General features: G+C 36.6%; 2 long non-coding RNA genes, 1 other non-coding gene and 1 pseudogene across 3 annotated transcripts; 3 read left to right on the top strand and 1 right to left on the bottom strand.

Moving 5' to 3' along the window:
• The first annotated feature begins 84,467 nt into the window (after positions 1-84,467).
• On the top strand, positions 84,468-84,576 carry LOC111560643. The gene has a single exon (XR_002742646.1). It is a non-coding gene; the product is annotated as a U6 spliceosomal RNA (small nuclear RNA).
• Positions 84,577-101,522: 16,946 nt separating this feature from the next.
• LOC109499758 lies at positions 101,523-279,223 on the top strand. The gene is made up of 3 exons (XR_002157242.3): positions 101,523-102,360; positions 245,534-245,669; positions 277,302-279,223. It is a non-coding gene; the product is annotated as an uncharacterized LOC109499758 (long non-coding RNA).
• Positions 164,081-165,257, bottom strand: LOC101080889 (annotated as a pseudogene).
• Positions 222,877-224,792, top strand: LOC123385446. The gene is made up of 2 exons (XR_006597962.1): positions 222,877-223,414; positions 224,653-224,792. It is a non-coding gene; the product is annotated as an uncharacterized LOC123385446 (long non-coding RNA).
• Positions 279,224-288,358: the final 9,135 nt, after the last annotated feature.

Here is a 288,358-nt window from a genome sequence, read left to right as displayed (position 1 = left end):
TTTTTCAAATTTATTTAGTCTTCTTATTTGATCACCCAAATAGATATATTTTAAAATATTTTGCTTACAAGTTCCACCTTCTTTCAAAATCTTTTCAGAGTTGGACTTAATTTTGTTAAATTCTTCAAATGATTTTGGACAATATTTCCTCTTTTCATCCAACTTAATTTAAAACTGATTTGATAATGGTTTAGGAGTATGATAAGAAAAATTAGAATTCCTAGTTTTCCTAGCCAAACTTATTGTTTATTATTTCATTTAAAATATTATTTATTGAATGTCTGTTATGTGCCAGTCACTGTTTTGGTCCATAGGGATACAAACTTGAGTAAGACAATTATGTTCCAGTCCTGTAGAATTACATTCAACTGAGAATAATTAGAATATGTTAATAAATACGCATATACTATAATTTGAGGTAGTGATATGTGCAGTGAAGAAAAATAAAGCAGAATAAAGGGCCGAAGCAGTGAGTGAGGGTGAACATTATTTTATAAAGGCTGTTTGGAAGGAATCCTTTTGAGGAGCTAATATCTGAGATGAAAGAACCAGTGAAGAGCATGGGTGAATATGGAGGAAGCACTTTCCAGGTAGAGAGGATAGCAGAGGCAAGGACCCTGGCAGGGACTGAGTGTGATATGCTCAAGGAGTGGCAGGCATTCTGCCCCAGTTGCTAGAGTGAAGGGGACAGGGACAGAATGGTTGGTGTGAGTGGGCTAGAGAGATAAACGGGACCAGGTCTTTTATAACGTTGTGTGCTAACACAAAGGAGTTTGGACCTTATTTCAAGTGAATGGACAGAAAGCCATTGGAAGGTTTTGAGCAGGGAATTTAACATGATATAATTTGTGTTGTTAAAGATTCCTTTGGCTTCTAGGTGGAGAAGAGAAACCAGCTAGGGGTCTTTAGCTCAAATCCAGATAAAGATGAGGGCAGCCTGGGCCAGAGCTGCAACGATGGAGTGGTGAGAAATGGTCAAATCCCGTATAGAACAAGCAGGAATTCCTGCTAGATTGGATGTATATGGAGGGAGATAGAGAGTCAGGAGAGACTCTTAGGTGTAGGGTGGGGGTGGGGCTGAGGGGTTGCCTGTTTGGTGGCACCTTTACTGAGATGAAGAGCACTAAGCAGAGTTTCAACTGGCCATCCATAGTAGGTCAGGTTCCTACTATATGGGTCATAACTCAGCAAATTTTGGAACTAGAGATATGCATTTGGATGTCATCAACATATAAAGACTGAGTCCTGGTGAAGGAAAGGAAGGAAAAGGGAGCAGGGAGATCATCAAGATCAGCCATTGAGGGGGAAGAAAGTCAGACACGGTAATACAGTGAGAAGTGAGCAAGACAGTGTTTGCAGGGATCAATTGTGTAAATGTGGTTGGGAGATCCAGTAAGGGGAGGACCAGGAGCGGAGCATTATCGGATTGATGATGCATGCTGTTGCTACACGTAACCAGATTGCCTTCACTGGGGCCAGGCTGTGGGAAAAAGCCTACTTGTAAGTGGGTTCAGGAGAGGATGGTGGGAACTAGTAGAGAGAATGCAGACAACTCCTTAGAGGGTTTTGCTATGAGAAGAAGTGTGAAGCTGGAGTTGGACTATGGATCAAGAGGGGCTTTTTCAATATGTGGCATTTTATAGCTGCTATAAGAATTTGAGTGCTGATGGTGATGATCCAGGAGACAGGAAGAAATTAATTCTTTAGCAGAGAAAGGGGATACCTATAGGAGCCAAACCCTTAACAGACAAGAGGGAATGGAACCTCTAGCATAAGCAGAAGGTTAGGTTTTGGTTTAGGTGAAGTAATCTCTATTTTTAGCTGATCTGATATGTAGCTGATAATATAGAACATACTGTCTCTTACAGCTCATCCAGGTGCTTAACGATGGTATGCAGATAGTCTGTGAATAAAATGCATTAACTGGCAAACTTTCAAACCTTCTATGATAGACTCGTTGATATCACCTTATCTGCAAGAGTAAAAATGAAAAAAAATTAGTCCTTCAAACCAACCTCGTAAATGCAATTTGTTGTGTCCAACTGCACCCTCTAGGTATCTGTTTAATATTCAGTATACATTTTCCCGTATTCAGTACACATTTCCATTTTATGATTACACGCTGCTTAAATGTGTTACGGAGCTGTAGGAGGAACCTACAGGGAAGCGAAACAACAGATTGTTTCATTTCACGGAAAGCCTCAGGCTTGAAGCTACTAACCAGTGAAGGGGTTCGCTCTGCCTCCCTGGCAACCACATGCCAAGGGAGCTCTGCCCGTCGGCGCAGGGAGCGCTGCTTCAGAAGCGTGCAGTTTTTAAACTTTTCCTTCTTTCTTTCTTTTTAAAGAGCACATTATTTAAAAATAAAGGTTACCAGGGATTTTATATGTACATTAGCACTTCCAGCTTTTGGTAGATGTTGGCCTACACGAATTAAATGATGTGTGTGTGTGGCGGGTGGGGTGGGGAGACAGAGTAGAATTAATGATAGAACAGACTTTTCATCATTAAAATAGATCGTCAGGGAATGCAACATGAGGTAATTTGAGTTGGTATCAGATAATGTGGCTCCTCTAGAATGAAAATGATAATTATTTTCAGAAATTTTATAAGCATAATTTGATGTGTCTCTTTTAAGCTGCCCAACACATTTTTCTCATTATTAAAAAAAAGGTGAGTCGAAATGATACTTGATTCACTTTTTATGTTATTCTCCGTGGCTCTCTTCTTGATGCTGCTGGGCACATTATCATTTAGGTTTGGGTTGAACTTCTAGTTGCTGTTATGGGGATTGATAGCAAGTGTTAGAGGGGATATTTAGCAAGCACCAAGCTCTCAACCACTTCTTCTCTGTATAAATGGCCAGAATTGCTTTCTGATATGATGGCTGTGGCTATCTCAACAGGCCCTTGGTGAGAAATGCATCCATTCTGCCACTCACTGCATAGGATCTCTTGGATGATGTTGTTCGTTGGAGCCCAGAGGAGTCAAAAAGCCTTCTAAGGCTTTTCTGCTCCCAACACAGTCAGCCACTTAAAAGCTGAAATCTGTGCTTATGAAAGAGTCAATATATCAGTGGAAAGTCAGCAAAATGCTTATTTATTACAGGAAAATAAAAGCATCTTAAGATTTTTGGACTTCAAAGTAACTAATAGCATTTGTTTGTAGCTATTTTCCCCCTAGAACAGCTCTGAGAACCAGCTCTGAGCCTAGGTAGGGCTACATTTTGTCTTGGATATACCAATCCTCCTTCTTTTTATTTATCTTTATTGGAGATGTACCACTGCCTCTAGCAGTGGACCATGCCTGACCAAAAGGTATAGATTGGACAACTATTAGCCATTAAGTGTAGGACTGAGCTTGGATGATAATACCAAATGACACTCAAAGGTAGTCAAATATATTCCAAATAAAATCATGTAGTTAAAAGGGGTTGTCCTATTGACATGGTGGTGGGTAAAGAGAGCTAACATTTACTGAGAAACTGCTGGCCCTGAACTTCATATATGTTCTTTCATTTCATTCTCTCAGTAATTTCTTCATGTGTAACAATCATGTATTATGTGCCAGGCATTGGATTAAGCTCTAGAATATATCAGTGAGCAAGATGGACATACTGCCGCACACTGAGAGCTTACAATCTAGTGAAATAGACAATGATGATGGGATAAATACTATTGATTGATTGATTGATTGATAATTATTTTATAGTCATTGCAACAAGCATGTAATTTATCATTACTCTACAAATTAGGGAATTAAGACTTATGGATGTGTTAAGATTTGAACCTGGATCATTCTGTCTCATCTGGGACAGTTTGAATCCCAGCCCTGCTAGTTAACAACCATGTGATCCTTCATCTTTCTGACTGAGTCTCTGGAGATGATGAAAGGGAACAGTAAGGTCCTTCGCTTCCCCTCAGGTAAGCCTCAGTGTAATCATCACTTCTCAAGAAAGGTGATGCCCTTTCCCAGACTGCCCTTCTCAGCCCCCAAGAATCTCTAGAGGAAACATGTTTTGTAGTGCCTTTGTGGCATTCCCTAGTCGTGGTACCAGCTCTCTGCAATGCAATTTCCTGTTTACTTTTCTCAAGGTAAAAAAAATGAAGAACATGGATGGGGGTGGGGGGGTGGGTGCTGCCATGTTTCATCAAGTTTTGCTGTATATAGTTACTAAGCTCCACATACCCTCTGCTACACTGCCAAACAGTGCCATGATCCATCTTGATTCTTGAGGATAGAAGAGTGGGTCTGTTTTGTTCTGCTGCTGGGTAAAAAAGCCTTGGAGTTGAAGCTTAGTCAAGAAATTGCCACGAAGCCAGAGCAGTGGCTGGGGAGGAAAGGCAAGGCCAGGTTGCCAGTGGCAGGCAGGGCTTTACAGGGAAGCGCGAAGAGCTCTCCACTCCTGCCTAGCACTTCACACCTACTGGCACATTCATTTAACACCTCAGTTCACAGACTGATATATTTTTGATGAGGGAAAAGTTAGGGAAATCCTGGAGAGTCAAAACAGACAGAAGACACAGTTCTTCTATCCTGAATCAATGGGACTATTTGGGCCATAGCTTTGCCTTCCTGAAACCAGGGTCCAATCTGGTGCAAATCAATATTTGTTGATGCATAATTTCATGGAGCAGGTTTGTGTTTTCTATAGCAAGGTTGTCTTTTAATAAGATGACCAAGCACGACTTTATAAGGCAAACAAATGAAATAAAGCCTTCCAGACGACTACTGAAAATGTTCCTTTCCTTTTTTTTTTTTTTTAACTCCAATACAGACCTTTCAGTGAAATGGCCTGACAGTTTTATGTGTTCCTTCCTGTTTAGCATGGCAGTGAGGGATGGAATTTGGGCTTGTTCTGTCTGAATTCAGGCCCACCATGACCTGTTGAAGTCACTTTCTCAAAATAAAGACATACTTAAAAAAACTTCTAAAAAACATTCTAAACTACGACTTTATAGCATTTTTCTCTTCACCTGTGATGTTTTAGATGTACAGATTACAAAAATGTAAAACCAACAGTTTATAACACTGTCCACAACATGGATTATCCTAGAAGTATGTAAGAATGTGTTATACCAATTTGAGCTATGGAGCGGGGGGGTGGGGGGGGGAGGTTTAGAGCCTGGAGGAGAATTGGGATCACCAAAGAATAAAGTTTAAAGGTTCTTTCTATTACTCAGCTAAAGAGAGAATCAAATAAGGTGTTTTAGAGTGGACACAGCAAGCTTTATATCTGAGAGAAATACAAGGGTTTTCAGCTTACCTAATAAATACTTACTGAAAGGGTATCTTTGCATCCAATTTTTTTTAATAGACTATTTTTTTTTCAGAGCAGTTTCAGGTTCACAGAAAAGTTGAGCAGAAAGTACACAGAGTTCTCCTACCTCTACCCCCACACATGCACAGGCTCCCCCACCATCAATGTCTCCCATATTAGAATGATACATTTATTGCAATCAATGAACCTACAATGACACATCATAATCACCTAATGTCTATAATTTACATTAGGATTCACTCTTGGTTTTATATAGTCTATAGGTTTTGACAAATGTACCCACTATTTTAGTATTATACAGAATAGTTTCATTGCTCTGAAAGTCCTCTGTACTCCTCCTATTCATCCCTCCCCTACCTTCCCAAACTCTGGCAACCATTGATCTTTTTTTACTGTTACCATAGTTTTGCCTTTTCCAGGATATCATAAAGTTGGAATCATATAGTATATAAGCTTTTCAGGTTACCTTATTTTTCTTAGTGATGTGCATTTAATATTCCTCCATTTATTTTTATATATTCATAGCTCATTTCTTTTTAGCTCAGAATACCATTGTCTGGATGTACCAGATGACTTTTCTGTCCATCTGCTAAAGGACATCCTAGTTGCTTCCCAGTTTTGGCAACTATGAATAAACCTGCTGTAAACATCTATGTTTATGTTAACAAACCTGCTGTAAAAATCCATCCTTGCTAAAGAGCATGGTTACTGGATCATATAATGAATATATTTAATTTTGTAAAAAATGTAAAACTGTCTTCCAGAGTGGCTTTACCATTTTGTATTCCCACTAACAATGAAGGTGAGTTGCTGTTACTCCACATTTATTTCAGCGTTCAGTGCTGTCGGTGTTTTGGATTATTGCCATTCTAATAGGTGTGTGATTGTATCTCAATTTTTTTTTCTAGTCAATTTTGAGAGATATCTCTTTACTTTGAGAGAAGGAGCATGGGATCCAGGCACCAGATGTAACTGAGACTAGACAAAGGGGAGCTGGCTGTGATGTTGGAGGAGGAGCAGTGGGCAATTTCAGTCTAGAAGGTGTCCCTGGGCTTAATGAGTTTTTTCCTACAACTCATTTTAGAGCCCAAGGGACTAAAAGGAAGGTCAATTCCAAGTTATAGGAAAACTAAAAGAAACTATGACTACTTTATAAGTATACTCATTCAGTTTACTAAAGTTATGCATGACTTTGTTTAGTTTGTGAAACCTGATGTCCATATTAGTTTAGAATTGGCATTTACAAAGTACACATCAGCTCTTCACAGTTTTAAAGTTGCATCATCAGCGGTCCTTGGCTCACCCTGGTGAGTATTTGGAGGTGGATTTTGGAGGTGGATTTTATCCATAGGTATCTCAGCTGAACTCTTGCTATATCATCCAGTCATCATGTGTAATCAGATTAAGAAACTAAAGTCAGAGTCAGTCTGTAAAATCAAACAATGCTCCCCTCATTATCTTTGCTAATTACCCTGAGGTGCAGAGTCCCTGTGCTGTCCTTTTCCTGTGAGTGTAATAATGACCTTCAGGAAAGTAAAAGTTGCAGTGGACAGAAAGAGGAATGAGGAAGGAAAGCTGTCAACACTTCCTTTTTCCTCTGGGCCATTGGCCCCTTTTAGAATATGCCCTCAAAGCAGCTAACAGTCCATTTTGTTCAGTCAAGTACTTGGCTCAGCTTTGACAGAAACTTACTGTTTTTCTACTACAGTGTATTTCGAAATTTTACAGTCTTTGTTGCCACCATGCCCATTTATATGTTTATACATATTGAAGCTTTGCCCTTGTTTTATGTGATTCCACGTATCTGAGATTTGATATGATTTAAGAGCTTCATACTTCACTGGGAAAACTGTCACTAATGGACATAAACTCTCTCATTTTCTTATCTCCAAACCCACCCACACTTGCACTCATGCACTGTGGAGGAAGTGTCCCTTTCCCTCCCTGGGCCACACCATCACCTATAACCTGCTTCCTATCCTAGGGGAAGAGAGTTAATATTTCAAAATATCTTCCATCTAACACTTTCAATGAGTCACTACCTTTTATGACCTGTGCCTGTCGCTTAGTAGGGTTTCATTCTCTTAGTTTGGAAACACTCTCTCCTGCTTTCCTTCCTTTCTTGCTTCATTCTTTTTTTGTTTTCTTTGATGGCTCCTTCTCCAACCACCTCATCTGGAGTCACTCAGGATTTGGTCTCAGGCTATCATCTTTTTCATCTCCAACCTTTGTCCCTAAGTGATCTTATCAGATCTGGAGGATGTGAGCTCGCTTGTGCTGATGATTCCCACATTTCCATTGGAGTCGACATCTCTCCCTTGAGCTCCTTAGTCTCATGTCCCAATGTCTTCTGACATCTCCCCTAGGGTGTGCCTCACATTTTCCAATTTAACAAATCCAAAATAGAATTCCTGGATTGATCTTACCTTGAAAATATATCTGAAACTCCCTTCTTCTCTTCATGTCCACTGCCACCCTCTTAGTCCAGGCCTCCATATCTCTTGCCTCAGTGAACACATCAGCCTCTAACTAGTTTCTCTACTTTCACTCTTGTCCCTCACCCTGTTCCCCCATGGCTTCCCCCTTCCATTCATCAAGTGGCAGCAAAGGGGATCTTCTCAATGATAATGATAACACTCTTTCCTTGCCTTTAAAATTTTGTACTGGCTCTCCTTATATTTAACATAAAATTCAACATTCTTTTCATGGCCTAGAACACCCTCCATTATCCTTCTTTGCCCCTCAGACTTACTTCTTTTCCCTCTTTCCTTCACCTGGTTTCCTCAAATGTCACTGGTGTTATGTGGAAAGAAAAGAGGGAAGAAGGGAGGAAGGGAGGATGGAAGGAGGGAAGGAAGAAAGAAGGAAGGAAGGAAGGAAGGAAGGAAGGAAGGAAGGAAGGAGAAAGAAAGAAAGAAAGAAAGAAAGAAAGAAAGAAAGAAAGAAAGAACGAACGAACGAACAGAGGGAGGGAACAGGAGGAGGGAGGAAAGGAGAGAGGGAGGGAGAGAGGAAGATTTCCATTTTATGATGAGGACCTAAGGCCCAAGGTAACACAGTAAGAAAATAGAGAAATGAGTTCAGCTCTGCCTTGTTCTCTGGACATATCCTCTTGCACTATTCCATTTGGCACAATATAAGACAAACAAACAAACAACAAACAAAAAACCCCATCTCTGTAATATATAGACTCAAGAGCATATTTAAGGAATTAGGATGGTTTGACAAAAGAGAATTAATTCTGAATTCAGATAGGCCTATAATTTACTTGCTGTGGAACTGTTTGTATGGTTATAATAATTAAATGATAATGTGTTTGTTTGCATGCTGTGGTACTCAAAATCCACTGGTTAGCCCTTCTCTCTCCCTTTCTGTTTCAGAAACACTTTATATGTGTTTTAGGTGTGAGCCAGCTGTCATAAAATCCATGACTTTCCTTATCCAGTGGTAGCATCGACAATACCTCTGTTACTGTCACCACAACTACCGCCACTTTTTGGTGAGCACCTGCCCTGTACCAGGCACTGTAATGGGTACTTTACATACATTATTTCCCTTAGCTTTCCAATACCTGAATCTGCGTTTCCTGGAAACTTTGGCACGGTGCTTCTTCAAGAAAGTGTTTCCGTGGTCAAACACATTTCATGAAAGTAGAAAATTATATGCTCCTGATGGAAAGGTATAGTATGTAACTTTAACTAGAAAATTAAAGATCTTGAGAAGTCTTGTATGTTTCATTAACCTACATATCACTATGGAAATCATTCATCCATGACTAGTGGTTTTGTTTGTTTGATGTTTGTGCTTATAACTGCTTGCATTCTGCAGCCCTAATTTTTGACCTTGTGCACTAGACTTCTGTTAATGTTGCTTAAGATCAAATGATCTTGGTAAATTTTTGCTTTCCAGACAACATTATCTTCCTTACTGACTTCATTGTTGGGTATTATTCATTGTTATCTTCTCTATTCATTTATAACTATGATGGGTTGGATTTCCTCTGCTATGAAATTTATTTCCCCCTTGCCTCATCAAAGATCATTCTGCTGCTCCTTATAAAACTCAGCATTTCTACACAGTGTAGGAAAAAAGAGAAAGTCTGAGAGAGAGAGAGAGCGAGAGAGAGAGAGAGAGAGACTGGAAGAGAGAGAGATTATCTGCGTAGAAAACTTTGGGAAAACAATGACTTTTAGTCTAAACTATTATGTTAAGCTTAATAGATTTATTTTTGTTAGAATTTTATGCTATTGCATAAGTGTGAAAATAACAATTTATAGAATATTAATATTTTGTTTAAAACTGTTTCCCTTCTGGAAACAGGAAAGATATGGCACTATCTTGCTAGAAAATTTAAATAACAATTTAGATTTTTAAAATTTTTTAAAAATTAAGTTTGTTCAGTTTTATTTATGATCTGATTATATATATGATTATATATGATCTAATTTAACTTTCTAGGGTTAAAATGAAAGGGAATGACAAAATAGTATAATTTTTTAGGAGCTCTTTAGGACAAGGATCTTGTTCTATTTTTATTTGAATAAAGGAGAGTCATGACAGTGCCTGGCACAGAGTAGATATTCAATAAATATTTAATAAATAAATGAACTTCTAAGCCATAAAAATAGGGTCAGAAGTCCTGAAACTACAGCTGACACATAAATCTCCTGCCTAAATCTCCTTAATAAGTACTCTAATGCTCCAGTTTCTTGTCTTTTTTAGAACTGTGTTTAGGTTCTTTAAGGTTTAGTTGTTACTATTACAAGTGTCCAAAGGTAGTCATTTAAATTATTGTGCTTTTCATCTTTTTTTGAAGAGGATCAGAATTTTGTTCTGGAAATTTTTGGAAGAATGATTGTCACTAGGCATATTTAAATTCCTATTGCATTTGTACAGATACCAAAGTATTGTAAAATAGACTTGTCTTACTTAGTCTGTTTGGGCTACTATGAAAAGAATATCATAGATTGGGTGTCTTAAACACAAACATTAGATACTTAAAGTTCTGGAGGCTGTGAAGTCCAAGATCAGGGGCACCAGCAGAGTCGGTGTCTCATGAGTTCATCTTCCTGGTTCCCAGAAGGTGATCATTTCACCACATTTCACATGGTAGAAAGAGAGCAGGAAAGCTCTCTAGGGTCTTATAAGTGCATTAATTCCATACATCAGGGCACCACCTTTATGGCCAATTCCCCTCCTCCTACCATCTCATTTTGGATTAGGCTTCAACATAGGAATTTGGGGTGGGAGGGAAGAGGGTACAAATATTTAATCCATAGCAATACTTTTTTATTTCCATTACCATAAACAAAACTCTTCTCTGTTTCCTTCACATTTTCTTCTTGGGGTGCTTTACCTACCTTTAGGGTTTCTTTATCTAGTCTCATGATTACATAGGATGCTAAAATTTCTTTTGTATATACTCCCCACGAGCTATCAAAGAGCATGACTGAATTAAGAATTACTAGACAATATGTTCAAAAAAGATAATTTAATTCCTTGGAAAAACATGTGAGTTAAGTTACTTTTATAACTGAAAATTGTTAGGTTTTGGGGAATTGGGGTAAGGCTAGACAGAAGTATGACTCAGCCACACCTGGGTAGTGTCTTTGCTTTCTTGCCAAGGTGAAGTTGTACCTTTTTGGTACCAAATTTAGTTCAAGAATAAGGTGGGGAGCCTGGTTGCAGTAAACAAAATAGTATCATTGTTAATGGAAAAGTTCTTCCCAGATGGAGGTATAAGTACAAATATAAAAGGGAAAGATATGGCACTATCTTGCTAGAAAATCTAAATAACAATTGCATGCCCCCCCCCCCCAATCAGGAGCAACAGTGGCAAAGGAAAGCGTGTTCATACGTGCTGCATCTGCCTTTGTTAGTGAGGCCACCAGCAGAGACATCTTCAGCTTGAATAATTGGACCTGACATCTTCAGCTGAATAAATTTGGAAACTTCATCTAATGTGTGTATATGGTGACAGTAGGTAGGGGTTTCCTGTGTGTGTCCCCATGTTTGGTTTCTTCTCATTAATTTGTGACTCATGAAACAGAACAAAATGCAATATGAAAACTGAGTTTAAGAGGAGAATGTGGCAGGGTGTTTGTTACTGCATACATAAGTAATATTAACAAAGTGTTCACAATCCATTATAGGAGATCTGTATCATGCTAATAATTCAAAAATTTTGACCAAGCTGAAGTGCAGGGCTGCTTAAGTTGTCTTCCTTCAAGCATGAGCTTGCTCACCCCAGTATGTGAGTGGAAACCTGACCAGCTGTGGCAGCAGTTCTAGTCACTGTTGAGAGTTTGCACATGTTGAAAGTCTTCTTTATGTCAGGCCGTCATCTCCATCACTATCTTTACAACTTCCATCAACCTCTGCCCTTTATGGACACAAAGAATGAATTTAAATTCTGTTCTCTATGACAGCTGGCCATTCAATTATTCATCCATTCATTCAACAGACCTTTGTGGAGCAGCAACCATATGCAGGCACTGAGAACTCAAAGGTCAAAAATACCAAACCACGTTCTCAAGAATGTCGTAGTCTAGTACATTGGCCTCTTGCACTTTTCAGTCCATAGGGTAAACACCCTCGTTCCTTTTGTCACTCCTCATGTGTCACAGTTCCAGGCTTCCTTGCTATTCCTCTCTTTTGAATAAGTTGGCATTTATCAAAGTTCCTCAAGTGTGGAGTCCCAAGCTGATAGGTATTGCTTGAGCGGAGCAGAGAGCACAGACTTACATCTCAAGTTCTGGATGCTCCGTTGAGATTATGCAACCAAAGCATTTGTTTGTTGATCACATCACACATGACAGCAATGGTTTTTTTTCAATTCATTGGACTGAATTAAATCCAAAATGATTATTCTGCCTTCAAGTCTTTGCCCAGCCTACTTATATTAATATAACCACCACTACTTGCCAGTATAAATTCATTGTATGTTATCTTTCCTATACATCTTTGTCATTTTGTTCCCTCTTCCTAGAATACCCCCATCGTGGCCCATTTTAAAACTAAAGTCTTAAGAAAGGATCATCTTTGATGCCTTTTTGTTGTTGTTGTTGTTGTTGTTCCTAAAACACTTTCAATCCCTCCCTGCCCTGTGATAGATCTAGAAGAGTGCTAATCAAATTAGTTAAAGGCTTGCTAGAGACCAGACAAGCCTAGGTATCCAATAGCAAATGTTTCATTAGATCCATAATTGAGAGTTTGTGTTTAATAATCAGTTAATCCTCATCATAACTATGTGGGAAAATAGATAAACTGATAACTTTTATCAGTGCAGATAATAAAACTGCAACTTCCATTGCTTTCACACTCTGCAACTGCTATTGTTTGTACTGCCTGAGTTTTATAGGAGCTATCATACCATATCATGTATGTTGCCAGGGAGATCATTGTTACTTTAAGGTCTTGATCTGAGAGTTCCTCTTAGGAAGACAGCTGTCTCTATTTAGGAAATCATCCTTACAGATTGCTTTAGGGAAGTGATAGAGATATGAAGACATACTCTAGAAGAAGCCAGTGAAGTAAAGAAAAAAAAAAAAAACTAGTTAAAGAGGTTAAGGAGACTTGAGAATTGAGGGGAAAGCAAGAGTGAGAATTGAAGGAAGGGGAGGCAGACTATCATAGGAAAGTGGGAAACTGAGAAAAAATGATAAAGTGTCCGAAGGGCTTTTGAGCACAGGGATCTCTCCAGTTGCATGATGAAGTTTTCTTGCTGTTTCATTTTGTGATAAAACACTCCTTCCTTCCTTGCCACAGACCTTCAGTAGAGTCTGCCACCTACAAATGCCCTATGTGAGCAATGTTTCAGTTGAAATCAAAGACCAGTGATTCTTGAATATCTACACGGTGCAGGCAGATGGATGGTGGGGAGATAACACGTTCAGCAAGAACAAGATATCAGAATGAGAAATTAGTCTCAGAATACAACCCCCATGGAATTAGTCCTGTTTTATAGGAACTCTCAAAGGAGAGAGTAACCCCAGCCAACATGTGGGTTACATTTACATTTCTGCCTCCCAACTAGACGTGAGGCAACTTGAGTACAAAGACTGTGGTTTCGATTTTGGTGTTCCTCGTGCCTGGACCTCAGAGTTCCTCATTGCCTGCTTTGTTTTCAGTTTCTAGTTCCATACTCAGCAGCTTTTGAGCTTTTATTCAAATGTTTATCATTTCCAGGGAAATTTCTCATTTGCTACATGTGCAAAGTTTAAGGCCACTCTTTTGAGTGTATTGTTTACACAAATACAGTATGTTCTTCATTAGCAACTGTGAAAAACACCCGAATATGCTATTTCCAGTCAATTCTGATTTTCTTGTTATTTTATGTCACTTAGGTTAACATCAGTATATCACTTCCCCTTTTCAACTACAGAATTCAGACTCCTATTTTATATGGAGGCTAACCTAAAATTTTTCCCATTTACACCTTATTAGAACTGATTAATTTAGCAATAAAACCTATTTCACAAGTCAGGGGTTGTTCAGGAATATATTGTAGGGTCACAACACATAATTTTATGTTCTGTGATTTATTTCATTGCCAACCAAAACTTAAGATTAACTTTGAGAATTCATTGACTGTCTACTTTTCCCAGTAGTTTGGATGGCTGTAGTACTCCTGCTGACAATGTAGAGGGGAATTTATATATATATATATATATATATATATATATATATAGTAAGGGCACTGAATTGATAAAATTTGTTCAAGGTAAGCTAAATTCATCAACACTTCCCACTGAGAATGGATGACAAAATTTGCAATTCATGAATTTATACCTAGTATCCTGGCAGAAATAATCTTAAAATTGTATCTGCATGAATTATTGCTATATTTATATCCTACTTAGCAGAATACTGGGTGGTGATTAGATGGTCAGAACAGTGGGCTATAAATCAGGGACACTTAATGTTCTGGCTGTGACCCTGCCAGTAATCAGCTGAGTGGACTTGAACACTTCTAGGTCTTTGTTTCCTTACTTGTAAAATGAGAAGGGATTTTTCAGTCTCTCTTAGTGCTAATAATATTTATAATTCTAAATGAACATTCCTCATGGGAATTACAGATATTTTCCAAATTCTAAAAGCTCTTCATGGCAAGGATTTAACTTAAAGGAAATACTTCTGAGCATCCTGGTAGAATATTGAAAGACTAAGCCAAGAAGTTTTGCTTATTATAAAAGTAAACTTCACTAGTTCCAGTGTTACATTATTTTCAGTGGGTCAAATATATCACATATGCTGGACTTTTAATGCCTCGACTAATAGATATAGTACCTCCTAGGAAGCATATGTTTGTACGTATGTATGTATGTATGTATGTATGTCTATATGCATGTATTTAGGTTATTTTCATCTTACCCCGAAAAAGAAAGCCTTAACTCCAAGGAGAACTGTAGAACAAAACAAAGTTCCTGGGCCAGAGCAGGCATTTGTGTTCTGCTTTGGTCCTCTACCACTCCTTCCTCTGTGTGGGGAAATTCTTCTTGGCACCTTACTCCTTTTCATTCCCAAGTGTCCTATTCTTCTCTTTAGGGTTTAAAAAAAATTATCCAATTTCATCCTGTCTGGCCAACTCACAGAGAGAGTTTTCCTAGAATAATTGCCTGAGCAGTCACTTCATTGTGGTGTGGTTCCTTTGGAAAAATCCCTTTAGAGACTTCTACTGGGAAGGAGCCCATTTCTCAAAGACAAAGGACTAAAACAGCCAGTGTGTGGCTCTCCCAGAAGATTTGTATTTTCCAAAAGAACAAATAGATAAATTCTCAAGTTTCACAAAAGAAGTGGGAGGAAACTGGGTTAGGACTGGAGAAACTTTATCTTGAAATATATAAATTGTGATTTAAATAAAATATTAGCATGTAGAAAAGTTTAAAAAGATATCTTGAAAATGATACATTTTGGCTTTTATATTGTTTCTTTTTTCTTTGCTTGTCAAAATTTAGTGGAATAATATATTCATATAGGATTTAAACCTTAGCCTTAATATCTGGAGTGAGGATAAGTATATATAGGACCATAAGACAAGGATGCATTTTATAAATTAGAGTTTAGCATAGAGAGAAGTGATGAGAAAGAGGACTTCATTATTATACATTCATTACATGAGACTCAATTTCCAAGATACCACAAAGATCTAATGTCTATACTTGTAGCTCTGATCTGACCAATGGCCCACTGCACTGATTCTATGCTCAAGAGGTGAAAGGCAGTACTAAAGATTTGATCATAAATGCTAGGCCACATGGCTAATTTGATGCCCAAATGCACTTTTATTTTTTTTTATATTTAATTTTCTATTTATTTTTTAGTTTTTAATTTTTATTTAAATTTTAGTTAGCTAACATACAGTGCAATATTGGTTTCAGTAGAATTCAGTGATTCATCACTTACATACAACACCCAGTGCTCATCACAAGTGCCCTCTTTAATACCTATCACCTATTAAGCCCATTCCGCTCCCTCCCTACTCCCTCCATCAACCCTCAGTTTGTTCTCTATCACTGAGAGTCTCTTATGGTTTATTTCCCTCGCTCTTCTTTTGTCCCCTCTTCCCATACATATGTTCATATATTTTGTTTCTTAAATTCCACATATGAGTGAAATCATATGGTATCTGTCTTTCTCTGATTGACTTATTTCACTTGACATAATACATTCTAGCTCCATCCATGTGGTTCCAAATGGCAAGATTTCATTGTTTTTGATGGCTGAGTAATGTTCCACTGTATACATCTTTATCCATTCATCACTTGATGGACATTTGGACTCTTTTCATAGTTTGGCCAGTAGTGATGATGCTGTTATAAACACCGGGGTGCATGTACCCCTTCAAATCTGTATTTTTGTATCCTTTGGGTGATTACTTAGTAGTGCAATTGCTGGATAATAGGGTAGTTCTATTTTTAGCTTTTTGAGGAACCTCCATAATGTTTTTCAGAGTGGCTGCGCCAGTTTGCATTCCCACCAACAGTGCAAGAGTCTTCCTCTTTCTCTGTCCTCGCCAACAACTGTTGTTTCCTGTGTTGTTAATTTTAGCCATTCTGACAGGTGTGAGGTGGTATCTCATTGAGATTTTGATTTGTATTTCCCTGATGATGGTAATGTTGAGCGTCTTTTCATGTGTTTATTAGCCATCTGAATGTCTTCCCAAGTGCATTTTAATACAATAGAAAATTCTGGCATAAAATACCTGATCAATTGTCCTCAGACTTCCATTCCTCTTTGTGTACACTAAGTCATTGGTTTAACAATGTGCTTTTTTTTTTTTTCTCTCCCTATTTTACAATTGAGATATTTCCTCTCCAGAGACTTCAGGAAAATTTTCAGATACGCAGACAGTTCAGATTAGAACTTAAACATTTGTGTCCTATTTAGGCTAATTCTCGGTTCCATAGGGAAGTGTATGAATTTTGTGGTGGAAGGAAGCATAATTTTGGTCCATTTTGGAGGTTGAAACTATCCTGAGTCAGTTCTTGGCCTGCTTTATTTCTTCTGATCTTGATAGTTGGAACATGTTAGTGGCACCAATTAGAAGTAGTCTGGGATCAAACCAAAAGTTAATTTTCAGTTTAAGTGGAGCTGGTATCCCCATCTTATTCAGGTCAATTTAATTCAATAGTACCAATTTCCATGCAGTAGGTAGATTTTGTGGGATATTATAAAAGAAAAAGAGGGGTGCCCAAGTCGCTCAGGGTTAAGCTTTTGACTCTTAACTTTGGTTCATGTCATGATCTCCTGGTTTGTGTAATTGAGCACTGCATCAGACTCTGTTGACAGCAGGGAGTCTGCTTGGCATTCTCTCTCTCCCTTTCTCTCTGCCCCTCTCCCACTCACACATGTATGTGTATGCACTCTCTCAAAATAAATAAATAAACATTAAACAAGGAAAAAGATATGTAAAACATAATAATTGTGTATTAGTCATGACCCCTTTGATTTCAAGTGTCAGAAACATAACTAGAACTAGTTTATGTTAAGGAAATTTTATTAGAAGTGTACTTGGTTCTTCAGCAATTAAAGGAGGAGAATTAATGAATTTTGTGATAGGCAGAGACACAAGTAGATTGTGTAGGAGTTAGGGACAAGTAGAAGAAAGAACTTTATATCACCAGGACTCTGTTACTACCTCTCATCTATGGATCACTCTGCACCTTAATCTTATTCTCTCCTTCAAAAGGCCAATCTAATCTACATGAAGCAGAACGTGGACACCAATAGCTACAAAGCTTCATAATTTACTGCTCCTACCACTAGTGCAGACTGATTTCTTTTTAGTCCCAGGTAAAAACAAAACAAAAGAAAACTATGTAAGAACTCTTGGTGGCCAAGTGTGGATTATGTACCTTCTCGGTTTTTAGAGGACCTTGTATGAAGATGGTGGCAGATGCTGAATCTGCAACTGATCTTAGGACACAGGCCCTTTTAAAGGCTTTTGCTTTTTTAGCCACATTGGGGCAGGTAACCAGGACTTGGTCCTATGTGAAAGGTGGGCTATGGAAATGAGACACTTGCTCAGTGAATGGTTAGGGAGGTGGAGGAAAATGTCTTTTAGAAAAAAGAAAGACAAAGAAATTAATAATTTAAGTCTGAGCACTGGTGAAAACAAGTCTCCCTTTAGAAATGGTAACCAGTAGTCTACCCTGATACAGTTTTTGTGATTGAATACTGCAGCACAGTTTAGGTAACTCAGTCTTAGAAACTAAACTAAAACTATCCTCTGGGTTTTTAGTGTTGTGGATGTCTTAACAGAAGCAAAAGCAAATCCTTCCTTGATGGATACACAAATCATGTCTTGCATGGTTCCCAAAGAGAGGGCCCAGCTGAACATGAAATCATGATCCAAAATCACAAATCATCTGAGGAAACAAATTATAAAAGCTTGAGTCAGAAGAGGGGGAAAAGGAAAAAGAAAAACAAAACACACAGCAGAAATTAGCCCTTTAGAATCTCAGATATTGACATTATTGGGTAAAGAATATAAAATAAATTTGTTTAAAAGAAATACAAATTTGCTTAACGAAATAGAAAAGGGAATTAAAAATATGAATAAGGAACAAGATTTACATAAGTGGTTAGTAAGACCTGGAAAAAAAAAAAAAACAGAACTTCTAGAAACATGTATCTTTGGGGTTAAAAACTAAAAGGATGACCCAACAGATTAATAGGCACAGATGAAGACATAATTAGTGAACTGGAAGGTAAGTCTAAAGAATCTAAAGAAATTACCCAGATTCCCACCCAGAGAGACCAAGAGGTAGAAAAATAAAGAAGCAAGATAACAGACATGGATGATAGTCTAAGAAAATATATCATAAATTTAATTGTAATTTCAGAAAGAGGGAAGAGTGAGCATGGGGAAAACCAATTTTTCAGAATTGATGAAAGACATGTATAATCAGATTCAGAAAGCTGAAACCATTGCAGGAAAACTGCCAAACTACAAAGGCAAAAAGTTCTTAAAAACAGTAAGAAGAAAATAAGAGATCAATTAATTTTAAAGGAAAACTTGGTATCATATCCAACTTCTCAATGGCACTGATCAAGAGAGAAGATATTAAAATGATATTGTAAAAATTCAGAGAGGTAATGAATGTCACACCTGATTTATATATCAGGCTCAATCACAGCTCAAGAAGACTGACTTTACCAAGGAAGGAAAAAAGTTAACCCAAAGGAAGTTCTGAGAATCAGGCAGAAATGGGAGACAAATGGGCAAACCTAAAGAAATGGGTAAATCTAAACTAACAAACTAATCATTGTGTGTGTTTACATGTAAATGCCTACACATACAAATATAAAGCAATAAAAATGTCTTATATGGGTAATAAAAGACATGTATATAACATTAATTATATAAATTAAAATGCTGAGCAGTAATGACATAATTTGGAAGGGTAATAATAAAATTTAGGCATTCCAAAGCCCTGTGTGTTTATTAAGAAGATAGAAATATAACTAGACATCACAACTTGTTTTATATTTATCTTAAAAATTATGTACTAAAGAAATAGAAATAGAATGTATCTCTTTCTGCTCATTAGAGGAAATGTCAGAGGAGGGCAGAAAAGAATAAAGAAAGAGGCATAAATGAAATGGGAAAATGTAAAATACTGTCATAGTTCTAAAAATCAGTCTAATCTAAGAATACTAACAATCTCAAAAATGTAAATAAATTTATCAATAAAATGCTGGGATTTTTCAGATTAGATGAAAATATACTTTTGCTATTTATTACTTACAAGTGTCACAGATAAAACATGTGATATAGAAATACTAGCTGTTAAGGATGGAATACTATATAGCAGTCAGATACTAACCGGAGCAGCTAATATAAATCCTCTAATATTAAACAAAATAGCTATAAAGTAAGTCTGTCTCAAAGAACAAATATGAGTGTATCTATATTACAAATCTTAAGGTCATGCAGTCTTATATATTTGAAACAAACAAAAGGCAATTCTAAATAATTAATGAATTAAAGAAAATTTCACAATAAAACTAGAGAATACTAAGTAAATGATAAAGAATTTAATATATATCAAAACTGTAGGATGGACTTGTGGTTAGAGGTTATCTAGCCTTAGATATATTATAAAATGATAAAATATAAATATTGAAAATCTAAGGGTATATCTCAAGAATTTGAAAAAAAATAAAATTGAAATGAACCCAACTTGTTTTGTAGACTTTTACGAGATAGTCCGGTGTGGCTACCAGAGGAGAAGAGGAGAGGCTCAGGAAAAGAAAAAAAAAAAAAAAAAAAAGTTTATTAAATTCACAGGTCCTAGGGAAAGACACTAGGATGGTCAGGATGCAGAAGCTGGAGCCTGGGGAAAGTTTCCATCACTACCTTTACTGGGCTTCTGAGGGACTGACAAGGCAAGGCGGGGCAAGTAGTTTAGGATTTGCTAGGTTGAATAATTTGGGAAGGCTTTGGGTTGTAGTAGTGCCCCCTAGGTTGCCTGGTGTCTGGCCCCAGATTAATTGAGACAGGAATATTACCTCTGGGTGTAAGAGCCAGAGAGAAGCATTTGGTCTCTGGAATGTGTTCCTCTGCACATCAAACGCATGCTCTTTGCTGGGTCAGTCCTTGGCTATCTTTTAGAAATGGCTAGCTAGCCCAGGGAAGGGACAGTCTCTCTTCAACCAGAATGGTTTTTTGAGATGTCAAAACATAATATACAGAAAAAAATTTTTTTAAGTATTTAAAATACACAAAATGAAAAGAAGGAAGTAATAAGAATTAGGCATTTATGAACTAGATGAAAGACACTAAAAAGGATTAACAAAGCAAAAATTAGTTTATTGAAAACTAATTACACAAAGTGAACAGAACTCTGGCAGTGTTGATCAGGGCAAGCACAATTAATAATATTTGGAATAAAAATAGGGAAAAACTAGGGGTGCCTGGGTGGCTCACTTGGCTAAGCATCTGACTGGCTCAGGTCGTGATCTCACAGTTCGTTAGTTTAAGCCCCGTGTCCGGCTCTGTGCTGACAGCTCAGAGCCTGGAGCCTGCTTCAGATTCTGTGTCTCCTTGTCTCTCTGCCCTCCCCCACTCACGCTCTGTCTCTCTCTCCCAAGAATAAATAAACATTAACATTTTTTTAAAAAAATAGGGAAAAACTATACTAGAGATGTTACATAATATACAATAAGAACCTTAATGTTGAAAACCATTTTAAATTTAGATAAGATGGATCATTTTCTAAAATGTGTCAAAACTGACTTACAAATAAATAGAAAATCAAAATAAATGTATAATCATTTGAAAAGATGGAGTCAACAGCTAACAGTATTATGGGGTATCCTATGTGTCACTTTCTTGGTTGTTTAGGACTATATACATTTTTACAGACAACTGGGTCCACAGTGGAGTTGTGGACATACATGGTTTACTAGTTCTACTTTGATTGAGGTGAGAATTGAGGAGAGATTAATGAGGAGATTTTATCTCATACAAGTAGGGAAAATAGAATTTAAATCTGTATTAAGGGATTAAATTTAGCCTTCAATCTTGAGAAAAGAATTCTCAATGTTGCTGGTCTATTGCTTTTCTTGGTAACTGACCAGGGTATTGTAGGTGATAAATACTGTAGCAAATCCTTGTATTGTTTTTCAGACTTTGCTACCTTAAAGGGTTCATGGATTGGGATAAAAAAAAAAAAAAGTGAATTCTCCTGATACCATCTATAATTTTTCCTGGCTAGGCTACACTTCACCCTGACCTTTTCTCCAAAGGGTTGAACCTATCTGGAATGGGGAGCAGAAGTTATTATTCATGTTTACAGATGATTTGCAATTGCTCTTCTCTGATGGGGTTGTTCATATTTTCTCCCCATTTACTCTTGGACTTTATTGTTTTTTAATAAGTTCTAGGATAATTTATATCAGACATGTTAAGTTTTTGCATATATTTTTCAAGTCTTTCACTATCATTTGTAAACATTTGCTGTAATATAAATAATAATATAAATATGTGTGTATGTATATACATGAAAGTATGTATAGACATTAAAAGTTCTCCACATTATGGAGAAAGAACATGGTAACACAGCATTATCCTAAAAATCCTCTGTGCTCAAAAGTATGTTTTTGACCATGAAAAATATTCAGCCTAACTCCAGTATAGCACGCTTATTGGAAGTCTGTTTTTCACAGTTGAAGTTTCTGTTTTTTCACAATGGCACTTCTTGAGTTATTTTTACTCCAAATTAATCTCTCAAACAGTTTTCAGATTTGATCCAGTGTCAGGATTCAAATAGGTGACTATCTTTTCTTGGAATTTTTTTCTTTTTAAAAATTTTCTCTGGATATTACTGCCTTTCCATTGAGCTTATGGTAATTATTATCTCCTTGACAATTTAGAAATTCTTCTGAGCAGAAATCTAGGTTTGTTTGTCTTCCTGAGTTGAAATAGCAAGTGAAAGCTGGAGTGTGGACTCATTTATCTTTATAAGACTTGCCTGCATTTGTGGCAAGTCATCTTTCTCTAAGTGGGTTATCCTTAAATGTAATGAATATTCAGCTAGAACATGAGCCACTGGCAAGGGAGCCTCAACTTCATGCAATACCTGCTTAGCCTGAGTAAGCCAACTAGAGGCACATAGATTGCCACCCAGCATCACGGGTTTACATTTGTCACCTGCCAGAAGGGTGATCCATTCTGAGTGATCTGATTCTCTGGTAATAACCTATTTGACTCTCAGAATTTCTTTGATTCTTAAATGCAAGTTGTGTTTAGCTTTATGGAATGTAACAGTAGAGCTAATTAAACATTTTCTGGCAACAATCCTTGATTCTACAGCATGGTTTTACAAATAATGTGTTTAGTCCATATTTTGAAATTGTAACCACTTCAGAGATTTTAATTTTATTTTTTGGCTTAAAGTTCATTTATGCTCATTCCCTTCAATATTTCAGGAGGATATGATATTTAACCAAAGGCAATGAACATGATGCTTGGCATTTTTTCTTAAACTGGAATGGATTGTGAAGAGCTGTGTCAAGAGTGGTGTTTTAACACTGCATGTCATGTTCTCCACATTTTAGTTCAAGTGAATAACAGCCTTGCTAATCTATCTGAACATTCTGTTTGACATGAGCCACTCTACACTCCGTGATGGATGGGAGAGGTCCAGCCGGATGTCATGTCTCATTTGGTTATTAGTCTTTTAGCAACATGTTATGAGGCTAAGTGCATACTCTAGCATAGATAATTCTCATAGTTATAGGTTGATATGCAAAAATGCTTGGAGAGTCTTGCAGATTCAGATTATTAGAATATCATTTTATTGTGTGTCTTCCTTTCTTCAAAGGTTAATGGGTTGATTTTCATGGCAGAGTTTGCTAGTTGTCCCAATATCTGCTTTTTCCTTCTTTGTTAGAAACTAGAATGATGATTTTTAGCTAAATGTATTGTCTCCATGATAAAGGCTCCATCTTTTATCCTTCCTGGAATCTGAGTGTGACAATGTGACATATTTAGTCAGGGAGATATAAGCATAAGTGTTGTCTGTGAATTTCTAAAAGTCTCATTACCATAGAGTTGCTTTTTTCATGCCCCTTTCCTTACTCTACTACCTGGGGCGGGGGGAGAGGGGAAGGGTATGGCTGGAGCTCTAGCATATGGCTTATATCATAAGAATGAAGGACATACTTTCACTTTGTAGGAGCTGAGCACTGGAAGAAGCCAGGTTCTTTCTGCCTTCTGTTGCATAAGAGATGAGTGAGTTTCTATTTTGTTTAAGCCAGTATTTTTTCTTTTATTATGTGCAGCCAGACATTCCAAACTATATGGTAGGATTTGGTACTGGAAGTTGAATACTGCAATAATAAAAACGAAAATATGGCAGTGGCATAGTGAAAACCTTTAGGTATAGGTGGTATAGTCTAGATAGTGTCCACTGTAATGTAATAGTAAAACACACACAAGCTATCCACTTAAAAGGCATACCACTTATGGACTAAAGCTATAACATGAGGGGAAAAGCACAACAAATTTAGTAAGTGAACATTATCTGCCACGTGATACTTTTAGAGAATTCTTAAGATAGAGACATTGGAATTGGATTTAGGTTGTTAGTCGTCAAGCAGAAACAGAAAGACAGAAGATTTTCTCCTTTGCTAAAAAAGGAATTCTCTACTTGCCCCAAACTGCGCTGACTGGGAGTCCTATAATTTGCAGAGGTAAAAACGTCAACTGCTCCTATGTCAAAACTGAAGCCTTAGCAGGTGTTAAGACATGTCCCTTTAAGGGTCTTTGACCAGGCCATGGAATCAAGCTTTGGAAAACAGTCAAATTAAAGGTATAATATGTACTCACTCAGCAAACAGTAAGCACCTATATATTCTTTTTTTTTTTTTATTTTTTTTTTTTAGTGTTTTATTTATTTTTGAGACAGGGAGAGACAGAGCATGAACAGGGGAGGGTCAGAGAGAGGGAGACACAGAATCTGAGACAGGCTCCAGGCTCTGAGCTGTCAGCAGAGCCCGACGTGGGGCTCGAACTCACGGACTGCGAGATCATGACCTGAGCTGAAGTCGGCCACTTAACCGACTGAGCCACCCAGGCGCCCCAAGCACCTATATATTCTTAAGTGCTATTGAAAAGAGAAAGAAGGAAAAAAACCAGGTAATGGGGAACAAAAGGGTGCCATTTTAAATAGGGTATATGAGTAGTTCTCCTTGAGAAGGTGGCACTTATCACAAGACTTGCAAGACTTGAAGGAGTGAGCCCTGTGATTCTCTGGGCAGAACATATTTCACAAAAAGGGGGTAGCCAGTGTGAAAGGCCTTAATTTGTGCCAGATGGGTCTGTAGAATGGCAGAGGCCAGTATGGCTGGAATGAGTATGTAAAGTCAGAGAGTTTATGGGGTAGGGACAGATCCTAAATGGTCTCATAGACCACTGTGACAATGTTGGCTTTTGCTCAGCTTGGGAGCCTTTGATGAGTTTGAAGAGAGGAGTGAATTGATCCTATTTATATTTCAGAGATGCCTCTTATAGTGGTTTTGAGAGTTTTCATTAGAAGAGCAAGGGAAAAAGAAGAGGGACTAGTAGGGAGATAGTGCAGTATCTAGAAGAGAGATTACAGAGGTCTGCACCAGAGTGTACTGCAAAGGAGCTGATAAGGGGTTGGAGGCTGCATACCTTTGGAAGGTGGGGCCAACAGGATTTCTTAGAAGTCATGTTCCCACTCAATTCACTTTTTTTCAGAAGACTTGAGGCAGTGGCCATTTATGTGAGACTTTAAATTGATGAACTTAAAAGTAAAGCAGAGCTCCTTCCATAATGTGGGTGGTCCTCATCCATTCAGTTGAAAGCCGGAATAGATTAAAAGAATGCCCTCCCCTGAGCAAGAAGGAATTCTACAAGTGATTAGACTTGAATGGCAACATCAGCTCATCCTGGGTCCCCTAGCCTGCTGGCCCACCTAGCAGATTTCAGACCTCCAGCCTCCATGATCATGTGAATCACTTCCTTAAAATGAATCTTTCTCTCTCTCTTTCTATATCTAGAGACATCTTGTTGGTTCTGTTTCTCTACAGAACCCTGACTAATACTGAAGGATGGAGTATTAGCATGTGAGAAATTATAAAAAGAGTTCTTTCAAGTGTTATTCTCATCAGGGGAACCTGGGTGGCTCAGTCAATTAAGCGTCCGACTCTTGGTTTTTGGCTCCTGTCATGATATCACAGTTTGTAAGATGGAGCCCCTGCACTAACAGCGTGGGGCCTGCTTGGGATTCTCTGTCTCCCTCTCTCTCTGCCCCTCCTCTGTTTGCTCTCTCTCTCTCTCTCTCTCTCTCTCTCTCTCTCTCACAATAAATAAACTTAAAAAAAGAATAAAACACCTAGAAATAAATTTAAACAAAGAGGTAAAAGACCTGTACATGGAAAACTATAAGATATTGAGGAGAGAAATTGAAGAAGACACAAATAAATGGAAAGGTAGTTCATGCTCATGGATTGGATGAATTAATATTGTTAAAATGTTCATACAGTATGGTATTGACATAAAAACACACATAAATCAATGGAACAGAGTAGAGAGCCCAGAAATGAATCCATACATATATGTTCAATTAATTTATGACAAAGGAGTCAAGTATATACAATGAGGAAAGGATAGTTTCTTTGATAAATGGTGTTGGGGAAATTAGACAGCCACATGCAAAAAAATGAAACTGGACCACTATCGTATACCATACACAAAAATTTACCCAAAGTAGGTTAAATACTTGAAACTAAGACCTGAAATCATAAAAATCCTAGAAGAAAATATAAGTGGTAATCTCCTTAACATCAGTCTTGGCAATGATTTTTTGGATTTGACACTAAAACCAAAGCCAGCAAAAGCAAAATTCAGCAAGTAAGATTACATCAAACTAAAAGGCTCTCTGACCAGCAAAAGAAACAATCAGCAAAATGAAAAGGCAGCCTATGGAATGAGAGAAAATATTTGCAAATCATATATATAAAGAAAAATATATATATATATATATATATATATATATATATATATATAATCAGCATATATAAAGAACTCATGCAACTCAATGGAATCTTTACAAATCTGATTTAAAAATGGGCTAAGGACCTGAATCGACATTTTTGCAAAGAAGACAACTTGTTTTGCATAGAAGGCCCACAGGTACATGAAAAGGTGCTTAACATCACTAATCAGGAAAATGCAATTCAAAACCACAATGAGATATCATTTCATACCTGTTAGAAAGGCTGTTATGAAAAAGATAAGAAATAACAAGTGTTGCCAAGGAGGTAGAGGAAAAAAAGCCCTTGTGTACTGCTGCAGCCACTATGGAAAACAGTATGGTGTCTCTTCCAAAAAAAAAAAAAATGTACACACACACACACACACACACACACACACACACATATATATGGCTATGGCTACCATATCATCTGGAAACTACTTCTAGATGTTTATGAAAAGGAAATAAATTCACTATCTCAAAAAGATTATCTGTACTTTCATGCTCATTGCAGCATTATTAAGATAGCCAAGGTTAGGGTTAGAGGTCAAACTTTCACTCTTTGCAGATGACATGATACTCTACATAGAAAATCTGAAAGACTCCACCGAAAAACTGCTAGAACTTATACATGAATTCAGCAACTGTACTGTTAATGAGACTTTAAGGAATTCACAGGCAACACTTATGCTTATACTTCCCTGACTAAATACATCATGTGGCCACACCCAGATTCAGGGAAGGCTGAAAGATCCTGGAGATCTTTATCATGGAGATAATGTGTCTAATTAAAAATCATGATTCTAGTTTCTAACAAAGAAGGAAAAAGCAGATATTGGGACAATTAACAAAACTCTGGCATGAAAATCAACCCATTAACCTTTTAAGAAAGGAAGACAGACACAATGAAGGAAACAGTCAACAAAACTGAAAGGCATCTGATGGAACGGGAGAAGATATTTGCAAATGGCATATCAGATAAAGGGCTAGTATTCAAAATCTATAAAAAACGTAACCAAAGTCAACACCCAAAAACAAATAATCCAGTGAATAAATGGGCAGAAGACATGAACAGATAATTTTCCAAGGAAGACATCGAGTTGGCTAACAGACACATAAAAGATGTCCAACATCACTCATCATCAGATATACAAATCCAAACCACAATGAGATACCACCTCATACCTGTTATAATGGCTATAATTAACAACTCAGGAAACAACAGATGTTAGTGAGAATGCAGAGAAAGGGGAACACTTTTGCATTATTGGTGGAACAGGTGCAGCCATTGTGGAAAACAGTATGGAGGTTCCTCAAAAAATTAAAAATAGAACTACCTACAACTCAGCAATTTCAGTGCTAGGTGTATATCGAAAAGATACAAACACATGCTGATTTAAAGGGACATATGCACCCCAGTGTTTATAGCAGTGCTATCAACAATAGCCAAATTATGGCAATTATGTCCATCACTGATGAATGGATAAATATGTGGTGTATATATATGTACAGTGGAATATTACCCAGCAATCAAAAAGAATGAAATCTTGCCATTTGCAACAACATGGATGGAACTAGAGTGTATTGTGCTAAGCAAAATAAGTCAGAGAAAGACAAATACCATATGATTTCACTCATATGTGGAATTTAAGAAATAAAACGATGAATATAGGGGAAGGAAAGGAAAAATAAGAGAAAAAGAGAGGGAGGCAAACCATAAGAGATTCTTAAATACAGAGAACAAACTGAGGTTTGTTGGAGGAGTGGTGAGTTGGGGATGGGTAAACGGGTGATGAACATTAAGGAGGGCACTTGTTGGGATAAATACTGGGTGTTATATGTAAGTGATGAATCCTTGGGTTTTACTCCAGAAACCAATACTTCACTGTATGTTAACTAACTTAACTTAAATACATTTAAAAAAAGAAAAAGAAAATATCTGCAAGTCATGTCTCTAATAAAGGACTTACATTTAGAATATACAAAGAAATTACAGTTTTGCATTTAAAAGAGAAATAACCCAAGTGAAAAATGGGTAAAGAATTTGAATAGACAGATTTGAATAGACAAAAGATATACAAATGGCAAACAAGCGCATGAAAAGATGCTCAACATCATTGTTATTAGAGCCATGCAAATTAAAACCACAATAAAAGATCCCACTAGGATGGCTATAATAAAATAGAAGGATGATAATAAGTGTTGGCAAAGATGTGGAAAAATTGGAATTCTCATGTATTGCTGATGGGAATGTTACATGATGCTTTGGAAAACAGTTTGGCAATTCCTCAAAAATAAATCATGTGACCAAGCAATCCCAATTCTAGGTATATCCCAAGGGAAATGAAAACACAAAACTTGTACATGTTTATAGCAGCATTATTCATAAAGGCCAATGAGTGGAAATAACCAAAATGTCCACCAAGTAATGAACAGATAAACAAATGTTGTATATCCATACAATAGAATATTATTCAGCCATAAATGGAATGAAGTACTGATACATGCTACAACATAGGTGAACCTTGAAAACATTATGCTAAGTGAAAGAAGCCACTCACAAAAGGCCATCTGTATGATTCCATTTATATGAAAGTCCAAAATAGGCAAATCTGTAGAGACAGAGATTAGTGGTTGCTAGGGCTGTGGGGAGATAGGAATGGAGAATGGCTGCTAACAGGTACAGGATTTCTTTACAGGTGATGAACTTTCTGGAATTGTGGTTGTACAATTCTGTGAATATAATAAAATCTCTGAATTGTAAACATTAAAAGGGTGAATTTAATGGTATATGAAGTAGATCTCGATAAAGCTGTTAAAAAGAACAACAAAAGAGAGAAACAGAGGGTCCAGACTGCATTTATCTGATTGCCAATGATGGAAGCACATAGAACTGGTTATTAATAAAAGCAGCTCTGGTAATGCCAGAAAACATTAGTCCCTGTGCCTCCTGTTTAGGAGTTTCTGTGCTTGGACCTGTTTTATGTTCTGTCAGTGGTGATCACAGGCTTTAACCCATCATTAGCATGCTCGGCCACTTTTACACCTATTTCCCTAGCTCCCTTCTCCCATGACCATGTCCAAACGACTATTCTGTCAGACTCGGGGGAATGCCATAAAATCGCTACTTACCCATACAATTCCTTCTTCAACTCTGCTTTTTTTTTTTTTTATTAAAAAAAATTTTTTTAATGTTTATTTATCTTTGAGACAGACAGAGCATTAACGGGGTAGGGTCAGAGAAAGAGAGGGAGACACAGAATCGGAAGCAGGCTCCAGGCTCTGAGCTGCCAGCACAGAGCCCGACGCGGGGCTCGAACTCATGAACCATGAGGTCATCACCTGAGCCAAAGTCGGAGGCTCAACCGACTGAGCCACCCAGGCGCCCCTCAACTCTGCTTTTAGTCCATCATTTCCTTCCCAGTAAGGAGGGTGAAGCTAAGGCAGGACATAGATTTTATGAGTGGCTGGTTTGAATGTGGGACTGCATGTAGAGGTCTTCATTCACCCTACAGGTTCTCATTCTACCTTATAAGTGAAGAGGGACTGGAATAAATCACTGAACCCAGTGGCTAATTGAATTGCAACTGAAATCACTTTTTACATTGCATTTACAATTCCCTGGGCTTAAGAAGTGAAAATTCTTAAGCAAATTCGTTGTAGCAACGAATTACAATAGAAGCTTAATGAGCAAAACTGTCATTGCGTTTATTATAATAACAGCATGAACTTGTCGAACACAGATTATGTACTAAGTCTTGTTCTAATTGCTTCATGTGTAACTCATTTAATCCACACTGCATCCCAATGAAGTAGGTAACATTTTTATTCTTGTTTTACAGATGAGGACAACTGAGACTAGGCAAGGTTAGGTAATTTCCTCAAGGTCACAGACAGAAATAGCAGAGTCCAGACACCTGATGGAGTCTGCATTTCTAACCATTGTGCTTCACTGTCTCATGCAAAGGTTCTTATGCATATGCCTCACAAACATTTAGTACCTGGGTATTTATGTTTGCCAATCATAATAATAATAAAAATCAGTATTATTTCAGCAAAAATTTATCTTCTTACTAAGAAGTTACTCAAATTTTGGAATTTTAGTTCAAATAGATTTATAGTTTTGTTAGTTTTCCTAAACATGGCAGGGGTCACTTTATACCCAACCTGATTTCTCTTCCTAGAGTTGGTGGGCACACAACCAACTATAGTCCTCAGCCTCCCTTGTATTAGCTGTGGCTATGTGACTGGGTTCTAAATGAATAAAATCCAGAGCTGAGTACCAGAGCTGATCAATAAAAAGCTCCCATGTGCTTCTCTGTTCACTTTTCCCTTTCCAGTCTACTGGGATAGCAACTGTCAAGGTGATCTGAACAGCCCCATTTTAAAGATGGTATAGATACTGGCAGCCAGGGATCCTGAAAGACTAGAGCTGCCTCACCTATTTGAATGAATAGGATTGTAGCTTAACCAAGAATCAACAAATAGAGGTCTATTTTGTTGAGTTACTGAAATGTGATGGTCTATTTTTTATTGTAGTATCACATCCTGACTAACGCGTTGTTGTTCTTCTGAATTGCACATTACCTAATCATTAAGGAATGAGTGAATTGATGAGCAAAGGGGGAACAGGGGGTCTGGAGGAGATTAAGTAAGTATTTATTGAGTCCTTAGTCTTTCCTAGAATCTTATAGTCTATTTCAGATCCTTACAACCCTTTGAAGTGAATAATTGACACAAGGGTGCATACAAAATCTACTACTCCAGGGTGTTTCAAACAATGGCAACTTATTTTTCTTTTCCAAATGTGAGTGTGTAGGGGAGGAAACACATGAAAGTCAGGTTACTATGTATCTGCCTCCATGAAAAGAGAGGAGGCTTGGTGAATTATTCCTCAACTAAGAGTGTAGAGGCTTTGGGGTCATTTTCAGGTTATTGCCTCAGGCTTCAGATCATTCATTTCTTTTTCTTTTAATAGAAATAGCTTCTGTTGTGCTTAAGGTGTTGGCTATATTTTTAAAGTAATTTTAAAATGTGTTAAACCGGGGCGCCTGGGTGGTGCAGTCGGTTAAGCGTCCGACTTCAGCCAGGTCATGATCTCGCGGTCCGTGAGTTCGAGCCCCGCGTCGGGCTCTGGGCTGATGGCTCAGAGCCTGGAGCCTGTTTCCGATTCTGTGTCTCCCTCTCTCTCTGCCCCTCCCCCGTTCATGCTCTGTCTCTCTCTGTCCCAAAAATAAATAAACGTTGAAAAAAAAATAAAAATAAAAAAAAAAATAAAATGTGTTAAACCTAGGGGCGCCTGGGTGCCGCAGTCGGTTAAGCGTCCGACTTCAGCCAGGTCACGATCTCGCGGTCCATGAGTTCGAGCCCCGCATCAGGCTCTGGGCTGATGGCTCAGAGCCTGGAGCCTGTTTCCGATTCTGTGTCTCCCTGTCTCTCTGCCCCTTCCCCGTTCATGCTCTGTCTCTCTCTGTCCCAAAAACATTGAAAAAAAAATTAAAAAAAAAATAAATAAAATGTGTTAAATCTAAATTTTTATTCTTGGACAACGATCAAATTTACTCTTCTCGATTAGTGTGTATATGTGGGGTGTGTGTGTGGAGAGGTGTATGTGTGTGTATGGTGTGTATACGTGTGTTCTATCTAAAATAATATTGGTCTTCAATAAAATTTGATAATTTAGGTGTAAATAATAATAAATAACAGAAATAATACTTTTCTATATAAAAGAAAATATTTATCTAAATGAAAGTATCCCCAAAAACCTTTCAAGTCCTATTCAGTACAATATAAAGAAGTTGTTAATGTGAAAAGTGTGATACATTATATTGTCCAACTTATACACATTAATGTAGATTCAAACAAATAAAAATTTATATATTTTTAAGAATTAGGAACATTTATTTCTGTGCTCAGGGTAGGTATCTGTTGTTGTGGCCTTGTGCGGCAGTAATTAACATAATCAGGATTTCTTCCTAGCAGCTGGAGAATGAGGAATGATCTCTTCCAGAGGCACAGTAGAAAATGAGTCTGTTCTTAATCCAAACTGAAATGTTGGGACTATGGTGACAAAATCTAAACTCTGTCCAATTTGGACATCATCTGGAGTTGATTTAAGCTTGTCACATGCAAACAGATTTCTTGTTTGAATTTCAAGTTGACAACTACAGATGATTTAAGCACCATTTGTGCTATATAATTAAGAGCCTCCTTTTTTCTTTATTCTCCAAATGAATATAGATATTTATTGGGAATTTGGGCCTGAGGAACAGTATTCTTCAAGAAACAATCTAAACCCACTTAGCAAAACATGTGAAATCTCTTACAACATGTAAAAGTTTTCTTTATGTACAAAGCACTGGAGAGTTTTAAACAGCACCTGCATTCATGGTCAGAACTGTTATTCTCTTATTTTTGCCTTGCTCTCTGTGTACTTAAAGTTCTCATCCATAAATCACTTTTATAAAATGAATAAACAACTTCTTTCCCTGATGAAGTACAAACTGACTGCACTGGTTACATTATAGCTAAGAGTAATGTATTGATAGTGAGTCCTGCAAAAAGGAAATGAATGCGGGTTTGTGCCTGAGAGGACGGGAACGCATTAAAGCAAAGGTCGAATTAGATTGGGAATGATGACATAGAGCAAAACTTGGATCCAGTGAAGTTGAAGCCTTGTGACATTTTATTAATAATTATTTTAGAAAACCCCTAATGAATTTTAGACAGTGGCTGACTGTTGATGAACATGAAGCAACTTGCTTAAATATTTAATAGAGGTGATCAAAGCCAGAGGAAATGACCAGATGAAAAGAGAATTAGAGATGCTAATTTTTACCTGATATTTTATGTAAGAAGTTACTTTTATAGTAATTAGCACACCATTTCTCTTTAGTGCTTAGTAAACTTCCTCTCCATTGTACATAAGAGGAAGTAGAGATTGGATCTACACAACAAAGCAAAATGCAGAATTCATGTATGCACTAAAATAGCCAAATAATTTAAAGCCTCCCAATAAGTTTTTATGCAAAAAAAAATTGTTGTCTTATTCATATAGATATAACAACACAAAAATTAAATCAATGATCACAACACATCTGTCTTGAAGAACACAATCATTTTAGTAAGGCATCAATTATTCAGACAGATTGGATGTTTGATGTCACGTAGGCCAAACATCTGGATCACTGGCTGAAAAGCATCTGAGGTGCATATACTGAACTATGCTTTTCTGATGCATGTGGCAGAACCCTAAGCAGATGCTGTATATTGCTTTCTAATTTGAGGTTATGGTGTGCCTTCGAAATGAAATAGATTTAATGTAATTGTCCAATAAGATCTACTGAGTTACATATGATCCAATAATTTAAAATAGGATGTATTAAATAATGAAGGGATTTCAGCAATTTAAAAAGAAGATGCATTCTCTTCATGTGCAATAAAAGAGCTATATTCTGACCTGTGGAGCTGTACATTGTTGACACCTTTAAATAACAAAAATAACAATCTTCTAAAGTTGAAGATTTTACCTACATTAATTTGCAGATTTAACGTTTAAGATATTAGTATAGTCACTGACCCCAGAGCCACAAAATTTATGAATCTTTACCACTTATACAAAATTTATGATTCAATAAAGTTAAACTTATTGAAATCCCATGATCAATGTCAAAATCATTTACAAAACTTCCTTTCGTACATAAACGCTTCCTGTTGTAGCTCCTAATTCCACCCTAGAGATCCCTAACCTCATTCCATGATTGTTGACTTTTCACTCTTCCTATCTCTCGATGTTTTCCAAGCCGATCCAGCTGTGAACAGGCTTTGCTCATAAAGCCTTTCCCTCAGAGATAAGGCCCGCCTTCACATAATCTTAGCACATGCCTTCATTTCCTCTCATGCTTGAGTACTTTCCAGTCTTAAAAGTGCCATAAACATTTTCCTAACACATTAAGGACTATTATCACACTTTTATTTTTGCTTGTACGATAAAATTCATAGCCATGCTACAATGAAGTCAAAATCATTTTGTAACATTGAGAGTTCTAGATAAAACGAGTATCAACCTGGGTGTCTTCCAAGCAAAACTCGTAGTGGGAAATCATGACAATCATACCTTACTCTGTCACCATCAACAATCCCACTATTAACCTAGTTTCCAATTAGGAAAACAATAGAGAAGATGAAAAGGCATATTCTCAGAGACAGTACAGAAGTTTAGTGTGAAGAAAATGAAAGTTTAAGCTGATCTGAAGAGAGACTTAGCGGTGGCCGTGGTGGTGGTGATGGTGGAGATGGTGGAAGGGTAACCTATTAGGTCTTCATGCTCTGGTCCTAGTTTTCTTTTTAACCCTTTTCCACTCACATTACCTGAGTGTTCTTTTGCTTTCCTGCCTGAGAAAGAGTTGGCTGTTTCTTGTTTGTTTCTAAGGAAACTTTTACATAATTGTGGCTAACAATTTCGGTTTCTGAGGACAGTCACTTTCTGGGGTAGCTACTCCCTGTCACACAGTCCTTCTGAAGTAACTCAGAATCCATACAATAACTTCTCAGCATGAGAGCCCTGTACATATTTGAAGCTCATTTGCATGTTATTCTCCCTGCTCATCTACTCCAAAACCAAGTCCTCTAGTCCCAGATAGCAATCCACAAGGAATCAGGTTTCCCAGGAGGTCTTAATTTAGATAAGCCTCTGCTGAGGCTTATTGCCAATATACCTTTGAAATGATGGTGCCCAAAACTAGACACAAAATTCCAAATCTAATCTAATGTTTTCTAAATATATGCTACTATTAGTGCAACTGTAGGGAACATTAGCTCATTTAGCACACAGAAATCTCCTGGAATTGTTAGATTTGGGGTCAATTAAAATGTTCAGATTTTTTGTATATATGGAAATGTTTTCACATCCAGTTTTGGGGGCACCTGGGTGGCTCAGCTGGTTAAGCATCCAACTTCAGCAACTTCAGCTTGGGTCATGATCTCAGGGTTCACAAGTTCAAGTCCCACATCAGGCTCTGCACGGTGGTTAGGATCCTGCTTGGGATTCTCTCTTTCCCTCTCTCTCTTTCTCTGCCCCTTCCCCTCTTGCACTGTGTCTCTCTCTTTCAAAGTAAATAAATAAACTTAAAAGAAGTCAGTTCCCCCATCAGTACAACAGCATTTTGAATAGCTGTTCAAATTGTGTAGTACTAATATATTATAAAGAATATTTCTGCAAGGTTTTTGTTTTGTTTTGTTTTCACATGTCTTTTCCTCTTGGACATATGAAGGAAGGTGAAGGAACAAGGTGCTAATTAATAGCATTAAGGCTAAAAACCTAGAAAGTAGTCCAGAGTAGGTAGAGTTGTAAGAAACCCTGCTTGTTAACAAAATAAGATTGAAAAATGTGGCATTCATATGTTTATGAGAGTAAACCAGACAGATATATTTGCTCATACATTCATAAATATTTCTGAAAGTATGCACAATAGCCAGTACACTAATTTCCTCAAAGATAGGAATATGAGTTGCTGAAGGACAGTGTGACGGGAGAATTTTCACTCTCTATTCGTTTGTGTCTTTTAGATTTTGAACCATGTGAATATATCACCTATTCAAAATAATAGTCATTTTTTTAAAAATAAAAGAATGGATTATCCCATATATGTTTTTGCATGGTTAGTATTTATTTTCTGGAAAGATAAACAAAAGTAGTTAACAAGGGTGATTTTAGGGGTGGGCATATTTTCTGTTGTTTGAATCATCTACTGAAAAGTATATATTTAAATGTCAGTTGAAATTCTCTGCCACATATTTTCTCTTCATTAAGTCTTCTTTTATTTGAAAGAATATTTTCTTTATATTCTGCTTTATATCCTGCTATAAGAGCAGAAAGATCGCCTGATAAATCAAAACTCAGGATGTCAATAAAATGCATTTGAAACAGCAATCATTTTAGGTTCTGTGTAAATACTATTTTAAGAAATAACCAGCTTTCTGTATTCATGAGCATTTTTCACCCCAAATTCTTTTCTTTGCAGACCTTGATAAACACATGTCTCATGATTTAACTCCGTATTTTCTTTGTGGTCTGTATTCTAATTTATTACTGATGACCTATGTTCCGTGTTGCTGTCTCTACATTATTTTAAACCAAATGTGGGCTAAGGAGATGGCCAGAGAAGTAGTGACTGCATCATATGTGTCTCCCAAATCTTTTCCAGCAAAAGATCACTAATTAATACTTGTTGATATGAACTTAAAAAGGAACGTTGCCACATGGATGGTTGCAAAAGACATTCTCAAAGTGTTGATCTTGAGAAGTAGTGTGGCATCAATTGACCTGAAATCCTCTCCAAATTTCAGGAGTACTTTAGAGAGTTAATAAGGGTCTCAATCCTAAATTTATCCATCAGGAGGAAAAAAGAGAAGATCAACCCCTTTCCTTTATCTATCTATTTTGAAGGAAAGTGGATTGTGCAGGTGGCATAGCTTTTGGAGGACAGAAGTGACCAGCCAGCAGAGCATTACTTAGTCTAAGTCAGGCATTGGAAGACATGAAATGCCCCATTTATTATAGATAGGTATTAAGGTTCTTACTTTAGGCAAGTGAAGTACTGTTATTTTTTTCTCTAACCAGCAGTTCTATTATAAAAATAAACCAGCAGTTCTATTATTTTTGGGTTGTCTAGAAAGATACTAGAAAAATTTGTGCTGTCATGTTTCATAACATATTTGTATTTTAGTAGTGTATAAAAATGATAAATTCATTTAAAAAACTCTTAAATAAAACAGATCATCAAATATACTACAACCAAACCCTTTTATTGAAAGATACACTATAAACCAGACTTCAAAATCTCAATAAATACCCCAACTTCGTCTTCTTTCTGAAACACTATGACACATTCTTTTTTATGGTAGTAAGCAAATTCAGCTGACATGCTAAATTATAGAAGCTAACATGACTAAAATTATAAAGAAACTGCTTGCAAATAATAGCAATAGCTAATGCTTTTAATTTATCTTCAAATTTTATGAGAAGGAAATTATAGGTTAGGTTATAGAGTCTTGCTTTCAGAGTTCACCCTTTAGGTATGATGGAAAATAAATTGCTCAGTAAATGTTCATTTAAATTCAGGATGGCAGGAATTAAACTAATAGTGAATATGACCCATCATGTCTTCTTTTAACTTGTAAATACAATGTCCACATTTCTTTTTATAACTCCCCCAAATTTGTGTCTTTATATCCTGGTCTAACATTGCTTGAGATTTGCTAGAGTTATAGTCTTCATTTGTATCTCTCTGGGTTTCCTTTCCCAGGAATTTGGTAAGATTTGGCAGAGACTCTGATATGATAAGACTTTCTCCATAAATAGAGTCGCTTTCCCAAGTAGTCCTGCAGGAATTAGGTTGAGATATTTTAGAACTTTTCAGAAAATTTCAAAAACACAGAAAGCAATCTAATTTTTATGTATTATCTCTACTCTATTGTTTATTGTTATTCATAAGGATAATTATCCAATATTTTAAAAGGGAATTTATTTCCTTTATATTGTTGAGAGATTCCATAGGTGTAGAAAACTGAGTTGAAGGTGTTTATTTCACAAAATTATCATTACAGAAGGAACAAATAAAGACCCAGATGAGATATGATTCCATTTCCTGCTGAATAACACAGTTTTCTCCAACTGAGCTGTGTTGGCAGATCATGAGTTTTTTGGTAACATCAGTGAAAACAGACTTACATGGTTTGGGTTTATGCCCCAAAGCTTACAAGCATCTTCTTTGCCAGTGAGCTACACATGTCAAGCACATGAGCAAGGTGGAAGTGTGATCGCATGGTTGCCTCTTCCTTTACCCATAATTTATTCCTTCCATGGTACATTTGAACATCTGTTTTATGTTTAAAGATTTTTAAAATGCATTTATTATTTTTACATGTTACTAAGTAGAACTAATCATCTAAATTACAAAAACATTATGAACTGATATGGCTACACAAATCCTTCTCCTATCTGTCTAGGCAACCTAAATATTAGTTTTATAAAATAAGTGCTGGTTAGAGGAAAAAAAAAATATGTCTTAAGTGTACTTCACTGAAATGTCCATCTATAATAAAAGAGGCATTCCATGTCTTCTGATGACTGGCTTAGACTTAGTAAGTAATGCTTTTTTGATTGAGCATTCTGAGTATCTATACTATCTCCTTCCCTAACCCCATTTCCAGAATGTTATGCTTGGTGGGCAATGCATTTGTCTTCAAAACAGATAGGTAGAGGATGGGGAAAACTTTTTGTGGAAGATTATTTGGAAGATTTTTTTTTCCTGATGGAATAACTGAGAGCTCTGTTGAATCTCTAAATTAGTCCTGAAATTTTGTGAGTTCAGGTCTGCACTTCTTGATGCCACACCACTTCTCAAAACCAACGCTCTTCTATTTGAGGTTGCCTTTTGAAACCATTCACATTGTCATTTTCCTTTTTAACTTTTCAGTGAACAAGTATTTATTACCATCTTTTGTTTGCCAAATACTCTAGGGAGTTTCAAAGGAAATGAAAGGTACTGTCTCTATCTGTGGTGGACACACCCTGAAGTGGACATACCTCCAATGGGTTGTGTCCTTATATGAACTCCTCCCCTTGATTGCAAGCAGAACTAGTGTCTTGCTTCTAGTCAACAGGATAGAGGAAAGGTGACAGGGCATTGTTCCCTTGACTAGATTTACATGGATGGCAACTTTGAAGGGATTTTGCAGATGTGGGTACAGTTGATTTTGTGTTAATCACAGGAAAGATTATCTTGGGTGGGCCTGATTTGATCAGATGAAAGTCCTTAAAAGATGGAATCCACCCTTTTGTGAGACTTTTCCTCAATGGCTCTGAAGAAGTGAGTTGTCATGTTGTGAGAAGGCCTGTGAGAAGGCCATGTGTCGAGGAAGTATGGACTACCCCAAGAAGCCATGAGTGGCCTGTGATTGACAACAGAAGAACAGCAACCTCAGTCCTGCTACCACTCGAAACTGAAGTCTGCCAACAACTACATGAACTTGGAGGAGGTCCCTCAAGTTCCAGAAAGGAACACAGCCTGTCCCACACCTGATTATAGTTTTGTGAGACTCTGAGCAAAAAGCACAGTTAAGCCGTGCCTGAACTCCTGACCTATGAAACCTGTGAGGTAATGTTTTAAATTTGTGGCAATTTGTCACACAGCAATAAAAAATTAATGCCCTATCCTTAGACCATTCTCTGAACTATTCCCAGGGCCCCAACTTGGATTTAAAATAATGTAAATAGAACAAACTAGAAAGTAACATAGGTCATCTAATAAATTAGAAAATAGATCATAAGAAAAATAGCAAGTTGAATAATGTGTGTCGTGTTTATCAAACTCTGCAAAGAAAGACAAAATTGGGGTGAAAACATCATCACATGAATGCATGTTGAAAGATGATTGTTTCTCAAAATAGTTTTGTTTTATAAAGAACCCAAAATGACTGTTGATTCAACCTGATTTCATTACCATCAAGAGTTTCAATATGTCAGGCTGTCTTCTTGCTCTTACTGCTACTGTCCTTGAAAATATGAATTCTTTTCAACTTGAGCCAGAAGATATTGGAGATTTTAGTTTAATTCCTCAGTGCTTATGGTGTAGGCCTTTTGTAAAGCTAAAACATAATTCTTAAAAGAGTTACTTATTGAGCAGTAGTGCTTTAGATATTAGATATTTTATGACCATACTGAATATCAGACTATTTCATGAGAACCATAGGTTTTTAATGAGGATAACTTAGAAACTGGAAATTGCCTGTGGTAGCAGTTATTTTATCCTTTTTGGAAGAATTAAGAGTATGGTTGTATCTAGGTGATTGTAAAATTTATTTTCTAATAGAGACATAATGAAAGGAGTGATTGGAAGTGAAGGTGGGACAATGGCAGGGTAATAAGATTCTTCTTGGCAAACCAGGGTTTTTTGTTTGTTTGTTTGTTTGTTTTTTTCACTTTTGGTAAAAAGCCCTTCCAGATAATAGATACATTGCTATCCTATATTCATTTGATTTTTTTCAGACTTTTGTTACTTATAATTATGACTGATACCAAAAGAAAACAAAACAAAAAACAAAAGTACTTTAACCTAAAAGAATGTCATAGATTCTTTTTTTTGTCATAATTTATTCTTAATATATTTAAATTTCAGCTGAGAAACCCAGTGTTCGATGCTCTAATTTTAGGGTGCCTTATTAGACTAGAGTTGATAATACTATATTGTACAATTGAAATTTGCTAAGAGCATAGAATTTATTTCTTTGTTAAATTTATTTATTTACTTTGAGAGTGAGAGAGTGAGCAAGAGAAGGGCAGAGAGAGAGAGTCCCAAGCAGGCTCTGAGTGGACAGCATGGAGCCCAACGCGGGGCTCGATCTCACAAACTGTGAGATCAAGACCTGAGCTGAAATCAAGAATCAGACACTCAATGGACTGAGTCACTCAGTTGCCTTGAGAATAGAATTTAAATGTTTTCTCACACACACAAAGAAAGATAAATATGTGAGGTGATGGATGTGTTAATTAACTCAATGGAGGGAAACCTTTCACAGTGTATACGGTTATCAAATCATCCCATTGCACCCTTCAAATACCCTACAATTTCATGTGTTAATTATACTTTAAAAAAGAAAAATCTCCAAAACTGACATCTCATCTCATACACACATATTCTGACTTTATGTCCCTTGTTCTTTTGCCTATTACTATAAATGCATGCTACTTAGCTCATTCAGTATGGACCTGCTTCTCTTCCTTTTAGCTTTTGATTTCCTTCTTTTTGAGGAATGAAGAGTGGGGATTTATAGCACACATGATGGATTCCGACTGCCTTGGTTCATATCTTGATTTTACCATTTGCAACCATCGACAACTTAATTCATCTTGATGTGCTTTAATTTTCTTACTGGTAGTTGGGAACAAAAATCAAGATTTAAGAGGTACCTGCCTTTTGGGTGTTGTAAGAGTATTGGGTACATAGGTAAATGTACTCAATAAATATTACTATACTCAATAAATATTAACTATCATTATTATTTCTATAACTATCATTACTATTATCAAGCCTCCATGCAGATGAATTCATTTACAGTTTAAAGTGCAACACAAATTTTTTTCTGTAACTAGGAAAATAATTCAAATGCTTCCTAAAAATTAGCTTGCTAGCTTAAAAGGAAACCTGCTTGGGATCTGCTGGCAAATGTTTGTTATGCTCAAAGAGGACTGCAATAATATACTATTAATGGTTATATCACTAAATAAACATTGGCCATCATTCAGAATAGGTTTGATGAAATATTTAAAGATGACAATATTATTTTGTATTGAATAACAGAATGTAAACTGGTATTCTTTCTTCTTTACCTAAAGTAGCTATATCATGGCTTTACATCAGGAACTGAATTGAAGAATTACTTAAGAAAATAAAAAGTCTCTAAGACTTTTTAACAGTTCTCAGGGAAATTGTTTTAAAACAAAGGACTATGGCAATGGAAAAATGTCTGCATGTTAAAGCCAAAACACACTTCCGTGACTTTGGTCTTCAGAGACTAAGATTCCAGCAGGATTAACTGATTGAAGTTCTAAGCATACTTGATAGTTCTGAATCAAGTTCAAGTATTCACATTTACAATCAGTGCCCTAGAATTAGCTACGGTTTACTCTGACCATCAAGTTCAATGGATAAATCATTCCTTGTTAGAACTATGGCACTGTTAAGAGTATGGCATATGTCCTTTGGAAGGTAGACACATATTTCCCATGAAAGAGACTTTGAGTGACTATATAGTAGAAAGTTAGTAAGCCTGGCCTGATAATGTTTACTATGATTCATTTTGCTAATTTGGTACATTAGCTCAAATTTGCCATTAAACTAAGCTAAGATCCAAGTTACTCAATTACAAAAATATCCAGTTTTTTGTTTCCAGAAAAAAAAAAGCAAGGGAAAAATGAAGGTGATTCTTGAGATATGATTCAAATTATCTCTCAATATTTTGGAAAGGTGAGTCATCTCTTGGATATATTGCTTTTGTCACATCATTTGGTTTGGAAAAAAAAAAACAATGATTACACAAAACAGAAGCAGAGCAATCTTCAAAAAAAGAAAATTGAGTGAACAGATTCTTCTCTTTCTTTCTTTTCTTTCTTTCTGCCTTTCTCTTTCTCTTCTTTCTTTTTTTCTCTTCCTTCTCTCTGTATTTCATTTTCCTTCTTCCCTCCCTTCCCTTCTCTTCTCTTCCTTGATTCCCTTCTTCCCACCACCCCACTCCCTTTCTTATATTATTTGGCAAACTTTAATAAGTACAAACATGAATATACTGCATAATATAAAAGAAAATAGGTTGAGAAGTAAATGTTGGGATGAAACTATATACAGGAAAAAGTGAGCTAGAGAACTGAGCAATTCTCCAAGGAATCTACACAATGCAAACAAGTCAAATAGGAAATTCAGACTCTAATCCTCCTTCTGCAGATGGGGCGGATGATCCTCCACTTCTTTTCTTCAATGAGTAGCATAACCATAGACTTCATAAATATTATTTAGATTTTTATTCTCAAATCTATGTATTTATCTCTAATATATAACCTGAGAACTGAATTCTTATTTCTCAACTCTCTTCTGGGTAGCTCCATCTGAATATTCCCCATCGGCACTTCTAGTGGTACATATCAACACAATCTGTTACTTCCCATCAAGTCGCACCTGATCTGCCCTCTATATTCTCTATAACTGTAGTCAATGGTGTCTCCATCTTCTCAATAGCACAACCATATACTTTTTCAACTTCTTGTACAAACATGTGGCTCGTTAGCAAAGTAAATACTATGAAAAGTTTAAAGAAACATTTAATTACACTTAATCCATGGTTTTCTGATGATAGAATCTTACTCTACCAGAGTAAAACAAAACAAAACAAAACAAAACAAAACAAAATAAAACTTAAAAAGCTATATGTCCTACACTATACAATCTGGCCTCTGTTGTATCTCTGACCTCATCTACTACATCTCTCTGCCCTCATTCCCACCTGTCTACCATACTGGCCTCTTTGCTGTGGACTGAGTCTAATTCACCTTATGGCTATAGGTTTAGCCTGCCCATACATGACCCTGAAGCAATAATCCCAAGGAAGGACAACTTTAAAGTCACTTCAAAATCATAAGGCCCATAGGGGCAACTGGGTGGTTCAGTTGGTTAAGGACCTGACTCTTGATTTTGGCTCAGGTCATGATCCCATAGTTCTTGAGATCAAGTCCCATATCAGGCTCTGTGCTGGGCATGGAGCCCGCTTGGGATTCTCTTTCTCCATCTCTCTCTGCCCCTCCACCCCCTAAAATAAACATTTTTTTAAAAACTAAAAAAACTAAAAAAAAAAAAAATCATGAGACAAGTAAAACTGGCAAATGGATATCTAATTTTGGTAAAATATTTGTAATCCCTTTGGGAATTTATTAGCCCAGAAAGCTCAACTCACTTTTTTTTTTAAGTTTCTTTATTTATTTTGAGAGAGAGAGAGAGAGAGAGAGAGAGAGAGAGAGAGAGAGCGAGCACGCAGGGGAGGGGCAAAGAGAGAGTGAGAGAGAGAATCCCAAGCAGGCTCCATGCTGCCAGCGAGGAGTCTGATGCAGGCTCAGACTCATGAACTATGAGATCATGACCTGAGCTGAAATCAAGAGGTGGATATTTAACTGATTGAGCCACCCAGGTGCCCCAACTTACTGGTTTTATAAATCATAATTATTTATCTCTTAAAACTGATCTCAAAGGGCCTTTCTGTGTCATTTTTCTGAAGATGGGATTGTTTTTTAGATGTAGTTAATCCAAACATTTGAAAGTAATAACAAAATGCAAATCTATGAAAATGTTCTGTGATGAATTATTTTCCTGTTAGAACTTTTCAAAGTTTATTTTATTTATTTTGAGAGAGGGGGGAGTGGAGGGGCAGAGAGACTGAGAGAGAGATAATCTCATGCAGGCTCCGTGCTTCAGTGCAGAGCCTGACAAGGGACTAGATCTCACAAGCCTGAGATCATGACCTGAGCTGAAATCAAGAGTTGGACTCTTAATTGACCGAGATACCCAGGCACACCCCCTCCTGTTGGAATGAAGTCAGAATACTATACCATAGGCGGTGGAAACAGCAAATCCGGTTAAGATCCTAACGTTTGAATCCAGATTACTATACCCAAAATTTGGTTCTGCCACTTATTTATTGTGTGATTTTGGTCAAGTTACCTCTTTGGGCTACAGTTTACGCATAGGTATACCTTGAATAATAATTGACATTTCCTTTCCTACTAGGTAGTTCTTATTAGTGAAGACGGATGAGGTCAGTATTCTCTAAACTTAACATGTGTGAGATTTACCTGGAGGTTAAAACATGCCCGGGCCCTATCCCCAGAGTTTCTGATTCAGTAGGTCTGGAATGAGACCCAAGAATTGGCATTTCTAACAAGTTTCCAAATGATTCTGGTTCTGCTGGTCCAGGACCACACTTTGAGAACTACTGGGCTAGAGTATACTGTGGTTAACAAACAATTCCAAATCTCAGTGGCTTATAACAACAGAAGTTTATTTCTGATGTACGCCGTGTGAACTATGATGTAGTCTGCAAGCTGGCTATGTTCAACACTGTCCACTCAAGGACCCATGTTCCTAGAGGTTCCATTGCCACATGTGTTTCCATGGTCATCACAGAGGAAGAAGAGAACATGGTGAATCATGAGCCTTCTCTTAAAATTTCTGATTGGAATTGATCACTCAGTGTTAGCTGTTATTAGTAGAATTTTACCATAATTTCTATGAGTGCGACTGACTAGGGATAGACAGCTTTTCAAGAAGGGCATGCTACATTATGACACTTACTCTAATATGCATGGGGAGAGGAAGAGTCAGAATGGCAGAGGGAAAAATGTTCTCATCTTTGTGTTGACTTTGTGAAATGATACTCCCTTTCTCATGTTTTTTTGTTTGTTTGTTTGTTTTTTGTTTTTCCTGTATCATCTTGAACTGACTTCTGTTACTTCAGGCTCTTGTCATTATACAAATCCTACTTCTGGGAATCTTTCAGCCTGAACTTCTGGAGCCTATTTCTTCAATCTTGCGTGCCCTGTGGTCAACATAATAGCTAAGAATTATTGATCAGAGCATTATCTTAAGTGTTTTACATATATCCTTCCCTTTAATCACTGAATCTCTTATCATCCCAATTTCATAAATAAAGAAGCAGGTCCAGAAGCCCTATGACTTTAATCTAATACTTGTTCTTCTTTGTTCCCTTGAACTTGATGGTTTGGATCTTCCCTTGCTTAGGGTGCCCAATTCACCTGGTTTGTGAACTTCATGTGCTACAGGCCTGAGCTCACACTAGGCGCTTCTCTGCCTACCTTGACTTCTGTAAAGGAGGGTCAGGTTAAGATAATGAAAATGTCTGCTTCTGTGTTCTTCTCAAGATTGATGGGAAGCTACAAAACATTACAAATACTTTCATGTCAATATTTTAAACTCTTCAAAAACCTATAGCATGTAAGGAATTGTCTTCTTCCCTTTTGGCTTCATGTAGCCCTTATTTCTTTAATGAAGTCTTTGTGGTCAATGAATTATAGTAACAGCATGGGTTAGTTTTTCCTGAATTCCAACCCCTTATTTAAGACCTCATTTTAGAAAGACAGGGAAGTATAATGGGAAGAACACAGGCTTGACAGCCAGATAAGCCTGGGTTAATGTCTCTGCTCTGCTAACCTAACAAGCTGTGGGATTTTGAGGAGAAACTTTGGTAGCTCTAGGTCTACTTCTAATGTATAAAGTGAAAACAATAGTAATTACCTCAAAGAAATCTGTTTTTTAGGTACAGCATCACTTTTCTGTATTGCAAAGCCCTGCTAGAAAATCAAACAGGAGGTGGGGGGACCAGTAAGAGCTTATGCAACTGTAATTAATTAATCACTATGTGGATCTGTTCGTTACAATTGTTTCAACTTATTTGTGCTGCCAAAAGATGAGTTCTCAGTCTCCAGAGACCAGGATTAGTAGCGTGAAGAATTTGAAGTAATCCTCCTTTTCTAGCATGACTCTTTGTTTTTCATCTCTGTTCAAATAGCCAAGTTGATTTATTTCAGAGTTCTAGATTTGCTTTCATATCATCTGATTGTTTTTAGGTTTACAAATATGTATGTATTATGGATTATGTGTGCTTTAGCATTCTTGTAGGCATTGCTATGAATACAAGAAAATTAAAAGGCATGGTTCCTGCTACTAATTGAGAAAAAGTCAATACTCCATAAAAATCCCAGATTGTGTATTACATAGTATCAGATTGTGGGTGTAGGTGCACACCTATAGTATATGACTGGGGCTTTCCTTACCCTAGATTTTGGAAGAAACTTATTACGTGGATATTCTACAAGGGGTATTGTATTATCTGGTAGATAGTTTCTTGGAGTATATTTTTACAAGACACAAAAGGGATGGATTTCTGTTATGTCACCCCTTAGACATATGCCAGGTGGGTCTTATCAGAAAACTGGATTAAGATAGGGAGGAGTATGTAATTTTCTGTTCCAGCAGCTAAGCCCTCCAATGTTAAACAAAGTTTCAAAAAATACATTGCTGTCTCCCATTTATTCCCCTCAATGTTGTCAGAGGAATCTTTTAAAAATACAAATCTGATCATGTCACTCATCTGCTTTAAATTTCCATTGGTGTCATTGTTCTTGGGAAGAATAACTAAATCCTTAGTTCAAAACACCCTGTAGGCTGCCTAGTCCCAACCTCTGTGCCTTCACCTTTATACTACTGAGACTCTCTCAACAGGAGCCACACAGGTTTGCTGTCAGTTCTTCCACATCACGTTCATCCCAGCCTCAGACCTTGGCACCCACTGTTCTCTATATTGGAATGCATTTTCTTACACCCTCTGCTGCCTGCCCAAAACCCTACTTATTTTCAGATCTCAGCTTAACAATTTCCTGCTGAGATTTTTAAATTTTTGGTTATTTAGTCATTTAAATTTTTTAAAAAATGTTTATTTATTTATTTTGAGAGAGTGGGGAAGGGGCAGAGAGAGAGGGAGAGAATACCAAGCAGACTCCACACTGTCAGCACAGAGCCTGATGTGGGGTTTGAACTCATGCATCCTCACGACCTCGGCTGAAACCAAGAGTCAGACTCTTAACCGACTGAGCCATTTAGGTGCCCCAAGTCATTTAAATTTTTTAAGCTTCAGCTTCTTCATCAAAAAACTAAGGATAATAACATCACCTATATCTTAGAGTACTTATTGGGATTAAGGAAGATGATATATGTAAAATTCTTATCACAATGTTGGTACCTATGAACTAAATAAATGTTATTATTACCACCAGTATTATCATTATTCTTCAGGGAAACTTTCCCTAATCCCCAAGAAAAAGTCAGTTCCTCATATTATGGATTTTCATAGTGCTGATTTTTGTTTCTTGTAAGTATGTAATATGATTGACAATTGTATGCTTTTTTTTTTTTTCTCTGTACTGTTGTCAGTTTATCCAACTATAAACTCAGGAAGGCTGGAGTTTAGCTCACTGTTTATCCCCATTGACTGTCACAATTTCTTGTACACATTTATACTTCAAAAAAATTTATTGAGTGAACAAGTGAATGAATGAAACTGTGATTACTTTATTAGAAGGTATCTGTACCTGGAGGATTTATTTTCTAAAATCCGTGTCTTAGTCTCCACATCTTGGTCTTCATTAACAGGAACTCTAAGGGAAGCTCAGAATGTCAAGGGTTTTGCTTTTCATTCCACATTAAAACAAACAAGCAAAAAACCTCTTTTAGTCCCGAATACCTTCCTACAAGTCAAAGAAACAAATGCATCTATGCTTATTTTAGGGCTTATATTTGGGGATTCTATAGTTTCTGATCTGCTCCATCAGTATTATGTTACCTGAGCTCAGATCTACAAGTACTTTGTAAAAAGAAGTCTTTATGGGTTTTCCAATTCAGTCCATATGAGTAGAAAAATAATTAACAAGAGCCAATATCCAAGAGTGAAGTCTATTTGAGAATCAGGATCAACTTGTAGTGACAGGTAAGTCAGTTCTTGCAAACAAAATATTGCCTGAGGGATAGGATGGGTCTTATTATTGGTCAAAAAATCTTGTCTAAGTAGATTATGGGGATAGGGAAAAATTCATAACAAGGTGAGCACAGGAGAGAAAAGTGGGAGAAAGAATAACTAGTAATTGTGTCACTCAAACCTTATCAAATAAAATTCCATGTTTACATTCTCAAGAAGAGTTTGAACACTATGTTTTGATTAGTTTGTTTTGAAAAACCTCAATACCAGTAATGGCTGTGCACTGTTCTTTTTTAAGATGGAGGTAAAAACATTTCAAGAGAACAACTTCTGGTCTACATGGTAGTTCTCCCAAGCTTCTTTCCTTTTCCCTCTCTCTCTCTTCCTTTTTTGAAAAAAAAAATCTATTGCATATCTCTAAGATTTCAAACACTTTGTTGGGTACTGAGGTGATAACGAATAGTGCTTGCTTCCCCTTTAGGAATCTCTATTCTAACTAGGAGGCAGCCGAGCACATATACATTTACAGTGTGGTATAATGTAGAGATTCACAGAAGAAGGATCCCTAACAAAGATTTGGGTATTGGCAGAGGTTTTGCGGACAGAGTGATACTTGGATACTTGAGCTAATGGGAGTTGGTCACATAAAGGATGTGTGTAGGGAAGGCGAAGGGCACTTCAATAAGAGGGAGAAGCAAATTCCAAGCATCAGAGGTAAGAGACAACACATATGCTATAAACATTTCACTTATGTTCTGAGGTACATAGAGGCAAGAGCTGAAGCTACGCGATAAAGGCCCTATATGCCTCAGTAAGGTTTTGGACTTTATTCAAAAATTAACAGGGACCACTTAAGGATTTTAAGTGGGTAATCTTGGTACTTGACACTTTCATATATAGCCTGGCCAGCTAACTAATATTCTCTCTTGCTCTGGAGAGTCTCTGCTTAATCCACCAGCTGTGTGTGCAATGTAGGAAACTATCTCTTTGGCATGGATGGTTGGCTAAATTTCAGTTAGATGTCTTAATGTCCTGATAAGATTAGCCCAATTAGATGCTATCTCTTAAATGTGATCTGAGACCACCAAAATGTAGAGGTGGGAATGTTAACTTGGGAGTCATGGAGTTACATATTCTGTCAAGCAGGTAAGGAAGCAGAGAAGCTAATATGGAGCAATTATCAAGGGGAAAGCAGAGGCTTATGACAAAGTGAGAGTACTTTCCTGAAATTATTCTTGTCTTTTATCATATTTATAATCTTAAGTCCTATGAAGATCTGAATGCTTTCCTAGGCTTAGGTCCTGTAGACACCATTCTCGTCTTGGTTTGGGTTTCCCAGATGCCCACCTTAAGACATGGGTTCATGAGAAAAGCATTTATTTAAATAAGAAGTGTTCCCTAGAAAATAAGAGAGTGGAATAAATGGGATCAGGGAGGGAAGGAGAGTACAATATGAATCCAAACCTAATGGAGGATAACTCTGGTTCAGCACCTTAGGGGAATTCTAGAGGCAGTGTTGGTCACACCTTTGGAGGTTTTTTTTTTTTTATATGAAATTTATTGTTAAATTGGTTTCCATACAATACCCAGTGCTCATCCCTCTTCAATGCCCATCACCCACTTTCCCCTCCCTCCCACTCCCCAGCAACCCTCAGTTTATTCTCTCAGTTTTTAAGAGTCTCTTATGGTTTGGTTCCCTCCCTCTCTAACTTTTTTTTTTTTCCTTCACCTCCCCATGGTCTTCTGTTAAGTTTCTCAGGATCCACATAAGAGTGAAAACATATGGTATCTGTCTTTCCCTGTATGACTTATTTCACTTAGCATAACACTCTCCAGTTCCATCTACGTTGCTATAAAAGGCCATATTTCATTCTTTCTCATTGCCAAGTAGTATTCCATTGTATATATAAACTGCATCTTCTTTATCCACTCATCGGTTGATGGACATTTAGGCTCTCTCCATAATTTGGCTATTGTTGAAAGGTCCAATGCATTCCTACAAACAGTGCAAAAGGGTTCCCGTTTCTCCACATCCTCTCCAGCATCTATAGTCTCCTGATTTATTCATTTTAGCCACTCTGACTAGCGTGAGGTGATATCTCAGTGTGGTTTTGATTTGTATTTCCCTGATGAGGAGCAACGTTGAGCATCTTTTCATATGCCTGTTGGCCATCTGGATGTCTTCTTTAGAGAAGTGTCTATTCATGTCTTCTGCCCATTTCTTCACTGGATTATTTGTTTTTCGGGTGTGGAGTTTGGTGAGTTCTTTATAGATTTTGGATACTAGCCCTTTGTCTGATATGTCATTTGCAAATATCTTTTCCCATCCCAAACTAAAAGTCCGTTGTCTTTTAGTTTTGTGGATTGTTTCCTTTGCAGTGCAGAAGCTTTTTATCTTCAGGAGGTCCCAATAGTTCATTTTTGCTTTTAATTCCCTTGCCTTTGGAGATGTGTCAAGTAAGAAATTGCTGCGGCTGAGGTCAGAGAGGTTTTTTCCTGCTTTCTCCTCTAGGGTTTTGATGGTTTCCTGTCTCACATTCAGGTCCTTTATCCATTTTGAGTTTATTTTTGTGAATGGTGTAAGAAAGTGGTCTAGTTTCATTCTTCTGCATGTTGCTGTCCAGTTCTCCCAGCACCATTTGTTAAGGAGACTGCCTTTTTTCCATTGGATGTTCTTTCCTGCTTTGTCAAAGATTAGTTGGCCATACTTTTGTGGGTCCAATTCTGGAGTCTCTGTTCTATTTCATTGGTGTATGTGTCTGTTTTTGTGCCAATACCATGCTGTCTTGATGATTACAACTTTGTAGCAGAGGCTAAAGTCTGGGATTGTGATGCCTCCCACTTTGGTTTTCTTCTTCAAAATTACTTTGGCTATTCTGGGTCTTTTGTGGTTCCATACAAATTTTAGGATTGCTTGTTCTAGCTTCGAGAAGAATGCTGGTGCAATTTTGATTGGGATTGCATTGAATGTGTAGATAGCTTTGGGTAGTATTGACATTTTAACAATATTTATTCTTCTAATCCATGAGCATGGAATGTTTTTCCATTTCTTTGTATCTTCTTCAATATCCTTCATAAGCTTTCTATAGTTTTCAGCATACAGATCTTTTACATCTTTGGTTAGGTTTATTCCTAGGTATTTTATGATTCTTGGTGCAATTGTCAATGGGGTTAATTTCTTTATTTGTCTTTCTGTTGCTTCATTATTAGTGTATAAGAATGCAACTGATTTCTGTACATTCATTTTGTATCTTGCAACTTTGCCGAATTCATGTATCAGTTCTAGTAGACACTTGGTGGAGTCTATCAGGTTTTCCGTGTATAACATCATCATCTGCAAAAAGTAAAAGCTTGACTCCATCTTTGCCAATTTTGATTCCTTTGATTTCCTTTTGTTGTCTGATTGCTGATGCTAGAACTTCCAACACTATGTTAAACAACAGCGGTGAGAGTGGACATCCTGACATCCCTGTCATGTTCCTGATCTCAGGGGGAAAGTTCTCAGGTTTTCCCCATTGAGGATGATATTAGTTATGGGCTTTTCATAAATGGCTTTTATGATGTTTAAGTATGTTCCTTCTATCCCAACTTTCTCGAGGGTTTTTATGAAGAAAGGATGCTGAATTTTGTCAAATGCTTTTTCTGCATCGATTGACAGGATCATATGGTTCTTATCTTTTCTTTTATTAATGTGATGTATCACACTGATTGATTTGCAAATGTTGAACCAGCCCTGCAGCCCCGGAATGAATAATTCTTCTTCTATGCTGTTGAATTCGATTTGCGAGTATCTTGTTGAGAATTTTTGCATCCATATTCATCAGGGATATTGGCCTGTAGTTCTCTTTTTTTGCTGGGTCTCTGTCTGGTTTGGGAATCAAAGTAATGCTGCCTTCATAGAATAAGTCTGAAGGTTTTCCTTCCCTATTTATTTTTTGGAACAGCTTGAGAAGGATAGGTATTATCTCTGTTTTAAATGTCTGGTAGAATTCCCCAGGGAAACCATCTGGTCCTGGACTCTTATTTGTTGGGAGATTTTTGATAACCGATTCAATTTCTTTGCTGGTTATGGGTCTGTTCAAGCTTTCTATTTCCTCCTGATTGAGTTTTGGAAGCGTGTAGGTGTTTAGGAATTTGTCCATTTCTTCCAGGTTGTCCAGCTTGTTGGCATATAATTTTTCATAGTATTCCCTGATAATTGCTTGTATTTCTGAGGGGTTGGTTGTAATAATTCCATTTTCATTCATGATTTTATCTATTTGGGTCATATCCCTTTTCTTTCTGAGAAGCCTGGCTAGAGGTTTGTCAGTTTTGTTTATTTTTCCAAAAACCAACTCTTGCTTTCATTGATCTGCTCTATAGTTTTTTTAGATTCTATATTGTTTACTTCTGCTCTTATCTTTATTATTCCTCTTCTTCTGCTGGGTTTAGGGTGTCTCAGCTGTTCTGATTCTATTTCCTTTAGGTGTGCTGTTAGATTTTGTATTTGGGATTTTTCTTGTTTCTTGAGATAGGCCTGGATTGCAATGTATTTTCCTCTCAGGACTGCCTTCGCTGAATCCCAAAGCATTTAGATTGTTGTATTTTCATTTTTGTTTCTTTCCATATATTTTTTAAATTTCTTCTCTAATTGCCTGGTTGACCCATTCATTCTTTAGTAGGGCGTTCTTTAACCTCCACGCTTTTGGAGGTTTTCCTGATTTTTTCCTGTGGTTGATTTCAAGCTTCATAGCATTGTGGTCTGAAAGTGTGCATGGTATGATTTCCAATGTTGTATGCTTATGAAGGACTGTTTTGTGAGCCAGTATGTGATCTATCTTGGCGAATGTTCCGTGTGCACTTGAGAAGAAAGTATATTCTGTCGCTTTGGGATGCAGAGTTCTAAATATATGTCAAGTCCATCTGATCCAATGTATCATTCAGTGCCCTTGTTTCTTTATTGACCCTGTGTCTAGATGATCTATCCAATGTTGTAAGTGGAGTATTAAAGTCCCCTGCAATTACCACATTCTTATCAATAAGGTTGCTTATGTTTGTGATTGTTTTATATATTTGGGGGCTCCTGTATGCGGCACTTAGACATTTATAATTGTTAACTCTTCCTGATGGATAGTCCCTATAATTATTATATATTGCCCTTCTTTATCTCTTGTTACAGCCTTTAATTTAAAGTCTAGTTTGTCTGATATAAGTATGGCTACTCCAGCTTTCTTTTGGTTTCCAGTAGCATGATAGATGGTTCTCCATCCCGCCACTTTCAATCTGAAGGTGTCCTCAGGTCTAAAATGAGTCTCTTGTAAACAGAAAATAGATGGGTCTTGTGTTTTTATCCATTCTGATACCCTATGTCTTCTGGTTGGAGCATTTAGTCCATTTACACTCAGTGTTATTATTGAAAGATATGGGTTTAGAGTCATTGTGATGTCTGTAGGTTTCATGCTTGTAGTAATGTCTCTGGTACTTTGTGGTCCTTGCAACATTTCACTCACAGAATCCCCCTTAGGATCTCTTGTAGGACTGGTTTAGTGGTGATAAATTCCTTCAGTTTTTGTTTGTTTGGGAAAACCTTTATCTCTCCTATTCTGAATGACAGACTTGCTGGATAAATAATTCTCGGCTGCATATTCTTTCTGTTCATCACATTGAAGATTTCCTGCCATTCCTTTCTGACCTGCCAAGTTTCAGTAGATAGGTCTGCCACTACTCTTATGTGTTTTCCTTTGTAAGTTACAGCCTGTTTATCCCTAGCTGCTTTCAGAATTTTCTCTTTATCCTTGTTTTTTGCCAGTTTCGCTATGATATGTCGTGCAGAAGATTGATTCAAGTTAGGTCTGAAGGGACTTTCTGTGCCTCTTGGATTTCAATGCCTTTTTCCTTCCCCAGATCAGGGAAATTCTCAGCTATGATTTGTTCAAGTACACCTTCAGCCCTTTCTCTCTCTCTTTTTCTTCTGCAATTCTTATGATACGGATATTGTTCCATTTGATTGCATTACTTAGTTCTCTAATTCTTTCGTCATACTCCTGGATTTTCTTATCTCTCTTTTTCTCAGCTTCCTCTTTTTCCATAATTTTATCTTCTAATCCACCTATTCTCTCCTCTGCCTCTTCAATCCGTGCTATGGCCGTCTCCATTTTATTTTGCACCTCATTTGTAACATTTTTTAGCTCCTCATGACTATTTCTTAGTCCCTTGATCTGTGTAGCAATAGATTCTCTGCTGTCCTCTATGCTTTTTTCAAACCCAGCAATTAATTTTATGACTATTATTCTAAATTCTTGTTCCATTATATTGTTTAAATCGTTTATGATCAATTCGTTTGGTGTCGCTACTTCCTGGAGTTTCTTTTGAGGATAATTCTTCCGTTTCATCATTTTGGGTAGTCCCTGTGGTAGCTTTAAACTGCAGAGCACTTCCTCTGTGCTGTCCGGAGTAACTTATGTTGGTGGGCAGAGCCGCAGTCAGACCCAATGTCTGCCCCTAGCCCACTGCTGGGGCCACAGTCAGACTGGTGTGTACCTTATCTTCCCCTCTCCCAGGGGCAGGACTTACTGTGGAGTGGTGTGGCCCCTGTCTGGGCTACTTGCACACAGCCAGGCTTGTGGTGATACTTCGATAGGATCTGGCCAAGAGCATATTAGCCGGGATAGATCCGCAAGGTGCACAGGGACAGGAGGGGCAGGCTTAGCTGGCTTTGCCATAGGTGGTCCCCTCGGGAGGGGCCCTGCAGCACTGAGAGAGGGAGGCAGGCCCATCAGAGGGATGGACCCACAGAAGCACAATGTTGGGCATTTGCGAGGTGCAAGCAAGTTTGGTGATGGGAACTGGTTCCCTTTGGAATTTCAGTTGGGGGATCAGAGAGGGAGATGGCACTTGCCAGCATCTTTGTTCCCCTGCCAAGCTGAACTCTGTCCTTCCGGGGCTCAACAACTCTCCCTCCCCACGTCCCCTTGCCTTCCCCACTCTCTGAGAGCAGAGCTGTTGACTTTTAACATTCCAGATGTTAAGTCCTGCTGTCTGTCAGAACTCATGGAGTCTGGCCCCTTGGCTTTTGTAAGCCAGACTTCGGGGGCTCTGCCTTGCCCAGTGGGCTGCCCCTCCACCACCCTGGCTCCCTCCCACCAGTCCATACAGCACGCACCACCTCTCTGCTCTTCCTACCCTCTTCTGTAGGCCTCTTGTCTATGCTTGGCTCTGGAGAGTCCATTCTGCTAGTCTTCTGGAGGTTTTCTGGGTTATTTAGGCAGATGCGGGTGGAATCTAAGCAATCAGCTGGATGAGGTGAGCCCAGACTCCTCCTACGCTGCCATCTTCCCCCCACACCTTTGGAGTTTTTGCCATCAGAGTTGCAAGGAACCAGTGTTTCTGCCCCAGGATCTGTCAGTCAATAATTAAGAACTGCCCTGAAAAAAAAAAAAAAAAACAAATTTTGAGAGAATTCGGTTTTCTGTGCCTATAGCCAAGAGAAGCTTGGCTTTTGAACATGGATTTGAACATTGGCTGTTGAGTGTGGACACATATTAGGAGCCATGTGGTAGAGAGTAGATACTGATCCAAGGAGGTATGGGCCGAGCGCTGACACTGTTGCCTGAAATCCTTAAAGTTGCTTTTTTTTTTTAAATTTTTATTTTTTCAGCTAGCTGAAGTTTATTCAATGTAACTTTCAATCAAAAAGTCTAAAATAACACCATAATGTTATTAGGTTGGGTTTTACAACAAGCACTCTGGGTTGCAGTGCTTGTTGAATGAAATGGAATGGATGGGATCAAGTTCATTTTATCTATTTATTAAGAAATAAATATTAATAAATATATTAATAGTATTAATAAATTAAAGAATACTTTTATTATTAAGCATCTATATACCCTGATGATAGGAATAAAATGACTAAGGCTAACAAGGTACTAGCCTTAGCAGATATTTTGTCTAGTAGAGACAACAGGACAAATTGACCAAAAACTGAATTGGGTATGATGAGAAAATTGTGCATTAGGGAAATATTTGAAGGCGCTCAGTCTGTACCTGAGTGTCAGAGAATGTTCCTTGGAGAAAGTGATGTGGAAATCAGATCCTCAAAGAGGGGAAAGACAATAATAGCCTAGAAAACTGTAAGACCAATGAGTAGAAGTGAATTTATTTGGAAAATATTAAAGAAGTAGAAGTAATAGGCCATGGTGACTGAATATGAAAGAGTTTTGACTTGGTTGGCTACAGATACCATGAACTGAGGCAAATAATACAAAATAGTAGATTTGGGAGTCAAAACTTAAGTTTGTCTTGGCAATGTTAAATAGGAAATGTCATAAGACATCCAGATGGATTTATAATCTTTTTTTGGAAGACTAAAGTATAAGAATGGAGGTCTTAAAGAGAACTATAAACTTCTAACTCTAACCTCACTTTGAAGGAAAGTTTGATTAAAAATACTGACATAATCAACCAGTTTTAAGAATTTATTGGACAGGGGCTCCTGGGTGACTAAATAGGTTGAGTGTCCAACTCTTTATTTAGGCTCAGGTAATGATCCCAGGGTCATGGGATAGAACCGTACGTCAGGGTCCACACGGAGCATAGAGTCTGTTTAAGATTCTCTCTCTCTCTCTCTTTCTCTCTCCCCTTCTGCCCCTCTCCCCCTGCTCTTTCTCTCTAAAATAGAAAATAAAATAAAAATAAGAGTTAATTGGATTTAACCCAATGCTATTCAGCTCCTCCTTGACTTTCATTTCCTTTGGTTTTATTTAAGTTAGATTTATTTTTTAAGAAGGTCAAAGTCAATCATATAGTAATTTATTAGGAAAATTTAATATGCCCTTTTTATTTGTTGAAAGCTGTGTTTCCCAAACTTTATCATTTGGTTTTGCAACTCTATGATTTTGCCTTAGCTATGTACCACCTATACTATTTTTCTTTGAAATTACTCTTTTTCACTGTTCCTAAGCAATAATATCAAATAAACCATAGATTTGGTGTACTAGTTCTATTTTTATAATGCATGATAAAATAATTGCATAACTGTCATGTACTACCATTATTCATATATCACAGCAAATCTTCTCCTGTAAATAGTAGTATATGTACTGTGTTTGGGGAAATACTGGTTTAGATATTTAAGCCTGTGATTGGATTAGACTCTGGGTATTCCCTAGGTATGGCTTCTCACATAGTTACTTCTCCTGCCCCACACCCCCTGCCAAGAAAAGTAGACTTTGCCAGTGGTAGAAATGTATGTTGATTAGAGACCATTTGTTTTTCAAGAAAAACCATTTGTTTTTCAAGAGATAAAATTATTCAGAACTAACATGCAACTCTGTTGGCAGATTAATGCCCCCTTCAAACCTGTAGGGGAGAATCCTTCCTTGCCACTTCCTAGTTTCTGGTGGCTTGCTGGCAATCTTTGGTGTTCTAGGCTTTTCAGAGTTTCTTTGAGGGCTGATAACAGCTTTCTTAGGATGCAGGTGGAGACTGTGAGCTTTCAACTTCCTCCAGAACATCTTCAAATCCAAGGGGCACAGCAGTCCTGTTTGGTACATTGATTTGATAGACCATATTCCTTAGATTGGCAATTTTATTAAGAATAAAAGATTAAATGATAAGTTACTAACAAAGAGAAGTAAAATGAGCTAAAACAAATAGAGTTGAAGGTGAAGCATATGAAACAGTAAATATTGTGAAGTAGGAAAGAACAAGGCTTGCTGTCTGAACAGCAATATCTAAAGCTCACAAATGCCCTGTGGGACTAAAATAATAAAAGTGATTTCTTCTTGGGAAGACATTTCTCAGGTTTGAATTAACCTTAGGGATGAAACTCTTAACACATTGCTAAGGTCAGAGAATTTGCATATGAAATGCCCATAGTCTATCAGGCAGCCAGTCTGCAAAACTGGGAGCAAGCAAAGGGATATTCTGTGGTGTCATCACTACCCCCTGAGACCTATGGAGGAGCAGATTGGCAGCATAGCTGGTCCAGCCCTGGTTTTGAGAGCCTAAACAGTTACTTAACTGCTCCAGGACTGGTACCCAGGCCTTATTACCCAACTAACCTAAATCCCATTTGGAATAAGATTATAAAAATGCATTTAATAAACACAAGTGCTTCTTCACGTATTACCCTGTGGTTCTATGGCAAGTCTCAATGGCAACATCAAACAGCATCTAAGATACAGGATGAATCTAGTTTGGGGTAAATCACATTTGTTTTGTTTGTTTTAAATTAATAATCTTTATTTTTTTTGAGCAGTTTTAGGTTGGTTTACCTGAAAATTGAGCAGAAAGTATGGAGAATTCCTCCACCCTATCCACAGTTTTCTCTCTTATTAACATCTTACATTAGTATGGGTTTATTTATTACAACCGATGAACAAATAGTGATACATTATCATCAGTTAAAGTTCATAGTTTACACTAGGGATCACTCTGTTTTATAGTTTTATGGGCTTCAATAGTGTCATGTATCTATCATTACAGTATCATACAGAGTAGTTTTACCACTGTATTCCCTATGCTCTACCTCTGCATCCTGCCTTCCTCCCACTGGTCCCCTGGCAACTACAGATCTGTTTAGCTTCTCTATAATTTTTACTTTTTCTAGAATATCATATAGTTAGGAATCATAGAGTATGTAGTCTTTTCAGATTGGCTTCTTTCACTTAGTACTATGCATCTAAGGTTTTTCCATGTCTTTTTGCGGTTTAATAGCTCATTTCTTTTCATCATAGAGTAATATTCCATCATATGGATGTACCACAGGTTATTTCACCTACTGAAGGATATCTTGGTTGCTCTAAGTTTTGGCAAATACAAACAAAACTTCTGTAAACATCCATGTGCAGATTTTTGTGTGAACATCGTTTTCTTTTTCTTTCAGTTTTATTAGAAATATAATTGACATATAACACTGTAAGGTGTAGCATAATGACTTGACTTACATATTGTAAAATGACTACCACAATAAATTTAGCTAACAATCATCATCATATAGATACTCATTTGTTTACTTAGGACCATGGCTGCTAGAGTGCATGAGAAGACTACATTCATCTCTGTAAGAAATACCAAACTATGACGGTACCATTTAAAGCTCATTTTCTTTAGCTTCCTCATTGGTCATCTCTGTGTCTCTCTTTACCCTCTTATGTATTTCCCATGTTTCCAGGTGTGTACATATGTCCTTCACTAAGCTCAGTAGTATATAGTACCCTGCCTCAGCTCCCTTTCTGAAAGCATTTGCAGGTCTCATTTCTTTAGAATTCTGACCTTAGCTAGGAAAACAGATAACAACAGTGAGCATTCGTGTAGCACTTACTGTTCATAATTAACTTCTACCTAAGTTTTTCTTTTAATTTTAGCAAACAATTTTCTATTAAGGGCTTATTTTCCCCAATTTGAAGATGAGGAAACACATTTAGTCAAATTTCATACAGCTACTTAGTGGTAGAGAAGGACTGGACATTCTTTAACCATCTTAAATGTCCTCTGGAATAAGGAAAAATGCAAATTAAATAAACATACAAATAAACCAGATACTTCTCAATTCAAACAGGAAATTTTAATAGCTAACTTGGCTGACATGTTACTCTTCCAGAAAACAAAGCCATTTAAAAAGTTGTGCTTCTAATGCCATAACCCAAAGGAACAACTAATAGTGGTTATTTTACTTATTAGAGGATATTTTAATGGCCAAGTTGGACAAATATGCAACCAGGCAGACAACATCTGCCTTTTAAAAAATGGTTTTACTATTCTTTAAGTACACAAGAGAAGTAGTAATGATCTTTTCTGGAACTAGAAAAAGTTGTTAAGGGAGATAGGGTCTGTAAGGGATGAACAAACTTTCCCAACATTTTATAGGGTTGTTTGCTAAGCTTTAAAAGGAAGTTTTCATGTAGAAGCTAATCATGCGCATAAAAATGCTATACAAAAGTTTAAATCATTTTCTATTCCATCTATAATAAATATAGATCCTGGAGGTAAAAACTGAAATTGGAGTCAATATTTGAAACAGAAAAAGATTAGGGACCATCTAGTAAAACCCTGAGATTATGTTTTAATTAAATATATCCTATTAACATTCCTGTATCATCCCTCTTGTTTCCTTTGAATATCCCCCAAATCCTCCAAGTGATTTCTGGACATTGAATGGGCTTCTGCATACATTCAATATATTACTCCCAAATGGTGCATTGATTGGAAATGATGAACTATATTCACTTGCCTTTCTACACTCCTCCAATCCAACCCTATTCCCAAGATATCTATGAAATGGGAATATGTAAATATCTCTATTTGGCATCTGTATTAGTTTCCTAACACTGCTAAACAAAGTATCACAAACTTGGTGGTTTAAAACAACATAAATTTGTTGTCTCAGTTCTGGAGAATGGAAGTCTGAAATCAAGTAGGTTTATGCTCCTTTCGGACATCTAGGGGAAAAATCCTTCCTTGCTTATTCCTAGCTTCTGGTGGTTGGCTTGCAGTCTTTGGTGTCCTTGGCTTATAGCTGCATAACGTCAATCTCTGCCTTTGTTGTCATATGGCATTCTCCTTGTGTATCTCTCTGTTTTTGTATGGTCATCTTTTATAAAGATACCAGTCATTTTGTATTTAGGGGCCATGCTACTCCTGTGTGACCTCATATTAACTAATTGCTAGTAACAACTCTATTTCCAAATAAGGTCACATTATGAGGTGTTGGGGGTTAAGACTCAAACATATCTTTTTGGAGGGAGTGGGGAACATAGTCAATCCATAAGAGCACCCTTTTCCCTTTTCTGAAAGAAACAGCTTTCTTCTTGTGGAAAAATGCTTTTTAGCCATTTCAGTTATCTAGTCTTAGGGTGTGCATCCAGTCTCAGTACTGTTGCTGAATACTCAGTACTCAGTTTAGCTAGTTGTCTTGGAGGTCGAAATGTTGAAATTCAGCAAATTGAATCTGTACCTTTCAGAGTCCTTTCCTAGGATTTTTAAAATTGGATCTGAGAAAAAGATTCAGCTTCTCTTGATGACAAAAGGCATGTGAAATGTGGAACATGCTGACACCTGTTTCCAGACTCATGGAGGTCTGGAAGTCATGGAAGTCTTGGAGACAGAAATCAACAGCAGAGATAAAAGGTGTAAGAGAGCCCCTTTGGCTGCAGTTACATAAAGACTCTTTTTGGTGTCAGGTAGTTTGAAGAGTTAGTTTTATTTTATTTGCAAAACAAAATGAAGCAAAACAAAAGAACAACTACAAAAAACAATAAAATCACCAAAGGACATTCCACCTTCTGGACTTGGGTGGGTGCCACTATGAAGACTATCTTTATAACACTGTCTCAATGAATTGTTTTAGGGAGAATAGATTTCACATAGAGTAAGTCACTATCCCAGTTAGGGATAATGAGTCCCAAATGAAAGGATTTTCATTTTGATTCAGGCACTAGTTCATTGCATAACTCAGGTAATTTATTTGTTTTCCCTGTGCCTCATATCTATATTGATACAATAGGAATAAATGTTTCTTGAGTCTAGAGGCATGACTCAATTTATGAGTTGAATTAAATATGTTTCAGAGTTTTTTTCTATACCATCTGTGCTACACATACTTTAAAAATTTATATAGAAATTTCCAAGGAAGACATTATCACTTAGATTTATGTTTACATTTTTAAAGGAATGCCAATTTTTCTTTTTGAGGGAGAGAGAGACAGAGAGAGAGAGAGAAAGAGAGAGAGAGAGAGAGACCACATATCAGTGGGGGAGGGGCAGAAGGAGAAGGAGAGAGAGAATCTCAAGAAGGCTTAGTGCCCAGTGTAGAGCCCAATGTGGGGCTCAATCTCACGACTGTGCAATCATGACCTGAGCTGAAATTAAGAGTCTAATGCTTAATAGATTGAGTTACTTAGGTGCCCCTAAAAGAATGCCAATTCTATCAAGCTGTGTGACCATGAGGACTTGGAGAGAGTTATTAGAAATAAAAAAGCAGATTAATAACAAATTGATGTTATTAAGTGTCCTGTGGTCTAATATATCTTCTCTAGATATTTTTAATTATGAATATATATTTAAAATTATTTTTTTCTGCATAGACACTTTTATCATAATAAAAGTCTTTCTTTAATAATTCAATGTGGCATACTATAATCTTTAATATAGATAATTAGAGAAGGATCTAATATACATTAGTACCTTTACCACTTCCTGAAAAATATAATAACCTTAGAACATTTAATTTTATTTATTCTGAAAGTAGAACAAAATACCAGGATTGCCTTGTAAGCCCTTTCATTATCCAGAAGAACATTTTCAGTAGCATGAGAATAGTTTCTGTCAATGAGGAGGAGCATAATACTTTAAAGAGAAGGGAAAAAAATAGCTTATCCCCTATTATCCTATTATTTATACATTAGAACATATACATCATACATATATATACTATACCTACATATATATATATACACATATAATATATAATATGTATACATATATAAAATGCAATGTTATAGGTAATAAAATAATAGGGAACAAAATATGGCATAATAAAGGATACTTGATTGATCCAAAAGAAGACAGAAAAGGAGAGAAAAGATAGCTAAGATCAGGTGGAACATTAAAAAACAAATCGTAATATTACAAATGCTAAATAATTCAACAATAACATTAAATAAAAATGATCTGAGTGCTCCAAGTAGAAGACTAAAATAATTATATTGCACTTATAAGATAAACAACTTAAATATGAAGACACAGAGTGACAGAAAGTAAAAGAATAGAAAAATAACCATGCAAACACTAATCAAAAGAAAGCTGATACTACTAATTCATGTTTAAGTCATGAAGCATTATGTTGTTGTTTTTTTTTAATTTTTTTTTAACGTTTATTTATTTTTGAGACAGAGAGACAGAACATGAACAGGGGAGGGGCAGAGAGAGAGGGGGACACAGAATCTGAAACAGGCTCCAGGCTCCGAGCTGTCAGCACACAGCCCGACGTGGGGCTTGAACTCACAGACCATGAGATCATGACCTGAGCCAAAGTCGGACGCTCAACCAACCGAGCCACCCAGGCGTCCCGAAGCATTATGTTTTTAAATGTTTGAGAGAGAGAGAGTGTGAGAGTGGGGGAGGGACAGAGAGAGAGGAAGACAGGATTCGAATCAGGCTCTGTGCTGATAGCAGAGAGATTGATGTGGGGCTCAAACTCACAAATGGTGAGATCACGACCTGAGCTGAAGTTAGATGCTTAAACGATGGAGCCACTCAGGTGCTCCAAGCATTATTTTTAAGAAGTTCTAGTTCCTATCAAAGAGAAGCATGATGTTTAAAGGAAAGGGAGAAAAAACTGAGCTGGAAAGATAACTGGATGAAATGAAAAGTAGGTAATTGAGATAATCAGTGCTAGAAAATAAAAATTGTAATGGTTGAATTAAAATTCACACCAGAAGAGCTAAAGAAGAAAACAGGGTGGAAAAAGAAATGAGTGAGATGGAGGACATACTTTAAAAGTTTTCTCAGAAGTAAAGGAAAAAGAAATGAGGAACAAAAATAATAAGGGAGGCTAATGAATATGGAAAATAGATAATAATTATCTAACTTTTGAATAACTTTCATTTCTGAGGTAGAGACAAAAATAGAACAGAAACAAAATCAGATATAAAAAAAACTTTTGATCTATGTTCCAAGTAAAATCATTGTAAAGCAACTAGTGCTAGAAGAAAACTGGCAACATTTTTCAACACTAAAATTAGAACAGTGTGTTCCAATTGGACAAATGGTGGAAGGCGAGACTTAAAATCTCCCAGTGGGTTAAGATAGGCTACATGCTTTCCTAGTTGTGTATTTTTTTTGAACATTTATTTGCTTGGTTAAGCACTTCCAGGGGTTTGTGAAGATAAGGGGATACTGTGATCCTTTCTATAAATAGGCTCAAATGTCTGTTGGACAAAAGCAGGTATAGCAGAGGCCAGTGGAAGTCTCCCATGATTAACTACACTCATTACAACATTGGAGAATGCTTCCCATTCTCTTGTAGAAGCCACTGCTAAAATTCATCCCAAGCTAGTCAACTAGGAGTTGTACGTGTGTTCAGCAAATGGTTGTAAGAGCCATATCATAGAAGACTCTAACTCTTCAGCAGAAACACACCCCTCTACATAATCTACGCCCCAAAGCATAATCTACTTTGTAAAAATCAGGACATGGATTTCTTTATGATGGCTGAATTGAATTCCAGCTCTACTGTTATGGCATAGTGGGATTCCATATTCATGGCATCAAGTTTCAGTGGATTTCAGACCTTTAAATAAAGTGACAGAGTTTTAGCTCAAATGCATCAAAGCAAAAAGATGTTGTTTATTGTTATTGTTGTTTTCAATTTTCCCCAGCACCTAGGCAAATGGCAACTGGATGGCGTGAGCACTTACGCACAGAGTTCCAGCTGAGAGTGACATCTCTGTGGTATAAATGAGTCCCAGAGTTGAGAATTTTTGGCTCAGCTAATCCAGTGATAAACACAAGGAATGGTTCATGGACACACATAAGCACACTAATGAATTCTGGAAATACTTGGGAGACAGGAATCTTGTGAAAGACTATAAAAATTGTAATCAAGCATTTTGAACTTGGTCCATTTGGGATATTAGTGTTAATGTTAATGTGACCACATCCATAACTATAAGCTAATAAAATCTACTATTCTTGGGTTATGCAAAGTTAAAAGAATAACAACAACAACAAAACAAACTTCCAGAAGCATCTAAGAAGGTATATCAATCAGGGCCCAGTTGCAGGAAACAGAAAACATAACATCTATGTTAAGCAAAAAAAGATTACGTACAGGGATTGTTATTAGGAGGTCTCAAAGAGTATGCTGTAGGTTAGCTTTTTAGGTAAAAAAAAAGTCCCTGAACACCATCACTGAACTCCAGGGAGCTAGTACTGATATCATAATTAAGAAGGGGGAAGAATCAGTGGGTCACCACTTGAAAGCTTGTAGATTTCAAACAAGAATAGATAGTATAAGTAAGTATAGGGAACCTGGGTGGCTCAGTCGGTTCTGTCCGACTCTTGATTTTGTCTCAAGTCATGATCTCTTGGGCAGGAGGGTTTGAGCCCTGCCTTGGGCTCCACACTGATAGCACAGAGCCTGCTTGGGATTCTCTGTCTCCCTGTCTGTCTGCCCCTCCCCCTCCCCTGCTCATGCACACTAGCAAGCTCTCTCTCAAAAATAAATAAGTAAACATTAAAAAAAAATAGATAGTTATAGCTGCAGGCAAGAATCAAAAAGTTTCCACAACTGCTGCTAAATATTCATATGGCTGGCAGCTGGGTCCCAGAATGCTTCTACAAGGAAGCCCAGTCTATCTGTTGTGTGCTTGGCCATGGCAGGAACCATAGCCAAAGGAAGACAGTCTCCTCTTCCACCATCTAAGTGTGATGTAAGTTCATCTAACTGGTGAAATGTAATTCAAATTCAGATTCTGCAAAGGAGTTGGGAAAATCTAATTTGTGGATTTCTAGCATTTGCAGTAGAGGAAGATGCACTAAAAGAAGGTTTGTAGTACATTTTGAGTTCTATTTCCCATACTGCTGCAGCTAAACTAGTCAACAGCAAAACAATAAAAATCAAGTTGGCTTTTGCAAAACAAAATGCTAGGAAACAAGGGAGGTTCCCTGATAGAATTTCAAAAGGAGAAAGTAGTAACCCAAAAATTATACTTCCCTTGTTTTCTTTCTTTTGTACAAGACATTCTTAAATATACAAGGATTTTAGAAAGGTCACACTGTTCTAAAATAATTACTTAAAGACTAAATTTTGTTAAAAGATAGATGAATTCAAACAATTTCAAGAAAGGAAAAGTTTTGATATAAAAAGATTTAAAAATTATTTATAGGTTATCTGTTACTAATTGAAATCCCGACCTCAAGGATCTGGTTGGATCATATGTAGTCAGGTGAATTCTGTAGTCCAAGATGGAATTTAGACTGTATGTTTCCTTCAAGTCTTGTTTCTGCCTCTGCTCTTCTGATCATAATAGGAAAAGTCTTTATCTCACAATGTAGATGAAGGCCACTAAAAACCACAATGGCTGTCTTTCTCTGCTTGCCCTTGCTAACAATGTCCAGATTATTTACAGAATTAGGCAGTTGGATACAGTGTTTGTGCTTCTATCCACAAAACCAGAACTGCACAAAGAGAAGTCACTTTTAATGCCAAGGAATTTCAGTCACATTTTTCTGATCTTTAAAGTTCTTGGAAGACTTGAGTCTTTGTAGGCTATCTTTTAAGTTGGAAAAGATTAATAAACCAACCATAGTAGGTATTATCTATCATCTCTCTTTATATTCTCTTCTCTCTTGTATCTCTGAATATTTTCCTAAAAATCAGTGCCTGCAATATCATCGGCAACATTCACAGCCAAAGGCACAAAAATACACTAATATAAAATAATACCTTTATAAGAATGTTGGGTATGGGTGATTTTTTCTTTTAATTTAACCAAGTTTTTAATTAACTAAAATTAATCAAATTTAAGAAGGCACCATACTATGTTACTAGGATGCCAATTTTGTTCTATCACTCTAAACGACTGGATGGTTAGTCACACACATTAATGAGTAACAAATATGAATATTGGGATTATAGGCAATGTGTGCCTCTCTATAATTTTAATTTTCTTCAATAAACACACATTAACTAGGAGTGCCTGGCTGGCTCAGTCAATGAAGCATGCAATGCTTGATCTCGAGGTTGTAAGTGCAAGCCCTATGTTAGCTGTAGATATAACTTAAAAAAATAAAATCTTTAAAAAATATTCATTAACTTTTTAATTATGATCATAATTTGAAAACTTACTAGTGCTATTTTATTAATGAGCTTTGATGAAAGTCTTGACTCAAAGGAATACAGGAGGACCCCTAATTTCAGAATTGAGTTTTTTCTTTCCTGAACTAGGGAATGGGCCTGTGAATTTTAGCTTTCCAGGGCTCACACCTTTTCATTCAAAATAAGAATAACATTTCTGGAAAATAAAGTATGAAAACCATTTGTTTAGACAGTCTGCATTTTTTAATTTTTTTGCTTGAGGTCAAAGAACCTCAACCTTGTATTCAATCCACTGTGTTTTAATTTGAATCTGAATGACACAGCCATGGTTCTTGTAGAAAGGTAGTGAAATCAGATCTTTAACTGCTTGTTTTTGTTGCCATATTTTAATGTGAAATAAAAGCCAAACAGGGATTCTCAGAGGATTTGTGAAACGTAACTACTACCACACACACACACACACACGATCTTAAAACATAAAAGATTCTAAAAGTTATTACCAAGAGGAGCAATAGGGCTCTTAGATGGAATGTGTATATATATATATTATAAATTAAATTAAATATATATATCATAGTATTTAAACACTTCAGTAAAATCAAGTAGGGGCATAAAATACCTTCGTAAATGTTTGTGTAAAGTTGGGTACGTATTCTTTCACTTTGTCACTTACTTATGTCACTTTTTTTTCAACGAAGACACAAAAAAGGAATGAACCTGGTAAGAATGTAAAATGAATAGATTTTCTTCATCTCTCTCATACTTCTCTGTTAATTGCTCTTCATTATCTACTCCTACCACATTCCACGGAGCCTCTTCTATATCTTCTATTTTCTAAACCTACTTTTTACTAACTGTAATGTTAAAAGTTCTCTGGTAACTGAATTCCTACCAAATTATAGATGACTTAAAAAGATCAAATATAGAGTGCCTGACACTTGCAATTTAAAAGAGGAATTTATAGGACATAGTAGAAAAGTACAGTATCAACAATGAAGGGATGTAGATTCAAGAAATGTATGGTTTGATCTTTTCATTTGTTAACTTTTTGACTTTGAATAAATCATTTAAACTCGTTGAGCTTTAGTTTTCTTTCATCAAATGAAGGTAAAGAACCTACCTTATAGGGCTACTATGACCAATTGCACTTCATATGAGTTTTTGCACCGAGCCTGTGATATAGTAGGTGCTTGCTAAAGATTCCTCCACTCACCCTTGAGTCACTGAACTCAAAGGACGAAAGTTCTAAGGATAGCATTCCTAATGTTACTTGTAACCGGCAGAGAAGACTATTTTGTACTTTTAATCTGTTGAAAATGATTGATTACAGGCATTGGTGGTAGAGCAAATAACTTTGGGGAGGCTCTTCTAGGCTTTGTTCTATAATTCTATATTTATGTCCATTTAAGTGATCTAACAACCCTATCTAGTTCAGCGATCTTTCACATTTCATGCTTATTTATGTCCTAAAATGATTTCTCATGGAAGACACAACCGTGGGATGGGAGGACAGTGTCATAGCATTACCAAAGATTGTTTATGGATAGCTATCCAGTTTAGTTATTCCCATGCTTGGGAATCTCTACAGTGCTCATTTTGACCGGCGATGATGTTTGGGTGCTGCAGAACACAGCTGATGAATACACTTCCTAAGCCTCCCTGTTGCTGAACTCAGCCAAAAAGCTGCACATGAGTCTAAACAGATGTTTCTGTTGTTTAGGCCAATGAAGTTTATAGAGTGCATGTTTATCTTGCAAAAGAGAATGTGGAGAGTTCATTCAGTCTTCAGATCCAATCTTTCTGGAGGTTGGACTGCTTGGTAAAGTTGGAACAGAAACTGGATGAGTACATGAAGTCATTTGGGGGATGTCAGAAAAGATAGTCCCTTTACTACTTGGTAGAAAATAAATAGGACACATGAAAACTGATTTGCCTAAAAATGGTTGATATTTTAAAATTCTGAGCATGAACAACAACAAAAGACTGAGCCTGTATTTTAACACATTTTATGCTTCTTCAGTATAACTGATATCTAGTAAAATGCCAGTTTAGTCAATACAAAGTAAGCACAAAGCATCAGAATTTCCTACACATATTTCATATGATTAGAATAAAATTATCTACACAAGGAGAAAAACATCAAGGAAATGAAAATTTCATATAGCATTTATGTGAGTCATCTCTAATTTAAAGTGCTGGCCACAGAAAAAGAAGATTTTACTTGTCCAACTAAGCTTTTGTCTTCTAACAGTTTGAGAAAGGAGACAAATATGAAAATAGTCACAGTGCAGTGCTATGAAATATATATAAGCTCTACCTTGGGACATTTGTCTTTTTGTTGCCAAACGTCAGATCGCCTTCTTATTTTAAGAGGCATGCCAACGTAAGTGGTAGGAAGGGCTCTGTTTTTTGTTGTAAAGACTGAAAAGAGCAGAAAGTACTCTCTAAATCTTCTCAGTGAAGAGTGTGAGTATGCCACCCAAGCATGATGAAAAGCCAAGGCGAGCACCATGGGCGTGTGACCTGTGCCTAGAAGAGTCCCGCCCTCGGTCTAGTGCCCTGCTGTCACTGTCTTGAAATTCGTAATAATTTTGGATAAGGGGCCCCTCATTTTCACTTTGCACTGGAGTGTACAAATTGGATAGCTGGTCCTGCTAAGAGCATTTTTCACTCAACTTGAGAGAGTGATACAAAGTCACATGGGGAGTTGGAAAGGGCTGATAGTGCCTGGAGATGAGCTGAGGATTCGGGGTGCAACAGTGTACCAGTAGTACACCATGTCCACGGAGTGCTGGCAATGCTGATGATCACACCAGGTATCAAGAGACAACTTTCTAAAAAAAGAAAAAAAAATCAGTCCAGGGCACAATATTAACTGTGCCTTGACTAACTAGCAACAGTATGTATTCTTATCCTTCCTGTTGATTATCTGGGCTACTGTAGTGGTCTTCTAGAGCTGCTCTAACGAATAGCAAAAAACTGGATGGCTTAAACAACGGAAATATATCATCTCCCAGTTCTGGAGACTAGAAGTCTGAAATCAAGGTGTCACAGAGTTGGTTTCTTCTCTCCTTGGCTTCTGGCAGTTGTCTGGAATCCTTGGAATTCCTTGGCTTACTCCTTAGGAGATGCATCACTTCAACTCTCCTTCTATCTTAACATGCATATGGTATTTATTTTCCCTTGTGGGTATCTGTGTCCAAATTTCCGTTTTCTTATAAGGACACCCGTCATATGCGATTTAGGGCTCAACTTGACCCAGTATAACCTCATCTTACCTTGATTACATCTGCAAAGACCTTATTTCTTAATAAGGTCATATTACAGGCTCAGGATGGACATAAATTTTTGGAACACCCTATTCAACCCATTGCAGATGCTAACACCCTTTTTACAAATTCCTTTTCTATCTAAGGTATCCAGAATCTCATTCTGTTATTTCAACCATAAACCCTGATAAGTGTGAACATACTTTGTACATTTGGGTTGGTTAGGTAATAAAATATTCTCAGACAAAGTTACATATGAGCTGCATCCTGAATAAGTATAAATGAAAAAAAAATAGAGTAAGGGGTTGGCATTCCATGCTGACAAACAAAGGCACAGAGACTGAAAGATGGCCATTAGTCCTATAGATCTTCAAGTGGTAATAGACGTGGAGGATTTGGGGAGCTGGTGGCAGAAATGGGGGAGTTAGGAACAAGAAACTAAAGAGATGTAAAGGGATCAGACAAGAACAGGAACAGCAGCTTGAACTTTATCCACAGGCAATGAGAGCCATATGATAATTCTTACATGAGAGTGATATGAATATATTTATGTTTTGGTAAGGTCCCTCAAGAAACAGGACAGAAGCTGATGCAGAGGGAGATGGAGAGAGGGGACACTGATGAAAAGTCACGCAGTCCAGGAGACAGTACGAATGCAAGTGGGCTGTGGCAATGGTAACCTGGAAGTGGATTTTATCTGGAACCTGTGGGACTGATAAACATCTAGATGTGGAAAGTGAGAGAGGGAGAAAGTAGGAATGACTTCAAGGATGAATGATGGTGCCCTTGTTCTCTGACATATTAACTCATTGACTGTTAATTAATCATTAAATTAACCATTTCTCAGTCATTTTGGAAATAAACGTTCTTTAAAACTTGGCCCTATTAAGCACTGTTTGGGACCAGAAAGTTCTTTGCTGTGTATGTGGGAGGGTGTGTTCCGTAAATTTTAGGTTGTTTAATGACATTTCTGGATCTACCCATCATATGCCAACAGTATTCCTTATCTCAGCTGTCTGTAAATACTACCAGATATCTTGAGGGAACAAAATCACCACCAGTTAGAAATCACTGGATTCATAGGAGGTAGAGTAGGTTAGCGGGGAGAGAGAGATGAGTCTACTTTCATACCTTTTAATTTTTTTTTTCTCAACGTTTTTATTTATTTTTGGGACAGAGAGAGACAGAGCATGAACGGGGGAGGGGCAGAGAGAGAGGGAGACACAGAATCGGAAACAGGCTCCAGGCTCTGAGCCATCAGCCCAGAGCCCGACGCGGGGCTCGAACTCACGGACCGCGAGATCGTGACCTGGCTGAAGTCGGACGCTTAACCGACTGCACCACCCAGGCGCCCAGCTTTCATACCTTTTAAGTTCGTCATGCCTGTGGGGCAATGCAATAGATACACTGCATTGCAGCTGGAGAGAAGAACCTGGGCTCACCTTAAAGATCACCTTAAAGATCTGTTCATACCGATTTGAGAATATTAAGTGTGCATGTGATAATTGAGACTTGGGTAAAGGCCAGATTGCCTACATAGAGTTTAAGATCAGAAGACCATGAACAGGTACCTAGGATCCCCAACAGTTGGAGCTAAGGTAAACTGAAGACACTTAGCTTGTCAAAGTGACCAAGAAGGACAGCCTGATAGTGTTTCTTCTCTCCCTTCCCTGTACCTCACAACAAATGTGTATTTGCACAACTCTTCTAATAGTAATTAGTAAACTATTGGGGGGAAAACAAAAACACAAAACAAAACAACAACCCCCCCCCAAAATGGTTTAGGGACCCAAAGTTAGGATTTAAACTACTTGTAGAATTTGGTAAATGGCTGTGGAAAAGGGATACTATCTCAAAAGTAACTTCAAATTTTAATACTATTTTTTTAAATCACTTCACACTGGAAAAAGTATTAGATGAAAATTTGTAAGAGTCTGTCTTTAAATTTGTGGTACCATATTTTCATTTCTGGACAAATTCTGTGTAATGCTGCCAAAAGTTAAAACTTAAGTACATATTTCTAACCTTTTTAAAGTAACATTTAAAAATAATTAAAATCTCCTAGAGAAATGAGCTATTGGGTAACAGACCCAAACAGAAATTAGCCTTGGAAACTAAGACCACTAATTGATTTCATAAAAATTAACCTTTAAACAGCATTGCGAGTAAAAAGACCCATTTCTCATTGACTGAATGAATCTTTCATTGTCCTTTTGAAATCACAGAAATCATACATGAATATGTTATTGTTGCAAAAGATTCAAACCACACAGAAATATCTAGAAAAAAACATGAATGTCCCCCTTCTCTGATCTGCCACTCCTCCTGCTTTTGCCTCCTTTCCCTAGATGCAACAATTCTCAGCTGTTTGTTGTTCCTCCATCTAGTCCTCTGTGCTGGACACCGAGCACACACCAGTGAATGTGAAACATTGTTCTGCAACTTGCTTTTCTGCCCTTTCCGTATCTTGGAGGTATGAAAGAACCTTTAGCACCATATAAACAGAAAAGGTTTTCTTTCAAAATGAGAGAGTGAGCTAATATAATTAAATCAATCCAACATTTATCACAGAGAATGACAATAATAATTATACCACTACTCATTCAGCTCACTGACATAAAGTCTTTGGAACTCGTTTGAGGCATCACTTTGGTGAAAAGCATGATGGATTTTAAAGTCTCAATATTTAGACTTGATAACTTTAGAGGAAAAATACTGTCCTTCCTCGCATAGCAGCAAGAGACCATGAGAGTGACAGTATTCTGTTTTGCAAAAATTATCTTTTTATTCCATCAGACGTGTGTAGAGGTAACATAAATGTAATTGCCTGCAAAGAAAATTCAGGAAACAAGGTGAAAACGCTTACTTCCTTTGGAGGAAGGACACTTAGCCAATTTCTTATTCTCATTATTTCCGTGCCTTACCCTCTGGGGGAAAAGCCTGGGAATATTTCCTAATGAAAAATTAACTTGGCCGAGGAGGAAACTGTGAGGCTGACCTGACAATTTCATTTTCTCTGTAATTCCGGACACAGATGATGCAAAGAATTCTGCAACGAGGTAACTTTTTAGTAATCCTATAGGAGTATCTTCTCCAAGACTGTTAAAATTAAGCCTGATATTTTTCACCACAGATTTCCTTCTGCAAGCTAGTGCCATTCTGACAACATTATTCATCATCTTGATATAAGCATGGAGTATTTTCATATCAGAGAAAATTGTTCTATTTATTCCACATAGAGCGCATCTTTCTGAAATTAGAGTAACAGTCTGTTTTATTCCTCGCTGCCATTTATTAGATAAATCCTATGAATAAAATTGCTGTTTGTTTCTGTATAAATTCTCTCTCTGCTATCATTTTCACTTTATTGCTAGTCACATCATTCATCTGGACCCTATTACTCACCCCTTGGACATTAAGTTCTTCCTTCTCAATGAAATAAGCTGCTCTCAGTATCTTTTCCCCAAGCCAGTATGAAATATTCGCATCAAGTATTAACGGGAAGAGGACTGGCTGGGGATTAAAAAGTCATAGGCCAGAGTCCCAGCTTCACTCCCCCTATCCAAACGTGTGACTTTTGGGCAAGCTATTTGTCAGCTTGAGTTTCTTCCTTTATACAAATGGGGTAGAATACTATCTGCACTACCTATATTTCTGTGGTTGTTTGGGGGGGGGGGTGGGGAAAGAAGAAAGGTCTGTTTAAAAGACCTTGTCAACCGTAGCACATTATACAAAGGCAAAGTTTTAAAGTGCCAGGCACAGCTTAGGTGCTCAAAGAACATTTTCAAAATGTAAGTTGAATCAATAGCTCACAGTCATCGCTTGCCTCTAGCAGGAGCTTCACAGAGTAAGGGACACTGGGGTTGGGATGAACTCCAGGCTTAAAACCATGTTCTTGTGTCCCTTCCCTAACTTCACCCGTCTCAGGGATCAGTCAAGCACATACAAATGGGCTTCTGATGATTATGTCTGAGCTGGTGATTCTGCCACTCTGGACAGAGCTGCTTGATCCTAGGGTAGATACTTTTCCCAAGTGAATTAACCAAGACTCTCCTCTGGGAATTTGATCTTTGCCAGGGAGACAAACTTTCCATGTTGTTAAAGTGGAATCAATTGTGACCTAGAGAGAAGACCTTTTGAATCATTGTTGCTAACCTGCCCAGCTTTAACTCTTGATTCCTTTGCTTCCTAGATTCCTCCCTAGGATTCTGTGAGATAAATAGATAAAAAAGAAGTAACACCTACTTCATAGGGTTGTATTGTGTGCTTACAACAGTGCCTGAAACTCAATAAGCATTCCGTAAGTCTTAGCTGTTGTTATTATTATTAAGTTATTTTGTTTTTTTAATGTTTTATTATTTATTTTTGAGAGAGACAGAGACAGAGAGACAGAGACAGAGACAGAGAGAGAGAGGGAGACCCAGAATCAGAAGCAGACTCCAGGCTCTGAGATGTCAGCACAGAGACTGATGTGGGGCTCGAACCCATGAACTGTGAGATCATGACCTGAGCTGAAGTCTGACGCTCAACTGACTGAGCCACCCAGGTGCCCCAAATTACTTTGTTTTTTAAATTACTTTGAATAATACCTAGCATATATAGAGAGTATTTAAGTGAATTTTTTCCAGCTTTATTGAAATATAATTGACATAAAATGTGTACGTTTAAACTGTGTTACACGATGATTTGACACACTTATATGTTGCAAAATGATTACCAGAGTAGCTGGCTAACACCTGCATCACATCACATAATTACCATTTATTTTTTATACTGAGAATATTTAAGGTCTACTCTCTTAGCTACTTTCAGACATGTAAGAAAATACTAACTATAATCACTATGCTTAACATTAGATTACCCAGAAGTTATTCATCTTGTAGCTAGAAGTTTGTGCTCTTTTAACTAACATTTTCCCTTTTCTCTCACTGGCTTCCCTGCTCTCCCCACCCCCAGCCTGTGGTAACCACCATTCTAGTCTCCTTTTATATTTATATGAGTCCAACTTGTTTTAGATCCCACATACACGTGAGATGATACAGAATTTGTCTTTCTTTGTCTAACTTATTTCCTTTAGGAGAATGCCTTCAAGTTACATCTATGTTGTTACAAACATTGTTTCAAATAGAAGATGCCCTTTTCTCATGGCTGAATAATATTTCATTGAGTGTATATTGATATACATGTATACCAATTACATATTCTTTATTCATCTATTGAAAGACACTTAGATTGTTTCCATATCTTGGCTATTGTGAATAAAGCTTCACTGAACATGGGAGTGAAGGTAAAATAGATCAGATGATCTATTTTTAATTTCCTGAGGAAACTTCACATTGTTTTCTATAGTGGTTGCACCGATTTACATTCCCACCAACTGTGCAAAAGGATTTCCTTTTCTCCACATCCTTGCTAACACTTGTTATCTCTTGCCTTTTTGATGATATTCATTCTAAGAGGTGTAAGGAGATATCTCTTCTTTTCCTAGTTCCTTGAGGTGTAAAGTTAAGTTGTTTAATTTGAGATCTTTCTTTTGTCTTAAGTTAGGCATATAACACTATAAATTTTTGTCATAGAACTGTTTTTGCTGCATTCCATAAATGTTGGTATATGTGTTTTCACTTTCATTTGTCTCAAGATAGTTTTTGACTTCTGTTTTTATTTCTTCTTTGACCTAGGAGCTTGTTATTTAATCACATTTTTGTGAATTTTCCAGTTTTTTCTTAATTGATTGCTAGTTTCATCCTATGATGGACAGATATTTTAAATGATTCTTAAGTTTATTAAGGCTTGTTTTGTGGCCTCATGTATGATCTGTCATGGAGAATTTTCCATGTGCACTTTAGAAGAATGCATGTTTTTCTGCTGTAGGATGAAATGTTCTGTAAATGTCTGTTAAGAACATCTGGTCTAATATGTAGTTTAAATCTAATGTTTCCTTCTTGATTTTCTGTCTGGATGATCTATCCATTGTTTAAAGTTGGATATTGAAGCCCTCTACTATTATTGTATTGCTGTTTATGTCTCCTCTCAGATCCATTAATATTTAGAAACTTCTATGTTGGGTACGTAAACGTTTACAAATGCTATATCCCCTGGATAGATTGACCCCTTTATTATTATATAATGACTCCCTTTTTTTCTTGTTACCGTTATTGTCTTTTATAAGTATAGCTTCTCTTGCTTTCTTTTACCTTCTGTTTGCTTGCAATCTATTTTTCCATCCCTTCAGTTTCAGTCCAAGTGTATCCTTTTTTTAAAACATTTTTTTTTAAAGTTTATTTATTTTTGAAAGAGAGAGAGAGACAGAATGAGCGGAGAGCAAAGAGACAGAGTATCCCAAGCAGGCTCCACACTGTCAGCGCAGAGCCTGATGTGGGGCTCAAACTCACAAACCATGAGATCATGATCTGTGCTGAAATCAAGAGTCGGGCGTTTAACTGACTGAGCCACCCAGGAGCCCCAAATCCATGTCTTTATCCTTTAAGTCTTTATCCTTAAAGATGAAATGAGTATCTTATGGGCAACATATAGGTGTTTTTTAAATTAATTTAGCCGCTGTATATCTGTTGGAGAATTTAGTCTATTTACATTTAAAGTAATTATTAATAGTTATGGGCTTACTATTGCCATTTTGTTCATTGTTTTCCGATTGTTTTACAATTCCTTTGTTCCTTTCTCTTTTGTTCTTTTCTTTTTTGATTTGGTGATTTTTTTTGTAGTGATATGCCTTCATTACTTTCTCTTTCTCTTTTATGTAACTACCATAGGGTTTTTCTCTGTGATTATCATGGGAATTACATAAAATATTTTATATCTATATCTATTTTAAGATGAAAAAAATTAACTTCAGATACTTATAAAAGCTCTACATACTCCCCTACATTTTATATTTTTGATGTTACAGTTTACATCTTTTACATTGTTTATCTATTCACAAATTATTGTAGTTATGGTTATTTTTGATACTTTTCTCTTTTCACCTGTATAAACTAGAGTTACAAGTCATTTACCCACCATCATTACAATATTAGAGTATTCTTTACTTAACTATATTTACCTTTATCATTGAGTTTTATACTTATGTGTTTTCCTGTTAACAATTACCATCTTTAAATTTTATTTGAAGCACTCACTTTAACATTCTTTGTAAGGCTGGTCTAGTAGATGAACTCCTCAGCTTTTACTTGTCTGGAATATTCTTTATCTCTCCTTCCATTTTGAAGGAGAGTTTTGCCAGATAGAGTATTCTTGGTTGGCAGGGTTTTTTGTTTGTTTGTTTGTTTGTTTGTTTTTTCTTTCTTTCAGCAATTTGACTATATAATGCCACTGACTCCCTTTTGACCTGCAAAATTTCTGCTAAAAAACTTACTGGTGGTCTTATGGGGGGCGGGGGAGGATTTCCTTTTATGTAACAAGTTGCTTTCCACTTGTTGCTTTTAAGATTCTCTTTTAGTCTTTTGACCATTTAATTACAATGTGTCTCATGAGTCTCTTTGGAATTTTTTTTTAAATTAAGTTTTCTGGACTTTCTGGGTCTGGATAGGTTTCTTTCTCCATGTTGAGAAAAGTTTTCAGCCATTATTTCTTTGAACTAGACTTCTGACCCTTTCTTTCTTTCTTCCCCTTCTGGGACCTTTATAATGGGTAAATTGTTCCTCTTGATGGTGTTTCAAAAGTCCCTTAAGCTATCTTCCCCATTTATATTTTATTTTATTTTTATGTTTTCACTTCTCAGATTAATTGAGTTTCACTGCTTTGTTTTCAGGTTCACTGATTTTTTATTGTGTTTCATCTAGTCTGCTATTGAACCTGAATCCCTTTTTTAAATTTTTCAGTTCAATTATTATATTCTTCAGGTCTTGATTTGTTTTCTACTTTTTTTTTAACTTTTTAAAAATGTTTATTTGAGAGAGAGAGAGAGAGAGAGAGAGAGAGCAAGTGGAGGAAGGGCAGAGAGAGAGGGAGACACAGAATCTGAAGCAGGTTCCAGGCTCTGAGCCATCAGCACAGAGCCCAATGTGGGGTTCAAATTCCTGAACCTTGAGATCATGACCTGAGGTAAAGTCGGATGCTTAACTGACTGAGCCACCCAGGCACCCCTGTTTGGTACTTTTTCATATTTTCTATCTCTTCTTTGAAATTTTCACTTTGTTCATGCATTGTTCTCCTGACCTCTGTGAGCATCTTTATGGTTGCTATTTTGAATCCTATTTTAAGTAAATCACTTCTCTCCATTTTATTGAGGTCTATTTCTGGAGTTTAATTTTGTTCTTTTGTTTGAAATATATTCCCCTATTTCTTTATTTTTCTTGGCTCTCTGTGTTGGTTTCTGTGCATTAGATAAAGTAGCCACCTCTCCCAGTCTTGACAGAGTGCTCTTGGGTAGGAACAATCTCATCAATCAGTCTGACCTGAGCTTTTCATTTTTCTCTTAAACTCCTGTGAATGCGCAAGTCATCTTCATTGTTCTAAGTGCCTCCCAGTTTTAGAGGGTGTGCTCAGACCCATCACTGTCCTAAAGGGGAGGATCGCAGTTAGCACCTAGATGCCAGTTGATTGGAAGCTAGACCCTCAGACAGCAGCAGGAAAGCATACAGTTAAACCCCTTCCTGGGAGAACCTGAGAAGTAGGCATTTTTGCTGCTCTCCCTGTGCTTTGCCCAATTGTAAAGCCATGGGAGGAGGGGAGTGCTTCTGTTTTTATTAAGAACTTTTTTTGTTTATTTGTTTGCTGTAGTCCTGTGGTACTAATGAATGCGTACTGGCTGTCAGAACCCATGATCCAGGGGCCTGTGCTCTGGGCAGCAACTGGAAAATCTGGGGGTACCAGATGTGTGAACAAGCTCTTTCCAGGGAGATACTGACTACTGAAGTAGGCTAGAGGGAGAGGACAGAGATGTCCCCAGGCTTCCCTAGTCTCTGGGGATGATGTCATTCAGTCCCAAGATATGTTCTAAATTAGAAGCTTGATCCTTGGGCAGCAGCTTTCAAAGTATGCAAATAGACCTCTTTCAGGGAAAGACTGGGATATGGGTGTTTCTGTTTGTTCTTTTTGCTCTGAGATGTGGGAGAATAGTCAGTTAAAAACTGCTTCTTTGTTTGCAACAGTCCTATGGGACTCCTGAATGCAACGCCCACTGGCTGTCAGGGCCAGGTGACCCAGGGTCCCAACCCTCGGATGGCAGCCGCTAAAGCTGGGGTACAGATATGCACAGAAGCTCCTTTCATAGAGATACTGCTAATAGGGAGTGGGCTAGAGGGAGAAGGCAAAGATGTCCACTGGCTTCCCTGGTCTCCAGGGAGGATGGCAGTCAGCCCCTAGATGTGTGTTAAATTAGAAACGTTATTCTTAGTAAGCAGCTTTTAATGTATGCAAATAGAAGCTTTTCAGGAAAAGACTGGGAAGACTGAGACATGGTATTTTTTGCTGCTCCTACACTGAGCTCTGGGGGATAGTCATGATGAGTCCTCTAGAGCCCATTAAGAGCTGTTCCTATGTATCTTATAGGATACAAACCTAGTGGGTCTTGTGGATGCAAGCCCCATTGATTTGTAGAGATAGACGTTTTGGTGTCCCTCATGTGCAATTCTTAAATGTTGGGATGCTGGATATGGGGTCCAAACGCTTCACTCCTTGGGGAGAAACTTGGAGTTGGAAATTCCGTCCTGATTGTATGGTTGCTGTGCCAGGGGTGGGGTTAATAGTGTGTCTCAGCCTTTCCTACCCATTTTGATGTGGATGTTCTTTGTTCATCTGATATATAGGAGTCACGCAGTTTCTGGAATTCTTTCAGAGGGAATTTCTTAATGTACATTTGATATGTCTGTAGGGGGAGAAACTTCATGGGCCTCCCATGTTGCCATCTTGGACTGGATCCACAAATTGAATGTTAGTTTTCATTAATGGTACTCAGTCTATACAGCTGGTTTTGAGTAATAAAATAATTAGTTAATGCATGTAATTTAGTTAGTATAGTGCCTAGCATGCTTAATAATTGTCCTTAATAATTATTTACTATTATTTGTAGTATATGAATGCTCCCATAAGTGACAAACTATATGTATTGTATTGTCTTTTTTCAACACACTTTGTTTCAAAATTTTCACCTTTGTGCATAGAGAGTAACTTCATTTTCTTAAAACTGCTGAATGATGTTAGTTTTTCCTTTATTTATGGGCATTTAAGAAGTTTTAACTTTTCAGAAAATTTAAGAAAAAAACCCTTAAAATATGCTGTCTTGTACATGCATGTGGCTATCTTATAGCATAGAGATCTGGTATGACAGTTACTGGATCATAAAGCATATTTAACGTTAATAAATTGTAGAAATTGGTCATTAAAGTAATTGTTCATTAGCTATTATGGCTGTGTGTTTTTCTGTCATCTTACCAACATGTGAGGTTACCAAATTTTGAAATATTTGCCAATAAGACTTTATGAGCTCATTGCTTTAATGTGCATTTCCTTGATTACTACTGAGAAACACTTTTGTTTATTTAGTTTATTGGCTCTTTGTATTTCCTCTTTTGTAAACTGCCTGTTTTCTTTTTGTTTATTTGGTATCTGATTTGGAAAGTCTGGTTTCCTCTTGAAAATAATGGAGGATTTTTTGAGAAGGCGGAGAATATTACTTTCTCTTTTAGACCCATAAATTTTGGGTGTACAAGAGTGACAATGAATTATTTTAGAACAATATTTCAAATTGGAATTCTAATGAGCTCTTAATTATAAATTAAAAACAGTATTACTAAAAGGCGTCAGCAGCATCAGCCTCACTCAGAGGAACTTTTAGATATGTGCATTTTCAGGTCCTTCTCTGACCACTTTACCAGGAGCTCTAGGGGTGAAGCCCAACTAGTTGTGTTTTAGTTTAACAAGCTCCCAGGTGATCGAAAAGCAGTAAACTAGACCATTGAAAGATTCTTTTAATCACCGTAAGATTATGACTGTTTTGTCTTAGTATTACTTAGTGATGTTAACATTTAAAAATTTTATTGGTATACACAACAACTTGGATGAATCTCAAAGGAATTATATGGAGTGAAAAAAGTCATTCCCACACATACTGTATGTTTACATTTATATAACATTCTTGAAATTACAATATTATAGAAAGAGAGAACAGGTTAATTGTTGCTAGGAGTTAGGGAGTGTAGAGTGCGGTAAAGGGCTGGAAGATGGGGGCGATAACAAAAGGAAATAACCAGGAATTGTTGTACTGTTGGAACTGTTCTGTATCTTGACTGTGATAGTGGACACACAAACTTACACATGTGATAAAATTCATAGAACTGAATACACACACACACACACACCCACACCCACACACACACATAAACACAAACACACACAAATGAGTGCAAGTAAAACTTGGGATATCTGAATAAGATCTGTGTATTGTATCAGTTTCAGTATTCTGGTTGTGATAGTATACTACAGATGTTACCATTGGGGAAAAATTGGGTAAAGGATGGAAAGGATCTCTCTGTCTTTTTACAACTTACAACTAGAACAACTAATTCTACAATTATCTGAAAATTAAAAGTTCATTAAAAAACAACAGAAGTTTTATTAGGTTTAATTGTTACCATTCCTCCAAATATTGATAGGAAACTGGGAAGATGGCTTATTGTCATTTTCACTCTGAATTTGGCAAATTATTTCAATTCTATTAGTAATATGTTTAAAGAATTAAAAACAAACAAATGGACAAACATGCTAGATTTAGAACATTTAATTTCCTATTGAAAAAAATTTTTTTTTAATTTTAAACATGGTTTTTTAGAGAGACAGAAGAATGTGAGTGGGGGAGGGGCAGAGAGAGAAGGAGACACAGAATCTGAAGCAGGTTCCAGGCTGTAAGCTATCAGCACAGAGCCCTACATGGGGCTCGAACTCATGAGCCATGAGATCATGGCCTGAGTCAAAGTCAAACACTTAACATCTGACTGAGCCACCCAGGTGCCCCAAAAACATAGCTTTAATTCTTCTGTAAACAATGTATCTCTAATCTTTAAATCTTATATTAATCATTCCTACATAAAATAATATAAATATATAAAACACAGAAATGCTTAAAGAGAAAAAAATAGCATATATTTTGTTTTTTAACCTTTAGCATTTAGGTTTAGGTGCTTTTCTATTTGAGTGACAATCCTCCTTGGAGAAATAAAAACATAACTGAAACACAGTTGAGTGCAATTTCTACAAAACAGACATAAGAGCCATGGGAACTCTTAACTACAGATGGGATGCAGTTTTCAAATAATTACAAAATGAGGTTGCTCAATAATCCCAAACTCCTAAACACTCACACCACTAATTACAGATTCCAAGAGGAAGAGTGTTCATGGATCTCTTGGTAAGTCATTGCAATTTTCATGTTGACACAATTTCCCATACAATCAACCTAAAATTCTCCAGGTTACCAATTTCGTTTCTTTTTCTCCCCAGAACTCACTTGGGAGCTCTTACGTTGTACCTATTGGAATCCATTTATTTTGTCCCCTTCCTAGAACTTTGATCTGGGTACTATTGATTTTGATTCATTGGCTGACAGTTTTAGACACTGATTGAACATTTATTTCAGGGTTGGGTGACACACGTTAACACAAACTCTTCACCCATGAACCATTAAAACAGTCAGTAAAAGTTGAAAGATAAAAGAAAGATGGTGCTATGTTCTATTTGTAGTCTTCATTTCCTCTATTTGGCTAGCTTGTTCCTGGGTTGGTCAGGGTAGGATTCACTCCATTCAATGTCCTTTTTCACCTGGGACTTAAGAGCTGACACAAAAATTTACCAAGACTGTTAATGGAATTTATTATATTTAGAATTGTTAATTTCAATTATTGTTGTTTATTTCCATTCAGCTTTTCGTGTTCCCTAGTGTCCTAGAGGAGTGCGTTGCTGTGTTAGCAATGTATACTTGGTGAACATAGCATAGAAACTGGAAGAAATATGATTTAGTATCTTTGCTTTGGGATGAATTTCCTCAGTTGGATTCTGTTCTCAGAAAATGTTTGGAAGCACATTTAGTGGTGTGTAGTTTGAGGGAAACTGCACTGCACTAACTACTCAAAAAATAAGAATATCTTTATATCCTTGAAATTTGAGACCAACTTTTATTTGTAAGTCTATGTGTTTTTCCCTGTATTTGGGGCATCTCTTCATTCTCCAGCAACAGGAAAGTTCCTAACATGGGCTTTGACCTCTTTTCAAAACCATAGGGAGAGAAGCAGTCTTTTATAGTTCCTGTATACTGAGTCATACCATACCAAGTTCTGGTGCCAAAAATCTGTACTAGACTCACTTTCATTAACCAGTCTCTCCAAACAGGTCATTGAAGGGCTCTTGGAATTATGATTTGTGGTATTTCATGCAGTGATACAAAAAATGCTGGACTGAGTTCAGAAACAAGGGTCAAATGATGACAATGAGAACAAACAATTTCAGATTGTTTTAGTTGTAGCTCACTACCAGGAAGCTGGGAGAGAATGTGTATCTGGGAGAACTAAGCAGTCATATGGTCATAACTAAGCCAGCCTTCTATGTATATATGTATGTTTGTATGTAACTATGTATGTATGTATCTATGTATGTTATGTATTCATTCATTCATTCATTCATTCATGTGGAAGGACAACACTTGATTACTTGGAGAAAAGGCTAACATATTTCCATCTTCCTCCTAAAATGTTTAGTTATAAACACTGGGAAAGTGCTCCTTTTGGCCATTGATTTCCAAGGAGTGGTAAGACTCAATTTTGTGAGCTGATTAAAAGCACTAAATATTTGTGGTCAAGGATAGAGTGACCCTATGATGCTTCGGTGCTGATGTTAGACTGCTCTATGCTTTTGCTGTCATATAGTGCAATACAGTTTTCATTCTCTTGTTTCCAAGATAATACAGTATTTCTGTATATCACTGCACTGCCTTTTTTCTTATCATTATTTGTCACTGTTTGGATCCTTCCTCATTTTTAGCTAATGTAGTCTTTAAGATTCACTAACAAGTGCTCACTTCAGCAGTACATATACCAAAATTGGAATGATTTAGAGAAGATTAGCATGGCCACCCTGTGCAAGAATGACATGCAAATTCTTGAAGTGTTCCATATTTAAAAAAAATCCTTGGGGGCACTTGGATGGATCATTGGGTTAAGCGCCTGACTTCCACTCAGGTCATGATCTCACAGTTAGTGAGTTTGAGCCCCGCATTGGGCTCTGTGCTGACAGCTCAGAGCCTGCAGCCTGCTTCAGATTCTGCGTCTCCTTCTCTCTCTGCCCAACTCCCGCTTATGCTCTCTCTCTCTCTCTCTCTCTCTCTCTCTCAAAAATGAACAAATGAACAAAGTTAAAAACAAACAAACAAACAAAAACCTTGGGGCACCTGGATGGCTCAGTCTGTTGAACATCTGACTCTTGATTTTGGCTCAGGTCATGATCTCACAGTTCACGAGATGGAGCCCTGCATCAGGCTGTATGCTGACAGTGCAGAACCTGCTTGAGTTTCTCTCTCTCCCTCTCTCTCTGCCCCTCCTCCACTCATGCATGTGTGCTCTCTCTCTCTTTCTCAAGATAAACAAACATTTTTAAAAAAATTTTTTTAACAAAAGTAAAGTAACATGTTGAAAGAGAAAAAGATAATTGTTCAACTCTTATTTGCCTAACAAAAGAGCCTTAGATCTTCTAGATGATCAAAAAATCTTAAATATTTTTTAAAAACTCTTACATTACTGTTCTTTAAGTTGAAAAGGAAAAAAATATGTATCCATACATACATTCATATGTATTTATGAAAAAAAGAGAAAATAGCCATTATATGACCTGTTTCTTCTGTCCAGTTTCTGACAGCATGATTCACATTCTTCAGTTAGCACCTCTCTCCCATTCTACTTCAGGCAGATTTTTCACAGGCTTTTCTCTTATCTAAGCCTGTCTAAGAACCTTACCTTTATTTCTGTTATTTTATCTAATTTGGGACATAAGAAGGGTCAGAAACAAACAAAAAGAGCTGCCAAAGACATAATAGAAACTTTTGTCCTTTTCCTGATTTGGAACAGTCCTACCCACTAAAAGTAATATAAATTAAAATGCAATGAGTCATCCTTTTCCATCATTTCCATGAGTACCACACCTGTTGTCCACCTTTGCAAGAAAGGTCACTTGCTGAAAATGATGATTCATGCCTCCCACCCCTCTTCAAGGACTTTCTAGCTGTCTATGCTCATCAATAGCATCCATAAAATTAATTCCACCTGGCACTAGCTCTAGAAATCACTAGACCTGTGCCTCTGACCAAGGATCGTCTTATCTGACTTAAACTCTCCTAGTAACTCAGGCATGTGATGCTGACCCCAAGTACCCTGGAAGGAGCCTTGGAATTCAATATGTGTAAAGCAAGCCACATTTGATTTGTTAGCAATAGAATAGGCAACCATCATGCAGCATCTATCATTCTCTGTCAAAATAAAGTGAATTTCTTCTATTATTGTTTAATAGTAGTTAATAGTGTCATGAAATTTAGATTTTTAATTTGTTTCTTTGAAAACCATTAAAACTGTGGAGAAATAACAATAGTTATCGTGCATTACATGGCTGGCCACTACTGTGTTAGGCGCTTTAATTAGTGGTCTTCTTTGACCTTACCCAAAGAGATAAATGCTACAGTCTCCTTTTTTTTTCCTTCCAGAGGTAAACCTGATGTTTAGAGATTAAATAATTTATCATCATGCAGTTATTAAGAACTGGAGGAGTAACTTGAATCAAAGACTTTTATTCTCCAAAGTCTGTGTTCCTTCCCACTTTGCTCAAGAAACAATTATACTAATTCTAAATCTGCTTAACAGAATTTGTGATAATTTAATCAGGCCAGCCATGCACCTTTGTACTCTGAGGATAAATCTGTTAATTCAACAAATATTTACAGTGAGAGTTATGTACCAATTGATTAATTTTTTTATAAGTTCTTCAAATATTTGTCAATTTTATTAATTTGGAACCTATTTTGGAAGATAATACTCATTTCCCAAGTGGAAATCAAAGACAGTGATTTCATCTATTGCCAATTGTAGAACGCTAAGCCCATTAGAAATATTTAATATAGTGTTTCTTCTTTAGTTCTGGGTTTGAATATGAAGTATATTTCTCTTTGAAGAAGACTTTTAAAATATTATAATTCCAAATTGTCACCAAAAGATAAAGTCATTACTATTGAAATATTTTGAAACTTAACTAAACACTTAGATTTTATAATAGTTTCAAAACAAAATAAATGGATGTCTGGCTTGAAAATCCTCTAAGCAGACAAAACCATTTAAACCATGTAAGCAAAACTAAAACCATGTAAGCAAAACATGTAAACAAAACTAGTTTAAGTCATGAACATAAGCACATTTAATTTACTTTTATAAATATATTGCTCTGATAATCATAAAAGAAACTTAGGCCATATTCCTAAAATGCTGTAAGATAATCACTTTTAACCAATCCTCTGCTGTCTACAAACCCATGTTGTAATAACTGATCCTAATTTTCACTCTATAAGCCACCCTGCAATGTCAGACCTCTGAGCTTTAATACACATTGGTTTGAAGACTCCTGGTTTTTATTTTTATTTTTTAATTTAATTGTTTACTTTTTTTAATTTACATCCAAATTAGTTAGCATATAGTGCAACAATGATTTCACGAGTAGACTCCTTAATTTCCCTTACCCATTTAGCCTATCCCCCCTCCCACAAGCCCTCCAGCAACCCTCAGTTTGTTCTCCATATTTATGAGTCTCTTCTGTTTTGTCCGCCTCCCTGTTTTTATATTATTTTTGTTTCCCTTCCCTTATGTTTATCTGTTTTGTCTCTTAAAGTCCTCATATGAGTGAAGTCATATGATTTTTGTCTTTTTCTGATTAATTTCACTTAGCATAATACCCTCCAGTTCCATCCATGTAGTTGCAAATGGCAAGGTTTCATTCTTTTTGATTGCCGAGTAATACTCCACTGTATATATATACCACATCTTCTTTATCCATTCATCCATCGATGGACATTTGGGCTCTTTCCATACTTTGGCTATTGTTGATAGTGCTGCTATAAACATGGCGGTGCATGTGTCCCTTCAAAACAGCACACCTGTATCCCATGGATAAATGCCTAGTAGTCATGAAGACTCCTGGTTTTTAAAATGTTATGTGCAGGAGAGGTTGGAAGATCGTGGCGTAGGAGGACGCTGGGCTCACCGCGCGTCCTGCTGATCACTTAGATTCCACCTACACCTACCTAAATAACCCAGAAAACCGCCAGAGGATTAGCAGAACGGAGTCTCTGGAGCCAAGCGCAGACGAGAGGCCCACGGAAGAGGGTAGGAAGGGCGGCAAGGCAGTGCGCACTCCACAGACTGGCGGGAGGGAGCCGGGGCGGAGGGCTAGCCTGCCGGCCAAGCAGAGGCCCCAAGTCTGGCTGGCAAAAGCAGAGGGGCCGGTCGGAGGGTATTCCGACAGCAAGCCGACTTAGCGTCTGGGAGGTCATAAGTTAACAGCTCTGCTCAGAAAGCGGGAAGGCTGGAGGACAAAGGGAGGGAGAGTTGCTGAGCCCCCGGACGACAGAGCTCAGCTTGACAGGGAACAAAGGCGCATGCCAGCGCCATCTCCCCCACACATCCCCCAGCCAAAATCCCAAAGGGAACCAGTTCCTGCCAGCGAACTTGATCGCTCGCGCAAACACCCAACTCTGTGCTTCTGTGGAGCCAAACCTCTGGCAGCGGATCTGACTCCCTCCTGCTGCCACAGGGCCCCTCCTGAAGTGGATCACCTAAGGAGAAGCAACCTAAGCCTGCCCTTCCTGCCCCCATGCACCTTGCCTACCCACCCCAGCTAATACGCCAGATCCCCAGCACCACAAGCCTGGCAGTGTGCAAGTAGCCCAGACGGCCACGCCACCCCACAGTGAATCCCGCCCCTAGGAGAGGGGAAGAGAAGGCACACACCAGTCTGACTGTGGACCCAGCAGTGGGCTGGGGGCAGACATCAGGTCTGACTGCGGCCCCGCCCACCAACTCCAGTTATACACCACAGCACAGGGGAAGTGCCCTGCAGGTCCTCACCACTCCAGGGACTATCCAAAATGACCAAACGGAAAAATTCCCCTCAGAACAATCTCCAGGAAATAACAACAGCCAATGAACTGATCAAAAAGGATTTAAATAATATAACAGAAAGTGAATTTAGAATAATAGTCATAAAATTAATCGCTGGGCTTGAAAACAGTATAGAGGACAGCAGAGAATCTCTTGCTACATAGATCAAGGGACTAAGGAGCAGTCACGAGGAGCTGAAAAACGCTTTAAACAAAATGCAAAACAAAATGGAAACCACGACGGCTCGGCTTGAAGAGGCAGAGGAGAGAATAGGTGAACTAGAAGATAAAGTTATGGAAAAAGAGGAAGCTGAGAGAAAGAGAGATAAAAAAATCCAGGAGTATGAGGGGAAAATTAGAGTACTAAGTGATACACTAAAAAGAAATAATATACGCATAATTGGTATCCCAGAGGAGGAAGAGAGAGGGAAGGGTGCTGAAGGGGTACTTGAAGAAATAATAGCTGAGAACTTCCCTGAACTTGGGAAGGAAAAAGACATTGAAATCCAAGAGGCACAGAGAACTCCCTTCAGACGTAACTTGAATCGATCTTCTGCACGACATATCATAGTGAAACTGGCAAATACAAGGATAAAGAGAAAATTCTGAAAGCAGCAAGGGGTAAACGTGCCCTCACATATAAAGGGAGACCTATAAGACTCATGACTGATCTCTCTTTTCAAACTTGGCAGGGCAGAAAGAATTGGCACGAGATCTTCAGTGTGCTAAACAGAAAAAATATGCAGCCGAGAATCCTTTATCCAGCAAGTCTGTCATTTAGAATAGAAGGAGAGATAAAGGTCTTCCCAAACAAACAAAAACTGAAGGAATTTGTCACCACTAAACCAGCCCTACAAGAGATCCTAAGGGGGACCCTGTGAGACAAAGTCCCAGAGACATCACTACAAGCATAACATACAGACATCACAATGACTCTAAACCCGTATCTTTCTATAATAACACTGAATGTAAATGGATTAAATGCGCCAACCAAAAGACATAGGGTATCAGAATGGATAAAAAAACAAGACCCATCTATTTGCTGTCTACAAGAGACTCATTTTAGACCTGAGGACACCTTTAGATTGAGAGTGAGGGGATGGAGAACTATTTATCATGCGACTGGAAGCCAAAAGAAAGCTGGAGTAGCCATACTTAGACAAACTAGACTTTAAATTAAAGGCTGTAACAAGAGATGAAGAAGGGCATTATATAATAATTACAGGGTCTATCCATCAGGAAGAGCTAACAATTATAAATGTCTATGCGCCGAATACCAGAGCCCCCAAATATATAAAACAATTACTCACAAACATAAGCAACCTTATTGATAAGAATGTGGTAATTGCAGGGGACTTTAACACTCCACTTACAGAAATGGATAGATCATCTAGACACACGGTCAAAAGAAACAAGGGCCCTGAATGAGACATTGGATCAGATGGACTTGACAGATATATTTAGAACTCTGCATCCCAAAGCAACAGAATATACTTTCTTCTCGAGTGCACATGGAACATTCTCCAAGATAGATCATATACTGGGTCACAAAACAGCCCTTCATAAGTTTACAAGAATTGAAATTATACCATGCATACTTTCAGACCACAATGCTATGAAGCTTGAAATCAACCACAGGAAAAAGTCTGGAAAACCTCCAAAAGCATGGAGGTTAAAGAACACCTTACTAAAGAATGAGTGGGTCAACCAGGAAATTAGAGAAGAAATTAAAAAATATATGGAAACAAACAAAAATGAAAATACAACAATCCAAACGTTTTGGGACGCAGCGAAGGCAGTCCTGAGAGGAAAATCCATTACAATCCAGGCCTATCTCAAGAAACAAGAAAAATCCCAAATACAAAATCTAACAGCACACCTAAAGGAACTAGAAGCAGAACAGCAAAGGCAGCCTAAACCCAGCAGAAGAAGAGAAATAATAAAGATCAGAGCAGAAATAAACAATATAGAATCTAAAAAAACTGTAGAGCAGATCAACGAAACCAAGAGTTGGTTTTTTGAAAAAATAAACAAAATTGACAAACTTCTAGCCAGGCTTCTCAAAAAGAAAAGGGAGATGACCCAAATAGATAAAATCATGAATGAAAATGGATTACAACCAATCCCTCAGAGACAAACAATTATCAGGGAATACTATGAAAAATTATATGCCAACAAATTGGACAACCTGGAAGAAATGGACAAATTCCTAAACACCCACACTCTTCCAAAACTCAATCAGGAGGAAATAGAAAGCTTGAACCGACCCATAACCAGCGAAGAAATTGAATTGGTTATCAAAAATCTCCCAACAAATAAGAGTCCAGGACCAGATGGCTTCCCAGGGGAGTTCTACCAGACGTTTAAAGCAGAGATAATACCTATCCTTCTCAAGCTATTCCAAGAAATAGAAAGGGAAGGAAAACTTCCAGACTCATTCTATGAAGCCAGTATTACTTTGATTCCTACACCAGACAGAGACCCAGTAAAAAAAGAGAACTCCAGGCCAATATCCCTGATGAATATGGATGCAAAAATTCTCAATAAGATACTAGCAAATCGAATTCAACAGCATGTAAAAAGAATTATTCACCATGATCAAGTGGGATTCATTCCTGGGATGCAGGGCTGGTTCAACATTTTCAAATCAATCAACGTGATACATCACGTTAACAAAAAAAAAGAGAAGAACCATATGATCCTGTCAATCGATGCAGAAAAAGCATTTGACAAAATCCAGCACCCTTTCTTAATAAAAACCCTTGAGAAAGTCGGGATAGAAGGAACATACTTAAAGATCATAAAAGCCATTTATGAAAAGCCCACAGCTAACATCATCCTCAATGGGGAAAAACTGAGAGCTTTTTCCCTGAGATCAGGAACACGACAGGGATACCCACTCTCACCACTGTTGTTTAATATAGTGTTGGAAGTTCTAGCATCAGCAATCAGACAACAAAAGGAAATCAAAAGCATTAAAATTGGCAAAGATGAAGTCAAGCTTTCGCTTTTGCAGATGACATGATACTATACATGGAAAATCCAATAGACTCCACCAAAAGTCTGCTAGAACTGATACAGGAATTCAGCAAAGTTGCAGGATACAAAATCAATGTACAGAAATCAGTTGCATTCTTATACACTAACAATGAAGCAACAGAAAGACAAATAAAGAAACTGATCCCATTCACAATTGCACCAAGAAGCATAAAATACCTAGGAATTAATCTAACCAAAGATGTAAAAGATCTGTATGCTGAAAACTATAGAAAGCTTATGAAGGTTATTGAAGAAGATATAAAGAAATGGAAAGACATTCCCTGCTCATGGATTGGAAGAATAAATATTGTCAAAATGTCAATACTACCCAAAGCTATCTACACATTCAATGCAATCCCAATCAAAATTGCACCAGCATTCTTCTCGAAACTAGAACAAGCCATCCTAAAATTCATATGGAACCACAAAAGGCCCCGAATAGCCAAAGGAATTTTGAAGAAGAAGACCAAAGTGGGAGGCATCACAATCCCAGACTTTAGCCTCTACTACAAAGCTGTCATCATCAAAACAGCATGGTATTGGCACAAAAACAGACACATAGACCAATGGAATAGAATAGAAACCCCAGAACTAGACCCACAAATGTATGGCCAACTCATCTTTGACAAAGCAGGAAAGAACATCCAATGGAAAAAAGACAACCTCTTTAACAAATGGTGCTGGGAGAACTGGACAGCAACATGCAGAAGGTTGAAACTAGACCACTTTCTCACACCATTCACAAAAATAAACTCAAAATGGATAAAGGACCTGAATGTGAGACAGGAAACCATCAAAACCTTAGAGGAGAAAGCAGGAAAAGACCTCTCTGACCTCAGCCGTAGCAATCTCTTACTCGACACATCCCCAAAGGCAAGGGAATTAAAAGCAAAAGTGAATTACTGGGACATTATGAAGATAAAAAGCTTCTGCACAGCAAAGGAAACAACAACAAAACTAAAAGGCAACCAAAGGAATGGGAAAAGATATTCGCAAATGACATATCAGACAAAGGGCTAGTATCCAAAATCTATAAAGAGCTCACCAAACTCCACACCCGAAAAACAAATAACCCAGTGAAGAAATGGGCAGAAAACATGAATAGACACTTCTCTAAAGAAGACATCCGGATGGCCAACAGGCACATGAAAAGATGTTCAACGTTGCTCCTTATCAGGGAAATACAAATCAAAACCACACTCAGATATCACCTCACGCCAGTCAGAGTGGCCAAAATGAACAAATCAGGAGACTATAGATGCTGGAGAGGATGTGGAGAAACGGGAACCCTCTTGCACTGTTGGTGGGAATGCAAATTGGTGCAGCCGCTCTGGAAAGCAGTGTGGAGGTTCCTCAGAAAATTAAAAATAGACCTACCCTATGACCCAGCAATAGCACTGCTAGGAATTTACCCAAGGGATACAGGAGTACTGATGCATAGGGGCACTTGTACCCCAATGTTCATAGCAGCACTCTCAACAATAGCCAAATTATGGAAAGAGCCTAAATGTCCATCAACTGATGAATGGATAAAGAAATTGTGGTTTATATACACAATGGAATACTACGTGGCAATGAGAAAGAATGAAATATGGCCCTTTGTAGCAACATGGATGGAACTGGAGAGTGTGATGCTAAGTGAAATAAGCCATACAGAGAAAGACAGATACCATATGGTTTCACTCTTATGTGGATCCTGAGAAACTTAACAGAAACCCATGGGGGAGGGGAAGGAAAAAAAAAAGAGGTTAGAGTGGGAGAGAGCCTAAACATAGGAGACTGTTAAAAACTGAGAACAAACTGAGGGTTGATGGAGGGTGGGAGGGAGGGGAGGGTGGGTGATGGGTATTGAGGAGGACACCTTTTGGGATGAGCACTGGGTGTTGTATGGAAACCAATTTGACAATAAATTTCATATATTGAAAATAAATAAAATAAAATAAAATAAAATAAAATAAAATAAAATAAAATAAAATAAAATAAAATAAAATGTTACATGCACAATAAACTCTTACTAAATATTATTTTACTGATCTGTTTTTAATTTTTCCTATTTTTTGATTTTGACAGTTTCTGGTGTCAGAAGTGGGATCAAAAAGATGACCCCTTCAGTGACTCTGAGGCTGATGAACAACAATGTGTGGGTACCCGTGGAGTTCAATGCACTCACTATTTTATTGCGAATTGCAGAGTGAGAAGGTAAGTTTCTGGGATGTCTGTTTTTATATGAAAAACATTTATGGAATGATGGGTGTATTTTAGTTAAAGAAAAAAGGGAGGAATTCTGTCCTAAAATAAAATGACTGGTTGTTCCAAATAAGAAAGAGAAAAATAATAAGATAAAACCTACACGGTTATAGGAAATTGCAGAGGTTTTGAGTAAAAGAAATTTTATGTTGTGTGGTCAAATGTGGCTAAAATTAAATAGATTAATTTACAAGGGTTTTTTAAATGAAATTATTAATGTACTGATACAAAACGAGTTTAATTTCTATCTCTAAAAGTCACAGAATATCTTAGATTATTGTTCTGCTTTTAATAAAAGATAATAAAAGATTTTTCTTTACCTATAATGTGATCTTCCCCAGAAACAAAGATTCTACATCTCATCCAAAAATACCCTGTTCTTCACATTGTCTTTATTAGGTCTTTGATAACTTAGAAAAATTAAGCATTTCTAGTATTTAAAAAGCTAAGTTTTTGTTTTTGTTTTTTAAATGTTTATTTTTTCTGAGAGAAATAGAGATACAGTGTGTGTTAGCACAGAGGAGCAGATAGTTAGAGGGAGAGAGAAAGAATCCCAAGCAAGTTCTGTGAGCCCCAACACAGGGCTCAATCTCATAAACTGTGAGGTGATGACCTGAGCCAAAATCAAGAGTCGGATGCTTAACAGATGAGCCACCTAGGTGCCCCTAATTTTTCTTTTTTTAATGCCTATGAAACTTCCTGGATTTGCCTTCGATATCTTTTTTCAATTTGGTTTAATGGATAATTAAGTTTTATTTCACAGTGATTTGTTATACTTTTTGATAAGTATCTTACCTCTTTTGAGTTTTTTTCTGAGTACAGTTGACACACAGTGTTATATTAGCTTCATGTGTACAACATAGTGAATCCACAAGTGTATATATTATGCTATGCTCACCACAAGTGTAGGTGCCATCTACCACCATACAATACTATTACAGTATCATTGACTATATTCCTTATGCTTTGCCTTTTAATCCCATGGCTTATTCCACAACTAGAAGCCCATATCTCCCACCCCCCTTCACCCATTTTGCCCACGCCCCCACCCCTCCTCCCCTCTGACAACTATTCTCATACACTGTTGGTGGGAATATAGACTGATATAGCCACAGTGGAAAGCAATGTGGAGGGCCCTCAAAAAATTGAAAACAGAACTACCATATGATCCAATAATCTCATCACTGGGTATTTACTCAAAGAGAAAGAAAACCTAAATTGAAAAGATATATGCACCCTTATGTTTATTACAGCATTGTTTACAATAGCCAAGGTATGGAAGCAACCTAAGTATCCACCAATAGATAAATGGAAAGGAAGATGTGATATATATGTACACACACACACACACACACACACATATATATATATATGAATATTGTGCAACCATGAAAAAGGATGAGTTTATGCCATTTGTGACAACATGGATAAATCTAGGGGGTTTTATGCTAAGTGAAATAAGTCAGACCAAGAAAGATAAATACCGTATGATTTCACTCATATGTGGAATTAAAAAGAAAAATGAATAAACAAACAAAAAGCAGAATTTGACCTATAAATACAGAGAACAAAGTGACATCATCCCTAGAAACATTTTTCTATATATGTCTCCTAATGCAAGGAAAACAAGAGCATCTTTTGAAATTTTTGACAAATTTCCCCAAATCGAATTCTAAGTGAAGTCTTTTTGACCTTTAACTGTGGAATATTCTAGAGGCTTACTGCAAGATCTCAAAGATTTGCTCTGTCTCCTTATAGAAAGAGAAATATTGATTTATTTAGGCTTATTTGACACGTTAAATTGCGTGGAAAACCTCGTCAAATAATAAGCAATGTTTAAGTTTCTTAGGTTATATTTATATGGACATATATTAGTAATATATGCTGTGTCTTGGTATAAATCTATCAGTCGTGATTCCAGTTATTGTTTTTAAATATTGTATGTCATAAAAATAATCAAGTTTACTTGTCAGTTGCATAATATTTTTAGTGAACTGTCACCACATCTTTAGCCATGGCTATCATTAAGACTTAACCCTCACAGACAGCTATTGGTTTACTCTGATTTCTTCTGAGGAAGCACTGACATTCAACTATAGGAAAAAAATGCTGTCCCTTCAAATATATTTATGGAAAAGATCTTGAAAGTTGCTCTAGAATACAGGTTTCTAATAACATGAAAATCGTAACACTGACCTGAGTAAGAATTTCTAGAACTCTAATGGAAAAATTGATTCATAGAATTGCTAACTCAATATCAAGAAAAGCAAAAATTAACTATGTGGGACTAAATGAACTGATGACTATGATTATAATTTTTATGACTTTGAAATATTGCTTGTACTTTAATGTTTTGTTTTCCAGCTTTAAAGAATTCCCCTTTCTCCTTTTTTTAAGCTCTCTATAACTTACAGCAATTTGGTTTAGTATACCTTTGCAAAATAAAGGTTGAAACATGTATCTTTTTTTTCCCTATCTAATCCTTCCAGAGTTCAGAATCTCTTATTAAATATTATTATTTTTATGACAATATAGGTATTTCCTGAAGTTCAAATATAATCTATTCACTGTGTCACAGGACACAATTGGGCAAGTCCTTAGTTTGGCTCCTCAGCCTAAAGAGACTTTTAAAGGTTTGATCTGAGATTCATTATTACCTGACAATTGAAAAGACCAAAGGTTGGCTTTATGGATCCAATAAAGTATCTTGGATATTACCAGAGCTTTGACTGGAATATCATGTTGAGAATATGCATAGAATCACTATTCTTGCCACATTTATGTAAATAATTAGGCCACATTTAATGACACTACACTTTACAAACAAACTAGTTGCACTGTTATCTTTGATAAAAATGAGATGACTATAAAAAGATTGTTTCAGTAGAAAACTGTACTATCCCCCTTTTCAGATTCTAGTTCTGTTCACTGTCTTTGAGGTTTTGTTATCTCCCTGTTAACCTTAGAGAAATCCTTATAGCAGATCATGTATGGACACCCTTCATGCTTGTTGCTGTAGGGGCAACTTGAGAGTTCACCAGAACACCCAATGACATCATCAAAGACAGTCAGACTGCAAACCAGGAAACTCCAACAGATTGAAGCTGCCATGTTTACTCCACCATCTATAGATGCCTTGACATCAAATCTAGACATTTTCTCAACTGGCTGCTCTTCACACTCAGAGTTTATATTTTGCTCCAATTATTAACCTTTTTTTCCCCCTTTTGTTTTCATAGAAATTTATCTTATTAAATTACCTGATTGCCCGTATAATACAGAGGCTTGGTTTAAGTGGAAGCTCACTTGCAATACCACTTCCTGAAATAGAACATCGTGTTCATTCTGTCCTAAGCAATCATGTGTACATGTGAATGCCAATACATCATGTGCTATGTAAAGAACTCAGGAAAAAAATGAAATCCAATTACACATTTTCTCAAAAAATGTAGGTTGACCTAGAAGTGTGAAATCCGAATCTGATTGTAACCCATTTGATATACTTCAATCTTGTCTCCTGAGAATCTCTGCTCTTAGGGAATTTTTTAATTCCTGGCTGTTATTATCTTCATAGTTATTGTATCAGTTATCTCCGTTGTGCATTGCATCCTCTCAAGGTTTTTAAATGCCTTTTAGTAGCCAATCACATATCAAATTATATCTACCAGGATTAGACAGTTTGCAAAACTCAGTGATCCCACCACACATGTCTGCGATGATGATGGCAACTGTTAGTAATAGCCATTACATGACTATCCATTCTAATGACTACATCACCAGTGGTACCCAAGAGCAACACTACACTAGTTGGTCACACCCTGAGCTTGCTGTGACAATGACCAAATTAGGGAATTGGTAAAATAACAGAGTACTGGATACTATAGGAAAAAAAAGAAAAATTATATACAAGATTTTGTCTAAATACTTCCATATTAAATATCTTCTCTGAGTGTTTGACAAAACCCTCAACCACAACAAATACAAAACCAAACTTAGCATGTTCTTTATAGCATACTCCATCACTACTTATTACATTCCTTCCACATCCGACCAAATATATCTTCCACTAATATCTCCCATTTTTCTCACTGGTAAAAAACATCCATTATGTCATACTGACCAGAAACTGCAAAGTCATTCACTGCTCTGTCAGTTCCCTCACCCTCTTCTCTAATCAGACATCAAGAACCTTCAGTTCTGCTCCTGATTATCTCTTCTTCTCTCTATCCCCTTGTCATCTTCCACTTGGACTTAACTGAGATAGGCTTCTATCCAACTTTTCCATCAGTCTCTTTTTTTTCCCCTTCTCTGTGTACTGTAGTCTGAAAGCTATTACTAAAATTCAGCATATTATGTCCCTTTCTGGGTAAAAATCCTGTTACTCCTCAATGCCAAACAAAGAATAAAGTATTTTACATTTTAGGGAAATACCTTCACATTTATTCCATTTACTTATCTATCTTGCTATCTAATCTTTCTATTTTAATCATACATGTTTTTTCCCATGAACTTGACTTGTGGTATGTTATATTTTTCTTCAAGTATTTGTTTGGAGCCATATTTCCTGGACTTAATTTTATGAGACATACAAAACAATTGGATTTATTTCCATAAGATAGAGACAAGATCCGGATATGATTTGTGAAAGTGAATATGGTAACAATTTGAAAAATGAAATGAAGAAGAGGAGAAATGGCTACAGTAGGTGGTTACTGCAATGGTGATAAGGATCTGAGCCTGGGGAATAGAATAAGAAAAGAGATGCAATGAGGTAGTGTGTGTGATAAGATTATATATGAACATACCTGAGCTGTTATGAATCATCTTATCAGGATGGTTTCTTGGCATAACACTCACAGTGGACAACTGAAGGGACAGAAAGAACAAAGAGTCTTTTAGAATTTTCTTAAAAGTTATGTGAGGACTTAGTAGAGAAGTGAAAAGTAAATAGAAGACTACTATACAAGTAAATGAGAACCACTAGTATTTAACATAGGAGTTGTATAATATCACTAAAATATTAGAACATCTTTTGGTCACTAGATATTTAAACCATCTCCTGATTTACTTTTAGAGTATTGTTTTGTTAGAAAACATTATATAAAATTTTTAAGAATGAGTAAAATCTGAAGTTAAGAGTTGTAGTTTTTTTTTCTTTCTACTTTGAAATCGTGTTTTATGCTGAGCACTGTTTGCAGCCCTGTAGAAATAAACACAAGATAATCCCTACCCTCAAAGGAAATTACAAACTTGTTGAGAGTTTAAAACAAGCAAAGCAAAAATCTAGAATTTAGTCAATTAAGTAAAAAAATTAGGCCCCAAACACTTTCCTCTCAACAGTGTATAACCAAAGCATGAAAAAAAGGATATTTAATTTGTTTTGCTTAATTTATTGGTTACCTACTAGAACCAGAAGCCCCCTAAACACTAAACAAAAAGAAAGTATTCATGGGAAATACTCAGCATGCAAAAACATGCCTGCCAAGAAACCAAACAACCCACACATAGCCAATAAAAATGAAGACTCTTACTTCATACTCTAAATGCCCCAGATTGAAACTGTGTCAGTGAGAGAACATTTCACAGCTGTAGGAGCTCTTTTTAGAGAGATTTTTCTGCCAGTGTCAAAGTTCTGTAACACATAAATTATTACTTAGAGAATCACACCCAAACTTCTTAACTAATAAAGGGAATGAACAGAAATTTTAAAGTTATTTTAAATTTCAAGGGAAGAAGATTCTCTGTTGAGCAACTATTTTGTATTTTAGCATTGTTTAAAGACCACCTTCAGAGCTACAGTCAGGGTCCATAGTGTCTAACTAGAAAGATTAAAATCTAAGAAATCTTAAAAAAATACATAAATAAATGAATAATAAAAACAAAATCTAACAAATCTTTTTATCTAATTTTCATTAATTTTAGAGAGAGAGAGTGAGCAGGGAAGGGGAAGATAGAGGGAGAGAGAGAATCCCAAGCACTCTCTGCACTGACAGTGGGGAGCCCCATGCGGGGCTGTGACATCAGGAACCTGTGACATCATGACCTGAGCCAAAATCAAGAGTCAGAACTTAACAACTGAGCCACCTAGGTGTCCAAAATCTAAGAAGTCTTAGATTTAGAACCCAAGCAAGTACAGATACTTTCAAAGTTTGGCTTTGAAATCTTTAGCTTATATTATCCATAATTTAAAAATAAGAATAACTTAAAGCGCTGTCCTGCTATAAAACTATAGATATAGAATGTTCTCCAGCTGTGCAGTAAAGCAAAATTCGTTCAAGAATTTAATTTTTCTGTTTTTTTTTCCCTCATATGTAGCATAATCAGAACCATCTCTCATTGGAGAACTTGAGGATAAATTACTAATGTCATTTAATGCAATTTTGACTGTAGTTTATACTGTTTTGTCCTTCAAATGGTCGTTAAATGTTTCTCACTTCTCTCTAATGTTTAAAATATCCTAAGTAGGCATAATGAGACAAAAGTATGGAGTAAAGAAGCACTCACTGAAAAAAAGATTTCTATGAAAAGTCGTTGAGATTCAAATTTACAGAGGAAACATTCATATTGAAACTTCTGAAATGAATTTTGCCACTGGGTAAAAGTGTCACAATAAAATGTGCCCTGGGTCTCCTTGAGTATAAGCTGGATATAGTGACTTGCATCATATGAATAAAACATAGACAAGGGAAAAATTGACTTTACAGTCGAGAAACCTAGCAAACACCACACTAACCAAGTGATAATGATAAACATGATCAGTAATAATTTGTGCAGATTTCACGTACCCCTTTATCTGGTATGGTGAGAAGGTTACCTCATCTTATGATGTGCTTCCCTTAAACCATATCCTAAGCCTAATCATGAGAAAAACATCACACAGCTTAAGTTGAAGGATAGTCTACAAAATAACTGACCACCACTCCTCAAAATTGTTAAGGTCATGAAAAACAAGAAAAGACTGAGAAACTCTCACAGATTGGAGGAGACTGGGAGACCAGATGACTAAATGCAATATGGTATTCTGGATTGGATCCAGGAACAGATATTAGTGGAAAAACTGGTAGAATCTGAATAACATCTATAGTTTAGTTGATAATAACGTACCAATGTTATTCTTGGTTTTGACAAATGTGCCATGGATATGTAAGATGTTACTTAAGGAAAACTAGATAATGGGTATATATGGAAACTACATTATCTTTGCAGCCTTTTTTTAATCCAAAATTATCCCCAAATAAAAGATTTATTAAGCACACACACATACACACACCCCACAACAGGATTTAATTATAATTCTTAAAAGAATAAGGATGCTTATTACAACCAATAGGACCCTTCTTCTCATAGACAAACAAAACAGCATTTTAGTAATTTCTTGATATTTAAATCTAGGCTTAGTGTTAGAGTAACTTTGAGATTTTCATTGCATTAGCAATTTAAGCAGCCCAGAGACCTGGGTGGCTCAGTCAGTCTTGATTTTGGCTCAGGTGATGATCTCACTTTTCCTTGAGTTCGAGCCCCACATCGGGCTCTGTGCTGACAGTACAGAGCCTGCTTGGGATTCTCTCACTCCCTCTCTCTCTGCCTGTCTGCTGTTCACTTGCTCTCTCTCTCTCTCTCTCTTTCTCTCAAAATAAATAAACTTAAAAAATATTAAAAAAAAAGAAATTTAAGCAGCCCAAACGAGATTTTTAGATTTACATTATGTATACAGTAAAACAATGGTGGTTTATTTGTGAAATATTACTCAGTTATTCTTCAAATTATTAGTTTTTGAACACTGGCAGGACATAGGGAACTTTTTGATGCATGAAATTTATACATAGATAACCTGGTACCCTGAAAATTTATTATCAGACTTGGAACCAGAGTGCAGTCCTTCTGAATTCTGGGGTATAATTCTTTCAGCCTTACTCTGGAGTCTACTAGACTTCTCCCACAATTCCATGGGACATGTGAGATGTCCTGCAGAGAAGCATCTTCTTTCTCAGTGGAATTTTAAGAAGACAATCAGAGGGCAGGGTTAGGTTTTTATCCTGGAAACTTACTAAAGGGGCAGAGATCATAATTTTTCTGTCATGATTTGTAGAACTAATTTGCTATATCCTTTATGGGGATTGGATTATCCAATTTACAACTCTACCTGGTTTATTGCTGAGATCATCAGACTTATGAATTAAACATAATAACAAAGTTGCTTGCTGTGTTCCTTTTAAGGTTGATGTAACAGACATCCTCTGAGATGACATCTAATGATATTTATATAATCCCTTTTTGTGTAATCCACAGAGAACTAGTAGGCTTGATTTAGTGACTTGCTTCTAGTGAATAGAATACAGCAAAAGTCAGGGAATGTCACCTCCAGGTTATAAAAGATTGTGGCTTCCATTTTGGGGATTTTTTGGCTCTCTCATTTTCTCCTGAATCACTTACAGCTTTGGGGAAATCAGCTGCAAGTCATGAGGCAGCCCTGTGGAGAGACCTACCTGGTGAGTGACCAAGGGCTACAACAACCACGTGAGTGAACTTGAAAGTGGATGTTCCCCCAAACCTCCCTGACCAACTAAGTTGTGATTGCAGCCATAAGAAAACTGAGCTAGAGTCATCTAGCTAAGCTATGCCTAAATTTCTGATCTGCTGAATCTCTGAGATATCAATGGTCTGTTATTTTTAAGCCACTATATTTTGGGTAATAAGCTATGCAGCAGTAGAGAACTGATATAGTTGATAGGGAGGAGGGGGCAGATTTTAACCAGATACATACATTTACTTAATGCTGAGTGTATTACTATAATTTTCTATTATCTATTTTATGAATACTGGTACTGACTGAGCATGAAATAACGTCTTCACTTACTCAGTTTTATCTGTTTGAGAGGTATGGTTTATAATTTTCTTGATAATCTAAAAATAATTATGGAAACCCTTATTCTCTCATTTGTTTTTGTTGTACTTAAGACCATTTTCTGGACCAACAAAATTAAATCTGAAAATAGAAGTTGAGCTTCACTTTTACGTTTTGATTGTTAAAATGTTTTAATGATATGAAACCATGTCTTTACTGAACAATGTAGTAAATCTTCTACATATATTCATTTAAGTATATTGAAGAGCAACACACTGAAGTGTCTCCATTTATAAGAAAACCAGACTGGTACTAAGTAACACAGAAGTCCATGTGATACTTGAAAAATGCCTGTTCTTTCTTTTTGTTCTTTTCTATTATAATTAAATCATTTTTATGCACATTCAAAAATTTTTATATTACTTTTATTTGTTATTTTACGTTTTTTTGGATTTAAGGCCATATCAGATGTCTTACTACTATTTACGTGTCATATGTCTATCTACAATTATATACATATGTGTGTATAGTATATAAGTACAAGCATACATTTATCTTTATTTCTTCATTGCTTTTGTGATTATAGTATGATAAAAAGTAATCAAAAAAAGTCAAGCTAAATTTATGTCAGAATCTTCTGACCTTTCCCAAATAATACATATTCACTATGGAGAAGATGGGATATGAATTTGAACAAATTTCCCAGGTAATTCTGCTGTTAAATCTCAAGCAGATAAATGTGGCTCTAAAAAATTTTTGTTTTTCTTCTTTGAAATCATATTTTTGTGAACTTGTTTTGTTGAGCTCAAAAAATAAATCCTAGGGATTATTATTATGGAACAGTTGTGATGAGACATACTGAGGATATTAAATATGCATTCTGCCCTCATATGACTCACAGTCTGGTGGGAGGGACAGAGAGAAAGAAACTACCTACAATTTTGTGCTTTATGTATAGCATCTTTAAACTTATGGTACAAAAGAATAGTGGCTCCAAAATCAACATAAAGAAATCAACTGCATTGCTTTACACTAATGATGAAGCATCTGAAAAACGAAATAAAGGACACCATCCCATTCACAATAGCATTAAAAACAATAAATACTCAGAAATAAACTTAACCAAGAAAGTGAAAGATCTATGAAATGAAAACCACAAATGCTTCCTGAAAGAAATCAGAGAACACACAAGCAAATAGAAAGATACCCTGTGTTCATGGATTGGAATAAATATTGTTAAAATGGTCGTACCACCCAAAGCCATCTACAGATTCAACACAATCCCCATAAAATATCCAAGGCATTCTTCATAGAAATAAAAGGAACAATCCTGAAATTTATGTGGAATCATTAAAGAACCAAAAAAGCCAAAGCAATCCTGCGAAAAAGAACAAAGCCAGAGGTATCATGCTTCCAGATTTCAAACTATACTACTCCAGCCATAGTAGTGAAAACAGTATTACTAGTGCAAAAATAGACATATTGACAAATGGAACATAACAGAGAGCATAGAATTAAACCCTGACGTATACAGTCAACTAATATTCAACAAGGGAGTCAAGAACACCCGATGGGAAAAGGATAATCTCTTCCACAAATGGTGATGGAAAAACCGGAGAAACACATGCACAACAATGAAATTGGATACATATCTCACAACACTCACAAAAATGAACTCTAAATGGAACATAGGCTTAAAAAATAAGACCTGATACCATAAAACTCCTAGAAGAAAACATAAGGAGGAAGTTCAGCAATATTGGTATTGTCAATAATTTTTTGAGGCATGACCCCAAATGCCCAAATAACAAAAGAAAAAAGTTAGCAAATGGGACTACATCAAACTCAAAAGCTTCTGTATAGCAAAAGAAATAATTAACAAAACAAAAAAAACCTACAGAATGGGAGAAAATTTTTGCAAACTACGTATCTGATATATCTATCTATATCTATATCTATATCTATATCTATATCTATATCTATCTATCTATATATATATATATAGATATAATACATATGTATAAACTCAGTCAACTCAATTATACAAAAAAAATAGAACAAAAAAACAAACCCAAACCATTCAATTACAAAATGGACAAAAGAACTAAATAGAACTAAAAAGATGTTTATCCAAAGAGGACATCAGATAGCCACCAGACACACTAAAGAATCCTCAACATCACTTATCATCAGGGAAATGCAAGTCAAAACCACACTAAGGTACCATCTCACACCTGTTAGAATGGCTGTCAAGAAGACAAGAGACAACAGATGTTGACTAGGATGTGGTGTAAAGGGAACCCTTATACATTGTTGGTTGGAATGTAAATCAGTCCAACCACTATGGGAAAAGAGTTTCCTCAAAAAATTAAAAATAGATCTATCATACAATCTAGCAATTCCACTTCTAGGTATATACCAAAGGAAATGAAAACAGTTTTTTTCAACAAGATATGTGCACTCTCCTGTTTATTGCAACATTATTCTTAATAGCCAAGATATGTAAACAATTCAAATGCCAATCAACAGATAAATGGATAGAAAAGATGTGGTGCATATACATAATGGAATATTTTTCTGCCATGAGAAAGGTTGACATCCTCCCACTTGTGACAATATGGATAGACCTTGAACACATTATGCCAAGTGAGATACGTTAGATAAAGAAAGAAAAGTACTGGATGATATTACCTATATATGGAATCTAAAAAAGTTATACCTGTAAAAGAGTAATATGTTGGTTACCAAGGGATGGGTGGTGGAGGTGAAAAGAATGCTGGTGTTTAAGGGTGCAAAGTTGTAATGAGAACTAAATAAGCCATAGAGATCTAATGCACTGTATAGTGAATATAGACAATAATATTATACTATAATTATGTAATGTGATAACTATCACCACATGGGCAAGCATATTACAATGTATGAATGTATCAAAGTAATACATTGTACACCTTAAAATTTCACAATGTTTTGTGTCAAATTTATTCAATAAAATCTAAAAAACAAACAAAACAAAACAAACAAGCAAAAAGAATAGTGACTCAATTTTACTACTCTGACAGTTGGCAGGAAGAAGAGTGATGTGTGAACATTTTAATCTCTGTCATCACATTTTGTCTAGATACTGTCTTAGTTCATTCAGGCTGCTGTAACAAGATACCACACACCTGGTAGTTTACAAACAACAGAAATTTATTTTGCAAAGTTCTGGAGGCTGGGAGTCCAAGTTCAAGGCACCAACATTGTCAGGGGCTGTTGAAGGCCTACTTCTAAACTGTAGACTGCTGACTTCACATTGTGTCCTCACGTGGTGGAAGAGGCACGGGGTCTCTCTGGGGCCCCTTTCATAAGGTGTTAATCCCATTATGAAGGATCTGTCCTCATGACCTAATCACCTCCCACCTACTAACACCATTACACTGGGCATTAAGATTCCAACATGTGATTCAGGGGATTGGTGGTTGGTGGGGGGGGGGGGGGACACAAACATTTAGACCATAGCAATTACTATAATTTTTTGTTAAGTGTGCCTTTCAGTTTGAAATGTTGGTCAACAGATACAAAAGCAAGGAGAGTTTTAGGTAGAAGCATTTATTATAATTGAAACAAAAAATGAACTTACTGGAAGTGAAAAGTTACTTGTACAAAAAAATTCAAAAAGAGAAAGGACACATTGTTCAGCATGTGATAAATGTTAAGTATGCAGTCAGTGATACTCAGCAAAAGATAAGGAATAGTTAGGGATGAAATAAAAAATTATTCATTAAAAATATATTTACTGTAGCCAGGGAGATCAGCATCAAAGTGGAATGCCTAGTGACTTAATGCTATCTCAGGCAAGGATAAGACTTTGAGATGAAAGAGCTGATGATGACTTTTTTTTTTTTCTGGAAAACTAGGATGATTCACAGGCTCAAGGCCAGTTGTCCTTTCTGTACATCATACATGTCCTTTCTGTACATGCTGGCTGCTGAGGAAGAGACTCACTGTGTTCCTCATCAAGAGAGCCATTACCTGTATCAACAGATATTCATATGGATGAAGTAGTTTACTTTGAGGAAAACTATGGCTCAGGATGATATATTAGCAAGAAGAGAAATACGCCTGGTTTTTTAAATCTTCAGAGGACTCAAATGAGTAAATAGGCATTTTGTGAGTCTGCATGCCAAAAACCCCTCTTAGACACTGTGGGCTTAAATGCAACAGGTTTTGGAAGGACTACTCTGTGATTGGAGGTTAGGTATAAGTTTCAGAGAAATAGTCATAGTTTAGAGTACTCAGGACAAATCCTTTGACTATCTTCCCACAAAGGGGCGTGGTATCAACAGACCCACAGAAGTCCATACCTTGTATCTCAAACCCCAGCATGAGCCAGTGGTCTCTTCTCTGTGAGTACTGTCCGTTTTGTCTCCCAAAGCCTCTCCTTTTCCTGGCTCCCTGTATCCTTGTGGCTAAATTCTGAGGTGCACTTGATAAATTCTTTTTGTTATCTGTTGCACTTCACCTTGTCTTCTGGTTTTGGTTTATTTCCTAGTTTCTTTAATCACAAATCTCTTAATGACACATTTGAACCTAATAGAATATGGTTAAGGAGGATGAACACAATGTTCTCTAGTCTCCATTGGATCATAAAAAAGTCCACTGGATAAAAATGCACTGTGTATAGTTGAAGTCATGATTCATGCAAGTCATTAATACTTTGTAAAAAGGAGTAACTTCTCATATCACATACAGTGGGTGTTTTTCCATATGATATAAAAAGGTACATGTAAACAATATAGTGTTTGTCTTATAAAGAAATAAAATGGTACTAATCTCGATTAAAGTACAATTTAGCTGTAGTCTCATGTACATTGTTTATATAAGTAGGAAACATGAAGATAAAATGCAATAACATAGGATAAGTCTTTTAACTCACAGATGTGACATTGTTTAATCTACAAGTAGCCTGGAAAGAGTGGGTGGGTGTTTATCATATTCTTTCTGATGTTTCCAGCCTAAGCAGTAAAGGGATATGTAAATTTTCTACATTTTTGTCAGTAAAATTTATTTGGTCCACCATTAAGTTCAGTCAGTTTGAGGGTGAAACAAAGCAGCTGTTAATACCATATAACTTTGCTTACACTGTGGTTGAGGACAGAACATACAATGTAGGAAAGGCCCAGTTTACTTGAAGATTAACTGTCACAAGTATTTGTAGTGACCAATGCACATTTACTCGTTTACTGTCCTAAAGAAAAATGATCTGCACTAAATCGCACATGGACCATTTTCAACTGACCAATTATGAGCCTTACTAACATTTCAAAGAAGAAGAATCAATAACCCAAGATTGGCAATAACACTTATGGAGGAAAGAAAATAAACAGGACTTGTTGAATGCGGGAAAAATTGAGTCATATGAGAACTTTCATCATATTGATTCCTACAGTTTCTGTGTTTCTATACTCCATCCTTTAAACTGTATCCTCCTTGGTCTCCTCAACTCAGAGAGTCTGTGTGATTCTGAAGGAGTTTCCCCCACTCTGTGCTACAGCTTGGAAACTGTCAAGATCATCAGCTGGGACAACCCTAGGGTTCACCTTGTTCCTTTCCCTTCTTTCAGGGATCACTGTTCTTTACTGTCTAATGTTAAGTGCCTTCAAAACTGTTGTTTCATATATTTTGCTTGTTTGGTTTTGGCTGATTCGGGTACGAGGTTAAATCTAGTCCCTCTTCATGTTGCTCAGAAGCGGAAATCTTGTTTTGTTTTAATTAAACAGTTGAATCCCCTGGATGGCACCAGTTCTAAGTCATCTTCCCATATGATCTATTTTCAGTTTTTGTGTTTGGAGTGAAATATGGGTGGAGGTCCATTTTCTTTTTCTATAGATAACCTAGTTGTTCTAGCACCACTTGTTAGGAAGACAAATACTGCATGGTTTCACTTGTATGTGGAATACCCCAAAATTTAAAAGTTGAACTCATAAAAATAGCAAGTAGAAAAAGGGTGAGGTTGGTAAAGGGGTACAAATCTTTCAGTTATGAGATACATAAGGTTTGAAAATCAAATGCATAACATGGTGACTACAGTAGTTAACACTGTATTTTATAATTGAAATTTGCTAAGAGAGCAGAACTTAAAAAAAAAAAAAGAGGTAAATATGAGAGGTGATGGATGTGGTAATTAACCTGATGGAGTGAATCCCTCCACAATGTATATGTATATAAAATCATCATGTTTTATACTCCAAATATCTTATAATTTTGTCAATTATAGCTCAATAAATCTGGGAAAAGACATATGTCTTCTCCCATTGAATTTACTTGATCCTTTGGTTGAAAATTAATTGGCCATACATTTATGGATATAGTTTTATAATCTGGATATAGTTTTATAATATGGATATAGTTTTATTCTGTTCCATTGGCCAGTTATCTCTTTATTTAGGTAGTCTTTAATTTCAGTATTATTTTATAGTTTTTAATGTAGAAGTATTGCATATCTTTCATTAGAATTATTCTCAGATATGTGAAGGTTTTGATACTATAACAAGTAGCGTTTAAAAATTGAATTTTCCACCTACTTGTTGTTAGCATATAAAAGTACCATTCACTTACTAGTTTTTTTAGTAGTTACATAGATTTTCCTATGTATGTAATCATACCATCAGTGAAAATGAGAGTTTAACTTCTTCCCATCTCATAGTTTTGTCTTTTATTTATCTCACACCTAAACAAGAATGGAGAATCTTTGCCCTATCACAATTTTAGAGGAACAGGATTTAATACTTTAATTGAGTATGATGTTACCTGTAGGCTTTTCATAGACAACCTATATCAGATTGAAGAAGGTCCTTTATCTTCCTAGTTTATTAAAAGTTTTTATCATATAAGAATGTTAATTTTTTCATATACTTTCTCTGTACCTATATAGATAATCCTGTTATCTATCTATTATCTGTTAAGATAATTTCTCCCTAATTCTGTATAAAGTTTTAATTTATACTGATTGAATTTTGAATATTAGACCAATCTTACATTCTTGGGATATACCTCACTTGATCATGAAATATTTTTGTGTTACTGAATTTGATGTGCTAATACTTTCTTAAGAATTTTGCCTCCATTTATGGGGCACGTGGGTGACTCAGTCGGTTTAGCATCCAACTCTTGATTTCAGCTCAGGTCACCATCTCATGGGTTGTGGGATTGAGTCCTATGTCGGGTTCTGTGAACCTGCTTGGGATTCTTTCTCTCAGTCTCTTCTCTGTCTCTGCCCTGCTTAAGCTCACTCTTTCTCTCAAAATAAATAAATAAACTTAAAAAAATAATTTTGTATCTGTTTATGAAGAATATTAGTCTATGGTTTTTCTTCTTCTGGTGACTTTTGGTATCAGAGTACTACTAATGTTCTACAATGAGTTGGGAAGTATCCCTTCATTTTCTTCTTCTTCTTCTTCTTCTTCTTCTTCTTCTTCTTCTTCTTCTTCTTCTTTTGTGAAAGAGTTATACAGGACTTGTATTATTATTTTTTTTAATGTGTAATAAAATTTATCAGTGAAGACTTATGGGCCTAAAGTGTTCATCATGGAAGAGTTTTTAATTACATTAAAAAATTGTTAATGATTTTTTTATTTTTGAGAGAGAGAGAGACAGAATGCAAGTGGGAGAGGGGTAGACAGAGAGGGAGACACAGAATCTGAAGCAGGCTCTAAGCTCTGAGCTGTGAGCACAGAACCTGAAGCTGGGCTCGAACTCATGAACCATGAGATCATGACCTGAGCCAAAGTTGGACGCTCAACCGACTGAGCCATCCAGGTGCCCCTTAGTTACATTTTTAATTTCTTCAGCAGATACAGGTTTCTTTAGATTTGTTTTTTTTTCTTTTTCTATTATGTCTGATAATTTGTGTCTTTAAGGAATTTGTATATTTTATCTTAGATATCAAGTGCATTTACTATAATCTGCAGTGATAATCCTTCTTGCTTTCCTGAGATCAACAGCTTGTGTTGTCTATACTATGTTTTTGATTAGTCCAAAATAATATTTTCAATAAAGTGTGTCTCTGTGTTAGTGGTTACTGTATAATATAGAGTGATAACGTATCTTTAATTTATCACAATCTACCTTCAAATAATTGTATGCTTTTTCATGAATCTTACAACAATATAATCCTAGTTTTTGTGCTATTGCATTATATTTTACTTTACATATGTTATAAACACCAAATATATTGTTATTTTTATTTTAAAAGGGAGAAGTTTTTAAAGATAAACAGAGATATACAGATAGTTTAAGAAAACTATTTAATATTTTACCCAAATATTTTATAATTTTGATGCTCATCATTCCTTCCTGTGAATCCAGGGTTCAATCTATTATTTCCTTTATGTCTTTTTTTTTTCTTTTTTTTTTTTGGCTGAAGGGGCACCTGGGTGGCTCAACGGGCTAAGTGTCAGACTCTTGATTTCGGCTCAGGTCATGATCTTATGGTTTGTGGGCTCAAGCCCCGCATTGGGCTCCATGCTGACAGCACAGAGTCTGTTTGGGATTCTCCCTTTCCCTCTCTCTCTGCCCCTCCCCTGCTCACTCTCTCTGTCTATATCTTAAGATAAATAAATAAACTTAAAAAAGAATTAAAAAATATTTTGCTGAATATAAAATTCTAGGGTGTTTTTTCAGCACTTTAGATGTGCACTACCTTTTTTTTCTAGCCTCTGTTTTCTAATGAGATGTCAAACAAACTATATTGTCATTCTTGCCAATGTAATGTATCTTTTATTCTCAGGCTGATTTTAAGATCTGTTTTTTCATCTTTGGCTTTCAGCATTTTGTTTACAATGTGCTTAGGTCTGATTTTTCTTTGTATTTGTCCTGCTTTGGATTTATTGAGCTCCTGATATTTGTATGAGGATGATTTTGGAAAATTCTCACCCAATGTTTTATCAAATATTTCTTTTTCCATTGTTTCTCTTTTCTCTCCTTATGGAACTACTTTTACTTGAATATTGACTGCTTGCTATTGACCTACAGATATTGACTGATCTGCCTTTTTTTCTTTTTTTTTCCTCTTTAATGTTCCAGTTTGGCTATTTTCTGTTGTCCTGGCTTTGAGGGAACTGATGATTCCTTTTGTGCCTGATTGTTAAGCTTCTCTAATGAATTCTTCATTTCTGATAACATTTTACATTTTTATTGTTCACTTTTAGGGTTTTTTTTCAGTGTTTCCATTCTGTACTAAAATTCCTTATCTCTTCACACATATGGTTCACCTTTTCCACTAGATCTTTTAGTTTTTTTTGTTGTAATTATATCATAATCTCGTCCTGTAATTCTAACATCTGCATACTGGCATGGTTCCAGAGATGCCTTTGTGTTCTTATAGCAAAGTCACCAGCTTTCTGAACCATGGGGATTTTGTCTTTAGTTTACAGTTTAGCTGCCTGCTCTTTTTACATTATAGATAATCTCTGCCCTCTCACTCAGCCTGTATGTAGCTTTAGAAGGGTGTCTGCAAGCTGTCAAGACTGGAATGCCTTTGAGGGATTTCTCTTAGCTCCTCTAACCTCCAGCCTTTTCTGAAGGTGCCTTCCTTAGTTTCAGGATGACCCACACACCTCAGGAGGACCTCTCTGAGTTCTGCTGTTAGTCTTTAGTGTATTACATGTGGAGACCTATGCATTCTTTGGTGAGTGCAGATTTGCTCTCAGGCTGGGTCATCTTGGAATTGTATCTGCCTATGGTCATTAGAAGTTCATTAAAGTTCTGGCTGGTTTCTTTCTACATATATCCTTTAATAGCAAAAATTTTCTCCTCATTCCACTCCATCAGAAACAAGATTAGACATGTGTCTCTTCTCTCCTGTGAAGGGCTTATCACTTTTTGGAATTGAGTTCAACTAGGGTTTTTTGCCTCCTCAGCTCTCTAATGGATTAAAAACAACAATTAGGGTAATTTAAGAGCTTATTCATCTGGTTTTGGTTGTCACGCCAAATGTAAAAATTCATTGTGATGTTAATATCAAAATCAGAAGAAATCCCAAACATATACTTACAAAAATGTTGCCAGTGAGAATAGGTGTTTTCTCTAATATCACTGGGATGCCTACTATAATAAAGTCTATCAATATGTTAAATGTGTCAGAATAGAAAGGAGGTAGTCTCCCTGAAATATAGAAAAAGAAAAGGCAAAGTCTTGGTTTCCCCAGTGCTGAGGAAATAGGAGATGGAAGCCAGTATTGTCCAAGTGAGAGGCCCAGTCAGGAGCATACAACTTGTTCAATTCATTGATTTGTTTATTTTTTGATCCATTTAGTCATTGATTTAATAAATGATTCATAGTTTTGTTGGACAGATAAGCATATAAAAAGGTAGGAAAGGGTAAATTCCTGTACACATTGTAATAGAGGTACAGTGCTCAGTGAATATCAGCTATTTTAACCACTAATATTACCGCCAGGGCCCATGAGGATGCAGTAAACTAGGATAGTAGAAAGCTGCTGGAGAGCTCATTAAACCACTTTTTTGAATGCATACCAAGAATCAGGTGGTGCTGGTGGAGCACATACAATTAATTAGTGTGGGATCCTGGGTTACACAGAAATTCTGGGAAGGGATAGCAACTGTTTCCAGTGGATAGATGATGGTCTTCAGAGATGCAATGCCAATGTCACATTTGCAGTAGAAATAAGGCAAAAACAGGTAAGGAACTGGGTGAGAATTTTTAAGGAGGAGAAAACTACAACTTGCACAAGTACAGAGAACTTGACCAGATTCACCAGATAATAATATGTGTGCATAAGATTCAGATGTTGGCTTGTGTTCTAATACGTGACATTTTCTGAGAATGGGAAGCTTTATGAGGTTAGCATATCTAGGCTGTTTCCCCAGTAAATGCCATCTTTAAAAGCCCATGTCCATTGGAGCTAAGAATTTTTCTAAACTTCTTAAATGGAAGAGGCTATTTTGTCTAGCTAACATATTTAATTTCAATTCAATTCAAAAAATGACTTCACATCTAATAATGCCAGGCACTCTGCTGGCCACTAGTTACATAGAAGTAAATAAGACATAGTCCAAGTCCATAGTTCAAGGATCCCACAGATTAATGGGAGAAGAAATCATGTAAATAAATAAATAAATAAATAAATAAATAAATAAATAAATAAAATTATACATTGTTAGATCTAAGTCCCTTAGGAGGGGGACCATCTTACTATAGTCGAAATGAATGTACCAAGCTATTATAATATGATAGCATCATTGATTAATGCTTTAGTGGATTTATTATATCAGCAACCATTTGTTCAGTACCTATTATATTCTGTCAAGGTACTACCAATATCACAGTACTCCTTTAATGTGGATCTATATTCATGTAGCAGCCTTTTGACTTTCCGTTTCCCCTTTGGGAAGAGAATGTGCTAACCACTTGATAGGAAAGCTGTGATCTACTCAGCAATGATATATTTTCAGAGTAAATAATTATGTTGGCATGCAGTGTTTTTATTCACAACACTATGGATTTGATTAATGTAAGCTAACCATCTTCAGATTGATTATTCTAGATGAAAAAATAAAATGAAGTTCCCAAATACACAACACTGAAAATTGTTAAGGAAAAAGTTCCCCTACTTCAGTGTTGATGCTAAGTGTATTTCAGCCTACATCAATCCACCTGAGCCCTTACACCCACATTTCCCATTAAATACTTTCATGTGTAGTATTATTCATTGCATTCACTTGAATTGGGACTTAATTTATTCAGTGAAGTGGAATGCTGTGAAATAAGTTTTTATATTATCTGATCTGGTGTATATTGCCTTTTTCATGAGAAAGATTTTAAATGGTTAATGACACACTGAATTTTTTTTGTATTCATTGATCATAACGAATCAGAGTGGATTAGTAGTTAGGTTAAGACTTAAAATATTTTTGAGGTGTGTGAAAAGAAGTTTAATGGATGTCAGAAACAGGGAGAAAGAGGGGCGCCTGGATGGCTTAGTTGGTTGAGCGTCAGACTTTGGCTCAGGTTATGGCTCAGGTCATGATCTCTCGGTCTGTGAGCTCGAGCCCCATGAACTCCAGCCCCAGCCCCGTGAGCCCCAGCCCCGTGAGTTCAAGCCCCTTGAGTTCGATCCCCGCGTCGCACTCTGCGATAACAGGTCAGAGCCTGGAGGCTCCTTCGGATTCTGTCTCCTTCTCTCTCTGCCCCTTCCCCACTCATTCTCTCTCTCTCTCTCTCTCTCTCTCTCTCTGTCAAAAAGAAATAAACATTAAAAAAAGAAACGGGGAGAAAGAAAAATCTCGGGAAATTTGAATATTGTTTTGTCCTATTAAAAAAAACCTTAATGTAGTAAATCTCACGAGGAAACAAGGAAAACACCCACATTCTATTCTGTCTCAAAATGGAGAAGCACAAAGGAAGTAGAAATTGTAGTTTATCTTTGGAATTATTGAAAAATATTGAAACTGAATAACTGATAAAAGAGAGAAGCTAGAGCTACTGCCTTTTCAAGGTGCACTTCTTGTGATTTCAGAGCAATCTGAGAAGGTCAGTGCCTCTCGTTTTCACTGACTACAAAGTAATAGAAGCCTCCCTGTAATTATGAGATTGAATGAACATATGGCCAGTGATCTTAAAGGAAGAAAGACAGAATTCTTAAAAGATAATTCTTATCAACAGTAATGAAGGAATTGAGAACAAATTTGAGAACTAGTTTTGCTTTTTATTTGGTATATAAACATAATACATATATTATGTATTGGTATATACCATATACCAATATATTGGTATATACCAACATATAACATATATTATGTATTGGTATGTATTGGTATATAAACATAATACATATATACAAACAGTATAATTATACGTGATATATAATAATTATATAATATATGATCTATCATGTATTATATATATGATTTAAATATTTAATTTTCTTTGACTTTAAATATACTTTTAAAAACTGATGAAAAGTTTTAAACAAAATTTAAGAAACCTACTTTTTTTGGTGTTGTTAAAAATACGTACCAAGGGCATTTTTATCACTTTTCTATTGATAGCCATGTTGAAACTTGTGACTCAGGTATCAGATTCAGCCCTGAGCTTCAATTTAACTGACCTTCACGATTTTAAAGGTTATTGCAGACCAAAAGATAATTTCCATGTGTTTGGCTTTTGTAATTTTCTAAATAAGACTAGACCCTTTCTAAAGATTAATAATTGCACATATGAAGCATTCTAAAAGAATGGCAAATCAGTTAAGTAAACACTTCAAAGTACAGTAGATCACAAAGGCTTACCTTTGGAAGTCAACAGTCCAAATGAAGAGCTAGGTCTAAACTGCAATTGTAATCCAAACTCATAGAACCTCTAGTTCCAAGATGGTGAACATAGGTAGAGGGTTTATCATTTTTCTCTTTTCAGTTCCACTGTAACAAAGTTGAAAAAGAGATCCATACCTGCATTGCAAATAGGAAGTGATGCTACCTGCACAATTGAAATTGTGAATGATTTCTGGAGAACAGGATCTTATAGACAAATAATCCAGAGTAGGAGAAATTATAGGGAGTCCAGCACAGTCAAAAGAGATGTCTTGGATTTGGGGGAAGCTCCGAGTTCAGTTAGTAGGTATGGGGACCGGGGAGAGCTGTGAAACAAGCATTAGGATAATTACTTAAAAATCTGTCTTTAGGCTACCTGGGCCAATGCGGTCCTTTACTACTTCCCTACACAGTGACTGACAGCAGCAGCATTTCTTCTCGAGATTAAGTCAGAGAGATTCTTTCTAAGAAACTACATAGACCACATAAGATGGGCCGGCAATTCCAGTGTGGCACTGGTCACTTGAGACAGGAGCAGAGCTGACTTGCAGGTACATCAAAGCTTTACAACTACACAGAGGGTATGTAAAAGGAAACATCCCTCAGACTAGGAGAAAAACATGCTCACGTATCCCTTTCCCAGAGTAATATTCTTGTTATTTTGGCATTTGGGCAGCCTGCCTACTTACCCACATTCTAAAATGATGCACACCAGTTGACATGTCCTCACTATTTACACAAACAGCCTGCTTATTCCAGGGAAAGGCCTTCTGGGGAAATAGATCCAGACCTACACAGAGTGGGTGTGAGAGCTACCCTAATTCATCAACCATGCCCTTTATTCATAAATATGAATCACCAACTAAAGATCATTAGAGTTTAAGAAAACCAACAACCTAAATGGAGAGAAACAAGCTAAAGAGACAGAATAAATGACTAAAGGGGGGGGGGGAGTTCAATGAACATAGGAGAACTAGAAAAATATTCTGAGCATATTCTCAGGAAGATTTGTTTGGATATTAAATAAAAAGAACAAAAGAAAGAAAGAAAGAAAGAAAGAAAGAAAGAAAGAAAGAAAGAAAGAAAGAAAGAAAGAAAAAGAAAGAAAGGGAGGGATGGAGGAAGGAAGGGAGAGAGAAAGAAAGAAAGAAAGAAAGAAAGAAAGAAAGAAAGAAAGAAAGAAAGAAAGAAAAAAAGAAAGGAAAGAAAAAAAAGAAAGAGAAAGAAATAACAAGAAAAGAAAGAAAGGAACCCGGACTACTATTAAAAATAAAAGCAAAAATTTTTGGAACTGAAAACATATTTTCTGAAAATTTATAAAAGAAATCAAGCACATCAATTAACAATCAATCTATTCTGAAATATAAAGTTGGTAAACTCATAAAACAGTAAAAAAATGAAAAATGAGCAAAATAGCGATGAGTCATTGCAAATCAATTCAAAAGCACTGCTGTCTTTCTAGGAGTTAAAAATAAAAGAGTGGAGAAAATTGAGATGCAGAAATTACTTAATATTAAAAAAGAAATTTGTCCTAATCAAAGAAAGGTAGTGCGAGTCTTTAGATTGAGTCAACCTATACGTGATATTTCAGAACTCAGGATAATGAGCAAGTTGCAAAAGTTTCCAGAGAAGAGGAAAAACAGTGGCTGAAGGATGCTAAATACTGATTAAGAACAGGAACCAAAGAAAGGCAGTGGTTCCTAATGCTAAGGCGTTATGAGTTGACCATATGAGCAAAGGAGGATTTATGTAAATGTTTTGCAGTAAAATCAGGTACTCATATTAACATAGGTTTAAAAGACTACTAGAGCTCTGGGAGGAAAAGAGAACTGTTGGCCCTTAGAGACTCAGAAGAGGCTCCACAGAGAGGGTGACATTTCACCTGGGTCTTGACGCATAAGTAGGAGTTTGCCTTAAATGTCAGGAAATCATCAATCTGCTTACTTTAGGTGACTAGGAATCTTCATTTCTTTTGCTTCTATATCCCAGTTTTCTTTTCCATTTTCTTTTCATTTGCCATATTTATGCCATGTTACTGTAAGTTACTTCAAACTTCTTGTAGTAAACAATCCATTATAGCTTAAATAAGTAAAAACATTTAGTGTCTTAAATATAAGAAATGAGTAGGTTGGAAGTTTTATATTTTTCAAGGAAATAAATAAAAACAATTATACATTGTTCTTAAATTTTATCTCACTCTCATGCCAGAGCCTTTAGTACATAATGTTAATGATGTAATTACTTAAATTAGATGATATTATTACTGGAAGAATTGGTCAACCACGACTTTTCAACAAGGAATGAAATTTTCTCTAGATTAAAAATTCATGTTTTAGGGCTTTCTATGTATGTTAAAACAAGAATGGGGCATACAGATGAAGAAGGAACATCTTGTGTGACAAGGATTAAAAGAGACTGCTGCATGCTAGCTGTGAAAATATTCTGGTAGCCTTCCTTGTCATTTGAATGTTTGTAAGCAAAGGGAAAAACAGGATGATGAAACCTGAAAACAATATGGTCCTTTTTATTTATTTTTTATTTTTTATTTTTATTTATTTATTTTTTTAATGTTTATTTATTTTTGAGACAGAGAGAGAAAGAGCATGGACGAGGGAGGGTCAGAATCTGAAGCAGGCTCCAGGCTCTGAGCTGTCAGCACAGAGCCCAATGCGGGGCTCAAACTCACCGACTGTGAGATCATGACCTGAGCCGAAGTCGGCCGCTTAACCGACTGAGCCACCCAGGCCTCCCCCAATATGGTCCTTTTTAAGGACCATGGGTTTCCATGCATTATTTTTCAGATAGAGATATTTTAAATTGATGACACAAAACAATGACAGATTTCCCTATGAGAAGAGGAAAACAGGATGATGAAACATGAAAACAATATGGTCCTTTTCAAGGACTGTGGGTTTGCATACATTATTTTCAGATAAAGATGTTTTAACTTGATGACGTGAAACAACGACAATTAGTGAGTCAGTAAATTGATGAGCAAGGTTTATTGAGTACATTGTGTACATAAGACTCCACACTGGCTATTTTAGGGAAGGCATTGTCAATGTCAATTCTGATGACTACCTGTGGGAATAAGTCGGTGACACTCAGAGTTCCCAAAATAAAGCCAAAGCTTTTTCATGTTACATGTGATTTTCAATTTTTTCTTATTATAATATTTGAAATTAGAGTTTATATTTTAATAATGCAGTTTTTCTTTGCATCAGAAAAAAATAACTACAGTAGCAATTTTATGTTACCACTTGTTTGGCTACACGTAACATTTAAAATAAAATAGGATATTTAGGGATCCTCTGTACCAAGTTAGCTTGAGTTGGCCTTATTAAAATGGACTTTCATGGTCTTAACCATTCAAAAAAAGAAGGAAAAGCTAGTGTGAGAGGGCAGTGGTGCTGTGTAGCTTCATCCCCTAGCCCAGAGGTCAAGAATATCTTTTTGGAAACCTAACAGCATTGGTCTGACCATAAAGAAACCTTGAAATCCACCCTCGAGGCTGTCTTCCATGTCTTTGGCAAAAAACATAGAGGCTTGTTTCAGATGGCAATATAAAACTTGTATAAAGCAACTGATTCTGAGAAAAGAAATTGCCTAAGGATACAAGGGAGGATTTGGAACCTCACTTTGCAAGGGAAAATTGTTATCATTTGAAAAATCTTTGTTGTTTTCAGGTTGATAATTTATCCAATCATTTGGACATAAGAATTCAATCCCTTCTCAGAACATTCAGAAATTTGACCTGCAAAGGGATTTACTCCACCAGTGGGAGGGGATGTTATGATTTTCTTCTTCTACACCCACCTCTCAAACTCTGCTTTCAGTTTTTTTCTTTATACAATGAAGCTGCTGACCTTGATGGTCTCAAAGGCCTCTTTCACCTCTAATGGTCAGAAGGGTTTTCAGTTTACTTTTTATTTTCCCCCATGTAACCCATATTTACTAACATTTTTTAAATGAATATACATTATTAATTACTCGGTGTTTGCCCAGCTGTCTAAATGCCTGTATGTTTATTTGTGTTCCTATTGTCTAGTTTATACTAGAATGTCTGGGGAAGCAAGGACCATGTCTTATTTGCTTGACACCAGCCCAATCCATTGAAACATGTGTTGATGAAAAAAAGATTACAAAGTGGGGTGTGTGTGTGTCTGTGTGTGTGTGTGTGTGTGTGTGTGTGTGTGTGTGTAGATAGATTGATGGTAGTTTTCAAGTTCAGAGACACATAGAATGTATATGAATGTGGTTATGGGAGAGTGGCTGGAACAAAACAGAAATGGTGAATGGGGAAAGGAGGGACACTTATTTTAAATCCAGATTTCCATTTTCTTGATTTTACAGTGTCTTTGTGTTACATTCAAATAAGCCAAAGTAAAGGAAGCAAAACATAAATCTTCTACCTACTAATATATTCTGGACTTACATCATTTCCTATTTTTCTAAAAAGTCTGAAAATCTCTAAGGGTAGAGCCATTAATCAGTGACTGAACAGACAGATGGACAAATGAAAGAAAAACCCTGCCACGCGGGTTTCCTCTGAGTTCTTTTTACCCTCTCCTAGAAAAACAATTATATCAGGGTACAGAGAATACCTTAAACTAGGAACATGTTCATTAAGAAGTCCATGAAAGCAAAGAATGTCAGATTCCAGTCTCAGTGTACAAATTATTTTGAGGAGTTATCATTGCAGTACTTGAATTAGATTAAAAAAATCCATGAGTTAGCACCATGCTTAGAGGTGGATACCATGTCTGTTGAGCTAAAAATTATGTAAGGAATGTTAGGGGGCCAGGTCTTGTTAATTTCTCAGTTGTTTGCTTCCTTCTCCCCTCCAGTGTTGCTTTAGTATCTATCACCATCATGTTGGGCAGATACAATTACAATTGTATTAATGATGCATTTGGTAAGTAAGGTAATTATCATCTCATTTGAAAGCTAACTCAGATGACTATCTTTCAGTGTTATCATCAGTTACTTCAAGTCTTGCCTCAGGGGACATGACATCTATGAAGAGTGTTCCATCATCCTTCTTTCAATGGCCCCCTCTCTGATCTGGAATAACTGCCAGTCACTTGGCAACTGTGTGTCATTGTAGCATCTTCTATTTCCATTCACCAGAACAGAACTTTCTCTTTATGTGTCTGTCTATAAGATTCTTAAGAGCTCAGCATGGTGTGTTTGTTTAGGACATATCATCTGTCCCTGGTTCCAAGACATTTGTGTAGAAGATGCTCAATACATAGTACATAAATGGCAGTCTAGATGAGGGGATAAATTCTATGTGCTACCTCTATAATGATCTAAGTTGATGTAATCTTTCTCCTGGGATACCCTTAGAAATTCTACTCTGGGATGCTTTATGTTTTGTTTTTCTTCTCACACTCTTGTTGACTCAAATCCCTATGAAAATAACTGGGATATTTACTCACAGAAAAACACTGACTATTCCCATTTATAAGGACTCTATTATTATAATAAAATTTGGTTACAACTAAAAAAAAAATAGTACCAATTTCCAAACCCATAGAATGTGCAACACCAAGAGTGAACCCTAAGGTAAACTATGGACTATGAGTTATTATGATGTGTCAATGTAGGCTCATTAATTCTAACAAATACCTCACTCGTGAGAGATGTTGATAATGGGAAAGTCTATGAATGTATGGGGGCAGGAAATCTCTGTATCTTCCTCTTAGTTTTGCTGTGAACCTAAAACTGCTCTAAAATATAAAGCCTCAAAAAATAGCAACAAACACTCTATTTAAGATACAGACATATTCCACCACACCACCATCTTATGATGAAGGCCATAATTGTGACATAATTGTGCTTCCCAACATCTTTGACAATTCCCCAGCGTGTGTGTGTGTGTGTGTGTGTGTGTGTGTGTCTGTCTGTCTGTCTTTCCATGTTGACTTCTAAAAGGTCTCTGCTAGCACATCTTATTTCCTCTGTCACTGAATAATTTTCTCAACCTGAATATTATCTGAGGCCCAAGCTTGGTATTACATTATCACAATGTTCCTTTTCCCTCTGTCACCCTGTGTTCTCTCATGTGTTTCTATACTGTGATGCCTTCTATGCTGGACAGCTAGTTTCCCCCTTGGGTTCTTTCCTACACACGTAGGACATTGGGGGATACCCATATGTCTATGGGAGAAGCTTTGAAATTATTTTCTAACCTGTCCTATAATTTCTATACTCGTTATGAACACCTTCTCTCATGAAAGTGTCCCAGCTTGCTTGCTCTAAAGTCCAATATCGTATATTCTCTTCTCTGTCACCATAAGGCAGGACTTTGGGCATCTAATAAGACATACTTTATGAGCATCTCAGCTACCAGGGCACATTTGTACAAGAAACCTGTTATTACCCTTTTGAGTACTTTATTAAAATAGCAAACAATAATGAAGTCATAGAAAAACAAAGAATTGTCAGCAATCACTGTGCCTATTGACCACATGTCATAGATTCTCATATTCAGTGTATTTTCCAACTATTTTATTCTACTGTCCCATTAGGTATCTCATACTTTAAAAAAATGCATTAATGTAGTACATGAATATGGTTACCATATAATTATAGGTTATACCAACTTTGAACCTAATAGAGAAGGGAGGTAAAAATGAAGTAGCCAGATGTTTTAAGAAGGAAAAAAGTTCTTGAATAGACATATTATCCAGATTTGGTTTCAAAGCCAGCGGGAAACTGAATAGGACAGTCATCATCATTACCAAATAATACACGATTGCCAGATTTATCAAAGCTAGCCAAATATTGATTGGAGAAAAAGGTTTTTGAAGGGCAATATTAAATAAACTACTTCCAAAATGTTTTAAGATATTCATGACCTAAATTTTAATGCTAAGAACAGATAGTTGCATTTAATATTTAGAACAGATATCTTCTGGAATGTGGGATAATGTTTTTGAGAAATAATACCAGCTTTAGAAAGAGATTTTAGTATTTTCAAATTTTGTTCTCTTAGTCAAATCAGTTAGTTTTGGCCACCACAACTACTTTGTGAATACTTTTGGGGAGGAAAGGGTCAGTCAGGCTCTTCTGCGACTATAATTCTTAAGCTGTGTATAGGAAACAAGGCAAAACATTCTATAGTTGATTATGCAACCTTGGTTCCAGGTACTGTAGCTGGGTGTTTCAGTGAGCTCTATTTTTAACAGGCAGCAATTTTACAACCTTGGTTTTATCCCCTGATACTCAATTAAGGTAAGATTGGGTTTAGAGATTGGTTTAGAGGGAATTACTGAAATAGTTTATTTCACAGTCTATCCACAGCTTTTACCGTCTTTCACTAGTATTACTCTAATCTGTTGGAATAAAAAACAGGAAGAGTAAACAACCTATTAGAAACAATAGTAATAAATTCAAAAGATCCCCCTTCCCCCTTGTCTTTTGGAAATGATATATCCTATTGGGTTGGGCTTCTCTACAAAGTTTTCTGCTTATTGGGGAGCTTGAACCTAGTCCTGGAGGTGGAAAGGAGGGCTGTAAAGACACATTTAAACCATGGGACTCTTAGTGAATCACTTTACTTGGTAAAAGTCCTGTTGGTTTACTTGTACTATCTTTTAAGCAGTCTTCTGTCCCATTTCTCGGGTTTTTAACCCAAGAATGGGGCAAACCAATGTGAGTTCTTCCCTGAAAGAGTAGTTCAGACAGCTCCAAACATTACAGAAAACTTTCCTTTATGGGCAAGCAAAGGGAGAGAGAAAAATGGCTTTGAAAATTTTGAAGACCCGAGTTCAAACCCTTGGAGTCATCAGTGTGCAAGCTGTGCAGTAAACAAGTTATTACCTCTCTGAGTACTGCATTTATAGAAACAATGATGGTATTATCAACTCTAGGGAGCATATATAAGCTATATATGAGAATATTTGTGAAACATTAGCAAACACTTGATAAGATTTCATCTTTTTGCTTTTCTCTAGGATCATATGAAGCAATATTTGTTGAGCACCGCCAAATGTCCACTGCTTTACATATATATTATCTCATTTATAATAATCATCCCAAGATGTCGGTGAGGAAGATGTTATCTAATTTTAAAGATAAGAAAAATCAATTGACTCCTAAGGAGGATATAAGTTTATATAACCAGGAAAATTTCAGGACCATGTTCAGACTTAAATGTAGCTCTCTCAGAAGTCTCTTTCTACTATATGAAATGCTGCTTCCTGGCAAAGTTACACTGCAGGCAGTTACAGGTACCCGGGAACATTAGTATCTAATTTTATACATTCTGGGGAAATTTTCCATATTCTTCCCGAGGAAAAAAAGAGGCAAATGGACTGATGTTTAACATTAGATGTTTGGCAAATATTTATATTTATCATTTAAAGTTACCTCTAGCAGATACTTTTTGTCTATAATTTTGAACTTGTTTCACATCACTGTTTGTTTATTAATGTTTCTTGAAATACCATGGTATAATCAGTATTTGATTCTTCATGCTAATCATAGAGGCTACTGTTACAAATAGTTCAAAAATTATTTAATTTTGGCTTCGTTGGTTAGTATTTGTATAAATATTTACACTAATGTTTGATTAGGAATATATAAAAACTGAAAAGTAAATCTAAACTTTCCATTGTTTTCTAAGGAAGAGGAAAAGATTCCTTGTGTCCTTATTGATTTCTATCTTGTTGTCTTTCAAGTTTCCTACTTCATGCTAAACAATGATAACATTACCAGTTAGACTAAAGCAAGCCCATGGTGAATTGCATTTGGCCTTTTGCTATATTTTAATAAACGATTCATAACTTTGGCTAGGGGACTTTCAGCTAGACTACCATATATAAAGGCAAAAAGTATGGATTCTGTAATTAGACATCTTTATCATTTGGCCCATTTAGTCATGCTATTATGATCTTTAAAGATACCATAAATGCAGAGGTTTTTAGACCATAATCCTGTGAAAACATAAATCTTCTCAGATATTCACAAATAAAACAACAACAACAACAACAAAAGGAAATATGCCAAGTGATATCCTGAGATCCTGGGGATACTGGAAAAAAATCTGCCTAAAATTTTGTATTTGCTTCTGAATTTTAATAGATAAGGAAGCTACATAAATAGAAGCAAGCAATCTCATAGGCTGATGCATCACTTAAAACAAATATTTACTAGTTGGCTTCTCTCTGTTTTGTTTTCATTGACTTCAAATGCTAAATCTACCCAATTCTTGTTTCTATCATTTATTTTTGAAAGTAATGACTTTCATCAGAGTTCAGTAGATAACTGCCCCCCAAATTAGAAAATCAATTTAAATTCTCTAGTACATAAGTTCTTTACTGTATTGTAACATATAATTTCTTCATTCATTTGAAAATATATTTATTTGGAAAATATTTATTTTGCTAACTACATTCCAGACATTGTGCTAGGGGATTCAGACAGAAGTAAGAGAAATAGTGCCTTCCTTCATGGAGCTTATAGATTAGTGAGACAGACAGAATAACTAAATCATTCAGTTGATAACAAATATGTTATATTCTCTGAAAAAAAAATTGTGGACAGTATTAATCTCTCTCTGTATTAGTTACCTCTTAGAGGTAACACTCAAACTGACACCTAAAGGAAGAGAGATTCAGCCATGCAAACAAGTAGGTAAAGAGCATTTGGGGCAGAAAGATAGCATAAGGAAAATAATTCAAGCACAGAAGAGCTTGAAGTATTTCAGGAACTGAAAGGAAGCTGATGTGACTGGAATAGAGAGAGTAGGTGGGCCACAAGATGAGATGATGTCAGGCATTGCGGGATAGGACATGGAGTTTGGAAGCTGGTCAATAATTTTAAACCAGAGAGAGATCAGAGTTGCTTTAATTTAATATATCCAAATGCTATGAGAGAAATGAACTGAAGGAAGCAGGAAGAAAGAAAAACAGGGAGCACATTTAGGAGGCTGAGAAGAGAAACCACATAAAAGATGATAATATACTAGGACAACCGAGTAGAGAAGTATGTAAAAGCAGACAGTAGACATATCTTGGAAATAGAATTGGTAGAATTTGCTGACTGATTGAATGTGAGGCTTGAGAGAGAAGAGGGGAGGAAGGCATAAAATATATCTACCAGGAATATGGGTTGAACCACTGGGGATATGGTAGTGCGGCTTACTAAAGATCTGGGAGAAACACATTTTAGGATGAAGATCCAAATCCACTTTTGGATGTGTTAAGTTTAAGATGCATTTCAGACATCCAAGAGAAATTGGTGGGCACTTTTATATATGAATCTTGAGCTCAGTGAAGAAGTCAAGGTTGGAAATATGTTTGGATAGTTAACATTGCATGCTCAAGCCACAGAATTGAATGATATTACCTAGAGACAGAGGAAGAATGTAGAGCATGAAAAGAAGACCAAGGGTTAAACTCTGAAAACTCCTGTATTTTAAAGCTGTCCAGGTGTAGAAACTAGAAGAAAGAGACTTAGGAGTGGACAAAGAGATAGTGGTGTTTGAAGAAGGAAAATATGACTCATAATGTGGAATGCTGTTCATCACTCTACTAAACACACACACACACACACACACACACACACACACACACACACAACAATAACCTGTTGGACTTGGGAACAAGGGCTTTAGCGATCCTGATAAGAGCAGTTTTGGTGGCCTGATTAGGACAGAAGCAAGATTGTGTTGGGAGAGTGGGAAGTAAAAAGTGGAGACAGAAAATAGTATAAGAATTGTTCCTATGGATGAGAACAATAGAGAGGTTTTGGGGGATGGGCAAACTTCTTTCATTTTGTTTTATTGATTGATTGATTTTTATTTTTATTTTTGCCCACTGATTCTTTTTTATTGTTTTTATTTTAATTCCAGGATATTTAACATACAGTGTAATATTAGTGAGGTATCCAATATAGTGATCCAACACTTCAATACAACACCAGGTGTTCATCACAACCAGTGCCCCTTAATCCCTGTCATCTATTTCACCCATCCCCCCGCACCTACCTCACCTCTGATAATTATCAGTTTGTTCTCTGTAGTTAAGAATCTGTTTCTTGGTTTATCTCCCTCTCTCTCTTTTCCTTTGCTCATCTGTTTTGTTTCTTAAATTCCATATATGGGTAAAATGTTTTGTTCTATTTTAAATACGGGAGGTATGAGAAATTGCTTTGTACTGATGGAAGGATGCATTAAAAAAGGAGAGACTGATGATGCCACAGACAGAAGAGATATTGAAAGAATTAAGTGCTTGATGAACTGAGAGATGTAGATGAGGGCTTCTGGAATCTTTGACTAAGGAAATAACACTTTACTCAATTTTTTCTTTCTTTTTTCTTGAATGAATCTTTCCCTTCCCTCCCTCCCTCCCTCCTTCCCTCCCTCTCTCCTTCCCTCCCTCCCTTCCATCTTTCCTTATTTCTTTTGGAAAGACTCCTCCCTGTGTTTCTGAGGAACCACATAGAATGTACCTTCCACAGAGTGGACACCAAATGAATGTTTTTTGAATGAGCATGTAAAATGTACACTTAAGCTACATAAATATATACATTCTTATGTGTAGGGTTACTTTTGAGCCTGTACATTCTATTGTTTTGTTTTGTTTTGTTTTCTCATTTTCTTAAATTTTGTACTAGAATATTACTTTTTATGATGCCACTAATACTAATACTCAGGAATAATATAGTTGATTTGCTAAAAATAAAAATAATCTTGAAGAATTTTGACTTGTTTCTCAAAAAAAATGCCATGAATAATTCAGTTAGCAATTAGTAAACTTTCATTAATCTCTTTCTCATTCATTAATGTCTTTAATCTCTTTCTTTTCTAGAATCTAGATTCATTAATCTCTTTCTAGGTATATGGCATTTTGATCAATCATGCAGTATGGCAAATGTGATCAATCATTTACTTATGGCAGCAACTAGGAAATAGTGTGGTATTTAATATCATGTATTTTCTCTACTTCTTCCATTCCTGACTTCTATTGCTCTTACTCTTTTATCTTATCCCATTTTACTATACATTTTAATATTATTTTAATCACTACACTTTAACTCTGTAAGCAATGTTAGATTTTTATGGGTTGATGCTGTATATAAAACTAAATGAAAGAGTAAGGGAATGAGTATACACACTAAAAAGTGCAATGCACAGGGTGCCTGGGTGGCTCAGTTGGCTAAGCATCTGACTCTTGATTTCAGATCAGGTCATCATCTCACAGTTTGTGTGATTCGGCCCTGCCTGCATCAGGCTCTGTGCTGACAGTGTGGAATCTGCTCATGATTCTCTCCCTCCTTCTGTCTCTGCCTCTCCCCCACTTGTGGTCTCTTTCTCTCTCTAAATAAATAAATAAACAAACTTTTTTTTTTAAAGTGCATGCATAAATAAATTGAGACATGTATAATGGATAAGTTTAATTTTGGTGTAGGGGTTTTAATTGGGGGTGGTGAGGGAGTAGATAACAGTAATAACTATGACACAGAGCAAAGCACTGTCTTTAAGAAGTATGAATTTTTAAAAATGTCTAAGGAGGGAGAAGACAATGTTTCTAATAGAAGAAGTGGCATTTTAAGAGTTGAGATAAGCCCAAACTGACTTACAGAATTTTTTTAAAAAATGCTTTTGGACCTATGGAAACGGTAGTGCAATCCCATGTTGGAAAATTGTAACATGGAGAAAAAAGATATAGAAGAAAATAATTCACATTATTTTATATCAAATTTTATAAATTATTAAAAGCTTACCAAGTGGGGGAAGAGCTGGGTAGGGAAAGACATTTTCAAGTTGAGAGAAAATTGTGGCAAAGTCAAGGAGGGAGAGATCAACATGTATTGGGAATAGTGGGCAATTTGACAAATAACAGTGTCACTGCTCAGGACTGGCAATGAAGATGTGATATTTAATGCGGAAGACTTTGAACCCAACTGAAAGGCCCAAATAACATTTATTTGGCTTTTAATATATTTCTGTAGGATCAGGGAAAGGATAAACTGTATTTGGTTTTATTGTTTTAGAATGCCTAATATGGTGATGATTGGTAACAAAAACTAGGGGGAGCAAGGGGGGTAGAATCAGAAAAGCAGTTAGGCTTCTTATAGCAAAAACTCAGATTGAAACTGAGCCATAGACCTAACTGTTGGAATGAAAAGGTAGAGAAGATTGAGTGACATACTGCAGAATGAAAATTTTTCAGAACCTGGCAAATGGGTGAGAGGGGAAAATAAAAAGTTACTCCAAAGTCTTGAGCTTGAGTGACTGGAAGTTGGTGAAATAGAGATAGGAAAGTCAGAAGAACTCATTGCAGTGACTCAGAGTGAGAAGTTTCATTATGAACCTGTGGAGTTTCTGGTGTCAGAGTCTGGCCGGGAGCTGACAATATGGCAAGAAGGGTGGGGCTAGAGTTCATGAATTTGGGGGACCTTAGTATAAAGGTAATAGATGAAGCCATGGAAAGCTTAGCATTATGAGGAAATTGCACAGCTGGAGAGAGTAAGAATAAAATGAGTAACGAAAAAAGTCAGTGTTTCATAGTATTTCTTCCCTTTCCTTTACAATCCTAATAATTGACATCATATAAGAGATTGATTGTCTGACAGGGAGAATTGATAATATGAATGGGTGGAGCCTCTGACAAGGACCAGAGAGTTTGGCAAGTATATATTAGTACTAGGAGTACTGGTTGCAAATGTGGATCCTGGAAACAAACTTAGGGTAGAAGACAGCAGTTATTTTAAAGGAAATATATTAGAAATCATTGTAATATGTGTGACTTATTGAATATAGTAAATTGTAGTTGAAGCTACAGGATGTTTTTAGGTATAAAATTATTTATATGTTAAATAATAGAGGAATTTAGGTTTCTCAAAAAAACACTAACTAATGGGTTCTAAAAATGGGAATTGGGAGTGGATGAACAGCTGGAGAGCAGATGGGGGTAGGGTGGAGTGAGTATAAAAGTCATTACTAAAGAGAAATGTTTAATCTTACATGTCTTCTGTTTGATTTGGTGGCTTTATAGGGGGATTTGAGGCATCATTTTGGCAGTCAAATGGACTGAACTTGGGTTCTGTAGTAAAATTTATAGGTACTACAATGTGGCTTTGTAGAGAATGACAGAATATGTCTGTTATCATAAGTTCTCTGGGCGCCTGGGTGGCTCAGTCAGTTGAGCGTCAGACTCTTGATTTCTGCTTAAGTTGTGATCTCAGGTTTGGATCTTGGGTTTGAGCCCCAAATCAGGCTCTGAGCTGATAGTAGGGAGCCTACTTGGGACTCTTTCTCTCTCCCTTTCCCTCTGCTTCTCCCCTGTGCGCGGTCTCTCTCTCTCTCTCTTTAAAAATAAATAAATAAACTACACTTAAAAAAATAAAAATAAATTCTCTTTATAAGATCTTCTGTTATGGGGCACCTGGGTGGCTCAGACACTTGCTCTCTCTCAAATAAATAAACTTTTAAAATGTTTTGTTAATTTATTTTTGAGACAGAGAGAGACAGAGCATGAGCAGGGGAGGGGCAGAGAGAGAGAGGGAGACACAGAATCTGAAGCAGGCTCCAGGCTCTGAGCAGTCAGCACAGAGCCTAACGCAGGGCTCGAACTCATGAAGTGTGAGATCATGACCTGAGCTGAAGTCGGATGCTTAACCAACTGAGCCACCCAGGCACCCCATCAAATAAATAAACTTTAAAAAAGGAGAACTTCTCTTACCAAATTTTGCACATATAACAGATTTAATACAGGATGCCAAAACATTTAAATTGTGTTCTCTCAGGTTCTTTTTAGACCTTTCCTGTGCATCCTTTAGAAAGCAGTCCCTATCTCACCTATTCCATTAGTTTCTATATTTTGTTCCCTAGCACTTAGAAACCTAGTGAATTTTACACATTGATATGCCCATTTGTTCATTGTCTGTTTCCTGCCCTAGGTACTAAGATCACTGAGGTAGGCACCTGGAGCTTCTGTGAGTGTTAATTGCTGTGAGTGTGTCCAGCTGTGCCTGAAAAAGTGGACGTCAGTAAAAATTTGTTGACTAATTGTTAACTGAAGGAATAACAGACAGTTTATTTTCTCTGTTAGACTGGATGTACCTTGAGAAGAGAGATTATTTCCTGTTCATTCTTATTTAACCTTCCCCTTCTCCATCCTTCCCTCTCTCCTCATTCATTCATTTACTTCTTGTGTGTGTGTGCATGTGTGTGTATGTAAAACAATACTTCCCACACCTAGAGCAGTGCCTGAGACACATAACAAGCATTTACTGAATTTGTAAATCCTTCATTTATCAAACACTATGTGTCTATCTTCTTTATATCTGACATTGTTCTAGGTCCTAAGTATGTAAAGAATACTACCCCCCAAAAAAAAATAATTACAGGCTAAGAGATGTGATAACTTCTCTCTTAGTGGGGTGCATCAGGGGCTTTTTGAGCAGAGAAGTGCACCTAATCAGACAGTGAAAGGGAAAGGTGTGTGGAGAAGGATGAGAGTCACTGAAGGCTTCCTTGAGCTGAGAATTTGAGGACAATCACAGACCTCATAAATGCCCCCCCACACATATATATCAAATTGAATAAATACGTATTATCTTTTAGCAATTGAGAAATTTGGCACTGTGGATTTTAAATTTGGGTGACCTGGGCTGAAGTAGAAATATCAGAATAAATTCGAGAGCTTCCTAAAAGTAAATATACAGAAGGCGTGTATTTTGACAAAGCATCAAAGATAATTTGATACAGACCCCCTCACCCCACCTCTCCTTAATAGAGGGTTAAGAGAACCCTATCCTAATAGAATGGAGACTGCCATTTTATATCCTGAAAGGATCCGATGAGCTATAACATAGATGTGCACAGTGAATTTTTATATTTCTCTTTAAGGAGATGATGTTTTTTGTATTTTCATTTAATATGGTTTATGTAATAGATTTCATATATTTGTAGAATTTAAAGTGTTACTTCAAATACCCTTCAATTTACATGTTCTCTAAGAACAACTATTTGTTCACTTAGAATGAAATTGGCACAAGGCATTTTTCAAGGACAAACTATTAAACATTTGTTGAGAGAAATGGTAGCACATATGAGTAAGATATAAAACTTCAAGTTTCCTTTTGGAATGATTCACAAAGGAAATATAAGTGGACTGTGTGTATATTTGCTTACCTACATATGCACGTAAGTTTAAGGTCCATCAACAGCTAGCAGACAGATGTCTGTGCTGAAAACTCTTCAGCTTCATGCTATGTTTACTAAACTGATGGGTCTGTTTTCAGTCAAGGCTCTTAGCAAATGTTTATTGAACCTTACAAAAATGATACTGTACTTGTGTTTATTCTTTTCTCCTAAGATTCATTTTTGTTGTTATTGTTCAAAGACCTTTTGATGTTCCAAAAGCCACTAATTGATGGCAGTTGAATACATTGTTGACCATTAATAATGACTAATTCTGTCTAAATTTTGATTAACAAGTTAAAAGTATCAGAGGAACATATTTAATTTTTACATTAAAAAAGAACAGAGTCCTCAATATTCTTAACAAGTGGAAGAAAAGGGAATCCCCTTAAAACTTTAGCATAAAACTTTTAAGTATAAAATTTTGAAGGTGAAACTTTTAGAGAAATAATTCATTTCTGTTGCTTTTAAGATAAATTATCTTGGGGTGCCTGGGTGGCTTGGTCGGTTGAGTGTCCGACTTCCGCTCGGGTCACGATCTCGCGGTCCGTGGGTTCGAGCCCCGCGTCGGGCTCTGTGCTGACAGCTCAGAGCCTGGAGCCTGTTTCAGATTCTGTGACTCCCTCTCTCTGACTCTCCCCCATTCATGCTCTGTCTCTCTCTGTCTCAAAAATAAATAAACGTTAAAAAAAATAAAAAAAAAGATAAATTATCTTATCTTATCTTATCTGCTAAGTTAAAATGTTTTCAGAGAAAGTTAAATGCTGAATTTCCAAATCTAAATTTGATCTGAAATGTAAAAAATACAACATTATGCATAACACACTACGATATACACATGAATAAGCTTTATTATTATTATTTTTTAATATTTGGTCTCTAACAGTATCTGTATGCTTAACCTTCCTTCTTTTTTTTTTTGGGGGGGGGGGACAGAGAAAGACAGAGCATGAACGGGGGAGGGGCAGAGAGAGGGAGACACAGAATCGGAAACAGGCTCCAGGCTCCGAGCCATCAGCCCAGAGCCTGATGCGGGGCTCGAACTCACGGACCGCGAGATCGTGACCTGGCTGAAGTCGGACGCTTAACTGACTGCGCCACCCATGCGCCCCTTAACCTTCCTTCTTAAAGGAAGACAATGATTGGTGTAGACAATGATATCTACACCATGATGGTATCTACCATTGGTCATAGACAATGATATCTTGATTGGATTTTATAATTTTATAATTTTTTAAAATTAAAACATTCTTATTTGAATTCTGTTCAGTTAAAAATTCCAAAGTCAACTTGATTTAAAAACTTTCTCATCATCTCCCTCCTCCACCTTATTCCCCCTTTCGTCCTCCATAAGCCCCATCCATTCTCTCTAATCACCTCCTCCCTGTCTCTGCTGGTTCTGTTTCTAATGGATTAAAATGTTGGGGGAAGGGGAATAGTGGGTATGATTAAAGTCAGAGTCAGGATTGCTAAAATTACTTTTAACCTACTAATTGCTCTAAAATGAAATTCTAGATATAGATATGGTTTACCTGAACTTTTAAAGATAAAGAAATAAAACTTCAAAATATACCTATGCTCTTTGATATTTTTTTCTTTTCAAATTCTTCACTTAATATTCTTCCCATCAATGACTGAGCACTGTCTTTATGCCATAAGAAGAATCATCTTGTTCTATGAACTATTTAATTTTAGTGCTCTCCTAAGTTCTGTCTTTAGTTGAAATAAGTCTTTTGGGAAAAATCTTGTTTCTCCCTGGTAGATTCTACCTATTGTACAGAGTGTATTATGCAAGAAGCTATAGAAATTATTAATAATAGTATGTCAGATTTTGAGTGTCACTATACAGATGACATTTTTTTTTTTAGAAAAAGCTGTCAAATAATGTGTTTGATCCAGGATGTCAAAACATTTGTGTCTCGGGAGACATTTAGACAGTGGCATGCATATTTCTGAATGCATGTTATTAGAAGCGTCTGCTGAAAGTGTGATGCAAAGTTACCCTAGCCAGGAAATTGTGTGTTCAGGCTGACATGCTGCCTCTAGGTTACATCACCATTGGATTCAAATCACATTGGTTTGGCACGGGCTAAGTGACCTTCTCCTTTAAAATATTCATGCCATTCTCCTCTTCTGGGTCATTGTGTTCCTAGTCACATGCAAATAAATTTCTTATTAATTGTATAATTTGCTTTAATGGCATTTTCATGTACAGACAAATTCATGAGTATTTTGCAGTCTTTCCCAGAACAGTCAGATAACAGAGTTAGCCAAATTCCCTTGGGTAATTAATGCCTAGAGGTCACTCTTATCTCATCAGAGCAGAACATCTGGGCCCTTGAGATAAGTCTTCATCATGCAGTAGACTTGATGCTATTGATGATCACACCAGACTTAGTTCTTTGCACTGATGAAAGTTCTCCTGTGAAAGAAGTAGCATGTATTAATACAAATAGAGATTAGAATTAGTAATAATTGAATGCAAAATGGTGGGGGCTAAGAGATGTTGAGTAACAAATTTGTTCCCATGGTAATAGGAGGAAATCACAGCATTTGATGAAGATATTGGATTTGATTAAGAGTTTTTTATTGAAGGAAAAGATATTAGTAGGGAGGAGGTCAGGAGGACTAGATAAACCAGGGACCTATAATGAGATAGAGGTGGGAAGGCAATTGAAAAGCTGTTGGTCTGTATATAAAGTGCAGTGTGGTGGTGGTGGTGATGAACAAGGAATGGAAGCCAGTGAGGAAAATGACAGGGAGAAAGATACAGAGAAGTTAGAAGAGAAGAACAATTTGTGGAGTTTTTTATTCTGTAAAACAACAGAAAGCATCTGGTGGTTCTTGAGTAACGGAGTAGTATGATCAAATTAGTGTTTGAGCAAAATGAATCTCACATGAAGGAAGAGAGACTGTGGGGCAGGGAAACTATTTCCATGAATACGTTTTTTTTTAAGTATTTAGTTTCTAATACATAATAGAAAAGTTTTGTAGGTACACAGAAAATTTACATATAAACAGCTCACTGTTTGTTAGCTGATACACAAACTGAAATTTACTGGAAATAACAGTAGTTGTTTTAGGATGTTTTTCAATTTTAGGTATTTAACCTTTTTTAAATAGGATTATAAATTATGCAAAAGATTTACATAGTTCCAAGTCAAACTTGAAAAAGAACTTACAAAAGTCTTGTTTCTTTTCTTTTTCTTTCTTTCTTTCTTTCTTTCTTTCTTTCTTTCTTTCTTTCTTTCTTTCTGTCTTTCTTTCTGTCTTTCTTTCTGTCTTTCTTCCTTTCTTTCTTTCTGTCTTTCTTTCTGTCTTTCTTTCTGTCTTTCTTTCTGTCTTTCTTTCTGTCTGTCTTTCTGTCTTTCTGTCTTTCTTCTCTTATTATTAACTCATATTCCTGGCTTTCTATTTCTAATTTATGTTGATACTTCTTTATGTGTACTTTTTAATTATTTACTTCTTTTGTACTCTGGAATTATATTTCTTTCTGACTGTGGACATATATCTCTGGTGTGTTTTCATTATCTGTTGAGGTACTATTTTTTATATTTAAATCTCTTTTCCTCCACAATATCTTTGTATAGAATTTATTTTTTCCAGCTATTTATGTCTTAAATAGTTTTTCTGTACCTTTAAGAACAGTTGGTTTTTCTGTACCTTTAAGAACAGTTTTCGGGGCGCCTGGGTGGCGCAGTCGGTTAAGTGTCCGACTTCAGCCAGGTCACGATCTTGCGGTCCGTGAGTTCGAGCCCCGCGTCGGGCTCTGGGCTGATGGCTCAGAGCCTGGAGCCTGTTTCTGATTCTGTGTCTCCCTCTCTCTGCCCCTCCCCCGTTCATGCTCTGTCTCTCTCTGTCCCAAAAATAAATAAACGTTGAAAAAAAAGTTTAAAAAAAAAACTTGTATAAAAAGAACAGTTTTCTATGTAAGGGGTGCCATGTGCCTGTGGAGCTTTTCCAGATTTATAGCTGGGTCTCCCAGCTTCACTGTGAGTCTGAAGTCTTTAAGTAAGACTAGAGTTATCTGTAATACAACCATACATGGAATGGCTATAATAGTCTATCATTAGGGTAAGCATATAAATTATTGTTTCCTAATGTCAAAATACAAGTAACTGGAGAATTAGAAATGGTTTGTTTAGGCTATATACCCAATATTTTATGATATTTGCATAAAGATTAAGGAAGAGAATATCTTAAACCAATCCTTTCTTTTAGAAATAACTAGAAAAATTGCTCAGAAATTTATGCATTACAGAAAGCAACTTTCAAAGATGCGAAATGAAATCTAACCTCTAGTGCTTGTGTGTGTGTGTGTGTGTGTGTGTGTGTGTGCGCGCACGCATGTGCATGCACGAGGTGTTAGTCTATTTATCTACTACACATATGGGTTAATAACATCCTGGAGCTTTCATATAATTTTGGATTATGTCAATGATTTTCCCTTTCTTGCAGGAAGAATTTATCAGGGACGCAGGGTGAAAAGTTTGAGGAAGAAATGAAAAAAGATAAACATTTAAAAAATTTCAATGAAATGAAGAATGAAAAAGAACTACCACATCAACACTTTTTATTACTTTGAGTAATTTGTATGCTGTTGAAGTGTTATTTTGAATGCACTTCATTTGGGTTAATAATAACAGTATTTCTGCAATTCACATTTTGTGAGTAATTGCATGTGCTTCCACTTTAGCTATTTCTTTACAAATGTGCAATAGTCATTATAGGAAATAAAAAGAAAACTGCCATTAAAGTAAAAAAATTCTCTTAAGTATTTAGTTCATTAATATTAAAACAAATATATTTCTCTTTGATTGAGAAAGTGGGGAAAATGTTTATTGACCTCATTTTCTCTATATCACCTTGATAATGTCAAGAGACTGTGGCACTAAACCGAGGACGCTTTTGATGTAGCAAGGTTAGGAGGTCTATGAATTCTGTTTCTCAGAAGTATTCCTTAGAGGAATCTTCTGGAACATTTGGTCTTGTTTGAATGAATTTTGAGCTTTCTTCCAAGTCTCTAGTCACTAATAAGCTATCGATACCTTCCAACAATGAGTTTCAAGTGTCACTTGCCATGAGTAGCAATGATTTCAATATCAATAATAACTAAAAACAAATATTTTTTTCTTAATTTGTGCAGAAAGATAATCTTTACAGGACAACTCAACATTACTACATTACATTCTACATTATCTGCTTTTTTTCTTTACGTGAAAAATATACTTTTTTTTTTTTAATTTATTTTTGGGACAGAGAGAGACAGAGCATGAACGGGGGAGGGGCAGAGAGAGAGGGAGACACAGAATCGGAAACAGGCTCCAGGCTCTGAGCCATCAGCCCAGAGCCTGATGTGGGGCTCGAACTCACGGACCGTGAGGTCGTGACCTGGCTGAAGTCGGACGCTTAACCGACTGCGCCACCCAGGCGCCCCAAAAATATACTTTTATTAATAGTTATCTTCTGACAATGAGAACATACTCATTGTAATCAATTTGTGTGCATTGTGTGAGCACTTAAGATATCCTGAATAGGAATGAGGAAAAAAAAAAATGAATAGAAAGGAGGCTTAAGTATTGTCTTAGAAACCTAACTTTTTGAAACTCTCATGATTCTGGTGCTGACAAGTGAATTTAAATATGAACATTCCTTTTCAGTGTGGTTACCTCCTAAGTCTAGAACAATAATACAATGAGATCCACACTAATTAAAAGCTCTCTTCCCAAAGGAGCAATATGTCATGCCAAGCAAATATTAAAAGATCCTTTCTGGTTTATTCTAATCCAATTATATGCTAAATTTTAAAGATTTGTTTTCTTTAGCAGTGCTTCTAAATAACTAGCAATTTTCATCACATTCTTCTGCTGACTTGCTTTATACTCATTTTAAGAAATAAGAGTTGTGATGTCTAATTTAGAAAACTATTGTTTGAAGTTTAAGTCTTCCCATAAAGAATTACATAGGAGATGCAAAAACAGTCATTATAGTAGAATCTTTATATTAAGTAATTACTAACACTTTATTCAGTAAGAGGAACTGAACAGGAAGTAGTTTGTTCCAGTTGTCTATCACTGCATAATGAACCACCACACAATTTAAATAAATAGCTTAAAACAACAATGTGTTTTCTAGGATATGGTTCTATGGGTTGATGGCCCAGATGAGTAGTGCTTGTTTCAAGTTTATCATGCAGTTGCAGTCATGTCACCTAGGGCTGCAATCATCTGAAATCTTGACTGGGCTGGCATACGTGACGGCTCTCTTAAGAGAGAGGCTCTCTTAATTTCAACTCATATCTGGGTGTTTCTTGGACATTTATGTGTTGATCCCATTGTCACCTCAAACCCAAAATATCCTGAGCTACCTACATAACTACCTACATAACTTCCAACTTCTTTCCAAATCCATTCATTATTTGTATTTCCCCTCTCAGTGATTAACATCATCCTTTGACATGTGGCCTAAATCAGAAAACTTGAAGTCATTCTAGATTCCTTAATCTTGCCCTCCCCACCCCAGTCTGATCAGTAACAAAGTCCAAATATTTCTGCCCCCCCTTAATATATCTTATATTTGTTCTTTACTTTCCAAACACACTGTCACTGCCTTCTTTTAGGTCACCATCTTTAGTTACCTTCTGAAATTTCCTGGTTTTTTTTTCTCTTCCATCCTTGTTTACTTTTTGTTTTATCTTCTACATGGTTGGTAAAAGATCTTAAAGGCCCATCTAAAGGCACCTTCTTTGCCATAGTTGGAGTCTAAACTCCTTGACATCTCACAGAAGGCCTTTCTTGTTGGATCCTTACCTTGCATTTCAGTACCCGTTTAATAGCTTGTGCTGTAGTCCGATGAAATTGCTACATTTCTGAAAACCTTTCCTAAAATATTTTTTATGATCTTTCTCTCTGATGTGAAAGTTTTTCTTTCTTCTCTCATTCCTGAATGAATGTCTACCATTTAAGATTCAGTTCAAAAGCTATCTCCTTCCTGTAGGAGATAGGGTTTCCTATTATTTTCTTTGCTTGTTCCTTTCCTTGGTTAGTATTTACCTCACTGTTATACCAATAAATTTGCTCATGTTCCGCCAAAACATTTCCTTGAGTACAAAATTTTGTTTTATTTATCTAGTAGTGCGTGGTGCAACATGTAATTACTGATTAAATGATCTTCAGGTGGGCTGGAGGGCAGTAAGCTTCAAATTTTCATTTGAATAAAGTAAAAGAGAAAGAGATATTTCATATCAATATCCTTTACCTAACCCTTTTCTTCTTGAGATTTCCTGCATCTTGGCTTGTTAGATAAACATTATGCAGTTTGATGAATGAGTGGCAAATATCAGTAAGATTTTTGTCAGAGTTGATTAGGATGGTTTAAATGGAAAGGCATTTTGAAAATAAATTTCAAATTCACTTCTAAATCATGAAATAGTAGACATTGATTCCTCTCTTATTCCTTAAACTGTTATCAGTACAAAGTCAGTAACTCAGTAACTTGGGAATCAAATGCCTGAATGTAGACAATAAATACCTTGGAGATAATGCAGGTTCCAGACCACCACAATTAAGCAAATACTGCTATAAAGTGAGTCGATGAATTTTTTGGTTTCCCAGTGCATATAAAAGTTAAGATTACATTATATGGTCATCTATTAAGTGTAAAATAGCATTATGTAAAAAAATACATATTTTAATTAAAATACTTTATCAGTAAAAAAAAATGCTAACCATCTGAGCCCTCTACATAATCTTTTTGCTGGTGTAGGGTCTTGCCTCAATGTAGATGGCTGCTGACTTATCAAGGAGGTGGTTGCTGAAGGTGGGGGTGGCTGAGGCAATTTCTTAAAACAAGACAACAGTGAAGTTTGCTGTATCAATTGATTCTTCCTTTCACAAAAGATTTCTCTATAACACATGATGCTGATTAACAGCATTTTATCCACATAACCTTCAGAATTGGAGTCAATCCTCTCAAACCCTACTTCGTAAATTTATGTAATATTCTAAAGACTTCATTGTCATTTCAACAGCTTTCATGGCATCTTCATCAGGAGTAGATTCCATCTCAAGAAACTACTTTCTTTGCTCATCATGAGAAGAGATTTCTCATCTGTTAAAGGTGTACTATGAGAGTGCAGCAGTTTAGTCTCATCTTGAGTCTCCAATCGTAACATAATGATCACCGATCACAGATCACCATAGCAAATATAATGAAAAAGTTTGAAATATTTTGAGAATTATCAAAATCTGACACAGAGACATGAAGTGAGAAAATACTGTTGAAAAAATGGTGCTGATAGACTTGTGCAACACAGGCTACCACAAACCTTCTGCCAAAAAACTTAGTATCCGTGAAGCACAATAAACTGAAACACGGTAAAACAAGGAATACCTGTATTGATTGTATTAATTTATCCTTTATAGAGAAGTTTCCATAAGGAAATGATGAGAGCAGATTTCTACAGTGAGGTAGGAATAGTTTTGTTATGGAGACATCTTTATGGAACTGGAAATAAACCTCACTGATCCAGATTTTAGCATCAGTCTGTAAAAGAAAACATACTTGGCTTTAACAAAAAACCCCGCCTGTTTGTATTATCAAAACCACCGAGAGCCTCCATGCCAGAGATAGGCTACATGTGCTTATATGAACACTGAGAAAGTACTTTAAATTATGGAGATGACCCCAATTTCTGGCTAACAGATAATACATTATAGTGATTTCATTTAACTTTTTTTTTCCAACCATGTCTAAGTCAGACTGCCTTTTCCTCCGTTTGGAAACCGTGACTGACTGACTGACTGACTGACTGACTACTGACAAAAATAGAAATCATTTAGTGCTGTTTTTGTTTGTTTTTTTTTTCCCCTTCCCTTCTCTCTTAATCTCTTCCTCCTCATTTCCTCCTCCTCCCCTACATCCTTCTCATTCTTCTTCTCACTATTTCGCTCTTTCTTCTTCTCCTTCTCCTTTTTAGTCAACTACTAATAGATAAGGCCTTAGAACACGACTGCCAACAACCTTATTTAAATCAAGACTACAGTCTTACCCCCAAATTATGTAGATGTAATCCAGGAATTGGCATGATACTAGATTTTTAACATGATGAATTTTTGTCTTCATTATTTGTCAAGTTCTTAACCTTCTCATTTTCTCATTTGCCATAATTTCTGTTTCTCATTGGGGGTACTAAACCCAAGAAATGAATTATTTATTCATAATATTTTCTTCAAATGTTCTATTACTACTTTCCAAAGCTCAACAACAATTTTTTTTTGAGGCAACATACTAATATTGGGATTTTCTTAGATCATATTGGTTCTTTACATTCAATTAATAAAAATCAGGCTTTATTTTAATGCCTGGTTAAATTATTTCAGTGACTTTGATGGAATAGCATATGTCAAAAGTGTTCCAGGTCTAAGGAATGATACACAGAATTACAGTAATCTGCCTAGACCTATTGGTTTAGTGAAGCCAGAAATGTTCCCCTAAGAGGAGGGAATAGGGTGACAGGACCACCTACAGGGAAGGAAGAAAACAAATCAGGAGTAAAGCCAAAGTATTTGGCAGAAGGAGTAACATGTTGCTCACTCAGGAAGCTCTCTTGATTTTCCTTCTATCTCCTTTCCTGGTTTATATTCTATACTCTGTGCTTTTCCAGAGACCTATACTTCTATATTTATTTTTCTCTGTTCATTTACTTCTGTGTTTCTCTGTTTGCTCAGTAAAAAGACAATGGAAGTGTCCTGAGACAGAGGGGAGTGGGCAAGCTAATGTCAGATGCTTTCAGAATGAAAACAATCTTCAAGAATCTTAAATTGTGATCTCTACACAGAAAGAGAGTGAAAAGTAGCCAAATCTCCAATGAGAGAGATGTTGGACTATTTTCCAGTGTCAAACCCATCTGATTTATATGAAGTAAGCAAATTTTCTCAAAACCTCAAAAAAATTGATTCCAATCCTGAATATGTTTTCCTGATAGTCTCAAATTGAACTAATAAAAAAGTATTGAGATTCACTCTACCTTTTCACTGTATCAAGCTCACTTATGAGTATAAAATTGCTAATAACATGTCTGTAATAATTTTGAGTTTTTCAAGGGCTTTAACAAGCATAAATGAAAAGGTATAATCCACTGGTAAGTAAGCTGTGTAAATTCTTTAGCTTTTTGGAACTCATAAAATCAAAATGATAAAAAAAAAAACCCTACTTTATACATTTGTTTTGATTATTGAGATAAAATTTATGAAAGTTCCATGGATCCTCTAAGGTTTTACACAGCAGCGAAATATGATTGCTTAAAAATGTAGTAGTCTCTCCTTATCCACAGGGATACATTCTAAGGCCCCCCAGCGGATGTCTAAAGCTGCCAACTGTATTGAACCCTATGTTTACTATGTTTTTTCCTATATATACATATCTTTGATAAAGTTTAATTGATAAATTAGGCACAGTAAGAGATTAACAACAATACCTAATAGTAAAATGGAACAATTATAACAATATACTGTAATAAAAGTTATGTGAATGTGGTCTTTCTCTCAAAATATCTTACTGCACTGTGCTCACCCTTCTTATGATGATGATATGAGGTGACAGAATGCCTGCCTGATGAGTTGAAGTGAGGTGAATGCTGCTGTGATGTAGTGGAAGGCTAATATTGATCTTCTGACATCAAGTCAGAAGGAAGATTATCTGCTTCCAGACCACAGTTGACCACAGGTGACTGAAACCATAAAAAGCAAAACTGCAGATAAGGGGGAGCTACTGTATCCCATCTGAAATTAATAGTGTCCTCAATCCTGACCTATGCATTTTATCATTCTGATTCCTCTTTTTGTACATTCTCTTGTTTGTACATTTTCTAAAGACAGAATTTTATAAGGAAAGAATTCTCCACTCACTACTTTTCAGTGTGGCATATGTTTAATACCCGGGCCTTGGGGTCTGCTAGACCTTTGTTTTTATTTTTGTTGAGTCCTAGTTCTACTAGGTCCTAGATGTATGGCCATGGATGTGTACTCCTCCACTTTGAGATTTTCAACTTTTTTACTTTGTAAAATAGAGGTCATATTTGGGTCCACCACATAAGTTTGTTGTAACTCACGAGTGGAATAAAGTATGTTGAAGACCAGTATCTAAGCCCCCAAGGCCCCCCTTGCACCATTTCTCCTTTGTCCCTCTAAATGAATGAATGAATGAATGAATGAATGAATGAATGAATAGATAGACAAACAAACAAACTAACTAACTAACTAAATAAATAAATATCCTGGTACCTTGTTTGGAGGCTGAAGCTCTATCCCTATTATCATCTTCAGCCTTCTTGCCTTCCTTCCCTTCTGTCACACCTAACTGGAAAAATCAAAACCTTAGATAAACCTAGCTGTGTATCTTCCCTTTGTCCACATCCAGGCTGATAAGTACTACTGGAATAAAAATTACACAGTACCTTGAATTTGCCCCATAAGATGCATGGTCTCAACCTCAATGGGGTTTCAGTACCAAAAGGTACTTTAATATTCCTTCTCACCTTCTTCTCCCATCCCCACAAGAGCAATTTCAAACTCTTCTCACTTTCTTCAAATTTTCTCCTCCCTTATCTCAAACTCCAACTTGAATATGACTTTACAAGGAATAGAGAAGCCATCTCCTATCTGTCCTGCATTCACTCTCTGCTTTTCTTCTTTCTCTCCTATTATTACAAAGAGATACCCCACTTTCTGTCCAAAGCTAAGCTTTCTCCTGGGGTTTGAATCCTGACCCATCTTGGCTAATCAGAGGTTTTTAGCCATTTCCTCTTTTTGCTCTTAAATCTGTAACCACTGACTGACTACTAGTTCCTTGTCACCATTATTTGAACATATATAAGTCTTTATTATCTTTGAGACAAAATCTAAAGAAAGCCTTTCCTGAATCTCACACTCTTCTAGCTCTACCTGCTCTCTCTCTCTCTTCCCTTTCGTAAGCAAACTTTTTGAAAGAGTTGTTCACATCCATTTTCTCACTTTCTCACCTCCCACTAACTTTGCAGCTTACTGCTACCTGGCTTCACATAAAGAACTTTATTGAAACTACCTTCACCAAGATTATAGATGACCTACTTGATGCAAAATCAGCAGATAGGCATTATTCTTTGTATCCTTTACTGATCCTGCTTCTTATTGTCATACTTTCCCTTATAACTTTATTAGCACACAGCTCTCCTTTTTTTCCCCTGTTCCTTCTTTTTTTTTTACTTTATGGATTCCTCTTCTTTATTCCATCTCTTTTATCCTGGCGTTCAAATCCAAGGCAGCATTTTACTCTCTTTTCACCCTCTCACTCGCTGTCTGGAATATCTGTGATTCTCTTGATCTCATCTTTAAGACTAACTCCTGAATCTATATTTATACCTGATGTTGCTTTCCTGTGTTTCACGCCCCTGTATCCATCTGCCCTCCGGACATGTCTTTTTAATGTAGCACATTCAACATTTCTCTAACACAGCAATGCACATCTTTGGGGAAAAGAAACAAATTTAAGAACAAACAAGACTTTCTTGTTCCATGTTCCATGTTCCCGTTAACCTTTCAGCTAGTTGCCAAAGACATCAATCATCATCCTTGCTTCCTCCCTCTCTTCAATCACCCGTCTTCTATTACTTCATTAATCTCTAAATCCAAGGGATCTATATCCTCTACATCCCGCAAATATCTACTTACAGGCATCCTTATTTTAGCTTCCTAGTTCAAGCCTCTAGCACCTCTCTCTTCCCTGGTCAGGTGAAGCTTCCTCTTAGTCTCCTTCCATAGAATGTTGCTTCCTCCTTCCATCTGTCCTCCACATAGTAGATAGAATGCTATTTCTAAACTTTAGATCTGATTATGTCACTCTGCAGCTTCGGAACTTTTAGTGGCTTTCCATTGTCCTTTAAAGATATCCAACTATTAAGGAAGCCTGCAAGGCCATGTAGAGTCTTTTAGCTCTTGAGCTTCATTCATTTCTTCATTGATATCACAAGTGGGTGTACTGAGTGCCTATAAAGGGTTGAGTACTATTCTGGACATTAGAGATTCAGTAGTGAAAAAATACTTCTGATCTTTTGGGATTTATGTACTTCCCAATTCATCCTCGGTTTCCTTGCTTCATCTATGCAGAACTATTCTATTAGGAGTTCTTTAATGAAATACGCTGCTTTTCCTAGCTTAGAGAGAGCTTTGCAGGTGTTTTTTCAATGGGAGACTGTTTCCTCAACTTCCTTCCATTGAATGGCTGCTGGTCATTCTTGGGCTCTTCCTATTACAGTTTGCAAGCCTACTGCAGTATTTCAGGCAAGGGAAACTGAGAGCTTTAACATAGGTTAGACTTGAGAGATACAGATCAAAATGGCTTTATTGGATACTGCAAAAAAAGTGGAAGGAGAGGTGTATAGGTTAACTCCAAGATTTCTGGTTTGGGTAGAAGGAGGTTACATTAAGAAAAGTGAGGATTTTGATGAATAGATGATGATTTTTAGATACAATAGGTCCTCTAATACGAGCTACCTGATAAGTGAGTCTTGAGTAAAATAGTTTGAATTAAATATAAGATGTTAACAGAAGTTATGAAATGGTTAAGTTACTAAGATAAAGTACATAAAATAAGAAGAGAATGTTTGCATTTTCTTAAGGAATCATGAATTTATACTCAAAGATCCATACTCTAAAATGACTCTTAGTCATTTTAGAATATAGCAACTCAGCAGTTAAAATCAGCTTGTATTAATTTCTAAGACTTAATCTTAGCATTATCTCCACATATATTCTATTCTCTTTCTCAAAAAAGAAATAGATCTTTTACGTTCATCTGTGTTGTTTAATTTTTAACGTGATTGTTTTTTTTTATTCTGTTGAAAATTATAAAGGAAATGTCCCAGATTACAAATAAATAAGAGTTTTGCAATCCTTAAATCTGTTATATAATTGTAAGAACTCACCCATTTTATAAAGTTTAGCATAATCCTTAGATTTAAATGTATCTATTTCAATAAATAAATAAATAAATAAATAAATAAATAAATAAATCTATCTATCTATCTATTTCACTTAGAGGTGTAGACTAGATCTTGTGAGTCTAAACACGAAGGTGACTACTACCATTCATTATCTGTAAGCTTTCAGAGAAGCCATTCTATGTGGTTTGGCCCTATGAGGTGAAGAAGAGACAGAGTGGAGGGGTCAGTCATTTACCTGCCTTACGCTTCAGATCATTTTTTCCACATATTCTAAGTGTTATGGCTCTATATTTCATTTAAAAGTGTCTTCAACAAGTTCCTGTTCACCAGTTGAGTGGTTTCACTGAAAGCTCTCAGGAGTTGAAAATAAAGTTCTATGAATTTTCACTAGTGATATTCTGGTGTCTAGAAGTGCTGAATTCTATCTCTATAATTATTATATTACCTGTAATATGTATCATCATTAAATTTTAAAATACAAAGCCATTCATTTTTTAAATGGAACATAGCAATTGGCTAATTTAAATAGTCTTATCTGTAGATTTCTTCCCTGTAACAATTTCCTTTTATTAACTTAAAAAGTTGTTTAAAATGACAATAAATAAGAAAGTATGGCGGTAATTCATTTAACGGCTGCCAAAATTGACACTGATTACTTAACACTGCTCTACTGTGTGGTTAAAACATTTTTTAGATCTGCAAGTTTTTAAATTAAAGCAAAAATAGCTTGCTGCTTTCCTGAGTCTATGACTTTTCAAATAGCATTTTATGCCATTTTTTTTCAAAAACTCACAATTATGTGCTTTTGAAATGCTTTTTTCATTATGTAAATGCTTTTAAATCATGTGCTTACAGAGAAAAGTGAGAATTGAAAAACGAGATGTTTTAAAGATTGCATATTTCCTAGAATATCTCAAAATAGGCACTCAGATGTGTGTGGCATAGTGGTTTATGAATGGTTGGCAAAAGGTTACTATTTACTACACCAGTAGGAAGTGTAAAAGGAAAAGCACTTCTGCATTGTGTGGGTTTCTTGGAATAACAGCTACAAACTGTCCTTGTTTGGAATGAGCCAATCAGAGTATACATTTGGCATGGAGCTGATGAGGCTCTCCCCCATTGTGACCCTGCCTGTGTGTTACAGAGAGCTGGCTGGTTTATGAACTCAGCAATGGCAATTAAATGCTCACTCACTAAATAATCCAGTGGAGGTCTATGTTAATGGTTTAAAAACACTGTTTAAACAATGGAAACATGGTTTCTCTAGGTAGTGTTTTCTAATTATACTATGAAACCAGTATGACTACATGCATTTGACTAGCCTCTTTAATGTTTCAAAGGCTTTTCATACCTATTAACTTGTTTTATCTCCACGGCAACCTAAGGAGGTAGGCGAGGAGGGGGGCTGTGATATGACTGTGTTAATGCATGGGAGAGTGGTTTGTTAATGGTAAAACCACACAAATGATACCATTAAGATGCTTGTCTATGGAAAAGAAAACAGAGGGCAGAGACACTAAACGATCTGCTTCACATAACACTCGGTCACATAACATTGGCATGACTGCAGTGCTCGTCAACTGACTTGGACATAAAATTGTTTGTCAGTTTCTTGTACTCACCACTCACTGGTGAAGCTATTGACAGTCAATATAAGAAAGGGACTAGTTCTACAGAGCAAATATAGGGCCAGAGCATTTCAAGAGGCTTATTCAGAGTTACTCATTTAGCCATTAAGAGAATATGCACTCAATTTTTTTTAAGTATTTTTGGACTAGTGTCTGCTTGAAAGCCATGCAGTGCAAAGTACCCCCAGCACTGTGGTTAAGCTATTATGGTATGAAATATCTTGACAACCTGGCCAGGGGGATCAATGATCTCAAGGGAAAGGTCTTGCATTTCATTAGCAAATCCTGGCTCACCTTTCTTTCATTAATCTGGTTCCATACAACCACTGTATCAAAACTCCACTAACTCTTTTCCTGGTTTCAAAGGCAGTACTTACTAGAACAGATCAATTGAATTCTCAGAAAAGAACTGGAGTGTGACCATCTTTTCCTCCCTTTTAAGAGCTTTAAACCTTCCATTCCTGTATGTTTTCCTTTCTGGCCAGGCAGTTGAGAACAAGGTTTTGAAGAAAAGAGAGAACTATTGTTCCAAGTCTTGGGTTTTTTATGCCACTTACTTAACATTTACTTGCCCTATACTTTGCTTGACCTCTCAGTTCAGAACACAGGATTGAGAGAGTGAATTGGAAGAACATAATAACAGTGGATAATTATGAGATAGTAGCACAAGTGTACTTAGTGTTTACTGAACCTTTACTCTTCACTTCTCAGGTCCTCTTAAAAGCTTGACGCACACAGTCTCACATAGAGTTACTAAGTAATTAGACCCAAGTTACACACTAGTTAGTGCTGATGTCAGGACTTGACTCCATATTTGTCTAGCCCCAAAGTTTTGTGTATTAGCCATTATGCTGTTTCACCTTCTGATTCAACTGAAAGTCAAGAAGTTGAGGAAGAATCTGTATAATATGAGTCCCAAAGAGTGGTTGGTTCTAAGAAACTCTGAATAATTTTAATAGCCAAGATTTTTAGAAAAAAATAAATAAGTAATCACATGAGCAGCTCTCTCCACAAAGAAGTGAAGGAAAGCCAGCCAAGGATGAAGGCAAACATCCAGTTTAATGGTGCATCATGCTCAGTGGTGATGAGGAGCCAAAAATTCCACTGTTCACTGATTGTATGATTGTTCTGGCAAGTTATATATGATTTCTGAGCCTCAGTTTTCTCATTTGTATAATGGGATTTGTAAGATTTATTTTATAGTTTTTCATAGGGACTGAACACACACACATTCATACACACACCTTTTTAGTGTCTAGTGTAGCTTCCAAACTTAGTAGTCACTCTGTAAACATTAGTTCTAGCTCCTGTCCTGACACCCATCTAGTCTGCTGTTTCTGAAGAAGCAAGTGTCAGGTATGGTAATACCAGGACTGTGGGTAGCAGGAATCATAGAGCCCAGGAGCAAGTAAACCCAACCAAAAGGTTATGCAAAGAAACACAGCTGACAAGGGAATAGAAATCCAGATAGTAAACTCCAGATGTTTGAAACCAGTCTTACTTGGTACACCAAGTACCTCCCTTGGGCCATGATAGTACTGGGATTGAACCTAGGCAGCCAAGAAATAACCAAAAGCCTTATGTTTACCAATCAAGGTGGTAAGGTCCCAGCCAAAGATTGAGTCCAGAACCCTAAATGTGGACAAGGTTTGCAAGCCAACATTAAGAATCTATGCAATTCTAGATTATAGATTTGTAGCACCTACCAAAAGGAGATCTTGGAACAAAAGTAAAAATGATACCTGTAGTGAATCATTGCACACACTTTTTGCCCAGGTACTATTCAATCCAAGAGCATATTGGACTCTTAAGTGGATGTCCCTCAGGGGAAAGGGAGTAAAAGATTTGAGATGATAAGATTTTCTGATGGAAGAAATAATTAAGGAAGAACTTGTGTTACGGTCTAGGCCTATTGCAGTTCCCCAAACTGGGCTGTAGAGAGAGGGTCTATACTGTCTTGGACCACTGAGAAAAACGTTTCAGTCTTATTATATTCAGACTCCCTAGCCAATTCACAGAGTTATCTAGGGTTATTTGTCATATCTTTGTCCAATCAGAAGGATATAATAAATGCCCACCGGAGTTATATATCTATTAAGTTACTATGAATGCATAGGCTTTAGTCTATTTTTATAGTACCTAAATAAGTCATTAAAAACTGAAAGTTATTCCACCAAATTTAAGGGTGAGAGACTGAGGTACAGGGAGACTGGTTTCACAGGCTGTCCACTAACTTTAGCAAAGCTAAATTCGAACCTAAGCCGTCTAGCTTTGGGAGTATCCACTTAACTGGGGGGATATCCACTTAAATCCATATTGTATTTCAATTTACAGCAACTTACCCATCTAACACCTAAATCTTTGGGAAAGCAAAGCAAAGCAAAGGGAAAAACAGTTATCCTTCCTTCTCTCCCTCACTTTTTTCTACTTCCTAATTCTCATAAGTGCCCTCATTTATTCATTTCTTATACCACTGCCTATTTTCATGAAATTGGAGTATATTTTATTTTCATTTTAAACTTTCTCCTAAAAAGGACATTTTTTCAAAGATAGAATAATGTATATTAGTTACCCTATATATTTTAAGACATGAAAAGTAGAAGTGATAAATTTTGACAAGGCTGTTAGAAAACTGTTCTGGAATAGGCTCTTTGTTTCTAAGGAACAGAAACCTACTCAAACTAGCTCAAGTAAAATTTGAGCTTTATTGTAAGTTTCAATAAAACTTTTGAAATCTCAAAAAAAAAAAATCTAGAAATAAGCAGGCAGAGACCTTAAGATAGCTGGACCCAGGGCTGTTGTGGTGACCGATAAGAGCAGTTCAAGAGCCTCTACTCTTCTGTCAGTAATCCTGCTTGTCACATGCTGTGATGTCAGCACAAATCACATTTGTCATAGGAGACCTATGGCCTGGCATCAAAAGGTGAGCTTGATCAATCAGACCCATCTCTTAAAAATTTAAACTAAGACATTGATGTGCAGAAGAAACCTTGGTAACCAGTAGCTGCATAAAAATTTGCAGACGCAGAGCCAGTAATGAAAATGGCAACTGAAGTAACAATGAGGCTAATGGATTGCGATGGCACACTAAAGTATAATCTCAGGTTCTTTGTAACCTGATCTCTGTTCTGTGTTGACCTTAAGCAAATTTGTTTAAGGCTGTAGGGTTTATTTTCCAAACTGATAAACAAAGAAACCTATTTGTCATCTCGCAAAAATTTTGTCAGTGAGATACATTTGAGGAGGAGTTCAAATTCTTTGCCAATCATATAAAAATGTAAGATCATTGGAATACCTCATAGTTTCATGTCCCAGTGTTGGAAAATATAAAATGTGAAACTGAATTCTAGATCATTTTCATTTTCCATAAGTGTTAGCAACAACCTTGTCAACATCTCTCGCTCTACCCTCCCTTTTTAGATCATAAATATTATCAAAACACAGTTATTGGGCCCCAATAAATCCTCATCATTTAATGATTTTTTTTTCAAAATCACCTGTAGAATTGATATAACCCATATGCTAATAAAGATTTATTGGGTTATCTTTCTATTAATTCAAGAGCATAGTTATTGTAATTTTTAACATTTAACACCCAAGAACTGAAGATCTTTCCATGAGCAGAATCAGAAAGTCAAAGGATGTGGTTTCTGAAAGGGGACAATGTAGCAAACTTGTCCCCAATTTTTCTGAAGTTTTGTCCCTAATTTTTCAGAAATTTAAAGTTCTAGGTTCATATTTTACAAATATATATATGTGTGTGTGCTTTTGGCTAGATAAAGCCTTACCTTCAAGAGACTTATGATTTTATAAATCAAACCATTATGATTTTGTACTTTCATTTCAATGCACACATGAATTACTGAATGTTAAAGGGTCTGAGACAACTTAGTGTTTGTATTTGTAGTAGAATGCCTTCAGGTTGTTGGATCTTGAGAAATTTGGCTATGAGTATAAAGTATATTTTACTATATGTCTAGTAAAATGTTTATAATTTGAAATATGACTTGGAGTGCTTGGAGAGGCCACAGAAATTAAGGTTCAATCAAAGGCACAATTGTGGGATTTCTTTCTGTACCATGGGAGGCAAAAAAGTGCTGTATGAAAACTTGAATTCCAGAAAGAGATGAACCATGATTGACCTTTTTTGACACTAAACCTCTGTAAGACTCCGTTTCTGCATCTGTGAAATGGACATAATAACAGTCCCTAATCCACCTAAATATTTGTTACTATGAGGACTAAATGGGCTAATGCAGATACATTTGTCTCTTTTTTTTTAATGTTTATTTATTTGAGGGAGGGGGGTGCGCTGGAGGGACAGAGAGAGAAGGAGACACAGAATCTGAAGCAGGCTCCAGTTTCTGAGTTGTCAGCACAGAGACTGATGCAGGGCTTGAACCCATGAACTGCGAGATAATGACCTGAGCCAAAGTTGGACACTTAACTAATTGAGACACCCAGGCGCCCCTGCAGATCCATATGTAAGTACATAGAAGGTACTACTGTAAGTGGTAGGTATAGATCATAGGATATGAAATATTAAATAAGAAGATAAAGAGTTAATAATAGAAAAAAGCAGAAAAACTGGAAATAATTAAGGTTATTTTTAGAGTGCATAACTTGTTGGTAGTCCTTAAAGTTCAAAGTTCAGTTAAAGTATCATTATTCCCTTTTTGATGTTTAAAATTGTACTCTCTTGAAACTGCTTTAGGGCAAAAAAGTACATGAGCTAAAAACAATTGCCAAAATATGTAAAATCTGAAACAGAAATGTATCTTCAGCTCTGATAATGTCCAAGGACTGAATAACCAAGATAATGTTCCTCAAATCCAAGCTGAATCAGTAAATTATGATTTGGTAAATTATACACTAACCACTATTGGGAAAACATTATCATTCAAATGTTTAGAAGAGATAAGGGAAAATGTGAATCCCAGTGTATAACTGATAGAAAACTAAGGCAGTTTATTTAATCTCTGATCTTTCATCTAAAATAACGCGTTTACAGAAATCCACATCATGAGGTTGCTTTAATTTGAGAGCCACAGAATGTGAAGTAAAGGCCAGCTGGACGAGGTGACGTGGTGAAGGTCTTACTGAAAGATTCACACTTAAAAGAATCCTGAAGGGCAGTAACTGGAGAAAGCTTAAGTAGAAAGTTTTGACACTTTTTATGCTTGAATCACCTTGTACTGTTTTCTGCCTGGGTAATCAGAAAAAGAAAACATTTGAAGCAGTGGAGTGGAGGTGATCGATCACCTACCTCGATGGCACCAACTCAAGGTGCTGGTCTTGGCTGCTAGAGGCCACCAGCTTTCCGAGATTCAGTTTCCTCCTCATCTAAAACACTGGAAGTTTAGGCAAGAAGTAGTAGTTTTCAAAGTGGCTTTACTTGACCTTTCACCTAAAAGAAAATCTTAAGGAGATGCCAAATAAATAAAACAAAAATAAATGTAGACACTTTTTGAAACAAAGTGGGCGTGTATGTGGAGGAGTGGGGTTGCCTGAGTGTTCTCTGCCTCCCTTCCCTTCCTCCACAGCATGGCTTCTCTTTCCCAAGATGGCTCCCTCCCTTCGATGGCTTGAGTTTCTCGGTATCAGAGAACACAAATATTCAGAGAACAGTTTGTAAACACTGCACCAGTTGACCTTCATTGTTTTGAACATCATTGTTGACCTTTCTGAATAATTCAGGTACCAAACTAACAAAAGAAAAGCATACCTAGGCAATAACATTTCAAATTCAAAATATTTAAAATAAAAAAGGAAATGCCTTTTTATCTTGGCATATTAACAAAAATCACCACAAATGATATTACGAAAGTTGGGCGATACAGGTTTGTCATTCACTGCTAGTGGAAGTGTAAACTAGTCTAACATTTCTGGAACATATTTGACAATATATGCCAAAAGCTTTGAAGATAAATGTATCATTTTGACCACAAAAATTCCTCTTCTAGTAATTTAACTCAATGGAATTGATGAGAAAGAAGCAGGATGTAAAGTTTGCTTATCTGATTTATTTATGAGGAAATGTTGACATATCCTTAATTATAACATTATTACAGAACTTAAGTACTTATTTAAACAAATATCTATAAAGGTGTATATATATAAATATTTTTATATAATTTTATATTTTTTATATAATTTATATATAAATATATATATAATTTATATATTTTTATATAATTTTATATAATAAGTATTTATAAATATTTTATAGATATAAATTGTATATATTTATATATATTATATATAAAATATATATATAAAATATTTTTTTAATTAGAAAATTTGAAGAAGTTTGAAGAAAGTAATAAGTATAGGGACTTTGAAATCTCCTGGTTCTTGCTGGGTGATATTGGAAAAAGACAATGAAAGGCAGGAGGTAATTAATCAATAATTTAAGGTGATATGTGAAAGCCAGAAGTTCTCTTAAGCAGCATATAAAGAGAGTCTCATCTCGAACAGCTAGAAGGAAAAAAAAAAAAAAAAGGTGAGGCTAAAACCCAGGACCTAATTATAAGGGCAGAATAGTTCCAGAAAACTTTGAATCTTTAACTCTGGCAAGACCACTATATTCAGGACCTTGACTGCAAAGGTGTTTGGCATTAAGATGTGGAACAGAGATAGGAGTCAATGTGCTCAGAAATATTGAATCTCCAGCTTCCCTAGGACAATGAACCTATAGAGATAGCCCACTTTTTCCTGTTGAAGTCTAGAATTCCTCCTCTGCTTTAAGAAAATTCAGGGGTCTTTGCCTCATAACATAATACACACCCTTTCAGGATCTATCTCCCCTCTCCCAGTAGGCATCAGAAAAATAACTAGGGTCAAGACATAACCTTGCCCTGCCAGAGACATGGTGGCATCAAATAGGAAATGCTGCAGCCAACATGGGCCAGCCAACGTGCACCAGTAGGAGCCTGGAGAGCATATATGATTCTGAGGGTAGAATCAAGGTAGGGAGGTGAGAACATGAGTTTGAGTAAGAGCACTGTCTTATAATCTAAGATTTATTACCCTGCTGAGGACTTTAAGAAACAGTGTTAGCATTGTAACATTCTTGGAAGTTTGAAAACGGGATGGTCTCAATAAAAAATTAGGGATGTTAGAAGTACTGTGGTAGACAGTGGAGCAAGACACCAAGAGGTTTGGAGAAATAAGCATGCTGGAGGAGGTACACTATGTAAAGCTGGAAAATCCCAGCTTGCTGTGGGATAACCTGGGTGAAACTTCACCTTACCAAACTGATAAGAGATGCTCTAATAAAGGGTAACCAGGCTATAGCACTTCTGAGTAGTTCAGTGATGAACTATAGGCCAAGGGTGACATCAGAGATGCTGTTATAGAACTAGGCTCCCTGATAGCATTGGGGATGATGGAGTCAGAATAATGGAGAGCAGGAGGCAAAACTAAAATTTTTGAGGCAGTGTAGGTGCAATCATCATAATTGGTAGCAAGGTCTAAAGGACAGCCAGCAGGATATGACCTACATAAAACTATGAAGATATTATAGAACATGATATTCCTAGGTGTAAGATAAATAGGCAGCCAATAAAAGAATTGCTCAATTTATAAAATTTATATGACCAAAAGAAATCAAGATTTATTGGATAGGCACTATAATAAAACATCATGATCTCTTATCCAACACTTGAACCTCATCCTAATTTTATTTTATTTTATTTTTTTTTAATTTTTTTTTTCAACGTTTATTTTATTTTTGGGACAGAGAGAGACAGAGCATGAATGGGGGAGGGGCAGAGAGAGAGGGAGACACAGAATCGGAAACAGGCTCCAGGCTCTGAGCCATCAGCCCAGAGCCTGACGCGGGGCTCGAACCCACGGACCGCGAGATCGTGACCTGACCGCGAGATCGTGACCTGGCTGAAGTCGGACGCTTAACCGACTGCGCCACCCAGGCGCCCCCCTCATCCTAATTTTAGATACTGAATCGCTGACTGACAAAAAGGCTGATTGCTCATAAGGAAGCAACTTGTAATACCATACGTGTATGTAATAATGTCCCTAAAGCAATCTATGGCCATTCATGTAAGTAAAGGAAATACTCAGATATTTTGAGAACTGTTGCACATAGGGCTTAGGTTGAGATTGATAATCTTGAATCCAAATATCACCAAGACTTCCCCTCTTAATGAGAGAGGCATTTGTGGATTAGATTAAAAAGTGGAATCCTGGCCTAGGTCCAGCTCACACATCCACACACACATCCATTAAAATTAAATGGGTCCACGCACACACATCCATTTAATAGTTATTTTTCCAGTCCCCAAATATACAATCAAAATGGATATATTTGGTAGTTGGCAGAATGCCTACATTGGTCCCTTGTCCTGAGGGGCAAGAGCTAAAAGAGTAGAGTAGGCCAAATGGGAACTTTGAAATGCACTTCCCTCCCACCCCTGCCCCACCCCCAGCCAAGATCATAAATTTAAAAATATTTATATCCCAGGAGAAACATCAGAGAACATCACCCTTAAAAACCTAAAGGATTCAGGAATGGTGCTCTATTTAATTCACCAGTCTATCTATTTAATTCACCAGTCTGATCTTTAAAAAAATAGGTATAGGGGCACCTGGTGGCTCAGTCAGTTGAGTGTCTGACTTCAGCTCAGGTCATGATCTCACGGTTTGTGGGTTCGAGCCCCACCTCAGGCTCTGTACTGACAGTTCAGAGCCTGGAGCCTGCTTCAGATTCTGTGTCTTCCTCTCTCTCTCTGAACCTCCCCTGCTCACACTGTGCCAAGCTCTCTCTCAAAAAATAAATAAACAAAAAATAAAAATTAAAAAATTAAAAAAAAATAGGTATAGTTTGGCACATGCTAATAGCTTATCACAAATTTAGGCAAATAGTAACCCCAACTGCAACTGGTATATTAGATGTAGTATCTGTTCTAAAGCAGATCAACATAGTCTTAGGTAAATTAGTCTGGTGAGTCTGTTTTTGTTTTGTTTTGTTTTCCCCATAGCAAGAAGAAGCAACAAAGGCAATTTGAATTCATGTGGGACAACCAGCAGTATGCATTTGTTTTCTGCTTCAGGGCTATGTTAACTTCTCTATTCTCTGTCATACTCTAGTCTGAGAGGGCCTGGATCATCTGAACATTCTGTAGATGGTCCATTATATCGATGACATAAGTTAATCAGATAAGGAAATAGTGGCAAGTATAAGATTTTGGTAAAACATATCTGATCCAGAGGGCAGAAGATACACCAGTCTCTCTATTTCTACCAGTGTACCTCATCATCCACTTTCTGTGGAGAGAAGTAGCTTGAGGTAAAAATATATATGGACTCATTGGCAGTGGTGAATAGCTTAGTTTTTTTGTTTGTTTGTTTGTTTGGTTGGTTTTTGTTGTTGTTTTTAGTTTTTTTTTTTTTTTTAGGGTCCTAGAAGGATAAAAGTTGAAAAGTAAGGGTCAAATAGGTATGGAGAAGAGGCAATGGGTATGTATTAACCATGTTTTATTATTCTGTATCTTTGATTATTTGATATCCTGGTCCTGACCCTGGAAAGACTGTCCCTCTCAGGGTTAGTTAATTCCTAGAGATAGAAAACAACTTACTCATGATTTCACCTGCTTATCCTCTCTAAGCTTCTTCCCACATAAACCCCAGTAAAGGCTCTTGCTACAGTTTCCTCCTCTCCCTCTGCCTCCTAACTATGGTACTTCCCTGTGTGTCTCCCTATGTTGTGACCTACCCCCTGTCCTTGGGATCTGTGAGTGTAACAAACTATCCTTTCTTTTTTTTTTTTCAATATATGAAATTTATTGTCAAATTGGTTTCCATACAACACCCAGTGCTCATCCCAAAAGGTGCCCTCCTCAATACCCATCACCCACCCTCCCCTCCCTCCCACCCCCCATCACCCACCCTCCCCTCCCTCCCACCCCCCATCAACCCTCAACAAACTATCCTTTCAATGGCAGTTGTCTCCTGATCTGTTTCTATATATGAGTAATAATAAAACCTATACTTGAAAACAGGATGGACCTATGGTAATTGGTGTGAAGTGTACAGATTTTGGTATCACATGCCTGCAAGAGAGCATCCACCAAAAAAGAGGCAAGAAACAACCAAGTAGTTAGAGTGAGTCAGCTGTGAGAGGATACTTAGCACTATCTTTAGCCAACTCACTGCTGACTTAATGAGCTCATGGACACATTAACAATGGTGGCAGGTAGGGAGGCTGTGCATGTGTCCAACAGCATGGACTTGCACTCATCAACACTGATCTAGTTACCACACTGCTGAACATCCAAACCACTAGCAATGGAGACTAATGTTGAGCCCCTGGTATGCTACTATCCCTTGATTAAACCATCTTGGAAGGAGGAGGGACTTTGGTTTATCTGGAATGAACACATGTTGCAAGTATAAATTTCGTTTCCTGCCATGTTGCCTCAGTCATCACTGTTATCCAAGAATTTACATAGTGTTTGAGCTACCAACAAGGTATATTGTATAATGTCACATCAGACCAAGAGACCTGCTTTACATCAAAGGAAGTGTGAGAGCAGGTGCACGACTATAGGATCTTCTGGTCTTCTCACATACCAAGCTTCCAAGAAGCTACTGACATGATGTAAATATGGAGTATTTTAGGGGCACCTGGGTAGCTCGGTTGGTTAAGCGTCCAACTCTTGATTTCAGCTCAGGTTGATGATTTCACAGTTCATGAAATTGAGCCCCTCATCAGACTCTGCACTGAGAATGTGAAGTCTGCTTGGGATTCTCTCTCCCCCCCTCTCTCTTCCATTTCACCCCCTCAAAATAAATAAATAGAATGTTTATTTGTAAAGGTGGAGCTGAAGTGACAGCTTGGAGATAATACCCTAGGAAGATGAAACACCATTCTCCAGGAAGCAGTCTATACCCTAAATCATGGCCATGTAAGGAGCTGTGACCCCAGTTGGTAGAATATATGGGTCTAAGAACCAAGAACTAAGAACTAAGAACCAAGTCCCACTTCCAATCATTTCCAGTGATTCCTTTGGTGAATTTGCACTTCTGAGTCTGATTCCCATAGAGGGGTGCTTCCACCTGAGAACACAGTAAGAGCTCCATTACATTTGAAACTGCAGTTGCTGCCTCAGGATTTCAGAGTTGGAGACACAATTAGGCAAGAAGAGAAGTCACCACTTTGTCAGGAGTGACTGGTTCTGATCAGCAGTAGTAGGCTTGGTACCCATGTGATTTACTAGTGCTTATTTCCCTGCATAATTTTAATGGTAAATGGACAGCAGAGCAGCCTGAGAAGAGCTTGATGAGCAGGGAATTTAGCTCCATTAGGGATGAGGATCTGGGTCTCTTTACCAGGCAGCCACCTAAATTGCAGAGATGCTAGCCAAGGGTGAGGGACATCTGGAATGGGTAGTGGAGGAAGAAGAAAATGAGTATCAGCTATGGTCTTGAGTCCAGCTGCAGTGGCCGAGTTTATAGTTTGTTCTAATAACCATCCTCTTGTAAATTTCCTCAGAAGAGGAAACCAACCAGAAACTTGGAGAGGTGTGATCAACTTAGTATTTGTAGCAAATGAATCTGAGCAACACCAGGGGTGGGCTATACAGATGCATTGATATGCCACAGTTTACACTCACTCACTTGCTCAGCTGTGGGAGTGCTAGTTGTTTATTGCTCTCAGATGAGTCCTTCTCTAGAATACCCTTTGGCCAAAGTAACTGACTTTCAAAAGATCATGCTCCTTCTTGGGGGTTGGCCCACCTCTAATAACTTGTCAGTGTGGGGGACAATGTTCTGCCCTACTGGAGATTTGGGAAAACACTGAAGGGATACTCCAGTTCTGGAGCTCTCTATAGGATTGATGGGGACCTTTGCTGCAACTGCATGACAGTTCAACTTCTCCCTACATCCAACTCGGCTTCCCTCATTTTCTTACAAGTATTGTTCCCAAGAGCATTCTCTGCGTCAGAATCTGTGTTTTGGGGAAACTGTCCTAAGTCAGTTCTGTAGATTGTGTGTTATTCCTCACCATTTGAAGAGTGCTCTAACTTGGGCTCTTGACTGGCTATTTCCATTTATAGCCAACATTTAATATTCCCCTCATTCTTGGCCTTGACTTCTACTGTTCTCCTAGTAATTTTTTACTAGGAAGAATTTACTTTGTGGCCCCTGCCACCATCCTCACTTTCATTAGGTGGTGGACTTCTTTGATGTTATGTACAAGTATTATACATCTACTTATAGTTCCTTTCCCTCAATCCCCAATGACACCACAGTGCATTTTGATTTGTTTAATACATTCTATAGGAAGCTTAGAATTTTTTAACCAGGTTGGTGAAGAATTAGTATTCAACTAGTATGAACTTGAAGAAATTGCAGATAATTCTCTAGATTTGAGAATTCTCTATAATTATTTACAAGGGTCCTTATGATTTAACTAAAAATCTCAGCACTTGCAGATTATAGTTCCTCCATTTTCCTGTAAAATGTCAGAATTCTTTGCGGCTTCTGTAAGCTGAGTACACCACCCATTGTTCCTGTGCTCGACTTAATTTCTGGCAAAGCGCCTACCTTGATTGAAGGTCTTGTCAGGCTCAAAATCTTCCTCCCCATTCCTGTTCACACCATAATCTGAATGACATTACTCTCAATGCTGGTGATTTTAGCTTCATGATCCCTTACCCTCTTTAATGACAATGAACTTACCTACCAATTGACTTCAACCGCCCACTTTCCACATCACACCATGAACCTTGTCATAAGTACAAACTGCTCCACCACTGAAAACCTAAGTGTCTTGTTCACTGAGCATAATGTCTGATGCCATATCCTTCTAGAGCTGTTAACTTATTCCACTATACCTGGTCTTTGTGGAATATTTTCATTCAATTGGACCCTTCAATCTTTTCTTAATGATAATTTTTTTTTCCTGAATGCTACATATATATTATGATTGATTATCTGACCTACAGATACCCTCCTCCCTCACAGATACCATCATCACAAGTAACCATGGGCTGTTACTGAAAGTCTTCCTCTCTATTTCTAAACTGCTGGGCAAAAATCTCACAGTTTTGCAGATTGGTATCATTATAATTGATTATAATAACAATTTCTCAATCCTATTTTTACTTGGCAGATCTCATGTATTTCATCAATTCTACTAAAGCTTCACAGTTCTCAGCCTTTATTCCCAGTGGTCCACCCTGGTTGTGAGTCTCACTCTGAGCTCTCTGTCTTACTTGCTATAAACCTGTCCCTATCATCCCCTTCTTTTGTCATTCTGTTCAAGATTAATTCATCCACTTTCTGAGACTTCATCAGTTATTTTTTCTTCAACCCAACCCCTTTCTTTTTATTGCTCATGCTCAGAGTAGGAATATAGTCAAGTTTCTCTTTTAAAATAACCTCCCTCAACTCCTATGACTCCACTAGCTACCATCTAATGTTAATTTGGGTACGTTTACTAAAATAAGCCCCCCAAAATCAACTTACTAAGTATATTATATTACATTCTCTCTCTTTGTCTCTCTCTCTCTCTCTCTATATATATATCTATATATCTATATATCTGTATAGATACTCAATAAACAAGCAAACAAATAAATAAATGTGCCTGGGATGATAAAGTTGCTTATTATTATTAGTTTGTATAATGAATATTATTGTGATAATAAAAGTAAAAAGTATAGATGGTATACAGAATCTTAATAGAGCGATCACCATGACCTACATTAACAAAGACCATTATCACTACCTTGAAGCCCACTGTATCTCTTTTGCTGGTCTCAGTTTGTCCCTTTCCCTCAAAGGTAACTATTATCTGGATTTTGTATTTTTCATTCCCTTGTCTTCTTATAGCATTACTACATTATTTGTAAACTTAAATAGTATATTGTTTTGTTTTACATATTTTGAGATTTATATATGTGGAATTATGCTACGTGTCTTGCTTATCTTTGGTAGACATTATGACCATGTTATTTTGTGTATATGAAATTCAAATATTTTGTAATATTTCAATATATGAATGCATGGTGATGGTTTATGTATTCTACTAATAATGACTATTAGCAAGTTTAGTTTAGTTTAGTTTAGTTTAGTTTAGTTTCTATTCTGATTGCAAACAGCACTGCTATAAATAACCTTGTACAAATCTCTTGTTGTATATCTACAAGTCTTCTGGGGCTTTTGTTTTTTAAATGACAAGCTTGCCCTCGGCATGCCCAAGGCGGACTGTAATATCTTAGCATGATGTCTCTCCCTTCTTATATAAATGTTGAAGCTTCTCTTTAAAACTCTTTGTGAAAGATACACATCTGCAATGCAATCCACCCTTGGAACTTAGTGAGGGGACAGGGGGCTCACGGCATCATGGGATTAAAGTTGGAAGGAAAGGTGAAGATAGTGTTACTCTCTGCCATCATGTAATTTGTGATCTTATTGGAAATTCTTCTCTCTCCCTAAAAGACACATTGAAACTATAGAAAGAAATGTAAAACTGAAAAGGGCCTAAGGCCTAAACATCTAATTGTTAGAAAAAATTGCTTAATAAAATAATTGAAACCTATGAGCTTGAAGTGATTAAGTATCAAAATCCTGGTGCTGGGTCCATGTACAAAACAAGCTGAACTAGAATGAAATATTATTTTCATAGTCTTATTTTCATTTTAAAAGTAAATCTTGTTGATTAACAGATAACTTTTGTATTTAATTCAGAAAATTTTTACTGAATGGAAAAGCAATTAATAAGAACCTTTACAAAGAAATGTCTTGTTGATAATGATGTTTTCAAAATTGAATTTTTCTTTTTAATCTTTTTAATGCTGACTCAGACTGATTTCCAGTAAGATTGCTTTACTGTCCATTTTCTGCCTCAAGTATTTAATGAAAAAATTAGAATTTGGGATTATCCTTTTCTTGGTTTGATTGTAAATTTAAGGTGAGAAATAACACTATTTGTTTTTTTTTTTATTTTTTCTTTTTCTGCCATGATTCCAAGGCCAAACCAATTTCCCAAATGTTTTGTTGCATTTCAGGATATATTTGCCAGATTTAGCAAAAACAAACAAACAAAAAGAAAAAGAAAAAATAGGATGCCCAGTTAAATTTGATATCATATAAATAATGAATGATTTTTCAGTATAAGTGTGTCCCAAATTACTTGTCTTTTTTTTTTAAAAAAAAGTTTACTTGGGGTGCCTGGGTGGCTCAGTCAGTTGAGCGTCTGACTTCGGCTCAGGTCATGATCTCACGGCTCATGAGTTCAAGCCCCGCGTCAGGTTCTGTGCTGACAGCTCAGAGCCTGGAGGCTGCTTCGGAATCTGTGTCTCCCTCTCTGTCTGCCCCTAACACACTCGCATTCTGTCTCTGTCTCTCTCAAAAATAAATAAACATTAAAAAAAAAAAAAAAAGAAATGTATTATCTGATGTAATACAGTATTTTGCTTAATATGTTTTTTTTAATTCCATGTATATGATGCTACCTGTTCAATTTATTAAAAATTATAATAAACATAATAAAATAGTGCTCCAAACTTTTGCTGTTCATGTGGAAGACACTACAAGAAGACACAATAGAGACTGCCTGGCAATAAGAAATACAAATTCCTTCCATAGAGATGGAGCAATAAAAGGACAAATCTAGTTGTTTAAAAGACAATTCGCTGTACACATTTTATTTACAGTTTTGTACACTGTCTTAATATGAATGGGACCGCTTTTACTTGAGCCATTTTTTAACCAAAACAAAACAATCTAAGTAATACAAAGTGTTAAAATACAGCATAAAGATACAAAAACAGAGATACTAATTCTAATTAGGATTGTAATTATGATGGTCCTTTTTTTTTATATATAAACCACAATGATGTTTAGGAAATCACACAAACATAGATCACTGATTTGAATGAAATGACTAAATTTGCAGAAAAGCTTTGTAGTTACAAAAAAAAAAAACAAAAAAAATACCAAACAATGCACAAAATTAATGTTTATTCCACCTTTATGTCATATTTCTGGATCCTTCACCACTGTTACATGAGGAAAAAAACAAAAGCAAAACAAATGAAAAACTGAAATCAGAATCACTAATGTTATAAAGTAGGGAAACAAATAAATTTAAATCTAGCAGCCATCAGCAAGAGTACAGCAAAGACAATGCTGTAAAAAGAAATAAAATTGCTAGATTTTGCTAGATTGCTGTATGCATCATACTCTTTCAAATCAGCAAAATATGCTCCTGCACACAATGGAACATAAACAGAATTTTTTTTCCTTTAAGGTACAGAAATGCAAGTTATTTTTTGAATATTGTAGATGGGTAAAATGTGCTTATAATGGTAATTCTAGTAAGCTATTACATGAGTGGGCCAGGAACACATTCATGGATTCTGGGGATGATGTGTACTATAATTCTTTGATTGGGATAGTGGACACTCTTAAGCAAAAAACAAACAAACAAACAAACAAAAACAAAAAACCATGAACACAGAAGTACAAGGCAAAAGCAAATGAGACTTCTCATATCTTAGCAACATTTAGATGGAAATCAAACTCAAATACAGTCCACTCTGCTTTGGAAGAGGCTTTGGTTCAGCTCCCAAATCTCGATTTCTTGATGCAGTCTCCTATGAGAATACTCAGAATGTGTCTTCTTAAACAACAAACCTATTTTTAGTGGTGGAGCCCCTCTTAGTAGCTGTGTCTACATGGGACTGACAACCAACCACTATCTTTGGAGGAAGTCCTAACCTTTCCTTGTATATCTTCCCTATATGTATAACAGCCTCTCTGTTTTCACATTCAGTAGTCCTTATTGCTATCTTATCAATAACATTAACAACATTAGCTTTAACATTAACAACAGCTCCACATACAACATCACTGTAGTCATCAAAAGATTCTCTAATAAGGCACAGCAGTGTCTCTAACCAAAAACCATCCAGATCACTTCATCTCTGCTGTTTGTTCAATGTAATTAACCATCGTCCTCCTCTTGTTTTTCTCATCTTCCCACATAGGCTCAATACCATCCTTAAAAAGTGAATAGTCACAGCCAGGCATTAAATTACTAGACAACTGGATGTGGTTGTACAGAGCCCAAAAGTCTTCAGCAGTACCAAACTTAGAGATCAGCAGAAGGTTTGCTTGCCGAGTTTTGCTTTTATCATTTTTAAAAAACCAGAGTGCCCATCTGCTCCGTAAAGGATGCTTAATACAGTGTTCTGGGTTAGCAACCTCCTGATTAGATTCTGTTTTCTCTTCTGAAGGCGGGGGATTAGGAGTAGGGGTGGTTTCCGGTTCCACAGTCGCCATCTTAGATAATATGTTTTAATCTTATTATAATGATAAAAAGTATTAATTGAATAAAATGAAAAATACAGACAGAAAATAAAGTTGCTCATAATCACAAAACCTGTTGCATTCACAGTTTACATACTGGATCACTTTCTTTCAGTCTGTTTCCATCCACTTGAATGTAATTGGGATATTCCTATGTAGGTTACATATAATTTTATATTTTACTTTTTTCATTGTATATTTTACTGATTTTTCGATGCTACTCACAACTTTTTGAAAACGCATATTGACTATTATCCCTTCACATTGGCCCTGTTATTAGACATTTGTTTCTAAAGTTTCATTATTATAACTGTGTGCTACGCCCTTTTGTATCAGTATTACATTCTTTTGAAAGAAACTTGGTGACATTTTTATTTTGGGACCAGATTTATCCTAAATACTTGCCACTCAGAGTGTGAACTGTGTAAGGGTAGCTGCCACATCACTGGAACCATGTTAGAAATGCAGACTCTCAGGTGCCATATGGATGTACCAAATCAGAAACAGCCTTTTAACAAGATGGTGGGTGATTTCTGTGCACTTTCCAGTTGAGAGGGTGAGGTCTTAGAGTCTATTCCACGCAGAACAGGCAACTGGCTCACTAAAGTTCAGATTATCCCGATTGGTTCACTGAGGAGAGGCTCAGAGCTTCCTGATTGGTTATCAGGAGGCCACTCTTCGCCTTGGTTCCTGCCTGCATCCTAACTCCCAGTAAACAGAGCGTTTTCAATTCTGTTTACACATTAGAATTACCTGAGAAGTTTCTTTTAAAATATTATTATTTGGATTCCACCCCAGACCTATTAAATAAAAATGTCTTGGGAAAGGGGAGGAAACGGTTTTAAAAAGCCCTCCAGGTGTCTAATGAGCAGCCAGAGTTGACAATAGTTGTAGATGAACAAAAAAGAGAGGAAAATAGATGCCAAATGATAGAAGATGACTGTTGTCATCAACCTGCCTTGTTGTCAAAGGCTATAATCTTCACTGTCAATCAGCACTAAATCTGCAGAGAGGTGGAGAAGGGAGTGAAAGCAGGAAATGTGGTTTATCTGGTTAGCATTTAGAGATAGAAGGAGTTACTTTAACTGAATTTCCAGTAAAGGGATTATACTCCAAAGGACTCAGAGCCAAATTTAAAAGCCCAAACAATCAAATGACTGCATGCGTACTTTGTTTTGTAAGTGAAAATGAGGGGACTGTTGCCTTCCAACAAGAGTTGACTGTAAGTAAAACAATCAAATGATTTTTTTTCTGGAAATAATCTCCACATAACTAATTTTATTTGCAATGATTAACATTTCAAGGTCTTTTAATATTTATCAGATTATTTGGAAGGCCAAAATATATCTTGATAATTCCAATTTAATTACAAATTATAAAATAAAACAACTGGATGCATCACTGTATTTCAAGCCATGGAATTTTCAACACCACTGCATTCTTTTTAATTGGATTTGAAACTTTGGGGTTGGCTATTGCCTCAATTTATGTTTGCTTTGGACTCTTTTCACACTTAGGCTTGGTGAAATGTCTGAAATGTTGTTGTGTTGTTTCTAATGGAAAAATCTGTTTGACTTTAGCTATAGCAAGATTAAGGAAGAATTTAAAATGTTAATCTTGATAGTATTTTCAATGATAATTTTTAATTCTGTTCAACCCAGTTATTTGTTTTTATTTTTAGTGTATATCTCATACTTCTAAAAAAGATAAGAGATGGTTTTCAATAAAACCAAATATATACATACATATACACAAATACACACCCAAGTAATGATATTTTATTATTTTCATTACCCAACTACAGTCTGCAACTCACAAACTTATTTCATCTTTTCCCTATTCTTTTGTTTGGACTTTTTTAAAGAACAAAAACAAGAACAAAATATATGTTCTACTTGTAAATTTCTCTTTTTCAAAATTACAGGAATTTAGTATATTCTTATTAACAAACCATGTCTAAATTATGCATGTTCTTTCCTTGGATTACCATGGAAATGAGTTCTTTGCCTCCTCACTCCCCTCCCCTTAGTCAGCTCGGCTGCTATAACAAAATGCCATAGACCATAGCTTACAAACAGAAATTTATTTTTCACAATTCTGGAGGCTGGGAAGTCTCAGATCAAGGTGATAGAAGATTCAATGTATGGTCAAAAATAGTTTCCTGGTAGATATTTTCTTTTCTCTGTGTCTTTACATGGTAAGAGGGGCAAAAAATCTGTCTGGGTTTTTTTTTTTTTTTTTTTTTTTTTTTTTTTTTTTTTATAAGGGCACTAATGACCTAACCACTGTTTTCAAAACTTTATTGCTTCCCAAAGCCCCCACCTCCTCATACCATAGAATTGAGGATTAGGTTCCAACATATGATTTTGAGAGACATAAACATTCAGTCTGTGGCATCCTCTTATTTTAAGTTCTGGATCCATGAAATGTTGCATTTAGTCTGTATACAAGTGACAAAATTAAACCTTTTAAAACCTTGCAGGGAAATTCAGAAATTATTTTTAATGTAAGGGCCCCTGATGAAGACTGGATGTGATGTGCACATTCCCTTTACAGGGGATTAACCTCAGAAATTACTAATAAGATTTTAATATGGAATATACTCCTTTTCAACCCCCCAAAAATCTTCAAGTATATGGTCAATGATTCAAAAACAAAACAAAATAAAACATTTTCTACTCATTAAAAAAATGACCATGTTTGCAAATAATTTAGTGATTTAGGCCAATAGTTGTACAAGTTACCCTTGAAATTAACCAGGGTTAAATCAAATGAAGAGTTTTACATTCACTTTCTGAAGGATCTTCATGAACCATCTTGATTCTCAGCAGAGAGAATCAGCAGGGAGTGAAATTAGCTACCTTGACACTGTATTGCACTTGCCCTGGTCTACCCTAATATATATATATATATATATATATATATATATATATATATATATATACCTAATATATACCTACCCTATATATATGTTTGTTTCCTCCAAAATGTTGAGAAGGTATTCTCCTTCTTTATTATTAATGATTTTTTTCTCTAGAAGCATGCAGAGAAATGTCATGTCTAGCATCTTCCAGGCATCCTCTTCAAAATTTTAGCAGATTCTCCAAATCACCCCAAGGAACTTATTTGAATATTGAGTTGTTCATATGTTATTATTTTGAATGTGTTATTTGCCCTTCTATAGGTTAAAATAAGTGCCAACCCATGTTTCTTTTTTATCACAATATTCTAAGAAAATAGGAAAAGGCTAACAGAATTCTCTGAATTCTCTGTAGATTTGCCAGAATTAGAACCCACAGCTCTTTCCAAGACTAGAAAAATCTTTGTATTAAGCAATTGTAAAAATGATTTTGACCTTTATTTTTATAAACAATACTGTGGGCATTAAAGTCTTTCTTTTTTTTTTTTTTTTTTTTTTTTTTTTTTTTTTTTAAGGCTTTTAGATTGTGGGAAAATGACAAAATAAATTCTCTGAGTGAGATGGCAATAATGATTAGATAATTCAACTGAACCAATATTATCCAAGACAAACTAATGTGATCAGAATAATTTGGGCCTCAACCAAGAAAATGGAACCATTTTAGAAGAAGAATTTCATGGGTCTCCAAGATGATTTTGGTTTATAACTCTATTTTAGATGAACAGTTCTATGCTTTAAAAACAAACAGCTGTGCAAACTAAAGTGGAAGATCTGTATATTTCCATGTCTAAATACTTGATTCATTTCTGTATTTCTTTATTTCAATGCTAGTTTTTAATCTACCGCATCCCTTTGTTTGTTACAAAGTTAGCCTTGTGAGACCAGTGAAATAAACATCAAAATGTGTTTTTCATTTCTCCCAACTACAATCTTCATTGTTTTCCTCCTTACATTTTAATTTTACTTTTGGTTCTCAAAAAAGAACAATGATACCAGATGGCACTAGTCTGATGCGATTCTCTACCTTTTCATGTCAAGTCAGGTGATTGGCAATATAAGTCACCCATGCCAAAGATGAATTTGAGTTCTATAAAGGGAGTAGCCCCAGGCAAATTCATGAATTATGTTGAACTGATCTTTGATCTGCTCCTACTTTTTATATACATATATATATATATATATATATATTTTTTTTTTTTTTTCCTTAGCCACTTCTAGGTCCAATCCTGTAAACATTTTTTTTCATTTTCAGATCTAAAATATTCACTGAAGGTGCTAACTGATAGTTAATATGCTAGGGATTATCAAGAGTTTATGGATTCTTGGATTGAAGACTGAATCAGTAAGGAATGGCCTGAACACACCCATATTGTGAATCCCAGAGAGGTGACCTATATGGAGTCAACCTGCCATCCCCCATTATGAAACATGATATCACTTCCTTCATGGAGCCCATGCCACAATAAAGCAATCTATGAATGAAAACTTCCCACCACAAGTGAAAGGTGCTAGGAATTTTGAGCTGCCTTAGCTTGATGGATTTTTCCATAGTGATTTAAATAACTATTAATCTTTAAAAAATTTTTTTTTAATGTTTATTTACTTTTGAGAGAGAGAGAGAGAGCACAAGCAGGGGAGAGGCAGAGAGAGAGGGAGACACAGAATCTGGAGCAGGTTCCAGGCTCCTAGCTGTCAGCACAGAGCCTGACATGGGGCTCGAACTCACTGTGAAATCATGACCTGAGCTGAAGTTGGATGCTTAACCTACTGAGCCACCCAGGCACCCCTTAAGTAACTATTAATCTTTTTTGTTTCCTAGGTAATGGAATGGGAAAGTTTTAGTGATGAAAGCAAGATGGACATAAAGGTCCAAAAATACTATAAAACTATAGTAGTTCTAATTTAGGTAACTAACGAGGCATATAAATGATAAATTTTGTTGTTGCTTACTCTACCTATAATAATCAATTTTACTTTCGTAAGTTGCATTACCGTGGTCTAAGCATGGTAATATCTACATGCCTCGTCTCATCATTGTATTAAGTTTTAGTATTAAAATATTAATTTTAACTATTTAATACCGAAAGATTATTAAGGATAAAATAGAATTAGTATAAGATATTAAAAACACTTGGTCAGTTCCACTATGATATCAAAATCCAATCACGGAAGGCTTAGGTTATTTTTTCTGCTCTTACAGATATATAGAAATGTAATGAAACTTATGAGCTACAGATAGGATATGTAGGTGTTACTCAGAGCTATCACTGTTAGATTGCCTGTTTTAAGGAAATTTTTAGACCTAGTATAAGACACAAAGACAAAGCAGAATCCCAGAGTTTAGCTCTAGAATAAAACCCTCAGATCTCACCTAAGCTAGGAAAGACACCTTAAAATCCAGCCATAAGCAAGGCTGTTCCAGAGTGCACAGTGAGCTACATCTGTGAGAAGGTATCAAATCCAAGAATAGAGGAGATCCAAGTATATTCTGCATTTTTTTGGACTAGAAGATATTTAGTTGCCCAAGAATGAAAAGGGCCTCAAGAGGCAGGTTCCTCCATTTGGCTATAGAGCTTGATCTCCACAGAATGGGTGAGAGGGAGGCCCTATGGCTGGGGTGGAGACTTCAAATGGTTCTGAATCACTTTCACAATTAATTATGTTCTGGTAACAGCCTCCTTTATTGTCTATGGCTACATTGTATGCTAGGCAGCAGGTAAGAAACAGAGTAAGTAAGCAGCAGAGGGGGCTGTGTGTGGTGAATGGAGGGAAACAGTATAACATGCTGCTTAAAAAGTGTGCAGACAAATTTCTCAGGTACAAATACAGACATCTTTTCTTGGTTAGTTTTGTGATTTCAGGAAAATTACTTTTGTCTATTAAAAGCTTCAATGTTCTCATCTGTGTAATGGGGTACTAACAGCAACAGCTTTACAAGGCTATTTGAGAATTGAATAAGCATACCCATGTGTGAGCATTTAACTCACTTCCAGGCAGCTCTATGCATGTTAAACTCTCAGTGTTACTAGAGAAAGGCTTCTGGATTTCTCTCAGGTGAAAGAAATCACTGCCCGTAAATAGATTAGAAGTCATATTATAATCTTGGGGTACCTTGGTGGCTCAGTCTTAAGGTTAAGCATCCGACTCTAGATTTCGGCTCAGGTCATAATCTCATGGTTTGGTCAGTTCAACCTCCGCATTGGGCTCTGCGCTGACAGTGAGGAGCCTGCTTGGGATTCACTCTCTTTCCCTCTTTCTGCCCCTCCCCAGCTTGCTCTCTCTCTCTCTCAAAGCAAATAAATAAACTTAAAAAAAATTTTTTTAAAGCCATTCTATAATCTACCACTTCTTTTCTCCCTATATAGTAATGTATCCACTCTAATAAGGGGAAATGCAAAGAGGTAAATAGGGATAGTTAGATTGCTAATGGGTCCAATTATTCTCAAATATAAAGTACGTCTGAACAAATGGCTTTTGAGGAGAAGAGACTGTTTAAAATGCTACTGTGAGGTAGGACTAACAATTGGCAGTTTGGCATTGACATATAAGCAGCTCATAATTTTATGACTAATCTGAAAGAGATAAGATGGCAAATGTGGGCAGAATAAGAACATGTGACTGGGTAGGAGGGGGCCTTTCTCAAGGAATGAGACTATGTAGATATGGTTCAGCTCTAAAGCTGAAAAATCTCTATAGTTTAGGTCTACTTTCTTGATCTCTTCAGCTGCTTATTTCTATAATATAGAAACTCTGGTAAGGTCAAAGCAATAATTATAGAAAGCAATCTTGTTGAGCTTGGATGCTCCCATTAATTGGTGGGGGGGGGGGCATCTGGAGAACTTCTTTTCAATGCTTCGGAGACTATATTCAATCATGGGGGTGATACTGTCAATGATTTGCTAGTGATGCTTGCTGGGCAGAAAAGAACAAATGCCTACAAACATACCAGGAAAACAGCATCCTTGGTATTATATACTCAAATTCAGATGGCAGCTTCTCTACTTATTTATGAGGTACTTGTTACTTTGAGTGAAATACTTAAGATATCTACCATTATGATAACTAATCTAGAAAACTAGAAGAATTACCATGCATTTCTTCTTGGTGAGAATGAGTGAAATATTAAGGGCACCAAGCAAAGAACTTGGTATATGTTAGTTGCTTAGCCCATGTTAGGTCCATGACCTCCCACAGGAGCCTCCAGGTTCACAAAAAGCCTTTAAACATGAGCAACCATAGGCTGGATCTAAGACTGGTCAACCCAAGACTCACTTCTGTGTCCAAGAGAGACATGTGCAGTAACAGTGCTAGGGATGTGCTATGGCAGTATTGTCTCCTTTCCCAAACATTCAACTTAGATGGCAAGATTATCTATTAATATCATCTAGCCAGGGTGTCCCTTAAATTGGCATGCATTGTTTCTTTTCAGAATGATCAGAAGAGTCCTTTAATGACATGATGAATTACGATGAATCACGCAACATGGTAATCGGAAAACTTATTTAACCATATGCCTGTCAGAGGGAGTATACTATGAGTGTTCAGTGAATAGAGACCACCACCCTATCCCCTTGACATGCTCTAATGGGAGTAGATGGTCATGAACTGTTTTCTGGAGGTAGGGGGTTGATTAACTGCTTTAGACACTGCAGTGAGGAGAAACAAAGAAGAACGAGAAGAGCAGAACTGATCAGTACATTGAACAAACATGATGTGGGGAAAAGACAAAAGGAAGATAGCAAGAGGTATTGCAAAAGAAGGAGAAAGTGGAAAAACTAACAAGTTTAGGGTATTGAGAAGGAATATGAAACTATATTTCATTATCTCTATATCTTCCAAGCTCCTAAAAATAACAAATGAAGAGTATTTGGCCAAATGCAGTCATTCCAAACTCTGCCATTCCCCAAGATATCTCAGTCGTTTCCCTGGAATGCTTTCCCTCCCCTCCCCACTTTTTTTTTTTTTTTCAACATTTATTTATTTTTTGGGACAGAGAGAGACAGAGCATGAACGGGGGAGGGGCAGAGAGACAGGGAGACACAGAATCAGAAACAGGCTCCAGGCTCTGAGCCATCAGCCCAGAGCCTGACGCGGGGCTCGAACCCACGGACCGCGAGATCGTGACCTGGCTGAAGTGGGACACTTAACCGACTGCGCCACCCAGGCGCCCCCCCTCCCCACTTTTTTTAAGTGTCTTTTTTTATTTTGAGAAAGGCAAAGAGAAAGGGAGGGAGAGAATCCCAAGCAGGCTCTGCACTGTCAGCTCAGAGCCCATTGTGGGGCTCAAACCCAGGAACCATGAAATCATGACCTAAGCTGAAATCAGGAGTCAGTTGCTTAACTGACTAGGCCATCCAGGATTTCTCTCCCTTTTTAACCCTGGCACATGTCTACTCATCCCTTTGAGTCACTGGCCTTTTGAAACCTCCACGAACCACACTACTGTCCAGAATGTTTGGCTCCTTCCTTTTCTGTACTGCATGTGCCTTGGTCAGGCATCAATTCAACATATGTCTCCCCAAATGAACTGTGACAGCCTTGGGGCAGAGACCGAAACTTACTCATTTTTATACCACCTAACTTTACCAGCACAGTGTCTAACATCAGTGATTAACACAGTGCTCCACGTGGAATTATTAAAATGATGAGGAATTATAAATAGTTCATGCTGTGTAATAGGTACCATGAATCTGACATTTAATTTACTCAGTATCCTTCTATTTGGGGTGTACCGGCTAACCTCTCTCCCTGTCTTCTCAACCTTTTAGTAGAACTTTTGGTGGGAGGAAAAGCTATCCCTTACTTCCTTTGCTCCTTCTGTCCTCTCCTCTTTCTTCTGTCCTTACTTTTTTTTCTTCAAACAATGTATCAGGCACTGTGCTAGGCATAAAAAAATAGAGGCATGAAAGACACCATCTTTGCCTTAAGGAAGATCACATTTTAGTTAGAATTAAAATAAAAAGACAGCACAAAAATTTGAGTTTTCCAATCATCTATGTAAGCACATGGGAGAGGTGCAGAGGGAATCAAGGGAAGACTTCCTAGAGGGGCTGATGATTGAAGTTTTGAAAAACGAATGAAAATTATCAGGCAACAAGAGGGTGGTAAGGATAACTTAGCTATAGGTAATGCCACTTACCAAGGTAGGGAGGGAAGAGAGAGCACATGTCATTCAGGGAAATGAACAGATTACTGATATAAAAAGTACACACTGTCCATGAAGAGAGAGAAAAAAGAAGGGAGGGGCAGGGGACGCATTCTAAAGGAACTTTTGTGCTAGCAAATCTATCTGCCCTTCATCCTGAAGGTTTTAGTTTTAAACAGTCATTTAAAGATGTTAAGCAAGGCAGAGATATGATTATATCTGAATTATAGAAGAGCACTTTGGCAGATGCATATGAAATGCTAAAACAGGAGATTAGAGGCAGGGAGACCAGCATCCAGGGGTGGAGTTGGGGGCAGGTTACTATCCCCTCCAGCACCCTCATAACCATGGGTTATCTTTTCAGGTTTCAGAGATCATGGTCCTGAAGTAACAGATTTTCTTATTCTTGGGCCCTTTTTCATGTCCTATAATCCCTCTTGAATAAAGAATAGGCTCCCTGAAATGTCATACTATGAATTCATGCTAAGAACGGAGTTCGTTATTTTCTCTTGTTCTCACACTTCCCTGCCTTTGTATTTCTCCATCCCATTTTGCAGCATGCAGCCTTTTGGGTCTACAAATTAGTGTCTTCATTGATTCTCTTCCCTCTTCTTCTATGGAAGTTAGTCCAAACCTTACTGATTCGCTCTTAGGACCCTTCCCTTCCTGTATTCTATGGCTGTTATATCATATTTCCACCCAGGTGCGTCAAACTTTTGTGACACTAGGTAGGACATACCCAAATAAAACAGAGCACCCATTTTGATTCCTAATTGCACTGCAATTTGATTGCCACAGCCTCCTGGCTGGTTTCACGTATCTTTAGTCCTATCCCTTCATTCAGTCCTACACAAAGAGTGTGAGTCATCCCCTGCAAGCTCTGTTTTGATCATCTCTCTCCTTCTCTGAACCCTGCAGGATCTCTGAGTTTCTGCTTACGTCAAATCAGAACTGATCATGAGTCACTCTTTATCTAACTGTCCTCCACTTTCATCATAGCCTGATTGTTCTCTCTGCTTAATTCAAGCAGCCTGGCTCCTTGTTCAGAACGCAAACACTGTCTCTCTTCTCCAGGGCATTCGTGGAGCCTTCCGCCCACCTGGCATGTTTCCGCTCCTCTGTGTTATGCCAGTCCCCTTGCAGCTTGCTTCAGAGCCCAGCATAATCCTTGCTGCCTCTGAAGCCTTCCAGCTTTGCATTGTTGATCTCAGCCATTCTCACAATTCTCTCCTTATGACCTTGCTCCATCTTTATATGCTGACACGGAGCACTTTTATTCATTCATGTATTCATTCATGTATGCATTCATTGCTGTTGTGAAATACTGGAGATAAAGCTGTGAACATATAAGCCATGTCTCATCCCACGGGGGTTTACCATCTAATAGAGGAGACAGATACTAAAATATTATCACTAGAGATAGATAACCAGAAACAGTAATGATTATTATGTAGTTAAGCATGGAGTGCAAAAAATTTTTAACAGGTCACCTGATCTAGTTAGTCAGAGCTGAGAGGGCTTTTCTGAAAAAGTGGAAAAGGATAAATAGTTGGGGGAAGAAGTTTCCAGACTGGTAAACAGCAGAAGCAGAGTCTCTGGTGTGGGAATAGGCATGGAATAGTCAAGGAGCTATAAAGACATCTGGGTGACCACAGCACAGGCAGTGGGAGAGCTTCAAACTTGTGTGTGCCTCTTAAAATGTGTTTGTCATGTGCTCACAGGCCCCAGATCACAAGCAAGTTCAAAGTCCACCAGTCTTCAGTATCCAGATCGGTGTTTTCCAAACTTCCTCAATGATAAGAATCACCTGGGACACTTGCTACAATCCAGCTTCCTAGGCGTTTTCCTCGGAAAGTCTGATTCAGTGACACTACGTTATGGCCCTGGACTTTGTATTTTTAAAGAGAGTCGCAGGTGCTTTTTATCATCAGGGTTGTTTAGGATTCATCGATTTTTACAATGTTTGGATAATTTCTGAAATGATATGAAGAGCAGGAAATAGACAAATGGCAAACTGTAACATAATAGAATTTCTTAAATCCCCATATGGTTTATCTTTGTCAAAAGCAAACATGTCTGGCTGCTGTGCATATTAACCTGTCTTTGGATGCTGATTTCATAAATCTTTGCCTACTCCCCAATTTGACCATGGAGTAGTGAATTCTAACCCTGGTTTCTCCTCAGAATCCCACTCCACCCCAAGACTCTAGGATTTATCACCTGGGCATCTGTTGCTTTTAAAAGCTGTTCAGCTGATCCTGATCTTAGCCAGGGTTGTCCACCGTTGCTCTTGGATGTTTGTGGAAGTAGGCTAGTATATTATACTTGCTTTGCTGCTCCCTTAATGCCCACTATCAGCTCTCCAGATAGTGTAGGTTCAGGAATTTGGTTGAGCAACTGATCCACCCTCACCTCCTGCTATGTGATCACATACTTATAAAATACATACCATCAATTATCATCCACTTGTGCACTCTAAGTGAGGACTGGCTCCAAGAAACACAAATGCAGTAACTGTTCTGTCATTGATAGAAGCAATGTGCCATCCAATGGCAATTATCTGAATACCCAAGCTTCTGATTCTTTACTAAAAAAAATTACATACATCTACTTTCATGTCTCAACCACTTTTTTTTTTCTTTTAAGGTAAGAGTTATTTTAGTGCCTATACCACAAATGGCAAGAAGTTAGTGTAGTAGTTCATGATGGCACCTTGGATAAAGGTCCAATGTGTTGGCTATATTTTATAAAATTCAGAAAATTAGGATGAAGGAGGAAAAAATATATCATCTGTCAGTTCATGACTGGAATGACCCTATTAATTGTAGCAGATTTGGGTGGTAGGATCTGGACTCAATTAACTATGATCACCACCAAAAAAGACCAGATCAATGGAAAGAACATGGTACCCTTATGGGTAGGCAATAGTTGCAATGACCAACCAAGAGAGGGCAATTGGGGTTCAACAAGTAGACAAAGGAAAGCTATGGGAAACTAAGAGGCTGGTGATATTCAGAGATCTTTAAGTACAAAAAGATAGTTAGTACTGGAATAACTTGGATCACATGGAAGGATCTAAACCAGTGGGCTGGAGAAAGGAGGAAACATGACTCCATTCCTACACGGTCTGAAACACTGGTCAGATTATAATAGGCAGATAATCCAAAAAATACCTGGCTAAGGAACAAGACCTGTCCATGTTACCATAACTGAGACCCACTCAGCAGGGACCAAATAAGAATCCCCAAATTAAGATTCACATTTTTCCTATTTTACAAATGGCAAGGGTTTAAGCATTAACAGCAACTATAACTTGATGTTTGTCCCAGTGTTTTGGATTGAGTCCCTTAAATTTCTCCTCCTCAGATTAAGAATTGTATCTCAAGCCTGGGAGTGGAGTTCAGAGCATAAATTTGATGGCCAAGTGTCTTTAGCTGTGGAAAAAGAAAACATATGTAGGCAAAATTGAGAAGAATGGTTACAAAGAGATAGGTTGAGTGTTTGAAATCTTGTTTGCTATTTTGCAACTATTTCTAACTTCCCAACTATGATTTTCCATTGCTTTCCAGAACGCATCACTTTCTTTAGTCACATATGCTCTGTGTTTTCCCAAGGCTTTTGATCAAGGAGTTCACTATATCTAGAATGTCCCTTCACTTCCTAAGTTCAAATTCTAGTTCTCTTTTGATACTCAGCGATTATTCTCCCATCTAGAAATTTCTTTCTCCTGCCAATTCCCACAGCACTCTTCTATCAGTTTTCTACTACTTTCACAATTAATGCATTCCTAAAAACTTCCTGAAAAATCAAAGGTACAAGAAGCTGAATAGCAGGCTCAAATGCTTTATTACCTTTGTGCTAAAATACAAAAAAAAAAAAAAAAAAAAAAGGTAAAATCTAAATATTTACTGTATTTTTTAGTACAAAGTGGTCTTTGTACTATTATACTCTTTTACATAACATTTATACTTAACATTTATATAACATCTTATATATAACATTTATAAAGAGCATTATACTGTTTTACATAACAGTTGAATATATGGTCTATTGTTTTAATTTTATAGGACATTTAATTTCAGAAGTGTATCTAAGCCATGATTTGGAATTTTTGGCTCATCTGATGATTTTTTTTTAACTTTATTAAATGCAAGACCATAATTCTTAATTTTAGATTCTCTACATATTTAAAAAAAACTTGACCACTTGTTATGAAACAATAAATCAAAACGTAATTAAGTATCATGATAATTGCCCAAATAAGCATTGCTATACAAAAATGTGACATGGCTAGATTGGACAAATAGCTAGCATGTGATAGCTGCAAATACTAATTTTTTACCCTTCATCTAAATGTTTAAATTCAGACACTATAATATAGGAGTGACAATGTTTAATGTATAAAAGATCAGGCCACACAGAAAATCAAGACTTTCCTCTACTTATAATGCATTGTTTTGACAAGATCAATATTTTGGTGGTATACTGTGGCACCGGTTGGTACTCATGTAGTGCTAATTGCTATGTATCACTCCTGAGTGCATGCACTATCTCCCTTACTAGGTTGTGACTTCTGTGTATCCATTGTAGCATCAGGCACAGCAATTTGTGCAAAGCAATCCCAAGTATAGCACCGAATTATTTTCCAAATACTTTCTAGAACACGATGTCCTCTTAAGCTCCTGTATCGACAGCCCAGGGTCGATACAGGAGCCCAGGTATGCTGGATGTTTGTAGGGCCTTAGGCAGAACACATGTCTTTATAGTTGTAAAATGGAGAAAATGGAAATATGGAGAAAGATGACTTGTTCATACTCATGAAATAATAAATGGTAAAACTGGGGTCTAAGTTCAACTTTTCAAGTTCTTTTTGTACCAGAGGGCTTCAATTATAACTGAATGTTATGTGTGACTATAAGTAGTTCTTGTGGCCTGTCTGTATCATAGCTAGTTAACCACTTTTTAAAAGAGATTTGGAACCATGTCAGAACTACACCTCCCGTAATGCTCAGATTCTGAGAGTCCATCCAGAAACATGGGATGCTGGTCTAGGAGTCAGCTGCTAGAGCCTTCTCACTCATAGATGGAAGAAAGAAGAAGGAATTATGGTAGAAGTAGAGAAATAGTTTGCAGAGGAGTAAAGGATAATCACAGTGTAGAGTCAGTACATACACACATATAAATCCCTAATAGGAAGCAAATGCAGTTTGGAACTGGAGAAAAAGAATTGTAACTACAGTGTTTTTGTATTGAATGGTGGGAATTTAACATTAAACAAAGCAAACTTAGCAAGTAAGAAACTTAATACTTTTTTTTTTTTTGGAAGGGGGGTCATTGAAACTTGCTATTTTAAAATGCTCCAAGAGTGTATGACATTGATCATACATAAAGATTTTCTGTCATTCCAGTTCTTTATCTATGAAAGAGTTTAATCTCCTCTTTGGTTTTCATAGAGTCTTTGAATAGAGAACAATAGACTCTAACCTCATTGGGTAACTACTAAATGATATAAGGATCCCAGAATGGTTTTTCTGTGTATGTTGAGGAGGGTCCATGGGAACCAATGCCAAAATATGTTAAGTCTTGATAGGAGACAAAAGCTCTTAGAATTTCTCAAATTTCTCCTCATGAAAGTCTGTACCTAAGTAAATACAGAATCTCTTTGGTAAATTAATTTCCTCCAAAACCTGGACCTATTCCAAGATAGATGTTTTTTAGCCAATATTCTACTCAGTATTTGTTCGTTTTTTTTCCTGGTAAATATTTATCAATCTTCTTGTCAACTATGTCTTGATATATTTTGCTTGTAGTGATATTTAAGTGAAAGATAAGTGCATTTTATCTAAAGCTACTAAGGTTGGTCTTTGATAATTTGGTGACATCAAATATGAATACTCGTTTATTGACATTTCTTTAGTCAGAGACTTTAATTTTTTTTTTAATGTTTATTTGTTTTCGAGGGATAGAGAAAGATAGAGCATGATCAGGAGAGGGGAGAGAGAGACACACACACACACAGAATCTGAAGCAGGCTCCAGGCTCTGAGCTGTCAGCACAGAGCCCGACATGGGGCTCAAACTCACAAACCTTGAGATCATGACCGGAGTCAAAGTTGGACGCTCAACTGACTGAGCCACCCAGACACCCTAGTCAGAGCAATAATAAACTTTTAGTTTGAACTAGTACCAGTAAAGACAGAGGGATTGGAAATCCTAAAATGGGAACACTCTAGCATTAGAAAATGGAATTCTGCAGTTGGGGAAGTTGAAAAATATTTACAAGACCCTATTTTTAAGAGTTTGTACAAGACCCATATTTTTAAGATTTGGCCACTGCAGACCAAGTGGGAATAAATCTGACTGACTCTATGAAGTTATTAAGAACACATATTTCTAAGGGAGGATTGAAATCCAGTGTAGAGTTAAGTTATTGTAATGACCTGGGGAGTCCTGAGTTTGTTTTTCTCTTGGTAGAGAATTTCCAAGCCTAGAAGAAGCCTCATTTTGTTTTGTTTGGTTTGGTTTGGTTTGGTAGTCTTTAGTATAAGTTTCTCTCAACTGATGCTGAATAGACCACATCATATAAGAATAATTGGTTTATAGAACTTTGATGGCTTTCTATGTCTTATCTTTTCTCTTCTCTCTAGTTGATAGCAAATTGTAATAAAGGTTCTCAGTGCTGCTTTCATCATGAAAGACTGAAGAATTACCATTGGTTCATTTTGTAAGAAAGCAGGACCTCCGTGGAATAGCAGGCCTATAGTTATTTTGGAAATATGCAGCATCTTGTAAGAATTGGCCTATAATGTAAGAAACTTGACAATCAAAACGTCAATGACTCAACCTTTGCCTTAAAGCATATCGAATACATAGACATTTCACAGATCGATTTGGTTCTTTTGGTTTCAGTGCTTATAATTTCTTGATGCAAGTCTTGGTGTGAGTCTTGTGGGCAAACACCTATCTTAAAATGTTTAAGCATTTCTAGCTTAAGATGTGAATTGGTTTGAAGTACAATATATGGTGTGTGATCATTCAATAACAGAAAGAGATCTGAAAAGCAATATGGATAATTCAAACATATCAGAATTACAACACACTTATTGATCTCACTGACTTGAAAATAATTTGCTTGGTGCAGTGTTATTTTCTTAACATTAAATTTATGGCCTTTTGCTTGAGTGAGTGAAATTTAGCGCAGAATCAGTGCTTGCTCTGACAGCAATAGCAAGTAAAGCAAGGACCACCAACTGGGTAATATTTCTTGCAAATGTCTCTCGGCTCTGTATCACTGTAAATCTAAAAAATCAAACATTTGTGCTCTGTGCAAGTGTGGCATTGTACTGCTTATCACCCAAAAATCTGTGATTAATTTTTGGAATGACCCTATCTACTTTTCTTGGTATGTGGTTTGCCAAATCAATATTGAAACCACATTTACTTGATCTTTCATGTGTATGAGCATTCAACTAATCAGAACTTCACTGTGATACTCAGATAAATGATTTGAAGAAAAATGACAAGTTGTCCTGGGGCAGAGTGTATGGGAGATGGGTGAGGAAACTGGGTGGGTGGGGATTTAGTTGCAATTTGTCTTAGATTCTTCTAAGTCCTTAGCCTTACCCCATATTGGCAGGATATAACAGAACATCAGAGCTGGAAGTATTCACTGTGTTGATTTTCTTGACACAAGTTCAACAGAATATTTGCTTTTTTACTCTAGTAATAAACTTTTGAATTTTCAATGATTTTCAAGGACTATAGTACTATGACTGCACAAATCTCCTTTCAGTGTTGACTCACCCTACATCAGAAAATTCTTCCTAAAAAAATTTATTGAAAAAAAAATGTCCAGAATGGTAAATAAAAGGAAAAAGATCTTTTCCTTATAGTTGACTGAATTCTCTGCAACTCATACTCTCTTGTTCTTATCTAGGTTTTGATAAACTAAAAGATCAGTTTTCCTTAAAACAATCCTTCCTCTTCCAAGCAATAGCCATGAAACTATCAATGATAACCAATAGATTTCTCTTTCTCAAGGAATCAGAACTTATTTTTTTTTTGTTTTTTAGTCCATGCACCTGTTTTTATTCCTTTAAGAAACTTTATTTATTCATTTTTCTAAACCCTTTCTAATCACTATCTATATTCTTAAACATTGCAAACAAAATTAAATCCATTTACATCCAGTTTTTAGTGTCAGTTGGTTTTTACTGCTTGTGATACAATTACCTATAATTTTTACTAAGTACAAAGGTTAATGTAATGTAATGTAATCACTTCTTTTCCAATGTATCCCAAAACTGTCCTTCTACCAAGAATAGGAAGTTGAAAATGTGATGCCAGTTTTCATCTTTACATTGTCCCTGCTAAAATATCTGCCATTTTATCTTAAGATATCTGTCCTTTTCTATAAGCATGGAACAATTATTTTTAGGAGTCAAAAAGGGCAATACATAAAATGTACTAGAAAGGTTCACCTGGAATGACTCAGCAAATATATGCTTTTACATTCACTGCTATGCAAAAATTACCTTCAAAATTAAAAAAAAATTGTGTTTTAATAGATAAATTGTATTTTATGGAAGTATTTTTATCCATTTGTTTCTTTTCCTATTTCTAAAATCTGAAAAATCTTTCTGTGAGAAATAGAGCTTCATATAGGAAATAAATACAGAAATCAATAAAGATAAACATTAAAATCAGTTAAACCTCCAAAACAACTAGACATTGTTGCATATCCTTTTAGTTTAGTTTTTTAAAAAAAAAAACTTTTTTTATACACCTTCATTATTTGTTTAACCACTTATCAAATGTTCACTGCATGCATATTAGGAACCAAATTCTACCATGCTGGGTATCTACTCTATTGAATGGAATGTTTCTCTCTTAATAGAGTTTGCAGTCTAGCTGGGAGCACAGGTGATCAAAAAGTAAACAAAGATTCATGTAGTATTATAAATTGTGATACTGATCTGAAACAAACAAATCAAAAAGGTGCCATGATTGAGAATAGACTTGGGACAAGACCTACTTAGCTAGGGCAGTTAAAGGAGGTATTATAAGGGAGGTAATGGTTAAGGTGAGGACTGGAGGATGAGAAGGCAAGATCCATGAGATCAGCAGGATAAAAGCATTCTGAGCAATGGAAACAACCTCTGGTCTTGTTATATAAAGAAGTGTGAGCGTTTGCCTTTGATTCCACTGGTCCCACTATGCCTAGTAATAGCTATTTGACTCCATAGACCTGCTCCTCCATACATGTCGCTGACAACTTGCTAGCTGGCTGGTGAATGGCTGACAGTGTGGATGATGTTTTTTTGGCCACTGGATCCAGTTTCAGTCCACTCATGTGAGATATGCCTATATGCCTGTTGTTTCAAAGGTGAACATCAAGAGGATTCAGAAAATACTGCAGAGAATGTGGTAGATCAAGTCATAAAGTTTAAAGCTGAGAGGAGAAATGTGAAGTCACCACAGCTCTTATGGTCAGCTAAGCATTGTGTGAACCGTGACAATATAAAAGCTGCATTTTTCAATAAATTAAAGCTAGTGTAGATTCAGTTGATTCTAATGTAGGTGGAACTACCTTCCTATTCTTTAATTTGTAGAGGAGGATAGGATGACTAGAGTAAAATAGGCTTTCTCAAAAAAATAAAAACTATAATTTTAGGAAATGAGTTGAGGTAGAGAGTCTAGTCCAGCTTTTCACTGTCTTTTTATCTGAGGAGACTAGCATATCCAGCAGGTAACAGCATTCTACATCCTTTTTAAAAGTTTGATCAGGAAAGAGTAAACACTTCATGTTTCATCCTAGGGAGATACAAGTGACACTTTTTGTTTCATAAGGAACTGCATGTTGAAATGTAAGGGCTTCATTCCTTAAAGTCCTGGGAAGTTTTCCTGGAGTGACATGAAAATCAAGTCAATTGAAAACCAGAATTCCAGATGCTTCACAAGGGAATGCTGTGTCAAGACATTCACCCTAAATGTTTAAGCTTCAGCTTATGAGGTGGTTTATTCAGCATAAAAATTTTCTGTCGGTCAGAGCAATTGCTGTTTCAGTGCTTCAAATCAAACACACTCTGAGGTTTAGAGATGAAAAAATAAATATTTGCAAACAGTGGTTGAATCAGGCAGACTGTTCACTCTAGTTTTCTTTGAGGATTTTCAAATCTTTTATTTTATTACTATTTCTGAATTTACCAATAAAAACAGTCACCTTGGCCACCAAGAAGGGCCTTCAGAAGGAGCTATTATGCAGTTCCATGAATATTAACAGAAGAAGCTTAAAGCCTAAGAGGGTCCTTCAGAGGCCCCACACCCTAACACACATGGTCCCTTTGCAATTGACTGTCAGTCGTCAGAAAGACTGTTACTCCTAATGTCATATAGAATCAGCATATTGAACAATAGATAAATTGCTCATAATTCTTAGTAACTTCACACTTGATTTAAAAACTGTAAAAGAAGGTATTACCCAAGAATTTTGGAAAATGTCAAATATATGTCTGACGTTATGTAACTTGTTATGTATGGTAATGCACTTAAATTTTTTTTTTTAATTTTTACTTATTTTTGAGAGAGAGAGAGAGAGAGAGAGAGAGAGGGAGAGAGAGAGAGAGACGAAGAGCAAGCAGGGAAAAGGCAGAGAGAGGGAGCCACAGAATCCGAAGCAGGCTCCAGGCTCTGAGCTGTCAGCCCAGAGCCCAATGCATGGCTCAAATTCATGGACTGGGAAATCATGACCTGAGCCGAAATCAGACACTTAACCAACTGAACCACCCAGGTGCCCCGGTAATGCATTTTTAGAACAGATTAGACCAATTTATAAAGACTTCCTCATTTATTTTTTTTTTCCTGCTCAATTATTGTTTCTTACTTCATATTGTTTGAAGTACAGAAATAAAAATACATTAAAATTTTATTTGTATGAGCTAAAGAATGAAATAAAATAGAAAAACAGATTTAAAAGATTGGGTTGAAGCAGAACCACTAAAGACAGCAGCCAGAATTGTCCCCTGCTTCTGCCAAGCAAGCCCCAACCACTGCGTGATACAATGCTTTAGAAATGGAAGAAGACAGTAGGCAGCTGCTGCCATAGATAAGCCTACTTCAATTTAAGATAAGTGACGTCATTAAGGCTTTCTCAATGTGAAAGGCAGAAGGGACCACACACATTTCCTCTCCAATCAATGCTGAAGAATTATGAAAAGGGATTCAGTTCCATGATTGCCTCCTATCTTGGGAAAATCAACATAAAGCCCCTGAAAATCTCTCACAATGGTATTGCAAAGGATCTGAGTATTCCAAGCCAAAGGTAAAACGGCCAAGAGTTACCACATAAGAGAGCTTCAAACTCTAGGTATTTAAGTGAAGGCTTCCTCATTTAAATTACACATCTTGAGCTAAATATGCTTCATAACTTATATCTGTTCTTTAGGAGTGCTAATGGATTCTGTTATGATGCATTTTGTGCGACTCTCAGTTCCGTTCTGGAGCCTATTGCAGGATAGGGTCATCCATGTGTGGGGGGGGAGGGGGGGAAAGAGAGCGATATGCAAAATTATTTGATTCTGGGAATTTTACCTCCCATAGTCTGTATGAAATAGGTGGATGGGGTGGGGGTACAGGAATCAGCCAGTTTATCAACAGAATATTATAGAACCTGAATCCCTTTTGAAGGCACTCTGATAAGGGCAAATCTGCCCTGTCCAAAATGCTTACATTCCTGAATTAAAAAGTATCCCAGTTTTATGGTGTATTCTCAAGTAATAGAACTGATCTAACATGCAAATGATAGAGGTCACTCTTTCTTTTGTTTTTAGGCCTCCAAATTTCTCTCTGTTCATATTATTCAGCGTCTATTTTCTCAGTTTGTACCAAAGAATATCAAATACAGAATGTGAAAAATTCTTGTGGATGGAGGCCTCAGCGTGCTTTAGCCACCAATTTTCAATATGTATTATGTGTGATATGCTAAAAGGCTTTCCAGGCCTCTCTAGGGAGCTGGTTATACTCATTATTATTATACATATATAGAGAGTGTATATATATGTGTGTATATATACACACACACATTATTGCATTATATACATATATATACATATATAGTATATACACACATTATTGCATTATATACATATATATACATATATAGTATATACATATATAGTATATAAAGAGATTTATTATTAAGAATCAGCTCATGCAGTTATGGAGACTGAAAAATCCAAGATTTGCAGCCAGCAATTTGGAGATCCAGAGGAGTCAATGGTATAGTTCTAGTTCAAGTCCAAATCCAAAGGTAGGACGACTGCTGGGCCCCCCCTCAAAGACAGACAAGCAGAGAGAGAGGGAATTCTCCCTTATTCAGCCTTCTGTTCTATTCCAGACATTGACAGATTGGGTAGTACCCACCCACACTGGAGAGGGCAATCTGCTTTACTCAGTCTGTGGATTCAAATGTTAATGTCATCCAGGAACACACTCACAGACACCCCAGAGTGATGTTTAACCAAATATCTGGCACCTTGTGGTCCAGTCAAGTTGATATAAAAAATTAACCATCACACCCATGACTTTTAAGCAGTTTAAACAGTTATATATTTGTTTTTTAAACTGCTAAACCTGGGCTGGGGAAATGAGCTTAGGTCTGAGGCCCAAATCAGGACTCTTACACTTAACCCTCAGTGTAATTCTTCCACACCTGAGGAGAAAGACTAACTTGCACACTCACCTGGCCAGCAGCAGCCAGAATTGTCCCTTGCTTCTGCCAACCAAGCCCTAAGCAGGACAGTAGGCTGGGACATGGCCCTGAAGGTTATGCCCTGTGCCCTGCATCCTAGCTCATGGGACTGTATGAAGTATTCACAGGGAGGTTTGAGGAACCTCTGCTAATCCCATTTTTAGGAAGATAGGTTCTGTACATTTGGAATCATCCTGCATTTTATGTTTCCTACCTCCTCTCTCTAAAACCAAAAAAGCCCATCAAGTATAACTTATATACAATACAATGCAGGCAATGATTTTTGACAAAGGTAATCATGTAACTACCACCACAGACAAGATAGAGATTTCTGTCTCTCCAAAAATTCTTGAGAACTTTGGTAGTCGATGTCCCTCTGTCCCACCCTCAAACTCTGTTTCCTGTGGTCTACTTTGTCTCCATAGTTTAGTCTGCATTATTTAGAATTTTGTGTAAATGGAATCACACAATATGTACACTTTTGTGTGTGGCATCTTTTACTCAGCATGATTTTGAAATTCATTCATGCTGCATTTATCAGTAATTAGTTCCTTTATATTACTGAAGAGCATCCAGTTATCTAGATGACTATAATTTGTTCATTCATGGACCTAGTTTTTGGATATTATGAAGAAAGCTACTATGAGTATTCAGTATACTTATACATATACATTTCTCTTGGGTAAATACCTAGGAGTGGAGCTGCTGGGTCATATGGTAAATTTATATTTAACTTTATCAGAAACCGTCAAATTGTTTTCCAAAGTAGCTATACCATTTTGCATTCCCAACAAAAGCTTGTGAGAGTTGCTCTAAATCTCCAGCAACACTTGGTATTGCAAGTCTCTTTTATCTTAGTCATTCTGATGGGTATGTAGTGGTATCTCATTGTATTTTTCTTATATTTTTCTGATAAATAATAATGGGCATCTTTTCCTCTGCTAATGAAGTCTAGTTTATCAAATATTTCTTTTATAGTTCATTCTTGTCTTATCCTATCTATAAAATATTAGCTTGAACTTTGTCTCCTGTCACCTTGAGCTAGTAAGGTTGCAATTTTCCATGGGGAACACCTTTGGGGAAAAGGGCCACAAACTCACAATTCTTACCTGTCACAGTACCAGTTTCTTAAGAGTAAACTCTTCTCCTAATTCTGTTACTTTTGGATGCTTTTTATTGCCTTTAAATAGTTGTTTTAAAATTATCCACCTTTTGTAAAAATAACAGTGTGACACTAAGAGTGGATCGGTACAAAGATGAATACACTAATCACTGGAGAATTATTTTTATTAATTTGTGCGAGCAAAAGAAGAAACGACTCATTTTTTTTACAGTCAATAGAATTTAGGACCAAATACTTTAGATAATAAACTAGAAAGTTTCTTCCTTTAACTAATAACTTGTTTATTGAACCAATATCCAAAGGAAAGGAATAGAGTTGTCACTACAGTCATAGTTTTAGGGGTACTGGGAAGTTGGTTTATTCCCTTCCTCCTTCACTATAATGCCCTCCCCCCTACACACACATCACACTCTGTCCTGGTTCTGTTGTAACATCACATCACATTTCAGGAGATAATTCACACAACCCAAGAAATAGGATAACACACAATAGTATCTGTATCATCAGTATGATTTTTGGCTCACTTTGGTGATTGAGTGAAAATATTATTTTTCTCCCCAAGGGAGAAACTTTTAAAAATAGAAAGGCTGTGAGTGCCATCACAGCTGTGGGCACCAGCCCCCACCATCCACTCTAAATGGACCATCGTCCTATTTCCACCACCCTTCTGTAACACCATACTTCAGGTTCTCACGGTCATAAGTACCACAGGGCTCTAGATAAGCTCTGAGTAGAACTAACACCATACAAATGCAGTATAGGGTGCCCTCCCAGAAATTCAGTTCTTACTTTTAGTAAGAGAAAGTAACACCTGCTTCAGGGACAGAAAAAGATTTGTCTGGTGCTGAGAAGGTTCACAGAAGTGATATCTCTTTCTTATACAAGAACAAGCAACTAGACACATTTAAAGTGTCCCAAGAATAAGGAATGCCTTTAAAAGAATTTTATAAGTAATTATTTGAACAACTGAAATCACCCAGAGATTTGATGACCAGGGAAAGTGTGTAGAGCACCAGCATTCGTGTTCTGCGTACAGGAGTCACTCTTGTGGGTCTAACTAAGCAGGTGAACCCCTCAATATGGAGCACAGTGTCCCTCAATAGGAATGACCCTCAGGCCTCACTTTCAGTTCAGTTTTCTTTGTTGTGAAATGTGACTTTTCCACAGTTCAAGTCTTTTGTCTCCACTTTTCTCCTTGCTGCTTACAATACACATTTGATGTTCTAGAAAAGGCAGCTTTAACTTCAACCTACTGTTCATGATATTTCCTGCAACAATTTTGAATAAACACTATGACATAATGACACATGAGTGTTTTAATGAAATTTAAATAGAATAGATAAATAGGACTTTTGGAAGACATACCTCTTCCTGCTATATTAAAAGAAACATCATAAAGGCTAACATGTAATTAGGTCTCAAATGTTGTGTGAGCACCTTTACATCTTCTCAGGCAAAAAACAAATGACTGTTTTCTTGACTTGAGTAAAAAAAAAAAAAAAAAAGGCTCAAACCTTAGCTCCTTTCCATATTTATAGGGCATTGTTTTTTTTTTAATGCCAATAAGAAAGTATTCAATATATTTGAATATTAATGTAATGTAATAAATATACACAAATATTAACTAAACCCTCAGCATAACCCTGTAAGGTAACTATTGGCTAGAAACAAGGTTCATCTCACATTTCTTTCTGAATTGGATTATTCTTTTTCAACTGAATTTCATCATCATTTTCTTTTTCTAACATTAAAAAAAACTTTTGTACACAGTACATGTGTATATTTTAAAGATACTTCATGATACATTTACATAGCCATAAATCCCATCTGGATTTACTGTTACATATATAAAACAAATACTGAATAAGTGAAATTTCCAGTCCTTTCCTTGAAAAACTCCAAACCACCCATATTGCCATATATACATTGCTGTCATACAATTACAAATAAACTTTTCATTAAATTATAGGTTAAATGCTTTGAAAGATTATTGCTAACATCCATAAGCAGCTTAACTGAAGTAAGTATATTTTCTGTAAATCTTGGTTCAAGACCAGGAAAAATAGGTGAATATTTGGTCTGATTGTGTTAAGGGGGGCCCAAACCATCCCATATTCCAAATATTTTTAGCATGACTTAAACATTTGACTTTATGTCAATTTCAGGGGCATGTCTTTTGAAAGCTTCTATTATCTATGAGCTTCTTCAAGAGCATTGCTTGGCAGTATTTCACATCTTGACATATACAGTTGTCAGATCTGGGAGCTGTTTTCAAGCAGAGGGCTGATCCTTGAGATGATCAGCCACACAATTTGTTCATTTTACAAACATTTATTGAACAGCTGATATATTCTGAACATAGTCCTCAATGAGCTCATAACCACACAAATAAAAACATGCAGAATAAGGGAACAAAACTGTAAGATTATTAAAGAAAAGTCACATTTTATCTAGGGTTAGAATATGAAGTAAACACTTAAACCAAAAAAAAATTATGTATTGAAATTATCCTTAAAAATCCATAAGAATTCATCAGGTTGGAGGTTTACATAATATTTCTCAATGAGTCTACACCAGCCTGCTTTTCTTCAAGCATTTAGAAAAGATTGTTGTTGTTGTTGTTTTCAGTTGGCTATCAGACGACATAGTTGGAATATTCTTGTTTAAAAAATCTTGTAAGCTTTGGAGAATGCCAACCCTATGAGGGACACATAGGAACAAAGACCGCCCAAAGGGGAGTAGATTCAAGTCTCCCATTTCTTTGTCATTGGGGTGCCTACACTTGCAGACTGGAATGGCTAGTGGTTCATTGACCTGTACACGCTCTCTCTCTCTCTCTTTTTCTTTTGATTGCATGCATATAGCTGAATGTGGGCAATAAATAAGTGTATGATGCAGTCTCCAGTGAAAACTCATACTTGGAGTGTCGAAGAAGATTCCAAAGTATAGATAATGCTTGACTTGAGTTTTGACAGATGAGTAGGAATTTAATAGATTGCTAATGTGGAAATTCCAGGGAGCAAATAGCATGAGCAAAATCATGAAAGAGTGGGAGTTTCTGGCACATTAATGAAAGTAGAATTAACTCTCTATGGCAAGAAGATGAAGCAAGAAATACAAAGAAGCCAGATCCTGAGGAAGTTTCTTCTTTGGAGAAATCAGAGAGGTCCTTTTAACAGCAAGATGCAGGATGGTTGGTGGGGAGACCAGAACAAAAGCTAACAAGAACAAAAGGGACAACTGACCAAGGAGATATTAAGCATCGATAGCTGAGGGTATTAACCAGTCTCCAAAGATTTACCCCAGGAAACTTCCTAATCCTAGAATAGGAGCCAGACTCTCACCTTAGTGTCTTCTCCATTCACTGCCTCTTTCATTGCTTTTTCCTTTATGTCACACCAGTTACTCAATGAAGAATTATATGTAGTATGTTTGTATATATAACATTTACATATATAATATTTATATATTAAAAATAAAAATGAAATAAAATTAAATCTTGAAAAATATATATTTAATAATATTTATAAATATATATTTGTTCCCTCAGCTACTTTCTCTTTAGCCCCTCTGAGGTTGCAAGAAAAATCAGTGTTTTCTGTCTGTTGCCTTTTCAAAGACTGTTAGGATCAATTCTTTCAGGTCACTAGTGTTTCCTTCAGTGTGCAAAAGCATAATCTACACTTCAGGTATATTTATTTTTAAACTAAATATATTTATTACTTTGGTCAGTGATATGTCATTAGCTCTCACTCAGAAAACCATTAGCATGACTCTGTCGTCACAAATCATTTTGCTATGAACAAAAAGTGGAGTTTTGGTTTGGGCACATTATCACCAAAAATCAATTTAAAAAACAAACAATTTAATTAATTTATTTCTTAGAGAGAGATGGGGAAGGAGAGCAAAGAGGCAGAAGAGAAAGGGAGAGAGAGAATCCCAAGCAGGTTCAATGCCGTTAGCCAGAGCCCAACGTGGAGCTTGATCCCACGAACTGTGAGACCCACAACCTGAGCTGAAATCAAGACTCGGACACTTAACCTACTGAGCCACCCAGGTGCAACCCCAAAAAATCAATTTTTAAAAGATACATGCAAGTTTTCATTTTTGCCATCTTTGCCAACTCTGGGTCTTATGCCAATCCGGTAGGGAAAAGGCATCTCCTTAATCTAAAACGCTGTCTTTTGTTATGATACTGCTTATAGTATTTCCATGTTTATCGCTTTTGCCTTTCTGCTTTCACAAAAACATTCATGTTCCTGGCCATTTTTATTGAAGTGTTTGTATTTTTTCCCACTGAGTTGTAACAATCCTTATACAATATAAGTGACCATTATCTTTAATCTTTGTTTCAATTATTTTGTTCAAACTTACATTTGCCTTTAAATTTTATGTTGTCTTAAGATATGTGGGGCTGTGGGTCTTACGTAACTCATTTTTAATTTTTTTCCCTTTTTACTTCTGTCTTTTATGTTATACCTTTTACCAGCTGAAGATTATACAACTTTTGAAAACAGTTGTTTCTTTTCTTTACATTTAATTCTTTAACCCATTTGGAACTTATCTTAGCCTATAGAGTGAGGTAGAGTCATGACTTACTCTTTTCACTGGTTGTGACACATACAGAGACACACTGTTCCTGTCCCTCATGAAAAGGACTCTGCTCAGCCTTGAGGGGCATGGCTAACTGCCAGCCTCCAGCTGTGAGCTCCTTCAAGAGTCCACCTCAGCTTTCAAATTTTTTTTTTTTTTAACTTTTATTTATTTTTGAGACAGAGAGAGATAGACCATGAACAGGGGAGGGTCAGAGAGAGAGGGAGACACAGAATCTGCAGCAGGCTCCAGGCTCTGAGCTGTCAGCACAGAGCCCGACACGGGGCAAACCCATGGACCGTGAAATCATGACCTGAGCCGAAGTCAGACGCTTAACCGACCAAGCCACCCAGGCGCCCCCCACCTCAGCTTTCAAGCAAAGGTCAGTCACACTCTTCTTGGGCTGGCCTCTGGCCAGTGACCAGGCAAAGCAGTTGTAGAAGGGCCGGCTTTTTCCACTCAGTGAGGGATGCCTCCACTGAGCAGTGTACCCTCTATCACTCCATCGCTCCCCTTTGGACTGTCAGAGACTTCACTTCAGTCAGGTCTGCTTCATGGTGGGACAGCTTCCTGGCCCAATCCTGTGTCCTCCTTTTTTCCTTCCTGAATGTTAATCCCCAAGAAACTTTTGCTCTTCTAAATTCATCTCAATGTGTACTTCCCAGAGAATCCAACCAGTATTCTGATTTACCAATTAACTACTTCCATATCCCTAGTTAGAAATAACTCCCAACAAGTCAGGGTCCGGGTCTCCTCCTTGGTGTTTTATTCCATGGCACTGATCTACTGATGTACATGTGTTCTTTTGACAGTTTCAAAGTTTAAATAACGAATTGTCTAGTTACTAAATTAATGTAATATATAAGTACATATATTTACAATATAAATGTATATGTATGTGTGTATATATAATGAATATTTTCCTATGTGATTCCATTTTTCTTCCACATAAAGTTTAGACTTAGTAAAATTCAGAAAGACCCTTAAGATTTGCTTTCTCCAAGAAATTGTGTCTTCTTTACTCATGCCAGTCTTCTAGTTCATCTCAGTAAAGTGGTGTAGACTATACAGGCATATTCCTGTATATTTATTACTGAATTTATTCCTAAGCTTTTTGTAATGTTTATGGCTGTAAAATTATTTTTTAGTGGTTTGTTACTAGCATAAGAAAACCTCTTGATTATAAATAGTGAGTTTTTTTTTTTTAATTTTTTTCAACGTTTATTTATTTTTGGGACAGAGAGACACAGAGCATGAACGGGGGAGGGGCAGAGAGAGAGGGAGACATAGAATCGGAAACAGGCTCCAGGCTCTGAGCCATCAGCCCAGAGCCTGACGCGGGGCTCGAACTCCCGGACCGCGAGATCGTGACCTGGCTGAAGTCGGATGCCTAACCGACTGCGCCACCCAGGTGCCCCATAAATAGTGAGTTTTTAAATCATCCACATTGCTGAACTTTCTAAAGAATTCTGAGTTTTTGCTCAATTTTCTTAGGTTTTCCATGTACCAAAAGTATTATCTAAAAATATTATATATATATATTCATTCATTGTTCATTTATTAAAATAAATAATTTATTATAATAAATAATAAATGAATTATATATTATAATATATAACACATTATACATTGTTATATATAACATATCATATATAAAAATATATATAATAAGCTAAGTATATTTTAAAAATATAATATTTATTATAATATATAATAATCATAATATATAATACATAAAATAAGTTTATATATAAAATTATATATATACATATATATGTGCATATATATGTGCATATATATATATATATATACACATATATAATAGTTAGTGAGGGGATAGCATCAGCCTTTACACAACGTCTCAGGAGCAGGACCACTGTGGGTGACAGCAAGGCAATGACCACATGGAGGTGAGCAGTGATGGGACTCTAGGCAATGTGGGACAGTGCAGCTGTGTTCAGACTGGGCAGAGTCTGACAGAGCAGATGGCTTTAAAGCAGTGGAAAGGTGACTTTAGGCACAATTTGGGAGAGACAAGTGAGAGAGAAATCTACAGCAGAAAGAAGGCAGAAGCGTGGACAAAAATGTTCAATTTGTTTTTTTAAATAAACTTTAAAAAACATTTTTTTTAATTTTTTTTTTAACGTTTATTTATTTTTGAGACAGAGAGAGACAGAGCATGAACGGGGGAGGGTCAGAGAGAGAGGGAGACACAGAATTTGAAACAGGCTCCAGGCTCTGAGCAGTCAGCACAGAGCCCGATGCGGGGCTCAAACTCACAGACCGTGAGATCGTGATCTGAGCCGAAGTCAGACGCTTAACCGACTGAGCCACCCAGGTGCCCCTAAAAAACATTTTTTTAATGTTTATTTATTTTTGAGAGAGAAAGAGAGAGAGCGCGAGCTGGGGAGGGGCAGAGAGAGAGGGAGGCACAGAATCTGAAGCAGGCTCCAGGCTCTGAGCTGTCAGCACGGAGCCCAATGTGGGGCTCAAACTCACAAACCACGAGATCATGACCTTAGCTGAAGTCAGAGGCTTAACAGACTGAGCCACCTAGGTGCCTCAAGAAAACTCTTTTTGGAGATCCAGAAACCTAAGAGAGGAGCATGGCTGACATGTTGTTATTTGGAAAGTGGAACAACTGACCCAGCAGCCCTCAGTGTGATGTGTAAGACCACTCGTGATCTGGCACCTGGCTTCCTTCCAAACTCTCTTCATTCTTTCATTCATTCTAAGAGAACCCATGCTGCCCCTTTGCTTGAAATATTTGTATCTTGGATAATTACATGGCACACTTCCTCCTCAAAAACCATTATTTCAGCTTATGAACATAGCATAATCTGTAGAGTTGTCCAATCACTATGTTGTACCTGAAAGTAACATTGTGTGTTACACATTGTGTGCTACAATAAAAAAAGTCACTGCTTCAGCAAATTAGACCCTCACCAATTCATCTAAAACAGAAATCTCATTTTCTATCTTTCACTCTGCTTTATTTACTTTAAATTTAGCACAACCAGGAATCATATTACTTTTTATTTATTTGCTACATGCTTCACTAGAGGTAAGTTTCAGAAGTTCATGGATTTAGTCTTTTTTTTTTTTTCCTCCACTGCTAAATCACCACTAAAGGATGGTTCTACACTCAATTGTATTTAAAATAAACAGATGTAGGGGCACATTAACCTGAGTTAGGGCATATTAGGGTTGCTAATTATCTAAAGGTCTTTTATTTAATAAGAAGGCTATTTAGTGTTGTCAAATACCATTTTGTTATCTTGCACAATGATCTACTCTTTTTTCTCTTTGACTTCTTCATATGATAAATTGTGTTAATATATTCTCAAATATTAAATCAGCATGAATTTCAAGAAGAAACGATGCTTGTCGTATAATATTAATTTTAAAAATACTATTTTGAGTCTCATATAGCAATACTCTGCTTTATTTAGGATTTTTCATCTATATTCATAAGTGTATTGGTTGGTAATTTAAATATTCTGTTTTTATCAATATCAGGGTTATTCTAGCTTCAAAAATGCATTCCAAAACTTCCTACCTTATTTAATGCTTTTTAAATAGGTTTTTAAAAATTGCATTTTTATCAAAGTAGAGCAAGTGCACAGACTCAAATTTAAATGGTAAGGGATGGCTTTTATTAAAATTCACCCAGCTCCTTTTCCTCTCCTCCCCTCCTTGAATCTTGCTTCCTAGAGTCATCCCTTTTCATCCATTTGTTTCAGAGTTTCTCAAAGTTTTTTCTGTATTTCTGAAAAGTATTCCTTCATTTATTAGCTTAGACATTATCTCTTGACTTGTGATTACTTTGCACTTATCGACTTTCCATCTGCCAGCACCCTGTCTTCCCAGTGTTGTTGGGGAATTTGCTGTGCTCCAGAGGACATATGCATTCCGAACCATGGACCTCTGCTGCTTGTTCCATCAGCCAGCATGTCAAGGCCTCCACTCCTACACCAAGGATATCAGCACTCCTGCTGCATTTCCTTTCCCCATATTCTCCACATCCCAGTCTCTGCTTTCTCTTTATCTGTTTTTGTTCAAGTTGTATGTGCACAAAAGTTAGAGTCAATTAATTTTACAGTGCTTTTTATGCAAACTAACCGTTCACTATTCCCTCCTTCCCAATTTCCCTTTTTGGAATTCACTGCATTTGCTCCTCGTGGCTAATTCTTTTGTTATTTCCATTAAAAACCTCTAATTTTCTTGTCTTGCTGCTTCGTGATTTTTCATTTTGACTTTCTACAAAGGATAAAAGGGATTGAACTCCTCTTTATCCCATGTTTTCACTCACGTAATATGCCCCTTTTTCTTCCCAATATGGTGAGAATAATATTCATTCACTCTATTTTGCTATGTATAAACACTCTTCCACCAGAGCCATGTTGAAAATTAAGACTACTTATTCATTCCAAAACAGTTTATTTCTCTGTTAATTAATGATACCTAGTTTTTTGTTTACTTAGTTTTCTATATAATTACTAGTTAAAGATCAAGTTATCCACATTTTCTAAGTCCCCTTTCGATAGATTAAGTTGTATAAAGCATTCCATAAGTTTCAACTTCCTGAAGGAAATCTTGTCCAGAAACTTCTGACCTTCAATCTTTACTCTTCTCCCTCTGCGTCTGGACATTTCCTCTGCCTCTTGCCTGGTACATAGTTCCAGTTTCCTGTATCCTGTGCTCTTATTTTTTTAGTCTACTTTCGTATTTTGGAGGAGCACATAATGTATTGTCTTCCTGAGAAACTTGTGTGGAAAGCAATATTTTAAAATTTTAACTTTTAATTTCGTAACAGACTAAAAATCCAAAGTTACAGAAAAGTTACAAGAACAATAGTATAAAGGAGATTCATATTACCTCTAACCGGGTTCACCTACTGTTACCATTACTTCTATTGCTTTATTATTGACTCTTTCTCTGTTAGACATATATTGGCTATTTTAGGAATAAAGCAACAGAGAGGCTGACTGAGGCCTAGCCTATCTGGATAGGCTGACAGCAGTTGCCTCAGCATGTGTGGGCAGGGCTTGCTCAGCTAAACTGGATGGTCCCAAGTGATAGAATAAAGAGAGCCTTAAGGCAAGAATATCTCTTCTACCTTCCCTGTTTATTCTCCAGAGAGTTGTGCTACAGTGCTTTCCCTCGTCTTCCATGTGTAACATAAAGGGTATATTATATAATATACAATGTATGTATATGTGTAATATACAGTATAAAATGACATATGTAATATACAATAGTATACATAATATACAATAATATATGCACACAGCACCCCACTTGGGCCTGCTGCTTTCTGTTGTCCCTGCAATCTGTCTCTGCTCTCCCAGGCAGGTTGGCTTCCTTCCCCTGTGCCAGCTGCCGAAGGCCAATTGTACAGAGCTTTGACCCATGGTAAACACAGTTCACCTCAATTCTTCTAGAAATGTGTTGACCCCTGCATCGTCTGCTTTTAGCTTTTCTACTATTTGGTGTGTAGTTTTAGGTATGTATATACGTTCTGCACTCCTTTATCACCATTTAATGTAGTAACTGGATAAAGAGTAAATGAACATGTATGTATATATTCAGTTCCATGTTTTGGCTTGGGAATGAAACAATTATAGCCTGGAACATACTTGTTTTGTTTGTTTGTTTGTTTTTAATTTGAAATTTGGAAGGGGCTAGAGAAGGTAGCACTAAGAAGTCAGGCTATTTGTAGGGGGACTAATAGGAATTTGGATTATGTAAGAATTTATTCTTTGCCCACCCCCCATCCTTAAAACCCATCCAGGACTTTGCCATTATTTTGAAGAATTTATTGACAACATTTTCAGTTCTTTGACCTTTAGATTTTGTACCTTTTCTTGAGCCAAAGCTGATGATGTACATTTTACTGGGAAGTTCATCAATTTCTTTGATATTTTCAAGGTTAAGAGAGCTAAACATAATTTCCTTTTAAACTTTATGAATATTTTACATCTGTAAGCATGTCATCTTTTGCATTCCTATTAATGGGTATGTATAAATCCTCTTTTGTGTTTAATTTACTTTTGCTAATAACTAAGTATTTTTATTTATTAATTATTCCATTTTTGCCTTTTTAAAATTCAATTCTCTGCATCTCAGTTTCCTCATCTTTAAAATAATGTTATTAGTAGTATCTATTTCAATGGGTTGTAGAGAAGATTAAAATGAAATCCTATATACAGAGAAACTAGAAGAGTTAACTCTTCTAGCTAACAGCAGTTAGCTGCTGTTTATTTTGCCTCCTTAATCTGGGTTTATTTTCTTGTTCTAGTCTTAATTTAGAGAGTTGGATATTTAGTTAATTTATTTTTATTCCTTCCTGTTTAATCATGAAAGTAGTGAGAGTTAGTTTTTGGTTTTGTTTTTTTTCCCAGAGCGTAATTTTGGCTGCATCTCAACATTTTTATGTGGAACATTTTTCATTATTGTTATTTTCTAAATATTCTCTGATTACATGTTTTAGCTCTTTCTGTTTTAGGAAATGGCTTCATCCAACCATAAAATCCATTGACCAAGCCAGCAAAGAGCTTGCTTCCCTTTAGGCATAGCTGGGCTTGCTTGGGCATTTCCTCACTCAGCTGATTCTGATTTGCAGCAGTGATAGGCACTCCCCCTCTCTCAGAGCTCTTTGACCTTTGCTTCTCGAAAATAGAGACACTAATCCAGCTTCTCGTAGCCCGTCTGCGGGTTGCTTGTGAGACTACGTTGCTTTCTTAGGAAAGTGAGTTGTGAGTTTCACAATCCACCAGATTCCATTTGCAGTATATGAAACAGGAATTTTTGAATTTTGTAGCCTATGAGTGGCACCTTCCCTAGTTTTCAGTGCGTTGGACTTTCTTTCATTATAATTATTAGTATGTTTTTACCATTTTGGTTATTTCTGTTAGTTATAGCCAAAGGATTGAATATTTATGCTTGTCTACCATATTTTTTAGAAGTCTAAATAAGGATTTAAAAACCAATTAACTACCATCTTTTTATTTTGTGTGAATCTTCAAACTCATTTTGCAAAAAATTGTGACCACAAATTAGTGCTGCCTGTTTTTACGTAATTCTTTATGCAAATGTGAGATATTTTGCTATGTGACTTCTATGAAAATGAAAGATTAGATTGCTAAAGAATACATCAGATTACATTTACATACATTTAAAAATAAATTTAGTCTGTATTGCCTATTTTATACTTTTGAGTATGCTATAAATAATCTATAATATCTTTTAAAAATGTTTTGTATTATTTTGAAAATTTATTGGAAAGCTAACAAGGTTTTACTTTTTTTATTTTTTGAGAGAGCACGTGCAAGCATGCACAGGGTGAGAGGGGGAGGGGCAGAGGGAGAGAGAGAGAAACAGAGAAAGAGAGAGAATCCCAAAGCAAGTTCTGCACTGTCAATGTGGAGCCTGACACAGGGCTCAAACTCACCAACTGGTAAGATCATGACCTGAGCTGAAATCAAGAGTTGGACACAACTGACTGAGCCACCCAGGCACCCCATCACAATTTTTTAAAATTTGTTTTGCCTAGTTATATGCTAATCTTCTATACTTTTAGTTTTTGTTCACATTAGGAAGAATCAATAATTGTGTTAGAAAATATGCTGTCATATGGGTGTCTCAGAACTCCAATGGAGTTCACTCTAAATCACCTATACCCTGGTTTTCATGTTTGTAAAAAACCATTTGCAGAGGCAAGCTGGAAACTATCTAGTAATCAAATCCCTGCAATTAGTTTTCAACCCAAACAAAACCTTTTGCGTGAAAAAGCCTTAAAGAAAAAAAAAAAAATAAAAACAAACTTACAAAGAGTTTGGGATCCTGTCCTTAAGTATCTGTAAACTAGAAGCCTGAAGTTTCATTCTTTTCTGCAGAAGGCTTGCTAGGTTTCTTTGCAGAATCCCTTGTTTTCTTTATGTATATATTTTTCTTAATGTGTCCTTTGTGATAAGCAGCACACTTCTGTATGAGTTTTATACATTTCCAGAGAAGTTCACCTTGTGTGTTTATTCCTTCCATCTGGTCATCTGTTACCTCCATTATCTTACTTCTTTGGGGAGGGGCGGGGAAAGACTGTGCGTGTGTATGTGAATATCTCAAGTCAGTCATATTGTTCAATTAGGAAAAAAAAAAAAGAGAGAGATGAATCCCCTAATATTACTAGAAGACCAATCAAAACCACTTGGAATAGTTTTAAACTCATGATGCATATACCCATGAGGCTTGCTTGAATAAAGTGAATATTCCTATGACACTTTCAAAAGCTACTATATCAGAATCTCTGGGGAGTGGTTCAGGACCTGTAATTTTCAGAGGCCTTCTTGGTGACTCTGAAACAGGTAATCTATAGATCTCGAGTATGAGTAATGTCAATTAGAAAGGAAGAGAGACCTAGTCCATTATAACAGAAAGTTAAATGGCTTTGTTACTTGTAGCTGCACGGTGAATTTGGAAGGCAACTTTTTTTTTTTTTTTTTTTTTTTTTTAAGTAGCTTTCATACCCAGCATGAAGCCCAACACAGGGCTTGAACTCAAGACCCTGAGATCAAGACCTCAGCCGAGATCAAGAGTCAGACACTTAACTGACTGAGCCACCCAGGTGCCCCTGGAAGACAATTTCAAAAGAAAAGCAGATTAACTTATTTAATTTCCCTCTGCCCAGTATATGTAGTATTAAAATCTATCTGAAGGAAATTCTTTTCCTGACTGAATCCTAGAAGGAATTTATCATGCGGATCCTTACAAAAGGGACATGGAGTAGGCAGTTATATGTCCAAGGTTTTAATTTTATCTCTCTAAAAGCAGAGAGCATAATATTAAATCTTAACCTTCAGAAGATGTTTTTGTAAGAGGCTAAGATAATCTAGGAACAATTCTCTCTTATAACTTAAGACAGAGGTAAAGCTGGAGAATGGATATTTAACTATGCTTTAAACCAACTCTTTCAAGTATCAAACATTTTAACCAAGTTTTATGCAAAGACTGAATAGCAGACTATATTTGAACCCTCTTCCCAGGGCAAGGGCACCAAAATTCTTTGTTTTGGATAAAAGAAAGCACTGTAGATTTCAGATCCCGGGAATACAGATGGCCAAGTTGACATCATGGACATTTAACAATTGACTTCAGGTCTATATAGAAGTAAGGCCCAGCTTGCCTTTTGCAGCTCTCCATTTTGTCCCTCTACCTGCCCTTACCCTCTTTTTCTGTGGTCATTTTTGTCAAGAAATGTGTCTCAGGGTTTCTGATGTTCTGCCAGACTGTAGGTATAAGGTTAAATGCACCTCCTGCCCTCCCAGTCACTTTCATCTGTCAAGGTTGTTCAAAACTGAGAGTTGCCCCAGGAGGACCAAGGACCTGAAGGACTAGTGTTCCTTGTTGCAGGCTTCTCAGGTGCCTGAGAGCCTGAGGCATACGCCCAACTCATTTCGAAGTACAGCTGAACTGGAGCTTGACCATTGACTTCATTTCTTTCTATTTTCTCTATGGCCTCTGATCTCAAGCTGTATATAACCAGAAAGTAACAGAATTTTCATACTAAGGAGTAGGTAAAGAATTTGATAAAGGAAATCAATAGTTTGCCTGGGTTCTCTGGTAGTTTTTTCCAGTGGATTAATTCTCTCCATGTTAATGATAATAGGTCAGGCCAGTGTTGGTATTGACAGAATGTCCAGTGGCAAATGAAACATCAAAATGCAAAGGGAGAAAATGGCATTACACCTGAAGAGTTAAAGCACCAACAGGCTATCTTTTGGTCATTATAAATTTTAAATGATAAATTTTTTAAGATTTATAAAATGTTCAAGTAGCTATAGAAAGTTGACATATTTGGCTCAAGATTTTCCTTGTTACTCACTAACTGGGGGTGGGGGGTGGTGGGGAGTTGGTACTTGGTGTCAGGAAGAAGGCATTGCCAACTCAAATTGCTCCTTAAGACTGAAACAATGTTTTTGTTTGTTTCATTTTTGCTCTGTTTTCCTTGTTATAGTTACTATTAGAACATAAAATATATAAGCAAGCATTTTCTTATAATTTCTTAATACATAGACCATCTTTTTGGAGTCTAAATTTAAAGATTCATGTAAATTTGATTTTTCCCCAATTTTTCTGTCATTGCCATCTCAACTACTTGTTAAAGTGCAGGTTCCTACACACAATCTTCAAGAGATTATTTTTTCTTTCATTTAAAAATCATTTACCTGTTTTTAAAGTCACCCAGGAGAGATATGTTTCATTTACTCTTTCTTTGAAGCTCCTTAAAGCTGGATGAAAGTCCCAGAGAAGTAATTGTAGAAACACTGTAGATAACACCCTGTGTCTGGCCATGCATATCCTATAAAAGGATAAATGAGTCATGCAAATACATTCCATTAGTGACCTTGTTATAAATTCCATTTTTACCACATTCATGAGAAAGCTCTAATTTTAAAATGCCTTTAGATGGATGCTACCCTCAAAAATGTACCCAGAAGTCACACACGAGACTAATAATCTGATATATACAGCATTTATTTGGTTCAACCAAGGGTTTTCTGTGTGTACTTTTAAACTTTATCAAGTGCAAAGGAGAAAAAAAATTATTCGACAGCCAAAACCCCTTTTCAGCAGTGCTCACTTCCCTTACAAAGTTATCTGCCAAGTTCAAGTTGCTGGGATTTGACTGTTAGGAATGTTGATGCTCATTGCCTACTTCAAAAGCTGTGTCCCAGCACTTTTTTCCCTAGCCCTTAGAAGAAGATGCCATTATTAAATCCTAAAAGCTCCTTCAGAAGAAGTTAAATCTGATTTTTTACATCAGTTTTAGTTCAGACGTAAATCTGTTGAATCAGCCAATGGTAATGACTTGATCCTCAGCCCGGTTTTGAAACCCGCTGGTAGGAGTGTGTGGCCACGACACTGAGGTGTGGAGGCTCCATCTGAACATAATGCCAAGCTGTTCATTTTGTCTCTTTTATAACAGAAGTGGGTAGAACACTCAGTCCCAGCACAGACCAGTCCTGAATCTGTAACCCCATCCCAGATGCATGTTCATCCACCGTATCAGCTTGATCTGAGTGCTTTTACCTGCTCTCTTGTTTCTGGCCCCTTGGAAATCAGTACAATTCATCAATGCAACAAGTATTGCATTACATTATCCTTATGCTCACCAGTTTGACTCTTAATTGGTATAAAGCTGTGCAAGCAACAAGAGAAGCAGAGCCAAGGCAAATATGAACACCTCAGGCTTTAACTCATTTTGGGCAGGTAACCCAATTAGGCCATTTGGCTGCTATGTACAGATAAGTAGGGACATAAAGCAAAAAGAAACCCTTACCATATTTTAAGGCTTTTTTAGTATATTGGTAGAGGTTGCTCTTTCATCATAAACAAATACATTTGTTTTTCCCTGACTTGTCACCAAGGCTTCTGGTCTGGGTAGCTCCTGGTAGGTTTTGCTTTTCCCTTATGTTAAAGTGACAAAAGCCAATGCAAATAAACTCAGTTCAAATAAATTCTTTGCTCAACCACCCCATTGCTTGAGGGGCAACCACATCTCATGCCTGCAAAAATAGAGGCAAAACACAGATACCAGGGAAGGGTTGGAATGGTATTTCATAATTTCAGAAGATAAGAGGCCTAGAAGTTCTCTTTAAAAAAAAAAAAGAGTTGATAATTTTTATGACATTATAGACTTTTAAAAAGCAAATAGATGGCTTGAGTACAATTCTGCTTCATATATGCATTTTCTGTAGCTACTGGTGTGTCTTCTAAGTGTGTGTGTGCTTGTGAGTGCGTGTGTGTGTGTGTGTGTGTGTGTGTGTGTGTGTTCATGCTAAATCCAATTATATGACTAGAAAAAAAGGACAAAAATGGGTTTGTCTTACTGGAATGGACATAAGTAAGTCCAAATTCTCTAGCTGTTTAAGGCACATGCATAAGAAAGAAATAGTTGCAAAAATATTAAATAAAAGATTAAAGTAAAACTAAAGGAAAAATAAAGAAATAGGTAGATAAAACAATAAAATTAACACCAAGTATTTGTGTTCTCAAAGGGTTTTGCTGGATAGTGTGCTACATTTTGCTCTATCTTTTCTAGCTATTTCTTAGAAGGTCTTTTTACTCTTTTTACTAGACACCAGCATCTTAGGCTGTAGATGAGAAAGTAGTACACATTAACGGTAATGATTTGGGGACATTTTACTGATTAATTTTATCACTAGGAAGGTGTCAAGTGAGAATTCATATTATCTAAGATAAAGGAAAGCGGACACTCTTGTCTGCCCATGTGAAACTTCCTAAGTTTAGTTGCTTTCTTTTATTTAAGTCCTAGCAAACCTCATCCCAAGTTCAGACTCAATATTATGGTTTTGTCTCTAATTTTTTAAAAGAGGAAAAACCTGAATTCATGAAGCTGCTCATTTAAAGAGCAGTTTGTTACATGAAAAAGCAATCTGTATCAGAGAGTGATTAGCTCCATGAGTCCTATAAATGTAGTAAATGTGAGTAATTTGGACTGATTTGAATAGTCTGAATTCAAGACAAATTTTAATTACAGAGTTCTTTGAAAAATATCTAGTCATATTGCTTTCAAGTAACTATACATATAGGAAGCAAAATCACACATGTCTCTGTACAGGGAGAGGTAGGGAAAATTGCTCTGAAGGACATATGTGCAACTCCTAACTTGACTGTTGTTTATAGATATATAATGGAGAGTTTTCACAAAATTATACTTCTAAGTTCCTCCCTATTTCCAAGACTTTACAGTTTTTGTTTAGCAGAAAACACATTATTGGAGGTGGGAGATATATCTATAGGCAAGTTTCCCCTAGTTATTCATCTTTTTTAAATGTTTTAGAGCGTCTTGTCCAATACCATGGCATATGAACTTTAGAATCATTTCATCAAGTTCCAAAAACAATCTCATTGGCATTTTTATTAGACTCATTAAAACTAAAAAATTAATTTTATTAGATGATATTTTTAAAATATTCAACCTTACTTTCTAGGAACTTGGCATATTCTTCCAATTATTAAAGCGTTCTGTCTCTTAAAGTAGAGTTTTAAAGTTTTGTTTTGTTTTGTTTTCCTCCGTAGGCCTCTGAAGAAAGCTAATCTTAGATGTTTTAGGATTATGGTTGCTATTATGAAATGGGTCTTATTGGTTGTTGCTAAAATAGAATATAGCTATTGACATTGTATGTTTTATAGCCAACTAATTTACTAATTTTTATTAATTATAAAAGATTTTAATAGATTTGGTGGGTGATGATGGGGTTTTAGTACATGTCTATAGTTTTCAAAAGTTATGTGACTAGTCTGTTTCATATCATAATGGATATCTTTATTTAATTTTAATTTTAATATGGTCTCAAGCATTTCATCACAATTCTAATATTTTCATTGTTAGGAAAAGTAGATTATTGGTTTTAAATATAGATTCTTAATGTTAAAGTATATTTTGATTCCTAATTTTTAGAGAGTTTATGCTGTTAATTATGTATATTAGATCTTAGCAAATGACTTGTAGTATCTATTATGAGTATCATACTTGAGATAAATTGTACTTCCATACTTCCACACTTGACATAAATCATACTTAGTAGTGGCCAAGTGATATATTCTCCTTAAGTATTTACTCTTTGTCTTCAAAGCTGAACCTTGAATTGAAATACAGTAGAATCTTGGCTTGCGAGCACTTGTATATCAAAGCGAATTTCAAGAACCATGGGCTCAGTTGTGATCATGTGACATTCAGCCTCACATTCTACTCATACTGCAAGACATTGTTCATTTTTCAATTTACAATTTATTAGAAATGTTTGCTCGTCTTGAGGAATACTTGCAGAACAAGTTATTTGCAATTCAAGGTTTCAAATCTTATAAAAGTCTTATAAAACATTTGAAATATATTAGCCAACAGCAACTATGCTCCTCTCTTTTTGTCCTTTTTTTTTCACCTAGAATTATTTTCTCAACCCTGCCATTCCCTAAGAGTACCTAGTACTGAAATTCTTTCATTTCACTTGTTTGTTTAGCCCCTTTCTTTCACTTGTTCATTCTTTCTGCTATACTTGAAATACCCTTCACTTTAAAACTAAAGCTAAAGAAATACAGGAAAACTCAAGGTTTGACAATATACAGAAGATTGGAAATGAGATAGCCCAAGAAGCCCTATTTGCCTCTTCTCCAGGGTTATTTAAATGGGAAAAGTTAAAGATTAGAACCAAAGAGAACACTGGGAGGGATACAAGAGAAAAACAAAACAGAACAGATGTCAGCTTTTATTTCTCAATATCTTTTTACTCCCCATTTCATCATTTTTGGCCAGAGGTAAGAGAAAACAAAGCATCCATTTTACATCCTATTTTCTGATTCTTCTCTCTTCTTGTGCTCTCAGTTAATTTCCAGTGGACATCTTAGCACCTAGCCTCCCACAGTCTCTCAAGGGTGTCTTAAGGTTGTTGTGATCCAGAGGGCTGTATAAAAGGCACTGTTTATCTGCCAGACATTGGCCAAACAAAGTAAATGACTGTAAAAATTCTAGAGCTCAGGGCTTGCACAGACTGTTTTTGCAAAATGATGCTTTAATTTTTCTGATTTAATTAGTCAATGTTATTGTGGTTTTATTGTCTTCATTAAAAAAATTTTTTTTTACTGGTTATTTATTTTTGAGAGAGAGAGAGAGAGAAAGAGCACACAAGTAGGGGAAAGGAAGAGAGAGGGAGACAGAATCCAAAGCAGGCTCCGGGCTCTGAGCTGTCAGCACAGAGCCTGATGTGGGGTTCAACTCACAAACCACGAGATCATGACCTGAGCCAAAGTCAGATGCTTACCCGACTGAGCCACCCAGGTGCCTCTATTGTCTTCATTTTTTAATGAACTATGTTGGGCAAAACTTCTCCATTTACCTTATTTGTTAAATTAGTGACTATGGAAAAATCTTTGGTGGTAACCTTAGACTACAGATAATAACACTTCTAGAATTTCTGCTATGCCAGGCCCTGTCCTAATGTTCTACACATAGCAAGTCATTCACTGTTTGCAGCAACTCAGTGAAGTAGCTGCTATTATTTTCATCCCCATTTCATATATTAAGTTGAGATATGGATTAAATAATTTTTCTAAGGGGAAAAAAGGCTAGTAACTGATAGCACTAGGTTCAAACCCAAGTTTGATGCCATTGGTGGCCATGATTAGAAAAAAAAGAGATGGAAACATGGAGAAAGGAACAAAGATCCTGAGAACCAGCCAGATAGTGTCCTTTGATTGTATGAGACACTCAAATATTATGATAAATTTCTCTCTCCCTCCTTCTACTCCTTTTTTAAAACCTGGACTTAAATGTAAGAAATCTAACCTATGCTTTTGTACTGACAGCTAAGAGCTCAAGCTAATGCATAATTCATGGGAAAAGGGCAAAATGCTTTTATGAGTATAATTTTTTGCTTCTAATAATCAATTCCAGATATAAACTCTTTGATATGTATTTATACTACATAAAAAATCAGAATAATTATTGTTCGATTTGTTATATGAAAATACTGTAACTCAAATCTTGGTCTTTGAGAAGAGGAGATTGGGAAATATCAGTTAGCCCTGCTTTTATTGATTTTCTTCTAAAAAATTGTAAAAGGGAACATACAATGGTATATAAATAATAGCATGGCTTCACAATCTAAACCCTTTAGAACTATGTATGTTTAGTAACTACTGAATTCTTCCCTTAGAAAAAAACCTGTGTAGTTGAAATGAAGCTTCGTATACTGAAATGAAATAGTGTTCATGTAAAAAGATACTGTACTTGGCATGAAATACTTTTATTGATCTTGAAATTAAAAAGCTGACTTTAACATTCAGATTTTTTCTACTATCTCATTCACTTGGCTCCCTATGCTTTTGGAAGCAGCACCAAAAGTAACCTTTCTATTGCAATGAGCTAAATAGGCATGAATAAACATTCTATTTTTCAGGAGTATTTTGGGCAAGGGAATGAAGAAAAGATTGACTCTGAGCCCTATGAGTAGACTTAATGAAAAAACAAGTCTTTCATGTTTCTAGTTCTGGTTTGAAAGTGATTAATTTCAAATAGATTTTTTTTCTCTTGATGAAAGAAAGTGGGAGTGTGAAAGTCACACAGAAAAATATTTCTTGGCCTTGGAATCTAAAGGGATGAATATCTTCAAAGGCAGCCCATCAAATAGTAAATTTACTAAAGTGAGATAATATCTTTTCCACTCATCTTGTATCCCTACTGCCCAGCAGAGTAGCTGGAGCATAATAAATATTTGACAAAAATTAGTTGTATGAGAAAGCCAAGTATTTACAACATGTCTTCCTTTTATTTTATGCACTATTATGAGGTCCCATTCAACAAGATGTGCAGTTTGCTGGATGTGTTAGAGGAGCTTCAAATACCCATGTGTGAATTTGCATGGACTAAGTCCACATAGCATTCAGGGGCTGACCTCTGTCTTACTTTTTTCCCATAAATCAACATTAGGTTAAACATGCACAATATTGAGATTTTACTTTTAGTAAAACTTGTGCTAAAATTCTCCAATGTAAGGGTGCAGTCTGGTTCCATTGTTGAATGAGATTGTGGATAATCTATTCATTAGTACCATGCATCACTTAGGCAGAAATAAGCAAGAAAAAAAAAACTGGATAATTTTATTTAACTTTTTATTTTGGAATAATGTTATATTTATAGCAAAATTGTAAAGATAATACAGAAAACTCCCATATACCCTTTAGCCAGCTTTCCCCAATGTTAACATTTTACATGACCACAGTATTTTTTGTCAAAACTAAGAATTTAGCATTAGTACAATGCTGTTGATTAAACTACAGACTTATTCAGATTTTACCATTTTTTTTTCACTGAAGTCCTTTATTTATCTGGGATTTAATCTAAATCCAGGGCAGTACATTTTATGTAGTCTCTATATCTTCTTGGGTTCCTATGATATGTGACTGTTTTTCAGTCTTTCCTTGCTGCGTTTTGTTTTTGTTTTGTTTTTGTTTGTTTTGTTTTTGTTTTTGTTTAAGATCTTGACAGTTTTGATGAACAATGATCAAGTATTTTGTAGAATTTCCCTCAATATGAGTTTGATCCATTTCATAATTAGACTGGAATTAGGACTTTGGGAGAAGAATAATGCAGAGGTAAAGTGCCCTTCTCATTGCTTCCTTTCAGGGAATGTAGGATATCAACATGACTTAGCACTAGTGATTTTACCCTTGATCACTTACCTAAAGGAGTGTCTGCCAGGTTGTCTTCACTCTAAGGTCCAGCCCACACTCAGTAGGATGAGAATTAAGCTCCACCTTCTGGAAGGGAAGTATGCTATTGGGAGTTCCTCTGGAACCCTATTTTTATATTTCTCTCCTACTTATATATGTTAATATGGAGTCAGGGATTTTTATTTTATTCTTTGGGTTATAGTAATTCAATACCATCATTATTCATTCTGCTGCTCATATTGTTCCAGCTTTGGCCATTAGAAGCTCTTTCCAGGTTGGCTCCTATATCTTTCTGACATGACCCCATCTACCATTGCCCCTTGTTTTTTTAGTACTTCCCTAATTTCTGGTTCTGTAAGATGCCCCAGGAACATCTTATATTTTCCTTACCTTAATCCTAGAATCAGCCATTCTCTAAGGAGCTCTGTGTCTTTTCTTTTCTTTTTCTTTTTCTTTTTCTTTCTTTCTTTCTTTTTTTTTTTTTTGAGAACAGTATTTAGAAACCAAGATCTGGGTATGGATGTGCTCATTGGTTCTAGGCCCTATAAGTGGACAGAATTAAGAAAGATATGTGTGTGTGTGTGTGTGTGTGTGTGTGTATGCTATAAGCTATGTACACACAAATATATTTATTTTTATATATATTTTTTATTTACATGTTTAAATAAATACTTTTTATTTAAAAAAATTATCTTTAAAGCTGCATACTGTCATTGTACACAATTTGAGTAAGTTTTAGCCACATCTAGCTATTATCAATTCTCAAGTCATGGGGGAATCCCTCCATTTAATCCTTAGGTTTCTTGCTTTTATCCTTATTACAGCAATAAACAAATACAAATGAAAAAGGAAAAAAAGGCCAGAGCTAGTATAGTGTAAAAGATCATGTATAGCACTTTATTCATGAAAGGAACAGAAAGTAATTAATTATTTTTAGTAATAACATCAATGTAATTTTCCCCCAGAGACGAATTTAATAGTATAATCCTCTCTTGTGATTTTATGGCTTTATAATTGGAAGAATTGTCCCTTTTTAGTTGTGTCAGTAGAGAGTGCCGACCAGGCATTAAAAATATATTTTTTAAATCCATGTTTAAAATTATATCCAGTTTGAAAATAGCAATGTATTTGAACTTCTACTGAAAAATAATTTAGAAAAATCAAATCCTATATCTAGTGTCATGAATCTAGTATTATTGTGATGGTCATTTGTTTGAGCAATCTTGTGGCCTTGCAAGAACCTGTAAGAAAAATTAGTTAATTACTAGAATGGATCTTAAAGCAATTTTATTTATTTTAATTTTTTCTAAAGTATATTTATTTATTTTGAGGGAGAGAGAGAGAGAGCACACAAGCTGGGGAAGGGCAGAGAGAGAGGGAAATAAAGAGAATCTCAAGGTGGCTCTGCACTATCAGTACAGAACCTGATGCAAGGTTAGAATTCAGGAGCTGTGAGATTGTGACCTAAGCCAAAATCAAGAGTCTGATGGTTAACCAACCGAGCCACTTAGGCACCCCCTTAAAGCAATTTAAAACCATGCTTTAAATTCCAATAGGAATTTCCCTTTTTTTAAATCAAAAGTATCTATCAAACTCAATTTTCTATATTTCTGATTAACTTAAATGTAATCCAATTGAGATAGTCTAGGAGAAATGTTGTAACATATTTTTTTAAAGTTTTTTAATGTTTTTATTTATTTTTGAGACAGAGAGAGACAGAGCATGGGCAGGGGAGGGGCAGAGAGAGAGGGAGACACAGAATCCGAAGCCGGCTCCAGGCTCTGAGCTGTCCGCACAGAGCCCAACGTGGGGCACGAACTCACAGACTGTGAGATCAGGACCTGAGTGGAAGTTGGACGCTCAACTGACTGAGCCACCCAGGCGTCCGAAGAAATGTTATAACATTTTGCTGATGCACATGAAACTATCCTAGTTCAATTTTAATGCTCTATAAGCAGGTATTGTCTTTGTAGAACAAGGGGGATAACTGATTAACACTTAACAGACTTCATTTGTATTAACTTAGATTAAGTTTGGATACATTCAAACCCATAGGCAAAGCAATTCATCCAGAATATCTGACACAGCTCTAACAGATTACGAGCAGCAACAATAACACTGATAATTTATGTTCTCTGTAATTAAATATAATCCTGTGAATGTCTTGGAAGCATACAGTGGGATGGTATATGCTTGGATTTAGAGTTCTAACAGTGAACGGAAATGGAGGACTGGCCAGGATATGCTGGTCAGAGTTATATTTGGCTGGCTGAGACCACCAAATGTGTCCAGTATATCAGCTCTTACTGTAATATCGACTGACAATGCCTTAGCCACAGAAAATGCTGTGTTTGCAAGGCTGGAGATGGGAGAAGAAAGACTGATGTCAACTTGTCAATTTTCTTACTTTACAAAAACATAAATATTAAAGCAAAGGATTCAACTGATTAAGACATGACTTTCCTATCATTGAAAAAAATGCAGTAACTTTTCTAGATTCTCTGAAAAAAATCTGGATGAGTCTGGCTTTCTTTTCCCAATAAGGTTTTATTTTAGGTGCAGATAAAGGGGAGGAGAATGAAAGGGAAGGGCAAGGAAATTGTTTAGCACAGGCCATGTGCCAGGCTCTAGACCATGTCCTTTACAGATCATTACCTCAGTAACTCCTCATGCACATTGCAATGTAGATATTTTGACTCCTTGACAAATGAGCAAATAAAGACTGAAGTTGAAAATGGAAGGCTACAGCCCATACAAGCTGGAATCAGTGCCTTAATACAGTAACTGTCTCTCTCCAAAGACTTTGCTCTGTGTACACTATCATATTATTGAGGAAAAAATAATATTAGATGAGGAAAAATGTAAATAAGAAGGATATCTTCCACAAAAAGATGCCAAGTAATTAATGTTAAAGTCAAAGAGGAACAATCTTTTCCCAGTACTCTCTGGTTTGGCTTCTATCAGTAAGTATTAAATGCAGCCTCTAGGTCATGATTTTTATAACAAATGACATAATTAGATTCTCTCTCCATGGAAAATCTATGTGTAAATCAACTTCTTCAATTCTTTATTGAGTTCATCACAAAGACTAGCATAGTTAGAATTCTGGAAAACAGTAAAAAAATGGTTTGCTGCTTGTGACACAACAAAATTAATTCGATGAGGTGCAGATGTTATATTCTTGTGTACACCAATTTAAAAATCAAGTAACAAGATCACATCACATAAATACACTGTATTTATTTACAGCAATGTTTAAAATAAAATTCACTCAGTAAGTATTTATTGAGTGGCTACTAATGCATTGTTCTATATGCTGGAAACCAAATTCATTTCTTTATCTTACAGAACATATAATATTTTTAGAGAGACAAGAAATAAATATATAACATTATGTCAGATAGTAGTAGTGCTTTGAGAAAAATAAGCTGGTGTAAGAGGACAGAGTGACTGGAAGTCAATTTTCAGGCCATTGGTCAGAGTTTCCTCTGAGAAATTGATTTTGGACAAAGATCCTAAAAAAGTGAGGGGATGAGTATTTCCACATCTGGAGGAAGTTAATACCAGGCAGAGAGAATAGCAGGTGCAAGTGCCCTAAGAGTGGCATGTGTCTTGTGTGTTAAAAGTAAGGCAAAGAGATAATGTGGCTGGAAAAGAGTGAGCAAGAAGGTATATTGTAGGAGATACATTTGCAAGGTACATGTTTGTAGTATGTATGGCTGTGGTAAGAATTTGAGATTTTAAGTTTGTTGGGAAATCATGAAGGTGCTTTGAGTAGGATATTAACTTAATATGACTTATTATCTTTAAAAATTACATTTTGGCTGCCATACTGGAAACAATCAAGAGGAGGACAAGTGTGGAAGCACAGAAACTATCCAAGGAAGCTATTGTAATAGTTAATATATGGTAATGATTTCCACCTGCCCCCAGTGAAACCCTAATCATATGGAAATGAGTCATTCAATTCTCCAAATCCTTTCTTAATAAGTTCTTAAAATTTTGAAATTACTTGCATTTTTGTTTTTAAATTTCCATAGATTTTACTCAGAATAGGGAGATTATCGAATACCAGCTAATAGATTTCCCAATGAATTTTCAAGGCATTTGCTAACAAAGTACTCTAAAGACTGTGACATTTTATATGCATGTTAAAAATCCTTGTGAAGAAATATGACAAAGAGAAAATGTGACATTTTTTGAGCCACCGGGAGCATAGCCTTTGCCTATAGGAAGTTGAAGGATCCCTTTTTTTCTTCTTAGCAGTCTTTAGTTCGTATGTTCCTCTCAGGGATGTTTCTGGCAAATGATTCTCAACTAGGTTACCAATATCCAGATGTAAAGCAATGTGACTTCTGGTATCTCAGGTACCTTCACAAGTCATTAGGTTTTATGGAGTAGCTTATAAATAATAAGTACTTGTATACATCCTAGTGATTTCAAGGGAATGTTGGCTTTGAATGCCAAAATTTCTGGTTATGCTGCTATCAGTCTCAAGGTATACAAGGGCTTATGTTTTGCAGAGATGATAGAAAGACCCATGCTCAGAAAGAGTTAGCCTTGAGTGCCTAAGTCACCAGAGAGTGAGCCAGGACTCTGGATTAGACACTCCTTTCTTTTCGGTATTGTCATAAAAAATAAGGAGAAGTGCCTGTGGATAAAATATGAAGAGGAAATGGGAAGAGAGATGTTGAACTACTACCAAGTTCAGATTTTCCTGTTCTGGGAGAAATTTTGTGATAATTACTCAAAATGTAGATACTGAGATAGCATGTTAGTAAAAATAAAGCATAGAGATGATAGATAAGTAACAAATAAATACAAATACAACTTGTGGCACTGTACATCTATGCAGGAAACAAAAAGAAATTCAGTGCTCCATGCATGCCACAAGGGAATTGAAGAGAACCTAGAAAAGTTAATTAAACTACAACTATCTAACTAGCAATATCTCTGACTTTGCTTTAATGTTATTCCTCCTACCTGGCTTCAGATTGGTGCAGAGGCAGCTCATGAGGCCATCTTCTCCCAGTGTCACACATTTAAAGCAAACCAAAAGTCCCGTATCACCATCACCCTACCCTACTGTTTGTCTCAACATAACTCATGATCATCACTTAGTCTGACCTAAGTCTGAAGGGTGAACAACCAATCCAAAAAGTAGTGCCTCATTCTTGACTGTCTTTTTCCTTTTAGCTTCTTCTTCTATATTCCCCCTAAGCCAGAGGAATGGAATTTTCTCTTACTTCTCTTGTCACCTAAATTGAGGCCCTCTCGACTAAAGAGTCATCATTAAGCCTTAATGGCAGTGAGGAGAGACAGATCTCGGCTTACCAACAAGCAGACCTACTACACCTATAATAGGCCTCTCTAGTTTCTTCCAATTTTCATGGGTTTATGTTTATAAATCCCATCAGAGAAGCAATGGTGATCCTGTACCACTCTCCTAATTTTGGTGTGATCTGTTTGATCTAACATTTGTGTTGATAGATTCTGGGTACTGTCTCTGGAGTAGGGCATGCTTCACTACAATAAGAAAAAGAAAAGAGACATCAAAATAAAGAACAAAGATTAACTTGCCTGCATGTGTTTCTTGCTATTTCAGTATCAAACTACAGCTGGTAGAACTATAGAGGTCAGAAGCCCAGCTAAATGTGTGCTCGCTGGGTCAATGCTGCAGAATAAATGTTTATTAAGTGTTTCTATCAATAGTATTTCCTTTGTTCCTCATTTTTCTTTCATGAGACACCATGGCTGACTTAGAGTTCCATTGATTTTATACCTAAAAAAAGAGTAATTGGGTTATCTATGATTTTTGGCGGGGGGAACAGACAGTGGGTCAGAATTTGCTACTGAAGGGTAACATAATCTCACTTTGATTGGGTATTCCAAAAACACAAATAAAGTTAGTTTCTGGACTTTTAGTTCTAAACTCCTGAAGAAGGGTCGGGTAGGGTGGGGTTGAAAGTCAGTGAGAAATGCATGAGGGAGAAAAGTATTGAATTTGAGGAAGCTCAATAAATTCCACTATTTTTATTCATTAAAAATTTCTACCAATTGATAAATGAGGCCAAAAGTTAACTTTATACAAACAAAGGTGATATTGAAGAATGTGACTTAGCTCCTGATGGCATTAGGTTCTTACCCTTAAATGTGCATCCAATAACTTGCCTGCTGGGTCAGGCAGTGCTGACCAATATACGCTTCCATATGCGTACAGCATGAATGCCATACAACTCAAAGGAGCAGAGCTCTCTATTGGCAGCTTGGCTTCTGGGAAAAAGTATGGAAAATCTCCGCAAGCTCAGTTTCTTTCTCTAAAGTTATGCCTTCAGGTTCAGTTCTTCCTCTTTCTTTACTGCAACTCCCTTCACATGAAAGGAAATATTAGAAGCCTGGACAAATTGTCCCCCACCCACTGTCAGTAACTGTTATTGAGTGATTCTATCCTTTTGTTGAAATTTTAACATTGAAGTTTAACTTATGAACCTTGCCCCATAAATATTATATATTAGGAGAGGGGAAAAAAAGGCCAGCTGGCGGTAGGTGAAAAGACAGAGAATGGAGGTAGATAAGACAAAGATAGATACAATGTTAAGCTTGGATTTAGATATATGTTTTTCTTTGGTATTTCTAATAGCTAGCAGCATGTCATTATGAAATCATAATTCTAAAGAAGAAAATTAATGTTGAAAAGAAAAAATGAAGAAGAAAATAAATTTTTTATTATATATTTTGAAATTTTTTCTCCTGAGTATGCAAGGACAATATTCTGGCATTACTTGCCTTCTTTGGGGGCAGAGCATAAATAAATCCTATGAACTGTAATCAAAGTGTGAGGAAATCTCTTCTTGCCAAAAATGAGTGAGGTATGAGAGATATCCTGATAACCAGCCATTGAGAATAGATTCTGTTTTCCTAAGAGGCAGTCCCAAACTGCCAGGAATTCTTCTCCACATTCTTCAAGTATAAGGATTCCCCACTTTTTTTTTGAAAGTTTTCAGTATGCCACTTCTTTTTTACAAAAGACCTACATTAGTACCTGTTTTTGCTAACTGAAAGAAATCTGAAGAAAAATTTCACTTTTACAAAATAGATACAAAGCTAAAAAGCTAAAATAGCATTCAGCATTTGTTTTGCAGCGAGCCTTTACAGAAGCACCCCAGCAGCGAGAGCAGCACCCCAAACTCCTTCCCAGGAACTATACCTAGAAGCTCAGCATCAGGCTGCCATAGCTTTGAACTGTGTCTGTTACCATCTGTGCTTAACCTCTATTTATTTTGTACATCCATTAGCAACATGTGTCGTAAGGTATCAGAAAAGCCTAAGAGAGGTTATTTTTTGAGACTGGGAATGTTCAAAAATTTTTCAATATAAATTAATGGTAATTACTTCTTTGCTTTATGCCATTTCAGCTTATGAAAAGTTTCACAGGAATGCTCTATTTTGGGATAGTGGGGAAAACCTGTACTTAAAAATGTACAAATATACATATCCCAACTTTTTATTTAGAAACTGTATTGATGTAGATATCACATAAATTATATTAAACTCTCCTATTAACAGCTTTGTTCTTTATGCAATTCAATTGAAGAAATCTAAAGACTTTTTGGTTGTTCTGGTTTTTTTAAATAAAAGGGAAGTTTAAAAGAAGGAAAAAGTGGACTTATGCCATTATCTTGAACACATTTTAGAAAGTCTGGAGAACATAATGTTACTATTGAAACCATATATAAGACCAATGAAGCATAATAGCCCATTTGCTTCATAGTTTCTTAATTCGAGATGGATTAATTTTCAAGCAGTTATGGTCCATTTACCACTTAACATGACATTTCCTAGTTTGGGTTGTTTTTGTATCAAATTAAAGTTAAATGAAAATATATTATTCTATACAAATTTTGAATAAGAAAAATTATAGTAATTCATTGAAATAACAGATTCCATTGGAAATTACACTAATAATTTCTAGAGGATGAGTAAGAGATTGAAACCAGAGTCTGGTTTAGAGAATATGTTGAAGAGGAATAAAAAAGGAGTGACTTATACGCATTATTTTATGGCTCATCTTTATGGCGTGACCCCTGGTTCATGGTGGATATATGGGTTAACTTGGCAAAGAAATGAGCAGACTCTGAAGGGCACCTTTAAGTCACAGCTTGATAACTATCCAACTACACAGGAATCCGACTACACATAAATCGTATGATTTATGACTTATGTTGGCTGAATTTTTGAACTCTCTGGGGGGGGGTGGGAAACATGTTTTTACTAAGGAACTACAACTCCTTAACCTAAAGAAAAAAGCCAAATAGATTTTATTTTCGGCTAATAAAGAATGCCTTGTGGATTTCAGTCAGATCACCTTACTCTTCTCTCCCTAATCATGACGGGACACCCGATTTACTCTGGCAAATATGGCTGTCCCCTCATTTAACTTGTGAAGAAAATGAATAACAATAAGACTAGATATAAGGACAATAAAATTAGAAGGTCGTCTCTTTCCTTCACCAAGTGTCTGTGTGTTTTTGAAATTCTTTTAATAGAATGAAAACTAATGTCATTGGAGGGAAAAAAAACAAACTGGTTTATTTTTCTGTCCTTTGGATAAAAGTAATTGGCTTCCATTTTTACTGTCCAGTCGGCTGCATGGTATCAGTCTTTGTGGAGATACACTTCATACTGAACAGTTCTCCCAAATCAATGCCATAGGATTTAAATCTGAAATGTATGGTCTTGATTATTTACAAAGTTGCTTTATGTCTAAAAGAATTTGCACATGTGCACAAAGAATTTTCTAAAATCTTCACTTGCTTGTATGGACATGGATATGGAAGAATTTGTGAAAAAGCCATAATTTTGATATTATAAGCTCATTTTTATATTCTTGAATGTGAGCGTGATCCAGTTTCAATTTTCTATGAATGCCTTCATTGAGTGTTTGGATTTAACCAGCTGATCTGGCTGCTGTCCATTCCTTATTCACCTCCCCATGTACTTACATCATTGGAAAAGGATATCCCCATGGATTGGAACACGGTTCTTCAGCCTCAAGTATGGGACTAATTGTGTTTCCTGTCATACTCCATCTGATTTGTTGATCGGCCTGGTTCCATCAAGATGACAATTAAAACTTCTGCTTCACTTATGTTTTGGAGATACCATTTCACACTGCCACCAAGTTATCAAAGTCCACATGCCTGACATATTAGGAAAATGTGGTAAATGATGTAGACATTAGTTCTGCACAAATGTCAGTTTCCTGAAAATTCAGCCACATCACACCTCATGGCTTATCATCACTATCAGCCTTTGCTCCCAGCCGGCCTGTTCCAGAGTGTACCATTAATAAATGAGCTAATTCGGGCTATTTGACCCTCTCCATGAGTCAAGGATGAGGTCATAGATCAGCAAATCAAAAGCCCTCCCAGCGCCAATGCATACGTTGAGATGTAGTCTGCTTGCTATTACCCCAACAAACTTCTGAGCCAGGAGTTCCTGATCTCTCTCAACTCCACATCAGAAGGCTTTTAGATTTAGTTTTGCCTGCACTATGCAGACAGTTTGTCTCCACCAACTTTCCCAGTGGGGAACCCTATTTTAAATACTACTGTGGATGGCCGGACCATTCGATGGGCCCCAGCTGAATACCAGAGCTTCTCCTTCCTGACTTAAACAATGCCCTGCCTCCATCAATAGACCTAGCTGCATCCCATTTAATTCTTCCCCTGCATCTAATCACCAGGAACTGGGGTCTAGTCAATCTTGATATTTGTGTTTCTGCCTGGAAAGGAGTCCTAAAGAGAGGGGGCTTGAAATTCAGCCCTTAATTAATTTTCTCCTGCATTTCTGGAACTGTCTATTCTTTCACTAGCCCAGATCAGATCTCTACTGCCACTTTGGCCCCTACCTCACCATCTCTCTTCCCTCTACTTGTCCCTAAGCCGAGTTCATAGACTGATTCTGCTATGCCTTTGTTCAAACTTGATCAGATTTTTGGTCTTTACCCCAAGCTTCATGGTTCAACCATTTCTCTAAATCTCAGGAACTCTCCCAACTGTTTCTACCATAAATGCAACTTTCCCATGGGCTTGAATGTGGTCTGCAGCTGTGTAGGCAATACCAACATTTTACTGGACACTTAAATAGGAAAAGAGCTACTTACTTCCACCCTGCCCTGACCTCTGCACAGATCAATTTCCCTGACTAACTTCTGGGTGGGTCTCTTCCTTACCAGAAATTTCTCTGTCTGTGCCAAGGCACAGGAAATTATTGAGAAAGTAGGAAGACTAATCCTAAACTCTAGCTACTAGCTAGGGGCCTATTTTATTAGTAAGCCCATTTTCTGTGGGTTGGGCCTGATTCATTTCTCAACATTACTGTTTTTGAGGGACTCTTGGAATGGCTTACAGCTTGCCATTATAGGGGTTATCTGATAACCCCTATATCTTTCTATTCATTTTTTTGTTAAAAAATTATTTATTTAAATTCAAGTTAGCTAACATACAGTGTAGTATTGGCTTCAGGAGTAGAACTTGGTGATTCATCACTTACATATAACACCCAGTGCTCATACCAAAAAAGTGCCCTTACCCCTTCCATTATCCCAGAATTTGATAAATTCCTCATACCCATTCTGGTCTGAATCTTCTATGTCATTGTTCAGACAAGCTTTCTGACATGGCATCTTTGTTTGAGTCCTGAGCTTTGACTGTTTGTTTACTTCCCTGAATTTTGGTTAGTATCTCTCCCACCAATCACCAATTCCTGGGTATAGTCTAACTCATTGCTTTTCCTAAACCCCGCTATTGATTGGGTGAAATAAACTCAGAAGCACTTCTTCCTTCACAGTAGCAAACTGATTAGACATAGTAGATTTATTTTCATTAACAAAAATAGATGAGGTTAACTAATACTATTCCTTTAATCTTATTTTATGGGGAACAAACTCTGTAAGAGGCAGCCAAATGATGGCTTTAAGAAATTCCAGAAAACTGCTACTACTCACAGCCTAGAAATTCCTAGCAAACCTAATACCATCAAGGGATGTAACTATGATCACATAATTGCACAGCTCTCTTTTCAAGACTTTGTAATGTGTTTCCTAAATTGATATCATTTGGCAATAGCTATAAATTTATGACAAACCAAAAAGGTTACAATTATGAATTATGGGGTTTGTTCCTAAGGATCCCACAGAATAACTGAAAACTCAGAACCCTTTTGAAGGCAATAGAATAATTTCAACCATCATTTTTTCCATATCTCAGACCAAATACATTGTCTGTCTTAAAACTATATAATAATGGTGTCTTAAGGCTTACTCAAATAGCCACAAAAACCTTTGAACAGATGCATAGTTCCAAATAGGCATTATAAACTATGACAGAAATGGAATTGATTTTTTTTTTATCGGTAATGAATACTTTGTATAGGGTTGGTTTAAAAATGCTGTATAGACCACCCTACTAAAATAGGTCGTCCAACCTGTTTTTCTGGTTTTTTTTCCCCATTATCAGGTTTATCACACATTGTAATTGTATATGTATTTCTTTGCATGTATGTTAGTTTTCTGTCTTCACCACTAGGTCATAACTTATGTGCTCCATGAGACCAGATACGATGACTATTTTATTCACCAGTATATGCTCAGCCCCTATGCCTGTTGCTATGTTAGGTGTTGAATAAATACTTGTTAAATACATTAGTACAAGCATTCAATAACTCTTGAATTGTGATGGACTTAAGTGAGATTATATAAATACTCTCTGACATAATATAAAACAGAGATAACTAAATTGAAGTAGATTCATGTATGATATATACATCTGTCATATATATACTGCATACAAATGAATAGGATCATAGAATATCTATGATATATAAATCATCTCTACACACACATATAGAAAACATTATTTCTACACATATATTTCCCTACATATATATGAACAAGTAGAAATGATTTGGTAAATAATCCCTTGGTTTATTTACTTTTGGTAGTAAATAGATCTTGAGAATATTTTTAAAATCTGAAAATGTGCCAATAATGCTTTATATAATATTTCCCCCCAAAATGAGAGGTCCATTACATTTGAGGTGTGATTCTTGGAAGGAAAATTTAAACACTGGAAAAAAAGAATCATTCTGTGAACTGAATTATTCAAGACAAAATAGATTAAAATCTATCAGTAAATGCATTTAGTAGTATATTTACATTTTTAAAAATTGAAAGAACCAGTATAGAATGCAGGAGGCTTGCTTAAATACCAGCATGGAGGTGGTATGTGGTAAGGAGAGACCTAAAAGTTTTAATTGACTCTTAAGTCAATGTGAATGTGAATATTATTGTGATTATTATTGTGATGATTGCAGTACACTAATGAACGAATGAGTGAATGAATAGAATTTTAGGTTGTGTTACAAAAGCACAATGTCCAGGACATGTCCAGCCATGCCTAGTGTATTCTGTTCAGTTCAGAGGATCACATTCTAAGACATGAGTAAATATGCACTTTTCCAGAGGCAAACACAGTGAGGATTGCAGGGAGCTTGAAAATGTCACTGGGAAGGAATGTTTGCTGGGTCCAGGGACATGGGCATGAGCATTGTCTTCAATTATCTGAAGGACTTACCCTGTAGGTCTAGGATTAGTATCGATAATAGTGCACCATAAAGTGTATCCAGAACCAGCTATGGAACCTAGAAAGTGACAGAATTTGGCACAACCCAAGGAAGAACTTTTTAGCAACATAAAGTATTGAAATGGGCTGCTTTAAAAAAAATTTTTTTAATGTTTATTTACTTTTGAGAGAGAGAGACAGAGAGTGAGCAGGGGAGGGGCAGAGAGAGAGGGAGACACAGAATCTGAAGCAGGTTCCAGGCTCTGAGCTGTCAGCACAGAGTCAGATGTGGGGCTAGAACCCATGAACTGTGAGATCATAACCTGAGCCGAAGTTGGAAGCTCAACCAACTGAGCCACCCAGGCACCCTGAAGTGAAGTGCTCTTTAATATAAACTTCATGAGTTCTGAGATCTTTAAAGAGAGGGAAGTCAGGGAAGAAATTCATTTAATTACCTAAGATACTCTTTCAAGTATAATGTTCTAAAATTGAAAAAACAGCTAACATAATGGACCCTTTAAGCTGTAAGTGGTTTCTATTAAAAGTCATGGGCTTCCTCGCTTAACCTCTGCTCATTTCATCTTATTACTTTAGTAATTTTCTCCCATCCACTGGAGCGTGTGAGTTTATCTTTCCTTTTACTGGGTTTACTGAAAGCATGAGCAATAATCTCAATGACCTATAATTTAAACAAGAGGGGAATTATGACTTTTAACAAAAAGGGTAACATGTTGACCTGAGGGAGGCTGTTGACACTCTCCATTGTTTACCAGGACTTCCCAACCTCCAACCTCTGCCTCACTTTATACGAGTCCGGCAAACTGCAATCTAATGTCAGAACTGGGCCAACAGAAAGAAAAATGGGCAATCCAACAGCTTGTGAGTCACCTATGATCCATTTTTCCAGGGACTAGGGTGATGGTGATGGAGATCACTTATCTTTACTACACAATTAAACAGCTTTCACTCACAATAGCTCCTGGTCACAGAGTCAGTAAAAGTACACTTTCAGCAGCTAGCAACAAGATGGGGGTGTGAGTGGGGTAGTGAACGCTGGTGGAGGCATCTGTTGACTGGACTTCAGGCAGCAGGAGAGTGTGAGATTTGATGCTGTCCATGCAACCGTGGTTAGTTTCATACGGAAGCATGAGAGCAAATATAAAGAATGAACATTTTATGTTTATATCCCCCAATGTCTCTCATAAGAAGTAAGGAAGAAATAAGACTTACTAAAAGCTGTAGATTTCACAGCACCACCTTCAGGATTTCAATTGAGTAAGTCAAGGACTGAGCTTGAGAAATCTGCCCTTTTAATAACTCCAGGCAAAGCCCAGACACTTAGGTCACAGACTTCACACTGAAAACAACTACTGGTTTAGGCAAAAATGACAAATTTGGTCCTTATATTTCTCAAGTGTATCTCTTGGAACTCAGAACCAGTTAGAGCAAAGTGCTATTGCAAAAATCAGTGTGGGGCTTGGGAGAGGGCATGTGCATTAAGCATTTGAAATATGCTTTGTAGACTACTATAGGTAACATAAATTATTAGATACTGGGAAATAGCCAGAGAAAAGTAGGAAAAAAAGAATAGTATTGAATTCCAAACTTTGATAACAACAGAAAACAACTCAACAGTAGGCTAGAGCTACAGTTTGCTTTGGGGTTGAGTGTCAAACTTCCATGTAATAACTCACAGCAGGATGGACTGTGCAATTTGCTTTGGGGTTAACAACACCTATGAGCTGGAATGGGAGACCATTACCCTTGCTATTACACTGCCAGCCTTACCTGGACAAGGGGACACATTGCTATTCAAGCCATATACCACTCTAATGCCACCAGTGAGCTTAGGAGGCAAAAGATATTAAGAGGAAAATGATCACATAATGTTTGATGCAGCTTCTCTGTGCCGATTGCCTCTGTAGGTTTTGATGAAGTATTTATTCACCTCCTCCCAACCATTCTTGGAATAGCCACATTCAATAATGCAAGATCACAAAGGTGATTTGCCTCCTGTTCTCCCCCCACCCCCATTTGAGTATAAACGAGAAGGGTGTTGATAGAATCATGGTCAGTAACCACTATTTTCTTCTTGTTGCTATGCTTCTGCTTTCAAGTCTGAGGAGAAAATCATATGAGCACTTCAGTGAAAACTTCAGCTTGAATCATGTCACTCGGGGTAATCTGGATACCAAGAAGCAAACAAAACAGACTGAATAAAAGCAGCCTGAAGTTCATCAGGTTTACTTTGCCTCCACCTGCTCTCAGAGAGACATAAATGTGCAATGCTTGACTGCAGTTTCATATTTACAGGAATATATTGGAGACAGAAATCATCCTCAGCCCTTAATCCCAGGGAAACCAGAAAAACAACTTCTTATAAAGCTACTTAAGGTAGCAGATGTGGAGGTATGTTTTGGATCAGACACGGCCTAACAAATAACTTTTAAAAATGAAATATTTCACTAAACAGCTCAAAATGAGCACTAGAAATTTTATGAGCTCTTTCTAAAAAATTTTTTTTCTAATGTTTCTTCATTTTTGAGAGATAGAGAAGAGTGTGAGCTGGGGAGGGGCAGAGAGAGAGAGAGAGACAGAATCAAAAGCAGGCTCCAGGCTCTGAGCTGTCAGCACAGATCCCAATGTGGGGCTCAAACTTACTGACAGTGAAATCATGACCTGAGCCGAAGTCGGTTGCTTAACAGACTGAGCCACCCAGGTTCCCCTATGAACTCTTTCTAAAATAAAATACTAAGAATAGTGAGCATTTGGGGCACTACCTCATTCATTCATTTCTTTTTCCTTAACTGTATAGGATTCCTCTGATGTTAATTGTGCTGGGAAGTACTCTGTCTACCTAGGGAGGGGAGGAAACATGCACAGTGCCCTGCAGTGGGTATGCAGTGACCTGTAGTCCCAGGGCTGTTCCTTGTCAGCTGCAATCACTACTCTTCTGCAAACGCACACAACTCACTGTTCCTTGTGGAAGACCTTTTGAGACACTCCTAAGTATGTACTCTTTCAGAGATGGTGGCCATTTTACAAATTTGGGGGATCTGAACTTTTTTATTTAGTTTATCAGATTATTCTTTGGCTTCATTCATTCTTTCATTCTGTCTGTAATGTCCCACACTTTGGAATATACGCATGCATTTTTAGCTCTTTTGTTTTCAATACCTATGTTAGAGTTTCTTACCTTTTACAAGAAAATAAATTGTTAGCTTTTAAAAAGCACCTCTATTTTTTCCTGAACTGAAAATGTTAGAAAACATTAAAGACATATTAATACCACTCTTAGAGCTTGATTGATTTTATAAAAGAGATAGAAATTAGACCGCTCGGGGAATCAAAAGAACTTATTAATAGGCAAGTGGCATTTGAGTTGGGCTTTGAGAAGGGAGGTAGAATTCCCAGTATCATAGATGAGCAGACCCATAATGGCTTAGCAATAGATATTCTTAGAAATAATGAAATACGAAAAGAATAAAATGAATTGCTTAAGAAGGATAAGGCAAACGAGTATTTTCATTAACAAATTTCCAGGATTGAACCAGTTCAACAGGGAATTAATTATTACCCCAGAAGCTTGTCATTTACACTTCTCTTACTTTATTCCCGAATTTCTCTAAAAATTAGAAAACAATTTTATTATCCATACCCTCAATTCCATTTCCATTCTACTGTAACTCTTGTCTCCCATTTCATGGGAATCTGCCCACTCAATAGACAAGGAAGTCCAAAGTCAGTGATATGATATGACAAAATACAGTGTGCACAAAACCTTAGACAAATGATGCATGACTATTCCGTTAAGCTTAAGGAAGCAAATATCATTCCATTTCTCCCCACTAGAACAATAGCATAGGAAAACATTTGCCACCTTTTGCTACTCTAAAGGGTTTGGTCCCACTAATATCCTTGGCATGACGGGCATGTTTCTTTCCCACAGGAAGGCTAACTTCCAGTCAGCAATTCTGTTCTTTAGAAGAGGCTACTAGCTCACTTTGGAATGATCAGAATTTTCATTATGGATTGAAAAGTATCCTCTATCAATAAAGATTTTGGATTCTTGTCAAGACTATCCCAGGATTAGAATGACATTTCTCTTCATTGAGAGCTGCCTTACAAGAAACTCAGCAGGCAACTACCTTTGACAGAGTATATAAACATTGCTTTTTCTGTGTCTAATTTAAGATAACTTTTAGACCTCTTCTCTGGCCAATTGTTTAAAATTGTTCAAGATTGGAAGAAAACTTATAGAATAGTTTATTCAAGATATTCAAGCTTAAAATATGAATCTTTTAGTTAAATAAAAATTTCCAAGGAATTTTAATATATAAAATAAAAAGCAATGTTACTAGTATCACTTTCATTTATAAATCAATTTCTGTAATATTTTGCAAAGTCAGTAAAAACAGGAGACATTTTTGACAAAGTGAATATTTGATATTGCACAATTCTTTTCCACATGGCTCATTATAAAAGTATTTGTAGGGACATATATTTAAAGTCAAATTGCTGAAAATCTCAAGATTTACTTCTTGATTAAATAGAAATGGCATGGCATGCTTTTTTATGAAGTCAATATAAAACAAGATAATCAATGAGTTGGTGGACTCTTGATATTATAATTAGAAAAAACACATATTTAAACAGGTATATTGTTTTTTGTTTTCACTATTTTATATGTAGAGGGGTGTGTGTGTGTGTGTGTGTGTGTGTGTGTGTGGTTTTGCATGAAGCACATACGTGAAACCCTACAGTTATGTAGAATTTGGTTGGAAAGCATTTTACTTGTCCTATCAGAGAAAAAAGAAAAAGAAAGTAAGACCCAGAGAAGCATCTCATTCTAGGTCATTTCACAATCTACTGACAGTGAAGTAATTAGAATGTACATTGCCTGCCTCCCGTTGTGTTCTTCCAATTATTTCCCAATACCCCTTTCATCTTATTATTGTTGTTATTATTGGTATTGTTGGTGTTAATATTGTTATTATGGTAAAGCTGAAACATCCAAGAAATAATATGATCATAAAACATTAGCACTGGAAGGGACTTTGGAGATAAACGCTAATATCATAATTTCCTAAGGTTGTAAGGTGAAGTGAGTTACCTGCCTAAAATCACATAAATTGTTAGCAGCAGGGACCTGAGATTTCTAACTTTTTTCTCAGTGTTTTTCCCTCTTTGTCTTATTGCTTCTTACTTTAATAGGAGTGTTCTTGAGAAATAAGTTTAATGAAGAGGATTTATATCATCTGAAGCAATTGCACTTGATTTTTTAATAGTATTTAGTTCATTCTATCAAGAAACAATGCCATTTGTGGATCTGGTTAAATTTTAAATGCAACAATGAGAAGTTCCATTTTAAAACTTTTGAAAAATCCTTATCAGTTTATTCTGAGAAGTAAAAAGGAATATAACCATTGTCAAACGTGTTCTCCAAATTGGACCTAGATTCTTACAACTTTTAGCCCAATTTCCTGTACACCTGTTGCTTAGAAGACTAGACATTATTTTAAATGTTGGACAAATGAATTATTGCTCTATAGACACAGATGAACAAACAGCACGTCCATTTTCTGTGCTCCTGAACTTTAGGGTATCTATCCTCTCAATAGGAAAAATGCACACATATGTAAAGCATTTTCCATTGTACTTAAAGATGTTGGCTTTGTGACTCATCCAAGGCTTCAACTTTCTTTGAATTTACCCTGCAACCACCACAAGCACCTATTAAGTATCCCTCAGCACTACTGAATTTGCAGTCAAAGTGGAAATACGATGCCTTCTCTGGGTTTGAATACCAAAAGGAAAATTTCATAAAGAAAAAATAACATTCCAGTTTGGCTTCTTTAATAAAAGCAAGCGATGCATACTGAGTTTGTAATTAAAATACTTTCTGTCATTTTAGGGAACTTAAATGTTGAATGATGTCTGTGCTATATTTATATTCACTTTACTCCCCATTAATAATAAAGCATTTACAGTTGGGAATGAGTGTGGCCATAACTTCTGCTTTGTCTCATTTGGGATTCCAGGATCCAAGGCTTTTCTCTCTGGCTCACTGTGTGTCTTGTATTATAATTTCATTACTTTTCTGTCTGCTTTGAGAAAATATTTTATCAATAGTCTTGTTCTTGTTCATATATATATATATATATAATATATATATAATTTAATTTTTAGAAACACACTAAAATGTAAAAAGTATAGCAAATAGTTGGATTATCATGGTTTGGAGGCATTTAAAATTTTTAAAGATTACGCTTTTTTTTTTTTTGCATGTGACAGAAAGAGTTATAAAGTAAAGAGACTTAATTATGTATTTTCAGCTGCCATGTTGATTTGTCACTTTCAAACTAAGTTCCATGGAAGTCTGGGACATGAACCTCTCTAGTAATTTTTTTTAATGTTTATTTATTTATTTTGAGAGAAGGGAGGGGGTGGCAGAGAGCAAGAATCCCAAGGAGGCTGTGTCTTGTCAGCACATAGCCCGATGCGGGAGATCATGACCTGAGCTGAAATCAAAAGTCAGACACTTAACCATGTAAGCCATTCAGGTGCCCCTAGATTTTTGAAAGAAATGACTGAAATTTTTCTACTTTGTCCACTTCCAGGTTTGTTACCCCTAGGGGTTAGTATTCTGATGCATGAAAAACGCCCCCAAAGTTTTTGCAACTTCACAGTATTGAGCCTTCTGTACAAATAAAACATGAGCCACAACACAATATCCTACATAAGGTCTTGAACCTCAGAAGGAAGTGAAATGGCCTTCTTTTTCCTAATGTTTTCTCCTCTAAGTTAAGAGTGAGATTGTACTTGCTTTGGAAAAAGAATGAAAACCTAAAACTGTATTCAGGAAAAAATTATATTTATATGTATATATCAGAATACTGCTTTTTCAACTCTACTGGTGGATTGTTACTTAAAACTGGTATATCAGTTAAACTGTATCCCAATTTTGTTGTAAACATTTACTTAATAGTCTGTGTTGTTTTTCTTTAGTAAATACACCATTTACCTAAGTCCATCTGGATCTTTATTTATCCAAAATCAGATTTTGGGTTTTGTATACTGGGATTAAATAAAAATAAAAATGAACGTTTCTTTGAATATATTTTGTAGTAAAGAATAAAAAAATTGGCATCTGCCATAATCTGATGCATTTTGTGATCATTCCCTTTCACATTACTTATTTCTGTAGTGTTTATACCTACTGGTTGAGGGTTGACACCAGGTGAAGGGTGGTGCTTTGGTTATAAATGTATTCCCAAATGTGGTTATGCAAAAAATTAGAGAAAAAGTTTTTTTTTTAATCACACATTTTTTTCCTATAAAATATGTAATACATTATGTAAAAAAAAGTACCAACTGCATTTCTTGCCTTACTACAGGTAGAACAGCAAACAGAGAAACGAGAAAAAACCTACTTTCATTTTAAACTTCAAATGATATCAGTCTTTGTTAATTAACCTTTAATATTCACAGTGGTGATTCTAGGAGCTTCTGTAACTCACCTGGCCATTGGGAACCTGGAGGGATTGACCTACAACCCATAGTCAAGCTTCTTGGACATGACCAAGTCACTGTTTCAGAGGCAAGAAAATGTTTCCATCCCTATTACGGCCTTACTAGATGCACAAACTAGTGGGTTTTTGATGACTTTTTTTTATAATTTTCTAATTGTATTTGAGGCAGTTTCAATGGTGGGACAGAATCACAACTTTCTAACTCTTTGGAGCATCTTCTTTATGCCCTGAAATATAGAGCAAGAAAGAAAAACATTATTTCTGGACAAATAAGGAATTCAGAAATTTTGTGTACAATGCACAATTCTACCTTTGTTGCATTTATATCTTCTGTGGAAGGATATTTCTTGTTTAAGAATAATGATCATAGATTATAATTCTATTTATTTCCTATGAAAAGGAAGAAATGTCCCATGTCAAAGCTCAGCAGTCTGCTCCAATGAGGGCCCTCTGAGGATTTTCTGTAACAGCAAGAATCTCCTTGCCTTGGGGAACCTAATGCTCACTAACCCTGATATCCCCAAATGAGGCTTCATCCAAGTATATGGACAAAGAAGTATGGACACTTCTTTTCATTGCCCAGTGCTTCCTGTTAGGAATAATTTATCTTGGAACATGGTACTGTGTCACCTCATGGCACTGATTAGTTCTTCACCCGTTGAGAATAGTTAGTAATTATTTTCAGTTGAGTACAAATGGCAGCGCTTGGCAGTCAACAGGGTTGATTATCCTAGCTCTGCCATCTACTAGACACATACTTGGGTTAGTCATTAAAACCCTCTAAACTTTCATTTCCTCATCTTTAAAATGGACATAGTGACTCCCTGTGGTACAATGAAGATGAATTAAGGCTCAGTGTTTCTCAAGCATTGCTTTTCATGAGAATCACTTGGTAGATTCTAATTCTGAAAATCTGGGGAGGAGCTTGGTATTCTGCATTTATCACAAGCTCACAGTTGACCCCCAACACTGCTGGTTCATGGATCACTCTTTGAGTGGTAATAAGATTTTAAGTGAAGCCTGAATATACAAACAGATAATGGCCAACCATATATCAAACTAGAAGTGTGACCCAAATCTTCAGCAATCTGCCCAAAAAACCAGCTCCTTATCTTTAATAACCTATCCAGGAAGCTGGCCTATTTTAAGTCAAATCTGCAAGAAGTCAGACTGCTTTCTTTAGTAATAATTCAGGAAGCCAAACTATAACTTCTGTAGCAATCAGACTAGAATGGTCAGGATTTGATTAATAACAGACAGCTTTTCTAATTATTGTCCCCACTTCCAGGCTAAGACCTACCTAAGAAAGCCAAATATGCATCCCTAACCAATTACATAGGATACTTCACTTCTAGTTACCTGCCTAAAGCATCCCTATGCTAAAAGCCTCCATTCACAGCATACCTGATGCCTTCCCTATTTTCCACTATAAAGCTTTCCTATCCCTCTCCCTGCCTTCAAGTCTGCCAAAATGCAATTGATGGTGGTTGATTCCTTTGCTATTATAAGCTCTGAATAAATAGCCTTTGTTTATTCTCATTTGTTAGATCTTTATTTCTACATACACAGCTTATGAAAGGTGCTGGTCATTTAGTGAGGGCCCAGTAAGTGGTAGCCTTAGGTCTCTAGAGGAGAGTGGATCTAGAGGCTTCTCTCCTCACCTCAGGAGAGCTTTTCATTCAGCTTTTTATCCCCTACTCCCTCCTCCCCTGCCCCCGCCCCCTAAAGGCTGGTTTACTGATATCATTGAAGTTCATAGACACCCTGCCTCATTCTTTCCATGGTACTATCTTCTGAATGGGAAAGACCTTGACTATTTGCTTTTGGGGGTGTTGGGGCAGTGCTTTATCTTCTCCCTTCATCTAGGTTGCACAGAAGTACAAAAAATCCCTAATAAACGTATTTCACCCTCTGTCTAACAACTATGGTAATGGGCCGAGGGTATCTCTCACCCACCCAAGGGAAGGCCACATCATTTCTCATTAGCGAGCCCATCACTTCACTCTTCGTTGTCCTATCTGATATGTCTGGGCTCAAAGGTGGTAAAATGGTCATATTTAGGTTTTGGCTGAAAGAGAATGAGACAAGCTTACTTAAGCTTAAATCGTGTACTCTGTCCCAGGCTTTTAATAGCAGCTATATTTGAGTTTAGGTCATTTCTTAGCAAAACTTGGATGGCATTTTGCTTTACTTTACCATTTTCCTTGTATTTATATCTCCTTTGGGGACCTCACATGAGGAAATGGCTGGTACAAAGGTAGATTTAAGCTTTCTTGGCCATTGTCTCCCCAAAAGCACTATAATCTCATATATTTTCTTATACTGATCATTTAAAATATAACTAAATGAAAACATGATTACCCAAGAGGTATCTTGACTGAAGGAATATAGATATCTTCCAACAAGGAAGAGAAGGGAAAGGGTGACTAAGATTTCTAATAGTCCATGCTCAAATAAAAATTCCATGGCCCACATTGGCATTGAAAATTCTATTTGGCACAGTAAAAAGAACAGTATATAAGTGCTATGCAAAAGGAATATTTCAAACACAAATGTAACTGGAAATGGCTGCCAAGCATCTGAATTGTTAGACTGCGTTTACCTTTAAACACTTTCATCAAAAAGGAGAAAATATATTTTAGAATTTTTATCTTTACCAAGCGTTTTCACCATGTGCTTGAATAATTTATGTTGCTATCTCAATAAACTTTTTAGTATACTTTTGTTATTTGATGCAGTCAAAAATGTATGATAGTTCGATGCATTTTTTTTTTGATGAATGTTCTTCAAGTCACCCTACTTTCTGCACTGTGCCCTATGAAATAGAAGAGAGTCTGAAATATTCCTAAGGAGTATCTCTCTATTTTCTCAATAATACAATGAAATTTAAAAAATTCTACTAAAAGCCCTGGTATAGGTGAAAACTGGCACTTTTCAAAATACCATTTCTCAGGCTTTTCTGCAGCAGATTCTGATTTAGTAGATATGGAGTGGAGCCCTTGAAACTGTATTTTTAAAAGTTTTGTAAGTGCTTCTGATGCCTGCCAGATCTGGCTTCAGAGTTAAAATTAGATGGATGCCAACTGGCATGATTAAAATACTTCTGGATTGGAAAAGCCCACAGTCCTTTACAAAGCAGAGCAATTTGATTCAATTCGAAAACATTTATTCAGTGTCTACTCCGTGTCAGACACTTTGGTGTATGCTGCAGAACAAAAGTGAACATCACATAGTTCTTGTCCTCGATTGGCTCAGAGACTACAGATAGATTAGGGAAGGAGAGAGACCAACAGAGAGAAAGAGAGTGAGAAGGCGAGAAGAAGACACAAAGGGGGGAGGGAAAAGGAGAAAAATGGGAGCGAGCAGGAATGAATTAACCTACCTGCAGTGTGGCAAAAAATAAAAATTAAAACAAATTCCATTGAAGTTAACAGAGGAACAAGGAGGAAAGAAAAGGTAACTTTGGATCTGCCTTGAGGGGTTACAAGAAATACAGCAAAGGGTTCTCAACCAGTATTGAGTAGCGTGTGGGGGCAATTGCAGTTGTGGTTCTGTGGCTGTGACTGGCATTTAAACACCATGGGGTGCTCATGCATAAGGTGTCCACAGCGCTCCTGTGAAAAACCCTGCATTGACTGACAGAAGAGAAGTTAATGTCTTGAAAATCAAAAGTGCTAGGAAATGTGAGATAAGAATGCTGGTTTCGATCACCATTGTGATACTCTTTATGACAAGAACAGTAACAGAAAAAGTAATTAATTTGTATGAAGGTTTTAGATGACAAATTTTGACTACTCTGATAATTGAATACCTATCACTGTCTCAAGTTGGAGATGTAGAACTGATACTAGCAACTGTGAAAATGCTAATATAGCATCAGTTTTTATTTGGAAGAAGCATAGAACAATGCATTAATTAATCGCTTTATTGCTTTAGCATCTACTATTTCATGAATAGGATAGAGTCCTCTTGAGAATGTCCTCAAAACTTCATCAATTTTCAATGATTTTTTTCCTCCAGATCAATAGCATTTCTGAAATATGCTTTCTTTGCTCAGCTGTGCATGAAACTATTGGTTTTCTTTTGACTATAAACCCTATTTCCAGGATCTTTGAACAAAACAATTAACTGGTAGGTTTTCTAGTGACCTGGAAAATCATAATGTTAGGATCAGAACACTTGCAGCCATGGTGAGAGTGTATACTCCATTAGAAACAGAGCTGAGAGAGCAAAAGGAAAGTGTTACCTACATATTTATTAAGAATAATTCGTAGGATATAGAGCAAGTCCTTTTAAAACAGCATCTGGAGAGGTTCTTGAATATCATTCCTTACATTCATCCTGAAAAGATTAATCTGTTTTTCTATATTCAAGAAATTCTGTGTGCTTACAGTTGCCTTGGTACACTCACCTGAATGAAACTTGAAAGACTTTTAAAGAAAGAAGACTTTCTTATTTTTTAAGGTTTCACATAAACACTCCTACATAGAACTGAATAGTTTATATTAAGTATTTTGCAATTGAAATCTTCCTAGGATACTACATTAATATTATGACCACAGTATAAGAAAATTTTTTTCTATGATAGTACATGACCAACATGCCTATATTCTAATAAAATGACTATAAGATCATTATCAAGACACTTAGTTAAAGTCAAAAATCATAGATGTGGAATTAAGAACTCTAGGGTTTTGATTCTGAGCTAAGTGACCCATACTTCTCAGAAATGGGCCTCTTCCTCAATATTCCACTTAGATTCTCTAGCAGGGCATAGTCTAATATTTATCAAATATTTGTGCCCAAGTTTCACCAACAGCACAAACACCTATTACTTTAAGTCTTGTCTTACTGTGTTAGGACATTTTGAGCAGTGAATATGATGATGGGCATGACCCTAAGCCCATTGGTCTCACAGTCGATATGGGGCTGTCCATGGAGACTGACTAAAATAGTGTTATGAATAGTGTTATGAATAAAATAAATTTGTTTGGAATTATTCACCATCTAAATCCTGACCCAGGGTCCAACTTTTAAAACAAAACCACCTTTCTTTTAGTCATTTAACATCTATTATAAACTTTGGAACATACCATTGTCTTCTTTGACCGTGCAAACCACTTAATTTGTAGAAGTTCTCTAGTCATTCCAAGACCAAGGACATGCCTTAAATCTTGGCTTGGCCAATTAGATCTATACAAACAAAGATATCAAAGGCTGGGAGGAAACCATCTATCCAACCTTCATTCAGCCAAGGAAAGAGAGATCCAGGGGTTTAAACACGAACCAAAGTCATGTGACAGAATCAGGAGTAGAACTTGGAGACTCTTACTTCTTATTGTTATTTCTTCTAAGTCACAAAATTCCTCTCTGGTGTTGCAGACATCACCTCCAGATCTGACCTTTAGATGGCTAGTGGCTAACAGGAGTTAGGTTGAGACTGTACGTGGGTCACTAAAGGTCATTCTCATTCATGTGGTGTAACACAAAGAACACATTCTCCTGATGGAAGGTCAGAAGCATGACCATCCTGCATCAGTATCTTATTTGTTCTCAGCACATTTTGGGGTACAGAGAAGATATTAAGGTTTAAACTCTGAATTAATATATACACTTGAGGCCAAGATAATCATTCTGCCAACTATAGATATGTGGTATTAGGGAAAAGTATTTATTTTTTCTAATTCTCATTTTTCTTGACTATAAAACTGGGTCAATAATATTACCACTATGTGGGATTTTCAGGATTAATGAAATAAATGGCCTACCTTAAGTGTTTTATTAGTGAATTCTCCTGCTATTAATAATGAAGCTTTTCTCTCGGAAGTTCTTCATGGATTTTAGTACTAAGAATAGGAAACAGACTAAGAATCTTGGACATAATTTAGTTTAATATGTAACATTTCTTTCTAGGTAAACACACTAAGAAAGATACATAATTGTATACATAAGAATTAACTACCCTCAAATACACATAATTTCCTTCTTTTGTTGGGGAACTCGGACTCAGACATTTAACAATTTGTTTTATAACTATGTTTACATTATTTAATGATGTATTTGATATCAAAGCAATAAATCAATATGTAAATGGAAGAAAAGCATACTTTATATTCTTTTAATGTATGAAATGCTTTCACTTATTCTCATCACTCAAAGAAGAATTTCAAAATTCATGAGTGCATTGAGACTTTTTATACTGAACAAGAAATACCACTATCTTTTCCTTAGCTCATGATTTTATTCATGCCACAAATTTTCATGGAGTTTCTTTTAATATGAATTTATAAAGCACAGTAAGTTATTTAATTTGTATGGATTATTTAATCATACAATGATTATTAAATGAACTAAACAATTACATTTTATCTTAATGAAAAACTATGTATAAGTACTTTTTCCATTTATCTTGCAAAATAGCTATGCAACACCCTTAGAATCATAGCAAAGTATTAGCTCAAAGAATGCATAAATCATGCCTCTCTGTTTCTGTGGTCCATGGCTGAATGATTTTTCATCAGCACATCTCTTTTTTAATGTATGACGTTTCTTCATGATGACATGGAAATTAAAGATTTTCTAATTTGAGGATTATAGTTAAACATTTATCAAATGACATGAAAGTAAGCCTTTTGAAATTGTGCCAAAGGAGAGTGACAGCCCAATAGGGATTCTATCAGGAAGACAATTCGGAGCCATTTTCCCTCTCATCACACTCTTGATTTTAGTCTGGCCCATAGATACATTGTGTAGCATAGAATTTAACACTGGCAGCTGGGATGTGAGACCAAATGTATTATCCAATGCATGAATAATGTGTGATATAATTGTGAGAGGATTTTTTTTTTTGAAGAGTTGAAACATATTGCAAGTGGGACAAGTAAGATCGGCCTAGTTTCATTTCACTTAAAATGTTGCATCTGAAAATTGAGAAAACATTTATTGAATGCCTCTTTTATGATAGGTACTGAACTCTTATACATACCAAGTTGCTTATGAGACATGCAAATCTAAATCTAAGAGGCCCATCTAGAATTTAGTAGGTCCAAAACTAAGCTGATTCTTTCCCACCCCATCATCCGACCTGCTTCTTTTCCTCTACTTCCTAAATGTACAGCCATAAACCTAGAGACCCAAGATACAATCTATGTGTCATTGAAATTCCTTCCTCTAATTTACTTCCCTAACATAATTTATCACCAAATCCAATTGATTTAGTCTCTGAAAAGCTTCTTGAATTCAACCCCTACTTCACAGGACTCCTTGACTAATGTGATGCTTTATTTCTGTCCTAGACCATTTCAATAGTCTATGTACAGTCCAGTCTTTCTTCCTCTAGTCTCACCAAATCCCATTTTTCCCTGAACACTGACACAAAGCAGCTTTCTAAAGTACAGATCTGAGCACAGTATCACAGCACTTCATACCTTTCTTTGGATCCCCATTGCCTATAAAACTTGAACTATGTCCAAATTTCACAGAGCCATTGCCTTGTCTCCTGCTACCATCTCCCTTTCTGTTTATGCCCTATGCTCCAGTCACCTTCTTTGTCTGCTAATTTGCCATGTGGCTTTCAGGTCTCTGTGCCCTTGACACTCCCCCTGCTTGGAAGTCCTTTTCATCGTGTATGAATGAAAACAATCTACTAAACCCTCAAAAGCCAGTTTAAAGATTACTTCCTGAATAAAACCTTTCTTGATGTTTCTGTTTAGCTAATTTTTTTCTTTTCCCCCACCTCACTGCATTCTACACACATTATTGTGATAGCTCTTGCCATAATTGCAAATACTTTTTTATGTTTTATATTAGTGACAGTGGCAAGAATTTTTTTTTAATGTTTACTTATTTATTTTGAGAGAGAGAGAGAGAGAGAGAGAGAGAGAGAGAGAGAGAGAGAGAGAGATTGAGAGCAGGGGAAGGGTAGGGAGAGAGGGAGAGAGAAAATCCCAAGCAGGCTCCACACTGTCAGGACAGAGCCCGACGCAGGGCTCAGTCCCACAAATTGTGAGATCATGACCTGAGCCTAAATCAAGGGTTGGACTCTTAACTGACTGAACCACCCCAGCGCCTCCAACAAGAAGCCTCTAATCCATGTCTGTCTTCAGATGCTCCTCTTTCTCGCCTTCCTTCCTCATGGTTTCTAGATTCCCTAAAAACCTTGGATATTCCTTCATTGCTCATACTATAAAGTCCAGCTGGTGAGCATGGTACACTGAGCTTTTCACTCTCCATTTCCAGCCCCAATTCCATCACCCATGCCATTCACCCTACATTCTCATAGACAGTAAGTCAGTTCTAAATGTACCATGGTAGTTCATACCTTGTTTATTTTTCCTTTTCTAAGAAATGTTTTTTTTTTTCCTTCCTCTCCAGATGGTCTCTCTCTTATTATTGTATGAAGGCTCACAAGACACACAAAATATCTACAAAGCCTTCCTTGCACTCTAGTGAGTTCATCTACTTTTGTCTTTCCACTCCCAGAAGATCTGAAAAGGGCCATGTTGTCCTTAGAATCTTGTAATAGCCTAACTGGTCTCCTCCTTCCATCCTTGTCAATCCTCAGCACAGTGACAATAGTGAGTCATTTAAATGGAATATCAGATCTTGTTAGTCCTCAACTCAAAACCCTTCACTGGGTCCCCATCTCATTCAGTCCTGCATCTTATGGCCTGTGTCACTTCCCTGACCTCTCCTGATACTGTCAGCTGGCTGCCTTACCACCTGGCTGCCTTGCTCTTCATTGAACTCCTCAGACAAACTCTTGGCTCTGGGCATATGCACTTGCCTTTTTCTCTACCTGAAACGTTCTTCTCCAAATAATCACATGGCTTGTATCTCCACCCCTTCGTAAATATCAAACTGTCATTGAAACTTCTCAGCTTTCCTATTTGACACTGTACTTAAGTCTTTTCCTACCCTCATTTCCTATCCCCCTTCATTGCTCTTTCTTCAGATCAAATATTTTCTATTTTATTTCTTGTTGCTTTTCCTGGAAAACAAGCTTCACAGAGCAGAAATTTTTTCCCCTATTGTGTTTTCTGCAATATCCCTAGAGCTTAGAACTATTTCTGGTTTACAATAAGTCTCAAGTATATATGTTAAGTAAATACACACATTCATGCTATAAAGTACTTGAATGGAGAGGTCATGTTTGACTCAATTCCATGATTCCATCTGGGAATGATCCTTGGCACATAATCATTAATCCACAAAAGTTTTTGATTAATAAACAAATGTATTTGCCAGCCCTTGGATACAATGTAGGAGAAGCTACTTAAACATGCAGCAGTGTATTTGCTAGATTACTTCCATCTAAATGTAGTTAGATAAACAACTTAACCTAGGTGGAAAAATGGTCAGCTATTATTGGCTAGTGATTAGAGAGTTCCTCATTTATCTGAAAGATTATTGGAAGTCAATCCACTGTACATGTCAGTGAGATTTGTTGTTGTTCCTTTTAACAACTTTATTATTTTACATTGTTGAAAGACAATGTTGCTTTTCAACACTGGCTTTAAGGTAGAACATTGGGACATTACAGAAAATTCTGATGCCACATATCCAGAGTCAGGAATTCTTATTCAATTAGTTGGGGTGCAACCTGCGCACGGTAGTTTTTAAATAGTCCCAGAGAAATGAGAATGAAGAACCAGAATCAGGGGCCACAGTTTAAAAAGGCTGTATCTTAGGTTAACTGGCCAGGTCTCAATGGTTGCCACATACCTTACTCTCACCATGACTGGTGAAGTTGAAATAGTATTTTACATAAACTCAACAGGAATCAATAAAAGCACATATATAGTCATTTTTAATAAAGGAAAGCAGCTAACTTTTTTTTCTGATGTAAATGATAGATTACTTCATACTTTTAAAAGTTATTTTAGTGAGTTTATGGCTATATCCTGTGTAAAATACATTTTTCCTTTAGCTATTAAATTGTAAGTGTGAATACAGGAGAAAACTGGCATACAGATGGACAAATTCATTGTTTTCTTCTGTAAAACTAAATCTTATGAAAGGTTCCCTTCTCTCTGTGAATCAAAGTACTATGGATTAATTTATCATCAAAACTAGCATCAGCTTAAGAGAGAAACTTGAGAGTCAGCTTAAGAGAAAGAAATGAAATTTTCAAACTGGACATGAAATGATTTTAGACAGAATTTTTTGTCTGCTACTGATTCCTTCCTAACAGAACAGTGAGGAATTGATGGTGATGACATCCTAACTAACATAAAATAATCCCATTGGTATGTATAGTGACTTAAATTTGTCTTTCTAGGAAATCAAATAGTGATTACAATTTACTATGCATGTAGAGCAAATATAGAATATAGAATTAATTTTATACAAATACTTCAATTTCTGTATTTTTACACAGAATGAGTTGTATACCACACACACATTATTGCATATGTATGTATTATATATATATATATGTTTATATTTATATATTATATATATGTAACATATCTATAAAGAACACATAATCAGCAGTGCCTAACTTAGAGGGTAAGTTTTACCTACAGTTTATAGTAGCTGTGGCTCAAAGAATGGCATTTTTTTTTTCTTTTTGGTACTAAGTCACTGAAGAGACTTATAGAGACAATTGGGTTTATTTCCACAGTTACACGGTCTGTGTTTTTAGTAACACGTGGGCCTTTGCTTCCTTGTGGAAAATGAACCTTTCCCAAAGCCAGACTGTGTGGGATGTGTTGGAGAAAAAGTGACCCTCTTGCTGCTCATCACCCAGTGAATAATGACACCAGTGATGTTAATATTAGTGGCACTTGAAGGAATCATGATCCATCATCATGCCTCCCTCACTGCCCAGTGAAACTATGTACCCACAGCTGCTGGGGAACTTCCAGTTTTACAGCACAATCTGAAACTAAGGTACATCCAAGTTGTAAAAACAACTGAAATACTACACTGCTACATTCTATTACTAGGACAAATAAGTCTGGCATGTTTAAGTTCTGTAATCTGTGTTTAATTCACTCCTCTCAGGCCATTGTATTTAGGCCATCTTGGTCCTCACTTTTAGAAGATGAATTTTTGGTGCCTTTAGGTAGACAAACCTAGATGCTTCTTGTTTTCCTAACTTCCACCTCTGTCCATAACTCTCATAAGATAAATAAGTCCCTATGTCATGAATTTACTTGATTCTTAACAAATGAAACTCTTTATCTCTTCTGTCATGCTCTTAATTTCATTAGGACCCATCTCTATATACCAAGACAGATAAATAACATTGAATTTAACTGAGAAACATAAATGTATACTCATGAAAGTTTATTTGTACATAGCTCAATACAAAATAAACTCCATTTGTTTTTGCCTTAATGTCATGAATTAGAGAGTTCAAATAGTTGAAATTCCATTTACTTACCCTGCCATTTTTCTTAGATGTGCATATTTAATCTTTGTCTTACCTTCTTCTTCTTTTTTAAGCTTGTTAAAAATAAGGCTTTCTGAAGATAAATGTGGAAAAAAACCTCCTCACTTCTGTGACTTTCTTGCATCTTTGTTGTTTTATTTAAATTAACAAAAATTTTTCTTCCTTCCCTTCTCTTTTTTTGAAACCCCAAGTATTTGTTTGATTTAAATTATGTTTAAAGTTAATCAGTTTCAAGGAAAGACATTTAAGGTCTTGGAAGAAAACAATTTTTTTTTCTCCATTTGAGTCATCTTAACCTCTTCTCCCATCCCTCAGATAGAATTGAGGGTGTTTTTTCTGTAATAAAAGGATGCTTTTTTAAGGGATAAGACAATTTAGACAGAAATCAATAAGGTGTCCTGAAAAAGAAAAAAACACAGGGCCTTAGAGTCAGACAGACCTGGCTGAGTAACCTGGGTAAGGACCTGGGTATTTCTGCACCTTATTTCTATTTTTTATAAAAGGTGAATAGTCTTATCTCATGCTTTCAGAATATTAACTGTAATTAGAGAACATACAGAGTATGTATTATATTGTAGGTCTTTATTCAAAAAATAGGAATTCCATTTCATGTTGCCCCTTCCAATGAAAATGCCAAAATTATTTTTATCTAAGATCTTGTTGATTCCTATACTTCTAAGTGACTGCTGTTATGTTAATAAATAACACAGGTTTAAGAAATACAGCTTGACTATTTAGTGTCATCAGTCGATGACTGCTTCAATGGAATAGATATTCAGTGACCTAAAGCTGCTAGGACAGCCAAAGCACCAAAAGAATCCCATACAAGCAAAATTTCAGATCAAGGGCTTAATTTCTTATCAAAGCAAAACCCATTGATTCTTGGCCCTAGACGAGAACATCTTCAGAACAAACAGCTCTATATTCAGTTAAATTGCCAGTAGCAGTTATTTTGAATTGTCTTCTACGACTTAACTGAAGACATTCAATTGTCACTGGTGGGGATGGGTGATTCTGAAAGCAAAGAAAGACCCCAAAGAAGAAACCTGTGTCAGATTTAGTGTCAGAAGGAAGTAGATAGAGTGTCTCCTGGACCTATTTTGAAGGAAACCAATCCAGATATATTATCTGTTTAAAAACAGTGTCTCAGCACTGTCAGTGTCTGGAGTTGCTCTAAAAACATAGAAGATTTGTCATAAAACCTGAAATAGAAGGTGTAGTCTCTGGCTGCAGAATGCACCCTGGCATGAGATGGCCATCTCAGCATCTGGTTAGTAAATTACCTCAGCAGAAAACACTCTCCTTTGTTGACAAATGGTCTAGCTGCTTTCTCAGTGAGAGTGGAGGATGAGAAACTTCTGGAAACATAGTTTGTATTCAGTCCCTAAATATGGAAATATGTTGAAAAGTCCACTAGTCCAGGTGGAATCATGAACCAAATATTATTATAAACAACGTCAATGCTTCTCTTCATTCTTTTCTTTAAAAGCATAACTGAGCTTGAGAACCCAAATTCTAAAAATGCTTTTGCTGCAGTTTATTAATATCAAAACCAATAAGAAAAAAATTTTGCATGGCATTATTATTAAAATAAATTTAAACAATGAGATTTCTGAGTTGAACGATTGAGTATTTCAAGACGTATTTATCAAATAATACTATCTAAGGCCGAGGCAGTTCTTTGCCAAGGTAACAGTAAGAGAGAATTAACAATGACCTTTCCTTTTATTTGGACTATGTCAATATCAAAAACAAATACACTTTGGGAATGCAAGCTGGTGCAGCCACTCTGGAAAACAGTATGGAGGTTCCTAAAAAACTAAAAATAGAACTACCCTACTATCCAGCAATTGCACTAGTAGGCATTTATCCACAGGATACAGGTGTGCTGTTTCGAAGGGATACATGCACCCCCATGTTTATAGCAGCACTATCAACAATAGCCAAAGTATGGAAAAAGCCAACATGTCCATCGATGAATGAATGGATAAGGATGTGGTATATATATACAATGGAGTCTTACTCGGCAATCAAAAAGAATGAAATCTTGACATTTGCAACTACGTGGATGGAACTGGAGGGTATTATGCTAAATGAAATTAGTCAGTCAGAGAAAGACAAAAATCATATGACTTCACTATTATGAGGACTTTAAGAGACAAAACAGATGAACATAAGGGAAGGGAAACAAAAATAAGATAAAAACAGGGAGGGGGACAAAACAGAAGAGACTCAAATATGGAGAACAAAGTGAGGGTTACTGGAGAACAAACTGAGGATTACTGGAGGGATTGTGGGAGGGGGGATGGGCTAAATGGGTAAGGGGCATTATGGAATATACTCGTGAAATCATTGTTGCACTATATGCTAACTAATTTGGATGTAAATTTTAAAAAATAAAAAATAAAAAAAAAAACAAATAAACCAAAAGTTGAAACAAAAAATTCATTTAACTAAACAATGTTAGAATTTGAAGAGAACTTTGATATTCTCTATTAAAACCTATTCATAATACAGACAAGAAATATAACATATGAGGTCCAAGCAGGATTAGAAACTATGAACTCCTCAAATTTTTGTCTTCTTGTGCTTCTTCCATCACATCAAATCTCATCTTCATGTTCAGTGAGCAGTAAAAGGATTTACATGACCAAAATACAAGGGGCATGCGGGAGATAGTAAGGCTAGAAAGGCAGGTGGTATAAAGTTGTCTATCCTTCAGTAAAGTAATAGGCTGAATAGTTGGGACTTTATTCATTGTGTAAGAGGGATTCTCTGGAAATAGTATGGCAGCTATATCAGAGAGCTATCAGGAAGCCCATAGGACAACCTTACATCTGCATGTTGATGCTCTGCCCATAAAGCTCAGATAACAATTTGCCACCCATCTCACACACTATATGAGGAAATTCATCTTCTTCATAGTGCCCGGGTACCATGGCTATGAGAAGACTGCAAGAGGTATATACAGGGAAATCACACTCTCTAGAAGTAAATAGTATGATGTAACTGGAGAAGAAAAGGACATGGCATTATGCAAGCCTGTTTCTTTCTCCACTTAGTTCTCTTATGAAGACAGGTCCCTCCTCCTAAAACCCAGTACACCTTGAAAAATGTGGTCAAAAGCCACAATTTCTGAAACAGTGTGGGAGCTAGCAGAGCTGCAACCATTCGTAACCTCTGGCAGGTCTTTTAGCTTGAATTTATTCGTATATAGAAAGAGAAGAATATTAATTGCCTATATTAGTATTGTGGGTGCGCTTGGGTGGCTTATCGTTTGAGCATCCGACTTCGGCTCAGGTCATGATATCATGGTTCATGAGTTCAAGCCCCACAACGGGCATGCTGCTCTCAGTACAGCGTCCACTTAGGATCTTCTGTCCCCCTCTCACTCTATCCCTTCCCAACTCGTGCTCTCTCTCTCTGTATGTATAGATAGATAGATAGATAGATAGATACAGATATAGATGATATAGATATAGATATAGACATAGACATAGACATAGACATAGACATAGACATAGACATAGATATAGATATAGATATAGATATAGATATAGATATAGATATATAGTGGACCTCAGAAGGTGGTTGTGAAGTACCAATGGGACAATGTATGTGGAAGCACCTAGCCTGATTAGATTCACAACTTTCATTTTTTAATAAATCTTAAATTGGATGGGTCATTTTATTCTGAGAACTATGATGCAAATATCTGTTTAAGGGTCAACCATAGGTCAAATAAATAGAAAATCTTAAAAATCACTTCACCTAATCTAATATTCTATCATAAAGTATTTAAACTAAAAAAAAAAATCAATTTGCTCTTTAAGAAAGTGATAGCACAAGGAAGTGTTTAATATGGAAGAGCTCTTCATTGTGTAGTAATTCTTTCTCCTCTCAGAACCTTAAATATATTACCAAGGAATTACAAAAAGATTACGTGGGACTTCTGGTTAGGATATAGAAAGTCACAGGAAATCATTGCTTTCATCCTAACAACCAGAAGAATCTGGATAACCTTCAAAACCACAGAAGTCTTTTTTTTTTTTTTTTATGATCCTTCAGAGAGCTGAAGATGCAGTGAAACCTAAATAAACTAATTTCCAGAAAGATGACAAGCCCTTCACAAGAGAGAAGAGTTCCACAGCTGTTCGCATTTCAGGCCAAGGAGCAGAAGAGGAGGTACCTACCATAAAAGCAGGTAAGGAGAAACCAGCTAAACTTTTAATGAACTTTTAATGGCTGTGCGTAGGCTGGCATGAGAGATTAGACTTCCAAAGAGCCTAAAAACCACAGAGAAAACCTGCAACCACCCACCAACTATTTCCCACTAGTCTTCACCTTGTGCTTGAAACTACTATGCCAAAAATCTGGGACGAGTCAGCAGAGCTGAGAGAGAGACTCTGTGAGGCACAGAGCCTCCTGTAAGTATAACACAGCACCCACTGGAGGGAAAGGGGACAATGTGCAGGAGAGCTGAGATGTGCAGGTCTCTCAGAAAACACACTGAGGCGGGAAGGAAGGAAAACCTTTGTGACATTCCATTTTCTCATAGCATGTAAAATAGCTGCCCTTGCAAGTCTGGGGAATAGGAAGAATAGAGTTGGAACCAGGGGTGACCCTGGATGTCAAAATCTTCTGCCCAGTTAATCAAAAAGTTGGCAGCTAAGCTATAAAGCAGAGGTATACTGTTCTTAGTACAAAGAGATGGTGGCTCAGTTCCAAAGACAAAGAAAACTCCTGAATTTAACCAGTGCTCAGATCCTAAGCCACTCTCAGAGGAAAATCTAGATCCTTCCTTAAAACATGTGAAGCCATTGACGAAAGTTGGCTCAGCCCAACTGTGTATCATACTGGTATAGTCTTCCACTCTAGAATCCAAATGAAAGAAGGGGGATAACCTTTTTTGGAAGTTAATATTACTTCAGGCTCTTCTATTTTACACAAAATGTCTCGCATACAATAAACAATAGTGAGATATTAAAAAAGCAAGATAAGGAGTCCATGGTCAATAAAGAAAAAAGTCAATAGAAATACACACAGAAATGGCCCAGATCAGACAGACACTTTAAAATAGCTAGGACAAAATTGCTGCAAGATATGTTGAAAACGATATCGTAAAAGGCAATCTATTGTACTTGAATATGGTAAGTGTTATAATAGACATAAGCATATCACAACATATATGAATAATTGAACTGATAAAGAAACAAAGGCAAGATTTGATTAAAGAAGCACCATTTTAGTCATATCTCATACTGTGTTTAGAAACCAAAGAAACAGAGAACAGCACTTCAAGAAGATGGAATAGAGAGTACAGAGACAGGCAGTTATGAAGTGGTATTGTGTAAAACAGTGAAAATTTCCAACTCAAAGGGACAGATAATGATAATTCTAGGGGTGGAGGCTGGACAGCTTCATGGATGTGTAACCTGTATATTCACATAGAGTCCTATACACCAAAGAACGCTTGCTTGGGTTAATGCTTTGTGGTGACCAAATCGAAATTCTTAAATATTTTACTTTATTTTATTTTATTTTATTTTATTTTATTTTATTTTATTTTATTTTATTATTATTTTAGAGAGAGAGAGAATGAGCATGGTGGAGAGACAGAGAGGAAAAGACAGAGAGAATCTTAGAACGCTCCACACTCAGTGTGGAGCCAGATGTGGCTCTATCCCATTATCCTGGTATCATGACCTAACCCAAAATCAAGAGTCAGTATGCTCAACTGATTGAGCCACCCATGTGCCCCAAACACTTTTTTTTAAATAATCTCTCCACCCAACATAGAGCTTGAACTCGCAACCCCAAGTTTAAGAGTCTCATACTCCACCAACTGAGCCAGCCAGGCTCAGTCTTAATTAAGAATTAAGAAATTCTTAGTCTTTGAAAAGAGAACATTATTTTGCATTGAGACCTGCAAGTTATGTAGCCAGTCCTGAGAGGAGGGGGCCATCAGGAGAAGATAGTAAAGGGCTTTGAATATAGCATTAGACAAATTAAAGTGAGCACACATCACAGGTTCCCCCGAACAGGCCCAGTTTATACTTGTCTCATCCTAATTTTTCCTGTCACTTTATCGTGTTCTGATTTGAGCATACATTGTATGGCCATGCTGTGCTGCATGAAGGAACCTGGGAATATTTTTAAGCAGTGATGTGTTTTGAGTATATGTTTTTCAAGCATACTTTATAGATTTCAGTGTGAAGAGCAAATTGAGTATGGGGGAAAAAACCTCATTAGAGCAGTTAGGGAGCTTCTGTAAGCCACAAATAATGGTGACCTAAACCAAAGCAAGGGCTGAGGGGAAAGAAAGAAGTAGAAGATATCAGATTTGGGAAGTTTTTGGAAGTGAGCAGTAATGAAAAGAGAAGAATCAAGGATGACATCCAAGTTTCCAATTTGAAAGATCAATACAAAATGTTCTTATGCCAGGTTTGAAGGATAAAAGTACAAGTGATGATTAAACAAATGAGTATACTGGTCTGAAATTCAGACTAAAAGTCAAGACTGGAGGTATGGATTTGGCAAATGCATGAGGCCTATTTGTCCCCGGGTTTATTTGTGGCTATGGGTCCTGATCTTGTCAAACAGGAACTTGTTTATAAAGGGAATTACCCCCATTTCACATGACGGTGAAAAAAGTGGGGGGAGTCTTAAAATCTGTTTCAAACTCTCCCCAGGGTTGATGGCAAACATAAGACATCATTTTCAAATGTAATCATTCGGTATCTCTACTATCTTGCTTTTTTCCTTCTTTCCATCTTCTTCTTTATTTTATTACAGAGGCATGTTATGTTGTCAATAAATATCTTGGCATGTTTTGGACTTTTTTCCCGCCTTTTTTTCCCTGAGGTATGCTCCTTGCTGTTATTTTCTTATTTCTATTTTGATCTATAACCTACTGCTTTCATTTTAGGACAGTTCTTTGCCTTTAATTGTTTTCTTAGAATATTTTCTTATTTTTTCCTATTTAATTTATCAAAAAAATTTCCTTTTACTCATTTTAAAGAAAAAGAAAATGCTTTAAATGCTCCTTTAAATTTAAACTTCCAAGTTTAATTTTATTTTTTAATTCAAATTTTGTATTGAGATAATTGGATCTTCACATATAGTCATAAAAATGAATACAGAGATTTATCCAAGCTCAGATAGTTTCACTGGAGAATTTTACCAAACATTTAGAGAAAAATTAATAGAGGAGAGTTATGTCCATGGGATTAAGAGGATCTACAAAACAGCTAATGATGTTTAAATCAATCAACCAATCAATCAGTAAAAGAATGAATGCTTTCCTCCAAAGATCATTGGAGGTTGTTATCACCACTTTCAATCAACATTGCACTGGAAATTCTACCCACTGCAAGTAAAAGAAATAAAGTCCATACAGATTGTCTATGTGGAAAATCCCAAGGAATTTACAAGAAAAAAACCAAAACAAAACAAAACAAGAACTAATATATGAAGTCAGCAAGGTTCAATATTAGTTCTGGGAGGTTTTTTTGTTTTTTTTTTCTTTTGAGTTTTAAAATTATAAATCCAATTTCTTAATTGATTATAATGCTATTTAAATTGCATATTTAGATTTAGATTTTATCTTGGTTGAGTTTTAGTAGTTTGTAATCTACAAGGAATTGGTCAATTCCTTCTAAATTGTTGAATTTTTTAGTGTAAGTTGTTCAGAGTATTTACTTATTATCTTTTTAATAGATGCTGAATCTATAATGGTATACCACATTTAATTTCTTACGTTAATAATTTGTGTCTTCCTTCTTTACTTTTACATGTCTTGCTAGCAGTTTTTCAATTTTATTGATTTTTTTCAAAGAATGCGTTTTAGTTGCACTTCTCTATTATTCCCTGTTTCAACTTCATTGATGTATTCTCTTTTCCTTATTACCAGAGGAAGGAAATTATCAGAGGAAGGAAATCCTCTGATTGTTTTGAGTTTATTTTGCTTTTCTTTTTCTAATTTCTTGATACAGCATTTCAGATTATTTATTTGAAATCTCTCCTCATTTCTAATGTAAACATTTATTGGTATAAATTTCCCTTTCAGCACAGGTCTAGTGGTAAACCACATATGTCGATATGCTGTGTTTTCAGTTTCATTCTGCGTATTTTTAAGCTTCCTCTGACCCATGGATTTTTAGGGGTGTTCCATGTGTTTAGAGATTTTCCTGTTGCCTGTTATTGATTTCTAGTTTCATTCTATTATGGCTAGAGAACATACGCTGTATTGTTTCAATTATTTTAAATGTGTTGAGCTTTTGGATATGGTCTGTCTTGATGAATGATCCATGGGCACTGAGTGTTTTCTGCTATTGCTAGGTGGGATATTCTCTATATATCCATTAGATCCTATTAGATAAGTATTTTGTACAGAACTTCTATATGCTTGTTTTTTATTAGTTCTATCAGTTGCTGAGAGGGGACATTGAAATCCCCAACTATAATTGTGGATTCATCTGTTTCTCCTTCCAGCTCTATCAGTTTTCCCTCATGTATTTTGAAAGTCCATTGTTTGGTGCATACACATTTAGTGCCATTATATCTTTCTGGTGGGTTAATCTGTTTATTGTTATGTCCCTCACTGTCTCTTAAAATTTTCTTTGCTATGAGATCTACTTTATCAGATAGTAATATAACCATACATGCTTCTACTTGCTTAATATTTCCATCAATGTTTTTTCATCTTTTTAATTTCAATATAGTTATGTCATTGGATTTGTACAGCATACAATACAGACAGGTCATAGTATTGACCTCAGTCCTTTGATTGGTGTATTTGAAATATTTACCTTTAATGTAATTATTCTTATGTTAGGGCTTAAATCTTCTGTTATTTATTTTGCATTTGTTTCTTTAGGTTTTCATTTTTCTGTTTCTCTTTTCTTATGTTCTGATTACTTCAAACTAAAGAATACATCTTGATTTATATATAGTGTTTTTGAGTGTGTCTCTTTGTACAGTTTCTGCAGTGATTGTTCTGGAAATGACAATGTATGCATGTGACTTATGCATGTATCAACATATGCATACATATGCATGTATCAATATTTTACCACTTCAAGTAAAGTGTGAGCACCTTAACAATTTTGCTTGCTCATCTCACAGTATCTCTTGACAGAATGGGGAAGTCTCAGGAATAGCACGGAAGACAAGTGCTGCTCCTTTCTGCTTATTGCTAACAGGACTTCCAATCCATCTCCTTGCTGGTCACGTCAGCCTCACCTGATGTTGTCAGACAGATTTGTGCTTGACCTGGTAGAAAAAGGAGTCTAGCTGGGCTGTCTTCTTTTGGCAGGTTGAGCATTGGGAAATGCAAGGTCTGGGCAGCAGAAGGGTAGAGAAGGGTGTCACCATCCTGTTCTTCTGGTCCTGGGATCCCAAGCCAGCTTACCTTCTGTAAGAGATTCAAGCAATCCAGGGACTGATCAAGAAAAAAGATATGACAGGATGGGCCGTAACACACAACAAACTTTATTGGTGCTTGGATAGCGTTGCAATGAGAAGGGAATTCCCTCACAGCTTATGGTGAAGATGCCACTAACTAGAAGGGGAGGAAGGCAAGGGAACTCCCAGGGAAGTAGGGGTATTAAAGAGGCTGCTTATATGTCTGGGTGATGTCACTCAGAAGCACTGTGGAAGTCTCTGGGTCAAACAGCACCAAAGAGCAGCAGCAACTTAGAGCCTTACAACCATAAGGCCCTATCTTATCAGTAGGTAACTGCTTTGGGTGAGGTTTTGTAGGGCATGCAAAGTAGGCAAGCTCTAAATGGCTAAAAATTGTTTACTTGACCTATTTTTAAAATAATTGGATGTATAAAAACTTGAGTTTGGCACTGGCCAACTTTTGAGCTAACAAGTCTTAGCCTGCAGTGAAGAAACAGACAACCTAACCTTTGCCTCATTTATAGAACACCTCTTTCCCACCTTGCAGAGTATTCCTTTGGTTGCCTCTATCTCTCTCAGTTTTATTTAGGTATCATTCACATATCATGCAGTCAATCCACTTAAAATATATAATTCAGTATCTTTTAGTATATTCACAGAGTTGTTGCATCGATTACAACAATTTTAGAACATTTTCATTACTCCAAACAGAAACTCCAAGCTCATTAGCCATTCCCCACCAATCCCTTCCATTGACCTGCCAGCTTCCATCAACCACTAGTCTACTTCTGTACTTCCTATGCTTATGCTGGAAACTTCAGATAAACAGAATAATAAAATACGTGATCCTTGGTGACTGACTCCTTTCACTTAGCATGTTTTCAAGACTCATTCATACTGTAGCAGTACTAATTTTTTTTTTAATTTTTAGATAATATCCCATTGTATTCATAGATCATATTTTATTTATCCATTCATCATTTGATGGACACTGAAGTTTCTACTTTTCACTATTATGAATAATGCTGCTATGATATTTGTACACAAGCTTTTGTGTGAACATACATTTTTTTCATTTCTTTGGATATATGCCTGGAAGTAGATTGCTGGTTTATATGGTAACTTATATTTAGTCATTTGTGGAAATGCCATATTAATTTTCTAAAAAGCTGCACCAATTTACATACTCACTACTGCTGTAGTGAGAGTTACAATCTCTCCACATCCATTTTTTTTTTCCTTTTTGATTACAGCCATCCTACTGCATGTGAAGTGGTATCTCATTGTGGTTTTGATTTGCATTTCCCTAATGATTGGTGATGTTGGGCATCTTTTCACGTGCTTATTGACCATTTGCATATTTTTCTTGGAGAAATGTCTATTCAGATCCTTTGCCCATTTAAAACATTTCTTTTAATGTTTATTTTTTGAGAGAAAAATAAAGAGAGCAGGGGAGGAGAAGATAGAGAGGAAGACACAGAATCCAAAGCAGTCTCCAGGACCTGAGCTGAAGTCAGATACTTAACCGACTGAGCCACCCAGGTGCCCCAATCCTTTGCCTATTTTTTAATTGTATTTTTATTATTGAGAATTCTTTGCATATTCTGGATATAAGTCCCTTATGAAGATTTTCTACATATAAAACCATGTCATCTGCAAACAGAGGTATAGCTTACTTCTTTCTTTCCAACCTGGATGGCTTTTCTTTCTTTTCTTGATTACTGGCTAGAACCTCCAATACAATTCTAATTTCCTTACCCAAGTCCATTTATCATCAGAAATACACCCCATGATGTTTCACATGGTGTCTTATTTCTTGTGCATCTTGTTTAAATGCTTAGTTAATTTTATACCTTGAGATATGCTAACTTTCATGGATAATAGAAAATGCAATTTACTAAATGAAAGCTATGTAATATCACTGTTTTAGTTCTGAATGAATGTTTCACAAACATTCTTAAATTGTTCAGTTTGTGCATTTTCTATTAAATTTGCCTCGGCAAAAGTCTCCATGTGCATGAATATTAATTTTTACCCAATTGAAGAGATTAGAACAGGCTAATAACATCACCGCTTAAAATCACTTGAGTTTCCCTAAAAATGTCCTCTGTAAAATAAGAATGCAGTGCACTTGAATTTCCACAATCATATTTTGAAAAGGTCATATACTATTATTGGTTATAAAATTGATGAAACCACTGAATTCTTTATTGTATTACAAAGAAAGAGAGAAAATAATTTTGCCATGGTCCATATATGTCTCTGTGATGCATAGCTCCATACATGAACATACATATTTAATGTTTATTGTGTACCTGCTATAACACCGTATGCAGTGAAGTGAAACATTCAAAAAGGTTAAAATACTCTGATTTTAAAGAATGAAGAATCCCTCCATGTTAAAGGAGATCAAAACATGAAAATGAAATATACCATGTGATCTTGGACTGGATCCAGAATCAGAAAAAAAGTATTTGCTGTAAGTATCACTATTGGTACAATGTTAAATTTCATGATTTTGGGAATTCTATTATGGTTATAAAAGTGAATGCAGTCAGGGGTAAAGGGGCAGAAAATTTGCAGTTCTCTTTTAAGTGGTTCAAATAACAATAATGCTGATGATACTTCTATCTCTCTGTATGTAATTATCTCTGTCTATATATAATAATTATCTCTGTCTCTATATTTGTATATAGAAACACAGATATAGATATAATGTGTAGGTAGGAGAAACAGAAAAAAAAAATGAATGACATGGCAAATGTGACAAAATGCTAACAATCCATGAGGGTAAAGGACACACTGGAGTTCCTTGTCCTAATTCAACCTCCATAAATTTGAAATTATTTCAAAATCAAAAAGTTAATACATAAACTGTTTTTTTGCTGTCTTCAGGGAGTTTACAGTCCAGTTGGGGTTACAAGACCTACTATAAACATGAAGATTGTTCAAATTCAATTGGTTACAAGACAATACAAGAGATAATTTCACCAAATCAGTGACTGACATTAAGTCTCTACTACATGCCAGTCACTGTGCATGGCCTCAGACTGTGAGAATGAAAACACATAAACCTCTTCCTCTATTATCTTATAGCTCGGTAGGAGAAAGAGAGACTCCCAAACAAATATTTCTACCTGGGAGAAGAAATGTACTACTAGAAGTATCTGTATGCTCCAAAGGAAGAACCAGTTCTATCCAGGGGTGTTGTGGAAGCTTGAGGAAGAGGTGAATTATGTGCTGGCTCTGAAGGGAGTGGCAGTATCAGAATGGGCCTGCAGCGCTGCCCGCACAAGGAGGCAGTTGCCCTGTGCCCCAGCTGTTGAGCTCAAAATTCACCACTCATTGTGTTTCCAGAGGCCAAGCACCCACAGTGCTTGTACAGAAGGGAAACTCTGTACAGAAGGGAAATTGAGGGTGACTTTGGCCAAGGAGCCCCAGAAGACCTTACCGAGACTTTCATAGGCTGCCAGGCATCCAGGGTGCTTCCACCCAAATTTCCTTCCTTTCCCCAGACTTGTACTGGAGTCTGATGAGGCTCCCAGCTTTACCTGACCCCCTTCCTTATTTCCTTTTTCTCAGACATTTACTTTAATGCAAATTTAAATTTTTAATTTATTTATTTATTCTTGAGAGAGAGAGAGAGAGAGAGAGAGAGAGAGAGAGAACATGTGAGCTGGGGAAGGGCAGACAGAAAGGGAGAGAGAGAGAATCCCAAGCAGGCTTTGCACTGTTGGCACAGAGCTTGACATGGGACTCAAACCCACAAACTGTGAGATCATGACTTAAGCCAAAATCAAGAGTCGATGCTTAACCGACTGAGCCACCCAGGTGCCCCCCTTCAATGCAAATTTAATAGCATCCTGGTCTCTGATTCTGGGAAAATTAACTTTGGTGGATAGGAGTCTTATGAAGTCAGCAACTAAGATAAAAGATGTTTCAATAGGTGGCAGAACGTGCCGATGTTCTTCTGGCTGCTGTATGCACACCAGGGGGAAAAAAAGGAATCTTGCTATTCCTAAGAGCTGATATGAGGAGGACACATTTTCCACCTCTTGTGAACTTCAGATTATTCCCCTTTCCTCCTCATTTGGGAGCCCTCATCTTTTGGCAAACCATTTCTCTCACCACTCTGAATCTAAGCTTTTGACTAAAAAAGGAAGGGAGATTTCTAGAAAATAAATGTTGGTTTTTCCTGGAGGATATGCAAAGATGACAATTACATTGTCATTCTCTGGAGTCTCCTATAGTAGCAACTACACAGCAAAATATACCAATAACTTCCACTGCCATAGAGGTTTGGGGGGAAGTTTGTGTACTTCTGACTTTAGACCTTCACTCGTCATTGACCAAGGCATAGAATCAGCCTTCTCTATGAATTCCTTTGGCTGAACAGTCAGGGCTTCTTTTATGTCCACTTCTTGGATGGGTTATGAAATTTCACAGCTAGTCTGTGATATGTCTTAGACAAACCTAAGGTAATTGTGAATCAATTTCTGAGACTATTTATTTCTCATCCTGGATTTGAACTTACATATATTTTTCCTATTGGTTATGTTTTCGTTACATTTACTGGAAATTTTTCTGAATTTTTTCCCTTTTATTTTATCATGTTTCTTGGTATCTAGAAGATTTTTGATAAATTATTCTTCATTATTCTTTTCATTTATTTTATTTAAAAATAAATGCCTAAGGGCGCCTGGGTGACTCAGCTGAGCGTCAGACTTCGGCTCAGGTCATGATCTCATGATTTGTAGGTTCGAGCCCCGCATTGGGTCTATGCTGACAGCTCAGAGCCTGGAGCTGTTTCAGATTCTGTCTCCCTCCCTCTATGCCCCTCCCTGACCCATGCTCTGTCTGTCTCTCTCTCTCTCTCTCTCTCTCTCTCTCAAAAAAATAAATATTAAAAAAATTTTTTTAAATGTGTGAGCCTAAATCACAGTCTGATAATCTTAATTATATATATATCTTGTATTATACATTTGTATATAATCTTGTATATAATCTTGTATTATACATTTCAGTCCACACAAATTTTAAAATATAAATTATAAAGTAAGGCTCTGTTTTCCTCCCATATAATAATCACTTTCCCAGTACCCTTTAATAAATAATTTTTCCCCACCAATCTATGATCTCACCCTTATTATACATGAAAGTAGCATCTATGATAGGTGATTTTCTGATCTATTTATTCTGATAATCTTACCTAGCCATCAGTTCGCCTGCCAAAATTGTATTGTTTTGATTATCATGGATTATATTGTACTTTGATATCTGGTAAGAACAGGGCACATTAGTTATTTTTATTTTTCAAAAAATTCTTCATTGTTCAAAACCTGCCTTCCTTTCCTGAATTTGAATTGAAATTTCTTGAAACCCATAAATTACTTTGGAAAGAATTGAAATCTTTACATTGACTAAGTTTTCCTGTCAAAAAATATAAAAATATCTTTATGAGCTTATCAGCAAAAGGTGATACTTTTTTTTATGCATATCAGTTTGGGTCAAGAGTAATGTTAAGTATTTTATGGGGCACCTGGATGGCACAGTCAGTTAAGTGTCCAACTTTTGAGTTTGAGCCTCACATTGGGCTCTGCACTGACAGTGCAGAGCCTGCTTGGGATTCTCTTTCTCCCTCTCTCTGCTTGTGCATGTGCTCTCTCTCTCTCTCTCTCTCTCTCTCTCAAAATAAATAAATAAACATTTTAAAAAAGAGTAATGTCAAGTGATTTATATTTTTGTTGTTTCTGCATAAATGATAATCCCCTATTACATATTTACCTACATATTGCTGATATAGAAGAGATTTTTTTCTAATCTTCTCATTTGACTGAACTCTTGTATTTGATTGAATATTTTGATTTGTTTCTCTCAGGTTTTCTTATCATACTTTTACACTATTGTGTACTAATAATTTTGTTCACAAAGGGTCTATTTAGATAGTATCTTGCTTGTGTAATGTTTCTTCCCTTTTTTCCTTTTGTACATCTCTGGAGTTGTGTGTGCACTGTGTGTTCATGTTATGAAATTATTTTGAGCTTTTGAATCACATGCCTAAAAATTGGTTTCTGTAGATTGAGAATGAATGATTTCCATGAGAGAAAATAAGACTATGCTTTCTTGTAAATATCTTCAGAAGCAATGATGCATATTTCAAAGTCCTACAAAACAAATGATCTATTTTTTTCCATGTATATTGTGAGAACTCTCCATGAATCGTGACTTACTCTTAATGATATATCAGAAATCTTTAGTGGGCTCTCTTATCAAACTTGCTACTAAGGAGACTACATGGAATCTTCTTGTATAGGGCTGGATGATTGCTGATCGGGGGCTCTTCTGTGCAGGTCACACTCCTTTAATGTCCAAAAGAGGCCATATGAAACTTCAGGGCACTTTGCTCTTGTGACAGCCATTGCCCTTTGTTGCTAAACAAAAAATCAGATTGCCTTCTTTAATCATGTTTTTTATAGACCTTTACCTCATTTGTTGGACAACTAATGAGAAGTAGGGAGTGACCATAGTTTTAGAGGTTGAAAAAAAGAAAACAACTTCACTTAATTTACAAAGAACTGAAATGTCACTGGAGTTTCTGAGATTCCTAATTTCTACAGAATTCTATTGTACCCAACTCCAGGGTTTTCATCCTCCTGGGAATCATAGAAAGTCTTCTCAATCTTTTATAGTTATATTATACTGTATTTATTTTTTCTTCTTTCTTATGCATCATAAACACAAGCATTACTGAAGTCTATAAAGTTGTTGGCTTTACTGGAACTGAAAGCTGCTGAGTCATCACATGAATCCTAGCTGCCAAAGTGAGAGCATTCATTCTGCACTTGAATAAATCCTACAGAGCTTCAGAGGCATATTTGAGAAAGTGTACCAATTTTTTTTTCTTGAGGAACTTAATTTTTGTTTGTTTGTTTTACAATTATAATTTCATCTTTCTCAATTTTCTTGGGACATGGGGACTACACAGCCCAGGTTTTGTAAATGATAACATTGTACTTATCCAAAACCATCTAGAGTCAACGACGATGGTGAAAAATGTGTCCCGTATTTATTCCCACCCCCATGTAATAGCTCTCAATTATTCAATGGCTCTGAAGGGCTCACAAGCGCCCCCCAAAACTATAGCACACTTTTAACCAAAATTAAAAACTTTCAGTTCACCTCACGATACTAAATGGTTCTGAACTGTGAATCCCCTCTTACACATCTTGCCCTGAGAAACTACTGGTACTAATATGTGAACTATCAGTTCCCTCTTTGTGAGTGTCTTTCAGATGTAGCTAGAAAGTCATGCTTGTTAAGTCTACTATGTCATTGCTGGGAAAAAGTCTATAGGCTTTGGTTAACTTAGAAGTATATTCATTCAACATTTATTGAATGCCTATGATGTTTAGATCTATGTACAAGAGAAGAGAAAAATGAAAAACACAAAGACTTTACCTAATACATAGATCATTGTGTGCTTTTGTAGGCTGAGCAAAAATAATTTTGACAAAATGGCCCAGTGTGCAGAAGCTTGTCGTCCTCCATAGTCAAAACATGGGCTTTCAGGCCAGGTATTAAAAAGCAAGTGAAATAGCACTGCCATGAAAGACCAAAGGACAATGGGGCTGTTCCAGAGACCTGTTTAGAAAAGTTGCCGTCTGGGCAGTTTTTGTTCAGTAGCTGCATGCATGGTTAATGACCCATGCAATCGTGAACCTTGACAAAGTAAACAATTTCTCAACAATATCTCCAAAAGACTAGACAGAATTGTGCAACTTCTGTAGCTAAAAGTGGAATTTGAGGTGGTATAACATTATCTGAGTAGCATGAATTAAGACCTTCGAAAACTGTAGTTCCAATTTCTCAGTTATCTTTTGTAGAACACCCAAGGAGAAGGGCACATTCACATCTCAGGCTGTTCAACCTACAAAATAAGAGAACTAGTTGGCATGATACAATCCTATAAAGAATTCCATTCTGGAAAAGTAGAAACGAGATGAAAGAGACATAAAACAGCTGGCATGACACCAAAACTTTCCCTTGGCCACTGCTGCTCCCCACTCCAAACCTGTCAAGCTCAGCACAACTCACGTGTACAAACCGTTCCTCAGAAATGGCCAAGCAACCTGCTAGCATGTGCATATCATTTAGTCACAGGTTCCCTTGGAGGAAAAAACTTAAAATGATTGTAAGTATATTTCTTATTGCTTCCCTCATTCCTTTGCTCCCTTCCTTCCTTTTTCTCTGTTTTTATTCCTTCTCAGGCTTCTTTGGTATTATGTGTCAGGTATTGTCAGAGATGTTGAGGTGGTGGTTGGGGGCATCTGGTGAAATGTAGAAAAAAGGGAGAAAAGATAGTAAAAATGAATAAAAAACATTAAAACAATAAATAAGTTTTGGTCTTCTTCATCAAAGTTGAATCAGAGAGACAGATGTAAAACAAAACAAACAAAAAAACCCCAAAAGTGGACAAAGCAATAGTGCATAGAATGTGCCATGATAACTAGGCAGGTAAGCAACTGGATCACGAAGTTTTGTAAATCCTTGCCTGGATTGTGCAAAATGAGAAAATCTGATTCCACATTTGGTAGAATCCCACCCAATGTAACCATCTCCAGTATACTGGTTTTATTTGTTTATTTAATAAATTTTAGTACAGCACTTACATACAAGTCTTTTGCTAAGAGCTGTGGAAATCACTGAGATTTGGAAGAAAGACCCCCAAACGTAGGGACACAGAATTAAAAGTAGGCAGAGAACAAACGGACACATAACCACCACCAAGACAAGGAAATATATAGGATGCCTATCTGGTGAGTGGTAAAATACAAGGTGCTTTGGAAGTTGTAAAGAGGAAGAAATCATCGTGTAATTTAGGAATGTAGAGCTGGGTATAGGAGTCTGCAGGGACACAAGGACATGTACCTCGTCTTTCCCTGCCCCAACCATGTGCCCTTGTCCCTCTCAGCATTCTCTGATCAAGGTACTCACTGCCCCAGGACTCTTCTGCAAAGGGCGTCTTGCTCCTTTTAGTTTTCTTTGTGGCTGAACCTGAGTTTGCTTACTCTCACCAAAATCGTCTTGCAGACCAAGCAAATCCTCGCTGATATAAAAATGGAGGATAGTGAGTCAATATGTGAGAGCTGTGAGGTAATACATTTGCATTTTGATGGGCATTTTGGAGATAATGTCCCAAAGGAATGGTGAGAAATTTTCTGGGAACACCGCAGGCTGGTGGCAGAAATAGTTTTGGGTAAGTCGGTAGAGGTCTTTCAACTCTTACCACATTAGAAACCACTTTTTCTGCCATCATGCAGGGCTGTTCCTCTAAGTATATTTACCTTTTAAAAAACTAAGAAGACCAGCTGTAGAAGACTCTGTTATTTAACTGAAACCTAGTTGTGATACCACCCACAAAGAGCTCCACACAATTTCCCTTATGCACCCACAGTCTAGCCCTGGGGATTTGATGTCTTAGGAAAAGCAAAAGTGACCTGTAATTACAAGCAAACATCACTATTTTTTATTTCGTGTTTATGCTAAATGTTTCTTCTACACTTTAAAAAGAACGATTGTATCATTAAAGTGATTCCTTTGGTGGTTAGGACTTGATTTTCTCCCCCCATTTTTCAGATGGAAGTGACTTGAAGAACCATGGGGCCCACTTGTCACATGCTCCTCCTAGAGCATGGGCGACCAGACTTAGGTCCAGATGTCACACACAATTGCTTTGATGCTCTACCACTCCTTCCCCATGGCCACCATCTCCTAAAAGTTCTAGATATCATATTTTGTTTAGTTTTTAAAATTAAGAAAATGGGGGCACCTGGGGGTCTCAGTCGGTTAAGTGTCCAACTTCAGCTCAGCTCATGATCTCACGGTTTGTGAGTTCAAGCCCCATGTCGGGCTCTGTGCTAACAGCTCAGAGCCTGAAGCCTGTTTCAGATTCTGTCTCTGGCTCTTTCTGCCTCTCCCCTGCTGGTGCTCTGTCTCTCTCTCTCTGAAATAAATAAACATTAAAATAAATTTTTTTTTAAATTAAGAAAATGAAGCATAATTTTGTTTTGAATGTTTAGAAGAATTTCACAATGCCTTTTGAGAACATTGCAGTGCTTGGTGTTGCAAAATCAAGGTGGAAGATAATTGACACACAGGCCAGATGAGGGATATAATTTTTTTTCTTGCATGATTTTAAGCCCATAATAATTTTTTTCTCAATTATTTCATATATCCTTATGCAGGGTCTGTTTCTAGATATAAAGCTATCATTAAAAATGATATGTGAGAGGTGCTTGGGTGGTTCAGTCAGTTAAGTGTCTGGCTCTTGGTTTCAGTTCAGGATATCTCATGGTCTGTGAGATCAAACCCCTCCTCCAGCTCTGGACTGGCAGTGAGGAGCCTGCTTAAGATTCTCTTTCTCCTTCTCTCTGCCCTCCCCACTCTCTCTGTCTCAAATAAATAAACAAACATTTTTAAAAAAATAATATGTGAATGTTAAAGACCTATTTCATGCTTTCTTGTCTAAGTATTAACAGGCTGGAGAGAAAACCAGGGAGATAGATATATATATATATTATATATATATATATAATATATATATATAATATATATATAATATATATTATATATATATATTATATATATACATGTATGTATATATATAAATGTTTATTTATTTTGAGATGGGGTTCTGGGGAGGAGAAGAGAGAAAGGGAGAGAGAGAATCCCAAGCAGGCTTCAAGCTCAGTGCAGAGCTTGATGCAAAGCTCCATCTCATGACTGTGAGATCATGACCTGAACCGAAATCAAGAGTCAGGTGCTTGACCAACTGCGCCACCCAGGCGCCAGTGTGATATTTGTATTTGGAAATGTCAAACCTTTATTTGGAAACCCATATGTGTCAGGTTTTAAACTTTTTTTTTTTTTAACTCCCCTTACCCTCTACACAGACCGTTGAGATTGTTTAACTCTACAGATTTACACTTGTCAGTCAGTCTGCTGATGAAAGGATTAGGTCTGTTAGGATGGTTGGCCTCAGAAAGGGAGCACCTTGTCCTGACTGATGAAATCAGACACACTGATGGCCGGCGTCCCATTAGTTCCTCTAGCATTAGGAGTTGTTTCAGGCTGATTTTGCAGTTTTTTGTATACTTTACCAAAAAATGGAAGGAAAACCTGGGGTGTTATAAGAAAGTCTGAAAATTTTCCTGGCTGAGAACATTTTAGCATCAAATCATTAGTTAAAAAAAATCTTCCTGCATGTGGTCTGGATTTCTTCTCCCCATTCTTCTCACTAGTCGCTAGAATGTTGTTTAAGAAGAATAACTGGCTAGGCCATTAAAATGAGAATCAAGGTGGCATTTGTCTGACCTTTTTGGCAGGATATGCTGTCCTCACACATTAACTCTGCAGTAACAGAATTTTGCATTTTCCCCCTTTTCCTGCCATGGAACAACCCCAAAGGAAAACTGAGAAAGATTCCACTTGGATAAGTCCTGAGTTAAGTATTTCAACTGGATGGGGCTCACTTCTCCCTCCTTGCTGTTCCTCAATTTTTAAATTTTATTTTGTTACAGTATAGTGAATAATGCCATATGATAATTAATTAAGATTCATCCATTTTTGCCAACTCACTTCTTTAGTCAATACATTGGGGACTTAAAAGGCTATCAAAATATAGTCAAATAAGCTTAGAACTCCCAACTATCGAATTGAAACGTTAATCACTAAGTGTTCAGTATATTCACACCGGCATCCACATGTGAACACACACACACACATGTGAAAATAGCAAATATAGAGTGAGCTGTAGAAAAAGAATTTGTAGGAATTTTTTTAATGATAGAAAAAAACGTGGCTGCAATGTTCAATACCAGATTAAGCTTTAAAAGTAAGGAAGTTGAAATTGGAAATCATATAAAATTAATGCTTTCACATTGTTTTCAAATTTATATAGTATACATAGTTTTTCATATTTAAAGATTTAAATTATACACACAGAAATACATCATCTGTGATGATCTAGGATCATAAACAAGTAAGATACAAGTTTTGATCTGTATTTAACATTACACCTTCATAAGAATATTTTTTTTACAAATGGAGCAAGAGGAAATATCTATAAAAAGAAAGTATTTTGGTATTCAAACTTTACAGCAGGCATTAACTAAAAAGGGAAGAGAAAAGGGAAAAATAAAGGGATGGAAGAAGGACTCGAGAAAGAAGGGGAAAGAGAAAGAACTAAGAAGTGGAAGAAGAGGAAAAAGAGGAGGAAGCAGAGAAGGAGGAAAAGAAGGGGTTGGGGAAGAAAAGGGGAGGAGGAGGAGCTAATGAAGGATTTTTCCAATCCTGTGCCGTGATGACCTTTCATAATTTGTCATTCATAGTATGCCATCCTGAGTTAAACTTGGCATCACAGTTTAGAGATATACAATTAAATACAAAACAAAACACAACAAAAATATTTTAGTGATTTGGTAAGTATTAAAATTCCTGGGCTATATTTTCTTCATTATGGAAATAATTCTGTATGCCTTGGACATCCCCAAATAATTCAGCAATTTATGGATTTAATAAATAAGATAAAATCTGAATACTCTAAATGCTTCTCAGCCACAGGAAACATACTGTACCTTGGGTTTGAATATATGTGGAAATGTAGCCATGTAGCATTATTTATGGTGGTTATATTTTTTAGGTTGTTAGGACTTTATTAAAATCAGATCTGGAATTTTTAAGCTATATAATGCTTGCTATCTGTTGGTTTCAGGAAAAAAATAATCACTACATTTCCCCATCTCATTTAAAATATAGGAGAGTCAAACTGCAGAAACTAAGCTAAATCAGAAATGCATTGTATAGCAGTCACCTTTTGCATTCGAGAAAAACTCTATTTTTTGCAGCCCTGAACAATTGTTAAAAAAGTCATGTGTTGCTTGTCAGGTCTCAGATGTAGATTCAGCTGAACACTTGCATTTAAAATAATTAGCTTAGATGGCATTCGTTTTCATACTAATGGGCCTTTAGTCCCATTAGCAAAGATCAGGTGGACAGTTTCAATTCAGCAAAAATCTTTCATTTATAAAATTAAACAAGAATTTCAAAAATATAAGGTGCCAGTGACCATCAAAAGTACACTTTGAAAGCAGTGGTGTTGGGCTACAGCCTGATTCTTCTGTTTGAAGCTATAATTATCCTAGTCATTGAGAGATGAAGATTCTTCTACTATCTGTTTTGAAAGATGCATTGTAAGGACTGCTTAGTCCTGGTCAAATACAAAATTTAGATGAGCACAAAATAGACTTCTTTCTTAATTATGTAGATTTTCTGGTTAGTGACAAACCCTCAGAGGTGCAAAGATGCACTAAAATCTTTTTTATGTTTTTTTTTAAACCAATTATCTTTTCTTTATACCAATTCATTAAATTTGTATCTTAAATGTTTCCACTGTGTTGTGACTTAGAAAATAAATCTGGAGACTTATCATATCTTACTTGCAGACAAAAGTTTTTTTAAACACATTATTTCACTTAATTTTTCCCTAATAATATATTTGCACTTGATATCATTATTGATTAAAAGGTACTAAATTAACAAAAATATTTAGTTTCCTTAATTTAAACTGAGGTAACATTTAATAATTCAGATAAGAGAATAAAATATGTGATGTAGAAAGAGGTTAATTAATAGTATTTTAACATTGGAAGGGACCTCAGAGGTCATTTAAGTTCTTTCTCAAATCAGGGAGCTTCACAAAAGTAGGCCTAAGTTTATTCATCCCATGGTTGCTTACTTTCAGGGATGAAGAAATCATTTCTTCATGACACAAGCATTTACATTATTGAAACTGTTATCTATCTTCTTGCATCTCCTACCTATTGGTCATATTTTCCTTTTGAAACATTGGGGAAAATAAGTCTATTCCTCTCTACACATGATACCTCCTAATATTTAAAAATTCTATTCTGTTTGGGGCTCCTGGGTGGCTCAGTTGGTTGAGTGACCGACTTCAGCTCAGGTCATGATCTCACAGTCTGTGAGTTTGAGCCCCACAACGGGCTCTGTGCTGACAGCTCAGAGCCTGGAGCCTGCTTCGGATTCTGTGTCTTCCTCTCTCTCTGCCCCTCCCCCACTCATGCTCTGTCTCTCTCTGTCTCAGAAATAAATAAACATTAAAAAAAATTCTATTCTGTTTTTAATTAGATCTTCCCTTCTCTAGTTTTCCAACCACTCTTTTATGGCACGATATTCAGACCAGATTCTAAACTACCCACCTAAATTATTCTAAATTCTCTCTACTCTGTCCTGTACCATGACATCTAGGACTTCATTCGGTATTCTGGATGTTGTCTGCCTAGGACCAAATACATTGATGGAGAAAATCTCAATCTATTTGAACAATATTTTTTCTCTCAATGCAACATATAAACATATAGTTGGCATATTGGAGAAAAGGGTTGGTGGTGGTGGCTGTTGTTCAGTGACATCATCTTTGGTTTGGTTGCTGCAATCTGTGGTCAGCTAAAGCACTCTGATCTTTTTCAAGTCAATTGCTGTCAGACAGTCTTTCTCATTTTGTTTTGTGTGCTCCTTATTTTTGTTGCTATTGTTGTTTTTAATCTCCAAGCAGGAATTGAGTGTTGATCTTGTTAAAGTGGCAAAATTTTGATGCTGTCAAGGCCAGTTTGAATCTTAATTTTGTTCTCTTCTGTGTTAACTATCATGCATATGCTTAGAGCTCTGCCAGTTTGATAAATAAACCGTCTTTCTTTTCACAAAATCTGTGGCTAGAAAGTTAGACATGACAGAATCAGGAAAAACCATAGAATTCTACATGTCCTTAGAAGTCTTGTGACATATTATGAAAGATCCTTTCTAGTCACTGATTAGCACACCTGAGTGTGGTCATTCAAATCTAAGCTATCACCTGTGAGGAACTTCATCAAATAGCTTCAAAATCAAGCAGCAGAGTGAAAGGTGATATAGACAGCATGGAGGTTAAGGGTACCAAGCTCAGGCCCCAAAGTGCCAGGGTTTGAACTTGGGCTCTGGCTCTTACCAGTTATTTGAGCTTGCCTTTATTACTTACCTTCTCTGGATTCAATTTCCTTATCTCTAAAGAAGAGTGATGATGATAATGAAGAAGAAGGAGGAGGAGGAGTAGGTGGTGGAGGAGGAATAAGAGGAGGTTGACAGGAATAAGAAACAAACCATACATAGGGTTGTTATAAGGATTAAATAAGTAAATATATCTAACATACCAAGGAAAATACCTGACATATAACTGACATATAATAAACACAAAATTGTGACTAAAATTAACCTTACATTTCATAGCATTGTTTAGACCTATCAGCTTTTGTGAAACATACTCTTACCAATCATTGATTTAATTTTTTCAAAAGCAGTAAACCTTAGGATTAATAATTTATTCCAAAAATTTATCTAAAATAAAAATTAAGCCTACTATTGATCATTTAAAAATTTTTTAATGTTTATTTTTGAGAAAGAAAGACAGAGCACGAGTGGGGGAGGGGCAGAGAGAGAGGAAGACACAGAATCCCAAGCAGGTTCCAGGCTCTGAGTTGTCAGCACAGAGCCCCAATGTGGGGTTCAAACTCATGAACTGTGAAATCATGACCTGAGCCAAAGTTGGACACTTTATCGACTGTGCCCACTCAGGAGCCCTGTTAATTTTAAAGCCTTTTTTTTTTTAAAGTTTATTTATTTTTGACAGGGAGAGAGAGGTAGAGCATGAGAGGGGGAGGGGCACAAAGAGGGAGACACAGAATCTGAAGCAGGATCCAGGCTCCAGGCTCCAAGCTGTTAGCACAGAACCCCACGCGGGACTCGAAGTCACAGTCTGGACCGCGAGATCATGACCTGACCTGAAGTCGGACACTCAATTGACTGAGCCACCCAGGTGCCCCAGGAGCCCTGTTAATTTTAAAATGCAACTTTTCCATTTTTTTAGAGTACATAACATGATGTAAAAGTGTTTTATATATTCTTTTAAAGGCTTATAAGAAGATGAAAATTTTAAGTGATATTATTCTTTTGTATATATTTGAGACTATATTAGTAAAATATATGATTTTAAATGTAAAAAAAGAAAGTATGCTTAATCTTGATTATAGTATATTAGAAAGAAAACTTCACTCTTTTTTTAAATTTTTTAATGTTTGTTTCTGAGAGAGAGAGAGAGAGAGAGAGAGAGAGAGAGAGAGAGAATGAGTGGGGGAAGGGCAGAGAGAGAGGGAGACACCGAATTGAAAACAGGCTCCAGGCTATGAGCTGTCAGCACAGAACCCGCCACTGGGCTCAAACTCATGAACTGTGAGATCATGACCCGAGCTGAAGTCAGATGCCCAACAGACTGAGCCACCCAGGCACCCCAACTTTACTGCTTCTTGAACACAACTATCTGGTATTAAAACTGAGACATGCATACCCAATAGTTTTAGATTTTTCAGTTTAAGATTATTATCTCCTTAATTCACATTATTTCACCATAATATTATCAATTCCAAAGTAACCTTTGCTTAAAAACACTGCCTGAATGAACTTTAGGAAGAAAGCTGGCATTGGAAAGCTTCTTTTGAAAGACTTAATGAAAACCCCCAGCACTTCTGGGTAATTTTGTGAACAAGAAGAGGGCAACGTTCTTGTTGGAAAGTGCGTGGATTAAATGCAAGTAACAGATTACTTGGAGTCAAAACCAAAACCTTCTTATGTGGTATGAATTCAGCCTACAATGACAGAGGTCAGCAGAGGTCAGACTCAGCTGAGCAGACAGTTGCTCCTTTCTTGGAGTGTAGCAAGGAGGTACCGATCTCACACTCTATCTGTTGCTTTGTCACTTGCTTTTGTTTTTTTTTTTTTTCTTTTTTTTTATATGAAATTTATTGACAAATTGGTTTCCATACAACACCCAGTGCTCATCCCAAAAGGTGCCCTCCTCAATACCCATCACCCACCCTCTCCTCCCTCCCACCCCCGCATCAACCCTTAGTTTGTTCTCAGTTTTTAAGAGTCTCTTATGCTTTGGCTCTCTCCCACTCTAACCTGTTTTGTTTTTTTTTTCCTTCCCCTCCCCCATGGGTTCCTGTTAAGTTTCTCAGGGTCCACATAAGAGTGAAACCATATGGTATCTGTCTTTCTCTGTATGGCTTATTTCACTTAGCATCACAGTCTCCAGTTCCATCCACGTTGCTACAAAAGGCCATATTTCATTTTTTCTCATTGCCACGTAGTATTCCATTGTGTATATAAACCACAATTTCTTTATCCATTCATCAGTTGATGGACATTTAGGCTCTTTCCATAATTTGGCTATTGTTGAGAGTGCTGCTATGAACATTGGGGTACAAGTGGCCCTATGCATCAGTACTCCTGTATCCCTTGCATAAATTCCTAGCAGTGCTATTGCTGGGTCATAGGGTAGGTCTATTTTTAATTTTCTGAGGAACCTCCACACTGCTTTCCAGAGCGGCTGCACCAATTTGCATTCCCACCAACAGTGCAAGAGGGTTCCCGTTTCTCCACATCCTCTCCAGCATCTAGAGTCTCCTGATTTGTTCATTTTGGCCACTCTGACTGGCGTGAGGTGATACCTGAGTGTGGTTTTGATTTGTATTTCCCTGATAAGGAGCGACGCTGAACATCTTTTCATGTGCCTGTTGGCCATCCAGATGTCTTCTTTAGAGAAGTGTCTATTCATGTTTTCTGCCCATTTCTTCACTGGGTTATTTGTTTTTCGGGTGTGGAGTTTGGTGAGCTCTTTATAGATTTTGGATACTAGCCCTTTGTCCGATATGTCATTTGCGAATATCTTTTCCCATTCCTTTGGTTGCCTTTTAGTTTTGTTGGTTGTTTCCTTTGCTGTGCAGAAGCTTTTTATCTTCATAAGGTCCCAGTAATTCACTTTTGCTTTTAATTCCCTTGCCTTTGGGGATGTGTCGAGTAAGAGATTGCTACGGCTGAGGTCAGAGAGGTCTTTTCCTGCTTTCTCCTCTAAGGTTTTGATGGTTTCCTGTCTCACATTTAGGTCCTTTATCCATTTGGAGTTTATTTTTGTGAATGGTGTGAGAAAGTGGTCTAGTTTCAACCTTCTGCATGTTGCTGTCCAGTTCTCCCAGCACCATTTGTTAAAGAGGCTGTCTTTTTTCCATTGGAAGTTCTTTCCTGCTTTGTCCAAGATGAGTTGGCCATACGTTTGTGGGTCTAGTTCTGGGGTTTCTATTCTATTCCATTGGTCTATGTGTCTGTTTTTGTGCCAATACCATGCTGTCTTGATGATGACAGCTCTGTAGTAGAGGCTAAAGTCTGGGATTGTGATGCCTCCTGCTTTGGTCTTCTTCTTCAAAATTCCTTTGGCTATTCGGGGCATTTTGTGGTTCCATATGAATTTTAGGATTGCTTGTTCTAGTTTCGAGAAGAATGCTGGTGCATTTTTGATTGGGATTGCATTGAATGTGTAGATAGCTTTGGGTAGTATTGACATTTTGACAATATTTATTTTTCCAATCCATGAGCAGGGAATGTCTTTACATTTCTTTAAATCTTCTTCAATTTCCTTCATAAGCTTTCTATAGTTTTCAGCATACAGATCCTTTACATCTTTGGTTAGATTTATTCCTAGGTATTTTATGCTTCTTGGTGCAATTGTCAATGGGATCAGTTTCTTTATTTGTCTTTCTGTTGCTTCATTGTTAGTGTATAAGAATGCAACTGATTTCTGTACATTGATTTTGTATCCTGCAACTTTGCTGAATTCCTGTATCAGTCTAGTAGACTTTTGGTGGAGTCTATCGGATTTTCCATGTATAATATCATGTCATCTGCAAAAAGCGAAAGCTTGACTTCATCTTTGCCAATTTTGATGCCTTTGATTTCCTTTTGTTGTCTGATTGCTGATGCTAGCACTTCCAGCACTATGTTAAACAGCAGCGGTGAGAGTGGGCATCCTTGTCATGTTCCTGATCTCAGGGAAAAAGCTCTCAGTTTTTCCCCATTGAGGATGATGTTAGCTGTGGGCTTTTCATAAATGGCTTTTATGATCTTTAAGTATGTTCCTTCTATCCCAACTTTCTCAAGGGTTTTTATTAAGAAAGGGTGCTGGATTTTGTCAAAGGCCTTTTCTGCATCGATTGACAGGATCATATGGTTCTTCTCTTTTTTTGTGTTAATGTGATGTATCACGTTGATTGATTTGCGAATGTTGAACCAGCCCTGCATCCCAGGAATGAATCCCACTTGATCATGGTGAATAATTCTTTTTATATGCCGTTGAATTCGATTTGCTAGTATCTTATTGAGAATTTTTGCATCCATATTCATCAGGGATATTGGCCTGGAGTTCTCTTTTTTTACTGGGTCTCTGTCTGGTTTAGGAATCAAAGTAATACTGGCTTCATAGAATGAGTCTGGAAGTTTTCCTTCCCTTTCTATTTCTTGGAATAGCTTGAGAAGGATAGGTATTATCTCTGCTTTAAACGTCTGGTAGAACTCCCCTGGGAAGCCATCTGGTCCTGGACACTTATTTGTTGGGAGATTTTGGATAACCGATTCAATTTCTTCGCTGGTTATGGGTCTGTTCAAGCTTTCTATTTCCTCCTGATTGAGTTTTGGAAGAGTGTGGGTGTTCAGGAATTTGTCCATTTCTTCCAGGTTGTCCAATTTGTTGGCATATAATTTTTCACAGTATTCCCTGATAATTGTTTGTATCTCTGAGGGATTGGTTGTAATAATTCCATTTTCATTCATGATTTTATCTATTTGGGTCATTTCCCTTTTCTTTTTGAGAAGCCTGGCTAGAAGTTTGTCAATTTTGTTTATTTTTTCAAAAAACCAACTCTTGGTTTCGTTGATCTGCTCTACAGTTTTTTTAGATTCTATATTGTTTATTTCTGCTCTGATCTTTATTATTTCTCTTCTTCTGATGGGTTTAGGCTGCCTTTGCTGTTCTGCTTCTAGTTCCTTTAGGTGTGCTGTTAGATTTTGTATTTGAGATTTTTCTTGTTTCTTGAGATAGGCCTGGATTGCAATGTATTTTCCTCTCAGGACTGCCTTCGCTGCGTCCCAAAGCGTTTGGATTGTTGTATTTTCATTTTCGTTTGTTTCCATATATTTTTTAATTTCTTCTCTAATTGCCTGGTTGACCCACTCATTCGTTAGTAGGGTGTTCTTTAACCTCCATGCCTTTGGAGGTTTTCCAGACTTTTTTCTGTGGTTGATTTCAAGCTTCATAGCATTGTGGTCTGAAAGTATGCATGGTATAATTTCAATTCTTGTAAACTTATGAAGGGCTGTTTTGTGACCCAGTATATGATCTATCTTGGAGAATGTTCCATGTGCACTCGAGAAGAAAGTATATTCTGTTGCTTTGGGATGCAGAGTTCTAAATATATCTGTCAAGTCCATCTGATCCAATGTCTCATTCAGGGCCCTTGTTTCTTTATTGACCGTGTGTCTAGATGATCTGTCCATTTCTGTAAGTGGGGTGTTAAAGTCCCCTGCAATTACCACATTCTTATCAATAAGGTTGCTTATGTTTATGAGTAATTGTTTTATATATTTGGGGGCTCCGGTATTCGGCGCATAGACATTTATAATTGTTAGCTCTTCCTGATGGATAGACCCTGTAATTATTATATAATGTCCTTCTTCATCTCTTGTTACAGCCTTTAATTTAAAGTCTAGTTTGTCTGATATAAGTATGGCTACTCCAGCTTTCTTTTGGCTTCCAGTCGCATGACAAATAGTTCTCCATCCCCTCACTCTCAATCTAATGGTGTCCTCAGGTCGAAAATGAGTCTCTTGTAGACAGCAAATAGATGGGTCTTGTTTTTTTTTATCCATTCTGATACCCTATGTCTTTTGGTTGGCGCATTTAGTCCATTTACATTCAATGTTATTATAGAAAGATATGGGTTTAGAGTCATTGTGATGTCTGTATGTTTTATGCTTGTAGTGATGTCTCTGGGACTTTGTCTCACAGGGTCCCCCTTAGGATCTCTTGTAGGGCTGGTTTAGTGGTGACAAATTCCTTCAGTTTTTGTTTGTTTGGGAAGACCTTTATCTCTCCTTCTATTCTAAATGACAGACTTGCTGGATAAAGGATTCTCGGCTGCATATTTTTTCTGTCTAGCACCCTAAAATCTCGTGCCAATTCTTTCTGGCCTGCCAAGTTTCAAAAGAGAGATCAGTCACGAGTCTTATAGGTCTCCCTTTATATGTGAGGGCACGTTTACCCCTTGCTGCTTTCAGAATTTTCTCTTTATCCTTGTATTTTGCCAGTTTCACTATGATATGTCGTGCAGATCGATTCAAGTTACGTCTGAAGGGAGTTCTCTGTGCCTCTTGGATTTCAGTGCCTTTTTCCTTCCCCAGTTCAGGGAAGTTCTCAGCTATTATTTCTTCAAGTACCCCTTCAGCACCTTTCCCTCTCTCTTCCTCCTCTGGGATACCAGTTATGCGTATATTATTTCTTTTTAGTGTATCACTTAGTTCTCTAATTTTCCCCTCATACTCCTGGATTTTTTTCTCTCTCTTTTTCTCAGCTTCCTCTTTTTCCATAACTTTATCTTCTAGTTCACCTATTCTCTCCTCTGCCTCTTCAAGCCGAGCTGTGGTGGTTTCCATTTTGTTATGCATTTCGTTTAAAGCGTTTTTCAGCTCCTCGTGACTGTTCTTTAGTCCCTTGATGTCTGTAGCAAGAGATTCTCTGCTGTCCTGTATACTGTTTTCAAGCCCAGCGATTAATTTTATGACTATTATTCTAAATTCACTTTCTGTTATATTATTTAAATCCTTTTTGATCAGCTTATTAGCTGTTGTTATTTCCTGGAGATTCTTCTGAGGGGAATTCTTCCGCTTGGTCATTTTGGATAGTCCCTGGCATGGTGAGGACCTGCAGGGCACTTCCCCTGTGCTGTGGTGTATAACTGGAGTTGGTGGGCGGGGCCACAGTCCGACCTGATGTCTGCCCCCAGCCCACCACTGGGGCCACAGTCAGACTGGTGTGTGCCTTCTCTTCCCCTCTCCTAGGGGCGGGATTCACTGTGGGGTGGTGTGGCCCGTCTGGGCTACTTGCACACTGCCAGGCTTGTGATGCTGGGGATCTGGCGTATTAGCTGGGGTGGGTAGGCAAGGTGCACAGGGGCAGGAGGGGCAGGCTTAGATCTCTTCTCCTTAGGCGATCCTCTTCAGGAGGGGCCCTGTGGCAGCGGGAGGGAGTCAGATCCGCTGCCGGAGGTTTGGCTCCGCAGAAGCACAGAGTTGGGTGTTTGCGCGGAGCGAGCAAGTTCCCTGGCAGGAACTGGTTCTCTTTGGGATTTTGGCTGGGGGATGGGCGGGGGAGATGGCGCTGGCGAGCGCCTTTGTTCCCCACCAAACTGAGCTCTGTTGTCAGGGGGCTCAGCAGCTCTCCCTCCCTTTGTCCTCCAGCCTTCCCCCTTTCCGAGCAGAGCTGTTAACTTATGACCTCCCAGACGCTTAGTCGCGCTTGTTGTGGGAACACAGTCCGTCAGGCCCCTCTGCTTTTGCAAGCCAGACTCGGGGGCTCCGCTTGGCCGGCTCCCTCCCGCCAGTCCGTGGAGAGCGCACCGCCTCGCCGCCCTTCCTACCGTCTTCCGTGGGCCTCTCGTCTGCGTTTGGCTCCAGCGTCTCCGTTCTGCTAATCCTCTGGCGGTTTTCTGGGTTATTTAGGCAGGTGTAGGTGGAATCTAAGTGATCAGCAGGACGCGCGGTGAGCCCAGCGTCCTCCTAGGCCGCCATCTTGCCGCTTCCCCAACCTCGCTTGCTTTTGAAAGCCAGCAGAAGGTACCAGAATAGTTTTTTGTCTTCCATTTTCCTCTTCTTCCCCAATCCAAGTAATCCAGATACCTAAAATGGCAATCCCCAAATCTCCAAACCTAAAATGATACCATGTATAAGTATTGTCATAATTTTGCTATCATTTATTTCTTGTGTGGAATGAATAGGGTACTTTGATATGCTCTTTACTTACCTCTTTGGTTGTCAAATGACTTATCTTAAAATGGTTATCTTGTGATAGCTTCATCTCAAATGTTTATGCTGTGATGACAGAGTTAAAGCCAAATACCATCTTCTTTTTATTTTTTATGTTTTAGAGAGAGAGAGAGAGGGAAAGAGAGCATGAGGGCAGAGGGAGGGAGGGAGAGAGAGAGAGAGAGAGAGAGAGAGAGAGAGAGAGAGAGAGAGAGAGAATCTTAAGCAGGCTCCATGCTCAGCACAGAGCCTGATGTGGGGCTCAATTCCATGACCCTGGGATTATGACCTGAGCTGAAATCAAGAGTTGGATGCACAACCCACTGAGCCACCCAGGCACCCCCAAATACCATCTTCTTAATCATTATTAACCAAGAAGAGCTATAGAGAACATTCATTTGTCAGTTCTGCAGACTCTCAACCTTGGGTGGAAAGCTACAGAGGCATAGAGGTAGCTTACCAGCTAGTTTATGTTAAAACTGCCAACACTGATGCCTAGCTCTCAATTCTAAACTGCACAGGAATGTTAAAATTAAATTTCCATGACTACTGTATTTTCAATAGTGAATTTTCCTTATCTTAGTTCTCTATCATCTTGAACTCATTTCCCCTCATATTTGCAATTCAAATAGGTAGAATGAAGGGCACTGCAGGTATAATGAGATAAAAAATAGGGTGAATAGGAAAAGAATCTGTGGGTAGATATGACTATTGACTTTTAGCCATGTAATTGATTTAAAGACTAACAATAGAAGCCAAAAAACAAAAGTGTTTTCTTCAATAAAGTATCTGCTTTTATGTTAGAATTTATGGAATTCTTCACCTAGATATCTTTAGTGTAGTTGGTATTACTAGTCTTATCTTGATACGTCTTTCTTATACTGTGCTGAGGTAGGTAAAGGGTAATTCACAGGTGGGAACACATCAGAGCACTGTAAACAAAACTTAAAAATGAAATGAAAGTAAGGAGTATAAGTTTTGGACCCACATCTAGGCAGCCTCATGCGCATGCCTAACTCAGCCAGCTTCCTGGTGAGATTGACTAGTTCTTATCCTTATTAATAGTCTCAGCTTTTTTCCTTCTCTCTTTTCTCTCTAAAACAAGTATAAGCCCTACTTCTCAGGATCTTGATGAAGATTTAATTAACTGGCATATGTAAAATTTCTAAAATCACTAGATACTTCATAAATGTGTCTTGCCTTCCTCTGATGCTCTGATACTTTTGGTAAAGTTATACTGAATACTTATTAATTAAAATTACATTTTCATTTTATTACAGTGTATGCTAAACGTTTAACCTTTGGTTTAGGAAGTATATATTTCATCTTACAATATGAAAATCTACATGAAACAAATGTTTCTGGTTCAGAGTTAATGCTGGGCACTTTCAAGCTGAGAGTAATAATTTGAATAATAATAATAATGAACTCTAAGATAAAAATTCCAAAACTATATTATCTCGGTTATGTGTATTTACACAGAAAGAAACCTTTTTTTTTCTTTTTTTTTTTTTTTTTTTTTTACATTTCCTACTGATAATGAGGGAAAACTACTTAAAATTCATATCAATAAGAAAATGCTATAATGAAAGTGTTAATAAAAATTAACAGTAGAATTAACAGTAGAATACGGTAGTGTATTTTTTTCTTTCACCAAAAGACATTTGATTTTTCATTTCAATACATTGACTTACTTTAAAATGGCTCAGAAAATAACAACTTAAACTGCAATTATTTGAGGGTTTTTTTTTTTTTAGATTTTTTTTTTTTCAACGTTTATTTATTTTGGGGACAGAGAGAGACAGAGCATAAACAGCGGAGGGGCAGAGAGAGAGGGAGACACAGAATCGGAAACAGGCTCCAGGCTCTGAGCTGTCAGCACAGAGCCCGACGCGGGGCTCGAACTCATGGACCGCGAGATCGTGACCTGGCTGAAGTCGGACGCTTAACCGACTGCGCCACCCAGGCGCCCCCAATTATTTGAGGTTTAACTTAAAATTTGTTAGCTGAAATAAATACAAATCCCTTATTATAGTTGCATTATAACAATGTGTATGGTACCAAGAAAACATGATTTTTTTGTTTCTACTGAAAAATATATCCATCACATCTCAGATAATCCAATAAGTGCAACCAGATTGAAACATTGTCAGAACACCAAGATTTAAAATTAGAAATGGGAAAAACTAGTTCAGAAGTCATTGAATATCTTTAACCAAGGGTTGATGGAAAATAAGGAGGAGCACATGAAGTCCCAAATGATAAAATTACTATTTGTTCCTTTATAATTACTCCTCACTGGATGTCCTACCATTAAAGTAACTGGGATCCAAAGTATTACAGAATTATTTTGCATAAAATGAAAAGAATTTCATATCCATAAATTTGTCGAAAAGTCAGTAATGACTTTAATTTGGTTTAACAGATTCTTTTGTACATAGTGTGATAGAATTAACAGCTTTTTTCACTTTTGTCTTTTGGAGAAAAAAAGGAAAAGAAAACAGGATTCTTTTATTTTTTTAAATAATGATCTTAAATGGTTGGTACCTAGAATAAAATGAGCCTAACTTACTTCTTACAAACAACTTCCCCGATAATTTCTTATGAAATTCAAATTACTGAAAAAGTTATTTAATGGAAGAAATGGGGTTTTGAAAACATTTAGAGCATTTTGAATATTGCTTTTAAAGAAGTTGTTATCCTTTTGCTTAAATTCCAGTTCGTTTTTGGAGAGAAACACATTGATCTCGCAACCACACCATACTTGGAGTCTGTAGTTACAAACCCCTGTCCTTCACCCTGCTATACGACAGTTTAATCTTAATGAAATAGTTACATTTCATTAAGTGAAGCTTTATATCAATATTTTGGAACATGAGTTCCTTTTTCATGAAAATAATAGCCATTAAGTTCCCGCTTTAGGTCAACAACCTCTCTGGAACCAGTGCTATATAGTGAGACTATAAACACCCAAGGCTGTAGAAGCTTCCTCAAGAGCAGAAATACAGGATGAAGGGGTGCACTGGGAGGGTGGGGTCACAAGTGGCAAAGATGATGAAACAGAAACCAGATTCACTAAAGCATTAGAGACAGTAATGCTGCCTAACAGTTAACAAATATTTACTCTCATAGGTACTACTTCTTATGACTCTATGTACTTTACATATACTAAAATATTTAATCATTATAAAATTCCTATGAAGAAGATGACATTATTGTGCCTATGGTCCAGGGGAGGAAACTGAGGCATATATTAAAAAACTTACTCAAGTTTACATGTCTATAAAGTAGTAGGACTAGAATTCAGATCGCGATAGCCTGGTGCCAAAATTCCTGCTCTTAACCACTCCACCCTAATGCCTCTTGGCATTATAGCAAGTACCATGATCACAGTGTCTTCTCTCCTTCATCTCTCTAGGGTCACCAGAAGTATGCTGACCCACACCTCTGCAGTTTCTCAAGACAGCAGTCATTCCTCACTTGTTCTCAACTGGAGAACTTAAGGTATGTTTTTTTTTTTTTTTATGGGGGATGAGGGCAATTCTCTTTGTGCCAGTTTCTGTGTAGGTCAAGTATGGAAGTAATCTCATATTAATATATACACAAATACACACATATGCATACATACATGCATATATGTACATACATATACATGCATGTACGTATATGTATATGTATATAATGCATATATATGAAACACCTTAATAAAAATAGTATTATTTGGTGTTTACTATGTGTGAAACATATGACTTAAGTGGATAACCTTCTCTTAATAAATTGACTCAAAACTGTTTTATAAATACTTTTACTTTGTGTTATTCTTTCAATCACTTCAATTAGTCACAAGATTTGCCATCTGAAAGTTACCATGTCAGATTTTGTGAATCAGTGTAATACGATGAATGTGGCCTAGTTTCTGCCTTCAAGAAGTCTACACTGTATTTCTCAAGATAAAACTTCTAAACAAATACATATTGGGCAGAAGGTAATGAGTTTTGTAAGAAATATACACATTAACTATTATAAGACTTTTATAGAATAGAGACATTCTTTCCACATAAAAATACAAAGCAAAGATTTCACAGAGATGATGAAATTTGATGTGAGCCCTAAGTAATTTTGGAAAGGATTTTGATGGACTTCGTATATACCAGGACCTCTACTTTCAGAAACTTACTCAATGAATTTGAGCAAAAGAGTAACTTGCTAGAAGGATATTGAGAAGCACAGTGATCTCTAGGAATGCTAGAGATCATGCTACAGTGCAATACAGCCAGATGTAAGACCTCCCAATCATGTTTTGAGAATGAGCTCCTGTTCATGCCACAGTATACTACTGTCACAGCAACCTTGGGAACACTTTCTTGCTACAACAACCTCTGCCACCAGAGAAAATTCCTCCTGGTTCTTCTTTTTTGCATCGATATTCACAGATTAAAAAAGCAGGGACTATCACGAGTGTCCATATTCATGCTACAAAGGAAAAGAAGAGCAACTATCTGGCATCTTTCCAGTGAGAGGATGGCTGAGCACCTTGCCAAGATTCCCAGGGGGTTCAGATGCCCTGTGATCTAAAGAGTGGCCACAGTTAGTCAAAGGTGGAGGGAGAATGGAAGAGTATTCCCTGAAGCACAAAAGGCATTAGAGAAAGCATCAATATAAAGCTGCCTGCAGTGTCGCCGGAGAAATGAGCATCGTGTGGTATTTCTGCAGTGTAAGAGTCCATGGAAAGGGTTGGAAGAAGTGATGGGAAAGCAGAAAAGACTAGAATGGAAACTAGGTCAGATTATAGACCTTGTTAATTATCAAGCAAAGGAATTTGGTGTTTTTTTTAAATCTGTAATGGGGAGTCATGGAGGCTTTGAGCGGGGGAGGGGGGAGATTTGGCTTGGCGCATGTAAACCTTATTGAAAAAGAGAAATTTATTTGACACTTGGTTCTTTTTGATGCTAATTTCTGCTGTTAGGATTTGCTTTGTGAAATGCTTTAGTCTGAATTTCTAACAAGATAACTTGGAGATTTCATCTTCTTCAATATGATTTTGATTTTGAATAATACATGAGAAAGAATGACATAAAATCATTTTCATATCCCATGTCTCATGAGATGTTTTAAAAAAGTCCTCATAGTAAGTGACATTTCAAAGAATTTGGCTGGTCTGAATATTAGCAGATGCCCCCCACCCAAAGTATGACCTAAAAGGGCATTTCATCAACTGCTATAAATTATAGTTTTCATGGGTCTTTTGGTCTCTTGGAAAATCACTTTGCTATTTCATTTTTTCTTTCTTCTCCTCTTCCCTTTTTTCTACCATTAAATTAAATTTGAATCTGACCACTGTGCACTGTTGCTGAGCTCTAGTTTATTATCCATTTAAAAAATCTGTTCTTCTTTAATTTATGTGTATTATTTTACTTCATAAAAAGATTTTGGAGGGAAATATCCAAAGCAAGTCATATCTCAGGTTCGTAAAAAAAGAAACGGAGGGGACAGGTTAGAATGGGGACAAGAAGAAAACATGCTAAGCCCAAGGGAAAGGTAGTTTCTGTGATGCTGCTTCACATTGACGCAACTTGCTTGAATTTAAGGCAGAAAGAGAAACAGTGAAAGAGATTTTCACCACAGTTGAGCTTCATAGTTTTGAAGGAACATTTTCTAAGCACTAAAATCTCAAATGTGTGACTTTATGCAAGGCACGTGGAGTGGTTTAAAGAGCAATCTCATCAACATTTTAAAAAATACAGAAGCAAATTTCACAGGATTAGTTATTGAAAGTTCATTTTTCCGTGATATTTAGAAATAAACAACTTCTAGATATTTGTAAACAAGATCAGTTCTGGAAAATTAATACATGTGTGGAGATGTAATTTGAAAATATTTGTATGAAGGAAGCAAAAACGAGCCTGAGAAAATGTGCTGTCGAGGGTCCATAGGTAAGATGTTAGCTTTTTCATTCCTTCCTTCCTTTTTCATTTCTGACTCTTATTCATTTCTTCTGTTAGTAGTTATACATTTATACTATTGGAACTATTTCTGATTAATAAGAAAACCATGGTGTCATTAACACATATGAAAGACTTAATCTATTGATCGTGGCCAAAGGAAAATGCTTTTAATCATAGACAAGTATTTTGGAGAGGAATTTCCTTTCTCTTTAACTAGCTTATGATTACTTTTATCCCTTAATATACCACAGCACATGTGGTAGGCACTTATATTTTCTAAATAAATGACTATGTTTTAACTGTCATTAACCATAATATGTTTTTAAGTTTTGTCTATAGGATACTTTTCTCATTTGCTTCATCAGATCTAATTCAGTTATAAAATAGCTATAAATTAGAGTGGACTAAATGTATTTTCTTGAGATTATCAAATAGGATGTTTTCCACATTAACAATCATGGCCCCACTTGATTTCACTTGATGCTAAAAGCACTGTTGCATTGATGGAGATTAAGTTGCTAGATGATAGAGTTCCTCAATAAGGACTCCTGTTAACTTTTACTTTCCTGTGGCAAAATGAACAAAGACAAACATGGAAATAGTAATTTGGCTGTACTTTTTCAAGAGAAAGATCATTTCCAAGGCTTAGATAAATGGCACATGTCACCAGTCCTATGCTATATTTAATGTTTAATTCCAAATGAAAGTTCATATCTTTCTAATTGTAAGCATTAGACCTATAACAAAACTCAATTATGATTATGTTGCCCTTTCATTAGTTTTTTACTTCTTTGGATATTTTCTCTAAGTGACTTATTTCACTAACTTAAGCCCAGAGCAACTTCCTGTTTATAAAGAACTTAATGGAACAAAAATGGTCACTTAGGTTTAGGGATTTATTGTCTTAGGATGGTGACCAAATAAATTAAGCTTCAGTGGAATTGCAAAAGGAATTAATGTCCACTGAAGTTTTTAAAAATAGTTTACATATTTTAATCAAAGCAAGCTTCACTTTAAATTTAAACAATTTTAAATTAGTGCAAATCTAATTATACAATCCATATTGTAAAGACACTTAACTGACAGAACCACCCAGGTGCCCCTAGGTTTAACCCTTTTGTGTAGTGACAGTCCCTGGAATGTGCCTGTAGGGACTGTAGAAGATTATGTTGTTTATCTATTAAAATTTCCAACACTATCCTGTACCACTTTTAGGATTCTAAATACACATATACACACACACACACTTATATTATATATAAATTATTATTATTATAAATTATATATAATATATTGTAATATATATTGCAAATATTAATATGCAATATATGTTATATAATATATTTTATAATATATATTATATAAAAATATATATTATATAATACAATATATACATATATTTTAAATATATTTTTAAAAATATATATTTATATTTTTATACATTTTATATATATTTCACTGAAGTTTCCATTAGTGATCTCTCTACCAATATATATATATTGAAATTTGAAAGCTATATTGAAATGAAGCTTCATGTGGTCTGTTTACTAGCTCATAAAATACTAATGACTATCTTACACATAATAGTCTCTTAGTGTTTATGCATTTACTAGAGCCTGAGGCCTTTCTATGACATAGACTTTAAATACACAATTAGTTGAGACCATTCCAGTAAATAGAATCATTGTAATTGTTAACCTCTATACATTGTATGTATTCATGTGGACAGAGGACCATCACAGATTGGCAACTGAGAAGTGTTAACAGTAAAATTGCCTTTCATGTTGACTGTATCACCCTAAATATCCTTGTGTTTCTGCTGAAAATCCATCTCTTTAGAAGTGTTACTGTGTGTGTGTGTGTGTGTGTGTGTGCGTATTTAGAATCCTAAAAGTGGTACAGGATAGTGTTGGAAATTCAAACAGGTAACCAACAGGATCTTCTACAGTCCCTACAGGCACATTCCAGGGGCTGCCACGATATAAAAAGTTTAGCCCTAGGGACACCTGGGTGGCTCTGTTGGTTAAGTGTCGACTCTTTAAAAAAAAATAGTGTTTATTTATTTTTGAGAGAGAGAGAGACAGAGTGTGAGCAGGAGAGGGGCAGAGAGAGAGGGAGACACAGAATCTGAAGTGGACTCCTGTCTGAGCAGTCAGCACAGAGCCCGACATAAGTGTCTGACTTTTGATCTTGGCTTCGGTCATGATCTCACCATTTGTGGATTCGAGTCCTGCATCAGGCTCTGCACTGCCAGCACAGAACCAGCTTGGGATTCTGTCTTTCTTCTCTCTGCCCCTACCCTGCTTGCTTTCACTCTCAAAATAAATAAATAACCTTAAAAAAAAAAGGATAATCCTAGAATAAGCTGGCCTAGATGCTTTAGCAGACAAAATTCAGGAGATGGGAGCTGAGGGTTTTCCAAGTAGTATTTCTGTTATAGTGTCCAAGAAACTGCTGGCCAGTTAGTAGTGGGAAGGAAATCAGAGTAGATATCTATCAGAAAATGTCCAGTAACAGTTAGGAAGGGAGGAGAATTAAACCAGGATGATTTCAATGTCAGGGTGGGTTCAGAGGGAATATCATCAAGAGGTATGACCTCCAAATTCAGAATTGAGGTTCTTACAAGGGCTAATAGGCCAGATGGACGATTAGGACTCTGAAGGCAAGGCTCTCAAAACCTGTCTTACCTGTTTTCAAAGTGGCCTGACCCAAGGTACCTGGTCTGGAGAGCCAGGTCAGACACCTGGGAAGCTGACAGTTTATGAGTGAAGAATGCAATTTTAAAACAATCTGTTCTTTGAATGCCTTCATGGGAGATGATTGATGGTTGCTTTACTGATTGTGGGGATCAGGTCATTCCTAGTTTCAGGGCTCCCTCTGCTTTCAACTAATTATCAGCTCAATTGTGCCTTTCTTATAAAGATGGCATTCACCATTTTTCTCAAACAGAAGATAAATGAGTTTAAACCATGTTTCCCTTTGGTAGAGTATAATGTTTCAGTAACAGCAAGGATTTTTTTTTAACGTTTGTTTATTTATTTTGAGAGAGAGAGAGTGCATGTGCAGGATGGGAAGGAGGTGGGGAGGAGGAACAGAAAGAGAGGAGAGAGAATCCCAAGGAGGCTTTGCATTGTCAGCTCAGAGCTCGAAAAGGGCTGATCATGACCTGAGCTGAGACCAAGAGTTGGATGCTCAACTGACTGAGCCACCCAGGTGCCCCAGTAACATCAAGGATTTTTAATTTTCATTCCCATGAAAGATTTTCTCACTGAAGTTTCAGTTAGTGATCTCTCTACCAGTTATGTGCCTGCTCACCACTATTTATTTCTGCTGTACCTACGATGTATTTTATAGGCTCAACAAGTCCCATCTATGTCAGCTATGCCATTGCTACCAAATTGCTCCACTAATGTGATGTCCAGAGTGACCACAATGCTGCTCTGCCAGGGTGGGCAGCTCTGCTAAAACCTAGAAAGTGTTGATGGAGCAGAGGGGAGACACTGCCATGAGTCAGGAGGAGGCAGCATGCATGGCTTTTTTTTGGATCTGCACTGTGCCATAATGCCATACCATCACCCTCTGCCACCACTGAGCTTGGGACACTACTCTGTTACATATGCTTGTTCTGATACCACTAAGAGACTGTTTTGCAGACCCTAACTCTGTATGTCTTTCAAGTTTTATGCAAAGAGGTTCCTTCCTTTAAAAAAATCCAATTTTACAGATGAAAAGTGTATAATTTGAGGAATTTTCCAATGGCCATATAATATAGAAGTGATAGAGATATGATTTACAACCAGCCATCTGAATTAAGAGTGTCTATGCTTGAACAATTATGCTACTTAGTTCCAGGTAATCTGTAACTGAACTGAGCTACTCCATGGAAGTCTCTTCTCTTACAATGATTTATTTCAGTCCCTCATTAAAATAGATTCCTATTAAACCAGACCCACTTTAAAATATCCAGAAATACCCAACGAGGGCTTGATTTCAATAATTCCAGTATACGAATATTGGAAAATATTTATTGCCACTCCATTTTGGGCCTCTGTCTATTGTGCATTCCTGCAAGAGGATCATACTTCCTGCCCTTTGATGTCTGTCTTTGTTCATGTGACCAGCTTTGGCCAATGAAATTTAATAGAATTTGTTTGAGCTATTTCACAGCAGAAGTTGGAAGAATCATCTCTATTTTCTCTTTATTTCAAGACCATAATGTACAGGTAGAATTTACAGCCTGGATCCCAGCATGAAAAAGATGTGGACCAGAGCTGAAATTGACTGAAAGAAGACATGCGTGAGGAAAGAAACTTTGATTTTGTAAGGACTTTGAGATTGTTTATCATCAAGCATAACTTAGCTTAAGTTGGCTGAGAGAGGAGTCAACACAATCTTAGATCCCTGGGAAGGTCACTTGCTGCCTAGGTCTCTTCTGGGTCTGTAAAGGATCATTCTTCAGAGAAACAATCATCCTCTCTCTGAAGATATGGCTTCATTCTTCATTCATTCATTACTCAGGTGAACGTAATAGGAAAGAGCAACTGACTTGGTTGTGATACAGGGAAGTAGAGGAAGAAGTCAAAGGTGCCTTTCATGTTTGCATGACATGCTCAATTACTAATTTGCCTTCTCCACCCTGCTCCTTCTTGGTCAAGTCCACCACAGTTGGATTTTCAATGATGTTGATTCATCCTTGAAAACTTCATGTTAACAGATCTTTGACCATAAAGTATGTAAGAACTAGATAAACCTAGATCTGCAAATTGCTAGCTTTGTCATCTTAAGAATGTTAACTATCATTCAGATCCTCAAGATTTTCAATGTGGACTACTGCAATAACCATTTTCCTTGTCTTCATTTCAGCTCCCTCTAGTCCCTCTCACTCTTGCCAAGTTTGTCTTTGTAAATAACATATCTGTTCATATCACTTACTTGCTTAACATCCTTCAGTAAGTCCTTATTGCCTACTAGACAAATCCTAAATTCTTTCACAAGGCACACAAAACTTCCATGAACTGGCCCCTACCTACACCTTCAATTTTATGTCTTGATGTTCCTTACCTGAACTTTGTGTTCTAGCAATGTTGAATTATTTGCATTTCCCTAGATGAGACCAGGGTTTTCTGTCTTCCATCTCCAAACCTCAATCTATGCTGCCCCCTCTAGCTTGTCTGCCCATCCACTCAAAACTCTTGCCTTCCTGACCTTCAAGTTTGTGATCTCAGCCAGAACTGCTTCAAGCATGCGGAAAAACCTTTCTTATTTCCCATTAGTTAGTGTATATAGGATTGTGCTTTCTTAAAAGGGGGGTGGGGCGAGGATCCAAGATTTAAGTATGAGATTGGGGATGGCCTTTGCACAATGAAAAGAGGCAGTCTAGACTTGTCTTTTCAGACAAGTAATGTTCCATGAGGTTCAATTAAACTCCTTAGTGTCTTACATTTAGTAAAATATATTTCTCTAACTAACTTTGTTTGTGATGCATATTTCTATCAAAGACTTCAAGCAGAAGGGAGCAGATACTCTGACTGTTATAGACCTGGGATGAAGTCATTCTTAATGTCACCTAAACACACATTAAACTGTTTTGTAATTCATGATTTGCAGGCTTTCCCTCAATTGTAAACTGTGATGAGCTTCAAGATATTAAACTGGATCTTTTTTTCATCTTTGGAACTCTAGTGCCTAACTGATTATAGGTTATTTATAAATATTTTATTTTGATTTATCTCCAGAATAGAGTAAAAATCAGATTTGACTAATATTTACTGGATTCTGTTTACTAGACACACTGTATTAGGCACTTTGGCATGTTATTTTTACAGAATTTTTAGAAATTCTATTCTTATTTTTATTTTATAGCTAAAGAAACAGAATCTTTAGAGGATAAATTATACAAAATCACATAATAAAAAAGAGCCAGAATTGGAACTCAGGCCTCTCTGGGTCTGTGTTTTGTTATTTTTACCATATTAGAGTCTGACTTTATTATTGAAAAAGACTACTCACACAAATACCTGATGACCTAATCTCTAAAAGGAAGAAAAAAATGAACAGTTCAAAGTATTTTTCAAGTTTTTTAAAATAAATTTGAAACATCAGATTTTCAAGTTAATGCTCAAATCATACATTCAAAGAAACCTCAAGAATTAAAACAGCCTCTCAGGAAATACTACTTGAATATTTATAAATTCCATGGCTGAGCCCCAAGCAGAAGGCAGGAGGACAGGATCATCACTTAATGGGTTGGCTCCTGCCTACACACTCAGTAGTAATTGTCCCTGTGGTATCAGCACAGATAAAGCTCCCTAGCCTTCGTTTTCACCATGGAGTAGCACTTGGTTACATGTCAGAAATCTAAAATACTCAAAAAGATACATTAGCTCCCCCATTGCTCTCTTTCCATCTGTCCCTCGTGATTTCTGTATGCTTAGGAGGTGGCTTCCTACATGCGAACCTGAAAGCATTCATAGGTGACTGTCATTCAATATATCTGAATGATTGGGGGACCTCTGTGAGACCTCCTCAGTGCTCCAGTGTGTCTTGCTGTAGGCCTGAGAACCAAGTAGACACAGACAACTCTGTCAGCAGTAAAGTCAGTCACTTGGGTCATGCTGTGCGAGGGGTTCGAGAGGATCAACACAAAAGAGCCTGGGCTGTAAAAGAAAGACACTGGCCTTGGGGTTTGACAGATTCAGCTTTTACCTCTGCACTGCCACCCATTCATTATGTGACTGTGAGGAAATGCCCAGAAGGCTCATTCCTAGACAAGATGGAGGCTCAGTGCACTGGAGACAACAGAAACACTGATTATATCGCAGTATTGATTCACACATATTTTTCTCTGATGGAATTTTCATAGTAGGTAGAAGGTCCACCAACAAGGAAAAGATTACTTAGTGGTCTTTCCTAAAGGCAATGATTGAAGGTTAAAGGAACAGTGTCAAGAAGGGCAAGAATGTTGAAACTCATTAGGAAAAAAAAAAAAAAAGAATAGAAGCTTAACATTTTGTGCTTTATAGGAAATCAAAGACTATAAACCAGGCACTATGACAATAAGACAGCAAAAGTCTTCATAAATGTTGTAGACTATCCCAATTTGTTCATTTAGTTATTACTTTTTTACCTTCTCCATTATTATTCACATGTAAGCCCTTAAAATCTGAAAAGGAAGTGGGGAACAAAAAGAAAGAAGGGAATCAGAAATGTTACATCTTACCATTTCAAACAGTCAGACTTGGAAGAAACATATTTTGGGATTGAGACATCTACAGAGAGGAGAAGAGAAGGGGATGAATTCCCCAAGACCCATGAAACAGAAAGAAAAGAAAGAAAAGGAACTAAGAGATAACGAGGCTCATGTGAGACAACCAGGCATTTCTCCTGGAGGATAACTTGCCATCTTTAAGCCTCAGTTCTCCCTTTTTTAAAATGGGAATAATCACCACTCTGTCACAGTGTTTCCTTGATGTTTATTGGATAACATATGTTCCACCTAGAATTTTTCCTATCACATAATAATTCAGAGCAGAATTGGGTTTGGTACAGTCAGCAAATATTAGTCCCCTTCTCTACAGTAAGTGTTTATTTCTTTATTTGCTTATCTGTGGTGATATTTACTTATTTTAAAGCTCAGGTCCTAGTGGAGTCTTGTGACTTTGTCTTTCTTTCAAAGGAAACACAGTAACTGGATGGACTGTCTCTGTGGATTTGCTCTTATATGACTCTTTCTCAAGACCTCATATACAGCCATATCCCTCAAGATTCTTAGGAAAGAAATGAAATTCTTTAGGAAGTACCTGTACCAGTCTTTCTCTTCTGCAAGACCAGTGCAAGGGGACAAATGGAAGCTCATATATCTTATACCTAAACACTTAAATTCATAAACAGCCAACAAAATATTTTATAAATTATATTCTACTTTCTCCCCTTGAGAAAATATCCTCATAATAACAAAATGCATTAAGCAATGATTTTTACCTGATTAAAACTAATCAAAATACTTCAAACTACTGAATTTAATTTTTATTGCACATGTCTGAATGTTTTGTTGATGTACTAATATTCTAATGAGTAACTTCAAAAAGACAAACATAATCATAATTTATCATACACTTGTTCATAACATTTATTTTTATTGCCTTCATTTTAGCAAAATCACTAATTGTGCTGGTCAAAATCAAGATTTCTATATAATTTATGTTCTAATAGTTATGCCTAATTAGGCATCCATTACTAAATTTTAGATAATTTTGTTTAATGAGCTTTAGTTTGGAGAATCTGCCTTGTTGAGACAGAAGCAACTAGATTTGTCAAAAGCCATACTTAAAGCCATACTCAAATTTGAAATGAACAAAAAATTGTAGATATCACTTTAAGATATCACTTTAAAACACAATAATCAGGGTCATATGTGATAAATGGTTGGTAAGCAGAAGTGTTATGAGATATTTTGATTTCATCATATAGCTTTCTATATTTGACTTCCATAAGTACTTAAAGCACTATCTCCATCCATACATAATCAGTA

Source organism: Felis catus, chromosome B2 (assembly GCF_018350175.1).
Source record: "Felis catus isolate Fca126 chromosome B2, F.catus_Fca126_mat1.0, whole genome shotgun sequence".
Taxonomy (NCBI): domain Eukaryota; kingdom Metazoa; phylum Chordata; class Mammalia; order Carnivora; family Felidae; genus Felis; species Felis catus.
The sequence above is the reverse complement of the archived record's forward strand: the minus strand, read 5'-3'. Positions and strand labels throughout refer to the sequence as shown.